The 279,531-nt window shown below is 35.1% G+C and overlaps 13 protein-coding genes, 1 long non-coding RNA gene, 1 other non-coding gene and 1 pseudogene across 24 annotated transcripts; 4 read left to right on the top strand and 12 right to left on the bottom strand.

The window, feature by feature from the left end:
• The first annotated feature begins 3,857 nt into the window (after window positions 1–3,857).
• Window positions 3,858–6,566, top strand: LOC138318131 (uncharacterized). Its single transcript, XM_069260253.1, has one exon. The coding sequence runs from the start codon at window positions 4,310–4,312 to the stop codon at window positions 5,495–5,497; it is 1,188 nt and encodes a 395-aa protein (XP_069116354.1). The 5' UTR covers window positions 3,858–4,309; the 3' UTR covers window positions 5,498–6,566.
• A 448-nt stretch (window positions 6,567–7,014) lies between these two features.
• Window positions 7,015–9,787, bottom strand: LOC138318132 (uncharacterized). Its single transcript, XM_069260254.1, has one exon. The coding sequence runs from the start codon at window positions 9,738–9,740 to the stop codon at window positions 8,556–8,558; it is 1,185 nt and encodes a 394-aa protein (XP_069116355.1). The 5' UTR covers window positions 9,741–9,787; the 3' UTR covers window positions 7,015–8,555.
• Window positions 9,788–23,009: 13,222 nt separating this feature from the next.
• LOC138318130 (uncharacterized) lies at window positions 23,010–27,396 on the bottom strand. The gene is made up of 2 exons (XR_011207840.1): window positions 26,195–27,396; window positions 23,010–25,530 (listed from the first exon to the last, which is right to left on the bottom strand). It is a non-coding gene; the product is annotated as an uncharacterized lncRNA (long non-coding RNA).
• Window positions 27,397–40,194: 12,798 nt separating this feature from the next.
• Trnae-uuc (transfer RNA glutamic acid (anticodon UUC)) lies at window positions 40,195–40,266 on the bottom strand. The gene has a single exon. It is a non-coding gene; the product is annotated as a tRNA-Glu (tRNA).
• Window positions 40,267–48,466: 8,200 nt separating this feature from the next.
• LOC138320004 (uncharacterized) lies at window positions 48,467–51,608 on the top strand. Its single transcript, XM_069263104.1, has 4 exons — window positions 48,467–48,659; window positions 48,870–49,076; window positions 50,509–50,656; window positions 51,476–51,608. Exons 1-4 carry the CDS (start codon window positions 48,552–48,554, stop codon window positions 51,538–51,540), a joined length of 528 nt encoding a protein of 175 aa, XP_069119205.1. The 5' UTR covers window positions 48,467–48,551; the 3' UTR covers window positions 51,541–51,608.
• Window positions 51,609–55,892: 4,284 nt separating this feature from the next.
• LOC138319610 (piggyBac transposable element-derived protein 4-like) lies at window positions 55,893–65,427 on the top strand (annotated as a pseudogene).
• Window positions 65,428–159,248: 93,821 nt separating this feature from the next.
• On the bottom strand, window positions 159,249–164,324 carry LOC138318128 (uncharacterized). The gene is made up of 3 exons (XM_069260250.1): window positions 164,213–164,324; window positions 160,646–162,656; window positions 159,249–160,277 (listed from the first exon to the last, which is right to left on the bottom strand). Exons 2-3 carry the CDS (start codon window positions 162,654–162,656, stop codon window positions 160,198–160,200), a joined length of 2,091 nt encoding a protein of 696 aa, XP_069116351.1. The 5' UTR covers window positions 164,213–164,324; the 3' UTR covers window positions 159,249–160,197.
• Window positions 164,325–167,861: 3,537 nt separating this feature from the next.
• Window positions 167,862–170,019, top strand: LOC138318129 (uncharacterized). The gene is made up of 3 exons (XM_069260252.1): window positions 167,862–168,053; window positions 168,589–168,736; window positions 169,061–170,019. Exons 1-3 carry the CDS (start codon window positions 167,862–167,864, stop codon window positions 169,102–169,104), a joined length of 384 nt encoding a protein of 127 aa, XP_069116353.1. The 3' UTR covers window positions 169,105–170,019.
• A 415-nt stretch (window positions 170,020–170,434) lies between these two features.
• Window positions 170,435–176,722, bottom strand: LOC138318127 (transmembrane protein 179B-like). Of its 2 annotated transcripts, none has more exons than XM_069260248.1 (5): window positions 176,493–176,722; window positions 175,620–175,819; window positions 175,101–175,235; window positions 172,423–172,576; window positions 170,435–171,542 (listed from the first exon to the last, which is right to left on the bottom strand). In XM_069260248.1, the coding sequence occupies exons 1-5, from the start codon at window positions 176,583–176,585 to the stop codon at window positions 171,408–171,410; spliced, it is 717 nt and encodes a 238-aa protein (XP_069116349.1). In that variant the 5' UTR covers window positions 176,586–176,722; the 3' UTR covers window positions 170,435–171,407. The 2 variants fall into 2 exon arrangements, with proteins under 2 accessions (XP_069116349.1, XP_069116350.1); XM_069260249.1 differs by having other exon boundaries at window positions 172,483–172,576; window positions 176,493–176,718.
• A 6,630-nt stretch (window positions 176,723–183,352) lies between these two features.
• Window positions 183,353–193,427, bottom strand: LOC138319609 (uncharacterized). The gene is made up of 4 exons (XM_069262757.1): window positions 192,677–193,427; window positions 188,590–188,861; window positions 185,792–185,986; window positions 183,353–183,877 (listed from the first exon to the last, which is right to left on the bottom strand). Exons 1-4 carry the CDS (start codon window positions 192,897–192,899, stop codon window positions 183,353–183,355), a joined length of 1,215 nt encoding a protein of 404 aa, XP_069118858.1. The 5' UTR covers window positions 192,900–193,427.
• Window positions 193,428–198,756: 5,329 nt separating this feature from the next.
• LOC138318126 (leucine-rich repeat-containing protein 74A-like) lies at window positions 198,757–219,392 on the bottom strand. 4 transcript variants are annotated; one of them, XM_069260244.1, is made up of 16 exons: window positions 218,960–219,392; window positions 217,139–217,560; window positions 214,064–214,099; window positions 212,349–212,384; window positions 211,229–211,416; window positions 210,801–210,908; window positions 210,408–210,501; window positions 209,508–209,563; window positions 208,776–208,854; window positions 207,505–207,590; window positions 207,080–207,274; window positions 206,601–206,696; window positions 205,544–205,816; window positions 204,737–204,822; window positions 202,884–203,072; window positions 198,757–200,679 (listed from the first exon to the last, which is right to left on the bottom strand). In XM_069260244.1, the coding sequence occupies exons 2-16, from the start codon at window positions 217,395–217,397 to the stop codon at window positions 200,574–200,576; spliced, it is 1,887 nt and encodes a 628-aa protein (XP_069116345.1). In that variant the 5' UTR covers window positions 217,398–217,560; window positions 218,960–219,392; the 3' UTR covers window positions 198,757–200,573. The 4 variants fall into 4 exon arrangements, with proteins under 4 accessions (XP_069116345.1, XP_069116347.1, XP_069116346.1 ...); XM_069260246.1 differs by lacking the exon at window positions 212,349–212,384 and having other exon boundaries at window positions 218,960–219,391; XM_069260245.1 differs by lacking the exon at window positions 214,064–214,099 and having other exon boundaries at window positions 218,960–219,390.
• Window positions 219,393–221,671: 2,279 nt separating this feature from the next.
• Window positions 221,672–225,949, bottom strand: LOC138318125 (patched domain-containing protein 3-like). Its single transcript, XM_069260243.1, has 4 exons — window positions 225,649–225,949; window positions 224,101–225,106; window positions 223,553–223,753; window positions 221,672–223,350 (listed from the first exon to the last, which is right to left on the bottom strand). Exons 2-4 carry the CDS (start codon window positions 225,086–225,088, stop codon window positions 221,945–221,947), a joined length of 2,595 nt encoding a protein of 864 aa, XP_069116344.1. The 5' UTR covers window positions 225,089–225,106; window positions 225,649–225,949; the 3' UTR covers window positions 221,672–221,944.
• Window positions 225,950–231,084: 5,135 nt separating this feature from the next.
• On the bottom strand, window positions 231,085–238,812 carry LOC138318124 (patched domain-containing protein 3-like). Its single transcript, XM_069260241.1, has 4 exons — window positions 238,513–238,812; window positions 233,701–234,698; window positions 233,225–233,425; window positions 231,085–232,801 (listed from the first exon to the last, which is right to left on the bottom strand). The coding sequence occupies exons 2-4, from the start codon at window positions 234,689–234,691 to the stop codon at window positions 231,222–231,224; spliced, it is 2,772 nt and encodes a 923-aa protein (XP_069116342.1). The 5' UTR covers window positions 234,692–234,698; window positions 238,513–238,812; the 3' UTR covers window positions 231,085–231,221.
• Window positions 238,813–240,555: 1,743 nt separating this feature from the next.
• Window positions 240,556–245,325, bottom strand: LOC138320003 (patched domain-containing protein 3-like). The gene is made up of 3 exons (XM_069263103.1): window positions 244,301–245,325; window positions 243,471–243,671; window positions 240,556–242,562 (listed from the first exon to the last, which is right to left on the bottom strand). Exons 1-3 carry the CDS (start codon window positions 245,289–245,291, stop codon window positions 241,121–241,123), a joined length of 2,634 nt encoding a protein of 877 aa, XP_069119204.1. The 5' UTR covers window positions 245,292–245,325; the 3' UTR covers window positions 240,556–241,120.
• A 3,472-nt stretch (window positions 245,326–248,797) lies between these two features.
• LOC138318123 (patched domain-containing protein 3-like) lies at window positions 248,798–255,606 on the bottom strand. Its single transcript, XM_069260240.1, has 4 exons — window positions 255,268–255,606; window positions 253,956–254,952; window positions 252,161–252,361; window positions 248,798–250,449 (listed from the first exon to the last, which is right to left on the bottom strand). The coding sequence occupies exons 1-4, from the start codon at window positions 255,364–255,366 to the stop codon at window positions 248,957–248,959; spliced, it is 2,790 nt and encodes a 929-aa protein (XP_069116341.1). The 5' UTR covers window positions 255,367–255,606; the 3' UTR covers window positions 248,798–248,956.
• A 3,675-nt stretch (window positions 255,607–259,281) lies between these two features.
• On the bottom strand, window positions 259,282–275,866 carry LOC138318122 (patched domain-containing protein 3-like). Of its 6 annotated transcripts, none has more exons than XM_069260234.1 (6): window positions 275,804–275,866; window positions 267,295–267,386; window positions 264,774–265,656; window positions 263,485–264,481; window positions 262,835–263,035; window positions 259,282–262,306 (listed from the first exon to the last, which is right to left on the bottom strand). In XM_069260234.1, exons 4-6 carry the CDS (start codon window positions 264,473–264,475, stop codon window positions 260,817–260,819), a joined length of 2,682 nt encoding a protein of 893 aa, XP_069116335.1. In that variant the 5' UTR covers window positions 264,476–264,481; window positions 264,774–265,656; window positions 267,295–267,386; window positions 275,804–275,866; the 3' UTR covers window positions 259,282–260,816. The 6 variants fall into 6 exon arrangements, with proteins under 6 accessions (XP_069116335.1, XP_069116337.1, XP_069116339.1 ...); XM_069260236.1 differs by lacking the exon at window positions 275,804–275,866 and adding an exon at window positions 275,401–275,768; XM_069260238.1 differs by lacking the exon at window positions 275,804–275,866 and adding an exon at window positions 274,390–274,530.
• Window positions 275,867–279,531: the final 3,665 nt, after the last annotated feature.

Raw genomic sequence — 279,531 nt, 5'->3', positions numbered from 1 at the left:
ATTACCAAGTCTAGACAGGGCCAATTACAAACGGCCATTACATCATTGAGGCGGACACTTTCGTGTCAGCTGATGAAATCTGTTTGGTTTCCGGTTTTTACAGAAAACGTCCTTTAAATAGTACTGTTCACGAAAAACTGAAATATGGTTTCTTTGGCATGTCGACAAGGATAATATCTACAAGATTATGTAAATAATTGTGAAAGTTCGATACTGATTGGTCGGTGAACGAGGAAGAGAGATTCTATGAATGTAACATGTCAATGTATCACGATTTATAACCTTCCTGTATCACAGCGCGACTGTGCTATCTATTGTTAAACGTTATTTAAAGTCGTTTCATTTAAAATTCAAATAATTGAAGTTCCAAGTAAAAACTTAACATATCCTGTCTCTTTCCTTTAAGTGGTTATCTATTTAACATATGTTGTGATGAAAGTAAATGTCACAAATCTGCACGTCAAACTATCTCCTATCTTTTAGATACTGTATAACAGCGTGTAGATATTGTCGCCAAGTCGGCCCTCACTGAGCTCTTTGCCATGTGCTGATTTTCACACAGTGCATTGCTACATCTGTTCTGATGAACGCAAATGTCACAAATCTTTAGATACCGTAAAATTTCAATATTTACACGTGTGGAGTTTTTCGCTAAGTCGGCTATCACGGAGCATTTTGTGGTGTGATGCGTTTCGCGCTGTGTATGTCACAAATCTGCAAGCAAACCATCTTGGTATCTTTTAGATAATGTAAGTCGATTTTTAAATATTATGCGGTGTGATAATATTAGCGTTGGGTATCTATGATCATATAAATAAAAACGTGACTTTCATGAATATAAAACAATTACCCATATCAATATGTTCGCGAGGGGATATTTTCGCGGAAATTTAAAGAAGTGGAATAAGCGAATAATTTCATTTTGCCATTATATACAACGCGTCTATTGATGTTTTCAGACAAAGTCTTAGGTGTAAATTGAAGTTCTTGAATATAGTCAAATTAGCTCATGTAAAGTAACACCTCACGACACTTTTTTCTATAGATATGCATTAGGGATTAGTTGAGACATTTGGCTGGAAATTTAATATCTTTTATATAAATCACTCTCCATCTCTTTTGTTATATCAATTGTATTGTATATTTTACATGATGTAATTTGTACTTATGGACCGTATGGTCCACAAATAAAATGAATTGAATTGAATTGATATCGGTAACAAAACTGAATTTTGCTCTCCAATTCACTAATGTCTAATATCTAAATCTTAAAAAAAACACCATTAATTTATTATATGTGATATGGAAAAAAACCAGACAAGTAGTTAGCAATTTTATTGAAAATAATGAAAGTCATATCACTCACACATACCACATTGAAGTATAGGTGAACCTTAAATGGTCACGGTCACATTATATTTCTTTACAAATTAAGCTAAAATAAGAAAATGCTATTGTATACATAAACACCCAAAGGTACCGACGATACACCCAAAGGTACCGACTATTCATCCAAATGGTACAGACAATATATCGAAAGGTACCGATTATATACCTAAATGTACCGACTATACACCCAAAGGTACCGACTATATACCCAAAGGTACGGACTATATACCTGAAGGTACCAACGTTTTACTAAAAGGAACAGACAATTTATCCAACTGAACCAACTATACGCCCAAAGGTACCAACTTTATACCCAAAGGTACCGACTATGTACCCAAAACACTAAATATACATCCAAAGGTACAGACAATTTAATCCGAATGTATCGACTATACACCCAAAGGTGCAGACAATTCATCCAAATGTAAAATGTACCGATTTTACACCCAAAGGTACCGACTAAACACCCAAAGGTACTGATTACATACACACAATAGTTCCGTCTTTATAACCAATGTACCGACTTTATACCAAAAGGCACATTTGTGCAATGTTGGGTACAAAAAAGTATAATGGTGCCGACTGCACATCCTGTAGTACCGACCTTGCACACAAAGGTACCGACTGTATACACAATGGTACTGACAGTATACCAATGGTACCGACTGTTTACCAATGGAGCCAACCGTATACCAAAGGTACCGACTGTATACCTATTGTTTTGAGTGCACGTTCTTTAGTATCGACCTTGCACCCAATTAAAGGTACCGAATGTATACAAATGATACTGACTGTATGCACTACTTATAAAATGAGTCGTTTTTGCATTCAACGATATCGACGTTCTGGTACAGGCAATGGTACAAATTGTACACACCAATATGTTATACTATCGACTGCCGCAAGTGGCACTTTAATCGACTTTACCAACCATTATTCATCATCCTTGCACGTTGTTGATGGAATATTGATGTTTTTGATGTAGTTTAATATTTTTTCTTAAAATCAGTAATATTATCGATATACATGTATATATATGACTAAAACTGAACGTAGACCCCACACGATGTCCGTGAGGCAGGTATAGGTGTGACAGCATGCCGCGGGGTATCGGCGAACACCTGATCTGTACCGGTAATTTTTTATTCGAATCATCGAGTGTCAGTTACCTATGATTATATAACAAATGGTCCATGAAAAAAGTTCGATACATCGAGAACTTCGATTCATAAAACTTCGATTCATACATGGGTTACTTAGTAATGTGATATAGTGAAGAAATTCGGGACCAGACAACAAGTTCGATACAGCGAGAAATTCGATTCATCGGAGTTCGAATCATCGAGGATTGGCTGTATATATATGACTAAAACTGAACGTAGACCCCACACGATGTCTGTTTGAATAAATTATCTATTCATAACTATTCTGTGTAATTTTAAATGCGTAAATCATATTTACCTAAGAAATAATATGCCTCACTTATAGTTGCATGTAATAACGGGTAACCTTGTAATGTTAACAATAAAATAGTGAGAACAATCAACAGGTTAACATAGCACCATTAATTACGTTTACGTTAAGTACCCGTGACTAGTGAGGTCGTAAATATAGCGATACTTTCATCACTGTCATTATAGCGGTCTATATAACATTGGAAAGTCGCATCAATTCTCTTTACATTCCCAATGATGCTTACCAAAATCAATGATTAAATTGAACCTGGGGCATGCACCATCAACATGCAGGTTTCCAAGGATGTATAGTGAACGAATTTGCATCTTAATAAGAGAATGATGGGAGATTTACTTCCACTGTCTCATTGAAAATTTAATTCATTGATGCATGTCTAATTTACACACTGTATTCTATGATGAATATTCGGTGAGTTTGAAAGTTATGCTCAGTAACTAGGCTTGCACTTCAAATGAGTTTATACATGAAGTCAAACCAAACGTAAGCTTTAGCTTCGCAAATAAAGTAATCTAGTTATTATTGTATACCCGTACTAGAATACCCCATCAATTTTCCACTAGATACACACATTCGGTGATAAACCATACAATCTTATGTCATCGACTTCCTATTGGATATCAAGTTGGACCAGTATATTCCATTACAGACCGGAATTGACCACTGTCTTGTGGCTTATTTCTTTCAGAATATGGTTTCAATTTCCTCCATCCTTATACCATAAGCATATCTTTAAAGCATCAATATCTAGATCGATCGCGTTTCTCCGGGGAATAGAAATTTTCTCTGAAGAGCTTTATGCAAACCTATGGCAATAAATCGCCAATATCACGAACCGATTATAGCTAGTTCCGATAATAAGTCAACAAAAACAGCATGCTCATTGCTTTCAACTGTTTACTGGTACTATATAAGACAATCCTAGCCGAGTCGTGAACAGATTAGACGAGAGTTGTTGAAAACCAATTAATGGGGCACTTGTGTACGAAAGACAAACAAGGCGCGGGGATGTGCAGTAGCCCAGATGCCTCTATATAGCCAAGTACACCCTGTAAATATCCGCCTACATTTGGGTGAGACAGTTTTATTATCTTCCGAGGACTGTTGGACAGCTAATCGTAAATATAAGTTTCCTAATGTAGGGATTATAAGATCGTTTGATTTAACATTGCTCCAGGCCGAGAACTTCTCGCGAAAATGGGTTAAGAACATGCTTATAAATTGATACCATTTCTAATTTATGATGTCATACGACCCATTCTGTTGTCAAGCACCTGCGTGTATTGCTAATATACTGGGACACAAGACAGAGGATCGCAATGGAGGCTTTTCATTGGGAGACGTAATGGTGACTAATGGGACACACAGGAGGTCTGTAAGCCTAGTACAAGGAAAAGCAATCTGAAAAAGTACGAAACACATAGATTGCCTTTTGAAGTGAAAAACGATGTCCTTTGACTTTTCATCTAACGGTTTAAACTTCAATAAGTCTAGTTTGCCTTTGATCAAAAGGAAGTGTTCGTTGACAAGTGAAAGTGAAGATGCGATGTTATCGAAAGGACAGACACCTGATTCGGGATGTTTTGACGATGTTGATGATACTGATGCTGTCTGTCTAGATAAAACTAGTGCTGAATTAGTAGCTTCACATTCTGATGAACAAATGAGAAACCTCGCCAACGCCATTGAGGCGATTTCTTTAGAGAGCATCACCAGTGGAATATCCTCAGGATCATGTGCATCAGAAGACAGACTCGATCTTCTAAGGTGCGTTACATCTCTATCAAATGTGTGCTCAAAACCTCCTAGAGATGCCAAATGTCAAGGTAGAAGAAGGGCAAAGTCTGCTGCAATTAGCAAAACAGTAAACTCGAAGGTGATCAGCAAGAAAAGATGTAGTTTCTCTCGTGATTTTCTTGATAGAAAAGGTACGTGTGATGATCAGCGAAAGTCAATCACTGCCGATTCGAATGAAGAGGAAGAAAAGTGTCATGATTCACGCGAGAATGTGAACGCTTCATGTAGCTCAAAAGCTGCTGTTTCAAGAAAGCCAAGTGTGACAACCACGAGTGATATTAATAATGAGTTTAAAAGCTCAAACACAGAACTACGAAGGACAGATTCTAGGTACGACCCTACCCTCGAGAAGTCTAAGACTTTTCTACACGGACAAGGTAAAACATTCAGCAGGGCAAACGAATATCTTACTCCTGCTCGACCGGGGCTATCGAAGTTACAAGTGAGTTACACACAAACCAATACAGAGAACAATTACAGGAAGATATTTTTTGACTTAGTGAAGACAGCACACAGGCAGAATATCATTGTGTCGGAATCAGTGAGGAATCTAGAGCGCAGACTCTTCTTCCGGAGGAGTGATCCACATAGAGCGACATCTTATTTCGAAAACAAAGGTCTACGAGACCCGTCACGATCACACAGAAAGAAAATGGCCAGGACAACTGCGGATAAAATCAAAAAGAGGAAAGAGAAAATAAAGCAGACATCTGACGAGTTAAAAATAGGTTATATTCCCAGGGAAAAGTCTATTGTACTGCCTGGTCCAGAGGATATAGATAAGTTGCGGGATAACTGTAGATACCTAAGAGTTCTGTCTGCATCGACGGATACATGAGAAAATATTTGCAGGAAGACGATACACCCAGTGTATATTTCATCATTGAAGGTATTCAAACTCTGTGCGTCAAACATATGGAATCATTAGTATCATATGTATATTATTTATAAATACTCGTATACTCTAAAAATCATACTGTTCTTCCAAAACAGGGAATTTAATCATATTGTAGTTCATTTTTAAATGCAATCGACTCTTTGCAATTCCGTTGATATTTTCATTAGAGATTAATTCATTTTTGATTTGGAATAAAAATAAAATGTTTAGTTATCATTCGGCATGTTTATATATATAAAGTATGTATAATCGACTTTAATAACTTTAAATGAGTTTTGAAGAAAACGATTCTACAGAAAACGTTACAAATGGAAACAATGAAAGCGACGAAACCATGGAAACCAGTTTCATTATAAACATGAAATGCACTTTAAAGTACGAGAAGTTAGTACAATATATACTTAAATGTGAAGAAATACAATGTTTTTGGTTTTGTGTATCATAGATGGTTTCAGATTATATAGATACATGTACAATAATCTTTTCATTGTTGGGACAATATGAGAAAGGTAACTGAAACTATCCCCAGCAGTCTATTGCTTCATCTGTGCGGTAATGAAGCCCGTTATACGCAACACTGATTTTAATTCATTTGTGATATGAATACTAGTGGTAACATTGATCTATCTTCCTCACGAATGTAATATCCTTCTTATGGTCTTTGTTTAGTTATATCCGATTAATAGATTTTTGAATTGATCCCAGATGTAAACTTCGTATCGCACTTATATCGACATGAACCTAATCAAGCCTGAAACAAAGTGGTTCTAGTGCTGGCTATATTGACTCTATTTACCAACCTATCGACGTATTATTAGAAAATGGCGAGTATTCTGGTGTAATTTTACTATCTGTGCTCTTGACCTCCTTTGGTACTGCTAAATTGTTTCTCGAGAAATGTGGACGTAGTTGCTCTGGACAGAACGAACCAACCACACAGGGGGCAGGTATCGAGTATGTATGTTTGGTATTGGGTGACACATCGACCCCAAATGGATGTTTATGATAGCTTAAGTCTACAAACTGGTAATGGAGAAACGCTTAGTTTATCTTTATAATCTGATTTACGACAAACCAATGGTGATATCATAGCCGGCTTGATACATTGGTGTTTCATTCAGGTAAAAAATAAACAGAAATGATTAAAATATAAAGTGTTGACTGTGTAAATTCATTGATATTTTTATTTCCCATTGTTTCAATTTGATAAAAAGTTAAGGTGAGACACAATCAAACAAAAATACATTTATATGACTTCATTCAGTATTTTGTACTTATATATATTCTACAGAATTCAATGTATACGATTCTCTTTTGCAATCTAACACTGGATTAACCTAAAGTTGTAATATATTCTCGACTTCGATAAGACTGATCTTAATGATATCATTTTCACCTGTGTAAACGGTTATGCGGTAGTCGACTGATCAAGATGTCCCAAATCCCATGTGAGGCAGTTGCCAGGTACTGACCGTTGTACATTGTTTTTTCTCCGGGTACTCCGGCTTTCCTTCACAACAACCTTTGAACATTTTTAAATGATCCGCTGTTAATAGGACATTAAACTAATAATAAAACCAAACATAAAAGTAAGCAATCTGTTGTTGATAATTAAAAGAAAGAATACCGGTAATTTGGAGCATTTCAAATTTAATTGATAACACTCAAAAAGCACATGTTTAAAGTTTCCGACTACGATAAAACATTCAAAATAAACAAAGAAGATATTAACAAGCTAAACCTAGTACGACTTCAATAATGTAAAAACCAACGACTTATTCACGACGAGTTAGTTCCGTGATCTTATAATTCTACTTTACTTGTGTGGGAAACATTTCACGGTGATTTATGTTTACGATTTCCTGTTGACCACAAAATATACAAAGTTCAGTCGCACACAAAGTAGCTTTTTTACAATATAATTCGGAGGTTTGCATCACAAACATATTTCTATAGGTGGTGAGAAATGTACTCGAAACATATCTTACACGTCTTTTTTCTCATTGAATTGATTCATACTATTATTAACCTCTTTTAAGCGTCATTTATATTGACTACCAGACAATCAGGTTTTGAATTTGGAATATATCCTCTTAATTTGAAAGTGGAGTTCATGTGAGTGGATATATCTATGCATTTAATGGCATACATTATTAATTCCATCTTAGCATACTTCCTCCCTTGGGATTATGTAATAATTGTGATGTCATTATTTGCGAGTAAAACGACGTTTTCTCTGCAATACATGACGTAACAAACATTACCTACCTGTAAAGGAGGATAACTATGTAACAGAAGACAAAGCGAAACAAGCACAAACTGCATGTTGTTATCAGATAAAAGCTGAATATGTGAATATACTATCAAGTATGTATTATTGCTTCTGTTATCAGTTTTAATGTCCGTCCAATGTTGTGTATCTGATAGGAAACATATGTACAGAGTAAAAAGTGGTTCTTCAAAGGTTTGTCACTGTTATCTCAAAATACAGCTGATGTTTTAAGACACTGACCTTGAATTCTCTACATATTTGTCCTTATTTAATCGACTCTGTATTTGAGTTAAGAGTTTGGTTCAATTTGTTTTGTTATTTTACAACCGACATAGTAACACCCAAGTATATCGTTACTAATAAAACTCTTCAATAATTCACATGGACATCGTTGTCTTCACCCAGATACGTTACATTCGGAATAGATCCAGATTTGACCATTAGATAAATGCACACTTCATTCGTTATTTCTTGAGCATTACAGAAACCCAATACAGAAGAAACCTTTCATCACACCTCCAAATATTGCATTGGATATCTCAGAATCATTTCTATTCGTTCTTCAATCTGATCCAGGTAACCAGGTTCTTTGAGTTCAAACAGATTTATTTTTGGATAGAAATACAGGAGCAGCGACTTTTCCTGGATTGCGCGAATGAGACGCCTACACATAGACGTTACTCGTGACGACAAAAAGTCCTGCGTCCAGTTTATGTCGTCAGGATATTATTCACATTCCCAAAATAGAATATTCTTCAAGTGGTATGATGTCAGGACTGGCTTGATGCCACGACACAGGAATTGCTCTCGGATTCGCTTGAGAATCCTTGCACTCTTCTTACGACAAGTTCCATTTTTGTCGATTCCTTCCAATAATACCTTCTCGCTTTCAGAAAAGGAAATGGCCCAATAGAGTGGATGTTTCGCTATGACATTAACTCCACACGCCATTGCCCTTTTGGCAATTTCTTGCGTTGGCCATCCGGCACCAGGTCTTGGTAATTTGTAGTTCTCAGCAAAAGGTGACTTGGACTCTACTAAAGGACAGAGATCGATATTGACATCATAATTAATTCCTGGGATGTTCACTAATGTCAGTGTTATTGCTGGTGAATCAGACATCGGGACCATATGAACACAGTTTTGATAATCGAGTTCTTGGATAGCCTTGATGACAAGAGATCGGAATCTCCTTTTAACCTTAATTGGTAGTACAACATCACCAGAAGTTAAACATGCTTCGCCTTTGTTCAATCCACGTGATGCCCAATACGCTAAAAGTATGTTTGCAATATCTGTTAGCAGGAAACATTGCCCAACTGGAGGAGGAGGAAATCTACCTCCGTCGGCTAATAAGGCATCCACTGCTTCGCATGAGGTCTGCCATGTAGATGATCCTGTTGATGTACTCTGCTGACTATATGGACACTGCGATACATTGGAAGTAGATATCCCGGTGTTATGAGGATTTGATGGTGGTCGTTCGTATACTGATGTCTCGGATGGGCGAGATTGAGTATATGTTCCTGGCACAACTGTCGAAGTAAGAGTGCGTCTCAAGAATTCCCGAAAAAGATTGGATTGCTCAAATTCAGAAGGCGGGATGGATTGCTCAAATTGAGCAGGCGGAATGGGTTGCTCAAATTGAGCAGGCGGAATGGATTGCTCAAATTCAGGTGGCTGAATTTCAAGAATCACACTGTAGTCAAATTCATCCGATTTTGCTACTTTCAGATGAGAATAGTAACTTCCAGTATTTAGCGGCTGGATTTTAAAGCGGCTGTCATACTTGTGTACTTGCTTTAAGATATTATGAACAACTGGCATTACAGTCTGAACAGTTCTTTTAGTGTCAGCTCGCGATATTTTCACGTTATTTTCGTAGTAAATATTCAACATTTTGTTGTCCATCTTCGCTGCTGTATCCTAGTATGTACCATGAGTAAACATCACATATATTTAACTCTGTTGGCCAATATTTACTGTCGCCGTCTGATAACGATAACCTATTTAATAGACGTATCATTCGGTATCTTGTATTTTATTGCGCTGTAGATTTATAGCTAATACACATACAGAAGGATTATGTAATAGACTTTTGAAAAACTTTGTGCCTTCTATACAAAAATCATAATTGTATTGAGAAATCGATCACACGCACACAGTCATACGGCAATATTTACATTCAAATGTTATAGCTGTTGAGAGAGCAAGTATCTGGCTTGATTTGGGATGCTACTTCATTTTCTATTTTACTTTACCTTTTACAGTGCATGTCAACCTTTTTGACATTATTGCAAACACCGTCTCAGCGTATTGACATTGGATCGTGTCAATAATTTTAATATTAACGAGCGATGCAATCGAAGATCGATGCAACTGATGCTGGCATTCCAAATCGACAATGGCAGGTAATGATGGATATTATTGGTAAATTTTGTTGAATAACTCGACAATAAGGAATACTAGTTCAATGCAATTATTAAAAAAATCGTCCAACAGTTTTTTTTTATTTATTTGTTTCTCGAATATACTTTGAATAATGTTTGCCGTCTTGCAATTGCATAAGGTAAACATTTCACACGCCACAAAATAACGAGGGTCATAAGTTGTGATCATTTTAAAGATGCTCCACCGCTGACAGAGCATAAATGATATTAATCATTTGAACAATAATTGGTGTTTAATCATGTATATATATACCTAATTAACACAAAAACTAATATAAAATAATTTATTTCGCCTTTGGTACATGCGCAATCAGTACTTCATTCCATATAGGATATAGTGTCACGGAATTTTTTCGGGATGCAATTAATTGTTTTTCATATTTTTAACTTGAAGTAAAATTAGAAGCTCAAACTTTTCAATGGTGGTAATGGTGTAAAGTAAGTAACTTTTGTAACAGAAGAAAAATACTAAATCGTCTGCTGTGTTTTTTATAGTGAAAAAATACCATTTGTCAGCGGTGGAGCATCTTTAAAGTATAATGTGGTGTGATTTGACATAATTTTAATATCAACGAGTGATGCACTCGAAGATCGATGAAACTGATGCTGGCATTCCAAATCGACAATGGCAAATAATTATGGGTATTATTGGTAAATTGGATGGAATAATTCGACAATAAGGAATACATGTAGCTTGATATTGCCGATGTTTCCACCCTCTCAACATCACATCAAATGCCCAAATTGGTATGAAAATACAGCTTCAATATTCTGGGAAAGCATTTGGAACTGCTTTGTGTATTAATTTCAAACTTTCGAAACCACCAAACAACCTAGAACACTAGTCTGGGTGCCGTTTAAATGACAAACGCTGCTCACATATCCGACCTTTCTGAACTGTATTCCCAACGGTCCGGATAATCATATTTGTTATCTATTTAACATATGACCCGTTTTTATTGAACAGGTGCGAGAGCACTTATTTCAAAAGTTTAAAAGAACGTTTAAATAAATTTGTAAGTTAACTCTAAATATATCCAGCTCAATTGTCCCGGTACAATGGCTTTTTGTCGGTAAATTTTATGCTTCTGGCTTACTATTACCCCTCGCTGACCTGACATAACATTCAAGATTAATGCGTTCTTCTTCTTTATCCGTTAATGCCTATTTAACTTTTGTCCCAATCTGACATATAGATCCAGAAGCATTGTGATGACCTTTTGATATGTATAGATAATTTAATATGTAAAAGTCATTCTTCAGCTGTTCTTAATTCTTTTGTCGTGTCGTGAGTCGGCAATAGCTGTTTTCACACAACAAACACAGACTTAAAATATACGAAGATTTATATGGAAAGAAATGATAATTAATTTATATTTATGAAAAAGGTACATATTTTTAGAAAGGAATATTGAAATTATGATTTCTTGTTGACTAAAATGCTTAAAGTGGTTGTATTAGCATAATAATTTTGCATTTATAATTTCGATCTTATCGTTTGTTATAGAACCATAAACATTTATATGGAAGGAAATAATAATTATAATTTTATAAATGAAGCTATTTTTAGAAAGGAATATTAAAATTATTATCCCCTGTAGACTGAAAATGGTTAACGTGTTACGGAATTAGCATAATCATGTTGTATTTATGATTTCGAACTCATTGATTATTGATTATAGAACCATGAAAGAATGAAAAGATGAGTAATTGTCCAAATGAAATTTATGCATATTCATTAATAAAGTTTTTATGTTTAATCTTTCAATGATGATTAATCGATCTAGTGCTGACGCTGCAAAAACCAATTGAAAAATAGAGAGTTTTGGGGATTTATTTTCAATGATCTCGTTAAAATTATACAAACATAATGAGCGAACTTGTGTCAACTTGAAGATTGATGTTCATTCCAATAGAGAAGAAACAAACTTTGTAGAGCGTTTACATGACTGAAATATTTAAGGATAACTTAAATAGATTTTAGAGTGTACTCTTACGACTTAATATGATACTACTTTTTAGTACTGGATGCACAGGGACACGTAAATACTGTTTTACATCATCTCCTTTTAGGATATGACGTACATGTATATCAACTACATTTGTAGGTCTATTATACATGATGAATAATTTGCGTGCCCCTTCTGTGCCTATTTGTGTACGGTTAGTCCAAAAATGACCGACCATTAGACTCTAGCTTCCAAGTTTCTGTCAATTTACTGGCCACAATACACACAATTGCTGAGTGATTATAGAACTCTGAATGATAGACACACATTATGATTTAAAATATGCTGTTTAACGTGAAAAACACAAAACGTACGGTAGCCTAACGTCTGAGCGCTTCTAAACAACAATCACGTTTAAATAATACAATCCTGTATCACAACAAAGGTCGGACACTCGTATCGAAATCTTATTCGCTGGATCCCATTTGAACAACTGTGAAATAAATGTTATTATAACAAAATAAGTTCCAGAACCAAAACATCGTCTGATCATGGTGATTGGGAACGACTCGGAGTAGCCTTTACACGTACAATTCCATTGATTTTCCAAGGGATTATTTTTCGGAATCAATACGCAACGTTAATGTTTATATTGTGACGTCACGATAACGTCGGGTTTTTGCGTCATTCTAGGATTTTTTCATAATGGTATGTAAAAGAGAATCACTCGATCAGAAAGAGTAGTATAAAAACAAAGAAAAATAATTATATACAAATAACAAATATCTACGTTAATTTTCTATTTTAACGATCTATCGTTGTAAAAAAAGAAAATAATGCCCTAATTAGTTATTAATATATTGTTTTAAAAACATTTAGTACTCGGAATAGAAAGTCGATGTTGTTGACAAGAAAAGTTGTGTTTTAGAAAGCTACACTAAGAATTATTAACACATTAAAGTAACATTTAATGATTATCAAGCGTGTCTATCCAGCGTGTCTTTTACAAACATGACCATCGAAAACAATAAAGAACTCCCCAGGTATTACATAAACATGACAGGTAAGCATTCTGAGACCTACAAATATAACATTCTTTTTAGCTCTTGAAGCACAAACAAATCTATTAATAACAGGGAAGGCATTTTAATCTCACCCGCTTACGGTGTAAATAAGATCAAAATTTATATGAAAAGGAGAAGAAAAATAGACTGAAAATATTTTTAAGTATTTCCTATGTCATATATAACAGACACCAAATGTTTCATTATCAAATACACATAGCTTATTGATAACTGCTATACTTTGCGTACTTTGTACTAAAGTAGATACTAATGCATTGAAAATACAGTATTCATAATAATACCTAACTCAAATATGTTATTTGTATACATGTATATGTATATTGAAATTTGCTAAATTAGAATCAATATAACTAACTTCATAAAAAGGCACAGACACTATACTGCAAAACAACGTTCTTTTGAGTGTGATTTATTATTGCGGGTTTCGCAATCAAGTTCAACGATGGCGTATCTCCGTGAATCTTCCACACTTGTACTTTAAGGTGCTTCCATTTAATTTGTTTTCCGCAAAAAATAATTTTCGCGAATGTGCATTGAATTTGAAATAGCAAAATTAAGTTGAATTAGAGTGTTCATAATGGCATTCTGACTCTGTAGCTGACGTGCATCATCTCGTGTACTGTAGGATCTGATACTGCGTCATAAACCTGATATCCGTTCATCCTTTCATTGCAATCTATTAAATATCAGTAGGTATGTATTGATTTGCATTTCTCAATTCCACGGTTATCAATATACCTCTTACATACCTAGCAGCTCTATAAAACCAGAATTCCAATAGCCAATGCACTGTACACTAATCAAAGAAACTTTCCTTTGATATGTGTAGTTAAAACCGTGACACACTCCGGATTTATATTGATCTGACTATCAGGTAAATGTTTTGAGCTCCATTCTGTGTGTATTTACTTCCCGAGCTTGGTTATTTACGTGCGGTGTCCTGTTGTTATCTGTCATATACAATGTACACCATGTATATCGGATTTATTATATAAAAGCGATATCAATGTTATCATTAAGAAAATGTGATTTTGATAAAGATAAACAATTATGACAACAATCTTATTCACAAACTATAGATTGATGTTGATTACAAAATATTACGACTTTTAAATCGTCAGTCGGAAGATAGCTTTGGGATTATCAACATTATGATTGGTAAATCATGCTCAAAAAAGATATATGTCTGCATATCGATAAATGCAATAACCAATGTGGTTAAAGTTGTATTCAATCGAACTTTTTAAGAAAACTTTTGTGTGTGGTTATTATATCCTTGTAATAGCATTATTCAGATTTCTATCACAACTCTTTATGGCCGAAATCAGAATGGGTTAGACGTACAAATATGAAGATTGCAGGCATTTTTATTCAAAACGCCCATTTGTGACGTCATTGACTGACATAATATATATAGGAGTCTTCGGATATGTGTATATTGGTAAACGATTTGAATTTAGATTTTAGGCATAACGTTTTGCAACATTTTTGTAGTCATCTATACAACATGTTATAAAAAGGTAACTTATGAAACTGACAAACTTGTTTATGTCAATGTTGTATCATGCGATTTCTACAGTAAAACCCCTTTAACTCGAATAACAGAGGACCAGGTCAATAGTTCGATTCTTATGGGATGTTCAAGTCATCCCAGGCTGACCAAAGATAGTTAGAAATAGAAATATGTACTGGTCACAATGTTTAACAAACCTTGCATATCAATAACGTTTTAATTACATATTATAGATCACATTGTATGTGTGCAAAATATATTAGTATTTATCAACATTTTGTCGAAATATGATCAAAGTAACTAATAATGTACTTTTGTTTTGAAATATTATAGTGGTCTATGTTAAAAACTGAAAATTGGCTAGCAAACAAAAATTATTCGACTCCATCCTTTCCATTATTTCGTTAAAGAGAGAGAACGATTTTAGTCAAGGAAAAGACGATAAGACAGGTAGTGATCGGTTACAAAAGACGATGAGACAGGTAGTGATCTGTTACAAAAGACGATAAGACAGGTAGTGATCGGTTACAAAAGACAATGAGACAGGTAGTGATCGGTTACAAAAGACAATGAGACAGGTAGTGATCGGTTACAAAAGACAATGAGACAGGTAGTGATCGGTTACAAAAGACGATAAGACAGGTAGTGATCGGTTACAAAAGACGATAAGACAGGTAGTGATCGGTTACAAAAGACGATGAGACAGGTAGTGATCGGTTACAAAAGACGATGAGACAGGTAGTGATCGGTTACAAAAGACGATAAGACAGGTAGTGATCGGTTACAAAAGACAATGAGACAGGTAGTGATCGGTTACAAAAGACAATGAGACAGGTAGTGATCGGTTACAAAAGACGATGAGACAGGTAGTGATCGTTACAAAAGAATGAGACAGGTAGTGATCGGTTACAAAAGACAATGAGACAGGTAGTGATCGGTTACAAAAGACAATAAGACAGGTAGTGATCGGTTACAAAAGACATATCAAAAGACGATGAGACAGGTAGTGATCGGTTACAAAAAGACATAGACAGGTAGTGATCGTTACAAAGCAATGAGACAGGTAGTGATATTACAAAAGACGATGAGACAGGTAGTGATCGGTTACAAAAGACAATGAGACAGGTAGTGATCGGTTACAAAAGACAATGAGACAGGTAGTGATCGGTTACAAAAGACGATAAGACAGGTAGTGATCGGTTACAAAAGACGATAAGACTGGTAGTGATCGGTTACAAAAGACAATGAGACAGGTAGTGATCGGTTACAAAAGAAAATGAGACAGGTAGTGATCGGTTACAAAAGACGATAAGACAGGTAGTGATCGATTACAAAAGACGATAAGACAGGTAGTGATCGGTTACAAAAGACGATGAGACAGGTAGTGATCTGTTACAAAAGACGATAAGACAGGTAGTGATCGGTTACAAAAGACGATGAGACAGGTAGTGATCGATTACAAAAGACAATAAGACAGGTAGTGATCGGTTATAAACGACACTAAGACAGGTAGTGATCGGTTACAAAAGACGATGAGACAGGTAGTGATCTGTTACAAAAGACGATAAGACAGGTAGTGATCGGTTACAAAAGACAATGAGACAGGTAGTGATCGGTTACAAAAGACAATGAGACAGGTAGTGATCGGTTACAAAAGACAATAAGACAGGTAGTGATCTGTTACAAAAGACAATGAGACAGGTATTGATTGATTACAAAAGACGATAAGACAGGTAGTGATCGGTTACAACAGACAATAAGACAGGTAGTGATCGGTTACAAAAGACAATGAGACAGGTATTGATTGATTACAAAAGACGATAAGACAGGTAGTGATCGGTTACAAAAGACGATGAGACAGGTAGTGATTGGTTACAAAAGACGATAAGACAGGTAGTGATATGTTACCACATATCTGTGACCTAGTTCCTCAGAATAGAAGCTTATCAGTATGAAAAGGTATCAAGATGGTTGATTAAATGTAATTTCTAATTAACAGACAATGTAATTAAGTACATCAGCTACCTTTGTATGAGTGATTATTGATTATTATAGCAGGAAAAGTATTAGAAACCGTACCGAAAATCACCCCTTAACATAGGGACAAAAGCCTGTGAAATTTCCTTTATTCACATTCCCACATTTGACCGCCATCTGAGAATTTTTACCATTGATAATTGCCATAGTTGTAGGGTTTTCATTCTTTTCGCCGTTAAAAGAGGAAATGCATTTTGTATCTTATAAATTGCCGGGAGTAATAACGGAATGGTATTTACATTACATTTTATAACATTTGAAAATCACCATTTAATTAAAATGTCGAAAAAATAAAATAAAAAAACCCGAAAAAATATGTATTAAATCAATTAACATTCTATAAGAATAAAATCAATGGATTTAAATGAAATGCTAAAAGTGACAGCCATGCATTAGCGACAAATTAATGACGTTTCAGCTTCGAAATGTGTATACACAATAGAAACCGTAATTAATTATTTTGTCCGGAGCTGTAGAAATCGATGAAATCTGTAGGTGGATGTCGATAATTATACTTGACATTTCCGAGAGTAGGAAGTCCCGGCTTTCCTTCCAGCATTATATACCCTATGAACCAAACATTTAAAAGAATTAGACGTAGCTAGGAGACAAGAAAACTAAAAATAAAATAAAATATCCGGACATTGTATTGTAACAATTAAGGATGAGCTATTTTTATCAAATATATTGTTCGATCAAAACTATTAATATCAATATCCATTCAACAGCTTATTGAATTGGAAATCGTCGAAAATATATTTGTAGATAGATATTAAAGTTTGTGAAGAAACGACATTACAGCATATATTTGCAATATGTATACATGCATTAAAAACTAAATATAAAAATGAGATTTTCAGCAATTATGTTGTGATAAGATTTTATAAAGATATGTAAAATGCCTACAATATAAAGGAGTTTGTTTACAAACAATTGTTTACTCTTATTCAATTAGGATGTATTTAAATGCCTAACGTTGATAGATAAAGGGCATGTCAAGGATGTTTACATTAAAGAACACAATAGATTGTTTATAAGGTTATGTTATATACAGCCTGTGTGATAAATCACTATTTATAGATCACCATCTCTATACGATTGATTACTTATTATATACGTATAACACCTTTTCAGGGGACCTGTCACATTTCACCGAGCTTAACTCATATCAATATTAACACCACAACCCTTAATCATAAATCTGCCGCTGATCTTTAATGGATTCTTTTTTCTAATCAACCTAAGAGAGGTATTGATTTGCACTGAAGGACTTTCCATTTTTCCGTGGGAACATTGTATCGAGTCGGGTATGTTTTACCTATATCGTCCGTGTTAACTTATGAATTATGTATATCCTATGTTGTGTCGATAGGTGTTTGCCCTTTTTGTTACATACCGATTTATTCTGCAGGATAATGAAAATACAGCTAATAATAAAATCGTTTCGGAGCGAGTATGATCCGAAGATCAACAAAGGCTAGTCTGACAGCTGTACCAGTAATATCTGATGTATTATACGTGCTATAAAACCCCAACATCTATATCACTATATAAATGTAGATAACACAATAATTTTGTCTGTATAAATTTAATTAATTCTAATAATAATATTGAATTTATAAATAATCTATATCCATAGGCATGATTCATTGTTTACATGATACACTTAATGCCAATATTCATTTCGCTTATTTGATATAAACCTACAATTATTTTCTGACGTTAACTGTTGTAGCGATAACACCAGAGACATTAGATTTGTATGGCGTGGGTTAGCAGATAATTATAAAATTAAAATTACATTATTTCATTGTTTATTCGCTTTCACTAGAACTATGCCTCTGGTACGGAGGTCAAGGTCTACGTGGTGCAGATGTCAAGCAGTAAAACGTAGCTGTGTTTTTGTTCTCCGACAACCAAGCCTTTCCTTTACTGTGATTGACCACGAAAATGTACTTGGTATAAAACTGAAGCAAAATATTTTATTAATGTACAGATATTCAGATATATCATCCTTTAACTTATTCAAATGGTTTGCAACAAAATAATTGTTGGTGTTCTGACTCACCTTATTGATGTCCTCCACTTTTTACATTTTAGATCTTGATAATCTGCTCATATTGTTTCTTTACTTACCATCGCAATAAAAATTTATCAGTGTTTCGTAAAATCACATAATTTTTAGTCTACTCATATCAAGACTGACATTTGATGGTCCGACCGTCGTTAATTTGTACCGATTATTTGATGCCTGTCTTTGTTTTGTAAAAAACCACTGCCTTATTTAACTGACGTGCTATCATCTGTCCATAGAAGTTCGAAAAGCAAAATTGAAAGTTACATATTTAAAGATGGACCGGAAGCTTTTGATTTATTTTTTTATCTTTTTATTATTATTATTTTTTTTTTCAGTTTTCCAATCTCAATTTAATTCAGTTTACACTGTCACGTAAAGCTTTCTTGAGCTTGACCTTAATAAGATATTACTATTAAATCATTATTGATAATCTTCCTAAATGCCATGGTCCAATTTCGATGGTCAAGCGCCAACACTACATGGCATGATGACATTGAAACTTTTAATAACTTGATATGAAGTAGTATACATACATATGATATTAATTAGAATACATTTTTTCGTATTTTTATTCCTCCCAATATCTGATATTTCATTATTACTTGATGTTTGTGTTGATCCATGACATAACTCATGGTCATTTACGATCGATATGTGCATTATAATTATCTTATCATAATAATCTATGGATCTTCACCAACATTGTTATGTTAAAGTTACATTAACAATATGCAATGATTTCGACAGGTGCACTATTCTATCTATATTATATAAATACTATTGTCATTTATAGTTTACTCTGACGCGTTCTATCAAATTCTCATTAGCTGTGAAATGAACCCAATGAGTTTATAATAAAGAGTTTTGACCCCTGTTCTGATTCTACAATTAGAGTTAATTGACTAGATTGATACACATACGATATGTTGATAAATCCAACACGTAGACATTTTATCTCTTACATCTACTATCGCATACTATATAGACGCTTCCCACTCTAGCTGTTTTCACATTAAGCATATGGCTCTCTTCGTCAAGGAAAGCAAGCCGTCAATCTGCCATGCTTTCTGTTTAAGTATTTTACTACAAAAGATGGGATAAACAGTACCTATAAGAGTAATTACAATATATTTTTTTCAGATTTTGAAACTAAAATGATAATATAGAACAATGCAAAGCGAACTTTTAACACAGATATACTTGTATATTAAGGCCATTTAGATCGGAGATGGAACGTAATTCAGATTTGAGTCACATATATAATCTCTTTCTCAATATTTCACAATTTAGATCTGAAACAGTGTTCCATTTTCAAAATAGGAGTGAACAAGTAGACAAAGACACATTCCATTTAGTGCTGTAATGAAAATCATTCAATTTATAGTATATGATAAGAAAATGTTGCCATTCATGTAGTATAATGACACATAAACACTATTTCCCACGTTGATCAAAAGATCTGTTAACCGCCTTAATTGTAGCATGAATTAAGGGGAGAAAAGCTGGCCGATTTCAATTACTTGTCTACAAATGATTTAGGCTAGGCATTATTTCAAATTAATTAAAAGCTCCATAATATCCGATAACTTTCCATAAAAGATGAAAATAGGGCAACATATTGACCGAATTTCCAAAAGATAGGAAATAGGTAACCTCTATATATCAATTCAATTAACCAAGGGTTAGATTTTAATATTGGATGTGTTTATTTTTTATATTCAATCTGCTAGAATATTTAAACAGCGCTGTTTAAAGATCGTTACAACTTTATTGCCAATTTACACGTATGTTGAAAGAAAAGTATAAGTAATTCAAAATGAAAACATGTGAACTTAAAATTCATCTTATATATAAATACACTTCATCTGACATGCAACTTTTACGGTTAACAAATCGCATTTAATTCATATGCAAAGTATTTGCTGGACTTAACGGACTTTGTAAAAAATTCAACATACGATATGACCTTTCATATCAACTTCGTATCAATCTACTAAAGTTCAGTCACCTTTTTTGTCAGATTTCAGTCAGATTTGAAGCTAGGTCTCCATTTATGTCAACTTTGTACTCGCATTATTCATTTATTCAAGAGTATATCCGTTGCTTCAAGAAGTTGATTTACACATGAATGAATTGTAAGTACCAGATACAATAATACTACCATTTATTCATCAGGGAGGTTACAAGCGGATGTGTAAACATATTAATGATGTTATCGATGTAAACATCTAAATTCGTCATGTGTCAAAATAAACTTTCACTCTTATTGATATGATAAAAAAATCATACCAAGGTTTATCGCACGTAGATTGTTTTTAAAATTTCAAAGCTCTTTTTAATTTTTTAACGAGTAAGTAACATATTTGAACGAGATCTACTATTTTAAATTTCAAATCTTTGTTGTGTCTGCTGTTCGTGCCAGGAATATGCTTATACAACATAAGTCCATATGTAAAACGTTAAAAGGGGTATCAAAGTAACCTCAGTTAATGTTAACGGCAGTATTTACAGCAATATATGCAAGTTATATCCATGTGCGTTTGCATGCAATAGTGTGATGTATTTCTTTATCAACGCCGGCACCATTCAAATATGTGACATTTCAGCGAGCATGTGTTGCCCCATTTAACGCTTAATTTATTCCTTAAAAGAAATCATTGCGTGATATTTAAACATTAGGCAATCGAAGACATGAAATGGATCGTAAAATATTAAGTGAGGTCCAGTTAAATGTTGTATAAGAATTAAATCAAAAATATCACATTTAGGTAATTATACTTGAGCTGTTCTGTCGGATTAGAAGCGTTGTATCTGATAGCCCTCGGTAAACAAACTTTAACAATTCCAATACATGGAGGCAATGAATAAAGTTTTGTTCGGTTTGATATTGTGTTGCAATTTTAAATCGTTCTGCACGCATACATCACCATGAAAATGGTGGGCAAGACCAGCTGTTGGTATTATAAAACGACGTCAGTTGAATACAATGTTGTCGACAGTGCAGTTTAAATGACTATTGTTATTACATAGTGTTTGAATGTCCTTTTGTAAACACAAATGATATACGTGACGTAGATATACATTATTTTCGATAGTAAACCAAATAAAGGACACATTGATATTTTGCAGGTAATTTTGTATTTATTTTGTGAAGTAGTTCGTGCGTAAAGTCAAAGAAGCTTTCATCTTTTGAAATTCGACTGTCATGTAATTTACAAGAATAATAAGTTGTGATTTTTATTTAACACATGCACTTTATAATACCGATGCACATTGACTAATGATATTAATAATAACATACACATACGTAATGTGCTTGGTTTTATTTACAGTACGTATCCAATACTTTCTCATGATTTCCATCATATTTGTAATATCAATTCCGTTTTTAAAGGAATGTTTTGATTGAAAATATATTTCATAGGTTTATGTGGTTGATCAATGGTAACGAACACTTCTTCGTTGTTTTGAAATGTTTATAGGCTAACACAATTAAACTAGTTTTACAGAAACGTACCTTTAATACGAGTTTTAACATGGGCGTTAATTCCATAGTTGTTAAACATGTCTATTTCAATTAAAGTCATTAAAGATGGTATTTTATCATCAATTGAAACCTCTGTCAATTTACAGCCTGACAGTAGCATGTGATTCTCACATAGGTGAGATTAAGTAGGACTCGTTTGGGAATGAGTAGGGTATGTATGCTGAAGTGTCTTATTTTGAAATAACGTCCAGTGATTTATTACCAATGTTACAGCTGTGACACGAGTTCGGTTTAGACTAGACAAATAACATACTATCTACAGGTAGATAAATAGATTTTCTTACTACGCCAACAGGTAAACATTGTCAGATAGGAATCGAAATCGCTGCCAATACATATTATATTTGTAATATACATCACAATGATATAAAGTAACAGGAATCGTTTTCTTAACGGGCGAACGATCATTGAAGGAAAGTGTTCTATTGAGATGGGTGTAGGGAAACATATTACGCTGAGAATGGCGTGAATGTGTGCTTTGTATCTAAACATACAGATATGAAATACAACCAACGACAAAAGCTGTGTGTACAGTCATTGGTTTATTCATAACTTTCCATAGTCAAATCCCTGTTAGTAAAATCAATAACATTGGCGATCGACTGTTTACAATATGACTTTAATTCATGTCTGTCCAATATTCCTTATTGAAATATTTATTCTAATAAGCAATATGAATACAATGTGAAAGAAAATTTAATCATTTCATAAAACATGTGGTATTTTATGCAAATATGGCAATGCACCACATAAAAATAGTTACAACACTAATTGAATACACCATTAACAAATTAGCACTTAAGTAATGACATCATAGATTAAATAATATATATATTGTAATTTTTCTTTTAGACCTTCTTTATCAATAATCATACTGAACACTCCTATTTTGAACTAAATAGAGAATGGCAAGACCATACATTATATCACACAATTATAAAAAGTGCCCCACATAACTACACCATATACGGTATTCTAATTTCCATTATTTCTCAGAATCATTGATTTATCATCCATTCAGTTTGCTAGAAAATGTGAATGAATTAGAGAAGTCATATAATTCACCTCATAGAAACGGAGTCTTGAGAGATCTGTGTACATTACAATTAAGTTATCAAAATCATCACAGAATTTTACCTTATACATTGGAAAATGTCTAAAATGTAAAAGGCAAGATCAAATGTAACAGAAGAGACTTAGAATTGCAAAGGTGTTTTCTTTTAACGTAAAGTAATTTCCCCCTGATTATTCATCATAAGCGTGTTGGAAAAAAAGGAATATTTGGGGTTTTATTAAGATACAAAATGTACGCAAAAAAAGGAAAAGAAATCGGCTAGATTTTTCACAATCTACAATACGTAAGCTGTAAACCAATTAACCATGTCATGTAAGAACTGTAAATATAAATAGCACCTAGTAAATCTAGCAATGGAATAACAGTGATAAAACATTATTTATTCATTTTTGGGTACGTCATTGATATTTCAGGCCTAAAGTATGTGCACAATAATACTTAATAGAAATCAAAATCAATGTATAACGTTTGTCTTTAATAATAAATGAGTTCCGTGAAATTGTCGTTTAGGATGGTTGTCTGGAACTATTGATCTATGTCATAATCTGACGTCATAGCCCAAACACATTGCAATGATTAATTGCCATGTTAGTACTTTCAATTACAAACGTGTTGATAATTAAAATGCAATATTAAATGATTATATACGTCAATTAAGATAGATTTCCTTTGTATCGAGTGTTAAGTGACGGAAATTGCACATTTTACACATATAAACACATCTGTGCTTATTATAAAAGCCACGTTAAAACAATATTAACCAACACATTACGGTCACGACAAATTGTAAGGTAGGGGTAGTCACAATACAGATGTGTTCAGTGCTACTCGAGACTGAACTATTAAAGTTTTTACGATATCACATCATGGCGGATGACTCGAGATTTATATTGCACCATAATCTCATATGTCTTACTATCTACTCAATAGATTTAAACGGCAACACATAGAAATAAAATCAAGACATCACAGAAGCTTCAAATCCTCTGTTGACTCACTCGCCTATAAGGAATAGGTGGTTATAAAACACATCGGTCAGTAATCATCTCAAGGTGTTTCAATCAAACCGACTGTGGCAATAGGATTCCTATATTTCATCTGTTATCTTTCATAACCATACAATGTGATTCGCTATTATGGCAAAAATTAGGCGTATTTGACCTATCACAATACAATTTGATCTGAAATTGTTTCGAATATTTGACAGAATTTTTGTCCCATTTCCGTCACATTTATCAAGACGAGTTCACGGCATCACTAAATTCCTTACTCGCGGGAAAATTGAGACTGGGAGGTAGTTGAAGGGAGGGTGAGGAGTATCTCCTTGGCCGATGTATGTGTTCCTCGGGATCATCCTCCCGGAAGGACACAGATTTCCTCGTAGTTGTGGTTGTTAATGGCAATCGGTAACAAAATTTGCTTGAATCTGGCAACTGCGTAAGCTTGTCATCCGCATGCGCTGATATATCCTCCAGAGACACGGAGGCATGTATCGCAGTCAGTCGTGCACAGGATTTAAGAATCGGTTTAAGTTCAGAGGGTGATGTAGATAGCCCTCGTTTTGGTGAAGATGTCACCTTTCCTAATGAGTATTTAGATTCTGAGGTTGATGCTTTGTCTTTCTTACTTACGGAATGACCGGTCCGTTTCTCTGACGACTTTGAGTCTGATATATCATTCAAGCTGTTTTTGTCTTTTTGACTTGATAACGTAAGTTTTCCTATCCCCAAAACACTTGAATCCATACTTGCCCTTCTCGCTCTGTTGGCTGTTGGTGTAGATTTTTTGTCTTTATCTTTCTCCCGCGAGTCCCATGTTGGAACACCTGTAGATATGGACTTCCTACGCTGAGTCTTGGCACGACCCGGCGTCGACACTATATCCATGCTCTTTACGTGTGGGTTTTTCATTGGAGTATTGTGCACAGGTGTCTATCCTCTTTGTTCACACTGTGGCACTGTAAGATACCTACGGATAAAGGAAGTCTGAACATCACACTACAGTTAAAACTCAAACATATCTATCCTGTTTTATATACAAGAAGAAATATCTACATCGAAAAGAGGAAGAGATTTTACTTTACACGTTTTCCAAAAATAAAGCTATACTACCTCGTTATTAACTGCAATGTGTGATATAGTATTACACATTAAGAATCCTAATTTACTTCTTAATTCTCTGTCATCTTTGTCTCCTTTAACAGTTTACTTTAAACATACAAATACAGAAATAAGACACCACTACTAATAATGTCTATTGACAAATTTCAACAGCAAGAGAGACTTCAATATCAAGTCTTAATAACCTGCTTAGTGACAGCTGGAAAAAGAGAATCGAATTGGTTCAATATGTCTAAGACAGCGTCCAAGGTACAGGTTATAAGTGCCGGTTTATTACAATCTTACGACCTTACCTTCGACTTTCTTAATTATCGTATTCCCAATGTTTAATGAGAACATATCAACTCCCCTGGGCCCGGCACTTTAGTTATCTCACGATCTAAGTACACATAACTTCTCCCGTTAGTCAATGAATGTGTATTCACTTCACAATTTAAATGTGGCCTACCTATTGTGTGGGCAACTTTGTAACCGCACGAAATTAATGAGAGGTAACAATTTAAAGTACTTACTTCCTGAAGAATAACCTTGTCGTTTAGAGCTCCAATGTGTTTTCGTTTATCCGGAATTCCTTTAATAATTGACAATAATCAATGTAGGTATGGCCCCTGTATTACTTCTGTATCAAGTCTGTTCTCACCTTTCGAACTTTTTTTTCTAATACGTCTCTTGTGATCTTTCTTTCAAAGATATGTTATGAGATGAAATTAATCTTATTCAAAACGTTTACCAATATGTAGTTTGAATGATATCATGGTTCAACACACCAAAAGGCATATAGTTTTCGGTCGTCTCACATCTCTTACTGGTGCCGTTCTCAGTGAATGTAACGCTGTCATACATCCAATTGACTTTAGTGTGATAGAATAAACATGCTCTTCACTTAAATGATCAGATAAGCATATATATACATTTATTTTGGTTCTGACAATATAGCGTTCACCATAATCCGTTCTGATTGGATGATATACGACTGGGTTGAATGCGTTTCCTCCAATCACTCTTGTCACTCGCTAACACAGAATCCTTTAGAGGCCAGAGAAACTCTTCCGCTTGCGTACACACGGCTAGTTATTCCCCAATGGAACACACATTGGATGAATACCGATTGAAAACACATGATTCTGGTCTATAGGCCAGAAGTTTTGACTGTGATTAATGTATACCATGAGGTTGTGCGTAAGTCAGTGTGGCGTTCAATGTGAACGTGCCTGAATTGACAGGTATCTTTACCTTTAGACACCTATAATAAAAGCCCAGGCTTCGATAAGCCTACAATACAAGTGTGATAACTGGTCTACTTGTTGTTGCTGCAATTTCACAATATCTTAAGTTTAGATTTGTGACCTTTTTGTCCACACACGGGACCGATATTTATATATATTCACCAGGTCGATTAAAACTTGATCTTTAAAATGTGGTTTACATATGTGATAAATCCCAATCAGAAGCAGACACCTCAAGTCGTCAAAAGTATTTCAAACACACCTGTACTATAAACAAAATGTTTCCTCCACAAATCCGCACAATCCGTTGACTTGTAGAGGGAAGGGTTCTATGTGAAACGTTCATACAGGTTTAGATACGGACAACGGAGATCGATTTCCTGCCGATTAATAACAGAATAACCAGCTTGCTATCCACTACTGATCGATAATACCTTGATAGTATAACGTACTTTAAGAGTAATCATATCTATCTAATTAATGCAAGGTTGACCGATATGTAGACAAAAGGTCAACTCGGGCGTATCGCGTAAACATTATAAGGAAGCATGCTGTCATCGAGACGAAATGTCCTTTTAGTGTTCTTTATACAGGACAAACACCATGGCAAAGCTTGTAAGACTTAGTAAAACATAGGTAACAATTTATGTATATATAGTAGTTAAAGAATACACTATGTATACTAATTTTAAAAATTACGATAAAGACACCACTAAACAAATCTTTAGGTAAAGTAATGAACAGGTGTGGTTTGAAATTAGTTTTAACTCAACAATATACATGAATGAACGACATCATCGTTATACAGAAAACCTTATTATAATGGTGCATGGTGATTTAAACAAAGCCATGTTTGGTAAATATTAATCTTTGACTTAACCATGCGTATAGGTGGACTAGGTTGTGATAACATATTCAGTGTATATTTAAAATGAATTGTGAAAAGAGTTGTTTAAAGAACTAGTCAAAGTGAGGAATGTCCAATAAAATGATGAAATATACAAGGAACGACACGGTGTGACTTCAACACCGGAGACCCGGGTTCGATTCCTGGTCAGAAATGTATATTTCCACGTCCTTCTATAGAAATATAAAGAGAAGACAATAAGGTAGTTCAAAATCAAAAGAAGCAACTTTACATTCAATTACCATGAATCGATTGCCATATTCATGGCATGTATGGAATGCATATTTTATTTTAGAATTGGTATGTATCGGTATGTATCAAATTATCGGACGGATTATAATTTAGCTAAGAAATATTAATAATCACTGTTCACAATAGCCTAACATGCGTGTAATATATTGAGCTTAAATCGCAGCAAATTAAATATTAATTAAAACTCTGCTTAATGAAATATAATTGATAGTTGTGATTGGTATATTTGATAGGCGACACAACAGCATTGAATACCGAACCCCGATATGTAGGAGAATAACAATACTTATCGGGGAATACCCATAGGACAGGCTAATATCAATTACCTGTACAGATACACCCCAATACACGTACCCGTAACTGATCAACGGAATTTTCTGCTGACTATTATCATGCAGTATGTATAATTGACGAACTCTAGACTTAAGGTGCTAAAATGAAGCCAGAGTTCGACAGACAGAGACCAAACACGACAAGTCAATCCCGGGTACTCCTAGGGGAGACACGACCAATGGCCAAGAGTGCCATAAAGATCAGCTTTGTTTGAACTGGGTGAATGAGATTGTTTACATTTGTCTATAAATAAAGTCCAGAAGAGCTATCCACTACGTATCGTCCCTAACTTGGATGTTTATGTGGACTGACGTTTACTACAGAATAAACAATATAATACACCCTTGTTTGCTTGGACCGGGGATCCGCGGACTAAATTATAAATAAAACTAATACGTATAACGTAAACAATCAAATTGTTAGATAATTTTGTGTTAAATTTATATGCTGCGGGAGGACTTTGTCTTTGAACCGGTTCAGTGTCAATTTAAAGTGAGGTCCTGGTGATGATTAAAACTATTGTGGACTTCAAAAATATTGGTCTGGTCCTTGCACATCGACACCATGGGAAATAAATAAAATATTTATAAGATGTTGCGGTTTTTTGTTTGTTTTTTTTTACAAATTCATGTATTTTAGATTTTTTGATCAAAATTGTGAAGACTAAAGAATCATATAATTTGCTCATCCATATTTACCCTTCATTCCAGCGTAATGAAATTTTAATACTGTAAATCAGCTAATATTAGCGTAATTCGCGAGAAATCAGAAATCACGAAAATTTAATCACCGCGAAAATGTTACAAAAACACTAACGGTAGAACCGAATGAGAAAATAAGCAAAAAGAAGTCACCGCAGAAGTTATTGAATATGATGACACGAAATTAAGTCTCCACAGAAGTTATTGGATATGGAGATACGAAAATAAGTCTCCACGAAAAAATATGACTGACAGTATCATAAGCAGCATGCATAGCGATCACCAACTTTAAAGAATTGCAAACACCATATAAATTTAATTTCACACGAGTCCCAATGTACCAAAACATCAAGTTGCTTGATGTACAACTTGTTTTTCGGCAAGTGTGATATGTGTTAATATTTCATATTTTATGAAGTTATTCGTTATGATCAGGTGAACAGACCTTTATCGTGCTGGGGTACGGTATTCTCCTTGAGCGCAACCGTCCGTACCTGCATATTGATAATGTTATAAGGTATTCACTTGGTCGACATATAGACTATTAGAACAGGTAAGTTGCGCTATAAGACGCCTTCCAACAATAAATAATTCCAAATTAACAGAAACTAATCTCACTCTCTTTACTGTAAGTTCAATAGCAATATATTTGAAAATTCATGTTATATATAACAAAATTCTTTTGGAAAATAAATTACGTAATTATGTAGACAATACTTAAATAAATGTGATTAGTCATTTGTCATGCAATTAAGTCTGCTTGTATATTGTTCGTGAAAAAAAAAGATATTTTGCATTGGCTAAACACATTTGTAATTTTACACTGATGCACCTTTCGGTGTTCATCTATAATTGATTACCAATTAATTTAACTGAACCATACATCAGTGCATCTATTGCATTATTATTTGCCTTCTGTTTTTTGCCTTTAGTATTCTGCATTTGCATAATAAAGAGTTGTCCGCTCTTGCGGGCATGCATAATATAATGATTGATACGTCATATTTTGTGAGCATTCTTCAGGGAAAGCGACATAATTTTTACTCACAAATTGATGACATAACAATTGATACCTACCAACAAGGGCAGATAACTCTGAGATATGCGAAAGACGGAATAACCTACCAAAGCTGATAACTGAATGCATGCCTAGACAAAATACATCATAATAAATCGAAGTAAGTTTAATTATACCAATACACTTTTAAGACTGATGTGACATAAGATTAAATGTATGGGATAACGTTATAAGCTCAGACAAAAATATAAAGTAAAATAATATCAAAGATGTATTTACAGAAATATCATGTTGGTTTTCGTTGATGTTTGAACACGTGATTCAAATCTTTTTAATTTATAATTATAATGTCACACATTATCGAACGTCAATATCAAAAGAATCCAAACTAGTGACTCTCAAACTATAAATGCGGGGCGCAACATCCATTTATGCCGGATATATATATATCTAAGATTATAAGTTATCATTAGTGCACACGTTTGTACACAAGATAAAAATATATCTGTCGATTTCCATGCAAATAAAAGTTCAGCCGAAGACCATCAGTTATTTTTGAAAACACTTATATTTCAAGTGAAAGTTATGTAAAACAAAAAAAGTGTATTAAAAATACAATAACAAAATATTGAAAGTTCTTGATTTCTGAATATTTCTGAATTATTTTCATGTATACAAGTTTTTGAATTGTTCTTAATTAACATATATGAATCTTAAAATCCTTGTCAAGTCATCTAGGAACCACACAGTTTTGTGGCGCAATATACTTAGCAAAGTGATTAAAAACATAAAGTGTTTCTTTGTTCATTATCCATATCCATTAAAAAAAACCCAGCTGGCTCGCGATAGAACATAACACAAATTCCACTTTGATCACCAGGTCCATGTTTATTGTGTATTTAATACATACAAATGCATGTCTAAAATTTACGGAAACTTTAATACAAGGTTTATCTTTGTGAAGAACTGCATAAGCCATAAAATTTCACAATAGCATACTGTCTTCATTTAAATTTAGTATGAGGTACGACGGGCACAGCCGCAGTAAAAGCATAAATCATGCTGACATACCAATTGACATCAACATGTAAGAATGCACAAGTCATCTGTATAAAAACCATGTATATATGACTCCACAGTCATAAATCGGTGGTGTAACCAGGTGCCATTTAAAAACATGTAGGTTTTTATTGCACCGTGTCAACAGGTAGGGTTTTATACTGGATATCAGTGGATAAAAGTCCTTAAGAGATCATTAAGTAGTTAGTAGAGACAAACGCAAGCTCTTACTGAAACTTTATGGCTCAGATTTATTTCAAGATTATGGAAAGGCGATTTATGAGAAGGAAAAAATGGCTAAGAAAATTCTATCGTTTTGAAATGATGATTTATAAGAATAAATATTATTTCCATAAATTGCTATTTTTATCAACATCGATAAGTAATATTTTACAAATTCTTTTTGAAATTTAAAACGATACCAAATTAATGTTTTTGCTTTATAATTGCTATTTCCAATATTGCCATTAGCATCCGTATTATTATAAAAAGGAACCGTCAGTAGAATTCGGTCATTTATGATGCACAATTATCATATTTGTACATTGTAATTTTTAAGTTATATTGTATTCAAATTGATAAAAAACATGCTTTTATGCGACTGCACCAATAACGTTTAAGCTTATCTGAACAGGATACAATACAATATGCTTATACTCCGATCATAGCTGACAAAAATCTTCTGTGAATTTACTTTACAGTGCTTTAGTTACTTTACAAGGTCATGAAAGTAACAAAAATTCTCGGAAAATTATCTTTTTCTGTGAAAGAAGTTATGAATATGTAGCAGTGAACATGGCTTTATAAATGCTTATAAAGGCTGAATATTGTTACGTTTTTATATATAACAGACAAAATCATACGGATATCAGAAACATCATGCAACCTCTGTCCTTCAATATTGGTGTTCTCACTAATTGGCGCTCATTTTTATTTTCCACAAATATTTTTTTTTATTTTACTGGCGTAAAAAATAATGAGCTGTGTGTTAATGAGTTATGTTAAACTACTAACGAGCTACTTTGTGTTGCAGGTCTGTAAAATAAATCCCAGAAATGTATACTTTCATAATGTAAGCTTAGAGCTACTTGATTAATTTGATATTAACACAACGCTCACCACTAATCAGGTAAAATAAAAATAAAAATAAAAGGTGTTTGCTGAAATTGAAAAATTCAACGCAAATACGTGTTAACAGATTAAAAAAAATACTGTCATTTCGTTACAGTATAAATAGTTTCGATTTTAATTTCCCTCATAATATAGTGATTTACAGACACTGGTCTGGTATGTTGTATACCTATAAACAGCCCCTGTATTATAAAATTCTAGATAAGTATGGCGTCATACTTTAATAATACAACTCCGCTCACATTCATTGATACCAAAGATCGACCTCTTGACAGTAGGGCGGAGCGCGTCCTTTGGCCGGATTGAACTGACTGGCTAAGATATAGAGACCTGCCATCTGAAATATACAGGGAAAAACACGAAAATGAATGTGAAAGGTCATACAATTGTGATCCGGGCATTATATCACTGAATCTGAAAAAACCCGTATTGATCAGAAGGTCGAAATGAAGCATGCCGATTTAGCAATGGTTTTCATCATATGTGTGTAATGCATACCGAAAAAGCATAATGAACTGGTGCGATACTAAAAGTACTTGTCATCAATGTAGAAAGTGATATAAGTGATTTGTTTGAAAGCGGGGGAAACAAAATGGAAGGAACATTATGAAAATAAAAAGACAAAAGAATTAGCTAAATAAGAATAAAAAGTCAAAACTGTTTATGGTTTTGAGTTTTAATGTGTTTGATTAATTTCAAGATGAATTCCGGTATTTGTATCATAAGCACAAGTAGCTTCTATTACAATAAAAAGTTTGATATTCTTACTAAGTAAGTTTGTATGTTTATTAGCTGGTACTTTTATTCAAGTTACCGTCATTATATTAGAGGTACATACCTTAGCCACTAGTATCACTTCCTAGACAACTTTAAATAATTCAATCAAATTAATTTTTCATAACGCGGGTCGTCTCTTGTTTACCAGCGTTGTCTTAATTTACGCGCAGTTGTTGACTATCACTACACCAAAACAGCAAAATGACATAGATTAACAAAGGGAATCTTGGATTTATTTCGAGTTGTAACTTCACCTTAGATCATAGATACAGATTTTCTATCCTTATATTTGTTATAGACAAACTTACATATTTGTTTCGGAAACGTAGTGAGCCCTTAACGGCCTTTAAGTGATTGAATTTTGACTAAAACGAGTCTTTTCCTGTATCTTGATATATTATTGGCTTTCCTTGAATATTTTATGCATGCAGGTGCACAACAAAACGAATACACCTATACAGGCAGTTAACAGGTATATGCAAGTGTATAATATTTATTATCTTGTGCATGCTGAGAAAAGATGTAATTTTTATATATGTCATTTAAAACAGGTGTCCACTTATGGTTCCAATTGTTTAAAGGCGTGTGACTGTCACCGACTTCTATTCTTTTGAGAGGGAGAGAGAAAGAAACCACTTATAGTTTGGATGATGTTATGATTTATGCTTATGCTTTAGACCACATTTCACATTTCCTTCCTTCAAGGGAAAATATTAAGAGATTTGGTAATCACTTGATTCTTTGACCGAAAATATGTGAAATCACAACATTTGAATCCAAACAAAGGTGTAACTTCTGATAGTGTGGAGTGTGGGATACTTAGAGCTATGTTAGGCCGAAGTATTTCTCAATGAATAAAATGTAGGTTTTCAATCGAGACGTGACGATATAGAGAAAATACTGCAAGGTCATGGTGTAATTATAAAAATTGTCATCTCGGAAAATATAAAACGAAACATAATAAATTGTATTATAAAGCTTGTGAGCATGGCTCGACTATCAGTAGAAAATTGTGACAAAATGTATATACTGTTGAATAATCTCGACATTGGAACTTATTTAAACTTTTAGGGACCAAGTACACGCATAAAAAATCATATTGTTATTCACTACGGCACACGATTCATGCATTCTTCGTTTTTTGAAAGATATCACTAAAGTACTTTAAGCGTCTTTATCCGTAACACTAACTATTGTCTGGCATTACAAGAACTGCTATAACAACAAAGATGACATGCAATTTTGTTTGCTTTTGAAAATTCAGTTGGAGTGATTTGTGGAGTAAAAATCGCTTTTTGTCTGGATATAGAGTATAACTTGATAAACTTCATTTTGTAGCAACTTTTTAAGCACTCAGAGTGAGAATATAGACATCATTAAAATGTTATTGACTGATATTGACTGTCATAAAAACCAACCAAACAAACAAAACAGCGAAAAACAAATACAACACAAATACAAATATCTTCACACGCCTCCTTATCCCTTTTATCCTTTTTATTATTTTTTTGGTATCATTTCAGAGTCATTTTCTCCTGTTAGTATACTTTTTACCTTCAATTTTAGGTCTCCTTCATCGCTAGCGTTCGATGTTAATTAATTATATTATTACAGGGTTAAATATATTATTAAATAGATATCAACTCTGTTTCCAGGTAAAATTGATATATTCATGGAGTAGAAGTGAAACCGGACAAGAAATTTTGATAAACACGTACATGTATATAGTGGACATTGAACGATCAGCTCACTGTAGTCTGGTTAAAATATGTTAGCATTTGAACTGGGGTACAGCGTGCATAAAGGTCACCAGAGCGTGAATATGGCGATTGACAGGGTGTTGTCGGATCCTGTATGAAACAGAGTGAGAATGAGGATATTTAGTTTAATCAGAATGGTTTATCCGCGGGACACAGTCCTATCCTGTACCACTAATGTAATAACAGCTAGTGTCGGACCCTGTCGTGTTGCTGCAACCCAACTTATTTCCGCGTGCGACTAAATTCGCGTAGATCATCGGCGATAGGAATTCGCGAAAATCAAACGCCGCAAAGACATTTCAACTACAAGAACAATAACGTTTTAAAATGTTCAGCGCTGTACTCTATAACACTGATCAAGTCCCCTGTTGTACTTTATAACACTGATCAAGTCCCCTGTTGTACTATATAACACTGATCAATTCTCCTGTTGTACTATATAACACTGATCAAGTCCCCTGCTGTACTCTATAACACTGATCAAGTCCCCTGTTGTACTTTATAACACTGATCAAGTCCCCTGTTGTACTATATAACACTGATCAAGTCCCCTGTTGTACTATATAACACTGATCAAGTCCCCTGTTGTACTATATAACACTGATCAAGTCCCCTGTTGTACTTTATAACACTGATCAAGTCCCCTGTTGTACTTTATAACACTGATCAAGTCCCCTGTTGTACTTTATAACACTGATCAAGTCCCCTGTTGTACTCTATAACACTGATCAAGTCCCCTGTTGTACTCTATAACACTGATCAAGTCCCCTGTTGTACTTTATAACACTGATCAAGTCCCCTGTTGTACTTTATAACACTGATCAAGTCCCCTGTTGTACTCTATAACACTGATCAAGTCCCCTGCCTGTTATACTTTATAACACTGATCAAGTCCCCTGCTGTACTTTATATAACACTGATCAAGTCCCCTGTTGTACTTTATAACACTGATCAAGTCCCCTGTTGTACTTTATAACACTGATCAAGTCCCCTGTTGTACTTTATAACACTGATCAAGTCCCCTGTTGTACTTTATAACACTGATCAAGTCCCCTGTTGTACTTTATAACACTGATCAAGTCCCCTGTTGTACTTTATAACACTGATCAAGTCCCCTGTTGTACTTTATAACACTGATCAAGTCCCCTGTTGTACTTTTATAACACTGATCAAGTCCCCTGTTGTACTTTATAACACTGATCAAGTCCCCTGACTGTTGTACTTTATAACACTGATCAAGTCCCCTGTTGTACTTTATAACACTGATCAAGTCCCCTGTTGTACTTTATAACACTGATCAAGTCCCCTGTTGTACTTTATAACACTGATCAAGTCCCCTGTTGTACTTTATAACACTGATCAAGTCCCCTGACTGTTGTACTTTATAACACTGATCAAGTCCCCTGTTGTACTTTATAACACTGATCAAGTCCCCTGTTGTACTTTATAACACTGATCAAGTCCCTGTTGTACTTATAACACTGATCAAGTCCCCTGTTGTACTTTATAACACTGATCAAGTCCCTGTGTACTTATAAACTGATCAAGTCCCCTGTGTACTTATAACACTGATCAAGTCCCCTGTTGTACTTATAACACTGATCAAGTCCCCTGTTGTACTTTATAACACTGATCAAGTCCCCTGTTGTACTTATAACACTGATCAAGTCCCTGTTGTACTTATAACACTGATCAAGTCCCCTGTTGTACTTTATAACACTGATCAAGTCCCCTGTTGTACTTTATAACACTGATCAAGTCCCCTGACTGTTGTACTTTATAACACTGATCAAGTCCCCTGTTGTCTTTATAACACTGATCAAGTCCCCTGTTGTACTTTATAACACTGATCAAGTCCCCTGTTGTACTTTATAACACTGATCAAGTCCCCTGTTGTACTTTATAACACTGATCAAGTCCCCTGTTGTACTTTATAACACTGATCAAGTCCCCTGTTGTACTTTATAACACTGATCAAGTCCCCTGTTGTACTTTATAACACTGATCAAGTCCCCTGTTGTACTTTATAACACTGATCAAGTCCCCTGTTGTACTTATAAACACTGATCAAGTCCCCTGACTGTTGTACTTTATAACACTGATCAAGTCCCCTGTTGTACTTTATAACACTGATCAAGTCCCCTGTTGTACTCTATAACACTGATCAAGTCCCCTGTTGTACTTATATAACACTGATCAAGTCCCCTGTTGTACTTTATAACACTGATCAAGTCCCCTGTTGTACTTTATAACACTGATCAAGTCCCCTGTGTATATAACACTGACAAGTCCCTGTGTACTTTATAACACTGATCAAGTCCCTGTTGTACTTTATAACACTGATCAAGTCCCCTGTTGTACTCTATAACACTGATCAAGTCCCCTGTTGTACTTTATAACACTGATCAAGTCCCCTGTTGTACTTTATAACACTGATCAAGTCCCCTGTTGTACTTATAACACTGATAAAGTCCCCTGTTGTACTTTTAACACTGATCAAGTCCCCTGTTGTACTTTATAACACTGATCAAGTCCCCTGTTGTACTTTATAACACTGATCAAGTCCCCTGTTGTACTCTATAACACTGATCAAGTCCCCTGTTGTACTTTATAACACTGATCAAGTCCCCTGTTGTACTCTATAACACTGATCAATTCCCCTGTTGTACTTTATAAAACTGATCAAGTCCCCTGACTGTTGTACTCTATAACACTGATCAAGTCCCCTGTTGTACTTTATAACACTGATCAAGTCCCCTGACTGTTGTACTCTATAACACTGATCAAGTCCCCTGCTGTACTTTATAACACTGATCAAGTCCCCTGTTGTACTTTATAACACTGATCAAGTCCCCTGTTGTACTTTATAACACTGATCAAGTCCCCTGACTGTTGTACTTTATAACACTGATCAAGTCCCCTGTTGTACTCTATAACACTGATCAAGTCCCCTGTTGTACTTTATAACACTGATCAAGTCCCCTGTTGTACTTTATAACACTGATCAAGTCCCCTGTTGTACTCTATAACACTGATCAAGTCCCCTGTTGTACTTTATAACACTGATCAAGTCCCCTGTTGTACTTTATAACACTGATCAAGTCCCCTGTCTGTTGTACTTTCTCCGTCTCTCATGGGGTATTCATTGTCATTGTATATTGACTGATTGGTCGCCAATAATACACGTATGAACAGCAATATAAAAGTCAATCTAAATCCAGTGTACAATTAAAATCACTAGCTCCATATAGATGTTACCTTTGAGACACACCTTTTCGAACAAAGGCCGCCATACAGTAACTCTACAGGCACGATTGGATTTCTATTATTGAAAATCAAATCAATTTCTGTATCAAGCCGTTCTACGTTACGTATTAAATATTTCTAGTTCTGCTTGAAAATGATGAAATTTTGAAATACCGAGAAATCAATTTTATCCAAAAAGTTTATCTCCTGCAAAGATCTTGACTTTATTTGACCTTTGTGTAAGATTAATAGTCACAACAATTATTAATTCTATATTATATGAACAAAAGCATATATTTGTTTTGAAGGAAAATCATTAAATTTTGTGAAATATTACCTTTATGAGATTTTAATTACATATTTTGTGATATTAAATCAATCTGACACTACTTATACGTATAAAAAAACGCGTATATCCATATTTTCCAGGTTTGATATATTACGGCAGAGCTTATATTGTTCGATACAGACAGGATTATTACGTTTGCAATTGTCAACACGATAAAGACTTATCTTCCGAGAATGTTCCTGACGCGTGTCACCCGAGACAAACTTTAATTTAAAGTACATGAGAAGGATTAAAAAACGTTTTAACTATTGTATTGATTGGCAATCGACTAAGTCAAATAAGATGTTAGCCCCACCATCTACTTCTTGATTTATAATGGTATTATAAAGTTATATGTGCTGTACTTTTTCATACTCTCGAATCAAGATGTCCAGATTTTAATATGCTATTCATCGCCAAATCTTACAAGAATTACAATACCTACAATGTAAAGATTTCTATTTTACAAGTACAGATAAGAGCTGGAAATGATTTTTGACAATACTACCAAAATTCAGTATATTTACATCTACGGTGCAGTGAAATGAGTACATATCAAGGAGCCAAGTTAAAAACTAAGACTTAAACAGTACAAAATGTCTGTGTTGTAACTAGTGTTTGTGGGGCATCATATACCTTTGTCTGTCCATTTGAATGATTTCCACAAATTACTGAAGAAAAAATAGCATGCGAAAATTTTCGCCCAGTTATGGTACACATAGCTTTTGATACTCGGGGTATTATATTAGATATGATCTTTATTATTTTGCCCTATCCTTACTGTAATTTTACGAAAGTAAATATGCTGCATATTTGTGATTCTCCTATGAAAGGTTTCATGCATCCTATAACACAAAACAATAGTAACAGACAAAAACTTACCAAAAGGACGTGATCAAGTTATGATGAGATACACACTTGATTTGAGGAATTCTACAAGCGTAATTACGAAAAAATCTTAATTAAGGATTTCTCAGATTGAGGAAATATTAAAGTGAGGTTTCTGTATACAGACAGACCTGGCTCCGATTTCTCCAAATAAGCTTAAGTCAAAAACAAACTTAAGTCACAAATTTTACCAAAAGTTACATAAGAGGAAAAACTTGAGTTTTGACTTAAGTCCGCACTTTTGGTTTTTAGAAATCGGGGCCTGGTCCTGTTTTATAATGCAAATTTAAATTATGTTCCAGGATATTAAGATCAGGAGATTTATATTAGAATAAATAACGATGATGTCTATAAATGTGAATAGTATTGTCTCACGATTGTCTCGCCTTCGGTTCGGGCACTATTTCATCCCTCGACAATACTATGTGGTGCCTTCTCCATCAGGCCATCATAGATAACGATATTAGGATACGGCACCTTCGCCTACCAAGCGATACCTAGTAAAGGAGTGTAATGTATTGTATTACCTTGACATGTGAAGATGGGATACGGTGGTTTCTCGATATAAATGGAGCAAGAAACAATTAATTTCCATCAGTTTTGGCCATAGTTAATGGATTTTTTGTTTGATAATTTAGTTTTCCATTCTTGAAGACAAACATGATCATGACAACCAACAAAAATGTAAGTAATGCTAAAAATGTTTTATGAGGTATGGTAAGAAGAATGTAAGGAATATAGGAGGATTATTTGAATCTTTTTAAACAAATTTCATTTCATGCAAATTTTTAATTCTATTCATAATTAGATGTTTAAAGTTAAGAAATGGAAAAAAATAACAAATATAATTCCGAACAAAAAAAATAAAACAAATAAAAAATAAATGTTCCGATGCCGGGAATTGAACCCGGGCCGTCTGGGTGAAAACCAGAAATCCTAACCACTAGACCACATCGGACTCGTTACATAATCTAGGAAACAAATTATCCAGTTTGATGTTACGAATTTTGTCTCGTACTGACGCCATATCATTGTTGGTATCATCGAAATATGAAGTAACGTTTCTTCATAGAATTAGTTCAATATGTCTACAATGTCAAATAAGAGAATTGTATTTTACTTTTTTGGACTTACAGTAGTCTATACTACGTTAGTATACGAAGGGAGGTAACTCTTATTCTCGCTCCACAATACACGTGTATGATGAGTAACCGTTGCTCTATAACATGAATGTTAATGCATGATATGGCTGGGTTACCAAGGATGTTTATTTGTAAATTTTTATTACAAATAATAAATATTTTTAAATTTATTTCTAGTATCATGACGCACTTAAATTAAGTTATTATCAATGCTCCTTTATTTCTCGTTTTTGTACTGTAAATTAAGGACAAGTTTAACGAAGAGTTATTTCCCTTAGGTTATGTATTTGATTGACGTTTGAAGTATGGTGGCATATTGCTGCCATCACTTAATATTTAGCGAGACATTTATCCCGTCAATATTAATATGCCATCACATATAATAAAATTTTAACAAGTTAGATCACGACGAGATAATCATAATATAACTATTCAGGAAAACCATGTTCAGCATCAACAGGCACAATGTCATTTTAACAAGGACAAGGATGATACTGTATACATGGAGCTATGTGGGCGGATTATTGCTTGGATTTCTATTAACTTGTGTTGAAATACATCTAAATGACCGCTTGGAGGAGTTGACATGTTTCTTGCTAAAATCAAGACCAATTTAGTTGAGCGCACGTGTATCGATTAACGCGCTTTACATAGAGGTCGGTGGGTCCACGGTGGGGAATCACGTGGTCTGTAGTTGGTGTGTTACACGAATCAAAATGGCGGCCGCCAGCAGTTTTGCCAGAAAAGGAGGTAAATCATTGAAAATACCCTTGATATCGGCATTTTATAGTGACGAGCATACGCTATACATAATTCTAGACAAACCGATACCTTAGTTGTGTTGCAACGCTCTGTTCTTTTCTGTAACATTCTGACCAAAGTTTTGAATCGGAACGATTTTGCTCGGAGTAGAATTGGTAGTATACACGAACATACATGCTTTTCGTACGTTTTCTGTGTTTAGACGGGGCCATTCGCTGTAAATGTGATACTCTCCGACGAGATTAACCTAATAAGTAATGCACAAGCAGGTTTCAGAAAAGGGCATTCAACACTTGATAATATATTTATTCTACATGCATTGATATCGATTTATTTATCCTCGGGAAGAAAATTGTATTGTGCATTAATTGACTTCCGCAAAGTTTTTGATTCAGTTTGACGAATTGATTTCTCGAGAAAATTATTCAGGTAAAATTTTCAAAGTCTTGTTTTATATGTATTCAAATACTAAATCGTGTGTTAGAAATGGTAATGGAGTAACACCAATGTTCACATGTAATATCGTATTCAAACAAGGATAAAATTGCTCACCATTTTATGTTTGCATTGTATCTTATGATCTGGAAGAATTTTTAGCTTCGAAAAACGTTGACTGTTTATCAAAACTACACGAACTGTGCTGGGATACAATTGGAATTTATGTAAAAATGTTTGTTATTTTATATGCTGACGATAAAGTCCTAATGTCGGAAACTCCTGAAGGTTTGCAGCTTATGGTCGATAAGTTCCAAGAGTATTGTGAAAATTGGAAATTAACAGTGAATACACATAAAACTAAACTAGTTCTCATAGCCCCATATTTCGCATGAGTATAATTAAATAGGATTGACTAGTGTATCAAATAATTTAAATTTCAAGTCAATTGGTAAGTCAATATTTCTTATTTTACGATACACAACATAAAGTGCCTTTAGGGCCTGTTCAGACAGTCGATTTTTTGCTGCAGTAAAGTTGCCATTGTAATTAAACAAAATACCTAAACAGGAAAATGTGTCTTGTATCTCAAGCTCCTTATTATATAATGTGAACCTATTTTCATTGTTATGTTATGTTTTTACTAGTTTAGTTTTATGTGTATTCACTGTTAATTTCCAATTTTTACAATACTCTTAGAACTTATCAAGCATAAGCTGCAAACCTTCAGGAGTTTCCGACATTAGGACTTTATCGTCAGCATATTTCAATGAATAAAATTGAATTGCAGTTAAGGTCACATGGGTAAATAACAAAAACTTCAGGTTATAAAGACCTGATATTGGACCTGTAGCATACTGAGATAAAGGGCTACCAAGTTAATTAATATGAACGAACTTGACCGTAATTCCTGGCAATGTCTAGCATACGTACATTCGTATGAAGTATCATAAACCAGTCATCTATGACATTTTCTTTAAATTCACTTCATGATATGATTCTTCGATTTAAAATCAAATATTGATAAAAAAGAGAATATTTGACGTTATGAAATTAAGAAGTAGACTGTATGTTGTTGTTTTTACTTGTCCTTTTTATATAAGGGATGGTATTAGGGTGCCAGATCTATAACCAGATCACCTGGAAACGCCCGAATACAATCGCATACACATGTTCTTAACAGGCAAAAGAAATGTTGAGAACTTTTTCTCTGCTTGAATACCTTCGGTTCCACTTAAATAGAGTTTTACAATGAATAGCAAAACAATCTGATGGTAACAAATGCGTAGTATCAGCGTAGATTTGGTTTAAATCTTGATGAGAGGGGGCGGACATACATCTACTACTGCTAGTTACTGTCGGTCAGCGAATTCGAATCCCACTTGGAGCAGCATAATAACCATAGCTTGGATTAGTTTCCCCTGGTATTACGACATTCGGTATTTACCAATAACTCTTCAAATCTGTGTTTAGCGAGTTCGATACCAACTAAGATACAGCGTCACTGCATCCTGTCAAATGGTCGGTGATTTTATATCCTGCTATCGCTAGTTTCCTCTATCACAGTTCTACAGTTACTACTTTTAATTTATGCAAAATAATTTGCAACTTAAACTTACACACATGTTAGTATCTTGATTAATGTGCTTAATTCTTGTAATGTTCTCATTCTGGCATGTCAAATTTTGGTACAAATTCTATTTGAATTCGTTGACACATTGACTAACCAGTACGCAACAATATTTTGTCATAATGTAAATACTAATAACAAATTCATTAGCACAATAGATTAATAATATGCCATCGTGGATAGCAAAATCAAATAATGACTTCAATTTAAACCAAAATGCTTTAACCAGTATCCAAATACTCCTAATTTTCTTTGTTGTTTTTCTCACACTTATAATTTTCTTACAAAAATTAATGGACACGTTCTACATCCGGGGCTTTATGAAACCCCCATATTTCAAAGGCATGGCAAAGTATACTATTTACATGTAAATCAAAAATAGAACAAGATGTTTCAATATTTAAACTATGATTTCGTAAAGATGAAAATAATGCAAATAAAGCTTTTAGACCCTGTTCTGCAGCATGTTTCTGTGTTTTGGAAAACAGGATCTCTAGATATTTAAAAGTTTCCACAATGTCAACAAATGTGTTATCATAAGTCAAAAACTCATTATTTCGTATAATTCCACCGTTATTAAAAACTACAATTGAGTTTTCTTATGATGAATTCACCGCGTGGTACAGGTATTGTTTTTGGTTTCCCTGGACATAATACGCGATAATTGATTTGCCTGTACATTTAACATTCATGGTCCATTTTCCCTCCCGTGTGTCATTTTAGAACCATTTCTTGTTTCACTTCGACCTAATTGGGTCAGGGCATTGTTAACCGTCTAATATTATGATATATAAATAATAACATGAAATCCTGTATAAAAGCGATCATTTGTTGATTTGTCTACTAAGACTAATGTTTCCAGTGTAATGTTCATTTGAATAAAAAGTTGTATACAAAGGATCTCCGAAATGGCAAAAGATATGCCAATCAACATGTCATCATATTGTAGGGCATGAGTTGAATGTGTGACAGCTGCATTTTGATGTTGGTCAAAATTCCGATATGGCCGCTATTACCTTACTTCGGGTTTTAAACTTTGGGTCAATATCTCTTTAAAATTTAACGGCTTGTTGCGTTTATTTCATGTTTGGATATATAATGTAGAATCAAAAATGGAATTAACGACTAACATAACACTTTTCTGTAAACTGTCTACTTCAGGCTGGAAATATTTAATAAGAGTCAAAAGTGGATTGTTTTCGAAAAAAAAATCATGATAAAATCTTCTCAGATTCTGAAAGACCTAGTTTCTACTTTCGGCATGTAATGACAGTGTAAATTAGAATTTTAATGAACTATAATTATAATTTATTACAAATAATTACAGACGTCACACTGGTCAGCTGTGATACCGTCCAGGCGTGTAGCAGTACCAACGGTGATGTTACCTATCTATTATACCGCCAGTCTTGGGAGGTTACGGGGTCAACATCTACTGCCACAACATGGCTACTGTCCCAGAAGCCTTTGTAACACTGTTTGAGGAGAACACGTTTCAGAATGATTTTTCTTTACGTGTCAACTCTAATCCCTGCCAATTCCAGGACAGAGAGGGCGATGCATATTCTACCTTTGACAAAATCAGTGTGGATCTCACGGTAGGTTGATATTCAATATTTACAATGAAAGGTATACTGCTCACTGCATACTTCCTACTTCTTACAAAGGAAAAGTTTGGACAATCAATGTCTTGCTACCACAGTTGAGTACTGACCACACAATATCCTTTTTCATAGCCTATCAGGATTACATGGTCATGAACGAGGCTGAATCATCCCTTTCATAATCAATCATGATTTTTACATGACCATGAAAGGGACTGGACATGTGTGCAGTAGACCGTGGTAATAAAGGCTATAAGGGAGGTGATATAATCATTATTCGCCTTGTTCTAATGATTAGGCCAATCAATGGGCCTATAAGAAACAGCATTGAAATAAGGAAATCACATTTAGGATTCGACCCCGATATTGTTAGTTTTTGTAGATGTAGTTGAAATAAGTTATATCAAAGAATATTTATAATGATTTCTTAATAACTTTGGTACAGCAGTTGATGAAAGTCGATACTAGTAAACTTGCTTGTGGTTCCCACAAGAAATAAGCACATGGTGCTGTGTTTAGAAAAGGATACCCTGACCGCGATAACTTACCATTAGAGGGGCACCACGATTATACCATTATCGACGACTTCCATTACAAGGGAAAATCATTAAAACTGTCTTGTTGTTTATTTAATTCTGGTTCAATTTAATAAAATTTATGGTGGTTAAAGTGAGATAGCGGTCTAGACGAGATAAGGGTAGAAGTGAGATGGCGGTTGAGACGAGATGGTGGTAGAAGTGAGATGGCGGTTGAGACGAGATGGTGGTAGAAGTGAGATGGCGGTAGAAGTGAGATAACGGTTGAGACGAGATGGTGGTAGAAGTGAGATGGCGGTTGAGACGAGATGGTGGTAGAAGTGAGATGGCGGTAGAAGTGGGATAACGGTTGAGACGAAATGGTGGTAGAAGTGATATGGCGGTAGAAGTGAGATAGCGGTTGAGACGAAGTGATATTGTGGTAGCAGTGAGAGAGCGGTTGAGACGAGATTGTGGAGTGATATGGAGGTTGAAATGAGATGACTAAAATGAGATGGTGGTAAATAGGTGAGATGGTAGTTGATATATATATACGAGATGTAAGTGGGGATGAGAGGAGAGAGATAGGTAGAGATTATGCTGGTATACATATATAAGAATTATATTGAAAATTAATGTGTAAAATCCAAAAGTCAAACGGTAAATATACGGTGAATATAATACATGCATTTGCTCTATATACGCCTGAGAGACTATCTGAATGAGATTAGATACAGGTGTACTGAGCCAATATCTAAGCACAAAAAAACGAGCGAACGAAATAATTATTGCGTGTGAACGCAATAATATTGTGTGCGAACGAAATAATTATTGTGTGTAAACGTAATAGAATTGCGTGCGAACGTAATAATTATTGCGTGTGAACGCAATAATATTGCGTGTGAATGAAATAATTATTGCGTGCGATACTATTACGTTCACACGCAATAATTATTACTTTTGCGTTCGCAGGCAATACTATTGCGTTCACACGCAAATTTTTTTTTTATTTCATGTGCGCTCCCAGCCACCGTAATAATGGATAATCAATTAAAATCATTTTCTTAAATTTATAAGTACTAAATGAAAAAAAAATCACACACAATACTTTTGCGTTCGCACGCAATACTATTGCGTTCGCACGCAATAATTTTATCTATTTCATGCCCGCTCCCAGCCACCGTATAATATGTAGAGTGCAAGAGAAGGTTTGTTATTGAGGACGAAGACATTATATATAAGCTTTTGCTGTATTATAAGAATGCATCTGGAAAAAAATGAAAAAAAATACAAAAATTTTGGTGTCATCAATTATAACGTCATTTTTGGAAAATTTATAAAGCCATGAGATCGGCCCTGTGGCAGTCAACGTAAAAGTCAGATCGGCCCATATCGACCCTATGGCAGCATAAGGGTTAAATATTAGATGTAAATACACGTAGGTTTGAACTGTTTTCCTGACTCATACTTAAATTAATGTAGCATTATTCGTCTCGTGCTCTTACATACCATATCCATTTGATATATTTAAAGAAACCCAAACAACCCCGAAAATCTAAGATCACACTACTAAATATAGCCATGGTAAAGTCGGCCTTGTATCCAATGACGACATACCCGTCCGTAGGAACTATAATGGTATCTTATGGAGCAGTATGGTTGAGGATGAGGCTCGGGACGTTGCCTCCATTCCATGTGGTGTTAGACCAGACGGGCTTGTTGCCAAAGCCTTTCGTTCTAATGCTAGTATCACAGGAGATGTCCGGTGTTGAACCCCATCTTCATAACATAAAATGAATTCCATGTAAATGCACCGGATATGACATCCTTTTCCGTTCCCAAGGTTAATCAGTGTAAACTGTTACACTTTTCCATTTTGAATTTCCTATGTGTATGTGCAGGAGAAGAGACTGTGCATTAGATTGGGAGTATATTGGAGCGCATCGTCGGAGACCCACGGTAAATCGCACTACACTACGCTACACTTATCACCCGTGGGCAAACTCCAGGTAAAATCGTCGTAGATAATTTATATCCATGAAGAATTTGATTGGTTCCAGTACATTTTTGCGATGGGATTTCATCCAATCAGAGTAAGGGTTATGTACAGTATACGGCAGCGCAACAAAGTTGGCCAACACTTGCATGTCGAATGTTTGAATACGCGATACTGTGAGCGCACGAGTGGTGTATACACGTGTGTGTATGGGCCAGATAAACTATGAACAAAAGCGTTGTTAGCTTCGTTCATAGCAGTATAGGACTTTAATAGGTATTTCTGTAATAATATTATGCTTTATTAGGGCAGAAATAGCTATTTTCATTTGAGTGTTTTCTACTTAAAGTCTTAATGTTATTAGGTACAAGGTAACAGTTAGGGCCATCCTCGATATTCCAGGGCTTCCGATCACTTACGATCTCTACACCCCTGGACTATCTCATAGTGAAATTGAAGGCAGTTCAGCGGAAAACATTTGACCAATCACAGGCCAGCAAAGATTTCCTTTGAAGACTACACAGAGAGCGACGCCTAACATCAAAGTCACACAGTCGACCACAGTGTACCGTTATACGGCTCTTTTGATGTACATCAAATGACTAATTTACCTGTTCTGTTCTGTTGCCCCCAGTTTTACTATGAGATAGTCCAGGGGTGTAGAGATCGTAAGTGATCGGAACCCCTGGAATATCGAGGATGAGTTAGGACATACGTATGTTGTAACTCAACGTCATGGAGCCAACACGGCCTTGACCTACATATTGTAACCAAACATAGCTGGTTAAAATGTACATTCACTGTGGTCAACAACTCTATTCTACCCTTGGTGTTATACCTCCACACTCACCATACTGCCATGACCTGTGTGGTCATATGAGATAGTTTTGGAATAAATTTAGATAGAGATCTGTATGATTTGTCCTTGAGAGTTTTTATACAAAACTCGCATGTTATTTATGGGCGCCGCATTTTTTTGTTGATCTTCCAGCTAATAAACCAGCCTTCATTCTGAAGAGTTCCGAACTCTATATCGAGTATTCTAACTGGTCAATTCTAGTGTGTGAATTAGCATATTTTACGAGGATTTTACGAGGAGTTTTTACCACGGGTGATAAGTGTAGCGTAGTGTATTGCGATCACCCGTGGGTCTCCGACGATGATTAGAGCGACGCGTGGCATTAACTGGTGGCCATTCACTGAGTCTTGTAGTCAAGAATACATACAGAGAGAGAGAGAGTCACGCCTAACTTTAAAGACATACAGTGTACAGTTATTCGATTTTTACATACTTCTCACATGATGTTGTACACAGAGCCTTTAGTTTTGCTATGGCAGAGTCTAGGAATGGATAACGGCAGTGATAGTTACTCCTTGACTATCGAGGAGTGTCTGCCAAGAGTTTTGTTATGGTCACCTTATTAAGCTCATGTGTGGTACATAAAGACGAAGCAGCTGTATATCGTTTTTGTTTTAGGATATGTCAGTCATCCGTGACGATTACACGTTCGCCACCACCAACCAGGAGATTTTCCATATTCCCACCCGATCTTTCCCCTTGTATGGTGAGGCCGATTCCTGCTCGTTTGAGAACGACAGGTACCCGACATTAATGGGAAACTGTCCGGAACCTGGCACAATGGTCATCAACACCAGAGGCACTGGTCTTAAAGTTGACCCCAGCGTGTGTACATGTATCTTTAAATTACAAAATGTTTAAAAATGTGCATGTCGTACAAATTGTAATTGCTATGTCAGTTGGAATTGAATGGAAAGGTGGAATATACATCATTTGCCAGTTAAGTAATACCGTTTCTGTATGCTCCGTTTAGTTGAAATTAACCTTATGAATTCGATGATTTGTTGGTCTGCCCTAAAGGTAGGGCGTTAAAGATGTACCTGCTGTCCCTATTCCGAATTTGCATATTACAGAGTTATCTGCCCTTGTGGGTAGGTATTGATTGTGAAGTCATGTGTTTGGAAGCGTAACGTCATACGTTTCGGAGAATACGTTTCGGAAAAAAAGCAACGTGAAATGCGCTCACAAAATAATGACGTAACAATCGATATCTACCCGCAAGGGAGCTAACTCTGTTATAGGCAGAGACGGAATTTTGGTTAAGTGCTCACCCTGTGAGGAAGGCTCTGGGTTCTGTTCCCTGGCTGAGACACTCCAAAGTTTATAATAGTGGTAGTTTCTGCTCCTGCTTAGCGCTCAGCAAACAGAGAGTGGGACGACTGTTCGCCCGTTGTTATTGTTAGTATAATATGACCGGATGGAGCGTGTTGCTTGATGTCTTCGGCGGCTTGCTTCAGTGTTATAGCACTATAAAAGCGCAAGAGTTCCACTATACAAGAAGACACAACACAAATATATCAAAGTCTCCAAAAACCACGCACCTCGCACTTCATGCACGCTATATACCGCATACATAGAAGACAGTCCTTACACGATCCTGGATGTTGATATGACATTAATAAATCAAACAACCAAACAACCAAACGAAACTGATTTGTTGGTATTCAAGAAATGTCAGCATTGATGTTTGTACCGTTGTTCTGTTTCTCTTTTACTGAAAATATCAAATATTCGTCAGTTTTCTGATAATGTTGCTATCGATTCCTAATTACGTTTCATTTCTTCAGTGACGTCTGACTTGATCAATATTTGTAAATTTATAAACAGTTTAATGTCATATATTACACTCATTTCTATTGGTTAGAAATAGAGGTTAGTTTTGCGCAACCTGAAAGAATTGTATTTCGGGTATTATAGCATCATACACGAAAAACGTTTTTCGCAGGAAAGCGTCTCAATCATTGGAAATCATTCCCAGGGTTCGTTGCGGTCCCCATGGGGCCAAACCTGGCTAAGATATCAAATTGCTAACAACTTAATTTGTTTTATTATAAAAAAAGTTGAAGCATAATAATCAATGCCTTATTAGTTATTGACGGAGTTAATTATTAAGTTACTCAAATAGCTTTATAAAGATTATTCTCAATATCTTTTAGGTTTATGAAGTCATAGAAAAATAACGTTGCAATACATTTTTTCCATGGTCGCAAATGCTTAAATATTTTCTCTTTGTGGTCATTTTGTATCTTTATTGCAGCTGACGTGGCAACTGGGGGGATATGAACCACGAATTGAATCATTTAGTCGTTCTGCTGATGGTCACGTGATCCAGGCTGCTATTGATGGATGGTGTAGGTATTACACGCCATCCAGTACTATGTTTCTGCATGCAGATAGTAATGACGGTTGGTATGGTTTTCTTCGGGATGGCTTTAGGTTTAGGTTAGAGGTTGGGATGGGTGAGATGGCGGGGTAAAGTACCAATCATAAATCATTTTATGCTTTATCGTACAGATGGTATTTAGTAGTAATTTAAGCTTGCTTGTAGAAGCATTCTCATTGACTTAACTCAGTCAATAAAGGAAAATAAATGACGTTGCCATTTGTAACGTCGCTTCTGGTTGGCTGATATAATGATGTAAAACGAGTTTTTCAATGAATTAGGAACTTGAACATATTATCTATAGTAAATTGACTTTTAAGGAATAACTTGTATAGTTTTGTTTTTCTTAGAGAGATTTAAGTACATATATTGGTGTTATCACATCAGAAATATGTATATTATACCCCCGCAACGAAGTTAGGGGGAGGGTATACTGGAATCAGGTTGTCCGTTTGTATCTCCATCTGTCATTCTGTTTGTAGACACGACTTTGTACGGCGAACTCCTCCTAAACTATCAGCCAGATTTAGATAAAATTTGGTACACAGAACCCTGACAGAAGTTGAGTAAACAACATGTATATAGGGTTCTGCAATATCCCCTATTAATTGAGTTATAACTAATTAAATCCTAAATAGCCCGAGCGAGGATATTATTCTGCCATTCTGGTGACAGTTCTAGTGCAAGCTAATCCTTACATGGAGATAATAGCTTTTCGATTGTTTACTTTAAACACGAATAAGGCAATATTATAGATATAATAACGGTAATTAACAAATAACATACATGTATAACATTTTAAGTATATTAATTCGTGAAATTGGCATGTTTGTATTTCTAGGACAAAAAGGAACAGCGTCCATTCCGATCTGTCCTGATTTATGTGTTGACAGAACATATTCCTGAACGGGATTCTTTAATAGTGTAAAACTCAAACAGAGGTACAGAGTCGTCAATGTGTACTAAAGTACTTTAAGTACAAACAGAAGAATGATAGTGTATTTTCATTTTTTTTTAAAAAAAGCATCTGTATAAAACAATCATATTTATTGACTTTAAAGATTTGTATCTCATTTTTATTGAGAATGAATGCAGGTGAAAACTATCAATAGTTTTGTTTATCAAAGAGTGAATATTGACTAAACATGAAGAGCAATTTTGTGTCTGAATATTATTTTCCCTTGCGGGAGGTATTGATTTTGACGTTCTATCTTTGCGAGCGTAACGTCATCTTTTCAGAGAAAATGACGTGAATATCGCTCCCAAAATGATAATGTCACATTGGGTACAAACCCGCAAGGGGGGATAACTCTGTATTATACAATCACGGAATAGTGTGTTAGATAAAACCGGTCGGGAGGATACTTTTCTTTTATTTTAGTGTCTTTCACTCTCAAACGATGGCCGGGACAGGAGTCTGAGATCGAAATCCCGACTTTTTAAAAAAAAAATCGTAGAAAAGTGGAAAAAATTAGGTCGTGGGTAAACATTTAGGGTCGGTCGGGTAACCCTAAACAGACATATTTTTTTGGCCTAAAGTGAAAACAAAATATACTGTATAGTTGCTAGGGAGGTTAAATTTCGCTATATTAGAGGTAAATCATTGAACCAGTAGTCAAAACATTACTTCATTGGCATATACCAGGTGAACAATAGAGGCCCTCTGGTGTTTTCTTCATCAATGTTTTGGATTTTAGCTAATGTGTATTTGTTTATATCTATACAGGTTTAAACTATAGAAGAAGAGTACTTGATCAACTTTGATTAAATAAGTTACATGACGGGGAAATGTTATTACCAAATGCAATAAACAATGTTGATCTTTTGTATTGGATTGAAGTAAGTTAGCATTTAATTTGTGTAAACGTAATATATATTTGAATATGTATAAAGATCATTGTTTGTGAATGTCTGTGTCATCACTATTTGTACCTTAAGGAGATGTTATCATTGTCATTTTCTTCTCTTTGGGTAACCTTATTGTCAATTGTCGATTTGGTCAATGAATATTCCCTCATTTTTAACGATTACAGGATGCTAATTTTCATCAGAAATTGGTTCAATAGTTCCTCTCTGCATATGAAATTGGTGGGTATGATGATACAGATGGTAGACTTTGTAACAACGTTTGATATTTATCACCATTTGAGCTAGTTAATAGTTTGGCTTTGTCTTCTGCTTTTTCAGTTTTCTTTTTGACAGTTAAGGGTTTCTTGCCTCAGTATATTTTACTATGTTTGCAAACGATACATCTATTGATTCCAGATGTTGAGACTGATGTGTTACTGCTTTACCCTAATGTTGTAGTGTGTCCATAGCCCGTGTCAAACGCTCTAATAACCTAGTTGTCTTCATTTGTTCATTGACTTTACAAACTCTGGTGTTCACTTACTCATTTATATGATTGGCCTCAGAGTCCTTTGGTATGTTTAATGATTCATGTACTTTATGGATATATTTACATAATTGATTAGAATATGCATGGTCATGAATATTTAACATTTGACCACACAAATTGACACCTGTGATATTTTTACAGTTCAAAAACATGACAGTAGTTAATATACTGATGCACATTCGGTAACTGTTAAATGGCCTCATTTTGTATTTGTTTTCATTTACATGATTTTCAAAAGCATCGGAAATGTGTAGTTATGAAGCATATTCATGTGATATATTTGATGAATCCACATGCTGAGGTTTATCATAGTTGTTGGAGTATCTAACTCAGACACTGTATGACGTAACCAATAATTGACTTAAACAACATTAGTAACATTTCAATATTTCATACATAATATGCAATCAATCAATTCATTGTGTAAGTTCAACATTTCATGTTTTCAGACTTTGACCTTCGAAATTGCCCCTGTGTATACAACATTTAGCCCAGGATAGAATTTTTAACCCCGCCGCTGATTGGCTGGCTAATTATAGCCCAGGATAGAATTTTTAACCCCGCCGCTGATTGGCTGGCTAATTATGAATTTCAAAGGTAAAATTATTTTCTGACTTGTAATTATTCCTCGACAACCATGACATGAATTTGGAAATTCAGATGGAGATTTAGGTTCAAAATATCAATTTTGATAATGAATAGTATGTACTGTCATTGCTCATTCCGCATTAGTGCACCATGTTCCGTCAATTAGCATTAGCATTGTCTGATATTTATTGTTACACGATGTTGTTCTAAATAAGAAATATTAAAGATGTCTATTACATGATATACTACTACATATATATTTGTTCCACCTGTAAATTGAACCAGATTTCATTAAAAATGCCTGATTAATTTCTTGAAAATCCACACCGAGAATATGCTTGTTCTACACTAAAAAAATCACATTGGATGCAAGCGCTGTGTGACCATGGTTTATCAGGGGAAAATGGCGTCCGAATCCGGACAGATTAAACTCTGTTTCCGTAATTCGTTTTAATATTACTTCAAAAGGCAAAATGCTTGTAACAAACGGATCATGTGTCTTATTCAAGCATTCGTGCTACATGACTATCCTGCAAGATGGAGTGAATTCCATATGAAACTAACTACTTCGCCTCAAGCGGCGTAGCAATTATGCCGTTTCCGATAATATACCAAGGGAAGTAACTCTTATTCACGAGTCGCATCACAAAAACCATGACGCATTTTAATTTGCAGCTAAGATCAATAATTCAAAATTTAAAAACAAAATAAAAAGATAAGTGACAGTTGTTTATACATTGATTTATGTTTGTATTTGTCTCTGGTTGAATTGATAACAATAAGCCATTTTGATATAATTTACTTCAGTCAGAACTAGTTATCGGGGATCTCGCAAAACAAAATGCAACTGTGCGCCCTTCAAGTTCAAAATAATGTCCATTGCCTATAAAAAACAAAACAGATAATGTTATTAGCTAATGATTACGTTTTCTTTTCACTCTGTGACATGTGACATAGATAAAAACCAAACACAATTTTAAAATGTCAACAACATTTTGAATATACTAAAATACAGCTGCATGCATTCTTCACAAGAGCTGAATGCACCAAAATTATGTGCATGTATGTGGTAGTTTTATTCCGAAAATGTAAATGTCGGATGCGTGATGATAAGTATATTAGTATTGATAATTAGCTGAAACTAGGTGATACTTCCAGATCACGTGAGATGACACAGTCGAGTGGTCAGTACATAGTCATTTTCTGAAGCAAGTGGACGTTCCTTACCACAGTGAAGATTTTTTTTAACTTGTTCTAAGACTTATTTACATTGTGAAAAACTAATCATGGAGTAATATTGATACGCACACCTGTTTCTACGTGAAAATTGTGTTTTAAACAATGTTTGATCGGGCCTGAGCCAATATAATAGACACGATCAGGGCCTGAGTGTCATTGTTTACATACTGTCAGGCCTGAGTGTCATTGTTTACATACTGTCAGGCCTGAGTGCCATTGTTTACATACTGTCAGGCCTGAGTGCCATTGTTTACATACTGTCAGGCCTGAGTGTCATTGTTTACATACTGTCAGGCCTGAGTGTCATTGTTTACATACTGTCAGGCCTGAGTGTCATTGTTTACATACTGTCAGGCCTGAGTGTCATTGTTTACATACTGTCAGGCCTGAGTGCATTGTTTACATACTGTCAGGCCTGAGTGCCATTGTTTACATACTGTCAGGCCTGAGTGTCATTGTTTACATACTGTCAGGCCTGAGTGCCATTGTTTACATACTGTCAGGCCTGAGTGTCATTGTTTACATACTGTCAGGCCTGAGTGCCATTGTTTACATACTGTCAGGCCTGAGTGCCAGTTGTCTTTACAGACACGATCAGGGCCTGAGTGTCATTGTTTACATACTGTCAGGCCTGAGTGTCATTGTTTACATACTGTCAGGCCTGAGTGTCATTGTTTACATACTGTCAGGCCTGAGTGTCATTGTTTACATACTGTCAGGCCTGAGTGTCATTGTTTACATACTGTCAGGCCTGAGTGCCATTGTTTACATACTGTCAGGCCTGAGTGCCATTGTTTACATACTGTCAGGCCTGAGTGTCATTGTTTACATACTGTCAGGCCTGAGTGTCATTGTTTACATACTGTCAGGCCTGAGTGTCATTGTTTACATACTGTCAGGCCTGAGTGTCATTGTTTACATACTGTCACGCCTGAGTGCCAGTTGTCTTTACAACTTGCGAGTCCAAGATTTTTAAAATAAACCATTAGAGTCTACATATACATACTATTCATAGCTATGGTGTTTCGATAATATGACTTTCAGAAGTAATCGGAACGTTTTTGCTACTTTCACTGATACGGAGGCTGACCGCACTAAGTCTCCAAGTGGCTGAAAATAGTGAAAAAATCCCATGATCATCCGTCGAGTATTGAACTTTTATTGCAGTCACAAGTTCAGTCACTGCAGAGCATTGATAAACTAGTGTATTCGATGAAAGATATCGGCAAGAAAATCGATTCTGGAGCCCCACAAAGAGAAACTTATTTAACGGAACGGCAAATTGGCTGGAGTGTAGTCTGTTCTGGTAAGAGGGGCGACTCCCCGTGCGTAATTTAGATTCGGATAATGGCCGGAGCTATGAACATCCTGGTCTGTTCCAAGATGGCGGCGCTCATGAAACGTTTGACGATGATGTGTCTTCAGAGCCAGAGGTTAGATTTAATGATATCCTTGACGATATCGGGGACGATAACCAAGAAACATCGGATGTAGAGGATGTCCTCAATGAGATGGAGGAAATTTACAATAGTGAGGAGGCTTGTGGGCATAAAATAAATGAAAAACTTACTAGTTCGGGGTTTTCAGGACGATGATAGGCACACACCGCCTAAATGACATTAAATGATTATAGAAACCTCTCCGTATCGCGCACCACCGGAATAACCTGTAATCCACCGATATCGTCAAATTTTCTGACCGCCGATTATGCATATTTTCTGGCCCTAAACCGGAAGTGACGTTATAATAGTTCCGTAGCTTATAGATGTACTATAACCGATGTGATATCACTTATATCGACGGTCACAGGAAAAGCCGATCAACTATTTTTGTATGATTACTTTTGAGTGAAGTCATTCGTACAATAACTTTTGCTCGAATGTAAATAGCTAAAAGTGTGAAATTCGATGTATTTGTTCTCTAATTGCAGGTATTTTCGTATAATTATGAAAGAAAATCCGCACAGAAAGTTTTCGGATTGTTTTTTGTCAAGGAGCTCGAGTTAAGCAACGAATAAGTTTTAATAAGATAATTATTTTCCTGTAATTTGTATCTTTGATACATTGTGAATCGCATAGTTTGTGTCTGTAAAATGAAATTTTACGTAACAATTAAAGAAATCTATGATTAAAGCATCAAGAACGTATTATTATATAATGCTTGACGTACGAACACACCGATGATTGATCATTTCAAATATTGTATTGTGTGTTGCTAACCGAATTTATACATTTATTACGGTACCGTAATACGTTTCAACTTGTGATATTTTTTTTATTTTTGATATCATAAAAGATAAGAATAATGAAATATTAAGCAAAATCAAACAAACAATTTTTTCAGACCGTGCAGTCGCTTTTATATTTTAATCAATATACGAGGATACACTGATATAAATATATAATTAGCCATGCGACTTTGGTTTGATTGTTATGTGTGGCATTAAATAGACTTGAAACTGGTCGATATGAACGCCTACCAAAACATGTACGAACTTGTTTTGATTGTTTGGAATGTGTAGAATCAGAAACTCGTGTGCTTATTGAATGTGTTGTATACAATGATATCAGAAGTGAATTATTTCACTATGGTGATCATACAAAACTTTGATAATATGTCTACTTTGAATAAACTTATTGTGGTTCTAGCTGATAACAGACTTTGTAAATTAACAGCTAAAACCTGCTCTGAGATTTTGAAAAAAACGCCGTGAATGTATATATAAGTAATGCTGTCTACCTATATATGCTACTATGTTATTCTATTTGATACCTGTAAAATGAAACTGACATTATTTTGTACATACTTTGCCTGTTTTACTATGTGATTCTGAACGTAACGATTTTTTTTGCATTTTTTTAACTGATGTGTATCTATATTAATACACTATATATTGACTTTGATGTGGGATAAGCGAATTGTAGGTAGGGATGGACCCAACCACTCTCGCTTGTCCCACCCACTAAAGCCATACATTTATTTGATACATTATATTTACTCACGGAATCACGTGGTGAAATAAGTGCAATATGTTCTTTTCTTAATACCTTTATAATTGTATGATATGTTTTAAAGAGAAGGGTACAATTTATATTTTATGTAAATAAGTTTAAAATTGACTTTTTTTAGAGTGGCTTTTTTAAGATTTGTATACGGTGGCAGATTTTTGCCATTTCGTCTTTTCGTAAGAAACCTTTCGTCTTTTTTTTTCGCCTAAGACGAAATTTAACAAATTTAAATTTCGTCTTTTCGCGGCGAAAAGACGAAAAGACGAAAACACAAACACGAAAAGACGAAAGTACGGTGTCTGATTTATGCCATTTCGTCTTTTCGTCTTTTCGCCCCGAAAAGACGAAATTTAACAAATTTAAATTTCGTCTTTTCGCAGCGAAAAGATGAAAAGACGAAAACTCAAACACGAAAAGACGAAAGTGAAGCACGCTAATTAGCGCCTTTAATTTTCGTCTTTTCGCCTTCAAAAATCTCGTGCATTTCGTCTTTTCGTAAGAAACCTTTTCGTCTTTTCATCTTTTCGCCCCGAAAAAGACGAAATTTAACAAATTTAAATTTCGTCTTTTCGCAGCGAAAAGATGAAAAGACGAAAACTCAAACACGAAAAGACGAAAGTGAAGCACGCTAATTAGCGCCTTTAATTTCGTCTTTTCGCCTTCAAAAATCTCGTCTTTTCATCTTTTCGTCTTTTCGCCTCAAAAAGACGAAAATTAACAAATCTTAAATTTCGTCTTTTCGTCTTTTCGCCCCGAAAAGACGAAAATTAACAAACCTTTAATTTTCGTCTTTTCGTCTTTTCGCTCCGAAAAGACGAAAATCGTCTTTTCGCCCCGAAAAGACGAGAAATTAAGAAACCTTAAATTTCGTCTTTTCTTTTTTTTCGCCCCGAAAAGACGAAATTAACAACTTTAATTTCGTCTTTTCGTCTTTTCGCCCCGAAAAGACGAAAATTGACAAACCTTAATTTTCGTCTTTTCGTCTTTTCGCCTTTTCGCTCCGAAAAATTACAAATTTCAGATATACTTTGTCATCTTTCATATACGACGGAGATTATAATGTAATTTCTAATGTACAATTATGATGAAGACCATGTCATGTATGTAGTCAAAATGTCTTTTCAAATAATATACCGTACATTGTACCTACTGATTGACTGTTATAATTAACTGTATTTGAGCAATTTCTTGGTACAAGTCCTTCCTTTAAACTCAAAGTCTTCACGAGCTGTCTTTCATAAAAATATTTTGTTAACAAGTTGATCCGTGGTTCAAACGCTTTCAAATATTACCCGCCGACAACTTTTTTTTCAAGTTGTGTAGGGGAGGCAACTCCTGTAAGTACTATGTTTAGCATCTTAAGTTCATTATGTCCTAACATATACACGGCAATGTTTTGATAAGCGTAATTGCTAAATAGGGCGATTAGAACACAGAAAATAAGATATTAATGAATTTTAGAAAATGTATCAATCACGCTAAAAAATTTGTGGAATGATGAATCTGTTAGTGGCACGTGGCATATGCCAGGTGTGAGAAATCTACGTAACTGCTGTAAACACACATGTTGACTTATGTTTTAAAACTTCTAATCTTAGTTATTGATAAAGATACTTGTAATACTATCAATTTAATAAATCGATTGTTATCATAACTACTTTGATGCTTCCATATTGAACAATTAAGTCAATATTAAGATTTCAAATGACTTCACAAACGAAAAGACGAAATTTAAGGTTTGTTAATTTTCGTCTTTCGGGGCGAAAAGACTTCGGGGCGACAAAAGACGAAAGACGAAAATTAGGTTTGTTAATTTTCGTCTTTTCGGGCGAAAAGACGAAAAGACGAAAAGACGAAAATTAAGGTTTGTTAATTTTCGTCTTTTCGGGGCGAAAAGACGAAAAAGACGAAAATTAAGGTTTGTTAATTTTCGTCTTTCGGGGCGAAAAGAAGAAAAGACGACGAAAAGACGAAAAAAGGTTTGTTAATTTTCGTCTTTTCGAGGCGAAAAGACGAAATTTAAGGTTTGTTAATTTTCGTCTTTTCGGGGCGGAAAGACGAAAATTAGGTTTGTTTAATTTTCGTCTTTTCGGGGCGAAAAGACGAAAAGACGAAAATTAGGTTTGTTAATTGTCGTCTTTCAGGGCGAAAAGACGAAAAGACGACGAAAAGACGAAAATTAAGGTTGTTAATTTTCGTCTTTTCGGGGCGAAAGACGAAAAGACGAAATTTAAGGTTTGTTAAATTTCGTCTTTTCGGGACGAAAAGACGAAAATTCGGTTTGTTTATTTTCGTTTTCGGGGTGAAAAGACGAAAAGACGAAAAATAAGGTTTGTTAATTTTCGTCTTTTCGGGGCGAAAAGACGAAAAAAAGAATTAAGGTTTGTTAATTTTATAATCTTTAAACAGAAAAAAAATAAGAAAACTGTTAATTTGATATCCTGAGCACTAAAAGTTTGCAACATTTTGAGAATTACAAGACCTACAACATATGGACTTGAAATAATTTTGCCAGTATTACAACATTATATTAACATCTATAATTTCTATTAAAATGAATATGGTTAAGACTCAAAGTAAAAGTCTTCAATCTCATTTCATTTATATTTCTACATAATTAAGTGACTTCTAAAAATATTGTGTATATAAAATACATATAGACATTTTCAAAACTAATGATATAGTATTACCAATGTTTAGAAAACATCATATATGTGTGTTTGTGTCGGCTTCAATAGATTACCAACTTAAACTATAATCAACAAGTCAAAATTTTCGATAAAATTAATTTAAACTTTTATGATAATGTTTTCCTCCGCTCATTTTCTAACCAAATACTTATATTTGTTCATCTATGCGATAAGAGAAATCACCTATGTACGGTCACATGAAATGAAAGTTGGCTCAGAATGTAGCCCTGGAGAACTCCTATGTCAATACAGAACACTGTTACATTAAACTATACACTGTTCAAGAAACCTGTTTTTCTGATAAAATTGAGATATGATTTGTAAAAAAAATATTTCACCTGGAACCCAAAATGCATTGTTCTTAATAATCCGCATGTAGCTCCTTATTAATTCTTTACAATGTATATGATTTTATGTTTTAAAGCACCGATTATCTTTAATTAATAATTTTCTACTTTACATAATATCCATTGTATATTGTAAGGAATATATCGAAGAAATTATTTTCCGAAACCCACCAATGTTACCTATGATACTGATTGAATTACAGGTAAATTTCTTTACAGAAGAAAATAAAGACAGCTTGTATGAAACGGTATATCATTGTCTTCCTATTGTTTCCTAAAAAAATACCTACCAATTGTTGATAAATATGTTGGCGTTCAGAGAACACCCCTTACGTACATATATGTATGTCGTTCACAAGTAAAACATTTATGGAAGTTAATTTATTCAGAAACTAAAATTGTTCTAGGAACTATTTCAACTAAAGGTTTATCTTGAAAATTATTCCAGTCAAGTACTGTAATTACGGAATCGTAGCATATAGCAATCTTCCATAATTTCTAAGGTATTAGTAAGAATTCTAAGCATGTATTGTCATACATGAAGGGTAACAGCATTACCTCACTTAATATACTTATTCAAATAACACTATTATAGTATGAAGTATACTTTTCAAAAGTTACAAGATATTATATATATTTATAATGCCTTATACAAGTAATTTCATTTTAACACTTTATGTGGTTACTTTTTGAATTATATGATAAAGGTTCATATATTATACTATTTAAATTGCGGTATGATATACAAAAGGATCGAAAATTAATGTACTATTTTTAGTACTTAGTATAATTCTAAAATAATGAATTTAAATCTGCACTTATACTGTAATTTAGAAACATATACCAGAAATACTATTGCTGTATTTCCGCTTTTTAGTTAGCGTTATATTTCAAGTTTCAAAGGTTACAATATATATATAGAAAAAACAAAACTAAAACAAATCTGCCATCGATCTCGTTTTCCCAGCTGCCGCTGATCTTCAGGAGATGTTTATTGATGTTGATAAGGCAACAACACAAATAACACGGACTTAGCCATTTTTTGGACCTTGTACTTAAACCCCTTTGTTCTTCAGTCAAAAGTTTCATAAAAGACGATTTTGATATTTTATCTCATTTACCTACTAATACTGAACCAGGTTCAAAACTGGTATCATTTGATGTCGTCAACCTTTATAAAAATATTCCCTTTGACTAAGGAGAGGAAGCCATAAAGTTTTGGCTCCGGAAATGTCCAGAAAAGATTGATTCTCGACTTCATTTTGGAATCATTAAACATTATACTAAACAGAAATGTATTTTACTTTAATGGTAAATTTTATCAACAAATAAAAGGAACTGCTATGGGAACCAAATGTGCACCAACATATGCAACTCTGGTTCTGGGCTATCTCGAAGAAAAGTTGTATGAAAAACTAAAAAACGGTGAAGGCACAGATTATTGCGATTTTCTAAAACAAAACTTCTGGTGATTTTTGGATGATTGTTTTATAATATGGCCTCCGGAAAAAAAAGCATAGAGAATTTCCATAAAGAACTTAATTCTTTACACAGGGACATAAAATTTACTATTGAATGTAGTCATGATTCACTTCCATTTTTGGATGTTTTGTTCAAGATTGAAGATGGCCATATTTCAACTGATATTTATTCAAAACCTACAGATTCTCATAATTATCTGAATTTTTACTCAAGTCATCCAAAGCATATAAAGGTAAACATACCTTTTAATTTAGCTTCTAGGTTGGTTACCATCGTTAGCGACAGCAATGTACTAAACAAAAGATTGAATGAACTTTTTGAATTTTTAAAATCATGTAATTATCCTGAAGAAATCATAATGAATGGTTTTAGGAAGGCTCGAAATAGAGGGCCCTTAACTGGTCAATTACATACTGATAGTGTGGAGCGGAAAAAGGACACTGTGATTCCGTTTGTATCCACATTTAATCCAAACAATTTTGATATGTTTCCAATTATCAAAACGTACGAAAACTATATGAGAACGGATGCTAAGATGAAACAAATATTTGAAAAAAAAACACAATCATTAATAGCAAACGACAAACCTAAAAACCTCAAAAAACTGTTATCCTCTTCAAAATTTCAAAGGGAAGAACAGAACCCGTGTGTGTCTAAATGTAATAAGCCAATATATGGCACTTGTAAAATTATTTTAGAAGGCGAAAGTATTATTTTTAAGAATAATTCTAATTTCAAGATTAAATCAAACATGAATTGTCCATCAAAAAATGTTATATATGCACTTGTATGTGGTAAATGTTCTGAGTTCTATATTGGGCAAACTGGTAATGAGTTGCGACAACGGATTACTGTACACAGACAACAAATTAAGACAGACAGTTTAAGATTTCTTCATGTCAGTAAGCACATTCATACATGTGCAAGTGATGTTTTTAATGTTATCCCTATATATCAATCAACTGATAATGTTGTGGAAAGAGAAGGAAAAGAATCAAGTTTAATAGCTTTATTAAAACCAGGTTTAAATAGTTCAGTTTAATTTGTAAGTGTGACTTCTAATATGTGTATCTTATGACGTCATAGTGTATTGTTTACTATGACGTCATCAATCCTTGTTATTCCCATTAAAATTTGTTGCCAATACAAAAAAAGTATATTCAACTGTCCTTGTTTAAGATGTTAAATCTACATCAATTTTTGAATAGTCACATTTGAGTCGTGGGAAATTATTCAATCTATTGTAATTTGACTGTTGTAGTGAACAATTATTTTCCGACAAAACTAACTATTTGTTCAGGGCCGAGTTTCTGTCATAATGCTGGTTTTGTAACCAGTTAAAAGAACTTATGATAATCAAAATATGCTACATGTACATTCCATGTCTAAACAAGTTCATATGAATGCTATCTATTAAATCATTAAGTGTCAACTGTACGTGCGTATATACACGTAATGTATACATGTATAACTGATCAATATCTACACGACCGCTATGCTAATATTAGAATGATACCGTTGAATTCGTCGAAAGATATTAATTACCAATTTGAATCTACATTCATTAGACAAGTTTTATTTTCAGCATCAAGCTTACGATCCAGCATCTAGATTTTGGCCATTGTTATCGTTTATCAATAACCAATTTAGGAGGTTCCTGGTCCCTAAAAGAGAACTGTGTGAAGATAAAACATTAATTGGAAGTAGAGGTCACAGTGTCATGAGACAGTACATCCCATCGAAAGCTGCAAAATATGGTGTCAAGTTTTGGATGCTATGCGAGGCATCGACAGGATATATTCTGCAAATGTTTGTGTATAGAGGAAAAGAGTTCGATCCTACACCGAGAGGTCAGCTTCAAGGTACCAATGTTGTATATGACCTATTACATGCATCAGAGCTGCTCAATCAAGGATATCGTGTCTTCTGCGACAGTTTCTTCTGTTCACTTCATCTTGGAAATGTACTTTTGAGATGTAGAACCTTTTTAACAGGTACGTATAGGCTAGCTCATGTGTTAACAGAAAAAAATATAGTGATATATAGCGGCATTTGAGTAGTTAATTGAAAATATAGCAAGCTGTGCATGTAGACTGAACTATACAATGTCCGTATACATTAAATATACATTATATGTTTTATGTATTCAATAGTACTCTGAGGAGAAATAGACCTATGCCATTAACCATACGGCACGGGGATCCAGATCCTGATCATCCTATTTACATGAGAAAAGGCCAAACATTATGTGTAGTTCATAGGGATAATGACGAAAAAAAACCAACACGTCTTATGAGTACTCTTATCCCCGCCCAGCAGTTACCTACCGGAAGGCCACGCATCATCCAGAGCTACAACCAACACATGGGGGCTGTAGATCTGGATGATGCACTTATGAGTGCATACTGCCACCAAAGAAAAAGCATGCAGACACGCAATGTGCCATGTGCCAAAGAAAAAGCAAAAAGGTGTGGAAAAAAATGTTCTGAACATTTTTCACAGAATGATGCTAAAAGCATACCTTCTTTACAGTCAAAATACCTCAGACCGCCCTGCTATGTCAAGACTGAAGTTCATTCAGAATGTGGTAGAGTCACTGGCTAATTTAGATAGAGAGGTTGAACTACGAAGAAACCATCGGCGTCAAAGACAGAGACTCGATCTCCTCCCGGGTCGCTAGGAAAAAGACTGTTGTGTGTGCTCAACACGCGGGTTGGGGCAGGGAGGTGTTAGACGGCGAGGTAGGACTATTTGTTCGATATGCAAACACGGACTCCATAGGCACTGTCTTAACAGACACGCAATGTGCCATGAACAATGAACGTGAATGGTAACATGGAATGGTATATGAGATGAAGGTTCATGTGGGTCACAGTTAGTTGCAGGGGTGTAGCCAGGGTTGAAACTATGCAAAATGTATTCCCTGCTGTATATCAGGTACATTGAGGTACATGAACCCTCTCTCCAGCAAATTATAACATATTAATCATTTCTCTAGCGATTCCTTGGTTTCTCATAGCGAAGAGACTTACTTTCTTATTGAAAATGTAATCTGTATATATTTCGATATTACAAATGAATTATCATAATAAAGATAATGTTTACTATGCATTTTGACATATCTACGATAAAATAAAAAAAAATCCACCCATTGGAGACCTTTTGGCTATCGTTTTACCTTTTAGCGGGTTCTATTAAATTTGCTCTTCACTACTGCCTTTAATATGACACGATTACGATTACTCCATGCCTGGACCGAATACTTTTGGCACTGTGTATTGCCCAGTATGCATCGACACTATTTCAGTGCCTAACAGTGAGACATGCAACGTATTGAACAATGAGTATGTGGTTGTACAGGTCCCTGTGCGTGTATATGATCAATATAGATGTGCGATAAATTGGATCAGCACTTATATTATTTCATAAATGTATTGGAATTTGCATATATCCGACCACTTAAATGTTATGAAATAAAATAAGTTTATGATTATTTATTAGTGTTTGCAAATATCTATTTTTCTTTTGGGTCCGAACAATTCGATGAAAACCCATAAATTACACACGTTCGACGTCACTTCCATCGGCGAATCGCGCGTCAATATCTTTGACGTGATCACTCTCGACGAGCCTATGTATGTCGCGTCATCAATTTTTGGCGTCATCAATTATTACGTCATTTCTGGCAAATTAAAAAATCCGGCAGTGAAAGGGTTAAAAAATGATGTTTAACAAATTCACTAAAAGTACTTCCGAACTTAGCTTCAATTTTAGAACAAAGAGTTTCCTCTAAGTATCCCAAAACCAAAATTGCATACGTTGGTGCTACTTTAGTACCCATTGCAGTGCCTTTACTCTGTTGGAATAAGCCTTCATCAAAATAAAAAGCATTACGTTTCAAAACGATTTCTAAAGCTTTAAGTATGAATTCATTACTAAAGCGAGAATCGATGTTTCCTCGTTTTTTGTTCAACCAATATTTAACCGCCTCAATACCTAGGTCATGAGGAATATTAGTATTAAGCCTCACTACGTCGAAAGAAACATGTTTACAATTGTGTTGAGTCTGCCGAGGTAAACGAGATAGAAAGTCAAAATCGTCTTTGATATAACTATGCACACTTCTGCATAAAGGTTTTAAAATAAATAAGATCTAGAAAATGACTTAACCGTTGAGTCGCACTGTTTGGTCCGCCAACTATGGGTCTAAATTTCAAATCCGTAGGATTTTCAACCTCAACATAAATATCATTCTGTTCTTCGATAGCGTTTCCTATTATACCACTTTTATGAATTTTAGGAAGACCATAGAAAAAACTAGTTTGATGTACAAAGTTAACAAGATAATCTTTCTCTTTTTCATGCAAGCAAGTATCATATCTTTGTATAAGATCATTGATAATTTTTCGAGTTTCTGTATCAAAATCGTCTCTTGTTGTTATGTAAAAACCTGTATCATTTAACATACTAAGTATATGTTCACAATAAAAGTCTTTGTCCATCACAACTACTGCACTACCTTTGTCCGCCTCTTAAAAAACATTAGAAGAATCTTTTTGCAAAGATTCAATAGCACATTTCTGTGTTAGGTAATATATGTATATATATAGGGGTCAAAGAAGTAAAATCAACAAGACTTTCCAGATGACACGAGATCCTATCAAACGTAAGTCTGTAGGATACGAATTACTTCAAATAGTGAAATATATACATATTATTTTTTGATTTAAGTTCGGTACCGTTACTCCAATATAACATAACTGACAACCATCCACATTTTATTTTTACTTAAAAACTGTGCCGTTTTGGCATTTTATGGCAGAAGTTTGAAATAAAAACACGCATTCTAGATATTTTTGTGATTTTACTCGTAAAAAGATAGTGTTACATTATACTTTTTTTATTACACAACAATTTACATAATATGCTATCTCTGAAATAACTATATATAAGGATTCATAAATCAGCTACGTTCGGTCCAGAGACAAACAATTTCAGTCCAGACTGATCCGAACATCATTTTGATATCGCTATCAAATTAGACTAAATATGTAATCTAAGATTAGATATATGCTTATTTTAAATGTTGTAAATGGAAGGTTTTGAGACTGTAAATGTCTATATCATAAAGCTAAAATAACCCTTTACTCAAAAAACTCAAATTGTAGATCTGACGTAGGCCTATACATATATATATGCTGTATACTTGTATAGTAAAGGCTTACCTTGTGAAGCCGCGGACCACTGCACCGTGAAGCGAGAAAATGGCCGACGGTAGTTGTTTACGTTTTTTGAGAGTGAGAGTGAAATTAAAAACCAACAATTTTTGCATGTAGAGTGATATCCATTCTACCGATGAGATGTGTTGATTGAAGCCAAGGATGCACGATTCGTTCAAGCTAAGCCACATAAACCAAGCGAGTCGGGGCCACGGATGATTTGTTTACATTTTTGCTGTCAAAATACGGAGCATGCGGTGCTTTTACGTAGTTTGCACTGTGTGTAAATATACATAATTGATGTTAGATGTTTGCAGATTAATTTGTAAAGAAATTTAAGGTGTAATTCAGTGGTGATTTGATGAAATAGTGAATATATTGGGGACGGAGGTATGGGTGAGGTAGCCGAAAGCCGGCGACGGCGGCCTGGGTGAGCATGGCCATGAATTTCATAGTGAGGAAACGAGTGTTTGGCCTATTTTGCCGCTATATAGTATTTGTTAGCGTTATAAATCATAAACTAGTGTCATGTAATCTCATTAAAAAATTACAATTACTTGATATTCCAACTACACATGGAATCCAGTGAGCGATACGTGTACGTTTTATGTTTATTTCTTACTTTCATTCAGATAATTAATTACATTGCCATGTAAATCTGATCAACTGTACCTGTACATACCTGAGCCAGGGTGTTAGTTTGCTCAGAGGGTATTGTCTTGATTGAACACATACTGTATATGTACAGTAATACTTGAAAAAAATACAATATAGATACTTGCATACATTTTCAAATGGAATGAAGTAAATCTTACTCTGGCTGAATCATTTTTTTTCAGATTTTAGTCTTTTAAATAATCAAGATAAACTAATTTTTTTAATGAATGAAAGCAATCTTCAAAATATATTAGCAAGCACAATATAAAATATATAGTAGAAGAATGAATTTAAGTACAAACTACAGATTCGTAATTAAAAGCCTTTATACTATAGACTGGGTGTCAATTTAAAATTTGAATTTTTTTTGTACAGTTACTTTGTTGTTTTATGTAAATTGACATGTGGCATTTTATTGAAATAATTGTATTGTGTATTGTTTTATTTTGTTTTGTTTGGAACACAACCACACGGTGAAAGTCTAGTACGTATACTTTATTTTACTAGTTAGATTTTTATGCTGTGCCATTACAAACAAACGGAACCCCTGAAGATAGATTATATAGGTAACAATTAATGAGGTATACCTATATGTTGTGACGCTTGCAATTGACTGATCATCATATCAGGTAAGGTGTTACATTTGGTATTTGGGTACGGAATGGCCCCAGGGAATGAGTCGAATGAGGGTTGCGTGTAGGTGACATATTAAAACAAACCAGACCTGGCGTTCATCTTCCAGAAATAACTTTAGAGAAATATTCAGCGGATAATAATCTTTGTATTGTTACTTATCTGTCGGCATATATTCAAAAGACTAAAACATTTAGAGCTAATTAGGTAAAAAAATGTATAAGCTTTATACCGCTACACAGAGGTATCTCAAAAGACTCTATCAGCAGATGGATTGAGACTTGTATACATGTACATGTATATGGTACTGAGGGATTACGTGCCCGCTCTGTATAACTATTGATATATATAGTATCATACCCTACCCAAGAATTATCACATATCCATCTTACTATTGTTGTTTTAAAGACTGACCACTCGCACGATTGTGTCATCTCACGTTATCCCTCAGTACCATATATACAAGTGTGAAATCTTAATCAGACTTCAATAAATCTCGTTTAATTGTTCAATTAGTATTTTTTCAATGACCATTTGAAAGTAACACGAGTTATATCAAATAATGCACCATACGAATATTGGCTTTGTTAACAATCTAACAGTCTGTTTTTCCATGTATTTCTATGAATGCTATGGTATCATAGGTATTATAGGCAAATTGCCAATTGGAAATTTAAATGGTAGCGATAAGCTGTAACTGTGTACTCCTTTTAATGATTATTGTCATTAAATTTTGATTAGAGACAACTTGCGGTAGATATAATGAGTGCACGTATGATCGATAAGACGGTATACATAGTATATCTCTGAGAGGAAAACGTAACAGTGCACCATTCGCCACAGGGTTTGTCCTCTACCTCAAGATGACATTACATCAAGTACCGACAGCGGTTTTCTACTTATTATTTGTACATGGAACATACCCTATGGAAGTTGGTGAAGAAACAACAGGTATTGTACTATCAACGTCTAGTATAACATTCCTTATCTATCTTATTGTAGAAAGTTAAGATCACTTTTAATAAAAGTTTCAAATGCCAGGTGATATTTCCTTGCTTATAGATTTACAAAGAGATATACTAATAAATAACGAACAATAATGAATCAACTGGAAAAAAACCTATTCATGAGGTGCAAGTGATAAAATAGTGGATTACGAGCTGTTTTTAAAGGAAGCGAATTTTCTGAAGTTCCAACATACAACATTGTTTTGTTTCAATCTGGGCCATTTTTGTGTGTCATCTAGTTGAATCTGTGCTTACATATTCTCAATAAATATAAAGTTGTATTCAGGATTGCACTCTATTGTTTCTAGGACAAAACTATAACAAAAATTAGGATATATTTATGTATATTTCGGATGATAACTACGGTAAGTAAAGCTGCAAAATTAGAAAACAATTCCGTTATTACTGAATCAGCGATGTACTAGATATTTCAATTATTTTCTTAACCGCGTACATTATATATAAGTGATTACTCCACGGGCTACTGACATAGCCCAGGGGTGCGTATACCGCCACTGATAGCATCCCCTGGAGTATCAAGTATGATACATAGTATGCAAAGATTGAATTCATTGAAAATATTTCTATCTACTCTCGTGAAAACTGGCCCTGCAGGTAGGGCGTTATAATTGTACCTGCTGTCCCTATTGCATGATCGTAAAACGCGACTAAATTTAGGATCTTATCTTTTCTCTTCTTCCTAACTGACTTTATCTTTCCCAATGCCTCCCTTGACACCGCCTCACTTTTGGCCTTGCTTTGAGCGTTCGCCCCTGTGAGGAAGGCTCTGGGTTCTGTCCCCTGGCCGAGACACACCAAAGTGGTAGTTTCTGCTCCTGCTTAGCGCTCAGCATACAGGGAGTAGGACGACTGGTTCGCCCGTTGTCAGTATAATGTGACGGGTGGGGTGTGTTGTTTGGTGTCTTTGGCGCCATGCTTCATTGATATAGCACTATAAAATGGGCAGCAGTCCCACTATACAAGAAGACACAACATGAATATACCGCAGTCTCCCAAACCACGCACCTCGCACAACATACACGCAACGCACCGCATACGTGGGAGGCCGTCCTTACATGACCATAGCTGTTAATAGGACGTTAATTAATCAATCAAACAAACAAACACCTCGTGAAAACGAATATCAATGAGAGTCTATTTATGCGTCGAAATCTGAAAGTCCCATTATGTTGTTTGGGAAAAAATATCATGATAAAGTATAAAACTTTGCTGACGGATATCCTTATGGAAATATCCGCTAATAAAAATGTCCAACGTTTCCATGATTTTCATATACAACGAATAACATCTGGTATAAGATGGGGTATTCCGACTCATTTCCAGGTGGAATTTCCTAAACAAACGTTGTAATGCAGTACGTAGTGAAAAACTGGTTTCTCTTTACAGTGTTACATTGTTGAGGGTATACTTTAAAAGAATTTCCTCTATTTCCGGACAGTAACGAAACGTCTTTCCATATCTTCAAAAATCCCGTAACTTCACGATCGTACATTCCGTTGGTTATTTTGTAAATCTCTATCATATCTCCTTGTTGTCTTTTGAACCCTAAAGTTAGTAACTGTAGATGATTTAGTCTGTCTATGTATGCGGCTGTTATAAGATGTTTTTTAATATTATTCATTTGTCTAATTTTCGGTCTATTTTAGCTCCTTAGCTTCTAGGCCACCTTTAATTGTCCATTTTTTCATTATGTATTCGGGTTGCGCATGTTAAAATTATTTATCAGTCCATCCATACAAAAACTTTTGCTCATTTATACATTTTATTCGTTTCACAGGTATGTAGCTTTATACTGTATATGTATGTTAAGTTATTAAACATTGCCACTTGTACCAACAATCCAGATTAACAAACTTGAAAATGTTTAATACCATATTTAGGACTGTTTTTTTTTCATTATGCAAATTCCTGCATTACTCCAGTAGCCACAGATGTAGATTATATTTATATATCTTGCTTTTACTGTAATATTGACTTTGATAAACTGGCATCGGTATTTATTATTGATACGAATCCCTAATCTTTGATGTGTTAACTTCGCGCCGTGTATATTGTATATTTTAAAAGTGACAACGATATATATCTGGTAATTAATAAATAATTTTATGGTACTGCAGCTATATTCTAGATGTATACGCACATTATTTTGTCCATGTATATCATTGGTATATTGCATTTTCAATTGTGTAGATCTATTATGAATATGAATATAAGCTAAGCATTTGTAATCAAGCTTTCAGCACAAAATCATCAAACTAAAATTTAGTGATATTTCTATAATGTAAGAGAATGGTGGCCAGTGCAGTACTTAAACTTCGTGATCATATATTTTATTTTTCAGTGTTCATGACGATGGATATAAATGCAGCTTTTGAGGACAAAATCATGACATTCGATATCATAAGTACGCAGACTGTGCGAACAAAGTCGTACTGTTCGCAAATCTGTCTGTCACAGTATCTTTGCCTTTCATTCTTCTACAATAAACACAGCCAGCTGTGTCAGACACACAGCCTCGTCTTCACAGATCCCGCCCCCTCATTGGTCAGCAGTGGCACCTCCTACTATTATATCACCAATGGCAACACTATCCTTGAACCGATTAAATGTGAGTATGTATTTCATTCTTTTCTTGCTCTACTCTGCCCGAGTTGCGAAATTATTCCTTACCGCTATGTAATTTGTAACACATGTGCTTCACTGTACGTGCGTTGTTATTGTTAACGTTGAGAGGACGCTTCATTGTCAGAGCATTATACAATGTAAGCGTTTCGGTGACTTAAATGTAGCGAACACCTCTTATACGTTAGTTAAACCCGAGGAGTTCCGAGATAATTACGACGATTGCCACTAGGGGCGATGCTTTCTCTCGCAGTATAAAACGAAGGGTCCAAACGATCACCCTTGTCAGCGCCGGTAGCTGGCATTTAATTTGTATAAATATGTTTCGTATTTTTAGGTATGCGATTCCCTGTGTATCAATATACAGAGAATACATTTCAATGTTATCTTTAAATTAAGTAAGAAATAATAATTGCCAACAGTATGACATTTTATGTATATATAAGAATATAAGAATTCGTGTAAGTAATGGATTGGAACAATGCCGAAATTTCCGAAGAAATTACAGCTCTTCCGAATGCCTCGGACTTCATTCGGCGCTTCTCATTTAAACACGGTATGTTTCCATTGTTAAAATCTTGTCGTTTTTGTCAATTAAGATAGCAGGTTTAGTTAGCATGTAAATAACGGTAGCTTACAATGTTAACATAAATTTATACAAATACTTTCTATGCACTATATATTTTAAACGGGCTGATCTAGGTCTTGGTGTGCAGGGGGGGGGGGGGGGGGGGGGGGGGCACAATTTGAGCACAGGAGTTAACGTTAGACGTTCTGTAAATAATATATTGTATACATACTGTATATAAAAATACCCCTATATATAGTATATAGGGGTATTTTTTATATATGTATACTATATATTATTGACAGAACGTCAAACTCCTGTGATTTGAGGGAAAAAAATCCCATATGATGGCATTGAGAATTCATTATGCTATTATTCTCAGATCTCAGCATAATGTCGTATAGGCCTACTGCTTGTAAAAGTGACAAAAAGTCTTAGAAACATTGATTCATTTTCACAATTGTACAGGAACACTGTATATATTACATTTTGGAAAAATATGAGATAAAAATTTCTTTCTATCAAAAAGAAATCTCAATGGCATTGTCAGTATATAACTTAGTGAAAAGAATAATGTAAAGATGCTATAGCTTGTAGCCAAAAACACTCTCTAAGTGTTTAATTCAACAAATAACAACAAGAAACCTATATCAACATTGAGTCCTACATCTTATAATTAAAAAAAACCTTGTTAAATTAAAATATGAAACCAATAATTTATATATTAACACTAGTACTACTATCACATTAGGTACTACTGCAGTAAGTCATAAGACTTAGCATTATATACTTTTATACATCAACAACTTGGGGAAAATATTGAATCAACACTATCATCATATTAGCTACTACTAGGTTGATGTGAAACTATTATCACATTAATAACTACTATTTTCATAAAATAATACTTAAAGGGACAATTCAGTTTAAGAGAACATTAAAATTTGTATATATATCAGATAAAACAAGTTCTAATGGAAATAAGATCAGTCAGTTTTACTGTGATATGCCTGAAACGCCTATGGTGGTGACATGTGTGTGAAATATTCAAACTTGCTCGCTGTCCGCCATTACACACTGTGGTCAAACTTCTTGTATGCCGAACCCTGTCCCTTGCTCGTAAAGTAATGCAACTTTTGGCTAGAACTGCTCAAATCGCTCTGACAGTAGTGTGTTTACCTTATTAGGTGAATTGTCTTGCCTAAAAATCATTTTATCACCTTCTCAGTGGTTATGTAGTTCATTTGTTTAACGTGCGTGACTTTGGCTCGGGTATGGGTACAGAGTTAATATTGTATCTGCTTAATCGTATTGATCAACGATTTGATATTTCAACGATATTAATTAAAATACTTAACAATGTCGTGGAATTTGTCAATGTTTTACATTATATGTTTCATAAGAAATGTAGAACAATACATTTATGCTTTATTTTGCTTATTGGTTATGTAAAAAAATATGCCTGAGTGAATTGTCTCTTTAATAACATCATTATCACATATATCACCTAATGCTACTACTTCAGAAAGTCTTAAAATTGATAATATGATGTTAAATGTCTCTAATGTCAGTTAACACTCCATTGTATAAGTCTAATCCTCAAACAGGATATTTGGGACCTGCATTCTCCTTGGGTGTTTCCTGGCAAATTCTGTCACAATGTCAGTGACCCTAATACAATCACTGTCCTATGGATTGGATAAACATCAGTGCAAGAGCACTTAGTCTGTCCTGTCCCATGGTTGATCTCGGATAGGTTTCTCTCACACTCACAGCTTGTCACCGGAAAAGGTTCCACATATCTTTAGAGTGATGTAAATGATTCACATCATTCTAAGGATATGTGGATGTTTGAAAAGAAATCTTTGTCACAAGCCTTGGTGGTGGCAGAGAGGGATGAGGGTTTTTCTAGATTTTCCTTCTAAATTATTTTCCACTGTAGCAGGTAGAAAATCAATGAAGATGTGGAAGGCATCATGGCGTTTGACCCGCGCACACCTATAGTTCTACATGTACATAACTCTATGAGTTTGTGACGCTTGTTTATATAGAAAGTACAAAAAACAATATTCTTGTGATTAAGCAAGTGATTAAGATGTCTCGACATACTATATCACAAGCCCTCCACCTCTGAGTTGCAAGTTTGAATCCCATGTGGGGTAGTTGCCAGGTACTGACCACTGGTCTGTTTTTTCTCCGGGTACTCCGACTTTCCTCTACCATCTAAATCTTGCACATCCAAATGTTTAAAATGACATGTCCCATACCATGGGTAGTGGGCGGATTAAAGTTTGTCAAATATTTTGCAAACTTTTAAATTAGATAAAGTTCTACCATCTTCAATACTCCAGGTGTTATTATCATTCTAATAGTAAAACTGGAGATGGTTCAGTTTAAAATCTGCTTTCAGCATATTAGCTGAATGAGACATTCAAATTTTTGGCTTTTAATATAAATATTTAATCTCATTCAGCTAATATGCTGAAAACAAACATTAGACCGAGTTTGTACATGTATGTTTAAGTAATCCACTACAAGTTACTTTTTAAATTTAGAAAATAGGAATTTTACTTCTAAAATGATACCTAAATTGCAATCAGATAATGGTAACGTAATTACTAAGCAGGCTGATGTCTTGGAGGAAGTTAAGAAATTTTCTAATGATGAAATAGCAGATGTAAATTTAAATGAGCTCTTAGATCCTTACAATATAAATAAGATTAATGAACATGATTCTGAAAATTTAGAAGATCATATCACACTAGAAGAGTCTGGTAAAACACTTAAAAACATGAAAAATAATAAATCTCCAGGGATAGATGGTTTCACAGTAGAGTTCTTTAAATGTTTCTGGAAATCCATAGGTAATTTTGTTGTTCTTTCTATAAATTTAGGTTATAAGAATGGTATTTTATCTATCTCACAACAAGGAGGCATTATTTTATGTATTCCAAAGGGAGATCATCCTCGATATACCAGGGGTTCCGATCACTTACGATCTCTACACCCCTGGACTATCTCATAGTAAAACTGGAGGCAACAGAACAGAACAGGTAATTTAGTCCTTTGATGTACATCAAAAGAGCCGTATAACAGTACACTGTGGTTGACTGTGTGGCTTTCATGTTAGGCGTCGCTCTCTCGGGAGTCTTCAAAGGAAATCTTTGCTAGCATGTGATTGGTCAAATGTTTTCTACTGAGCTGTCTTCAATTTCACTATGAGATAGTCCAGGGGTGTAGAGATCGTAAGTGATCGGAACCCCTGGAGTATCGAGGATGAAGGGAGATAAACCCAGACATTTTATAAAACAAGAGGCCCAGAGGGCCTGTATCGCTCACCTGTTTTTTGTTTTTGTTTTTTTTTGTAATTATCACAAAGACTCTTACAATTAGAACAAGAGGCCCAGAGGGCCTGTATCGCTCACCTGGTTTGTAATGCCAAGTAATGTTCTGAATACAGGTTCATTGTTTCTTTTCTGAAGGAATTTTAATATAAACCTCTAAATCCCCTATTGGGCCCCACCCCTCCTGCGCCCAGGGGGTCAGAGCCAAAATTTATACAAGTTCTGTTCCCCTTCCACCAAGGGTGTTTATGGCCAAATTTGGTCACAATCCAAGCAAAACTCTAGGACAAGTAGCGATTTATAGGATTTACCTGTATTTCCCCTATTGGACCCCACCCGTCCTGCCCCCAGGGGACAGAACCAAAATTTATACAAGTTCTGTTCCCCTTCCAAAAAGAATGTTTGTGGCCAAATTTGGTTACATTCCATGCAGAACTCTATGACAAGTAGCGATTTAAAGGATTTACCTCTATTTCCCTTATTGGGCCCCGCCCCTCCTGCCCCCGGGGGGTCAGAGCCAAAATTAATACAAGTTCTGTTCCCCTTCCACCGAGGATGTTTGTGGCCAAATTTGGTTACAATCCATGGAGAACTCTATGACTAGTAGCGATTTAAAGGATTTGCCTCTATTTCCCCTATTGGGCCCCCATCCTCCTGCCCCCGGGGGACCAGAGCCAAAACTTATACAAGTTCTGTTCCCTTCCAAAAGGGATGTTTGTGGCCAAATTTGGTTATATTCCATTCAGAACTCTATGACTAGTAGAGATTTAAAGGATTTACCTCTATTTCCCCTATTTGGCCCCGACCCTCCTGCCCCTGGGGGGTCAGAGCCAAAATTTAAACAAGTTCTGTTCCCCCTCCCCCAAGGATGTTTGTGGCCAAATTTAGTTACAATCCATGCAGAACTCTATGACTAGTAGCGATTTAAAGGATTTACCTCTATTTCCCCTATTGGGCCCCGCCTCTCCTGCCCCTTGGGGACCAGAGCCAAAATTTATACAAGTTCTGTTCCCCTTGCCCCAAGGATGATTGTGGCCAAATTTGGTTACATTCCATTCAGAACTCTATGACTAGTAGCGATTTATACAATTTGCCTCTATTTCCCCTATTGGGCCCCCCTCCTCCTGCCCCCGGGGGACCAGAGCCAAAACTTATACAAGTTCTGTTCCCTTCCAAAAGGGATGTTTGTGGCCAAATTTGGTTATATTCCATTCAGAACTCTATGACTAGTAGAGATTTAAAGGATTTACCTCTATTTCCCCTATTTGGCCCCGCCCCTCCTGCCCCTGGGGGGTCAGAGCCAAAATTTATACAAGTTCTGTTCCCCCTCCCCCAAGGATGTTTGTGGCCAAATTTGGTTACAATCCATGCAGAACTCTATGACTAGTAGCGATTTAAAGGATTTACCTCTATTTCCCCTATTGGGCCCCGCCTCTCCTGCCCCTTGGGGACCAGAGCCAAAATTTATACAAGTTCTGTTCCCCTTCCCCCAAGGATGTTTGTGGCCAAATTTGGTTACATTCCATTCAGAACTCTATGACTAGTAGCGATTTAAAGGATTTACCTCTATTTCCCCTATTGGGCCCCGCCCCTCCTGCCCCCGGGGGGTCAGAGCCAAAATTTATACAAGTTCTGTTCCCCCTCCCCCATGGATGTTTGTGGCCAAATTTGGTTACAATCCATGCAGAACTCTATGACTAGTAGCGATTTAAAGGAAATGTTGACGGACAGACGGACGCCGACGGACGACGGACGACGGACGACGGACGACGGACGCTGCGCCATGACATAAGCTCACCGGCCCTTCGGGCCAGGTGAGCTAAAAATTAGTAAAATTGACTCCAAAATTTGTTTAATTTTGAAACACAACCATATATTTTTTTGTACAATTTTGAATCCCCACCCTATAAGGATGCTACCATTGCATTATGAGCGTAATGCCATGTTTAGTTGCAGAGAAAAAGTTGTTTATATGAAAATAGCCAAATTGACCCCTTTTGACCCCGCCTCTCAGGCCCCTGGGGGGTCAGTCCTATCATTTGCACAATTTTGAAACCTCACCCTATAAGGATGCTACCATTGCATTTTGGGTGCTATCCAATGCTCAGTTTCAGAGAAGAAGTCGTTTAAATGGAAATAGCCAAATTGACCCCTTTTGGCCCCGCCCCTCAGGCCCCTGGGGGTCAGCCCCATCATTTGTACAATTTTCAGTTAGTAGCCCATAAGGAAGCTACCAGTCAAATTTTGTTGAAATCCAACCAATGGTTATGGAGAAGAAGTCAATTGTTGACGGACGAACGGACGGACGACGGACGACGGATGACAGACGACAGACGACGGACGCCGGACGCCACGGTATGGCATAAGCTCACCTTGGTCCTTCGGACCAGGTGAGCTAAAAACTGACCAATTACAGGCCTGCTGAGACTTCATTCGAAGATCAGAGAGACCTACACCCAAATTCAAAACCACACAGTCAACTATGATGTAGTTATACCGCTCTTTAGATGTACATCAAAGAATCAAATTACTTGTGTTTTTTGTGGCCTATGAGATAGTCCAGAGGTGGATATAACGTCAGAAATAGTAACCCCTAGAGTATGGAGGATAATCTACATTCAAGCTTCTATAATCTTTTATTGTATGCTACTCACTGCATTCATAATGGCTTTAAGGGGGGTGGGGGACAAAAACTGAGTCAGTGTCAAAACAAAATGCATGAGAAATAAAGAGAACAAAAAATATATACATGTTGATAAATATTGATTTTAAAGAGGATAAAAATATACATTTACATTTACATTTTTACATATAAATTTACAAAAACACCAACAATCACACACACAACAGAGTTTTTACACACACACACACACACACACACACACCCTCACCCTCACCCACACACACACCCTCACACACAAATAGACAAATAAATTATACACACAAATGAAAAGAAGAAGAAGAAGAAGAAGAAGAAGAAGAAGAAGAAGAAGGAACAAGAGGCCCAGAGGGCCTGTATCGCTCACCTGGTTTGTAATGCCAAATAATTTTCTGAATACAGGTTCATTGTTTCTTTTCTGAAGGAATTTTAATATTAACCTCTAAATCCCCTATTGGGACCCACCCCTCCTGCCCCCTGGGGGTCAGAGCCAAAATTTATACAAGTTCTGTTCCCCTTCCACAAAGGATGTTTCTGCATGGCCAAATTTGGTTACATTCCATGCAGAACTCTATGACTAGTAGCGATTTAAAGAATTTACCTCTATTTCCCCTATTGGGCCCCACCCCTCCTGCCCACAGGGGATCAGAGCCAAAATTTATACAAGTTCTGTTCTCCTTCCCCCAAGGATGTTTGTGGCCAAATTTAGTTACAATCCATACAAAACTCTAGGACAATTAAGTAGCAATTTATAGAATTTACCTATAATACCCCTATAGGGCCCCGCCCCTCCTCCCCCGGGACCAGAGCCAAAGTTTATACAAACTCAGTTCTTATTCTCCCAAGGAGCGATCTGGCGAATTGTTCACTTAGTGTCCTAGGCTCGGTAATTACCGCCGGAACAAGGACGTTAAGCCCCATCAATCAATCAATTGTTCTTCTTTTAGTCCTAAACGTCGAGCTGTTAACATCGACAAGGTAGTAGGTATTGGCACTGAAAGATAGAAGTGGCTGAATAAGTCTGGCCTTGATTAGTGTCCCAATGAGCGACAGGACCAGTAGTCGTATTGTATGGCTGTTGAGGTTAGAGCTTTGCCGCTCTTAGTTATACGTAGGTACACACATATCGACTACAGGTCGCGAGTTACTCGCGACATCAGCTCATGACCACTAGCTAGGTAGTAGTAGTCAGCGGGCTACGAGCTAAGTGTGTGTCGGTGTTTACGTTCAACGACAGGCAGTCGTTATATTGTTGCTGTGAAGGGCCGTGATCAGCACTGAGTGTGTTGCGCTCTATTGTTATAGGAGTTGGCTCCCTTCATCTAGTGTATTTTAGTAAAGAGAGGTAATTTGTCATTATTTCATGTGTTGTAGATAGTATATAGAGCTTTGGATAATGTTACTAGTAGTAACCATCTTTATTTATTTGTATACATTAGCTGCTGCAGTGTAGTTAGTGATTCATAAAAGGGACCCAAGTATATCTTGATAACAAGCCCCGCTCGGTACGTTACACCGGTTAGACTCGATGAACACATTGGTACAACATGCTGAAAAGGCCTTGGTATTATAGATCGATACTAGGGATTATCTTTTCTTTAATATTGATATTACTTGGGAGAGTATCTTTTTACTTATCAAGGAATTGTCACTGAAAATGGTAAAATGCTTAATTGAAAAATAAATTTGTTCTTTTCAAAAGTAATTATTTACGAATCGATCGATTGTGAAGGTAGTTTTCAAACAATTGTAATAGTAATGATAATATATGGTGGTAGATTAGAAGTAAGATAATAGTAAAGTGTACCGCGGATGTAATGAGACCATTATTCTTACTCAAAATCTATAATAACATGGGTGGTTTTAACCAAAAAAATATTGTTACATTGAATAAGTATTGAGTATATTTGATATTGAATTCTACAAATGCGATCAACGTGTCGTCTTTGTTCAGCATACACAGAGGGTTTTTATCCTTCAGAATACTTACAATGATATGATGTCATTAGATATCTTATTTTATCTATTCTAATTAAACATGACCCATGAAAAAATGACATTGTTTATTAGATATTTTACAAACTAACCAAGTGGAAACGAATAATAAGCAATCAAAATATAAGGATTGGTGAACTGACACATATATCTGTCTGTGCATATAAATATTTGTTTTTATATGCTTTGGTGTGTTTGTTCGAAATACCGGTTGTTGGGTTGATGTCAAACAAAGCCAGTGAAAAAAACCTAAAAAGCTCATTAACACCTTTTTTGTATTTTCTGCTATGCTGCAATCATGAGGAGCTGTCATTAGAGATTTTTAATAAGGTAAACAGATACTAAATATATTTGAAAGCTTATTATAATACTTTCGAAAAATATCTGTTATAAGTCGGTATATTTTGCTTCAGTTACATTTATATCTATGTATGAATTAAAAGCCTTGTGGCACTGATGATATAACGAATGGATGTTTCAGGACTTAATACATAGTTACCGAGCACAAGGTTATGGAAAGCAGGCAATTTGATGAATATTTGAAACAGGCTTAATTAAGTAATTCAAATCGATCAAGTCAAGTGCGACATTTCCTGCTGTATATCTTTTACCTGAATGGCTTATACTGAATACAAATTGACAACCATTAGGAACATTCGGAACGAAGTACAGAATAATTATCCTTATACATATCAAATGAGCTTGTTGCAATTAGATATGCACTAAGCTAGGTGTGTCAACACTAAAGATGATCATCATGCATATCAAACAAGAACCGTTTCTACATGTAATGGTAAAATTCAAATTAAATTTCTATATACACCGGCGAATGAAAACTTTAACAACAGATTTGTAGACTGATAGTTAAAGTGTTTCTAAGCAAGATGGTGACTTGAAGAGTAAGCTGCGGAGTGTATCTTCGATAAAGGATATGTAGCTGAACATAAGAAAATGTAGACTTTTATATATTACATGTATGTATTGTAAATCATAACCTTAATCGTTTAAGAGTAATTTTCATATTTTCGATTAAGGTTTTAAACACGTTTTCTATGCATGATCTGTATCTTATTCTATTTTCGATAAAAATTATCTAAATGAAGTCTTGAACCATTCAATATGTATCAATGGCAGTAAAACATGTATACACCTCGATTGCGGGATGTATCTAAATGATTCATCATCAGCTGTGTAACCGATACTGGTCATCATTTCATTATCTGTGTTTCATTGCATGCATTTTCATTTTAGTTGGTATTGTGTGAAACTAAATGTGTGCATTCCACACACATTGGCTCCTCGCTAGAAAATCATATGTTTATACTTTCATAATGTATTTTTCTAATTTAGAACAAGTTCTTTGAATTACGACCTTTTCAGATCAAATCGTTTACCTTCATCACGATGTAAATGTGATTTAAGGTGCGAGGACTCGTGTCCCTCATTCTTTACTTGCCCTACATATCAAAGTATATGACAGACGCTATTTCACATTCTTCATTGGTACTAGTGACATTACATTATATATACTTCTACGATGATATGCAGATCTAGAAATTGAAGCCAAACTTAATGTTTCAAAAGCAGATCAAATTTATATTGTTAAACTGGCAGGGTTTTCCTATAACTACCCTTTATCATGATAGTTAATTAATTAACCATATATTACATATATATGTCAATGGTATAAATACGATGTATCTGCTGGCTGGTATGATTAAATAACTTTAATGGAAAAGAATGGCTTCACGTTTTTTAATGGAATATGTATAATGGACAACGGTTTAAGAAATAATTGATCGATGTAGCCAGTCAGAAAACAGTGTTTTTTGGGGCTTAAGAAGGCCCTATAGTGGCTGAAGATATATATATTCCATAGAAATGATTTTTTTTTTAAATATTTACTTTGAATTTATTTTGGCCTTTTATTCCGAATTATTAATATGTTAGCTTTTTACCGTTTTTATCTCATAATGAGTCCGATAGCTATTTAAAAATTATCCCTACTACAAATATTTATAGATATATAAATAAGTATATGGATGTAAAACAATATTTGTCACTATAGCGAATGATTTTTTCTTCCATATTTCCCTTTTCTCCTTCTCCCATCTTTAGAAAAGTTTTATTCATATATATATTTTTAAAATTATATGAAAAATAGTGACAAAATGAGAATTGGGTTTGTAAACGGCAATAAAAAACCCTGAGACGTTTGTTGTGTAAATCCAAATTTGACATGGAAACACTAAAAGAAAGAAAGGAGTGGAAAAAACCCGAGATGTGACACCTATAATATTATAGTAGAATGTGGTAAGTGTAATTTTGCTGATGGATCTAACATAAAAATAATATCGAGTCTTACGTGTAGTTTCAAAAAAGTTATTATGTTTTGATTTGTCAAACTTGTTGTGATTTTATATAGGACAGACAGGATGTGAGTTACGGTCAAGAATGATCGTTCATAAACAGAAAATAAAACAAGATCATTTGCGTTTCCTTAAAGTAAGTAAACGTATACATCATTGTTCGAAAAACGGATTCCGGATCCTTTCTTTTTATAAATTAAATACTAAAGATATATTTTTTTAATAAAAGTACTAAAGCCCAGTTTAATGCATTAGGTAGTACAGTATTTAATGTTCAAATCCGATCGAAACGGTTAACATTGTTTTTAAGTTAGAAATGATAGGTTCTTTATTTATTGTGTGCAACAAAAATGGTATTTTTTACTTGATTTCGTAAGATCTGATATTTGTGTGGATAATACCTGGTCCTATTGCTATTTTATTTAGTTTTTTGTCTTTCTGTTCTTTCTTTTGTATGTTTGTCATTGGAGCGCCGCTAGGTTAAACAGCGTATGTTTAAAGGAACAATTGTGGTATAACGATGCAATTATATGAACTTTGATTTAGAGTGCTGTTAAGCTACATATATATATGAGTGATCAAGTGTCAGACATACTGTAATATATTGGGCATTGTTGGCCGCAACACTAAAAACTACCCGACTCCATCAATGGCTGCTCTATTGATACCTTTATTATCGGAACTCACCACAACCATCGATACATACATAGGATACCATTAGAGGTGTTCCGGAAGGCATGGATATTGTTAAAGATGCTTACCCCTAATATAAAATACACTACATTCCTCCCTTTCTAATTGAGAAATTGAAATTTTAGGAATCACCAATTTGAAATTGACAATTTATCAATTATAACGTTCCAAATTAAACTTGTATCTCTCTCTATAAGGAACTAAAAGAGTTCCAGCTTTTTTTTTTTAACCAAGTCTCTGCAGCACTTATTAACTAAACACATAAACACTATAACTCTAAACTCATGATCATGGCCCTTAAATATAATACAGTCACAAATCTAACTTTCGCGGAGGCCGTCTCTCCCTCACTGGGTAACGTCTCTCTGGTTGCGGAGTCGCGATCAGAGCGGGTGTGGTTACCTTGGGTTCCGAGACATCCTTGGGAACACTAGGAATAGGAACACTTGGAACACTAACAGCTGGCGGATCATTTACCGGTGGTGGTAGGTCCTGTGTCGTAACCGGATGATCCGGCTCACTCGCGAAGGGTTGGTCCATGGGGAGCTTGGGTTGCTCGGTTTCACTCGCGATTGGCTGATCATACAGTTCCACTGATTCTTCGCCGGTTGCCAGAAGGTGATCAACATGAACGTACCTGAGAGTTCTACCGACACGGATGAGGTACGTGAGAGGTCCAAGTTGTTTAACCACAGTTCCCAGAAGCCACTTTTCCTTTCCTCCACGGAAGTTCCGCACGCGAATAGATTGGTTACGCGCGAACGTCCTGACGCGAACACGCCCTTTGTCATGATGACGTTTCTGCGAATCCTGCTGCAGACTGACTCGTTTACCCAAATCTGGTTTGAGTAGGCTAAGTTTAGTCCGTAACTGTCTCTTCAAAAAGAGTTCTGCAGGGGAAACCCCAGTTACCGTATGAGGTGTAGCACGATACTTAAACAAAAAGTTTGCTAAGCGGTGCTTAATCGATGATGTATCTCCGTCCAACACCTGCTTCATAAGAGTTTTCTTTAGAATCTGAACGCTCCGCTCAGCGGCACCATTAGAAGCGGGATGATAGGGTGGTACTAAGGTGTGCCTAACCCCGTTCTTCTCCAAAAACTCTTGGAATTCCGAGGAAACAAACTGTGGTCCGTTGTCAGAGACCATCTCCTCGGGGAGACCATAGGACGCAAATATCGAACGTAATACCTCGATTGTCTTGGCCGCGGTGGTCGTTGACATATGTACACTTTCCAGCCACTTCGAGTGACTGTCAATAAGTACCAGAAAGTTATCTTGGTCTTTTTCTGCAAAGTCAATGTGTACACGTTGCCACACACGCGTCGGCCAACTCCACGGATGGAGTGGCGCTGTCGCAGGTCGATTGCGGACCGACTGACAGGATTTACACGAATTCACTTGTTGTTCGATCTCCTGGTCCAGTCCCGGCCACCACATATAGCTTCTAGCTAGCGCTTTCATCCGACACACACCGATGTGCTGATCGTGAAGATCGGAAAGTAAACGTTCTCGATATGCCATCGGAATTATTATACGAAGGCCCCATAGGATACACCCTTGCTCGGTGGACAGCTGCTCCTTACGGCTGAAGAATGGTTTGATCTTGTTGTCAGAGATATGATTTGGCCATCCTCTCAAAGTATAGTCTAGCACTCGCGATAGAATCGGATCATTACGCGTCGCACAACTAATGTCCTTGGCTACCACCGGAAGCTCATCAATTTGTGAAAATCGGAAGATGTCGGCCTCTTCTGACTCAACATTTCCTTGAACTGGTAGTCTCGAAAACGCGTCAGCGTTGCCGTGTTCGGTAGCCTTACGGTATTCGATGTCATATTGATATGCTGAAAGGATCAACGCCCAGCGTTGCATACGAGCTGCTGCGAGAGTGGGTACACCAGTCTTAGGTCCTAATATTGTTGTCAAGGGCTTATGGTCGGTCACTAAAGTGAACCGACGACCATACAAATATTTGTGAAATTTCTTTACACCAAAGATGAGGGCTAGAGCCTCCTTCTCTAGTTGAGCATAGTTCTTCTCACTTGGAGCGAGCGTGCGCGAAGCGAACGCGATGGGTCTCTCATCCCCATTATCCATTATGTGTGAGATAACTGCCCCTAATCCGTATGCCGATGCATCACAGGCTAGCTTCAATTGTTTGTTACCATCATAGTGTACAAGCATGGTGTTTGCTGAAAGTCTCTCCTTACACTTCAAAAATGCGGTCTCACATTCGCTAGTCCATTTCCATGGCGAATTTTTCTGTAGCAGTTCATGCATTGGTTGCAAGGTTGTAGACAAGTTAGGTAAGTATGACCCATAATAGTTCAATAAGCCTAAAAAAGACTTCAACTCTGTCACATTGGTAGGACTGGGTGCTTCCCTGACAGCTTCTACCTTGGAGGTGGTTGGGTGTGAACCCTCGCTGTTGATCATATGACCCATGTATTCAACTTCATCCTCCATAAACTTACACTTGTCTGAGCGTAACCTTATGTTGTGTTGGTCAAGGCGCCTTAACACTTCTTCCAGCGTTTTTAGATGTTTATCTTTGGACGGTGCGGTGATTAATATGTCGTCAATCCGGCATAGTACATGATCCAATCCCTGTAATATCTGGTCCATAACAGCTTGGAAAATGGCAGGTGCGGAGGAAACCCCAAATGGCAATCGATGATATCGATACAACCCAAGATGGGTGTTGATGGTGAGGTACTGTTCTGACTCACTGTCCAACAACAACTGTTGATAGGCTTGGGATAGATCAAGCTTGGTGAACTGTTCTCCTCCAGCTAACTGTGCAAACATATCGTCGACATTGGGTAAGGGGTACTGCTGTGCATCCAGACACTGGTTGATGGTTACTTTAAAATCCCCACACAACCGAATAGACTTATCCGCTTTCGGAACTATAACAATGGGAGTAGCCCAATCGCTACGGTCAACTTTGCTGATAATTCCCTGTGATTCCAGTCGATCCAGTTCCTTTTCCAGAGATTCTCGCAATGCGAAGGGTACGGGACGCGCTTTACAGAATATTGGTTTCGCGTTAGGGTCCAGATGGATCTGTGCCTTAAAATGTTCAATCGTTCCCACGTCCTTCTGGAATAACCGACTGTATTTGGACTTTAACCCCTCAATGCTAACCAACTGACTAGGTGTAGGCTCCCTTGAATCTGAATGAACTCTGAAAATCTGCTTCCAGTTGAGCTTGATAGTCTTCAACCGATTCCTCTCAAGTAAAGAAGGTTTGTCTCCCTTGGCCATGATCAAAGGCAATGTCACCTGTTGACCCTCATACCTTACCGGTACCTCCACTGTCCCTAGTATCTCAACGTGGTCACCGCTGTAGGTTTTAAGTTTCACTCCAGTGGGTTTCAATGATAAATCACTCAAACAGGCTTTATACACTGTCTCGGAGACAATACTGACCGCTGCTCCTGTATCTAGCTCCATATTTACTAATGTTCCATTTAAATCAACCTTCACCTGATAACTAGATGTCGAACCACCTTTTGATGCTTGAAAAATACCATACATTCCAAAGTCATCGTCAGTGCAGGCCCCGTCGGCCTCTTGTATATACTTGGCCTTGACAGTTTTTCTCTTAGATAAACACGCCTTGGCAATGTGCCCAGTTTTTGAACATGCATAACACTTCGCGTCTTTGTGTCTACATACATCTGATGGGTGTTTTCCGCCACAACGATAACAAAGTTTTTTGTTGTTTACATTGTCTGACTGTGATTTTGACTCACCTGTCACTGCTTTCTTATTTAAATCACGTTTCGGTGGTCTGGATCTGGGTCCTTTGAACACTTTATTTACATCCGCCTGCACATGCCCAGGCTTCATTTCCGTCGTGTTCCGCGCGGCAGTTTCCATAGCAACAGATATTTCACAAGCTTTGTCCAACGTCAAATCCTTAACCGCTAATAGTTTCTTCTGAATAAACTCATTACGAAGGCCACAAACAAGTCTGTCTCTGAGAGCTTGTTGGAGAAAGTTACCGTACTCACATCGAGCTGCTAATTTCTTCAAACCCACGACATAATCCGCTACACTTTCCCCCTCCTTCTGACTGCGGTTGTGAAATTTAAACCTCTCTGCTATGACTAACGGTTCAGGCATAAAATGTCCTTTGAGGGCTGTCACAATTTCATCGTACGTCTTAGTACTGGGTAAATCTGGTGTCATGATATTTCTTAACAGACTGTAGGTCTGAGGCCCCATAACGGCTAGAAATACTGCTACCTTTTTTTCCGTGATGTCGTTGGCGGCAAAATACTGCTCCATGCGCTCCACATAACACGTGAAGTTTTCAGACCCCTCGACAAATTCGCCTATTTTACCGACGTGCGCCATTGTATTCACTGCAAACGGGAGTTCCGCGAATGCTCTTAGCATTAGTGAACACGTGGAGTTCTTTTCCGAGTATCCTCGTCGCCAGTTTGTAATATATTGGGCATTGTTGGCCGCAACACTAAAAACTACCCGACTCCATCAATGGCTGCTCTATTGATACCTTTATTATCGGAACTCACCACAACCATCGATACATACATAGGATACCATTAGAGGTGTTCCGGAAGGCATGGATATTGTTAAAGATGCTTACCCCTAATATAAAATACACTACACATACCACTAGACGTGCATGTCCCCAGATATGTAACAGTCTCATTTCTATATAATGGCGTGTGTCCATGTCTGGTCAGTTCTGACATATACATCATATGTAATCACCTTAATATGACGACTAGACGGAGGGACAAATTCACATAGGGTACATAAGGTCTGACCAGTAATAAACAAGCAGACACTCTGGGACACACACTTGTGTGTGGCCCCTTTTGGGCTCACGATGTAACGCACGACATATATTGTATGTTAAATTCATATGTAAATATGTATAGTTGCTACTATGTACATACTCATGTATATAAGCTTAAAAAATAAAACATCGACAACATATTAGAATCCATTATCTTTCCTTTTCAACATCTAAAGGTACCTGACGAGCCATTGGACCACGAAGCTATGTACATCCAACAATACACCAACAAGAAATATAATAGTAGTCACATGACCAAGCCTAACAGGGTCGATACGTTATACACATAAGTTGATGACGTATCGATTTCTGCGTACTTAACAAGAAGGACGCACTGGCATCCATGGGGGGATGTAGAGACAGTTTGTTCTGTAGCGGCATTGTCAGCAGCCGGTTAACCAAGCCTAGAACGTACATCTTACCACAATACCACAATACAAACAGCACGCATGGTCGTGGACGTGGATCGTACAGAGCATAAGGACAGGACGTGTTCTCCAGTTTATTTCAAAATAAATTCCCATCCAGAAGTTACTACGGGAATCGCGGTCGTGGTAATAGACATCGCGAGGAGTCATCAACAGAGAAGGACGATTAACGTGGTTTTCGATCTGTACTGATGTGTAGATGTGTATTGAAGCCATCCATACCAATTTGAGTATCTGTAGGTAAATTGGTGCACCGGAACACGTGTTAAAATGGATCGAAGGCGGCGTTCAAATACCGCTAAGTTCCGAACCTCCAACATTTGAATTACACAATCATGAACTTACGCATAAACAATCTACGTTTGTTTCAGATGAAACTAATTGACAACGATTGTATTGAAAAGTGTAACAAAAAAACCAATGTGTGTAAATCATATTGGCTGTGCAGCCAAGAAGAGTGGAAAGGTTAGATTAATTACTGATCTGAGACACTTAAATTCATTCTGCAGCGTGCCAAAATACCGAAATAAAGATATACGACAGGTAGCTCGAACTCTACAACCGCGGGACAAGCAAACTACTGTGGACATTCAGGACGGGTTTTTCCATATACCTGTAGCTGATGAATATAAAAATTATTTAGGCTTTTGCTGGAAAAGTGAGAACTTCAGGTGGAAGGTTCTCCTATTTGGCCTGTCCTGTTCAACATGTTACTCCAATAAGACAGTACGTCCCATTGTTTGTTATCTCAGATCTATAGGTATTAGGATCAGTGTGTTCGTGGATAATTTTTTAATTTCTGCAAATAAAGTGCAGATAACTGACCACACAGACCAAGTCCTACACTGTTTGGAAGACCTGGGTGTCCGTATCAATAACAAAAAATGTCAATTGGAACCCAAAACCGATATTGAATATATTGGTTGTATTGTTTCAACCCAATCGAAAGTTGTGATTCGCGTACAGGGGAAGCGTGTCATTAAACTCAAACATACAATACGTAATGCTTTGGCAAAGAGAAGATTACCTGCTCGGACTTTAGCAAAACTAGCAGGTCAGTGTGTCTCGGTAGCGTGGACAGTCACCCCTGGTAAACTTTTCTTAAGACACACATATAGAATTTTAAGTCAACGCGACTCGTGAACTCGAGCTTAAAATTAAGTAGTGACATTATAACTGAACTTCAGTGGTGGTTAGACTCGGTTGATCATTTGAACTATAGAGAAATATGCACGGAATCATACGAGGTGCAGATAGCGACAGACGCCTCCTGTCTTGGAGGGGAGGATGGGGGATGCGGGGACAAGGTCGCATCAGGAGATTGGAACATGCGAATGTCGTACAGGTCCTCGAACGAGCGAGAAATGATGGCGATACTCATGTCCATCGAAGCGTTTTCAAGTTTAATTCAAAGCATACGCGTACAGGTTCTCACGGACAATATCTCAGCAATTGCGTATTTAAACCACAAGTCACTGGTACAAGGCCACACAACAGGACGATCTTACACACTCTAGTGAAATACGTGGTCTCGTAATTGCTTTAGTCAAATCTGGCACAGGTGTACCAATGAACAAAATAAAAGTGATGGCAGTAAAACCCTTTCATGACATGTTTAGGAAGTGGCCAGTGAATCAGGAGCTTGACATTAAGTCATTAAGGTTAAAGACAATAACACTGTTATGTCTGACTTTAATGTTGAGACCCTCTTACATTGCACCTAAGGGTGTACATTTCAATGTTGACAGTGGTAAAACAGAGAAAATAATATTTTCTGTGAATAATATTGAATTTATGTATGATAAAGCAAATGTGACACTGTTGCGATAAAAAATGATATCCAATGTACTGGCTTCACAAGTCTCCTTACCTAGGGGAAATAACCCCGTCATTGATCCAGTTAAAACACTTGAGGACTGTTTTATCAGGACAAATAGATATAGAGCTACTGATGGTCCAGTATTCCTGACATTAAAATCACCATATAAAGCGCTTGAAGTTTCATCCATCGCTAAAATACTCGGTGAAGCAATTGTGTTAGCTGGGTTGGGGAATCAAGGGAACAGTGCCAAGTATTTTAGACCATCAGGGGTTACTTCAGGCATCGAACAAAAGGTTGACCCAGAAATAGTCAGTAAGGTTGGAGATGGAAAAATGCAGAGATGATTTTTGCATATTATGTGCACTCTCAGACCCCTGCTAATTTCACCAGTGATATTTTGAATCATGTGTAAATCTAGTCATACTAGTAGATACGTACTGTTGAATGACATTGACAGAAGGTTAAAGTTGAAGATGTGCTTATAATTACTTTAAGATTTGTTATGATGTTGATATAGTTGAATTTTGAAAGTTTATGTTCCACGTTCTTTGCCAGAGTGTGAGCAATTTTATTTCTCCTTATAATAGCAACATGTTTCTAATTATTTTGTTGTTTATGAAATAAACATTTAAATTTGTATTTGTCTTGGTCATAGTGACGTATATTTAGTAGAAATCATTACATTTTAAAATTTAGTCTAAAAAGAGTACATTACAATTTGCACATATTTCGGAAACAAACCAGTTATAATGGAAATTAGATTAGTTGGTTTTACTGTGATATGCCAGAAAAGCTCACTAAAGTGAAATATTTGTCGGATGTCTTGTTCCGAACCCTGGCCCTTGCCTGTGTAGTGAAGAAATTTTTATCTACTCAAATAATTCTCGCAGTAGTGTGTTTACCTTATTAGATGCATGTTCTTATTTAAAAATAATTTTATCAACTCCTCAGTGGTTATGTATTGTATTTATTGAACGTGCGTGACTTTGGCTAGGATATGGATACAATATACATGTTGTAAATGCTTAATCGTATTGATCAACGATTTGGAATTTCAATGTTATTAATCAAAATACATAACAATGTTGTGAAATTTGTCAATATATCTTGTTATATGTTTCATAAGAAATGTAACATAATACATTTACATGTATATCATATTTTGTTTTGTGGTTATGTAACAGAATTAGCCTCACTGAATTGTCCCTTTAACCTTCTCCTCGTTGATTTTCTCTCCCAATATTGTGCTTCACTGTTTGTACATGTAGTTGCCCACAATGTTCCCCTTTCCTGTTATAATAAACACATACAAAGTAAAAAGCCCGTGGCATTCGCTTTGCTACTTGATTGTAAAAACAGTCATACAAACTGATATTAATCTGCTCGGTTTCATCCTACCTTTTATTATTTTGTTTTTCCTGTCCATCCATAGCTTGTGGTGACCCTCCCTTTATGAGCAATGTGTCATGGGGTACAGGAACCAATTTTATCGGCAGCAAACGTGAGTTCACATGTACAGACTCGCTGTTACCAACGGCACACCATATGCATGTGGAATGTACGACAACTGGAAACTGGTCGGATTTTACGCAATACTGCAGAGGTTAGTGAACTATTAAAGGATTGTTAAATTGCATTTATTGGAGATATAACGGGCGCTATTCAATTTATATGCCACTCAGATTGAATTTATATACCCAATAAATGTAATCTAACAATCCTTTAATTGCAATATTTACATTTTGTTTTCTAGTTCAAAGTAACACATAATTTAACTTAATAATGAGCCATTTAACCCAACAGCCAAGTCCAATGTTATAAAAAATAGTCCCTATAAAGATGAAAAGACAACAAAATCTCAATGTTTTTCAATAGCGTTTCAGTTTACGTTTAATAATCTAAACTTTTAAAAGATTTTTTTCAAAGTTTCATAATCCCACTGGTTCATTGAACTACAATGTCAAACAATGTCAATTTTCCCGCGCGGACCCACCTTCATGTAGATATTACTACACAGAGTTTAGCCTGCGTTTATACTCATAATGTAGATCATGATTTTCAAAAGGGTAATGGGAGTCTCTGGAAAAATGAAAATATTGTGTTATATAGGCTTGGTTCGATTTCGATTTAAAACCGCCGCCGATAGAGCATAAACAATATACATCATTTGAACAATGATTTGTGTTTACTTGGAATGTATATAGATGTATGTCTAATTAACATACAAATGAGTAAGAAAAAGAATTTCTTTTGAGACGCCAATAATTATTTTCAATGTTTTTGACTTCGGTACAATAAAAAGGTTCAAACTTTTTAATAGTTGTAATAGTGTAAAGTAAGTAACTTTTGCAAATGAAGAAGAACACTAATTCGTCTGCTCCTGCTTTTGATAGAGAAAAATATCATTCGTCAGCGGGGCAACCTCTTCAAATAAAGTTCAATAACGTATCCAAAATGCCATACTTTGGTTAATATTACTACAATGTATCATGATATGCTCACTTAAATGTCAATGTAACTGAATCTGGCAATATGTCATGTGATTGGTCAGATTTAACGCCCTAAATTTACGCCCTTTAATAGTCAGGGTCATTTAAGAGGCTCATTTATGACAGGTCAACATGCCATTTATTCAAAGAGCAATTTCAATCTTTAACTTCAATGCATATATAAAAACTATCTTTATTGTGATATAAGATATCTCATATAGTAAAAGAGATATCTCATATAGTATATATCTTATTTGCTATATAGACCTTGCTCCTATAATAAAAGTTAAATTAGCTGGCTATACTTATTCCCAACTCTGGTGAATACAAAGGGAGGTGTTTATGAAGACCCCATGTAAGGAGGTCTGGTGGCGTTGAACTGGAGTAACCGAAGAATAAACACCGTACAGCGATCGGTACCTAGCAGCTGTCCCATATGGTATTCGAACTCATGACTCAAAGATGGACTTAGCTTGTGGTAATATGCCGGGACATCTTCACCACTCGTCTAATCGCGACCCCATGTCAAAAAATAATTGGATAACTGAATAAAAGAAAATTGAACTTTTGTTATCTTTTATTTCACTCTGATTGCAATGTTAGTGTATAAAGCGTGATATTTTATTACGTGATTAGTTTTGTAAGTTTCACCCAGAACATGCACAATGTACATTGTAGTAGCATTATATTTGTTACATTTAATTACAGACGTCACACTGGTCAGCTGTGATACCGTCCAGGCATGTAGCAGTACCAACGGTGATGCTACCTATCTATTATACCCGCCAGTCTTGGGAGGTTACGGGGTCAACATCTACTGCCACAACATGGCTACTGTCCCAGAAGCCTTTGTAACACTGTTTGAGGAGAACAAGTTTCGGAATGATTATTCTTTACGTGTCAACTCTACTCCCTGCCAATTTCAGGACAGAGACGGCGATGCATACTCCAGCTTTCACAAAATTAGAGTGAATCTTACGGTAGGTTGAGTAACCTTATTTATAATGAAATGTTTACTGCTTACTGTGATTTTTAAATAAACAATAAAGAATAAATACAGAAATCCATGTTTTTTTTAAAATACATTGCTACAAATGGATATTAATAAGATGTAAATTTCAATGACCGTATTCTCTGTATCTATGTAAAAATCCATTATGATGACAGATTCAAATTATATATCTAAGTACTTTACTATAACAGGCACTTTCAAGCACGAAACATCCATTCGATCTCTATAATTTCGACAATAAATTTTATGCACTTTGTGATTCCTTAGCATATTTGTGTATAGTCCGGGATATATAAATCCTTTCAATTTATTCCACATTGTTGTGCACACGCAGTACTGTAATCGTTCCACTACTTTTGATTGTATGATTTACTTGTATGACATCGTATTTTCAATATATTAATCACATGTAATCCATTTTGACGTGGAAAATATTACATTACTGCTGTACACTGTGCTGGAATCCATCCTAACCCTCTTGTCTGGTGCAATTTTGGCAAATCAAACCAAATGTAACCTCGCCCATATTTTCACAGTCCTCTATCACATGCAAACATGAAATAAGGATGTAGGGTAAGCTACATTCAAAACCTTCCCCTTCCTTATCAATAAATTACATAGTTAACACAAAAGGGACTGTGAGCTGTCTACTATCAAAACAAAAGTGACTGTGTTTGAAGTAGGATGTAAGCCTCAAACTATTTATTATGTGCGACGCGCCTCAAACTGTCCAATATTTCATACAATAGACACTTAACAATTTTCGACATCTATCCCTTACTTCCTGCCTCTCACAAAGGAAAAGTGTGCCCTTTCAAGGCCATTCAGAATTATATAAGCATGAAAGGGGCTGGACATGTGTGCAGTCGATCATAGTAACAATTGCTGTAAGAGAGGGGAGATCATTACTGACCTTGTGCTGATGATAAGGTAGAACGAATATACGTACCCGGCCTACTATACCTTTCGGCCGGGTACGAATTGGTCCCTATATGTGTCGTAGTGGAGCACTGCCTCCGAAAATCACTCGGGCATCGTTTTCTTTACTTTTTTGTAGGTTTCCAATTATTTTATGCGTATACATGCATTTACATATGTTTTTTGTCCAAAACAAACATAACTACCATTCTTAATATCTACCGTACCGCTCACAAGACGTCATATTCACAATTTGTGGACTTGCCGTATAAATTCCCTTCAGAAAGACCTTCATATGTATTATGTAAAAAAATAATGCCTCGATGAGAATTTCATATTTCATGGGGTTCAGTTTTATTGCCTAGAAGGTAAGCGATATCAAACAAGTACAATAAAAATGCAAACAAACGTTTTATAATGGTTTGCATAATCATTACTTTGCTCCATTAGCAGTAATAGGCACCAATTGTAGCTCTAAAGACGACACCGTTTTCTGTCAAAAAGTCTTTTGAGCTACGATATTGCAGCTAATGATAAGGTCAATCAATAAACCAACTAACCAATGCCGACAGGATAATTTTAAAAACAAGGTAATAAGGAAATCACATTGATTGAAATAAACATAAAAAAGCTTCCTTAATTAATATTTCAATTCATAATAATATGATAGCTGAAAAACAACTTCAAAGTAATGTAAGGAAATATTTTAACTCTTTAGGAACCTTTATATCAACAAATGACACTCTGAAATTAATATACGCATTCTATCAATTTAAAATAGTGATGTAATTTGTTCTTTATTTTTTCCATTTATTTATTTTTCTTACCATCGTTTAACTCATACTTTAGATATCTCCTAACATGGCAAAAATCCTCATGCTCCTTAAAATTGTATTTCTAGTAATTTTCACCATCACAAACTGTCGTAAAACATACAATGTTTGAATATGAATGGTTATATATGATGGTCCAAATCCATAAAATCACCAATATACTATTGACATAGCGGTAAATGTGAACATGAAATAACACACGTATTGAAAGAACCGGAATAATATCGGAAAACCGAGTTTCATTACGTTACCAACATTGGCGATACCCGTATAGAACACGGGTACCTCATCACGAGCCTTATCACATGGTCAATATCGGCAATACCCGTACAGATCGGAATAGATCGGACCAGTTCGGATACTTCCGAGCTATTTTAAACGAGTACACGTTAAAAATCGATATTCTAATTTAATTGTTTTATAAGTTTGCGATTACGAACTTTACAAAAGTCGGTAAATATCGAAAGTTTTAAACTTAGAGAAACGGAAAAATATGTAGAACACTTGAAATACTTTTTCTATACATAAAATACAACAAGCCACAGACCATACAACTTTAAGATGGACAATGACAAACTGATGTATTAACATTGAGTAAATCAGTTATTCCATTGATTTCTTATCTCTTGGGACTTACTACCCGCTCGTTTCGTTACTTATTATTCTAAAGCTATGCGATAACATTTAATTGGGGTTTTTTTCTTTTAAAAATCAAATGTAAATAAGTTTGAACGATTTTCTTGACTCATAATTATATCAATTAAGCATTATTTGTCCAAAGCTCTTATTATGTCCCTTTGTCACTCTAACACAAAAAGGAAAACAATGCAAACCATTCAACGAAAAGCTAAGCCCACACTACTAAACGTCTCTCAGTACAGCCATTGTAAAGCTACAATGACATACCCGTCCGTAGGAATTATAATGGTATTTTTTGAGCGGTATGGTTGGGGATTAGGCCCCGGACGTTGCCTCCTTTCCATATAGTGTTATACCAGACGGGTTGTTGTAATGGAATGTTGATTCATTAGCATAGAAGATGTCTGATTTGAACCCCATCTTTAAAACATCAAATGAATGTCCATATAAATACACCGGATGTGACCATCCTTTCCCGTTCCCAAGGTTAGTCAGCGTGAACTGGTACACTTTTCCATTTTGAATTTCCTGTGTGTAGGTGCAGGAGCAGAGATGTTGCATTATGTTGCGAGTATACAGTAGCGGCGATGCGTTGCATGAACTGGCGGTCATTCACTAATACAGGTGTATTACCTTGTATAATACAGATAGAGTCACGCCCAACTTTAAAGACATATGTAGTGTACAGTTATTCAATTCTTACATAATTCTCACATGATGTCGTACACAGAGCCTTTAGTTTTGCTATGACTTAATCTAGGAATGGATAACGACAGTGATAGTAACTCTTTGAGTATCGAGGAGTGCTTGTCAAGAGCATTTTACTTCACTTCTTTGTCAAAAGGAGTTTTGGTATGGTCACCTTATTAAGCTCATGTGTGGTACATAAAGACAAAGTAGCTGTGGACGATTACACGTTCGCCACCACCTACCAGGAGATTTTCCATATCCTCTATGGAACTGTCCCCTTATATGGTGAGGCCCATTCCTGCTCGTTTAGTTACGACAGGTACCCGACATTAACTGGAAACTGTCCGGCACCTGGCACATTGGTCATCAACACCAGAGGCACTGGTCTTAAAGTAGACCCCAGCGTGAGTATATGTATATTTTAATAAGGACAAAATAATTTAAAAAGAACATGTAATAATTGTTATGTCAGTTGGAACTGAACTGAAAAGTAGAATGTTTATCCTTTTCAATTCAGTATGCTTCGTTTGGTTGAAATATACTTGAATTTCAGATTTGTTGGTAATCAAGAAATGTCAGCATTGATAACGGTGTTTGCACTGTTGTTTTGTTTCTTTTTGAACGGAAAAAATCAAATATTCGTCAGTTTTTTAATTATGTTGCTATCGATTACTAAATTTCGTTTCTTTAATGACGCCAAACTCATTCAATATTTGTAAGTTTATAAACAATTTAATTTTATATGTTACACTCATTTCTATTGGATAGAAATAGAGGTTATTTTGCACAATCTGAATGAATTCCACTTCGGGTATTGTGACGTCATACACGATTTTTTTCGCGAAATATTTAAAAGCGGCAGAGTCATTGGCATCTCTCCGAGGGTTCATTGCGCTTTCCATGGGAACTGCATAGACTGGATTGCCTGCCGTAGTTTTTCTACTCTCCGCCAGGTTTCGCTCCGAAAATACAGTATTTATGAGTGCAGCCTAGCGGAGATAATTGGTACTAAGGCAGGTAATCCAGTCTAGGGGACTGCAATGCACTCTGGGAGAGATTGAGTAATTGGCCAAACTTGGTTAAGATAACAAATGACCCACAGCTTAATTTGTTTTATTATAGAAATATATTAAAGCATAATAATTGATGCCTAATTACTTATTGACGGAGTTAGTAATATAACATTATAAATAATATTCTCAATATCTTTTGGATTTTTGAAGTCATAGACAAAAGACGGACGGACATTTTACATAGTCGCAAATGCTTATTATTTTCTCTTTCTTATCATATGTCCTTGAAATGAAACATTCTTTAATTTGCAGCTGACGTGGCAACTGTGGGGATATGTACCACGATTGGAATCATTTAGTCGTTCTGCTGATGGTCACGTGATCCAGGCTGCTATTGATGGATGGTGTGGGCATTATACGCTATCCAGAACTATGTTTCTGCATGCAGACAATATCGACGGTTGGTAAGATTTTCTTCGGGATGGTTGAGGCTTTAGGTCAGAGGGAAGGGTGGGGTATAGGTACCAATCATGAATCATCGCTTCATCGTTCAGATAAATTATATGGTATTGAGCAGTAATTTTAGCTTGCTTGTATCATTGACTTTACTCATTTGTAACGTCACTTCTGGTTGGCTGATATAACGGTGTGAAACGAGTCTATGAATTAGGAACTTGAACAAATTATCTATAGTAAATTGACTTTTAAAAACAGTTTTGTTTATGTTAAGAAGATTTAACACATATATTGGTGTTATCACAACAGAAAGATGTATATTATACCCCTGCAACGAAGTCAGGGGGTGGGTATACTGGAATTAGGATGTCCATCTGTATCTCCACCTGCGAACTCCTCCTAAACTACCAGACAGATTTTGATAATATTTGGTACACAGACCCCGGACAATGTCCCCTATTAACGAAGTTATTACTAATTACATCCTAATTAGCCCGAGCGGAGATATTAGTCTGCCATTCTGGTGACAGTTCTAGTGCAAGCTAATCCTTACATGGAGATAATAGCTTTTCGATTGTTTACTTTAAACACGAATAAGGCAATATTATAGATATAATAACGGTAATTAACAAATAACATACATGTATAACATTTTAAGTATATTAATTCGTGAAATTGGCATGTTTGTATTTCTAGGACAAAAAGGAACAGCGTCCATTCCGATCTGTCCTGATTTATGAATTGACAGGACATCTTCCTGAACATGATTCTTTACATAGTGTAAAACTCAAACAGAAGTACTAGTGTAAAACTCAAACAGAAGTACTCTTTGAGTCGTAAATGTGTACTAAAATACTCTGTGTTGATGCATTAGAATCCGGAAAAAGTACGAACAAAAGAGTGATAGTGTATTTCACAAAATGGAAACATTTGTATCATCAAACAATCATAATTTATTGACTTTAAAGATTTGTGTTTCATTTTTATTGAGTATGAATGCAAGTGTATAACTTTGAATAGTTTTGTTTGTCAAAGAGTGAATATTGACTAAACATAAAGAGCAATTTTGTGTCTGCATATTGTCTGCACTTGCCGGTAGGTATTGATTTTGACATCCTGTCTTTGCGAGTTTACCCCTGCGAGATGGTATTCATGACATCATGAATATTCATGAATGATTCATGAACTTTCAAGAATATTAGCAGATTGAGGTTCATGAAAAAAGTTCACGAATATTCATCAAATGACTCATGAACTATTCATGAAGTTTTATGAATCCATGGAACATTCATGATTGTTCATGATCAATGTGTCAAGAATTATCCATGACGTTTTATGCATGACTTATATTCAATAAAATTCTTCAAAATGAATGAAAATGTTTCTTTCATTTTTAAGAATTTTAATGAATATCAGTTATTCATTAAACTTCATGAATGATTCTTGAAATGCTATTTCATACATTTTGATGAATTTTAATGAATATCCACTGAAGTCACCTGACTTGTCACATGACCACATGAGTCAATGCTTTCTATATGTATTTCCCGCCAAAACAATGACAATCCAAAATGGCTGCTGTATCTGCTGGCATGTGAAGAGGAAACATTATTCATCATAAAATGGAAGGTTTGGCACATTAATGAACGGATTATTCCATTCCTGAATTTCTTGAAGCACAGATGAACACTGTCAGTAAGTTTTGATTTATCTGCAGTTCTTTTTCAACATGAAATTGTCGCACACTGATACAGTATTGCCATAGTGATTATGCATAGATATTGGTTTGTGAAATTTTGTCAATTGTTATTGAATTAAATTGTCCATATAGACTATCATGCTTTACAACTATAGGTTTATTTTGGACAAATACTAATCAACTGGGGATGTATTATGAAACTGATTGCTGTGTGTGTATCAGTGAAAACAGATTTTGTTAGCACTTATATGTGGCAGTATGAAAATATAATGAAACCAGTAAACTGTTGGTGATCTTCTGATGTTATATATTAATACATCGATTATACCTATTGTCATAAGAATTTGTTTCATCAAATAATGAATTGATTCCAACATAATTGTCATTGGTTTGATAGAAAATTTCAATTCTGGACCCCCAGTAGAGTTCATGAAATTTAGATGCCGCTGACTCCATATTGCATTCATTAAACTTCATGAACACGACTCAAGTTCATGAATATTCATGAATTATTCCAGTTCATGAAGTTTCATGAATATTCATGAATTATTTGTGTCAGTTGTAGTTCATGAATAACTCATGAATTATCACGATTAAACATTAATGATTGGTTTTAAGTTAATGAATATTCTTCAAATATTCATGAACTTTTTATGAATTTTCATGATTTCACGAATAAAAGAGTTTCTTGAACGTTCATGAATTCATTAATGAAAGGATTCGTGAATGTTCATGAAATATTTTTTCTTAAATTATTCATGAAGTTTTAAGTTCATGAATTGCATGAAAATATTCATGAATAATTGAAGAATATGAATAATTCATGATGAATGTTCATGAATTATTCATCAACGTCTCGCAGGGGTAACGTCATTTTTTCAGAGAAAATGACGTGAATATCGCTCCCAAAATGATAATGTCACATTGGATAAAAACCCACAAGGAAGGTACCTCTGTATTATACAATCACGGAATAGTGTGTCAGGTAAACCTTGTGAAATATGATGATGGAACCTTGAGAGTGATAAATAGTCGCTTGGGAGGTTAAATATCGCTACATTAGCGGTAAATCTTTGAACCAGTAGTCAAAACATTACTTAATTGGCATACACCAGGTGAGCAATAGAGGCCCTCTGGTGCTTTTTTATCAATGTTTTGGATTTTAGCTGATGTGTATTGATTTATATCTTTACAGGTTTAAACTATAGCAACAAGTATTTGATCAACTTTGATTAAATAAATTACATGACGGAAATGTAATTACCAAATGCAATAAACAATGTTGATCTTTTGTATTGGATTGAAGTAAGTTAGCATTTAATTTGTGTAAACGTAATATATATTTGAATATGTATAAAGATCATTGTTTGTGAATGTCTGTGTCATCACTATTTGTACCTAAGTAGATGTTATGATTGTCATTTTCTTCTCTTTGGGTAACTTTATTGTCAATGGTCGATTTGGTCAATGAATATTCTCTCATTTTTAACGATTACAGGATGCTAATTTTCATCAGAAATTGGTTCAATAGTTCCTCTCTGCATATGAAATTGGTGGGTATGATGATACAGATGGTAGACTTTGTAACAACGTTTGATATTTATCACCATTTGAGCTAGTTAATAGTTTGGCTTTGTCTTCTGCTTTTTCAGTTTTCTTTTTGACAGTTAAGGGTTTCTTGCCTCAGTATATTTTACTATGTTTGCAAACGATACATCTATTGATTCCAGATGTTGAGACTGATGTGTTACTGCTTTACCCTAATGTTGTAGTGTGTCCATAGCCCGTGTCAAACGCTCTAATAACCTAGTTGTCTTCATTTGTTCGTTGACTTTATAAACTCTGGTGTTCACTTACTCACGTATATGATTGGCCTCAGAGTCCTTTGGTATGTTTAAGGATTGTACTTTATGTATATATTTTCACAACTAATTACAATCTGCATTAGAATGGTCATGAACATTTTAACTTGTGACCACACACATTGACACATGTGACATTTTTACAGTTCAAAAAAAAAACATGACTGTCGTTCCATACTGAAGCACCCTCGATAACTGTGTATGGTGGAACATTGTGTAAGTGTCCTCATTGTGTAATCCACATGCTAAAGTTTATCATAGTTGGAGTATCTAAACCTGTTTAAATAATAATACGTCTCCATGTCAAGTAGAATAGAAATTAATTTGCCAGCTTTTTTGCTTTTTGTAAATGATAATAATCCGTTTATAACTAAACGCACAGATGAGCAAAATTATTCTATGAATTAATACTATAAATATTGAAGAATGATTACAAGTTTTGAAAAAATGTGAGTAATAGGAAATATCCAGGATTAGACGGCTTATACGTAGAAATCTACAAATCTACCAATCATTTATTTGGAGATCTAGAACTGTCATTTAGTCATAACATGCTTTCCAAAAGAGGGAAAATCAAAATTATATTGTAAAAAATAGGAGACTTATTACGTTATTAAATATTGACTATAATTTTGTTTGTTTGATTAAAGTCCTATTAACAGCTATGGTCATGTAAGGACGACCTCCCATGTATGCGGTGTGTTACGTGTATGTTGTGCGAGGTGCATGTTTTCGGAGACTGCGGTATATTCATGTTGTGTCTTCTTGTATAGTGAAACTGTTGCCCTTTTTATACTCGGTCATATTATACTGTATAGTGTTAAAGGTCGTTACATGGGGGAATTTTATCTTAGAAATTTTACTTATGTTAGATTTCGAAAAGACTTTCGATTGCATTGAGTGGTCATTAATAAAGAAAAAGTTCGTTTTTGACTTTAGTGATTTTATCTTGAATCTAAAACTTTCCTTTTTGACCTGTTCGATTAAGGTATAAATATGTGTATGTTACTTATAAAAATTACATATTTTTGATGCGACAGTGCGGTAACGTTCCTAATTGGGAGGCATGGAAGCCATATAAGAAAAATAACAAAAATATTGATCAATATTCGACATATTTGCTAGCGCAAAATGCAGCAAAGAAGATCAGGCAGAAATTGGAAAGTATCAAACTCATCTTTGAATACCACTTTATGATAGCTGACATATTATTATATTGAGATGGATTTTTTTTTATAAAATGCATTTGTTAAATGTGTATGTTATATATGTGATTGAGGCAATAAAAATATTCAAAAGAAAAAGGATCGTTTGTTTTGTTTTCTATCAAACTATATTATTTCAAGTGTAAAATGTATTATGGAAACTGTCCAAAAACACATTTGTGTTCAATTCAGTTTACAAGTCTGGTTAACGTAAATAAAGAGCGTTTTGTCAGGTCTTTTTTTTTGGAAGTAAACTAAAACTTCCGGTTCTAATACCGAATATCTTACCATAAACTGTTGGAGATATTAGTTGTATCCAGCTTCGTCTTTGAATTTGAAAGTGAACGAAGAAAACATTATTTCTCTTCTGTGGTTTCTATATTCAGTAGATATATGGAGCTTCCGACACTATGACAGGTGAATATGCCAGACACAAAGATAATGCTATTTCCAATACTGTTCTTGCTGTTGTAATATTAGCCGAACAATTGTCTGAGAAAAAACCCAACGTAACCCATGGGTCTTAAATTCTTTAAATCTGAAGAAACCTGTTTTCTTTGTCATTATCTTTCTATGCAAATTTATGCACGTGTCTGTGTTTAATGGATCACATACACATAAACCAACCTGCTTTGCTGAGAGATCGTAAACCAACCTGCTTTGCTGAAAGATCGTAACCAACCTGCTTTGCTGAGAGATCGTAAACCAACCTGCTTTGCTGAGAGATCGTAAACCAACCTACATTGCTGAGACATCGTAAACCAACCTGCTTTGCTGAAAGATCGTAAACCAGCCTGCTTTGGTGAGAGATCGTAAACCAACCTGCTTTGCTGAGAGATCGTAAACCAACCTGCTTTGCTGAGACATCGTAAAACAACCTGCCTTTCTTAGAGATCGTAAACCAACCTGCCTTTCTTAGAGATCGTAAACCAACCTGCTTTGCTGAGAGATCGTAAACCAACCTGCTTTGCTGAGAACATCCACATGTCAGGAATAAGTTCATTGGCTTCCAAATTTGCAATTTATTACTTCTTATATTCACAATAACACAATGGTGAGCAAAACGATTTCGTTTTCTCAGTAGTTGGGAGAGTCGCGTGCTTTACAGATAAATAAAATTTGGTATTTGTTTATTTACATAGCTGACTGATCATCTTGTTTCAACGCATAAAACAACGTTTATAAATAAATTACATTAATGCTCCATATAATACACACCATGAACCATCAAGACTGACAACAGCACCATGCACAACTGAAACATGTAAATATATGTCGCTGTCACGAGTTTTCAAATATAAATGAGTTTAGTGAAATAGAGTATGACGATGTGACAAAGCTACTTTACCAATGCGATCAGAATAGTCTACATGACTAAAACCCCGAGATACAAGAACAAGATATCGATTGGACTCTGACGAGTTTTAGATAGATATCGCAGTTAAATTTGCTTTGAAATTAGGCGGTAAAATACCAGTAGTACTTTGACATGCGCTCTTTTCACCTCGGATTTAATCAATAGGAGTACTTCCGGATGCTAAATACGAAACTAAAGGGTTAAAGTCGAAACAAGGGCGATATTATGCCGTTTCCGATAATATACCATGGGAGGTAACTCTTGTTCACGATTCACACTACACAGTGCCCCTGCTCGATTCGTCAAGAGCGGGCGGCCGCCGGCGACCCGGCGAGGCGGCTTAGTCACTCGATTCAATGAAAAAATGCGCCGGTTGCGCGACCGGCGTACGCCGGATCAGCCGGTTTTGAATCACCGGCTAATACCGGCGCAAGATGGCGGAATAAAGGTTAGATATTTGTAGACGAAACTTTCTTTAAGCAAAACTCATTCCGTTCAGACATAAATTCTCCAAACATTATGATTTTCTTGTTGTATTCATTAACGGACAGGAATTGAAACCTCTTTTGATACACACAGGTATGTAGATATACATTTATGAAGCGAATATATCGAGATGTGCAGTGATGTGTAGACTTAGATATATATATAGCCCAGGTTTTGCTCTATAGATATTTTTCTCTATATAGTGTAATACGTACGGTGTCGCGGCATTTTATAGAACCAAATGCCTATGCATGTACATTCTATTAGTCTGATTATAATAAAATTTGTAAATCTGATGTATATAAAAATTAAATGTTTTATTCCAAGTACATAAAATTTCAATGACTTCTCTTGGACTGTTTATCAATAACAATAAAAACATATTTTTAAAGTGAATAGTCGGGCAAAGGAAACAAGTCTGAATGCATTCTTTGGCCTTCCAAAAGTCCTTGTATACCATAATGATGGTCAAGTTCTGCTTACGGTGTCCAGTTTTGACCTTTGAAATTTTGGGGAAGCCCCGTGTAAATTTAGCACAGTTCTAGATATAAATTCGCCAAACTCTTTGAAAACGAGGCTGCGTGGAAATGTCAACACGCACATGTGTCTCTCAGTCGTGTCAGTTTCGTTTCGTGTGATAAACCACTAATGCGCTTTGTAAATTGTTGTTTTGAGATGATAATTTGATGCAAATAAAGTATTCTTACATTAATAACAATGCTTTGTAATCATTTTTCGATAAAAGCATCTTTAGACATGGAAATCGACACAAATATTCGGCCGATGCAGAGATGGGGCCCGGCAAGGGGCAATTATTGCCGCATCGCAATCGTCGTATTTCACATCAACCGAATCATGAAGATTGATAAAGAATCGTAACATTATTTCCCGTTTCAAACCACACGGAAACGTTCCATACAATGTGAAAATAAATTAGCTCATACATAGACATTATACATGTACAATATGTACATTATATATTCCATTCACATGTGTTCAATAATTCGTGTAGTTTTTTGTAGAGGTTTAATTCAATCATCTATGTATCTGTTTTATGTAAACAATTTTTGAGTTCTGTAGAGAGATGGCAGAAATGTCTTGCCGGAAGGAAAGAAACTTTTATAATGTCTATGTATTGTGCAATGTACATGTAAACGTTAACGTACATTTCATGTAGCTGCTATAGAATTACAACTAGGAAATTCACTCAAACATTGATAATATTTAATTCTTCACTTTCATGTAGGCCTATGCTATGAGAATTAACACCATATACACATCATGTATATTTCCAGAAAACATATAGGCCTATATGTATATTACTTTCCTTTTCTGTTGTTTGTTCTTTTCTTTTCAATCAGGAATGTGTGTGTGTGTGTGTTGTGTGTGTGTGTGTGTGTGTGTGTGTGTGTGTGTGGGGGGGGGGGGGGGGGGGGGGGAAAGACAGAAGATGTGGGGGGGGGGGGGCTGAAAGACAGAAGAATCATTTTTATCTGGTCATTGCATATTTGGGGTTTACATGGCTTTTTTTTGTTATTTAGTCTGGATGATTTTGGAGCAACTTTGAATTCAGATATGGGTAATTACATCAAAGCACACTTGTGATAGGATTGAAATCATATGTTGCCGTATATCTTTCTTTCTTCCATGTACAATATGTACCATTTTTTTTACTACATACTACATTTTTGTTTATGTGTTTGTAGTCACTGTTAGTATTAATACATGTATGTTCTATGTACAAGTTACACATAGACAATAAATGTGAAATTTGGTTCAGACACTGAAATTTGTAACATTTCAGATAACTTGCTAGTTTTATGGTTTTATTTATATGTTGAGTCTACTCTCTTGTAAAGTAGAATTTAGAAATCCTCAGACCAGGGTACCTATATTGCTATATGTAAAAAAATTCCTTATATTTAAAAGTAATTGAAAAGCTATCTCACAAGCCCTGACAAACAAATTGGCAGACATGCAGACATGAGGATGCAAGAATTATAATCACTGGATCTAGAGGACTAATATAAACAAATATTTCTACAAAGTTAAACAATGAAAAAGTTTTGCATTATGGTTTTATTTAATGATTACAGTTGAAAGGAACATTTGATAAATTATACTGTTTAAATGTTCTGTTCATGATCTTCTAGGTCCATATTGGGAAAGTTTACTTTCAAGAGCACTCAACTCAACATTCTTCAGTCTTCATGATGCTAATTGTATGTATATGTATACATACACTTGTATACAGGTCCAAGGGATGAACTTTCTGTATTCATGTCACTATGCATGCATGGTGCCTGAAAAAAGAACCAACAATTTTTTATATCTGTTGAATATAACAAAAATTGAAATGATCCATTTCAAATATATATAAATGAATAATAAATGTAGGTTCATTTTACAGGTTTTTTTTTTATTTTAGAGAACATTTTATAAGTTGTGAATGTGTCACTGATGCATTTAATAGAATCAAATATTGTTTCAAAAAAGATACAAAATTAATTATTCAGTTCCAACAAAAATTCAGAATGAAAATAAATGATACATGGCTGCAGTACATTTCAACTATGTAAAGTTTGTCATATACACATGAACTAGGTACAGTTGTAATAGATATACAAACACTATTTATTAATTATGACGAGAAATAGTACTGTATGTGTCCTCCAAAATATATCTAAAGAACAAGATAAAACCTACATATATGTATGTGTATACCAGATCATATACAATATCATTTTACCAATTAACCTAAATCCTACATACACATGCATTGTACAATGTATGTGTATACCAGAACATATACAGAATTATACAAATTAAAAATCTATAAATATACACATCAGAACTGTATGAATTGAGCGGTAGCATAATATTATAGATTAATTGAAACAAATCTTAGCTTGATAATGCACTAGCGGTTACATTCTACCTGTACATTATACAGAGCATTACCCCTAAAGAGGCCCCACGAAAGAACCGCTATTTACCCCAGGGTTACGTTTTACGCGATTGCGGAACAGGTATGAAACATGTGACCATATGTGACCACTCATTCGTGAAAAAATAATGCTAGGGACTAATTACATAATTATCAAAATACGAAGACTCACTTACTATCAGCTGAGCAGGGAGTACCGGGTAGTAGGCCTACAGTAGGTACATACAGTAGCGGTCCAGAGCTGCGTGCTCGTTTGAACTGTTCTCTTCACTATATCAAGTTGTTTTAACACTCTCCATGCGTTGTAATGTTTACCGAGTCATATGTTGGGATTGTCGCTGCTCCATTGCCTTTCCTTTCGCATTTAAAGGGAGTCAGTTGGTTGTTTTGGCGGAAACCTATTGGTTCAAAACTACGCGCGGTAGCCATGTTTTGTTTACTTCGGAGAGCTGGTAGATGTTGCGCATGCGTTAAGATTGAACTGCACTGATAGCCGGTCGGGAGGACACATTAGGATTCCTATAATATATATTAATTTCTTCGCGATTTTGATGGGAGATTATATTTTTCTATTTTATAAGAAATTATACTGGATACATTAACACCATTTTACCGATTTTAGCATTTGTTTGCCCGACTATTCGCTTTAAGGTTTATTCTGAGGTTTTACACTTTCGAAAACAACACATTTTTAAGTTGTAATGAATCGTTTTCGTCAAACACATATAATTCAGAGTGTAACATAAGAAAATAGATTTATAATTACAGTATTATACCTACATGTACATTGTAAATACATAATTCAGAAAGAATGCTCAAAAGTGAATATGATTGTACGGGCATTGTTAATTCCTATGTCAAGACATGAGAAAAAGAATTCTACTGGTGACATGTAGTAAGAAATGAATTAATAAAATAGTTTACATAAAGTTACAACAATGCCACACCAAGGTATCAATTTAAACCCAGTTTATTAAGATAACTCATGCTTTACTAATCGGTGCTTCAGCGATCTGTTGATTTTTAGTAAGAACAAATAATGATTGGCGTGTGGCCCAATGCAAGGAGCGACAGTGCTTGGAGCGACAAAAATGCCCTGCCGATAACACGCGACTGTGCGATAAAACAATCATGTCGCTCTGTCGCATTAGCGAGAAAATAAGATTTGTCGCACCGACAGTGTATTTTTGTAACTTTGCAGTGTCACTCCGCGCATTATCTCACTATTGCTTCGCGTATTGTCTTGTGATGTGTAATTAAATTCCAAGCTATAATGCTAGAACATTATCTCATATTATATGTATGTAATTCTACAATATAAATTACAATGCACCATACTTACATTACATTACAAATGTGCATTACAACAGGAACGCGCGGAGCGATTTTGTGAAGCGACAATGCGACATGGCAGATATAGGCCACCATATATATTTTCTATTTCATAAGAAACTTCAACAAAAGAGATCAATGTAGTATGATGCAATTTCTTATATATGTTCTTTTGGAATAAAACAGCATACACGTGTATCATGCATGATGAAGAAAAATGAGAATGGAGGGGTTGTTCATTTTCCAAAAGGCGAAACAACAACATGACATTATCCAGTCACGGTATCCTATTGATTTTAAACTCTAATGTTTTATGAATTTCTTAAAGTTCTTGGCCCGGAATTGAAAAATACGAATATTCGAAAGCTATTTTTTTATTGGCAATATCGCTTTTTTTTTCCAAATACACATTCTATTATTAACTCTACCATTACTATATGAAAAAACTATCACTCATTTATCATGAAACAGAGACAACCACGCACATGCGTCGACTATTAAATCGCTTTTAATTTGTCTAATATAAAAGTTGTAAACGTACAAGTAGAAATATTTTTCTTACTCGTGCTAACGGTAATTTTAGCGTAATAAATGTTTACCATAACATAATATTAACCAAATTAGAATACCATGCTATCTATTTGATCAACTTAAATTCAGTCTTTGATTATGTTTGATGCAAAAATCAAAATGTTACTAAAGCTCTGAAGAAATGTCCGTCATGATGGAATACGCCGGTTATGCTTGTTTTGCCAGATCGCCCGGTCGTCGCCCGGTCACGTGACCGGCGTACGCCAGTAGCCGCTTTTCAGAACGAATCGAGCAGAGGTAAAATCATATATTAAAAGCTTATATTTATTTTACACTATCGTTAGTATTAATTTCAATGTATATGGCATAGTTAACGAGGATGTTCATTTGTAAGGATTTTAATTTCTTTCCAGTACCATGACGTACTTTAATTTGATGCTAAGATCAATACTTTTTAAATGTATTGTTACACTAACGACAATTTTAGTTATTTCCTTTGGGTCAAAAAAATAAAAAAATAATGAGATAAGTGACAGGTGTTATCTACGACGGAGTTGTTTCCACAAATTACAACCAAATACATTGATTTATTTATTTTGTTATCTCTGGTTGAATTGACAGCGCCAAGTCAATTTCACTTCAGTCAGAACTATTTATCGTGGATCCCGTAAAACAAAATGCAAATGTACGCTCATGCAGTAAAGAAATGTCCGCCCTTCAAGTTCAAAATAATGCCCATTGTCTATGCAAACCAAATATATAGATTATATTTTAAGTAAATGATTATGCATTCTCTTCACATTGATAACAATTAATCACAGTTTTAAAATGTCAACTATATTTCGAATATGCTAAAATACAGCTGCAGAACATTCTTCGTCAGAGCTGAATGGTAGTTGTATTCCGAAAATGTAAATGTCGGATGCGTGATGATAAGTGCATTAGTAGTGATAATTAGCTAAAACTAGGTGATAAATGTATAAACATTTGTTTAATGATCATATTTAAGTCACATGAGCTATATGAAATGATGAACCATACGGATATTGGCTTTGTTGACAATAGCGTGAGGATTATGCCCTATGTGTCCAATGACTTTATTAAGTGCCGCTAAGTCTGACGTCAAAGTTAGGGTAAGGCGGTTGGTGTCGACGAACACATTGTTCTAATTGTCTTTGGACCAACTGAATACCGTATATATATACATGTATATAGGTAAAGGAAATCAAGGAGGGAGTGCGACTTTACAATTAACTTAGTCAAGGATAATAAATTACAGTCGAATCAAGATGATATTGCTTTTAAGAAGCCTGATATTTTTTATCTACACCGATATGATATGATATATTCATATTTATGTATATTTTTAAAAAGAAATATATATATATCAAAATACTGTTCAATCACTATTTAGGTTACCTCTCGTTATGTGAACTGAATACACTGATGCTTTAAAGTTTGAGGAAAGGATACCTCTTCGTCGTTCATGTTACTCGTTAATTTGAACACTTCAATAATATTGCTTCTGACTCTGTAGGCAAGTGTTGAGTCTCTTTAGCCTGTCTGAATGTGAGAAGTTCTTCAGTCCATATATTTGCTTGATTTCCATCCGAATAACTTAACCCATAAACAATACCGTGCGGCTGGTTATTTCCACGGGAATGCTGTTTTCATTATTTCACGGAAACTTGATATGAACGCGAAAATTTGATTCGCGAAATATGAAACAATGGTTGAGTTATGTAGACCTTGCCATCAATGTATAACAACGCCTAGTCATTTTCTTTTTCTACTTTCTGTAATTCTTCATCATTTAGATCATATTTATTTTCGCCATAATGTCTACAGATCCGTATATACATATACATGTATCTACATTTGTGTGGATGAAATTTCAGTTACCATTTTTCACTCCAAGCTCATAGCTAAAAATATTCACATCAGTCTGAGGCATGTCTGTTTTTCCTTGTATTTATCTAAATTCTTTGGTATCATAGACATTATCTTAATCATCAAGAAATTGCCGATTGGGATTTGAAATGATAGCAATAGACTATAATTGTGTACTCCTTTTCACGATGATTGTCATTAAAGTTTGATGAGAGACACTTTGCGGTAGATATAATGAGTGAACGTATAATCAATAATACAGTATACATGGTATATCTCCGAGAGAAAAGTGGACCAGCTCACTATTCACGACAGGGTTATTCCTGTACCTCAAGATGGCATTACATCAAGTACCGACAGCGGTTTTCTACTTGTTATTATTACATGGAACATACCCTATGGAAGTTGGTGGAGAAACAACAGGTATTGTACTATCAACGTCTAGTATTTATATGAATCGTCTGTCTTAATAGCTCTAATGTAGTCTGTGAAAAAAAAAAATCCAAAGATGAAATTCTCTATATACTGATTTATTACAGTCGGGTGCGGAGCGGAGAAATATTCCAACTCTACACTTCCAAACCTAGACCTAAAGTGAATATACAAGTAACATAAAGTGATGATGTACAAAACATACAGGACCAAACATGTAAACAGCACTTGGTCTAAACGTGATATACAATAGTCGCTAATTAACTGACCCAAAAGTTACCGGCATTGAGAAGCGCTAAGAAAGATTACCTAAAAGAAACACAGGTAAATACGTTTAAACAATTTATCACTGTAAATAAACGATTTTGATATTTAAAATGAAGTTTTGAATTTTACTTCTAAACTTAGGATATTAAGTTTGTCCGAGAAGATTAAACAAATATATAATATCACAAATGTCCGAATATGAACCTTTCAAAAACCGCGTGACATTTTGCTGCCTCCTTTGATAAGAAACGTTCTCGTGTCACATATTACCGACGATGACACAGTGGTCTAAATTTCCAACAGTTCTGGGTACCACTTTTTGTCACAGCGAACTTTTTATGTCGTTCAATGTCCAGTTCTCTCTCAAGATGTTCAATTTTTATTTTGTTCTTCGTCAAGTTGATAGTAGTTGTTGTTCTCCTGCTCCAAATATTCTATTCGCGAATTTAAATATTTTCTGCGTTTGTTTGTGTCTATAATTCCTTGTTCCGTTGAAGTCTTAAAATGTTTGCTTATTGCATTCTGCAGTTGGGAGTGAAAAGGCCATAACTACATCTGCAACATTCTTTCCTATTCAGTGCCACGTTCACGTTTAAACTGAGGGTGCAGCCAGGTTTTATGTACCAGCCAATCAAATGTTGTTACAAACCTTAACCAGAATGGAATTATTGAATGTATATAATTTTACCGCATTTATTGAACATATATATGTATTTTTCACATATATATTTTCAAATTATCACACACATATTTAAAATATCGCATATACATATTTTAAACATCGCACATATATATGAGTAAATATTGAACATATGTATTTTTTATCACATAAATATAAATGAAAAATATTGAACATATATATTTATATCACATTATACTGAAAAATATTGAACACATATTTACTGAAAAATATTGAACACATATTTTTTTATCACATTATATTGAAAAATATTGAACATATATCTTTATTTATTGAATATAAATATATTTTTGAATTTTGCAACGTTTGACTTGCCATAAAAACACAGAAATAATTTTGTTCCAGTTACTTATAATGTTTTGCATAATCTCCTTTTTCTTAGCTGGCTCAGTTATAAAACTTTACATACAGCCTCTCGAAAAATTTCATGGTGATACCACACAATAAATGTGATGAAGGCGCTAGTTGACTTTTTTTTTTATTTTTTTCTCGGTCTTATATTCAAAATGACCGCCATCGTGCGTCCTTGCACTGTACTCGGCCATTTTGTGTTGTTAAGGTAATCCGATAGACTGGCCACCACCACCCGTAATCGAACAATTCAGCAGAATTCCTTTACTAGATTATCGCCCTGTAGTTTAAGATTTTAGAATCAGACATGTCGCAGTGACAAAACCATCAAGCTAAAGTTTAGTGATATTTTTACTATTTTAGAGACTGATGGCCAGTCTAAAAATTATACTTGTACTTGTTTTTTTTTATATTTCAGTGTTCATGTCGCTGGATAAAAATGCAGCTTTCGAGGATAAAATCATGTCATCGGATATCATAAGTACGCAGATTGTGCGAACAAAGTCGTACTGTTCGTTAGTATGTCTGTTACAGTATCTTTGTCTTTCATTCTTCTACAATACACACAGCCAGCTGTGTCAGACACACAGCCGTATCTTCACAGATCCCGCCTCCTCATTGGTTAGCAGTGGCACCTCCTACTATCATATCACCAATGGCAACTCTATCCTAGAACCAATCAAAGGTGAGTATGTATTACATTCATTGCATGCTATTTTCTGCCAGTTGGACTCCATGGACATATTGATACAGCATGTTTAAACGGCCTTGATATAGGGCAATACTAGAGGTTGATTCGGGTTTTTTTTAAATTGATATAACTTGGGAGAGTATCTTTTCAGTTACCAAGAAATTTGAAAACTTTTTTTTTCCCTCTTTGTCACTGAAAATGGTAAAATGCTTAATTGAAAAAAAAATTATTCCGTTCAAAAGTGATATATGTATGAATCGATCGATTGTGAAGGTAATTTTCAAACAATTGTAATAGTAATAATATCTGGTGGCGAATTAGAATAAAAGTTATAGTAAAGTGTACCGCGGATGTAATGAGACCATTATTCTTACTCAAAATCTATGATAACATGAGGAGTTATAACCAAATAAATATTGTCACATTGAATAAGTACTGGTCATATTTGACATTGAAACCTACAAATGCGATTAACGTGTCGTCTGTTGTTCAGCATACAAAGAGAGATTTTATCCTTCAGAACAAGATGTCATTAGATATCTTATTTTTTCTCTCTTTTAATTAAAACATGACCCATGGGAAATACCACTGTTAATTAGATATTTTACAAACCAAACCAACGAGAATGAATGATAACCTATAAAAATATTATGATTTGTAAACTGGCATATGTATAATAAATCTAATTGTGCATTGAGTTTTTTTTAAACCTTGATATCGACATTCTCTTTATTAAGATATAATCAATATATGTTTTACTATGTTTTGCTGTATTTGTTCTAAATACTCGATTGTTGGGTTGATGTCAAACTCTGCAGGTGAAACAAACTTAACAGCTTATTGATACATTTTGGTATGTTCTGCTATGCTACAGAATATGTTTCGTGCAATCATAATGATCTGTCGTATTTTCACTATTCATGTCATAATACATTCTTAATTTGCTGAATGAATAAGTCATTACATAGTTACCGAGCATAAGGTTATGGAAAGTAGATGAATATTTAAAACAGGCTGAAGACAGTAATTCAATTCGATAATATCAATTTTGACAATTCTAGATGTATATATTTTACATGAACGGATTACATAAACGGATGTGTGCCGACACTGGTGAAAAGATCATCATGCATATCAAAAAAAGAACAGTCTGAACGGACAGCGTTCAAGGGACAGAGCCATATCTACAGAAACAGTAAGAAGCAGATGAAAATATTAAAGCTGCCATTGAGTGGGTTCAGGACGAAAAAAACCCTCCATTTAAGAGTATTGAGAGTAGCAACATGACTGTGAAATCACCTTCGTCTCAATTTGAGGCATTATCCCTGGAAGATAACCTGCTGTATAAGTCTTAATGGGACCTCGCAAGTTGTCCTTCCCTAATCGGAAAGAAGAACTGCTTTGGAGCATGCCTATGACAATAAGTCTGCAGGACACCTGGGGTTGAGAAAAAACACTGGCAAAGATCAGGCAATCATATTACTGGCCGGGGATTCAGGCTGATGTGAAGCGCTACGTTATCGGTTGCCTACAGTGTTGTAGAGGCAAAAGCAAGCTCCGATGCAGGTAGTTGAAACCGGGCTTCCTATAGAGCGCGTAGCGATAGACATCTTGTATTGGCTGCCTGAAACTGATCATGGGAACAGATGTATTTTGGTAATATCGGACAATTATACCAAATGGACCGAAAGTCACGCCCTACCGAACATGGATGCTCAAACTGTAGTTCAAGTCCTAGTAGAGGAGGTCATATGTCGCTTCGGTGTTCCAAATATGATACACTTCGACCAGGGAGTCCAATTTGAAAGTGCTTTATTTAACGAGATGTGCAAGCTTCTTCAGATCAAGAAAACACGGACAACGCCCTACCAACCCAAATAAGATGAAATGGTTGAAAGGTTCAACCGAACATTGAAATAAATGCTAAGAACAGTTGTTAATGAACATCAAGCTGATTGTGGTCGCAAAGGAAAGTTTCATGTGATACATGCAGATCGGATGAAACGAAGACAGATGCAAATACTCCAAGGGGGAAGTGCAAGTGAGCGCAGTGGACTGAAGGATGCAAAGGTACAAGTCGATGAGAAATGTTTCATAGAAGATGCTACAACATCACAGCAGATATCCCATATGCAGAATTCTTCAGTGGAGTTGGCAGACAACATCTCATCAGATAGTGAGAAGGATGAGGACACGCTAGTAACCTCCAGGTGGACTGGGCGAGCGAGACGACGTCCACCAGCGTGGCACTCTGACTTTGCAAAAACATATAAGCTTATGAGTAAAGGATTCTTTACTTCTGTATCCTCGAGCACTGTCTAGGAAATGCATATCAGAGGTACATAATGTGGTTAAGGCAGTTGTAAATAGTTGTATATAGTTCTTCGGTTTCATGTGTAATGTTTGTTGGTTTACAAGCGAGGTCGCTTGTCTTTCGGAGGCGTGGGTAGTGTGGTAAACATAGGCCTTAACCTAAGTTAAGTGTAACTCATGTGTTTCGCTGTACGTGTGTTGTTAACGTTAGGCAGACGCTTCATTGTCAGGGCAATATACAGTGAAAGCGTTTCGGTGACTTTAATGTAGCGAACACCTCTTATGCGTTAGTTAAACCCGATGAGTTCCGAGATAATTTCTATGATTGACGCTAGTAGCGCTGCTTTCTCTCGTAGTGTAAAAGGGAGCGAGCTGGCAAATTGTTACTCTTTTATCCTGAACGTCGAGCTGTTAACATCGACAAGGTAGAAGTGGCTGAATAAGTCTTGCCTTGATCAGTGTCATACCGAGCGTCGGGATCAGTAGTCGTATTGTATAGCTATTGAGGTTATAGCTTTGTAGCTCTTAGCTCTATGTTGGTTGGTACAAACATATCGACTACAGGTCGCGGGATAATCGCGACATCGGCTCACGACCACTAGCTATGTAGTCGTAAACACTCACGACTTAGTAGTCGTGGAGTAGGGCTGGTAACACGCTCGCATGTGTCGATGTACACGTTTAACGACAGGCAGTCGTTATATCGTAGCTGTGAAGGGCCGTGATCAGCATGGAGTGTGTTGCGCTCTGTTGTTATAGGGATTGTCTCCCTTTATCTAGGGTATTGTAGTACAGAGGTACTCTATCATTATGTCCAATCTCTACTAAATAAAAGACACAACGCAAACATATCAGTTTACCAGCCTAGCCCGCCGTGCGCATTAGGAAAGAATTTAATTACATCAAATTGAAAAAATCATAAATGTTGACAAACATTTTCAATTGACATAATCCTTTCCGTTATATAACGAATTACTGCTGTAAATGTATATACCTAAATTTCACCTATAGTCATTACAGAATAGCGCGTATGTATTTAAATGTGTGTATATAATCTAAGAAAAAAAACAAGTGCGATATGGTAGAGGCTAAGAAGCCGAGCGAGCCACCCAACCTAAAAAAAACACTGTTAAAACCGAGTGAAAATCAGGGGGTGCACCAGCACTATGCTAAAAACTTCAAAATTGCTGAGATTTATCTACTATTACCACCTACTGCTAACCCACTGATCCTGTCAAAATATGCAAACCGTTCTCATCAAAAACTTGGGTGACCGTGACGTTGTGTAGGCGGCTAGAAAATGACATGTACCCCGATATCACGTACACGTACCACACGTGCTACGTAAAGAACCAATCCGATTGGCTGAGAACATTCGGTAATATCCGTAAAGAACCGATAAGAACAAATAATTCCCGCTTATCTCCGAACCGAGGTAACATATTATCCATATGTTGTACATACATGTAATACATAAAGCTTTGGATAGTGTTACTGCTGGTAATCATTTTTCACTGCTGTCCATTATGTATAAATTTAAATTATGTACTAGGGAGAAGGCGTCACTTAGTTTGGGGAAAACGTGCTTATCGAGTATTTAATGACCTTGTGTTCATCTTTTAGAAGCTCTACTAATAATTTATTGGCTCTTGTTCATTTGTAATTCTAGCAATGATGGTTGATGTTTTCTATGTCCTTTCATGTGGATGTTGTCGACATACAACGCTACATTATCAGTTCATCAGATAGTCAGATAGATGTGATAAAATATTAAAATACAAATGATTGAAGAAGATGTGAGTTTGCTTCGGTTGAATTGCTTTCAAGGACAAGCAATTAGGTGACATAAAAGCCGTTATCGAGTCATATCGTGATGAGTTTTTCATAAAAGTGCTTTATATTTTATTTGTGCAACATGTCTTTTTTTACTTGATTTCTTAAGATTTGTCTTTCCATGCTTTCTTTTGTGTTTTCGTCATTGAAGTGCTGTCAGTTTTAAACTGCGTACGTTTCCCTGTTGACTTTTCCTCCCTATATTGTGCTCCACTGTTAGTTGAACACTCCGTTCCCTTTTTTCTATACACATACAGTGTAAAAAGCCCATGACATTCTCTTTGCTAAATGATTGTAAATCACAGTCACATTAAAATTATATTAATGTACTTGGTTTAATCCTAGCTCAGCTTTCTCTTGTTCTGTCTATACATAGCCTGTGGTGACCCTCCCTCTGTGACCAATGTTACCTGGGGTACAGGACCTAATGCTTTCGGCACCAAACGTGAGTTCACATGCGCAGGCACGTTGTTACCAACGGCGTACAATGTGGAATGTACGACAGCTGGAAACTGGACCGATCTTACGCAATACTGCAGAGGTTAGTGTGTTATATAGGCTTGTTTCGATTTTTATATAAAAATGCTCCACCGCCGACAGAGCATACACGATACACATCATTTGAACAATATTGGTGTTTACTCACGGAAATGTACATGTATGTCAAATTAACACAAAAACAATATGAAATAATGAAATAATTTAGTTTGCTTTTGATGGATGTACAGTCAGAGCTTTATATAGTCGAGACGCAATTAATCATTTTTAATAATTGGACATGTATGTCTTCGGTAAAGTAAAAAGTAAAATAAAACAAAAGAAAACCCACCTTTTTAATGGTGGTAATAGTGTAATATAAGTAGCATTTGCAACTGAAGAAATATACGAATAAATCTGTTCCTGTTTTTGATAGAGAAAAGTATCATTCTTCAGCGGTGTAGCCTTTTCAAATAAACTTCAATATTTACAGTTTGCACTGATATGTTATCATTATCAGTGTATAATGATAGTACAACACGTGCGGCGATTCTATTGTCACTGACGTAGCAACGTGGGGTCATGACCCCACTTTTGATGGGAACATATGAATGACTCGATTGCGATCAGCTGTTCAATCGAATTCGTTGACGATGACGGGAGAGAAAAAATATGGGTATTTTAAAATTTACACGGGCTCCATTATCATTATATCCTCATAACCTCAACAAAATAAAAAGCTATTCCTTAAATAACTTATCCAAAATGTCATACTTTGGTTATTATTACTACTTTGTGTCATACTTTGCTCACTTAAACTTGGCATGTTATCTGCGAATGTGATTGAATATGGCAATATGTCATTATATATAGTACGGTTTGATTAGGTAAACGCCCTTTTATTAGCCATTATCATTTAAAGATGTCTCAGATTTAGATAGTGGAGTACCCGAAGAAACATCATCGTACAGCGATCGGTACCTAGCAGCTGTCCCACATGGGATTCGAACTCACAACTCAGAGGTGGAGGGCAGGTGTAATATGTCGGTACATCTTCATCACTCGGCAAGTCGTGACACCGATGTCAAATGAAGAAAAGGAAATTGATCTTTCTCTTTTATTAGCTTTAATTTTTGTATTGCATTGTACGGGAAAATATTTGAAGCTTGAAGTTATTACGGAATTAATTTCGTAAGTATCGACCAAAACATGCATCAACACCATGTGATGTCAGTGTATTTATTACAATTAATTACAGACGTCACACTGGTCAGCTGTGATATCGTCCAGGCGTGTAGCAGTACCAACGTTGATGCTACCTATCTATTATATCCGCCAGTCTTGGGAGGTTACGGGGTCAACATCTACTGCCACAACATGGCTACTGTCCCAGAAGCCTTTGTAACACTGTTTGAGGAGAACAAGTTTCGGAATGATTATTCTTTACGTGTTAACTCTAATCCCTGCCAATTACAGGACAGAGACGGCGATGCATACTCAAGCTTTGACAAAATCCGAGTAAATCTCACGGTAAGTTGAGGAATAATTACATACTTACAGTAAGCGGTAAACGTATACGCATACAGATACATGTGTAAAAGGAGCAGGTCGGTGTGACTTGTAAATAGTGTTAAATACGGTCTCTGTCACTCAGCTGACGGAGCATGCTTCTTTGGCTCAGTCGGTAGAGCCGTAGATTTCCACGCCGGAGACCGGGGTTCGATTCCTGGTCGGGGCACTCGACAGGAATGTGTATTTTCCCTGTTCTTCTACATTGGCGCCCAACTAAATAACCCATGGTAGGTGGTTAAAGATTCTCGAGTTGAGATTTAGGAAATCTCAAGAAAAACAGGGGGAGTAGTGTAAAAGGAGCAGGTCGGTGTGACTTGTAAATAGTGTTAAATACGGTCTCTGTCACTCAGCTGACGGAGCATGCTTCTTTGGCTCAGTCGGTAGAGCCGTAGATTTCCACGCCGGAGACCCGGGTTCGATTCCTGGTCGGGGCACTCGACAGGAATGTGTATTTTCCCTGTTCTTCTACACATGTATGTGTATATGTATTGGAATGGAGGCGATCATTATTCTTAAAACATTTCATATTTTCGATTTTCACGTTTTGAATATTGAATTTAAAAAATAAATACATACTACGCATGATCATTGCGTGGCTGTATCTGTGTCAGAGTGTGAACAGTGCGATACCGTACAGCTGTCGATTGATAGGAGGACAATGTGTTATATAACACATAAAATAGACGAAAAATAGACAATATGGAATGTTGTATGAATATTGGTCGCTCCCCTTTCAAAATATGTCCGTGTGCATATACATACATGTATATACCAGGCCCTGCAGGTAGGGCGTTAGAATTGTACCTGCTGCCCCTATTGCATGATCGTAAAAGGCGACTAAATTTAGGATCTTATCTTTTCTCTTCTTTCTAAAGGACTGTATCTTTCCTAATATGCCCTTGGCACCGCCTCACTTTTGGCCTTGAGTTGAGCGTTCGCCCCTGTGAGGAAGGCTCTGGGTTCTGTCCCCTGTCCGAGGCACACCAAAGTCTATAAAAGTGGTAGTTTCTGCTCCTGCTTAGCGCTCAGCATACAGGGAGTGGGACGACTGGTTCGCCCGCTGTCAGTATAACGTGACTGGGTGGAGTGTGTTGCTTGGTGTCTTCGGCGGCATGCTTCAGTGATATAGCACTATAAAAAGAGCAACAGTTCCACTATACAAGAAGACACAACATGCATATACCGCAGTCTCCCAAAACACGCACCTCGCACAACATACACGCAACACACCGCATACATGGGAGGCCGTCCTTACATGACCATAGCTGTTAATAGGACGTTAATTAATAAAACAAACAAACAAACGTTTATTGTAAGTATCCCCAATGACAGGTTTACTGCGTACTGCATACTTAAAACACGGTTGTAATGTCACCAATTGTCTTTATAGTACAATATCCAACAGAAACCACAAACCTCACCTGTCGCTGTTCCATATGTTGATGCAGGGATGACAAAGATTAGTAGGAATATGAATAGATTATTTGTTGGACAAATGGGCACATTTTTATTCATAGCTACAATACTATAACCATAAGGAATACTTTTTTTTATTTTGTAGAGATTATTGATAGTGGGACAGTGTTATTGTTAAAAAACATAATTAATAACTGAAGCAAAATTTCATTTTTTTTAAAGATATAAAAACATGTTTAATCAAGGTGATAATTGATAAATACTCTTGATTATAATATTTTATTTGCCATTAAAGCAGTATGGCGACAATGGCTGATGCGTATTATAAAAAGAAATATAGATAAATATAAATAAGAAAAGTAAAGACAATATAGAATTAGCGAGGATCGAACCCGAGACCATTACATCTTGTGCCTTATGCAGTATCCGTTTGTCCAATAAACATTATATTATCTTTACAACGTCAAATTATACACAGATAGGAAGTCCTCGGTGACGTCCGAGCAAACATTTTAGACTAAACATTTTCAGATGATCCCTGAAAATAGCCGAAGTTGGTCTCGGAGTCCGTGTCTGATCGTCGTTGTAAATAGCCCTATAAGCGGTTTACGTATACGTATTCAAAGGGGAGCGATCATTATTCATAAAACATTCCATATTTCTATTTTGCGTCTATTTAATTCATATGTTATATAACACATTATAATTATCTCCTCTTCTGATCCCATAATAGTAATCAAACGATGTACAATGAAGCAAACTATAACGTTAACCGTATAATCCTTCCCTGGACCTAGGTATCAAACATTACACCGCTTATTGTATGTATCCCTAATATGTGTGACGCGCCTCAGACAGTCCAATATTTCACATAATAGACAATAAACAATTTGCGGCATATACCCCTTACTTCCTACCTTTCACAAAGAAAAAAGTGTGCACTTTCAAGCCAATCAGGATTACATGGGCATGAATGGGATGAACCTCCTCTCCGCCACATCATCCGGATTGTTACATGACCATGAATGGGGCTGGACATGTGTGCAGTCGACCGTGGTAACAATTGCTGTAAGAGAGGGGAGATAATTATTACTGATCTTGTTCTAATGATAAGGTCAATCAATAAACCAACTAACCAATGACGACAGGATTTGTTTTTAAAGGCAATGCAATAAGATAATCACATTTGTTAAAATAAACATCAAAAAACTTTTTTAATTAATGTTTCAAATAACAATACTATGATATGTGAAAAAAACAACTGCAAAGTATTGTAAGAAATGTTTTAACTTTTTAGGAACCTTTATATCAACAAATAACACTTTGAAATTAATATACGCATTCAAAGTTTTTCTTTAGTTTTTTTTCATTTACAATGTATTTATTTTTCTTACAATCTTGAACTCATACTGTAAATATCCCGTAAAATTATTTTGGTGTAGTATTTTGCAGAGTCAAAGTTTTGATCTCTAAATGATGGCAAAATCCCATATGCTCCCTACGATGGACACTAACAAACTGACGTAATAACATTGAGTCAATAGCCCCTAGTACCGAAAAGTGCTCACAGGCATAATATATACAGGTACATAGTGTGAGTCTGGGGTATAGGAATGGAAAGGTAAATATTTAATCAATCGGTCTTTTTGTTATCATACAGTAAAACAGGTATTGCGTTATTTCTCGTAACTCGGGACTTATTACCCCCTCGCTTCGCTCGGGAGTACAATGCATGAAATCACTTATTACTTTAAAGCTAAGCAATAACCTTTACTTGTTTCTTTTTCTGTATTTTTTATAAAAAGAAATAAATGTAAAGAGCTTTGAACGGTTTTCTTGGCTCATAATAATATTAATTAAGAATTATTTGTCCCGTGCTCTTACATACCATATCCCTTTGTCGATCCCACAAAAAATGGAAATAATGCAAACCATTCAACGAAAATCTACGACCACACTACTAAAGGTCACTCAATATAGCCATTGTAAAGTCGGCCTTGTATTGGAGGACGACATACCCGTCCGTAGGAACTATAATGGAACCTTTTGGAGCAGTATGGTTGAGGATGAGGCCCGGGACGTTGCCTCCATTCCATGTGGTGGTAGACCAGACGGGTTGTTGCAGTAATCTTTTGATCCAATAGCATAGAAGATGTCCGGTGTAGAACCCGATCTTTATAACATAAAATGAATGTCCTTGTAAATACACTGGATGTGAATCCTTTCCCGTTCCATAGGTTAGTTAGCGTAACTGGTACACTTATCCATTTTGAATTACATTATGTATGTTGCGAGTATCTTGGTGCATGAACTGGCGGCCATTAACTGGTACAGGTGTATTGCCTTGTAGAATACAGAGAGATCCACACCCAACTTTAAAGACATACCATGCTTACATACTTCTCATATGATGTCGTACACAGAGTCTTTAGTTTTGCTATGACATAGTCTATGAGTGGATAACGACAGTGATAGTAACCCCTTGAGTATCGAGGAGTGCTTGTCAAGAGTTTTATTATGGTCACCTTATTAAGCTCGTGTGTGGTACATAAAAACGAAGCAGCTGTATATCGTTTTTGTTTTAGGATATGTCAGTCATCCGTGACGATTACACGTTCGCCACCACCTACCAGGAGATTTTCAATGTTCCCGGCCGATCTATCCCCTTGTATGGTGAGGCCCTTTCCTGCTCGTTTGAAAATTTTAGGTACCCAACATTAACGGGAAACTGTCCGGCACCTGGTACATTGGTCATCAACACCAGAGGCACTGGTCTTAAAGTAGACCCAAGCGTAAGTATATGTATCTTTAAAGGACAAAATGTTTCAAAATGTGCGTATCGTAATTGCTGTCAGTTGGAAGTGAATGGAAAAGTGGAATATGCACCATTTGCCAGTTATGCCAACAAATTATTATCGATTCTGTATGCTCCGTTTAGATGAAATTAACTTGAAATTTCGATGATTTGTTGGTCTGCCCTGAAGGTAGGGCGTTACATATTGTACCTGCTGTCCCTATTGTATGATCATAAAAGAGGACTAATTAGGATCTTATCTTTTCTTTCTTCCTAACTTCCTTTCTTCCTCCTATCGTCAACACCACCTCACTTTTGGCCTTTGGTTAAGCGCACCCTTTGAGGAAGGTTCTGTCCCCTGGCCGAGACACACAAAAGTCTGTAAAAGTTGTAGTTTCTGTTCCTGCTTAGGACTCAGCATACCGTGAGTGGGACGAATGTCTCGCCCGTTGTCCGTATAATGTGACCGGGTGGGGTGTGTTGCTTGGTGTCTTCGGAAGCATACTTCAGTGATATAGCACTATAAAAGAACAAGAGTTTCACTATACAAGTGGACACAACACGAATATACTGAAGTATCCCAAAAACACGCACCACACACTTCATACTCACTATATACATGAATCTGGCTGTAAATTGGATGTTAGTTAATCAAACAACCAAACGAAAATGATTTGTTGGTTATCAAAAAAGGTCAGAATTGATAACGATGCTTGTACAGTTGTTCTTTTCCGTTTTTAACCAAAAATGTCAAATATTTTTCAGTTTTCTGATAATGTTGGTATCTATTCCTAATTACGTTTCGTTTCTTCAATAACGTCTAACTTGTTCAATATTTGTAAATTTATAAACAGTTTAATTTCATATGTTACACTATTTTCTATCGGTTAGAAAATAGAGGTTAGTTTTGCACAACCTGAAATAATTGTACTTTGGGTATTATAACGTCATACACGAAATAAAATGTTTTCAGAAAATTCCAAAAGCGCCACAGTCATTGGCAATCTCTCCCATGGTTCATTGTGGTCCCCATGGGAGAGATTGAGTCATTGGCCAAACTTGGCTAAGATATCAATGACCTACGACTTAATTTGTTTTATTATAAAAATTAAGTTAAAGCAATGCCTAATTAATTATTGACGGAGTCAAAAAGCGTTATAAAGATTATTCACAATATCTTTTGGGTTTATGAAGTCAGAAAATAACATTACATTACATTTTTTCATTGTCCCAAATGGTTAAATATTTTCTCTTCTTATCATATTTCCTTGAAATGAAATTTTCTTAATTGCAGCTGACGTGGTCTCTGGGTGGCTATGCACCAATTTTGGTATCGTATAGTCGTTCTGTTGATGGTCACGTGATCCAGGCTGCTATGGATGGATGGTGTGCTACATATTTGCCATCCAGTACTATGTTTCTGCATGCAGATAGTAATGACGGTTGGTATGATTTTCTTCGGAATGGCTTTAGAGTAGAGGTTGGGGGAGAGGGTGAGGTACCAATCAGTTATCATTCATTGCTTCATCATACAGATAAATGATATGGTATTGTGTAGCAATTCAATCTTGCTTGTAACAGACATTTTCATTGGCTTAAAATGAAGTTGTCATTTGTAAAGTCTCTTCTGGTTGACTGATACAACGGTGTAATGACTTCGTGAAAAAAGTGTCTTTCAATGAATTTGAAATTTGAACAGATCATTCTATAGTAACTTGACTTACCTGGTATAAGGAATAATTTGTATAGTTTTGTTTTTGTCAGAGATTAACACCGATATTGGTGTTCTCTCATCATAAAAAGGTTTATTCAAGCTAATCCTTAAATAGGGAAATAGCATTTTCTAATTTTTACTTTAAACATGAATAAGATAAACATCATAGTCATAATAACGATAATTAACAAAAAACATACATGACAATGTACATGTTTATATGTATGAAAAAATCGTTAAATTGTACGTTTATATTTCTAGAACAAAGAGTAGCAGCGTCCATTCCGATTTGCCCTGATTTATGAGTTGACGAAACGTCTTCCTGGCGTAGTAAACGGAATCCTTACATACTGTAGTGTACAACTCAAAAAGAGGAACACTTGAGTGGTCAATGTGTACTAAAGCATGAGAATCCGACAAAGTGAAAACTGAAGAATTATTAGTATATTTCACAAAATGAAAACAATTGTATGAAGCAATCATAATTGAATATGAACATTTCTTTCATGCTTAAGAGTGAATATTGACTTAGCACGAAGAACGATTCTGTGTCTGTATGTTACAGAGTTATTTGCCCTTGTCGGGAGGTTTTAATTTTGACGTCCTATCTTTGCGTGTCTAATGTCATATTTTCCAGAGAAAATGACGTAAATTTCGCTCACAAAATGATAACGTCACAATGGACGGAAATACACGGAAAAGTGTGTCCGGTGAACCTTGTGAAATATGAGGATGAAATCTTGCGAATGATAAAAAAGTATAGTTGCTTTATTCAGGCTGGGAGGTTAAATTTCGCTATTTAGGAGGTCAAATACTTTTTCACGAACTTAAACCTTCAGTGATAAGATGGAAAGAACATGTACGATAATCTAAATGGCGTATCTCGCCTCGCCCGTAGGGCCAGTGAACTTATATCATGGTGCGGCGTCCATCGACATTTTCTTATCGCTACTTTGCATATAGTTCTGCATGGATTGCGACCAGAAACATCATTGGGCGAAGGGGAACATTGTTTGTAATGTATATATATTGACCCAATGGATGGGCCCAATAGGGAAATAAGAGGTAAGTCATTGAACGAGTATTCAGAAATTGATTGGCATAAATAATAGTTTTGGTTCTATTGTTTGGGTTAATGGATATATCGTCATTGTTACAGTTACAGGATGATAGAAGTGGTTTAGCCCTATAGTTCCTTTCTGCATATTAAATTGGTGGGTATGATAATACCGATGGTACACTTTGTAACGATGCTTGATTTTGTCACTCTTTGAGCTAGTTGAAAATTTGGCTCTGTCGTCTGCATTTGAGCAATGACGGTTTATTTTACTTTTCAGTCTTCTGTGTTGTATATTCTTTTCTCTTACCCCAGACAGGGATATTCAAACTTTTACCAGTGTGGCATTTTTCTATCTCACGTGAAAGTATTACACGGGGTAAGAAAAAAAATCATTCACCCTCTTTGGGTGAGACAGGATATCTTAACCCTTAGGATAAGATTCTTAAGCTGTCAAACACTGTCAAACACTCGGCAAAGCCTCGTGTCTCGCCCCAAAGGAGGTGAAAATTTTTATTAATCCCCTGCTTTCACCGAAACGGGGGACATTAATTTGGGTCTGTCCATCTGTCTGTCCGTCCGTCCGTCCGTCCGTCCGTCCGTCAGTCCGTCCGTCTGTCAGTCTGTAACGTTTCGGTCTGTCTGTTTCGAACATAACTGTCTGATGCTAAAGCCGACATTGAGGATGCATTCCGTCTAATCCCTATACATTCTTCTAATTATAGATTTTTAGGTTTTACATGGCAGGGAAAGAATTACTATGATAAGTGTTTTCCTATGGGATGTAGTTTTTCCTGCAAAATTTTTGAAACTGTTAGTACTGAATGGATGATGTTGCAGCATTTTAATGCACAAAAGAATGTCTCATCTCTTAGATGATTTCCTTTTCACGGACCCACCTAATTCTTCTTCATGTAACATGGATTTACAAAATTTCTTAGATCTCACTAAGACTATAAGCATCCCAATCAAACATCAGAAAAATATATGGCCATCAAAAATCATCACAATTTATGGGATAGAACTGAATTTAATAAACATGTCTGCTAGTCTTCCTCGGGATAAACTTAATAAAGCCAGAGGTTTGCTAGATATCTTCAAACTCAAAAAATGTGTGCAATTGAAAGAATTGCAAGTTCTATTAGGTTTTTTGAATGTTGCTTTTACTGTCAATATCCTTGGTAGAACACTTTTACGTCTTACAGATCTTACATTACGCATATAACAACAGCACCATTTTATACGTTTAAACCGTAAGGCACGCGCACACATAATTGGTTTTCTTTTGTGGAGAGTCAAAACGAAAAATCCTTCTTTTTGTCGAAAACTTGGTCTCGTCTGACACAATAAAATTGTTTTTAGGCGCAGCAGGTACATACGGGGGCTGTGCAGCCGTTTGAGGGAGTAACTGGAGTAACTGGTTTATTGGAGAATGGAGGAGTTAAAACATCTACATATAACTATTAAAGAGTTGATCCATATAGTGTTAGCAATATGAATATGGGGTGAAAAACTTTTCAACCACAAAATACTATTTTGTGTGATAATCAAGCGGTTGTCGACATTATAAACGAAACGTCTTCTTAAGACAAAACCATTATAAAACTGCTTAGGCGCTTAGTATTAGCTACTTTACCTTTTGATATATCTTTCAGAGCTAAATATATTGCGGGTCACACAAATGTTGTTGCTAATAGGTTGTCGCGTTTGAAATTACAGGAGACCTTCCATGTAGCCCCATGGTTAAATCGTGTGCCAGTCATTGTTGGTTCACATATCTGATGATTTTGTAATAATTAATTTTTCTTAGTTTTCATACGAAATCTGGCTTTCTGATAGGCCAATATTTTTTTTGCATACCACTATATTTACACTTGCTAGGCTTGATCACTATACGTAAGTACTAGCCGATTTTGTTTACCATAACTGCATGGTAACATTGAACTTTGAACTTGCGTATGAAAATGTTCTATGCAACGTAAAGGGGCTACTTAAAAAAAAGTAACACATGGCTTTGTTTACATTTTTACGCAACATTACGTGTATATTGTTGTTTTTCGTAGAATTTTGGGAAAATGTAAACAATACATATATGTTTTATATTTATATATGATACAATCATTTTAAAAATTAACAATTGTAGATAATCTATAAAGAAACGGGAAAAAATATCCGAAAAATGATTGATGTCAAATGTAAACATTACCTCTGTGTCTGTGCCCTACGATCGAGTCTTTGGGGTTGACGGACGTGAGACCCTCTGACAGAGCTAGGTCAGTTATAAACATATTCTCTTGTCTTTGCTCTTTGAGAATTTAATCATGGGTAGTATCAAACATGCACCGCTAGTAGGCTAATCCACGTGTTGACAGTTACGCGTCACCACAAATACATTGTATCCATCGAACACAAGTGAAGTTGTTCCATCTATCGATGGCGATGGATCTAAGCGTAGATTAAATAATCACATGGCTCCAAAGGATGTAATATCGTCAAGCCAGACGACAATCTCAAACAAATTTAGCTACTTGAAAAGCGGTGTTTGACAACTTCGGCAACCTCCAGTGTGTAAGCTTGCGTCAGCTTCGCCTCGCTGAACAATAACGGTCATCGAGTTCACACATGTGGCCGAGTACAAATACTTTATGTTATTACTCTATATATTAACTTTTAGCAAAATTTAATACCTATTTAAAGTTCTGATCTTATTGAATAAAATTATCTCTGAAATTTACTTTGTTTGTCGTGATTATTTTACACTAAAATATTGAACTTTTTTGTCGTTGCGGATGAATAATTCTACCTTACGTGAAGAGTCATCATTCGCTGTTCAATTGAGTAAGCTCCTCCCACTTTTGACCGACTTTTATTGAATAATTACGTCACTTTCAAATGACGATTTTATTGCATAAAATATAAATAAAAAGTCGTGTGAGTGTAAATATAGGGATTGGATTTCGTTTTTATGTTAACCATGCTTGTATGGAGCAATTCCTCTAAGAATATATTCAATATGGGGCGCTAACGCGCTCCATAGAATATATTCTTAGAGTAATTGCTCCATACAAGCATGGTTAACATAAAAACGAAATCCAATCCCTATAGGAAAAAAAATCCGAGAATGGCGCGAAACCCCGACGTTATCGTGACGTCACAATAGAGACATTGACGTTGCGTATTGATTCGGAAAAAAGAATCCCTTGAAAAACCGCTCTAATGGTACATTTAAACATACTTCATTTTATCAAATAGAGTATAAAATTAATTATAAGTATTGATGTCACTATTTTTTAATTTTATCGGGTTATGAAAAAAAGTTTGTTTGCAAACTTTTGTGAGAATCCGCTACGAGGATTCACACAGTTTGCAAACAATTTTTTTCATACCCCGATAAAATTAAAAAATAGTGACATCAATGTTTAAATGAATAAGCTGCTATCTGCGTCCTTGACCCCGTCCACGACAGCATTTTACAAACGAGTTATATGCCATTTTACTAGTTTTCATGAGGCAAATTATGGAAATAGCCTTAGGTTTCCTGCTGTCATGCTTGTGTAGCTAATTATGCTACTTCCTTATAATAAGATAATTTTACTCCGGCTACTATTTATTCTTACATGTTTGCAATAAGTTTTGTACACAGATTAGATAACGGAATACCTTTTTAATTTCATGCCTTTTTGAGGGTAGGGAAATTCACAATAAGTCATAATAGTTCAGCTGCAAAAAATTTTCCAAGTGAATGCTATTAATTTTAAGCATATCGAGGGTAGTCAGTTGGAATCTATGTTAGCAAGAATTTCAAATTATAAGCATGAAACATTAAACTAAAATGGTTTATTTTTTGTTTCAGTTATGGATAGGTCTCCGGTTCCATGTACATTTTAAGCAATAAATCTCAGGTTCGATATGAAATTATTAAATATGGACACTAAGGTGTAAAAGGTTCATAGTGTAAGAATAGGTGCTGCAACTTCTGCAGATGCTCGTGGAGTTTAAAATAACTTATAAAGAAAATGGGGCGATGGAAAGCAAATGCTGTAAGAAATTGCATTCGTATTGATATATTTTGAGGTAATCTGAACACTATATAACCAAATCCTCCACACACCGACAGTGTTATTTTTTCATTTTTATATTTATACCGTGGTGCAATACTCGTTTTTGCATACTGCATATATGATTGATCAGTATAGCCTGTCACATTGTCAATGTAATTTATTGCGGGTCAGTATAGCCTGCCACAATGTCTTTGTAGTATATCGTGGGTCAGTATAGCCTGCCACAATGTCTATATAGTATATCGTGGGTCAGTATAGCCTGCCACATTGTCTTTGTAGTATATCGTGGGTCAGTATAGCCTGCCACAATGTCTTTGTAGTATATCGTGGGTCAGTATAGCCTGCCACAATGTCTATGTAGTATATCGTGGGTCAGTATAGCCTGCCACATTGTCTTTGTAGTATATCGTGGGTCAGTATAGCCTGCCACAATGTCTTTGTAGTATATCGTGGGTCAGTATAGCCTGCCACAATGTCTATGTAGTATATCGTGGGTCAGTATAGCCTGCCACAATGTCTTTGTAGTATATCGTGGGTCAGTATAGCCTGCCACAATGTCTTTGTAGTATATCGTGGGTCAGTATAGCCTGCCACATTGTCTATATAGTATATCGTGGGTCAGTATAGCCTGCCACAATGTCTTTGTAGTATATCGTGGGTCAGTATAGCCTGTCACATTGTCTTTGTAGTATATCGTGGGTCAGTATAGCCTGTCACGATGTCTATATAGTATATCGTGGGTCAGTATAGCCTGCCACAATGTCTTTGTAGTATATCGTGGGTCAGTATAGCGTGCCACAATGTCTATGTAGTATATCGTGGGTCAGTATAGCCTGTCACATTGTCTAGCTTTATTATCTATGTGATATGTCATGATCACATTACGAATGATTATGAGATACATGTTGTAAACATTTTTTACATTATTTGATTATACCAAGTTTAATGTGTTTAGTTTATTATTGTTCATTAAACTCATGCCATTTGTGGCAAGATTTATACTCTATTTTTGCTGCTTTCATTTATAATGCTGATTAGAAATGTAAAGCAAGTATAAGTGTACGACAACCATTGTTTAGATCGTTTTGATACGATAATTACGTCATTAATATATGACCATTTCAACAACATCAATATGATTATGTTGTCTTTGATTGCAGTAAAATAAAAGCAGCAAACGAGCTGCAGGTTCTGATCAGGGCCAGGCTAACACAAATTGAATTTATAATATGTAGGATTATTTTACCTAACACAAATTGAATTTATAATATGTAGGATTATTTTACCTTGACAGGGAGGCACAAGGGAAGTGATTATCGCATACCGTTATTTGTCTTGCGTTGAGTGGCCACCTACAATGTATAGGTCACTAATGCATCATGTGTGTTCAGCGCGTGATCAGTAGCTTTTACTTATACCATTATTGGTCAGCTGCGGTTTCAGCGGCAGCATATTTGACCAATGAAATCCGACCCCATGGAGTACCGCGGGTGAACTGAAAGGGGTCGCGTCCCCTCCAAGTCTGCAGATAACTTTTGGAGAGATAGTAATTTTACGGTGATTACGAAATTTATATTATAATAACATTACTTATTACTTGTTTAATAACCCACCCTTATGACTCCCGTCCCACTTAATATACTAGTTTAGATATATGTATATATATATGTTTAAGAAATATTTTCTATTTATATGTACTGTATTGTTTTTTTGTCTTTATGTTTGACAATCTTAATCATTACACTTTGTCAAAACGTTTTCCAGAGTTTTTGCTTTGTTTCAATTTTTATCTCTGGTTTTTAACCCTGGATATGACCTACGCTCTATTGATGCCACAGTCCACACGTGGGTAAACATCACACACGAGAACCGCTTTGTATAACCTTTGACCCAAGGTATGTTTGTCAACTGATAGATGTTGAGAGACGACGCTAATGCATTGTCATCTTATTTTCGTCGTTTTTTTGATAAATGAGTCTCCTTAAACATTAATAAAATCCTACTTATAATCTTCAAATATTCTAAAAACTATTATCAGAGATGGTCATATGAAAATAAATAGGGATTTGACCATGGAAAGTCAATTACTTATGAATATGCAAGTATTAAGCAAACAAATAGTTTTGCATGAGACCATACAATGCACTCTATACAGTGAAAAACTAGGCTGTGATGTCATCTATTGTTATAGCTTGAAGTATATTCAGAGCAAAGTCTACTATTATTATCTACTACTGTTGAATAGTTACCTTTCCTGTCGAATAGTTTGTGAACTTTTCCACGGGAAAAGATAACTATTCTGTAGTTGAAGGAAAATGTAGAGACTGGTGAACATGGCTTAGCATGTAGTCAAAAATACATCCTCATTCATTAAATCCACGGAGAGATGGATTAATATACAATTTTCATCACTATATTAAAGTTATATGTGCCGTAACTGGAAAAAAAATTGACATGTTATTTTTTTTTCATTAATCTATTGAAAACCACAAGGTTTGATGAATTAAACTGTGAAAGTCATTCAAATGACTTCAGATGCCTTATAAATATTAGCTACAACACATACATTATATACTGTAAAGTTGTTGTATTTTATGCGTTATGTATGTTTAGATGGAAACATACATGCAGACATCACTTTACAATTACTAATAACACTGTAAAAATGTGAAATGAAATTGTAGACCACATTTTGGCTTCATGGTCTGACTGTATGTACTCATTTCAATTCACTATAGATGTAAATATCATGATTTTTGGCAGTACTGCCATTTTTCAGCTCTTATATGTGCTTGTAAAATAAAAACCTATGGATTGAAAGTAGTGTAATTCTCAAAATCATGGTTACTTTTGGTGATGAATAACATATTAAAAGCTCATCTTGATTCGTGAGTATGAAAAATACGGCATATACAATTTTCATCACTATATTATAAAAATTTCATAATTTCTTTCATAGGCACTGTATCCATAAACCAGAACAAGTTTCATTTTAATAAATCCAGAAGAGAGAAGATCAAGATTAAATTCCATGAGACAACAGCTGAATTTTCTGCCAAAATGAAAGTACAGATGCTCGGCATTATTTTTTCATATTCCTTTATCCAAATCACTTCATATTCCATAAAATGGCATCTATCAAACACATTTACATTCCAAAAATATGACCTCTACTCAGATAGATTGAAGTATGTTTGATCATCTTAAAGATTCGGTTGGGTCTCTAGATAGAGAAAGCTTCAAAATTCGCATTGGAGACATTTATGATAATGACATTGATAGTCTTGCTCATGTCCGTCAGTCACTGTACGTGATCTATCTCTTCAGAGGCTACCCGATACACCTCGCGGTATACTTGTCAAACGTAGGAATGGCATGAGCACAACTGCATTGAAAAAGTACATCGAAGATATTTACACGATATTCCAGTATATTGATGGAGGAACAAGTCAGAACGAAGTTAAACATTTGCTTAGGCAAAAGGATCTCTCGTCAACAGACAGTGGTGACGTATCGCTCCTACTCAGTGATCAAACCGTAGTAAAACAAGTACACGATATAAACACTTCGGAATCACCCGTGCGTAGCGGAACGCCAACCATAGATCGTGGATCAACTACTCTGTCAAATATTGGCAACAAAATAAACAATCAAACACTGGCTGACTTGTTAATATTAATAGTTGGAATGAGAAACGATTTAAACGAACAAATCGATGGTATTAATATTGTTCTAAGGGATGAAATAGTAGAGCTTAGAAATGAAATCCGTGAGCTGAGATCTGAAAAAGATATGAGAGAACAGAAAATATCCTCACTTATGAATGACAATTATATGTTACGAACAGAGTTAACCGTAAAAGAAAACGATATAGCGGATCTAAAATCGGCAAAACGCGGGAAGTCGGTATCGGCAGAAAGCGACGATCCATCTGCAAGTAACACTGATGTTGATAAAATCAAAGTGCTGAAAGTACTTCAGGACTCAATAGGTACTTAATAATTAATAAATGCTACATGTACAGATTATGAATATAAATGACTATCAACTAGTCTAATTTACAGGTTCCCTTTAGAACTATAAATATTCATATTTACATAAGAGAAATTTATATATTATTACAGATATGATAACAAGTGTAGATTGTCACCTGTTAGCAATACGTAGTAAAACCAAATATCTACGTATTGATCTAAATATAAACACAACTTATTTACAAGACTAGATACTCTTGTATATTAAATACATGTAATACTACAGTCCGACTATTAATGCTGTAGTAGCGTAATTCAATTATACTGTTATATATAGATTAGACTAGAATACGTATAGATTCCAAATAATTACGTATTAATCCTATATATAAATCTAAAATGTCAATAGCAAATGTAGAATGCCATTTGCTAGTAATACGTAGAGATTCCAATTATCGACGTAATAATCCTATATATACATTTAGCAAGCTAATAGCAAATGTAGAATACCATTTGCTTGTAATACGTAGAGATTCCAATTATCTACGTATTAATCTAAATATATAACTTGCTGCTTTACAATATTTGCATAAGAGTTATTTCCCTTTACCTTTCACTATCTATGTGTAGAATTATAGGCTAGTAGATTCTTATAGAGTAGGCAGACGAAGAGGCGTAGTGATATATGATTTGTTAGGACAAGGATGAAATTATGAAATGCGCTCGGCCTTTTATAGCCTTCGGGCGGCCATGTTTGCACCAAGGATGCGAATTCTTCCAAATATGATCAAGAATGCAAACATGGCTGCTCGATTCTGCCGTCTCACGCCAAAATAATCGTAACATGACGCGGAACTATAATCAGATAGTTCCGTTAAATTCCTTAAAATATGACATAAACTTCCATTAAGAACATCTTCAAAATCATATAACTTTCTTGCTAAACTCTCTAACTTCCATGCTATAATAAATTAATCACACAAACATAGCTTGTTCACCATTCATATGTGAACGACCACCCTCGACTCGGACACACAGTCATGAAAAGTTATGAGAGGGAATGACAGTAATATAAATTGTTGTGAATACAAATGGATTTTACCTGGATTTATGTTGTGCTGGATATATTACACATTCCCACAATCCATAACATCACTGATTTACTAGGTAAGACCTAAATACTAGTAAGTTTTGTACATTTTCAATGTCCGACTTCCATGCATACCGTAGAGGATGCTAACATGGCGGCCGTGATAACAACACACAACATTCTGTTGACCAGCCAAATGATTATAACAAATAATTATCATGTAATACATGTTCTTAACGTTACTTAATAGTTTCTATATATCTGGCATATACTTATTATTGCCTATTATTTCTAGTTGTCTGTTTATTATTTCCCAACGAATCATCCCACAGCTGTGGTACACAAAATCAGCTGCTGTACACGGGCATGACCGTCACAGTTCTTACTTCCATACATTTCCTAATTCCGTTTCACGGCCAGGCTCAATGTTCGTGAGCAAGACTTCGACTGAGTGATAAATCCTTCATTTTGGCCAGAAAACGTTCTTGTTCGTGAATGGGAACACCGCGACCGCTTCAACAACAATGCGCGTGCTAACAACCAACTGAATAAATATCGTGTCTGTTTATCATTCATAATGATTGCACTGCTCTCTTGGAATATAAGGGGTATTATGTACGGAACCCCAATGTTATCTAAGTTGTTAAATGAAACAGACATTGCAGTTATAACTGAACACTTGCTCCTTCCAGAGCAGATAAATTTCTTGAATACCATTGACGATCGTTTCCGAGCTTTCGGAATATGCGATAATCGTATTCCTCTGGAACCTGAAAGGAGGCCTTGTCGTCGAGGTTTCGGTGGAATAGCTGTGTTATGGAGAAACAATAGCAATGTGTCGCCGATTGTGGACGAAGGCAACGATAGAATAGTGTGTTTCTTTGTTCAGCTTCTTGACAAGTCACACATATTTGTAATTGGAACATTGTTACCATCTACTAATATTTCTATTGCGATATATATGGACACTCTCAGATGTATATCGGATTTGTACGACCGTTTCTCAGAGCAGGGACATGTTATTCTGCTAGGCGATTTCACCGCGCAAATGAGTAAAGCATTCGGATCAAAGAACCACGACATTGCAAATGATAGAGGTCTTCTATTAGAAAGTTTCGTGCGCGATCGTAACCTAGTTTCGGTGAACTCCCAAGCTTGGGCTAAGGGCAGCTCCGCAACTTATATATCCAAAGACGGGCGTGAGACGTTCATTGATCATGTTTTTGTCCAGAACAATAAAGTTGATTGTGTGAATGACTGTGCTATTCTCGACGATCATTACCTGAACGTTTCTGATCATCTCCCTATACGCTTGAAGTACCACGTACCTTGTGTGTCTATCAAATGTGAACACAACATGCAGTCCGTCAATTGGAAAAAAAATGTTCTGCTAAGCAGAGGGCTGATTACGGAAACTGTTTGGGACAGAAGCTTTGCTGCGTAGAAGCCCTTCATGATAAAACTCGTGATGTGTGTACTCTTGAGGAGAAGTTCAAACTCGTTTCTAGCTGCATACACGAAGCCGCTCTCGAAACTCTTCCTCGGAAAAGGTTCCGACCATTCCTAAAACCCTATTGGAAATATGTTCAAGTTAAAAGCTTACACTCAACAATGCGCAAAAAACGTTCAAAATGGATTCTTGAGGGTCGTCCTCACGGAATGGACTTTGAGTCTTACCAACAGTATAAGCAATGTACGCGTGCCTTCGTAAAGGCACTCTCGGCCGCTCGACACCAATACGAGCAGGACCAGCTGAATGAACTCCAAAAATCAGCTGAAGTTGATAGCGGAACTTTTTACAAGGCGGTCCGGGCGAGAAAAATAAAATGTCATGAATCCTCAGAGTTGCGAATTAATGGCGCAATTTCACGTGACGTGGATGCAAATCGCTTGTTCTGGACGGAGCATTACAGTAAGCTTGCTCGGGTATCTGAAAACGATCATTATGATGCCGAACATAAGCAAGAAACTGGCTCTAAAATCAGTACGTTGCATAGTAATAGTTATTTTAACCCCGACAAAGTATTATGAAGCGCATAACCGAACAAGAGGTGTCAAATGCCTTGAAAGACATGAAAAATGGAAAGGCAAGTGGGCATGACTACCTCGTAGCAGAACATATTAGATATGGGGAAGAACATCTTTTGGAGGTAATTACATGTCTTTGTAACGCCATTATTGACATTGAAGACTATCCTGTGAGCTTCAAGCATGGTATCGTTATTTCACTATTCAAAGGTGGAAAAAAGGACAGATTGGATATGAACAATTACAGGGTCATAACCCTTACCCCGGTCCTACAAAAACTATTTGGAAAAGTACTCTACCAAAGAATAGCGAAAGTTTGTTCCGAGATAAGCTTTCCTCATCGCCTTCAGCAAGGGTTTAGAGAAGACTGTGGTAGTATTGTTGCTGCCTTCACGGTAAGGTAAGTTGTAAGTCATCATCTTGAACGTTAATTGAAAGTGTACGCAGCGTTTTTAGATAACGCGAAAGCCTTCAATAGTGTCTGGATAAATGGCCTTCTCACTAAACTCTACAATCTTGGCTTTAATAGTAAGATATGGCGGATCATAGCGAACTCTTTTAAGGGTGTTACATCATGCGTACTGCACGAAGGCAGAACCGGAAGTCCATATCCTGTCGAGCAAGGCGTGGGTCAAGGTCGGACATTATCCGCATGGTTTTTTCTAGTCATGATCAACGACCTTATTCTAGAGCTTGACTCGTGTCCGTTCGGACTCACTGTTCATAATCTCCACATACCAGCAATATTCCTAGCGTATGACACTTTACTTATGGAGTGTTGGGAACTTGCAGTGTCTCCTAGACTTAGTGTATAGCTTCTCGCGAAAATGGCGTCTTAATTACAACCCCGGGAAAAGTTCTCTGAAGTTTCAAAGGGGCCACACAAAGCGCGTTCCACGTCAATGTGCACTCGGAGGACAACCTATTCCGTGGGTTACAACCAAGGAATACGCCGGTATAGTTTTGACTCAGAATTTACATTGCGACGAGAGCATAAAAAAGCTTGTCAGAATGGGAGACAATCACTGAATTCATTGATAAGCGTTGGTGTTCACGGTGGCGGCATGAATCCGTTGATAAGCTGCAAGCTTATCAAAAGTATAGTCCAATCGCGTGTGTTGTATGGATCAGAATTGTGGGCTAACCCTATGCAATACTCTCAGCAGGAACTCTGCGTCGTTCAACGATATGCTGCCGGAGATGTCAAGGCTTCGAACAAACTTCACCTACACTTGTAACAACTCGCGCTATTGGACTACTTGACATTGCTGGCGAGGTTGATAAAAGGAAGATGCTATTCTGGAACAAACTTTGTGCTGCAAGCAGTAAATACGTGTGGAAAACTCTCTTCATTATTCGTGTTTGTGCTTTCATATTCGGAAACAAGATGCTTCTCGCGGAAAGCTTTATTCAAGATATATTTGCAACCGCACACAGGCTTAATGTAGCTTCAGTTCTGTTTGACTTTGTATACGATGGTTTTTGTTCCATTCGCAACTCCCGGCGAAACTTTGCCACGAGAATTGTAGGAGAGTTCTACTTCAATAAATGGGCGGACGCTATGGATAATTCGATTGTGCTCAAAACCTACGCCAGCATCCACTCTGTCTGTGGTCCTAATCCACTCTGGATACTGAGTCTTGTTTATCCTAACCACACATGGAAAATGGGCGAGTTAATCAAACTCTCGTATCAGTACAAACGTAGCATTGTAGTACATGTATGTAGACTATGTGGGAAGAATTCGGACAATATTACTACGCACTTTCTTATCCAGTGCCCGGGACTGTTCTGTAGTCGCGATAAGATATTAGACTTTCTTGTAAACTTTTTAGAAGTTACAGAATATGTAACATTCGACCACCTTTCAGAGGAAAAGCAATGCCAATTTCTACTTGGAAGCCAGGTGGATATTCCTCTTGATCATAATAGATGGGAAATAATGATGATAAACTTTGCTGACCTACTTCCATCACTAATTGTACATATGAACACTTTACTTTGAAAATGTGATTTTGAAATTTTTAACTGAATATCGATTTGTTTTATTTGAAATGTAAAATAGGTATGAAATCTCTGAAAAGAGGAAATAATGAAAATCTATCTATCTATACCGGTAGTAATATATACCGGTAGTATTATGATCCAAAATATTGGGGAATATTTTGTTTTTTTTTTTCTTCTCAATTTTGATTACCTCTTCTAAAGCCTGCGCTGCAATGGGAAAAGATTTTTGCCCAATTCACTTCAAATTTATATCCAAAAATCATCACTACTGTGTTCAAATCTGCATACAGAGCTACATATTTATGGTCCTCTACGTTGAATAGTGAAAACTAAACTGATAAATGGTTTAGTGTGAGTACCGAATGTCACTGGTACTCTCTACTATTACACTGGGTATTGTTTAACTATTCCACAGCTGCAGGTAACCCAAAAACTATCTATTTAAACCGTGGGACAATTCATGTTTCATTTCATTATTTCACTCGAGAACACGAATCATGGTTTGCATGATTTTTTTCTGAAAGATCCATACACAAGTACTATATGGTGCCATGTTTTAAGTATGAGAAACACTTCAAACTGTGGAATAGTCAAGATAATGAATAGTTCTCGGCCTTTACGGGCCTCGAACAATTCATTATCTTGACTATTCCACATTTTCGTTGTTTCTCCTATACATAGCGTATCACACCTAGCCCATAGGACTGATGGTGCGGCGTCCATCGACCATAAATATGCCTGCTTGTCGCTACGTATCATATAGTTTTACATAGATTGTGACCAATGCTAGGAAACAGCTGGCAAGTGTGTACTCACTTAAACGCCTTATTTGAATTTTGAAACACAACTGACATAACCTCTGGCATCACCTGAAATGGTCGTGTGGTGGGGTGGTGGCGGTGAAGAATTACTTAGCGCCACTGTTGTCTATCTATCCTGAAGAAAACTGTTGAAGGGGACTTACCAGTCACATGACTGTGAAATGACCTTTTCAACAACATCAATTTGATTATGTTGTTTTTGATTGCAGTAAGTTAACAGCAGCAAACGAGCTGCAGGTTCTGATCAGGGTCAGGCTAACATAAATTGAATATATTATGTATAATAAATATATTTATGTAAGTTGTACCCGACATAGTATATGGACAATATGTATAATCTGTAGGATTAATTAATTTTGCCATGACATGGAGACATAAGGGTTGTGATTATCGCATAAAGTTATTTGTTTTATCTTCCGGCAAGGATCACCCAAAGTTCACTTGTGCATAAGGGTTGGTTATTAAACAAGTAATAATTAATGAAGTTATAATATAAATTTCGAAATCACCGTACATTGGCTATCTCTCCAAAAAAATTATATCTGCATAATGAGAAAGGACACGGCCCATCTCAGCTCACGCGCGGTAACCCATGGGGTCGGGTCGGATTTCATTGGTCAGAATAATCTGCCGCTGAAATCACAGCTGACCAATGGTAGAGATAAAATCTACTGATCCCGCGCTTAACACGCATGATGCATAAGTGACCTTTGGGTGCATAATAAAAGTTTAGCGTTTTCATCCCTACATGTCGATACATATTTCTGGATTATGTAGTTGTCTTTAATAATGTTTATGAGAGAGTTAATACTAAGTGAATTATGTAAACATCTCACTCTATAAATATACTGTTTTATAATGATAATAATTTCATTATCTACTCTATTACTAGGTAGAGAATTCTGATGAAGAATTCCAAAAAGGAAAGTCTTTTAATTAAATGAATATGGAAGGTACAAGGCTGCCAATAAAGTTTCAAGACTATCTAGTAATTTTTGGTTTCCTTGGCATTCCCATAATAGGTGGATTATGGTTTCATGTTCAAAGTTACACAGAATAAATAAAGGGTAATTAACTACTACAATTTTGTACAACAATGAGTTAGTAGTAAGAATGTGATGAATTACTCTATACTGAAACCACTGGTGTTTTGTGTATTTCGTTACCCAGAAAGGAATTTTGTAGATTTTGCACCAATCTATTTTATCAATGTTCTCAAAAATGTTATTCCACTTTTTGTTACCAGATGGTATTACATCTGATTTTATAATAATATAATAGAAAAGTTTAGAACCTTTCTTGTCTTTGAGAATGAGGTGTAGATTAATTAGCACATAAGGATAAGAAATCTCATAAGTAGAGACATCATTTGTTGAAATGAAAAGTTTCACTGCGGAAATAAGACCATGATATTGTAAATAATTTGTGTTAGCTTGATATTTTTAAATAAAATCAGCAAATGAATAGAATTCGTCTGTGCTTACGTCTTTTAAAATATCATTCACAATACAGACGTTTTTCTGACAGTAGGCCCTACAGAAAATAGGTTTTCCACAATTTTGATTTTGTTATAATACCAAATAGGAACTTTCAAATATTTTCTTGTAAGAAATTATCATGATATTTTGTATTTAGAATGTACCACGATTTCAAAACATCTATCCAGAATTTATTTGAACACCTGTTTATATACGCCTGAATATATTCTGAACCACAATTTTCAAGACGGTCTTAATCAACAAAAGTTTTTAATATATTCTGCCATTTCTCATTACTCTTATAGAGTCTTCTAATCCAAGTAAGTTTAAGAGGGTTAATAAAAGCACTAATATTGGTCATTTTCAAGTCACCATTACAATGATTTTGAACAATTACTTCCCTGTTAATCTAATCTGGATTTTCATTCCACAGAAATTCATATAAAAGTGTGTTAAGCGTCTTAATGAATTTACATCAGGGTTAGGAAGTGATATAAATAGGTAGTTAAATTGAGATATGAGTAGAAATTTAATAATTTTAATTTTTCCGATAGGTGTTAATGACCTCCTATTCCAAATCTTAATCAGTGATTTGAGTTTAGTTAGCTTTTGTCAAAATTAAGTTTAGGGATATCATGAAGATTTACACTAAATTCTATTCCTAACAATGTAAATGTTTCTTTTCCCGACTGAAGATTTAGCTCAGGTAAATATTAATCCTCACTATACGTTTTACTCCCAATCCATATCACCTGAGTTTTTTTTCTACATTCATTTTTGAACCCGAAATTTTAGCAAATTCTTTAAGTTCACATACTGCTTCCTTTAATGACCTCTCTGTTCCATCCAGTATGAGTGAAGTATCATCAGCATACCGTGATAATAAAATTGGAGAGTTATCAATTAATATTTACACCATTTATATTTTCATTATTTCTTAATTTTGAAGCCAACACTTCTGCACTGAAAATAAATATATATGGTGCTAATGGGTTCCCCTGTCTACATCCTCTCTTGATATTACAAAACGAAGATAAGTTCCCCCCTAATTTATAGCAGAATGAACCTTGTTATGTAACGTTTTAAACCAGTTTATTATACTTTTATCAAAGCCGAAGAGAAAAAGAATTGTTTTAATAAATATCCACGAAACAGAATAAAACCTTTTTCCGATATCGATCATTAATAACATGTCAGGTACGTTGTATTTGATGCTAAGTGTTCAATGAATGTGCATTTACAATGTCTACTGACATTATGAAATTTATCTCATCATTTAGCAAGAAGATTTGAACATAAATGACCTAAATAATTACAGACCAATTGCAATTACTTCTATATTTATTAAAATGTTAGAAAAAATTATTTTTAAATATACTTTTAATTATATCACTAGATATAACATCAAATAAAAAAAATCAATCTGGATTTCAACTCAAAGATTCTACTTCTAATCAACTAGTTGATATTTTTAATATTATTAGTTCTAATTTAGATAAGGGAAATGATGTGCGCTTTGTTTTCTGTGATATAAGTAAGGCAGAGTTTGGCATTCAGGTCTTTTATATAAATAACAAAAATATGGCATAAAAGGTAAATTACTTGATTGGTTCAAAGCTTACTTATCTGACAGAAAACAAAGAGTAATCATTGATGACTATAAATCAAACTTGAAATCAGTAAATGCAGGATTACCTCAAGGGTCTGTTCTTGGTCCTTTTCTTTTTTTTTATTATTAAATGATATCACAGATAATATTACATCCAATATAAAATTATTTGCAGATGATACTTCTTTATATATAATTGTTGATGATGATGATGATCTTGAAACGCCGGCAGACACTCTTAATGATAATCTCACTTCTATTTCCTCTTGGGCTAATCAATGGCAAATTCTTTTTAATCATAATAAAACTGTCAGTATTACCTTCTCACGGAAACAAGCAGACCTACATCCCACTCTTATTTTTAATAACCAACTTGTATCTCAGCATGACTTTCACAAACACTTAGGGCTAACATTTAATAGAAAAGGAACATGGTCAGAACACATATCAAATATCTATGAAAAAGCATCATCCAGACTCAATATATTAAGAATTCTTAAACATAAACTTGATAGAAACTCTTTAAAAACACTATATATATCTTATATTAGGCCAATTTTAGAATATGCCGATATTGTTTGGGATAACTGTACAAAAAATGAGTCTGATCTTTTAGAATCAATTCAAATAGAAGCTATGAAAATTATTACTGGTTTAAGAAGAGGCACTTCTCATCATGTTCTTTACTCTGAAACACAACTTGAAACATTGCAGAATAGACGACATCAACACAAACTAAAATTACTATATAAAATCCTAAACAACCTTACTCCTACTTATCTATATGACAATATACATCCCTACATAAATACTAATAAAAATTATGCATTTAGAAATGAAAGGTTCTTTAACGTACCACAATCAAGGACTAACAACTATTATAATAGCTTTTTCCCATCTTCTATGAAACTTTGGAACTCACTAGATCACTCTATCAGAGAATCTTCTTCTATTTCTTCTTTTAAATCAAAATTAAAAACAACCTTTCCATCTATAATCTCCAACATATTTATGAATTGTAAACCAAGAAATTCATATATCCTTTTATGCCAATTGCGCAATAATGCCAGTGACTTAAATTATGACAAATTGTCTGATCATTTGACAGATGATTGTTCATGCTTATGTGGTGCTCCAACTGAAAATTCCGAACATTATTTTTTGATTGTACTCATTTTTCTGATTTTAGACATCACATAATCTCTATTTCTAATCTTTTGGGTTTTGTTAATATTGAAATTCTGTTGTCTGGGTCTATTGATTTTTCTAATGATATTAATGAAATGATATTACTTCATACAAGTAATTATATTAAAAAAACTAAGAGATTTCAATTGTACAAATAGTTTTATGATAATATTAAAATATATGCATGTATTGATATATTAAAGGCCAGTATGAGAGGGTGTGTATGTGTGTGTGGATGTGATATGTATAAATTAATTAATTAATTTGTTTTCTATAAATGAGATTGCCTATTTATTACCTATTCATTTAAAAATATATTTACTTATTTGTCTATCTGTTGTAAATAGTTTTTTTTTCTTTTCTATGGCCCGCTTGGGTATGCTCCTAATATTATACTCTTTTCTTTTCATTTCTATTATATTTATATACTGAGACAACACTATCTATATTTATTTATTAATTATTAATTAGGTAAGTAAAACCGGATTTCTGGAGAGGACCTATATAGGCTTTGCCTGTTGTCCAATCCATTTAGCAATACATTAATATAATATCTTTCTCTGTAATTCATGTATATCTTGTATTCGTTAATAAAATGTTTTGAAAATGAAAATTTATATAGTATTTAGGGATTTCCTATCAATTTTGTTCTTAAGCAGTCTTAATATATTTAGTCTTTTAAAAGCTTTATCATATACGTTTGAAATATGTAGATTCCATTTAGCATCATCACTTAGTGAAAGACCAATGTGTGTATGTGTTTTGTTTTCAGTAATATGATTATTGTAAAAGTGTATAACAGGATGATTTTTAACAGTTTTCCTGGAAAATATAACAGATTCTGTTTTAGCAGGATTAAATTTGATGTCCCATTTAGTGGCCCATGTTTTGATATTATTGAGATCATCTGACAGAATTTGGCGCTAATTCTTAGGGATTATTATCACATATGCCATATAAGGAAGTATCATTAGCAAATAGCTTTATTTTGTTAGAGACACAATCAACAATATTTTTAATATAAATTAAAAACAGTAGCGGTCCGAGGACTGAGCCTTGAGGAACTCCTGCTTGACCGGATTAAAAGTTGAGGAGTACCCTTCGGTAGTAACTCTTTGGGAGTAAAACCTGATTGGTGTTTAGTTATAATTTTATATGTTGATAGGTAGTTATATAGGTATTTAAAAATAATCTTTTCTAACATTTTACTTAAGCATGAAGTAACAGATATAGGCCTATAGTTAGAAATATCATTAATTTGCCATTTACCTTTGTAAATTGCATTAATATCTGCCATTTTCCAAATAGAGGGAATTATACATGTTTCAATTGTCTTGTTATAAAGGAGAGTAAGAGGGAGAAGTAAAGATGGTTGTAGTTGTTTTATTATTTCAGGAATTATATCATCAGGTCCAGCAGGTTTATTACCATTCAGTAAAAATAACTGATCTTTAACATCCTGCTGAGTTATAGTAATATTAGAAATGGAGTGAAGAAATTGGTGGGTAATTTCAGGTAGTGGTTCAACATCTTCTGAGGTAGAGGATATGGATAAAAAATGCTTGTTTAAACCATCAGCTTTATCAAATGGATGTTGAATGAATGAGTTATTATTAATAAGAGGAGATATAGAGGTGGATTTATTATTGATATTTAAAACATTACGTGCAATTTTCCACCATTTATTAGAGGGAATAGATTTATCAGATAGAGATTTTTGTAGATTTTCAACATATAATTTTTTTGCTTCCCGTATCTTACTATGGTTTCATTTCTTTTGATTCTATAATTTTCCCAGTGGAGTGCAGAATTAGATAATTTTGCTTTCCTATGTGCTCTGTTTCTTTGTCTAATATGTAATCTGATATCATTATTCATCCATTTTTTATCGTTTGGGCTAATTGTAACATATTTGCTAGGAATAAATTCAGTTAATATAAAGGCTTTTTATTGTATCACATAATATGTTATTAAACTCAAGTTCGAATCCTGCCGGCCGTCGAAAGGATATAGTCCCTGAAGCCTTGCTTTGCAAGGCTTAAGGACTAAAAATGATGTGCATGTGGGGCTGTATGTGCTTACATGCATGGCAGCTATGCGCCTGGTCACGTGCTTAAATACATGTAATCTGTCCACTAAGCATCCGCTGTTTTCCCTACATGTAGTTTGTTTTATGAGCTAATTTCAAGCAACACATTCATTTAAGATAGGATTTGTTCCTGTTGCCACATAGCATGGTCATAAAGGGCGACTAAATTTTGAATCTTAATTTTGTGGTTACCTAGATGACAATACATGCACTTTAATTTTTAAACTACAGGTGTACTTAATCGCTTTAGAGTGACGTTTAGAGCTTTATTTGGATTTTGTCATGATCTGCCTCAGATGATTGCATCTTAGGATCACAGCTATTTAAGTTTGTTTTATGAGATAATCTCAAGCAACACATACATTGACGTTGGAAGTAAATTCAGCAAGTTAGATTACGACGAGATAACTATTTAGGAAAACAAAGTTTATTACCATAAGAGCGTTAATCAGCTTGGAGTGCAAAAAAAATCACTATCAGTCAATTAGTATATCAAACTACAGGGCGGTACTTCCCACAATGACAATATTTTAGTTACATTGGTAAAAATGTACTTGTATTAGTCAGGAACTATGTTTCATACTTATACAAAAATTGTATCCAAAATGAACGAAGACAATGTAAATATTTATAGAAGAGACTGTTTGATTTAAACTGTTTGAAGTGTCGTGAATCAAAGGTAATGAAACATACAATGTACCATTGAATAACCGTCACCATTGTTATCAACAACAATAGCAGAGTACGATACCTAACGGTATACCAACGCTACATTTTTTTCTATTGTGTGAAAATCGTTTGAATCAAATACAAGAACTATTAATATTAACATACTTTATAAATTGCTAGCATTATGAGTATATACTGTCACATTGATAACCCTGAATAGTTTTATGTATGGTCGATAGCAGCCCTAAAATGGCCCATTTGGGAGTGAACTTGAGGTAATGGTAAACTTTAATAAATTGCTTTTCAAAATTAATGGTTATTGATATATTTGTATAAATGCCTTGGTCAATCAAGAAATAGATTGGTCAAGCTAGAGGCTACCAGCTGTGCTGGACATGTTGACCAATGAATACATATGTACTCATGAATATTTTAGCGTTCTGCCGAATAGCATGGATACATTTTTGTAAGATAATATAATTTAATATAATGTAATTTAATATTTTTCTACTTTGTCCCGCATTACTGTTCGTATCCTATTATGTAATCGTGTTCGTTTTGTTTGTCTTGATAAAGGGGCAGATCGCCTCGAAAATTTGACAATTTTGTTTTGTCCACACGTATGGAATTACTTCCTTGTCGCATATGTACTAGTAAACTTACACTGACAGTTGACGGTTATTATTGTAATTATTCATTGTGTATAAGATTTTAAGATATTTTTAAGACGATGAGGAAAACGCTTCCAGAAAATGAAACGTTAGCAGCAATCAAACACATTGAACACAGCTGAAACACCTTTTTAGTATATTGTGATAACAAACAAATATAATACTTTTCATTCGTACAATTCTTCTATCTTGTCATTCTTTATCTCTATTTAGATATATGTATGATTACAACGACATTATAGAGCCGCAATCATGATAACTTCTATTTTAAACACAGGAAAGACAATATAATGAAAGTTGACCGAGTTGCTTATTATCGAAGGAAAAATAGTGGATCTTTTAATAAATCAAAACATTTCTAATGTTTTGTTATTGATTTGAACCAGCATGATTTAATAGGTGATCCTTTTTGGGTACGCGTCACATTTGTATCTTATGAGATATATATGTATGGCACTTTCGAATTACTTTTCGAATGTTCTTACTGCATACTAAGTACATAAGTACTTTATGGATACAAATCACGACATTCAGGAGTGATGTATCGTTTCTAAAATGTCAGAAATATATTTAGAATTCCAACATTTAGGAGAAATGTTTCATAATTAAATTAACTTGTTTATTATCATACAGGATCATAAACTCCTCTATACTGGACTTCTTAATATAAACGTAGTAAATGTTAGGATAAACGTAATTGTGACAATTTCGACTCTTCTACATGTCTGATATATAATTATGTATTAGTCTTTGACCCACCTAGTTCTTGTCCGGTCTGTTTTAAAATGAACTTATTGTGGTTGCTATTATATGATCATCCAGGAGATTGCTCCACATCTTTACCACTCACAATGCGAAAACAGCTCTCCGAAAGTCTAACTTGCTAAGTTATGTATATGGCTTTTTCGAGTGACCTCTCGTTACTTGACCTGACACTGTTGCTCTAGATATGGAGAAAATGGTGCCTCTTTATCGTTAATTTGTACACTTCAATAATATTGTTTCGATTCTGACTCTTCTGAATACGAGTGTAGGTAACTCCAGTCTCTTTAGCCTGTCTGAGTATGAGAAGTTCTTAAGCATATATATTTGCTTGGTTGCTATCTTAACTACTTAAACCAAAACAATACCGTACGGCTGGTTATTTCCACGGGAATGCTGTTTTCATTATTTCACGGAAACTTGCTTTAATTAATTAGATTTTCAAGATTTTATTTGTTACTCTCAGACACATGAAAATGTGTTACATGAGGACATAATGATATACATAGACATATACATGACAAGATGGACACAAAATATACATGTACAAGATATAAAAATACATAGAGTTATAATCGTATAATGTTTAAAGTAATTTCATTATCTTTCTTAGAAAAATTGCGAATTTGTTTAAAACTTGAATACTGCAGATATTCAATAGTCGTTCTAATTTTAAAAATGTAGGATATTTGGTGTAGTACTGAGCAAAATATGTTTCTCTAATAGCTTTTATTTCCCTTTTTTGACATTTGAAAAGATAGTGAAATTCATCTCCGATATCAACTTGACATAAATTACATATTCTATTTTCTTTTGGGATACCGAGCCATCGTCCAGTTTCAATAGGGAACTTTATATTTGAGGTACGAAATTTTGTAATAGTAATTCTGTTTTGTTCCGATAACTTTGTTAAATAACTTTCGAAAATAAATTCTTTTTTTAAATATTGAATAAAACAGACCTTTGGACGAGGATTCTATGTCTGCGAACCATTTTTGTATAAAAGCGTCACGTAGACGTTGTGCAACTTCATGCTTATAAAAATTTGCATTCATAGGTATTTCATTATCAAATATATATGTAAATCCAGTATCATTAAAAATTTGTTTAACACGATCTAACCATTTAAACCGTATTTGTCCATTGCGACTTAAACTCGCCATTAGTCTATATAAAATATTACTTAATTTATTTTCATTTAACAAAAGGTTGTTCCAAAAATTTAACATTCTCAGCTTTACCTTTATTTCTAACGGATATCTTCCCAATTCACCATAAATCATATACCCAGGCGTGCTAGCCCTAACATTTAAAATTCTTTTGCAAAATTTAAGATGGGTTTGTTCTAAAATCTTTAAATCTTCGTAACCCCAGATTTCTGACCCATATAACAGAATCGGTTCAACTAACGAGTCAAATAGCTTAAGTTGTAGATCTACTGGTATTGCCTGATTTCGGATTTTTTTAAAAATTGAAAATATAGATTTTTGTGCCTGTTCTATAAGCTTCTGTCTAGCCGCCACAAAATTTCCGTTAAATTTAAAAGTAATTCCGAGATATGTAAAGCAGTCTACAGTTTCCAATATTTCATTATCGAGTATAAAGTTGTTTTGCCGTCTACACTTTCTCTTGCTAAATATCATTACTTTAGTTTTATTAACATTTACTTCTAGCTTCCACACTTTACAATATTCGCTGAAATTATTCAGTGCAGCATGCATACCTTCAACACTTTCCGCAAAAATAACAGTATCATCAGCATATAATAGTACAAATACTTCTAATAAAATACGTAATTCTCTGGTTATAATCTCATTAAGATTTTGGAGAGAAGTACTACCTTTAGATATCAAAAATTCCTCCAGATCATTAAGAAACACAGAAAACAAAAATGGAGAGAGATTTTCACCTTGGCGTACCCCAACTTGACAAGGGAAAAAGTCGGTGGTTTCCGAATGGAATTTCACACAGGATTTGATATTATCGTACATATTATATATTATTTTGAAACATTTACCCTTTATACCACTTTTAATCATTTTCTTCCAAAGTCCTGTTCGCCAGATAGTATCGAACGCCTTACGAAAATCAACGAATGTGCAATAAAGTTTTTTTCCACTTGATGTATAAAGAGATATTAAAGTATGCAAAATAAAAATGTTGTCCATGGTTGAGTGGTTTTTCCGAAACCCTGCTTGATTTTTAGATAGTAAACTAACAGTATCGAATGCTATGAACGCGAAAATTTGATTCGAGAAATGTGTAAAAGTAGCTAAAGTTTAATTTGATTGTTTTGCCGAGCGTAAATAACCGACTATAATGTATGATTATTCTATATTGGATACCATATTGTATTAACGTATTCGAGATGTACTTAACTTATGTCTTGCACAGTAACGAAACATTATTTCGATAATGAAGTGAAACACTCGCCGTATCATTGCAAACACAGATAGAGTAAGTGTATGGAGTGTGCCTTTTTTACTTGAATACTTCTATGGTCACCAAATGTGAGAGAATAGCATATAACAACGCCTAGTATTTCTTCACCATTTAGATTGTATTTATTTTCGCCATATTTTCGCCATATTGTCTCCAGATCCGCATATACATATCTCTACATTTGTTTGGGTGAAATTTCAGTAACCAATTCCACTCCAAGCTGACAATTTATTCACATCGGCCCGAAGCATGTCCATATCCGTTTTACCTTGTATTCATTTAAATACTTTGGCACCATTGGCATTCTCTTAACAGCTTCAGGAAATTGCCGATTGGACATTGAAATGTTAGCAATCAGCTATAACTGTGTACTCCTTTTCACGATAATCGTCATTAAAGTTTGATTAGAGACACTTTGCGGTAGTTAGAATGAGTGTTGGTATGATCGATAAGACAGTATACATAGTATATCTCTGAGATAGACGCGCATCAGCTCACCATTCACCACAGGCGTTGTTATATTCCTCATGATGGCATTACATCAAGTACCGACAGCGGTTTTCTACTTATTATTTGTACATGGAACATACCCTATGGAAGTTGGTGAAGAAACAACAGGTATTGTACTTATTCCTTATATATCTTATTGTAGAAAGTTAAGATCACTTTTAATAATAGTGTAAAGATACAAGGTGATATTTCCTTATGTATACATTTAGAAAGAGATATACAATGTACTAAGTAAAACAAAACCATAAACAAAAAATATAGACAAAAACAATAAAACAAATTAGGCTTAATTCATGTATATTTCGGATGGTTGCTAGATATTTTAAATAGAACAACGTCACTTCTTAAACTATACATTGTCATCGTCGATACTCAAGGAGTTGTTATCACTGTCGTAAATCCACCACTGGACTAACTGAAAATGGATGCAGTTCAGGAGAAAAAACAACTGACCAATAACAGGCTTGCAAAGATTGATGATTACAGAGAGAGCAACACTCAACTTTAACCACAGTGTACCGTTATTCGGTTCCTTTTATGTACACCCAAGAACCACATTATGTTCTGTTGCCTCCAGTTTTGCTATAACATAGTCCAGGGGTGGGTTTAACGCCAGTGATAGTAATCCCTGGAGTATCGTGGATGATACATAGTAATCAAAGATTGAATTCATTGAAAATATTTCTATCCACTCTGACTCGTGAAAAACTAGTATCAAGGGGAGTTTATTTATGCGTCGAAGTATTAAAGTGAACAGAAAAAACAAGCTTACATTTAGTTGTATATTTATACAGAGAATAGCAATTTTTTTTCCATTTGCCTTTTATTAACCATTTCTGGCATTGTCAATGTATTGTGTAACTTATCCCTTTGGGAAATAACTGCTAAGTCAACCTTTAATTAAAAAAACTTAATATATAATTTATCAACTTAGAATGTTATTTTAATTAGTCTTTATTGAGTTAAATATACATAATAACATGTGTGATGCGTATATAAGATTGTGTGCATATTTAATTGATCAGTCAATAAATTGTTGTGGAATTTCAAACGTAGGTATCGTGTCCTTGGTGGTTCAGTCAAACCAGTATGTAACAAACAGCAACCAGAAATCGTCAGTTTATACTTAATTTTATAACTTTACCGTGAAAATGCGTGTGCTTAAAACAGTCAGAAGTAAATTTGATCCATTTATCTAGAATGTTTTGCATATTTTCCCATTTTTCTTAGTTGCCTCAGTTATTTAAACTCTTAAATAAAATATGCACATGCAGTCTCTCGAAATATTCCAATGTGATACTTATGATACCACAGACGAAATGTGGCGGAGGCGCCAATTGTTCCATTCCTTTTTTAATCTCGATCAAATAACCGCCATCATGCCTCGTTGCACTCAACTAGATCGTTTTGTGTTTGTTCTGGTAATTAGATAAACTGGCCACCATACTCTAAATGATTGCAAAGGTTTTTTTCAGCAGAATTCCTACACTACCCCCCTCCCCCTCCCCCTTGTTGGAAACTTTAGAATCACACAAGTCGCAGAGACGAAAATCATCAAGCTAAAATTTAGTGATATCTTTATCATGTTAGAGAATGGTGACCAGTCTAGTAATGATACTTCGTGACCATATATCTTATATTTCAGTGTTCATGTCGTTGAATAAAAACGCAGCTTTCGAGGATAAAATCATGTCATCGGATATCATAAGTACGCAGACAGTGCAAACAAAGCAGTATTGTTCGTTATTCTGTCTGTCACAGTCTCTTTGCCTTTCATTCTTCTACAATAAACACAGCCAGCTGTGTCAGACACACAGCCTCGTCTTCACAGATCCCGCCTCCTCATTGGTCAGCAGTGGCACCTCCTACTATTATATCACCAATGGCAACACTATCCTTGAACCAATTAAATGTGAGTATATTTCATTCATTGCATGTTCTTTTGTGTTCGCTAAGCTCTTACTCGGCAAAAATATACTCATTATTTTTACTGGCTACTGCTGAAGCTCCGTTTTTTACAGATGTGATATGGAATGAAATATATAACAGAAACCATAATTGAGAATGATTGTCAATTTATTAATTGACTAGCATATCCAGAACAACTGGATAACTGAACAATTAACACAAACTTGTGTTACAAAATATTACATAATATAAACTCAATTATGGACATAAAAAAATAGCATCTATAAAAAAGATGGCGAACCAAAACGGCCACAAAAAAGCCACTCAAGTTGATCTCCATAAACAACATGCGTTTAGAACGATACTAGCGATTGATTTTTCTTTAATATTGATACTGCTTGGAAGAGTATCTTTTCAGTTACCAAGAAATTTTAAAACTTTGTTCTTCTCTCTCTCTGTCGCTAAAATGGTAAAATGCTTCATTCAAAACCAGATTTTTATATTTTCAAATCTAAAATATGTATGAATCGATTGATTGTGAAGGTAATTGTAATAGTAATAATATATGGTGGCGGATTTGAAGTAAAACGATTACAAAGTGTACCGCGGATGTGATGAGGCCATTATTCTTGATCAAAATCAATGATAATATGAGTTTTAACCAAATAAATATGATCACAGTGATATTGGTATTGAATATATTTGACATTGAAGCCTTCAAACGCGATCAACGTGTCGTCTGTTGTTCGCATAAAAGTTTATATCCTTCTTAATACGTAATTACAATGACATGATGTCAATATATATCTTATTTTTTCTGTTTTAATTAAAACATGACCAATAGGAAAATACCATTGTTATCAGGTGTTTTACAAACCAAACCAGTGGGAATGAATGATAGCCCATCAAAATATTAAGATTTGTGAACTGACACATGTATGATAAATCTAACTGTGCAGTGTGCAAACCTTGATATTGACATTCTCTTTGTTTAAGATATAATCAATATATGTTTTGTTTTGTTGTGTTTGTTGTAAATATCCCGGTTATTGAGTTGATGATGTCTAACTCCGCCGGTGAAAAAACACTAAAAAGCTTATTGATATTATTTTGGTATGTTCTGATACATGTATGCTGCAGAATATCTTTCATACAATCATAATGATCTGTCGTATTTACACCAAGGATTTATAAGTCATCTACGTCCCTGGCAATTTCTTTTCCAAAAACCGCATTAAAAATTGTTTCTTGCGTATATGTATGATAAACTACACGTATAATTACAATGTCCATATATGTGTACGAGGTAAACAGATACTAATTAGTTTTGAAAGTATGCTTTGGATAAATCAATAACAATGAAAATAGTTAAGAACTGTGAATTGATGAACATACGTACACTATCTGTTCTTTCACTAAATTAACAACTCCGATATGGAAACATATAGCTTTTTATACTATACGCATTTAACAACAGATCCATGATCATTTAAGAGTAATTTTGATACTTTCGATTTAGTTTTTAAACATGTTTTCTATACATGATTTATATCTTATTCTATGCTCGGTAAAATCTATCTAAAGAAAGTCTTGAATCATATATTTTTTATCAATAAAAGTAAAACATGGATACACCTCGATGGCGGTATGTATCAACGTCAGCTGCGGAGCCGATGTTGGTAGCCATTTCATTGCGTTTCATTGTATGCATGTTTGTTGTAGTTAGTATAATGTTCCTTGTGTCAATGCTATACATCGTTGCACTATCATTTGGCTCCCTCTCAAGTATATCCTATAATAATCCTATTGTATTTATATTATGTACTAGGGAGAAGGCGTCACTTAGTTGGGGGAAAACGTGTGTCCAATCCCTATTGTTGACAGCTTAGGCTTAACAAATCCTATTTTGGTCGGAATGCAATGGATGAATGGGAGAGTAGCGAGTATTTAATGACCTTGTATTCATCTTTTAGAAGCTCTACTAATAATTTATTGGTTCTTGTTCATTTGTAATTCTGGCAATAATGGTTGATGTTTTCTATGTCCTTTCATGTGGATGTTGTCGACATACAACACAATATTATCAGTTCATCAGATAGTTATACGTTATAAATATAACCCAAGGGACCGTAGAACACAAATATTACTACCAACTACAATACTGTAACAAATCTACCCGCAGTCGCCACCCGACTCCCAACATTACTGGGGTTAGAAATTGAGGGAGAGCCAACAAGCCAAGGCCTGCTATAGACTGACGAATTATTACGTTACACACACAAATATACCCCGTGAAAAATACGGCAAAAGTCTCGTGCAGAAAGCTACGTTATACTCGATCCTGGCATAATGATATAGAAAACACCCGGTACATCCGGTAAAATATAAGAAAATATCAACATGACAAGCTACTTAAGAGTAATGTTGCAAAATATGACGAAGTATCAATCGCAAGACAAATATGTGCTAATTAATTAATTAAGATATGCAAACAAAACTATCCGATCAATAAATAATCCAATCCAACGATGTAAACTTATTATTCCTAGTGCTAAAATTCATTCACGATACACCAGGTCCTTATGCTACTTTTCGCTCTTTCTTTTGTATGTTCGTCATTGAAGTGCAGTCAGTTTTAAACAGCGTGAGTTTAACCTTTTCCCTGTTGAATTTGCCTCCTTATACTGTGAGTTGAACACCCTGTTCCCCTTTCCTGTAGCCTGTGGTATTCCCTTGTTATATAATTGAAATAAGAGCCGCACTAAACTGATATCAGTTTATTTGGTTTAATCTCAGCTTGTGTTATTTTTTTCCTTTGTTCTGTCCATACATAGCCTGTGGTGACCCTCCTTCTGTGACCAATGTTACCTGGGGTATAGGAACTAATGTTTTCGGCACCAAACGTGAGTTCACATGCGCAGGCACGTTGTTACCAACGGCGTACAATGTGGAATGTACGACAGCTGGAAACTGGACCGATCTTACGCAATACTGCAGAGGTTAGTGTGTAGTATATGACTGGTTCAGTTTCTGTTTAAAGATGCTCCACTGCCGACAGATACACATCACTTGAACAAAAATTTGTGTTTAATCGTGTAAATGAATGTCTAATTAACACACAAATGATATAGATAAAAAACATTTGGATGGAAGCGCAATCAGTGTTTACATAGGGCGTAGGTTCATGGACTTTTCGGAAGACAATTAATTATCTTTAATATATTTGTTATCGGTAAAATAAAAAGTTCAAACTTTTTGATTTTGTTAAAAGTGACTTTTGCAACTGAAAAACAATACTACTTCGTCTACTCTTGTTTCTGATAGAGAGACAAAATATCGTTCGTCAGCGTTGTAGCATCTTCAAATAAACGTTAATCACTTATCCATAATGTCATACCTTGGTTATTTGTACTACTTTGTATCATTATCACTGGTGTCGTAATGCTAGGTCTGGTTTTATTAGTTTAACGCCCTTTTAATAGCCAGGGTCACTTAAGTATGTCTGAAGTTTGTTTTGATGGTGGACTTAGACCGGAGTACCAAATGAAAAAAACACCGCCCTACGGCCCGTACCTTGCAACTGCCCCACATGGGATTCGAACTCATGACCAAGAGATGGAGGGCTTGTAGTAATATATCGTGACATCTCCACCACTCGAATAACCGTGACCCCGATGTCAAATGCATAAATGAATAAACAAAAACTTAATTTTTGTTACCTTTTATTTTACGTTGATTGAAATGTACGGGGAATGAAGCATAAAGCTATTACAGAATCATTTTTGTAAGTGTCATCCAGAACATGCAACAATACAATGTGATGTCAGTGTATTTATTACAATTAATTACAGACGTCACATTGGTCAGTTGTGATACCGTCAAGGCGTGTAGCAGTACCAACGGTGATGCTACCTATCTATTATACCCGCCAGTCCTGGGAGGTTACGGGGTCAACATCTACTGTCACAACATGGCTACTGTCTCAGAAGCCTTTGTAACACTGTTTGAGGAGAACAAGTTTCGGAATGATTTTTCTAAACGTGTCAACTCTAACCCGTGCCAATTCCAAGACAGAAACGGTGATGCATACTCCAGCTTTGAAAAAATCAGAGTGGATCTCACGGTATGTTGATTTACAATGAAATGTACGATTTGTTTTCTATTACCATTGCATGAAAACATATTTAAACAGTTTTTTGACTCATTGTTATATTGTTTAAGCATTATTGGCCCCATACATATCATATCTCTTCAAACAAATAAAAACAAATAAATGGTAAATCATGCAAACAATTTAACGAAATATATTCATAGTAAAGCTGATTACGAATTACAATATAATGATGAACAAAATATAACATATATATAGCATGTGACTTAGAAAACTCCTTCAAAATCGGTCGTCATAACGATAAACATGTAACGTAAACCAACTGTTTTTCACGGCGGCCTAGCTTCACATTTCCATGCCTTACTGCCTTTTCGTAGTGATTATGTTTTTGCCAGTCATAAGGAAATGGTTCATTTATGATTGACAATAATTTTGCCTCTGGAAACAAGTTGTGTAACAGTATATCACGATATCATATATACATTTTGTACTGATATATGGTCATATATTAGTTTTGTTTGACGTAGTGAACAGTCTCCCGCTCTATATGTCATATCGTAACTTGGTGGTAATTGAAGATATAGCAATCCATAGCAGCATATGGTTTATTGTAGTGGAAGAATCTGCAAATAAACAAACTCCATCATGACTCAAACAGATTTTTGGTGAAAAACTACATAAAATGATAATGTTAGTGTTGGGTAGCAAAAGCTTCTTAACGGTATTCTAAATAATCATTTAAAAAACAAAACCAAAATTGTAAATAAAATGAATCTTTCGGCAAAATATATAACATTGGTTATGTGAATTTCGGTTAATTGCTATACCTCTACATGACAACCTTTGACCATTTTAATCCTTGTTTACTTTGGCTAAAATATTGGCTTTTAGATATAATATGTACAAGATGCCGCTTTATGGTAAACTAATTACAAAATATGTTATTAGTTTAGAACTCTAACAAATAATACAGAGGAAATAATATACTCACCAGCTCCGGAATTAGGAAGTGGATTTGTATTTGCACGGAACGTACCACAAACAGGGAATTTCTTTGGTACGGTAGGGTACAACTCCGGGGCCTCTAGGATCACCATTCCCATTCCGTTTGTGTTGTGAAGGTCGATATGGCAATGAAAGAACCAGGCTCCTGGGTTGTCGGCCTTGAATCGGATGACGACATACCCGTCCGTAGGAACTATAATGGTATCTTTTTGAGCAGTATGGTTGAGGATGAGGCCCGGGACGTTGCCTCCATTCCATGTGGTGTTAGACCAGACGGGACTGTTGCAGTAGCCTTTTGTTCTAGTACCACAGGAGATGTCCGGTGTTTGATCAATCAGATGTCCAGTGGCATTGTACTGGCCAAACCCCATCTTCATAACATAGAATGAATGACCATGTAAATGCACCGGATGTGACCATCCTTTCCCGTTCCCAAGGTTAGTCAGCGTGAACTGATACACTTTTCCATTTTGAATTTCCTGTGTGTAGGTGCAGGAGCAGAGATTGTTGACGGCACAGTCAGCAGGGCAGTAGGTAGTTGTCGCATTAGGTTGTGAGTATATAGGAGCGAGGGGTGGTATGAACTGGCGGCCATTCACAGATGCAGGTGTATCCTCCCCAGGAAATGCAAAATTAAAGAAATATTCATCATCGATGGTGGCAACTTCCTCTGGGTTCGAGTTAAAATCATTTGTTCTTGCATCATTGTAGGTTAAACAGTCTTCGTCACCATTGACTGGACTTAGGTATGGGCAATTGAATATCTTACATTTATTCATCCTGGAGCAAGCAAGAGGTGCTGGGATGTTTGGATTGATATTTGGTGTTGTGGCACCCCGGTAGCGGATTTTGGCTTCAGCGATATGGAACTGGTCTTTTTCAAGAGTCTGAGCTACAAGCATATAGTGTCCAGCCGACTGATTTGTAAATATCTTAAAATCATATCTCTCCCCAGGGTTGATAACAAAGGCGTTTACAACCATTTCTTTCATAGCGAATCCATCCGAAGCGATGACCGTGAGTTCGGGGTGCCCAGTAACATAAACAAGAAAGGGATAAAGGGTAGCAGCGCTAATGACTCTGAAAGTATACCACTTGTTTCTCGTGACGTCAAACTGGGTAAGTGGAGCCTGGTTGTGCATGCTTCTGGTAATATGATAGCGACCTTTTCCATTCACAAGACCAGAGTGGAATAAAAAATTACTGTACTTCCCTCCATCTCTAGAGGCAGTTGCCACATACTTCGTTCGAGTCTGCGGGTAAAAGACACCATACAACATGCGTTGGTATAAAGAGGCGGCATCATCATCATGGTTCCAGTCCTGGATCAACGCAACGTGCTCTGCTAGTGTTGCCGAAGGAAGTTCTTGTTTTGGAAGTACGATGAGGGCCCCATATAATCCCATTGTTCTCTGGTCGCCGATGTGAGCGTGATAGAAACTAGTACCGTGAGGCTTAGCTTTGAATTTGTAAGTGAATTCTTGACCGTGTCCTAGTGGACATTGTGAAACAAACGCGACACCGTCAGAGTATACGGTTTCTTTTTGTTGCATGCCATGCCAGTGGATTGTCGTACTATCTGTGAGCATCAGATTTCGAACATGGACGATCAATGTCTGGTCTTCATGTGCGGTGATAGTAGGACCAGGAAATCGCCGATTTACAGCTATGACAAGTCGAGAATTATTGCCGTCCGCTGTCAAGATATATTGTAACTCCTCCATGTTGTCTATTGGAGAGTTGAAGTTATCGTAGGTGTACAGCCGGCCACCTAAAGGAACAACTAAGGATCGTTCCTCTTCATACATCATGGTTAAACGGTGTTCAATTGTAAGATAGCACTCACAAACATCCTTCTCTCGATCACATGTGTCTGTTACACAGGCGGGGAGTTTTCCACTTCGCGTATTTTCCCAATAGTTCTGACTGACAGCGACTCCGGCTAGCGTTACCAATAACACGATGCTTATAAGGCGAAAATGCCTTCCCGAATCCATCTGAAATGTTGGAATTGTGCTGTATAAGCAAAAGTTATACATAATAAACACCAATATTACTAATGAAATTTAGCTTCGATAAATAGCATTTAAGCCTTTCATCAGGTTGGACAGCAGAGGGAAATGTAGAACATCTTCTTGATTTAACCTTGTTTTACAGTGTATACCCTAACAACCAAACTGAAATGATTTTATGAACGATATAAACACTGACCGTTGGTATGGTATTATCAAAATAATTGAGGAAATTCGCCGTGTTTTTAAATACATACATTTCGCAGTTTTCATGTAAAGCGAAATGATTTACAATCGCGGCATTACAACTTATTGCTGCAAATTTCAAAATGACGAAATATTGTGGTGATATAAATACGTTAAGGTATGAGTGAAAAATATATTCGGATACGAAGGATAGGTAATGTCTACCCTCGTGATCACAAAAAAGCTGTAAAACACTTCCCTGGGTAGAATAACATTTTCTTTCATACCTACACGTGTAATACTGGCTGGTCCAGGGCAATACACTCATGTCGCCTGAGGCTGTATTGCATGGCTACCCATGCAATAAAGCCTCGTGACGTCACGGCGTCAACAAAATCTCTATTTCCTCGGTAAAGTTTTTACATTTTTTTCACAAATATGACTGGTTTTACTCTAAAAGATGCAAACAACGGAATTCGTGTTGAAAGTATCGCGTAATTTTTCTTGTATGGGAAAGCGACTTCCAGTCGTGGATTTCATCGAATTTATTTCAAAATGGCGGGATATTTTAGTTGGGAAATTGCAATAAAACGTCGAGGTATGAAAGAAAAATACTCTTTCATAAGTGGATATGAAGGATAGGGATATTCTACCCTCGGGGTCACAAAATGTTGCAAAACCCTCGGCAAGCCTCGGGTTTTACTACATTTTGTGACCCTCGGGTAGAATATCCCTATCCTTCATATCCACATATGAAAGAGTCTTATAATATCCTTCATACCCACATACTGTTTTGAAGAGTCTTAACATTGGTTTGTCTACATCTCTAGTTCTATCGTGCACATGTTTAGTTTCAACGACTTACTACCTCTTCATACCCACAAACATAGTTCATATTAAAATAGATTCATAGGGTATTACATGTATCTAATAAAAAAGCGTGCATCAATAAAATAAGTCGAATATTAAATAAAGAAAAAAAAATATGAAAATCAATATTTTGTTTTGAGTGAATCACCTCATTTATTATGTACCACAAAATCGCTATGAATTAATATCGCAAGTCCCGATTTCTTGAAAATTAGTAAAAAAATCTTTATCACTTTTAAATCAGGATTAACCAAATGTCTATGTGGCTTACGTATATGTACAGTCTAAAATCGCTTTACTCGAAATTCTGGTTGAGTCGAATTAATGTTGAAGTCCCGTTTTTTTTACCTTGTTTGTATTTGTATTTTAAGATCGGATAACTCGAATTTCAAAGTCAATTATATATGCACTTAAATGTAATATATAATTTAATAATATAAATTAATATTAGATTTTAATAACAATATTTAGCCCCGTAATCTTACCTCCGACTTTTGGATGGTGCAATGAACCTATTACGAAAAAGGGAAACAGCCATACAGACAGGTCCGCTCAGATTGCAGTAAAACACCCTGATAAATGCTTTTCTACGAACCGCTGTCTATCTCCTACCCTGGGTACCCTAGGTTATCAGACGGTCTACAAACTAGTACTAACGGTTATCAGACTGATAACCTACAAACTAGTACTGGTACGAAATAATTTGATTAAAAATAGTTTTTCAATAGCATTCAGGCTAACTTAAGAAACTTGAGTTATTGCATGTCAATTGTTTACCGGCTAACATACGAATAACAGATGATGTTTGATAAAGCTCTTCTTTTTGTGTATACTGTAGCTATACTTAAAGCTGACAATGCAAGTTAAAAACATGCATTTGAAATTTAAAAAAAAAAAGATAACGAAATATTTTTTTTCGAAAATTGTTTCTGAGACATTCCCTAGTTGTGACAGTGAGGTATCTAAGGAAGTGGCAGCCATTTTTCTTTTGCTCTGCTTAGTAAATCATATTCTACATTGAATTCAAGTTCCGCTTGAGATGTGGCTTCTGTTTCTGCAATTGCTACATGCCATTTCTGAATTTCATTCTCAAGAGATATCCTAGGTTGCTACCGAATCCATTCTAATTTCCTTCTCTTTGTTGCCGATTCAGATGTATTATTTTTTATCTCACACGCTTTCGTTCAGCCATGTTTTAGTGTGTAACAATACGCATACGCGAAACTTCGACAACACAATCCATCGTAGTTTCATTTGCATACTGTTCTGTCTGGCTGACATTGTAATAAATCAGGGATTTCCCTGAATTTTGTATCCAAGACACATTTGTTCAATCTCATACGAATACAGAAATTAAATTAAGGTATTTTTAATGTTTTTTCGTCTTTTCTTCCGTTTATCAGATTTTACAAAATAACTTTATTTGGTTGGGCGAAACCAACCTTTAAGATTATGTGTTGGGGGATCATGAAGATATATAGATACAATTATATTCGGCAAAGACATTGATTATGCAATGCTTAGAAATAATTTTCAATGCCATTTTAGCTCAATCTCACCAGAAATTGATATTCAGGTGAAAAGAATTGATAGAGTCATGCTGCTGCTACTATTATAAAATATTCGTAACGTGCATGTCCTCTTTCGAAATGTGAAATAATTCTCTCTCTTGGTACCTCTAGTGGGTTATTGTAGCTAAGGTAACCAAAACTGCGAAATGTATTCAAGCATGAAATAATTTCTAAAGTATTTGTTAGTAGTAAAACTCCTATTAATGTTTTACGTAAGCCCTAAGTACAACCAAGTCATACGTTTGATTTATTGTGATGCATCTATGTATATGCTCTAAATTTTACTCGGTCTTAATTTTATTCGACCACCCTTTGTATCGCTTGTTATCATTTCTGGTTTCAATAGCTCTTATTTTAAAGCATATATCTTGTTTGTTTATCATATATTTAACATAACTTTGTACTCATTTATCAACATCTGATAACCCAGCAAACGAATATGTCAACCCTAGATAAGATATATCTGTGTCTTTATACGTGTAGATAAACTTTTTTGGAATTCGGCCTTGGATTTCTTTTTAACATTTTTTATTTTAACAAGAGGCCCGTGGGCCTTAACGGTCATCTGATATTTGAAACAAATTATTTATGTCATTTACTAGCCAACATATGTCTTTTGTTCACAAATCACGAACATAGATCCAATAGGTCAACAAACAAAGTTTTATTAAGCATGGTGAATATTAACTCACATTATCTCTGTTCACAAGGTTCAATAATTATTATTGCAGAAGGCAAGAACTGCGACATTGAATAAGAGTCGAATCAAGCTGATTTTCAATCTCGTCCGAGATCTTTGTAATATTAGTCTACAGACAAAGTTCATATTTACTCAAGTTATCGCGTTCACAAGGTCAAATAATAATTATATGTGCAAAGGGCAATAACTCCGTCAATTAATGTCAAATCACGCTGATTTCTAAACTCGACCGAGATCATTCCAATGTTATTCTACATACAAAGATGCATTAAGCTTGGTTTACATATACTTAAGTTATCGCGTTCACAAGGTCCAATGATAATTTGACATGTATATGCAAAGGGCAAAAACTCCGTAAATTACTGTCGAATCAAGCTGATTTTCGAAGTCCTACGAGATCTCTTTAATAATAGTCTACATACAAACTTTCATTTAACCCGGTTCATATTTACTCTTGAAAGTTATTGCGTTCACAAGGAAATGTTAACGAACAACGCACGACGCACGACGACGGCCAGACTATCGCAATGTGTCACCATTACCTATGGTCAGGTGACCTAAAAAATTTGTTTCAAAACCAAATAATTTACTAATCAGGAAAAGTTTTTTTCTGAAAAGTTACCATGATATTAAAATCTTGTAAATATGTTTTTTTTTTCTTCTTTTCAATTATCATTTTGGAAGATCAACGCACGATCTGTTTTATTCAGTTACTGGAATGGAAACTTCGAGTAGTGCAATAAGCGCTTTATTTTGTAAAGTGAACTCTACTTTAAAATTAATAATTCAACTGTCAAATAAGCGATTTTTGAAACTATTACTTCATTACATGTTCTTTAAATCTCAAATGCATGCTTTGCTTTATAACACGCATCGTCAGGCTTTTTCCACGATACCCCAGGGGTTCCAATCACTTACGATCCCTGGACTATCTCATTGTCAATCTGAAGGCAGCTCAGAGGAAAAAATCTGAACCAATCACAGGCCTGAAAAGATTTCCTTTGAAGACTACAGAGAGTACGGCTCTTTTGATGTACATCAAATGATTGTTCTGTTCTGTTGCCTCCAGTTTTACTATGAGATAGTCCAGGGGTGTAGAGTTCGTAGGTAATCGGAACCCCTGGAGTATCCAGGATGAGTCAGGTTTAAGTTCTGGGTTATACTGTTGAAATATCATATTTGGTTGGAAATACGCCATGTACAGTTATAACTTGAGTACTGTACATGACGGCTATCTATTTCATAAATACTGGCTTAACATTTTCCACAATAGTTTAGGTATCAAGAACGCATTCTAGCCAGGAAATAAGCTGTATTAAAATATCAAACATTTCATTTCAAATCAATGAAAAAAAACACACACACACAAAAAAAACCATTGGGCTTTATCGCATCTCGATTTTACATTATAAACATACACACATACTAACTGTGCTTTTGAAATACAAAGGGAAGTAACATATATTGATGGTTTTCGAACTCATCGTCACATTTTCAATCATTACTCGTTTCATCTATTCCTGGACTATATCATAGTGAAACTGAAGGGAAAGAACATCCTGACTAACCCTAAAGATATTTCCTTTGTAGATAACAGAAAGCCATACATCGTACGGTTGATCCGACTTAATGTACATCAAAGGACCAAACTACTTGTCTCATATGCGGTCTTACACAGGGCCTTCTATGAAATAATCTATAGGGATGGATATAACGACAGTGATAGTAACTCCATGAGTATCGATGATTGCTGTCAATATCATGTTACTTCTTCTGTAGAGCTTTTATTATACTACCATAAGCATAAGATTACAGACAGGCCTCGAAACACAAAACAGCTGTATATCGTTTTTATTCTAGGATATGTCAGTACTTAGAGACGATTTCACGTTCGCTACCACCTGCCAGGAGACAACCCGACCTATCCCCGTATATGGTCAGACCTATTCCTGCTCGTTTGATAATGTCAAGTTCCCGACATTAAAAGGAAACTGTCCGGCACCTGGCACATTGGTCATCAACACCAGAGGCACTGGTCTCAAAGTAGACCCTAGTGTGAGTTTATGTTTATTGAAAGGGCACAATATTTTAAAATGTTCATGTAGTAATTGCTATGTCAACTGGAAGTGAATGGAAAAGTGGAAAGTTCGTAGTTTGTCAGTTAAACCAACAAACTATTTTAAATCACTTGACATTTCGATGATTTGCTGGTATTCAAGAAATGTCAGCATTAATAACGATGTTTTTACATTTAAATGTTTTAACGAAAATGTCAAATATTCTTCAGTTTTCTGATCATGTTCTTATCGATTCCTCAATACATTTCGTTTCTTCAATGATGTCTAACTCGTTTAATTTTGTTCATTGATAAAGAATTTGTTTTCATATTTTACACCAATTTCTATAGGTTAGTAGTAATTTGTTTTATTATAAATTGAAATTACGTTATAAAGATTATTCTCGATATCTTTTAGGATTATGAAGACTTAATAGACAAAAACAGAAGGAAATTCTTCTTCATAGTCCCATTTTTTCATTTTTCCTCTTTCTGAATATATTTTCTTGAAATGAAATTGTCTATAATTTGCAGCTGACGTGGCAAACGAGCGGCTATGCACCGCGATTGGAATCATTTAGTCGTTCTGCTGATGGTCACGTGATCCAGGCTGCGTATGATGGATGGTGTGGGCATTATTCGCCATCCGATACTATGTTTCTGCATGCAGATAGTAATGACGGTTGGTATGATTTTCTTCTGGATGGTTGAGACTTTATGTTAGAGGCTGACGGAGAGTGTGGAGTGCCAATCCTAAATCATTCATTGATTCACCATGTATAATAATACTGTGTAGCAATCCAATCTCGCAATTACTCGGTCCATAAAGGAAAAATAAATGATGTTGACAATTATAAATATGGAAAATTATAATCATTTTCGAATTTGTACTTTAAACATGAATAATTTTAACATCATATATACAATAGCAGTAATTAACATATAAGATACATGTATAACATTTTAAACCTATTTATTCGTGAAATTGGTACGCTTCTATTTCTAGAACAAAGAGGAACAGCATCCATTCCAATTTGTCCTGATTTATGAGTTGACGGAGCATCTTCTTGACGTAATAAATGGATTCTTTACATACTGTAGTGTAAAACTGAAATAGAGGTACTTTTGAAGTGACCCATGTGTACTATAATACTCTGTACTGAAGCATTGGAATCTGGATGTATTGTGAACTGAAGAATGATTTTGAAATTCATCAGATAGACCATTTGTATAAAAAGTTGTAATTTATTCAATTCATTGATTTGTCTTTTCATTCCTATTGATTATTATATGAATACAGGTATGTAACTGTGAACCGGTTTTTTTGCCAAATTGATTTTGACGTCCCATATTTCTGAGTGCGGCACCATTCTGCTCACAAAATGATGAATTGATATTAACCTACCTAACTCTGAAATATGCAAAGACGAAACACAGGAATGTGATAATTAGTTACTGTTTTAATCAATATGGACCCATTAAAGTACCCATGAAGCTGAAGTGTTGCCAACAGTGGTTTTTGAGCTACCCATTAGAGCCCTGACGTGGTTATCGGGAAACACCACAGTGTTCGACCAGTTGAAATCTGACTGTTTTCCTATGTTTCTGGATACCTAGTGACATTTATACGCATGATGTACATTTGTATATTTTATCATATACCAAATTAAAACTTAATTAACTGGCTGTCGATTGAGAGTATTCCCATTGTCTCCTCTTATACAGTCGAATAATCATATTTTTTCTGAAATCGGGTACTGTTTATAGTCAACCGAATTACAGACCTTGATACAACATTATATATCCATACATGTATACCAAGTTACTAAAAGCATACGATATGAATTCAACTGCTCTGAATAATTTCTTTTTTTCCCATCCCTTATGAAAGAATCGGTAAAACGTATATTTGTATAAAAAATCATGTTAATTGTTGGTTCTATGTTCAATAATAATACTATTAAAGTGCGTTGTAGTTGTTCGATTGTTGTTTTGTGTTCATTTAATAACTCCCATGTTTTATTTTTGAATATCATCATCGAGAATTTACGATAAACCAGTTCAACTTGCAAATAAAATTTCCTTAAATGTTAAGATATTTCTACTTTACATAATCCATTTTAATCATTTCCCTCGTAAAATCAATGTACATGTTCAGAAAGTTCATCTTTATTCATTTTGATCTAACACTTTATACCAATACAAGTGTCTTTCGGTCACTTGTCGACCATTTTCTGATATGTTTTAATCAAAGCTTACAACCTAATGATCGAAACACTTTTATTAATTCCTCAAAATAATATTGACTATTTTTGCAAGCTAATAATAAATGTAGCTTGTCAATAAATCATAGAAAGACAAAACAACAACAAATGCATTTCAAACTTCATTCTGTATTTAATGTTCTATCAAAATAATTATTACGGGTGCTATGGCACATAGAACCGGCAAAGAACCGTCACCATTGGTTGTTTATCGAATACACCCTACACAAACATAAAAAAACATGTAAACTAGTGATCAATTACAACATAAATAATGATGTATACTACGCATGCTACATCAAGATCATGATAACTCTATCGTATGTACATGTATAGTTTATGATATTCTATGAAACAAGGACAATGTGGAATTCGGTCTTCTACGTATGTACCCTGCTGTCGACTCTACATAAAGAGTACGTGGTGGGAATACCTACACTACTGTACCAATCATACAGCGGAAGGGAGAGAACCCCTGCTCAGATTCTAACGTACTGAAGTCCAAACTATACATATATATATAAACAAATTAATTTAGTATTAATTAACATTGTTGCTTTAGTAGAATGTTTCATGTTAAAACAGATTTTTGCCTATTTAAGTGAGCTTGAAAAGACAGTATTCAAGGATTATCATTATAAGTCAAATCTGATATGTGTAAAGGTTGACAAGATGACTTAGTCAATATCATGATTGCTGTCGACAAAATCAAGTTAAAACATAACAATAATACAAATCACAAGTATACCAAGGTAAAGAGAATATAGTATGGACTTCAGATTAACAGTTTGAAACTAAACAAAACAGTAAGTACGTATGAAAATGAAAAACATTTATATGAACATATCAAAATATGAAAAAGATATATCAAAGTTTAAATTGAAATATCACTAAAATTAATGCATCAATGAATGTACAACATAATTGTGTCATATTTGATATTCTGTTATAAGTATGCTTAAATGACAATTCAGATCCTCAATTCCTACCAAAACAAAAACAAAACAAAACCGAAAAAAAAATTATTTTGAATTTCCCACCAGATATTCCGAAATCGAGAAACACTGTAATTCTTCCGGTTTACTTTATTCACGAGGACGGATCAACATCTCCGATGCGTTCTCGATCCGCAGTCCGTTTTCTATGTGTCCTGTTCCTGACGAATCGAAGGATACCAAGGGCAACCTGTCCTAGCCACAGTAGGAACGAAATCCAGGAGGCAAGCTGGAACAAGTAAAGATAGAAAGAATACTGCCACGTGATCTCTTAAACATTGCCAATGAGTTCCAATAGCATGTGGGGTAAACATACATATCTTGTGTATCACATGTACCTAATCAATACACGTGCATACCAAAACTTGCGTATCTCGTGTATTAAGCGAGAAACATTGTGCATATTACTCGAAATGTTATAAAATCATGATTTTGGCGCTTTTGCCAGTTAGGGTATGCAGGATACACAATAAGTAAAGGTAAGCAAGCAAGTTATAGTGTATCATACACAAGTCAGTGGTGATACACCTGTGAAAGTGAATGATTTCATTCCTAAAATTATCTCTATTACACATGACATTATAACATACATGGTGTTTAAAATCTATTTCCTTTCCATTGGCATTATATAAGAATAGGATGAGGAAATATGTTCATGTCCAAGATAGATGCATTTTGATTATTGTTTATAAGTGTCAACATGCATGATTATTTGCGTAAACACCAATATCACATCATCCAAGATTTGTATGTTTTATGTAGATCTGTGGATTCTTTTCATTTATATGCAGTAACAACATAGAGAAAATAACATTATTATTACATGTAATCTCCTAAATACTAAATACTGTGCATGTCTATGACTTTTTTTCTGACTGCTTACAGTACTGTTCCGTGTCGTAACTGATAAGAGTCGCAAAGAACCTGCATAATGATACTAAATATATATATATCAGGAGAACAAAATATATTGTGAATTTAAATTCACTAGTTGTTCATTATTGCTATCGTTAAAACAAGAAATTCTCATAGGATAACGAAACCATACTCAAAATTTAAAGCCTTTGAGCCAACTATGGGTAATACACGGAAACTTGAAAAAAACCCACACAAAATCGGTCAGAAAGCTCCGGAGAGGTAATTATAACCGTCCTATAAGGTACTGTTACCTTGGCGACAGTAATAAGCTCGTAGAAGTTCCCCACATTGATGTTATCCCCAGTATCATGGTTAATCCAGTCTCTGTCCTGAGCATCAGCACAGCTGAAGGAATAAAATCAATACATATCGATTTCAAATGAAGTCTTCCTTAAAACTTTTGCTTACATATTTATTGACCGAATCATTTGTTAATACAATTTATTTGCGATTCATGATTGTCTATGATATATGAGCAATCCACCTGAGCAGTACTTATTTTGACATGTACAATTAAAGTTTTACATCTAGATTTACCTCTGGGAATACGTTGTGTAGTGGTTGGTTTGTGTACTTACGTTGTGTAGTGGTTGGTTTATGTACTTACGATGGGTAGTGGTTGGTTTGTGTACTTACGTTAGGTAGTGATTGTTGTTTGTGAACTTACGTTGGGTAGTGGTTGGTTTGTGTACTTACGTTGGGTAGTGTTGGTTTGTGTACTTACGTTGGGTAGTGGTTGGTTTGTGTACTTACGTTGGGGTTGGTTTGTGTACTTACGTTGGTAGTGGTTGTTTGTGTACTTACGTTGGGTAGTGGTTAGTTTGTGTACTTACGTTGGTAGTGGTTGGTTTGTTGTTGGTGTTTTACTTACGTTGGGTAGTGGTTGGTGTACTTACGTTGGGTGTGGTTGGTTTAGTTGTATTACTTTGTGTACTACGTTAGGTTGTTTGTGTACTTACGTTGGTAGTGGTTGGTTTGTGTACTTACGTTGGGTAGGGTTGGTGTGTACTTACGTTGGGTAGTAGTGGTTTGTGTACTTACGTTGGTAGTGGTTGTTTGTGTACTTACGTTGGGTAGTGGTTGTTTGTGTACTTACGTTGGTAGTGGTTGTTTGTGTACTTACGTTGGGTAGTGGTTGTTTGTGTACTTACGTTGGTAGTGGTTGTTTGTGTACTTACGTTAGTGTGTTGTGTACTTACTTGGTGGTTGGTTTGTGTGTACTTACGTTGGGTAGTGGTTGGTTTGTGTACTTACGTTGGGTAGTGGTTGGTTTGTGTACTTACGTTGGGTAGTGGTTGGTTTGTGTACTAGTTGGGTAGTGGTTGTTTGTGTACTTACGTTGGTTGTGTTTTTGTGTACTTACGTTGGGTAGTGGTTGGTTTGTGTACTTACGTTGGGTAGTGGTTGGTTTGTGTACTTACGTTGGGTAGTGTTGGTTTGTGTACTTACGTTGTAGTGTTGGTTTGTGTACTACTTGTAGTGGTTGGTTTGTGTACTTACGTTGGTAGTGGTTGTTTGTGTACTTACGTTGGTAGTGGTTGGTTTGTGTACTTACGTTGGGTAGTGGTTGGTTTGTGTACTTACGTTGGTAGTGGTTGGTTTGTGTACTTACGTTGGTAGTGGTTGGTTGTTTGTACTTTTATACGTTGGGTAGTGGTTGGTTTGTGTACTTACGTTGGGTAGTGGTTGGTTTGTGTACTTACGTTGGGTAGTGGTTGGTTTGTGTACTTACGTTGGGTAGTGGTTGGTTTGTGTACTTACGTTGGGTAGTGGTTGGTTTGTGTACTTACGTTGGGTAGTGGTTGGTTTGTGTACTTACGTTTGGTAGTGGTTGGTTTGTGTACTTACGTTGGGTAGTGGTTGGTTTGTGTACTTACGTTGGGTAGTGGTTGGTTTGTGTACTTACGTTGGGTAGTGGTTGGTTTGTGTACTTACGTTGGGTAGTGGTTGGTTTGTGTACTTACGTTGGGTAGTGGTTGGTTTGTGTACTTACGTTGGGTAGTGGTTGGTTTGTGTACTTACGTTGGGTAGTGGTTGGTTTGTGTACTTACGTTGGGTAGTGGTTGGTTTGTGTACTTACGTTGGGTAGTGGTTGGTTTGTGTACTTACGTTGGGTAGTGGTTAGTTTGTGTACTTACGTTGGGTAGTGGTTGGTTTGTGTACTTACGTTGGGTAGTGGTTGGTTTGTGTACTTACGTTGGTAGTGTTGGTTTGTGTACTTACTTGGGTAGTGGTTGGTTTGTGTACTTACGTTGGGTAGTGGTTGGTTTGTGTACTTACGTTGGTAGTGGTTGGTTTGTGTACTTAGTGGTAGTTTTGTGATATGGTGGTTGTATACGTTGTAGTGTTGTTTGTTATTGTGTATAGTTGGTAGTGGTTGGTTTGTGTACTAATGTGTTTGTGTACTTACGTTGGGTAGTGGTTGGTTTGTGTACTTACGTTGGGTAGTGGTTGGTTGTGTACTTACGTTTGGTATGGTTGGTTTGTGTACTTACGTTGTGTAGTGGTTGTTTGTGTACTTACGTTGGGTAGTGGTTGGTTTGTGTACATACGTTGGGTAATGGTTGGTTTGTGTACTTACGTTGGGTATGGTTGTTTGTGTACTTACGTTGGGTAGTGGTTGGTCTGTGTACTTACGTTAGGTAGAGGTTGGTTTGTGTACTTACGTTGTTAGTTGGTTGGTTTGTGTACTTACGTTGGGTAGTGGTTGGTTTGTGTACTTACGTTGTGTAGTGGTTGGTTTGTGTACTTACGTTTGGTAGTGGTTGGTTTGTGTACTTACGTTGTGTAGTGATTGGTCTGTGTACTTACGTTTGGTAGAGGTTGCTTTGTGTACTTACGTTTGGTAGTGGTTGGTTTGTGTACTTACGTTTGGTAGTGGTTGGTTTCTGTTATGCCACTACAGAAGTTGTTGAAGCCGACAGTAATGATACACGATGACACGAGGATCATGACCGTCATGACGGAGTTCAGCAATATAAAAGGTAACACCCACATTCCAAATCTTAAAAAAATGAAAAGTTACAGCTGGGAAACTCTCAGCTTGTTATAGATAAATGCTGTACATTAGTACTTGTACATACAGTCTAAGCTTATTTCTGTTTCAGTCATGAACAGCCATAGTGTTTGTCCGTGTGTAAAACAGAATGATAAACATTTATGTAAGTTTTTGACATTGTCGGAAATAAAACATTGAGATCTGTCGTATCATTTATTAGTGTTAACGATCCCCGGTATATATTATTATTGTTGTGTAAACTATAAAGGCCTGGCCTGCTGTAATTATAGTAACGTTTGTGGTTACCAGAGTAACATTTTTGGTGAGAGTTATGCTAGACTTGACAATATCATGGATTCGTGGTTATAGCAAAACCCCCTAAAAACTTACACGACATTGTGATCAGATCTGGACCTATGAACAGCATATGAGTTGTACGCCAGAAGGAAAAGAGAGTAGAAAATCCCACCGAGTACATTTAGGTAGATAGAGAAATTACAGTTTAGTTGTTCACTAGACTGCATCAAAAACTCGTTAGCAGTCTTCCATGTGAAATCTCCATACAAGATGCATGACCCATCAAACTTGGTCTGGAATCAGAGAATATAATACAATGTATACTGGAAAGAACATTATCACATTAATTGCCTAAATAATATAGTTATGTTGTTCACTAGACTGCATCAAAAACTCGTTAGCAGTCTTCCATGTGAAATCTCCATACAAGATGCATGACCCATCAAACTTGGTCTGGAATCAGAGAATATAATACAATGTATACTGGAAAGAACATTATCACATTAATTGCCTAAATAATATAGTTATGTTCATGTCTATAATTTTCTCTGACTGATTGCAGCTCTGTTTCTTGTTATCAGAGTCGATTGATTTTTATGAAAGCCTATAGTGTATTATTTCCTCACACTCTAATTAACAGACACGAAATCGATGTATGCATTACAACGGAAATACGTGAATTAATGACTGGATTTGTTACAGGATAGTGTAGGTGTACTTAAATACTGTGTACAAGTACGGAGATATTTCCGTACTTCCTAAATCACAAAAATATAATCAAATATATTTTATATTTCAAACGATAACGATTACACTCAGAATCTAGTGTCCTGAAATGACTTGCGGTCTCCAGGGTTTTCGAACACAATGAACATTTCCCTCCGCATTATCAGCCTATCCTAAAACATGTAGAATATCTCAAAATATTTGTCAAGGACGCTGATATAATTTCGCCATGATACTTACGTTTGTAACACCAATAGGAATCGCCACAACAAACCCACAGATAAACGTACAGCAGTATACAACTGTCTGCGCGAGAAGGTGGAGGTCAAGCATCGTTATTTGACCACTGGTCAGTGTCACAAAGTGTCCAGAATCACAACAACCTGGTACAGTTACCGGACGACACTACATTGATAAAATTTCATTCCGCAGGGTCAGGTATTTAGGGAAACCCGTGTTTGGTTCACTGCACACGTGTGTTGGTATGTGTGGTATCGAATACCATGGCCACGTGTGTATTGTTTATTAAGTAAATAACTAGACTTTAAAACATCGCCTAGAATCACTGTTAAACAACTCCGATATTTGTATACTCATAAATCATTAAATACTGGTAGACTTGCAGCTTTCCTGATTATTCGAGATTCCTTAGCTGCGGTGTACAGGTAAACTAACTCTCCTTCCCTCCCAATATCAGGGATTGTACTGGTATCTCTATACACTTTGTGTGTTGTTGTGTAGTATTTTTTCTCTCTTGTATTTTTTCTTCTAAAATGCAAAAATTGTATGATATAACGTTATACATCTCCCTGCAACTTTTACAACAGTATTTACTCACACCCAAACTATGTATTTCGTTGTGTTCTCCATCTGAAAAGCAGATACGGGGCCACTTCCAAAAGTACCATTATAGAAAGGACACCAGGGAAAATTAGCAGACAGAGCGGTTCGAATCCAGAGCTTCCGGGCAAAAGCCGGATATTCTACCAATTGAGCTTCCGAGATACCGATGACTGCTAATGTCGCGAAAAAGTTACTTAAATATAAAAAAATCAACATTATTCATACGTTAAATGGTTTCACAAAAATCCAATTCAACTCCTATTGTTTGCAACTTTTATATTGAAGCTAATATAATGTGTGTTACAATACTGTGTTATTACAGATGTACCAGCGCCGACAGATCATAAACGATACTGACCATTTTAAGAATAACTGATGTATCGTCTAAATGTCTGATTGACACAAAATACATACACATAAAATTCTTTATTTTGCATTCAGTGCATTCGAAACCAGTACCTTATTCTCTATAGGGCATAGTACCATGGATATCTTCGGGAAGCAATAATTATTTTTCGTATCTTCATATTGAAGTAAAAAAAAAGAAGATCAAACTTTTTTAATGGTGGTAATGATATAAAGATAGTAGCTTTGTAACTGAAGAACATACTAAATCGTCTGTTCCTGGTTTTGATAGAGAAAAATACCTTCGCCAGCTGTGTAGCATCTTTAAGAAAGACAACCATTCATTGACGTGAGTCACTTATCAATTAACTGAAGATTGGTTTACTGATGTCATTGCAAATGAATATGTCATTCCTGTTGTAGTTGTGATGAAACGTGTCATTTATGTTATAGTTGTTATAGAACGTGCCATTTCTGTTATAGTTGTTATAGAACGTGCCATTCCTGTTATAGTTGTTATAGAATGTGTCATTACTGTCATAGTTGTGATGAATTGTATTCTTCTTGTGAAAATTGTGATGAATTGTATTCTTCCTGTTATAGTTTTGATGAATGGTATTCTTCCTGTTATAGTTGTGATGATTAGTGTCCTTCCTGTTATAGTTGTGATGAATTGTGTCCTTCCTGTTATTACCTGTTATAGTTGTGATAAATTGTATTCTTCCTGTTATAGTTGTGATGATTAGTGTCCTTCCTGTTATAGTTGTGATGAATTGTGTCCTTCCTGTTATTACCTGTTGTGATGATTTGTGTCCTTCCTGTTATAGTTGTGATGAATTGTGTCCTTCCTGTTATTACCTGTTATAGTTGTGATGAATTGTATTCTTTCTGTTATAGTTGTGATGAATTGTATTCTTCCTCTTATTACCTGTTATAGTTGTGATGAATTGTATTCTTCCTGTTATAGTTGTGATGAATTGTATTCTTCCTGTTATAGTTGTGATGATTTGTGTCCTTCCTGTTATAGTTGTGATGAATTGTGTCCTTCCTGTTATTACCTGTTATAGTTGTGATAAATTGTATTCTTCCTGTTATAGTTGTGATAAATTGTATTCTTTCTGTTATAGTTGTGATGAATGGTATTCTTCCTGTTATTACCTGTTATAGTTGTGATGAATTGTATTCTTCCTCTTATTACCTGTTATAGTTGTGATGATTTGTGTCCTTCCTGTTATAGTTGTGATGAATGGTATTCTTCCTGTTATTACCTGTTATAGTTGTGATGAATTGTATTCTTCCTGTTATAGTTGTGATGAATTGTATTCTTTCTGTTATAGTTGTGATGAATTGTATTCTTTCTGTTATAGTTGTGATGAATTGTATTCTTCCTGTTATAGTTGTGATGATTTATATTCTTCTTGTTATATTTATGTTGATTTGTGTCCGTCCTGTTATAGTTGTGATGATTTGTGTCCTTCCTGTTATAGTTGTTATAAAAAAACAACGTTATTCCTGTTAGATTTGTGTAGTTGTGATACTTGTGTCATTCTTGATATTCCCTGCTTAAGCTGTGACGAAATATGTATTTCCTGGTATGATCATATTGGTTTATCAAATTGAAAATCACTTCTCATAAATGTCAACATCACTTGATAACATACGACATATTATATATATACAATGTGCTTTACAATGTTTTATCTAAGTGTAGTTATTTTATTTTTATCTCAATTACATACTTTTTAACTCGCATAGTCAGCTTTAAATTAAAGTGCGCTATGGTACGAAAAATAAATCAAAATTTCTTACAAATAAACATCATTGGTAACCCTGACATATACACTAACATTAATTCTAACGATAATTTAAAAATAAATAAAGGTGTTCATATAATATCATGATATTTTGTAGTATTGAAGTGTGAATCGAGAGTAAGAGTTACATCCCTTCGAATACTATCGATAAAATCACTCCTTGTTCTCGACTTGACCCTTTAATTTCGTTGAGTTCGGGGATGAATTAGAAAGCACACGTCAAACGAAAATACTAACGGTATTTATTGCCTAATTTTTAAATTCAAGAAAATTAGAACTGCGATTTTTCGATCTAGGTAAATCTCGCCAGAGTCTTATCTTTTTGAATCTCGGGATATTAGTCATGCAGACTATTCAAATTGCATTGGTAGCAGTATACTGTATTTGGCATTTTACAGTATACAAGTGAAATTTTCAAATATAATAATTGTGAGTGTCAACGTTGCCTAAAGTTTTTCAAGCTACTAGTGTTATTCAAATATGAAAAGTGAAGTTTATTCAACGGTCAGTACAGAGGTTTATATTTCGTAAAGGTTAAGGATGTATTCTTCTGAGGTTTCAGTCCCGTTGAAGTCCTGTTTCGACAAAGATAAAAGAAGTAATGAGATTTTCAAATACAGTTTATCAATATCTGTAATCAGTTGTCAGTTGCAAATTTTGTCAAAAAATTGAATTTCTATTTTAGTAGATTTCTTTATACGGGGATTTTATAAAATGAACCATTTGTCGGCCATTTTGAAATTGTGACTTTTTCGCTTTGAGTAGAGCCACAGGTTTATCATTTTTTACTGCAATTGTTTTTATTTAAATCATCACTACGCCAGCATTTTTAGCTGTATCGCTTTAATCTTTTGCGTTTATGGTAAAAACGGCAAAAGTCCCATAAAATCCAATATTTTGTCAACTAGGTACCTTTGAGTGACAATAGCTCAAAAACGAGCACACGGACATATGATTTTTCTTCCATTTTCTTTTATGTTCTCCTATTCTTAAAAAAATATTTGAGAAAAAAGTTAAATACAAGAAAATTTTGACTTCTCAGTGGAGTACATCCTTAAATCGCTTAGACTTTTCAATGAAGAGATAAGTGTAATTAAGCATTTGTCTATTTAGATTAATATCACAAACGGTACATCCATATAGAAATGTACCAATCAATGTCATCCTAAGTGTTATTGTACCTGTTTTAGAATAACTCATTGCGGAGATCAAAAGTAGAGGGGACATTCAACAAATCAATGAGAAGCTGTCTCGCATGAATCAGAGCAACCTTACATGATGGATTTCAAATCACAAATCACTACAATTATCTCTGACTTGAATAAGTTTGATTTAATAGGATGAATTTGATACGATACATAATGGACGTAGGCTGCAAGCCTCTATGCCCAGATCCTATATATACGTAATTTATTTAACAAAAGCTTCGGGTGTACAACTGTCCATTCCAGTATGAGTAGTTAAATCGGTGTTTATATTTGAATTTTTTTCCCAGTACTTATCAAGCAATATTGCAAATTCTTTCACATCTTCATGATATTTGCCCTCCATTCCCCTTCAGTTTTAAACGTATTAAAATAATTATATCATATCAGCAACTTTATCTCTGTCTAACAAACGTTTTCTCTGAACAAACGTTTGAAACTTGCAAGTGTAGTGGAGTTAAAAAGATTGCTACCAGAGGTATCAACTATGCGGGACATAAACTAAAAGTCGCTATCATAACATTGATAGTGCTGCATATTAGGGATTATACTGCCAAGTGTGACGAAGAGAATAGTATCTCTTATATATATAGGTTATTATCAAAACGAATAATTATATCATGTAAATACTGTTGGAATTTATTGTGCATTAATTTATATAGCATGGCGCATTTGTGTCTTTCTCTTCTGGAAGCCAGAGATTCCTAACCAAGAAAGTATACAATTATGAGAAGTGCTTGATCTTAGGATGTTATCATTCTGGCTGCTTCAAATTATTGATTCTAAAAGTTCTGTAGATCGTTGCCTATTGTAAAATTGGTCTTATAAATGTCGTACATTGTATATATCAATATAATATAATATATTAATAATAATAATAATATAATAATGGACTCTTTTTTCATTCGATTGTACATTCAAAGACTCACATGTGGTCGAACATATAAAATGTACAGTATTTACAGCATATTTAATAAACATACAGTAATGAGTAATTAAAAAAATATTTAAAAAATATCACAGAAATAGTTAATCATATCACAGAATGAAATATTATATTACTAAATAAAAAACATCATATCATAGGCTAGAGAAATACAGAAAAACTGCAGGTACATAAGTGCCTGCATAGAAAGTCATGCAAATTTAAACTCTTATGTTGCGATAAGTGATAATGAAATAATAAACACGAGTATGTGTATACATATATGCCAATATGACAAAAAATAAATTTTGACAGATTATACGCTAATATTGCATACATTAAAACAAAACGTAGATATTATATGATAATATGAAATATCAAAATAAGGATTTTAAAGATTTATCACATAATAAGATACAAATATTGGAAATTGCCTCCTGCATTCCATCTTGAACGTGTTCATGACTTTTTCTGTGACTCTTACAGGAAGGCTACTCCAATATACCATTGAATTTAAATGAATTTTTTAACTTGGCTGTTGGTAAAACAAATTTTCCCATCGTGGAAAATCTCGTTTGAATGGGATGTTTACTACTGACTAGGATGTTACAGTCTAGGTAGGCAGGACAGAAATTATTCATAGTTTTATCCATCAAAACACATTAATTGTATTCAGTCCTGTGGGTGAAAGCCAGACATTTCAATTCGAAAATAATTGTTGTTCACTTGAAACACACTACAATCTACATCTGAAATAATTTGTAGAGTTCATTTATGGATTCAACCAATCAAGTTTTTAAACAAATTTATGAAACAATGTCCCCAGAAGTTATAACAACAATCAATAAATGGCAAAATAAAACAATTATGGTAATCTAGCCTACCTTGGTAGGTATTTTTTTTTCTTCTTAAAATAAATGTTTTTCGACTCATTTATGTATTTATATCTTTTTTCTGTTATCACTCGCAAGATTTCATCATAATATTTTACAAGGTTTACGTGACACATTATTCCGTGATTGTATAATACAGAGTTATCTCTCTTGCCGGTTGTTATCCATTATGAAGTCATCATTTTGTGAGTGAAAACCACGTCACTATCTCTGGACGATACACTCGCAAACATAGGACATCAAAATAAATGCCTATCAGCAAGGGCAGATAACTTAATGTAATATGTTCTGCTTACTCACGCAACACTTCAATACTCGCTTTTTTCATAACATCGGTTAATTGTTACACACCATCATTGATACGCAATAAAAATGAAACACAAATCAATGAACTAAATAAATTATGTTAGTTTTATAAAAATGTTGTTATCTTGTGAATTATACTATCATTCTTCATGTAAGGATGTGCCAGGTATGTTTGTGAAAGCTGGAGTTCCTAGACAAAAACCATCGACCACCGGTCAGTACCTGAAAATTCTCCCACATTTGATTCAAACTCGAGACTTAGAGGTGGAGGGCGTGAGGTTATATTGAGACATCTTAACCACTCGGCCACCGCGGCCCCACACCATAGAGTACTTTAGTACATATTGACCACTGAAAAAGTACCACTAAACGAGATTTACACTAGGTAAAGAATCCGTTTACTACGTTAGGAAGACGTTCCGTCAACTCATAAATCAGGACAAATTGGAATGGACGCTGTTCCTCTTTGTTCTAGAAATAGAAACGTACCAATTTCACGAAAAAATATAATTAAAATGTTATACATGTATCTTATATGTTAATTACGCTATTATATGTAGTTATGAAGTTTACCTTATTCATGTTTAGAGCAAAAGTAACAAGAGATCCTAGGAATCTTAACGCCCACCAAACAATGATCTCTGTCTGACATTGGAAAGAGAAGTCTTTGCTTTTCTTTCAAACATCAACTTAAATCTACATGTGAAGTTTGAGAAAGATCCCTTTCTAAGAATGCTTTCTAAGAAACAGCGGTAACAAACTTCAATTATCAAAATCCAAGTTCATCTTGTTGATTAAACCGTCTCAAAATATGATATGCACAACTAGGGCCCATGTGGAGTATACGCATGAAATCTGAGACAGGTTCCTTTAGTACTAGCAGAAATAGCGGTAACAAACTAACAATAAAAATCAAATATGGTGGCCTTTCGGCCATCTTGTAAACCGATCGGTCCCAAGATGCAATATGCACAAGGGCCCAAAAGAAACCTATATGATGAAATTTGAGACAGATCTCTTCAATACTTTCTGAGAAATAACGGTGACAAGAATTGTTAACGGACAGATGGACGGACGACGGGCCATGGACGAAAGGCGATTTGAATAATGGTGGGCTTAAACTCATATCAAGAAAATCATACCAACCGTCATTATTATCTGCATGCAGAAACATAGTACCAGATGGCTTATACAAACCACACCATCCATCAATAGCAGCCTGGATCACGTGACCATCAGCAGAACGACTAAATGATTCCAATCGTGGTGCATAGCCTCTCATTTGCCACGTCAGCTGCAAATAAGGGGAAAATATTGCAAGGAAATATGAAAGAAAAAGAAAACAATTAAACATTTGTGACTATGAAAAAGAATGTTTATCTCTACTCTCTGCCAGGCTGTGCTCTGTGTAGCTCCCACAAGGGAGGTACCTGAGGCGGGAACCAGTCTAGTCAGACTGTTGTAGCTTCCACAAGGGAGGTACCTGAGGCGGGAACCAGTCTAGTCAGACTGTTGTAGCTTCCACAAGGGAGGTACCTGAGGCGGGAACCAGTCTAGTCAGACTGTTGTAGCTTCCACTGTTGTAGCTTCCACAAGGAGGTACCTGAGGCGGGAACCAATCTAGTCAGACTGTTGTAGCTTCCACAGGGGAGGTATCTGAGGCGGGAACAAGTCGAGTCAGACTGTTATAGCTTCCACAAGGGAGGTACCTGAGGCGGGAACCAGTCTAGTCAGACTGTTGTAGCTTCCACAAGGGAGGTACCTGAGGCGGGAACCAGTCTAGTCAGACTGTTGTAGCTTCCACAAGGGAGGTACCTGAGGCGGGAACCAGTCTAGTCAGACTGTTGTAGCTTCCACAAGGGAGGTATCTGAGGCGGGAACAAGTCGAGTCAGACTGTTATAGCTTCCACAAGGGAGATACCTGAGGCGGGAACCAGTCGAGTCAGACTGTTATAGCTTCCACAAGGGAGGTACCTGAGGCGGGAACCAGTCTAGTCAGACTGTTGTAGCTCCCACAAGGGAGGTACCTGAGGCGGGAACCAGTCTAGTCAGACTGTTGTAGCTTCCACAAGGGAGATACCTGAGGCGGGAACCAGTCTAGTCAGACTGTTGGGATCACAATGAACCCTGTGACGCTTTTGAAATTTCCCGTGAAAACGTTCTTCGTGTATTACGTCATAATACCCGAAGTACAATTCTTTCAGGTTATGCAAACCAATAGAACTAGTGTAATTCACGTATGAAATTAATTCCTTTATAAATGAACAAATATTGACGTCAATGAAGAAACGAAAAGTATTTAAAATTCAATAGCAACATTATCAGAAAACTGACGAATGTTTGACATTTTTGAAGAACGAAAAGTATTTAAAATTCAATAGCAACATTATCAGAAAACTGACGAATATTTGACATTTTAAGTTAAAAACGGAAAATACCAACTGTACAAGCATCTTTATCAATGCTGACATTTCTTGATTACCAACAAATCATCGAAATTCTAAGTTAATTTCATCTAAACGGAGCATACAGAATATAAAACAGTTGGTTGGCATAGATGGCAAATGACAAACTTTCCTGTTTAATTGTAATAATATCACTGTAATAATAATTGTATATTGTAATGATACCACTATAATTGTAATAATATCACTCTCCTGTATAATTGTAATAATATCACTCTCCTGTATAATTGTAATAATATCACTCTCCTGTATAATTGTAATAATATCACTCCTGTATAATTGTAATAATATCACTCTCCTGTATAATTGTAATTATACCACTCTCCTGTATAATTGTAATGATATCACTCTCCTGTATAATTGTAATAATATCACTCTCCTGTATAATTGTAATAATATCACTCTCCTGTATAATTGTAATAATATCACTCTCCTGTATAATTGTAATAATATCACTCTCCTGTATAATTGTAATGATATCACTCCCTGTATAATTGTAATGATATCCTCCTGTATAATTGTAATAATATCATTTTTTGTATAATTGTAATAATACCACTCTCCTGTATAATTGTATGTATTAATGTTTTGCCTATGGGCCGTAAAGTCCGCGGAATAAAGAAACTTGAAGAAAAAACTAGAAGACAAACTTTCCACTTAATTTCTATTCGCTTCCAAATGACATAACAATCACTACATGTACATTTTAATATCTTTTGCCCTTTAAAGATACATATACTCACACTAGGGTCTACTTTAAGACCAGTGCCTCTGGTGTTGATGACCAATGTGCCAGGTGCCGGACAGTTTCCCTGTAATGTCGGGTGCATGTCGTAATTAAACGAGCAGGAAAGGGCCTCACCATATAAAGGGGTAGATCGGTTTGTCTCCTGGTAGGTGGTGGCGAACGTATAATCGTCAAGGATGACTGACATATCCTAAAATAAAAACGATATACAGCTGCTTTGCCTTTCGAGAACCTGTCAGTGATCTTATATACTAAATATGAGCTTATAGTCAACATAACAATAATCTACATAGAAGTAAAATTCTATTGATAAGCACTCCTCGATAGTCAGGGAGTTACTATCATTGTCATTATATACATACCTAGACTATGTCATAACAAAACTAAAGACACTGTACGACAGTATATGATACAGATAGTTCGTTCCTTTGATGTAAGAATCGAATAATCACACATTGTATGTCTTTAAAGTTGAGCGTTGCTCTCTCTGTAATCTACATGTACAAACGAAGTCCAGAGTGGATATAACGACACTGATAAAATAATTAAAGAAAATCAACCGTCGACTGAGCATAAAAGATCCTCATCATTTGAACAATAATTGGTGTTTACGCATGTAAATATGTCTAATTAACACAAAAATAACTTGTTTTGCTTGTGGTGGATGTGCAGTCAGTACTTCGATCATTCCAGATAGGACATCGTGCCATGGATTTTTTTTTCCGGGACAAAATTAATTATTTAAAATAATTTGATCTTGAAGTGAAATAAGTAAAGTAAGTAGCTTTTGGAACTCAAATAAATGTACTCATTCGTCTGGTCCTGTTTTTGATAGAGAAAAATACCATTCGTCAGTGATGTAGCATCTTTAAGAATGTGACGATGAGTTCGAAAACCATCAATAGATGTTACTTCCCTTTGTATTTAAAAAAATACAGTTAGTACTCTATGATCGTCTTTAATTATAAGCAAGATATGACAACGCCCAAATCTTAAAACAAACACCAGCTGGCAGCAATTTTTTTGACAAAACAAAAAATGTATCTGAACTTTTAAGTGTAAGGACGTAAAACAAAATGTTTTTAATCGAGCAAAATCGTCATTTTATATAGGATTTTTTGTGTGGTTAGCACTATCAACATAATTAAACAATTGTGGAAATAGGTATGTCAGTATTTATGGAATAGATACAGTGTACAGGACTCATGCATACTACTGTATCTGATAGCATGCATGAGATGGTATGCATGAGTACTGTATATGAAGTATTTCCAACAAAATAGGTCTCTCAACAGTGTAACCCCAAAAGCTGAGTAGGCAAGTAAGCGAAAAGCATACATTTGAGATTTGAAAACTATATAATGAAGTAACATGTTTCCAAAATCATGACATAAATTCCACACAGACAGGCTGGTCTGCCACTGAGAAGAAAAATTAAGAGATGTGTATTAATGTTACTAGCAAAATTTCTCTACTGATATAATGAAATATTTGACATATGATAACCATGTGAAAATATCGGGGCAATAAGTTCTCTGGTCAATGAGTAAAACTTTTGATGGATCTTCCAGATGACATTGCAGGAAATGGACAGGTCGGTTCATTCCATTTGGAAAAAAATAGACGGGAAATATAATAAGGTTTTAGCAGCGGGAACATAAATAATCTGTAATGTCGAAAATTGAAATTGGCACTTATATTGAAAGAAGGTTGTATTAATTCATAAATATGCGAAGGGCAATTTTGATTGAAGATATTACAAAAGCTTATCTTTCAATGCAGATGTCTTCGTTTAATAAGCATGGCTTGTTCCTCTTCTCTCCTCTCCGTAATAATGCGTGTTTCTTCTAGCTGAATTGACTCTTAAATATCACACTCAGCCTGATTGCTGGATATGGTTCACTATATCAAACAAAACTAATATATGACCAAATATCAGTATATACTTGTCTTGATATACTGTAAACAACTTATTTCCGCGGGCAAAATTATTATCAATCATTAGTAAACAATATCCTTATGACTGTGAAAACATAATCACCACGAAAAGGCAGTACGGCATGGAAACGTGAAGTTAGGCCGCCATGAAAAACAGTTGTTTACGTGTCATGTATATTGTTATACACAACCAATTATGAAGGAGTTTTCTAAAGTCACATGTATGTAATACTTTGTTCATAATTACATCATAATCAGCTTTACTATGACTATATGCTGATTGATTCTTACTAGCCTGGTCTTAGATTTCCGTTGATTTGTGGGCATTGTTTTCCATTCATTTGTTTGACTGACAAAGGGATATGGTGTGTAAGAGCACTGGACGGATAATGCTTTATCAACGTAATGATCAGTCAACAAAACTGTTTATTTACATTTAATATTTAAAGATGCTCCACCACTGACAAATAGTACTTTTTTCACTATCAAAAATAGGAGCAGACGATTAAGTATTTTTCCTCAGTTACAAAAGTTACTTACCTTACACCATTACCACCATTGAAAAGATTGAGCTTCTAATTTTACTTCAAGTTTAAAATATGGAAAATAATTAATTGCATCCAAAACAAAATCCGTGGTACTTTATCCTATATGGAATGAAGCACTAATTGCGCATGCACCAAAGGTAAAATAAATTATTTCATAATATTTTTTGTGGTAATTAGACATATATATATACACGATTCAACACTAATTATTGGTCAAACGATGTATATCATTTATACTCTGTTGGCGGTGAAGCATCTTTAAAGGAACAAAAATACCTTTCATTGAAAATAATTTAAATCAACCTACCGTAAGATTCACTCTAATTTTGTGAAAGCTGGAGTATGCATCGCCGTCTCTGTCCTGGAATTGGCAGGGATTAGAGTTGACACGTAAAGAATAATCATTCCGAAACTTGTTCTCCTCAAACAATGTTACAAAGGCTTCTGGTACAGTAGCCATGTTGTGGCAGTAGATGTTGACCCCGTAACCTCCAAAGACTGGCGGGTATAATAGATAGGTTGCATCAACGTTAGTACTACTGCACGCCTTGACGGTATCACAGCTGACCAGTGTGCCGTCTGTAATTAATTGTAAAAAATTGTGATTATAGTTAATCATAATTTTGATTTACACTGCCATTGCATTGGGTTGTTGCATGTTCTGGGTGAAACTTACAAATAATCAATTCCTGACGCCTCAAATACTACCCCTGTACATTGCAATCAGCGTAAAATAGAATTTAACCAATTTTAATTATTCTTTCATTCATTTATGCATTTCTTAATTTGACATCGGGGTCGCGGTTGACCGAGTAGTGAAGATGTCCCGACATATTACTACAAGCCCTCCACCTCTGTGTAGTGAGTTCGAATCCTTTGTGGAGCAGCTGTTAAGTACAGGCGGCCGCTAGTCGGTAATTTTTCTCCGGGTGCTATCTAATCCTGAAACATCCTTAAATGACCATGGCGGTTAATGGGGTGTTAACATAATCAAACTAAACCAATCATTCGATATATTGCTAGATTCAATTACATTCGCAGATTACGACACATACCAAGGTCAAGTGAACAAATATTGATACAACGGAGTTATAATAACAGTATGACATTTTAAGTTATTGAAGTTTATTTAAAGAGGCTACGCTTCTGACAACTAGTATTTTTTCTCTATCAAAACAGGAGCAGACGAATTATTTATTTAACTCAGATGCAAAAGGTACTTACTTTACATCATTTCATCATTACCATTGAAAAGTTTGAGTTTTTTTTTTTTACTTTAAGATAATAAATTACGTCCCGAAAAAGTAGCTATCATCTATATGATTGTGCATCTAGCAAAAGCAAAATGAATTATTTTCTATTATTTTTGTTTTGATTAGACATACATTTACGTATACGTGAGTAATAGGTACCAATTATTGTACAAATGATGTGTTTCTTTAAACAGAAATCGAACCAAGCCTATATATTTCACATTAACCTTTGCAGTATTGCTAAAAATTAGCCCAGTTTCAAGTTGTCGTGCATTCCACATGCATATATTGCGACGTTGGTAGCAGCGAGCCTGCATGTTCCTTTAACCCAAGTAACATTGCTCACAGAGGGAGGGTCACCACAGGCTATGGATAGACAGCATAAAGGGAAAAATGACAAACGCTAGGATTCAACCAAGCAAATTGATATCAGTTTAGTATGACTGTTATTTACATTCATGAAGCAAAGAGAACACCACAGGCTTTTTATATACTATGTGTATATTAGAACAGGAAAGGGAAACAGAGTGGTCAACTAACGATGAAGCATGATGTGCGGAGGGAAAATCAACAAGAAAGGGTTAAACACTGGTTAAAACTGTAACTCTATTCAACTGGCAGCATTTCAATGACGCTAAAACACGAACATAAAAAAGAAAGAACAGAAAGAAATTAAATTTCGAAAAACATCATCAGGAACCGACATTATTAACATAAATACCAGATCATATAAATAGCATCTTCATACAAAAACTCATCAAGATGTATCGCGATAAGAGCTTTTCGTTTCAGGTAACCCGACTGGAAATAAATTCAACCGAAGGCAACTCACATTTTTTTCAGTTATTTGGGTTTTAATCTCGTATCAATTCCTATCTGGTGGTTTTTCTCCGGGTACTCCGGCTTTCCTCCACCAACAAACCTGGCACGTCCTTACATGACCCTGGCTGTTAATAGGACGTAAAACTAAACAAACCAAAAACCTATCTGATGAACTGATAATGTAGCGTTTTATGTCGACAATATACACATTAAAGGACATCGAAATTATCGACCATTGTTGCTAGAATAGCACATGGTCAAGAATTTATACATTATAAGTAGAGCTTCTAAATATAATAAATGAAAATCAAGTCATCAAGTACTCAATCAAGCAATCAATGGGTTGAATCGTTGAAAGAAAGCCAGTTTAGGCTTCTGGTGAAGACATATTAAGGTAAGTTCTTTAATGTGGATGGATACATTCCGGTTGCGCACCTATCCTTTTAAGTTTTTGGATAAGTTTCATCACTTAGTGACAATAATAATTTCCTCAATGAGAATATAAAAAAACACCTCATTGGCAATGAGTATATACAGTGAGTTCATCCGATATAATTGAGATACATAAGACGGAGGTGATGTAACATATACATCCTCCGTAATCAATTTACAGGTTACACACTACAGATATGATGGTTGGAATTTCCTTGGGTGATCTTTCCAGAAATTATTTAACCTGTCCTGAAATGCGTTGATAGATGGAACAGACACAACATTCTCAGACAAAGAATTACATGGTTGGATGACGCGATTACCAAGAAAAATTTCTTCGACATGCTACAGTAAATTTTCGCAAGTATATTCATCCATAATTCATTGAAAGCTAGTAAATCATAGGATCTACTAGCGAGGGAGCCAGGATGACGTGATTGTAGCTTCCTGCGTTTACATTTGAGAATCCGCTGGTAGTTGAATTGTAGACTGATGACATATACGGTGTATGGCATTGGAACAGGGAACACAATACTAACTACAATGGACATGCATGCCATGAAACGCAAATGTCATACATAAATTACTTTGGGAAAAATGAGTCTATTTTCAAAAAGCATTTTATCAATTGCAGTGAAAATGAGAAAACGTGTTGATTTTCCTGGCGACTTAAATATACTCTCCCAAGTAGCATCAATATTATAAGGAAAAAAGTCGTTCAACAAGTTCGTTGAACAGTAATACCTATTGTAAGACGCAGAGCATTTAGAATGTTCTGATTGGATTAAACTTGATCACATGACACTGAATAAGTTAGATGTTTCCCCCGGAATTGGAAGGCGAGGGAAATAACCCCCGAGGGAAATAACCCCAGGGAAATAACCCCCGAGGGAAATAACCCCAGGGAAATAACCCGTTGGAAGCTCCGCACGTGACCGGAAGTTGACGTCATCTGCAACGTCAACCAACAATGGCAACGGTGTTGTTTATTTTTTTGTAGCCCAACGAATTTAACAACGTTGTTGTTGGGAAATATCTTCATGGGTTCTTTTAACAGAGATTTCTTTTAATTTTGTTCGGTATAATAAAATAATTATGTCCCTATGTGTCGGGATACATCTAGAATTGTCTCCCTGAAAAGAGTTATTTTCTCTCGGGCTTCGCCCTCGAGAAAATAACTCTTTCCAGGGAGACAATTCTAGATGTATCCCTCCACAGAGGTCGTTCAACAGTAATACCTATTGTAAGTCGCAGAGCATATAGAATTGTACCTGCTGCTCATATTGCATGATTGTAAAAGGCGACTAAATTTAGGATCCTATCCTTTCTCTTCTTCCTAACTGACTTTATGTTTCCTAATGCCTCCCTTGGCACCGCCTCTCTTTTGGCCTTGAGTTGAGCGTTCGCCCCTTTGAGGAAGGCTCTGAGTTCTGTTTTCTGGCCGAGACACATCAAAGTTTATAAAAGTGATATTTTCTAACTTTCTGCTCCTGCTTAGCGCTAAGCAAACAGGGAGTGGGACGAATGGTTCGCCCGTTATAAGTATAATGTTACCGGTTGGGGTGTGTTGCTTGTTGTCTTCGGCGGCATGCTTCAGTGATATAACACTTCACACACGCTACACACTGCATACATGGGAGTCCTTACATACCCCTGGCTGTTAATAGGACGTTAAAATAAACAAACAAACGAACAAACATATACACTTTTTACCAACTTAATGATGTTCAAATAACCTAAGAAGTGAAATAGTGAAATATGAGCATACAAACTATCACTAGCTTAAACAAAGGCCTTGCAAAACATGTACCTTAAGCATGTTGTATCAATCATTTTTAAAGAGTTAAACTGGCAGCAAATATCATGCAATAAATGAAATATACTCACATTTGATTGGTTCTTGGATAGAGATGTCAGTGGTGATATAATAGTAGGAAGTGCCAATGCTGACCAAGGAGGAGGCGGGATCTGTGAAGACGAGGCTGTGTGTCTGACACAGCTGGCTGTGTGTATTGTAGAAGAATGAAAGACAAAGAGACTGTAACAGACATACTAACGAACAGTACGACTTTGTTCGCACAGTCTGCGTACTTATGATATCCGATGACATGATTTTATCCTCAAAATCAAAAGCTCCATCTTTATCCAGCAGAACAAACACTAAAATATAACACAAAAAATATGAACACGGAGTATATCTACTTGACAGGTTAATAGCCTCTAAAATATAAAAGATATCACTAGATTTTAGCTTGATGATTTTTGCCTCTGCGACATGTACGTCTTAAGTTTCAAACTAGACGGAGAACATTCTTCTTTCAATTATAAATGTTTAAATATGTAGATTAAAAAAAAATCCAAAATTGTGTCTGAAGCTGTAAAGAGGGGACTATAGTTGGGACTCCCTTTTTTAACAAGGGCTAAATCAAGGGCTTGACCCATCAGAAGAGGTAAATAACTACTATGGGGCCTATAGCGGTCAGTGACCCATGTCCAGTCAAATGATGCCTAATCAGCATATTATCCATGAAAATCAATTATGTGTGAATCGTTTGAAACAAAAATATTTGTTTAAAGATTTCGACGCATAAATATTAGGGTTATCAACGGTTAACCGCTTAAGAAATCCCGTAACCGAATAATTGGGCTTGTATATATATATACATATAGGATCTTACACGAGTGATCAGATGTTAGTTGAAATCGCTAAAACTGTAGCGCAAACACATTCAATTATTACGTTTGTTATGTGTAACAGCTTCTTAAATTGCTGTTGTTTATTTCAATGTTAAATTCACCGATTACAGATTACTTTGTCGGAAGAAAATTCCGACCGGTTTGACAACTCTAGTAAATATATTCTCCTCGATGTTTTTTATAAGGGTACTTAGGAATATCTTTTATACTGTGTTTAGAAATAACGCTGAATTTCTTTACGAAATTTGTTGTATTGTGTTGGAGAATATTTCGGAAGATGTTAATACGAATTTGTTGAAATACGATGATTTCTATAGGGTCGTAAGAAAATTCGCTTTATGTAAAAGATGTTTTTTGCTCGTAATCCATCATTTTTTCACCTGTCCCTCATGAATTAAACATTAAACCTTTTATAACATCACCATGTCCATGTTTTATTTTCATAAATTTATGTTTAATATTGATTCATTATTATTCGTTTTTTACTTAGTAACTTAGTATATTTATCTGAGCATAGGAATACCGGAATATATATCACCTAAACTATTATTAAAAAACTTTTAAGAATAAGATAAATAACGAATGTTCATACAAATACTAGATAATTATATCACAATACCTGTTGATTCTCCACCAGTGTCTATTGCATATATTCCATGTACAAATAATAAGTAGATAACCGCTGTCGGTACTTGATGTAATGCCATCTTGAGGTAGAGGACAAACCCTGTGGTGAATGGTGAGCTGGCCCGCTTTTCTCTCGGAGATATACCATATATATATGTATACTGTATTATTGATTATACGCCCACCCAGTAAATCTACCGCAACGCGTCTCTCATCAAAATTTAACGCCAATCAACGTCTAAGAAAGAAAACAGATTTAGGTTATTGATACCACTTCAGTTTTTATAAATATGAAAGTATTAACCCAAAGATAATATTTTTATTATTATTAAAATGTGGATTTTGTGGTTTTAAATTTCAGATTTCAAAACAGTCTACAAGACTAACGTGAAAATTTGAAGGAGTGAAAAATGGTAACTGACGTTTCATCCACACAAATGTAAATACCATGCGGATCTGGAGACAATATTACGAAAAGAAGTACAATCTAACAATTACTAATTTTTTTAGCAAGAAGTCCAGTGTGTATGATCCTATACTGGTAATAAACTTATTTAAAAAATTTCTTCTGAATGTTGGAATTCGGAATATTATGCTGTCATTCTAGAAATATCACTCCTCGATTTCCCGATTTGTGCTTAAAGTGCATAAGTTCCACCTCTTAAAGCATGTTGGTCTACATCAATATAAAATATAAAGATATATTTTGATTCATTTCAAAAACATTTTTCCATCGATGATTAACAACCCAATTTTTGATGATATTTCCTTTCCTGTGTTTAAGGCATTAGGAGAATATGATTACGTCAGTAACATATCTAGGCCTGTAGCCTTGAGTTAACGGTTTCAAATTGATAACATACATGTAACAATAATTCTAAACCTTCTTGATTAGTAGTAAACAAAACATTAGTGTTTTATAATTTCGTCTCATCTTACATATATCATTTAAATAGAGAAGATCGACTAAATGGAAGGACTGTGCATGAAAAAGTATTACAATATACACCGACTGCCTTCAACGTGTTTTATTCCTAGTAGCGTTTCATTTTGAGTAGCGTTTTTTCACTTCCTTGTATCCTTTGATATATGATATGATATTGAATACACAATGACTATTTACTTTGATAACAATCCATTTTCATTGTAATACTACTAAAGTTGTAATTTTAACTCTAACAAATTGTTGTAAAACATACAATGTGTGAATTTGAATGCTTATATATGATGCTTCAGATCCACAAAACACCAACATACCAAACAGATAGAGGAAAGGAATGTCACGTATTTTAAAGTGGCCACAGATCAACGTCATTGTGAAAAATGGTCAATCCGAGAATCATTTCAATTTTCAAAACAGTATGAGTAAAAATACAAGTATGTATCAATAAGAGATGGATAACAACAAAGCTTATATCAGCTAGAATTCCTAAATTGAAATCCAACTTCCCAAAAATATAATACTGACATTTTAATTAGATCGTACTGTTTTCTAATGTGTGATTAAACATTTGCTTTCGTAGATTACCCCAAGTGCACGGCAGCCATTACGGTGCCTAGAATCCCAAATTTTGTCCTTTGTCAGAGTACAAAATTACGTATTCTGAATAATTTGTTCGTCTAATATTTTGAGATTTACTGATATTTTGATATACAAATGAGTCATTTTGATATACAAATGAGTCAGTTGATAGTTGGATCCATCATATTTAAAACGACACTTCATTTTGAGACTTCACATCGCAACTTTGTGTAATATATATTCATATACATTTTGTTTATATCATATAGTGTTGTGAACAGCTTTTCCGTGTAAAACAGAAACCATAATATAGTTTAAACAGTTATCTATTAAGGAAAAAGGTATTGACAACAGGAATATATAGATCTACGTGGGGTAATCTTCGTGTACGTCCAGACTGATTCCAAGACTCATTAAATATAATTTCATTTTGTTCAAATGATGGGTATCGTTTATGGTCTGTCGGCGTTGGAGCATCTTTAACAATTTACTAAGTTAGAATTTGAATGAACTTTTTTTGTTAAGATGGAAGTTCTGTTTCGAGAAAACAGGCTTCTGAAGACTGAGCGTCCTCTGCTTCACCAACGGCATAACCCAGGTTAGAATCATTTATCACATGAAAGTCACTGTAATTATCATACATAAAACTGTCAAATGATTGGCGTATTTACATATATGGAGATTTGACCCACTTTCATATCATGTACGTCATATGGTGACAAATATAATTATGACATAGAAAAAGAATATGTCGCTTAATCTGGACAAAAGTTTTGTTAAAATGTGTGAGAAGTTATCAAACATGTATGAAATATTTCAACAATCCTCGAAAATAGATCGACTTTTACATCGCTAATGTAAATTGACGAGTTTATGTGCGTAACGTTGACATAAACGTTACGTGTAATGCTGAATTGTTGATGTGTCGTAATTTTGATATTGCCAGATTAGTGTAAAACAACATTTTATCGCGTGCGATAACATTTCGCGAGCGATAAGATATCGTAAAAAATAATCACCGTGAAAATGTCCTAATCATAGGAACAGTAGGACCATATGATTCTAAATCGCGAAATTAACTCGTGAAGAGGTCGTCAGAATCGAAAACGCGAACTTAAGTCGGCGCGAAAATCAGTTTGTTTATAGTATAAAGAAATGTGTCGAGCTGGACTGTAGGACAACCAAAAATGCTGATGTCCTAGAAAACCACCGCACTGCTGTAACATTCAGGTATAAAACGTCCTCGGCACCAGTACATTGATATCACACTTCAGTTGCGAATCATTACTAATTGTGCGAAGGCATGGTTTGCAAACTTAAATTATAATTAATAAGGCGCTTCGGCATTGGGGTGAGCTCGAAGCGAGAAACTTGCAAACGGCAGAGACAAAGATATTGAAAGGAAAGTTTAAAACCAACAAGTTTTGCTTAATTAAGCCACATTATAAATGCGAGTAAGAGCGACAGGAAAGTTGTTTACATTTTAGATGTTAAAATATAGAGCCTGTGGTGGTTTTATGTAGTTAACGATGTGTGTAAAATACATTATTGATGTTGTGATGTTAGATGTTTGTAGATTTATTTGTAAAGAAATTTAAGGTGTAATTCAGTGGTGATTCGATGAAAAAGTGAATATATTGTTGACGGAGGTGTGGGTGAGGAGACCGGGAGTCGGCGAAGGCGACCTGAGTTAGCACGCCCATGGATTTCATGAGAACACGAGGGTTATTTGCCGTTATAAAGGATTCAAAACACACCATAGAAAAATATAAGCTGTGGATTAACAATTAAAAATGCTCATGTAGAATTAGTGCAGTACATAGCATCTAAAATCTACACTGTAGACTAGAAATTACCAAATGTACTTTATTTAATAATCAACAAATAGTCATATTGATTTATTACATCTTCAAACTTTGTTTGCTGCTTTTGGTTCATCTTGGTTTGATCGATATTTTTCTATATCAATCTTCATATTTGAGATATTAAATAATAGTGTACCCTATCCAGAGTTGGTGATAGGGGAAGACCCCAAAGAATCACGTGGCAGCTCAGGGAGCATTGTCTTGATTGAAGCAATATTAATGCATGTTTGAAATATACATAATGTTTGGTTTGATTAGTTTAACGTCCTATTAACATCCAGGGTCATTTAAGGACGTGCCAGGTTTGTTGGTGGAGGAAAGCCGGAGTACCCGGAGAAAAACCACCGACCAGCGGCCAGTACCTGGCAACTGCCCCACATGGGATTCGAACTCGCGACCCAGAGGTGGAGGGCATGTGGTAATATGTCGGTACATCTTAACCACTCGGCCACCGCGGCCCCATTGAAATATACATAATGTATAAGTTTAGAATATTAATACATTTTCAAATGGAATAAAGTACATTTTTGTAAAAAAAATGTAGGTTAACAATTATTGTTTTATTTAGTTTGGTTTGAAACACAACCACCTGGGATCATGTAGTGTGTTAGACTGCATTGTAGTAAATAGGTTATACAGGTACAAAGACTCTCACAGCATTATATCAATTTAATCGAAGGCTATAAATTGACCCCACTGGGGAGCATATGTAACAATTAGGTATACCTACATCCTGTGACACTTGACTGATCATCATCTCATGTAAGGTATCACCTTTGGTGGTGGTGGGAAGGGGTTGGGAATGACCTCCGGGAATGATTCGAATGAAGGTAGAAATGAACCTGGCGGCCATGGCAACAAACCTCTGATTCATAATTAAAATGCTTCTGACAGCATGAATTATGACACGTCACAAAATTTAAATGTTATCATTATCTGCAGCTTTGGCGTGATTTCTATGTAAATATAATGTTTAGTTATACAACCGAAAATGACAATATAATGAATGAATCAAAAAATAAGATATATGAATCGAAATTAATTTCAAAGCATATGATTGAATAAAAGATAAATGTAACAAAAAACAAGGCTATAGATATAGATGACTTATAAATCCTATAATGAAAGTTAGACTCATTTATTTTACACTGAGGAGATCATTTTGGAGATTACAGTAAGGTAACGTAAATGTGCGAATCACTTCGTACTTCTCATAATTGTCGAAATCACTTCTAAATTAAAACAAAAGTCACATGTACTTTGCAATGTTTAATCTGATAAACATATACATTCCTCCACCTTTACCATACTCGGACTTTACTACACCATTACAATTATGGAATCAGTGTGCTATTACGAAATATTAATTTTAAAAAAACCTCAATAATGACATATCATATATAAAAGACTTTATCACACTTTTGCCTTTGACAATGAACATTTTGTCCATGCGATGCTAGTGCTGTCGGCGCCGTCATATCAGCGCTCGGATTGATATTAATTCAAGTTATGACGTCAGAAATATCAGCTCGGTTCGATATGAGTTATCAGCACGGGCTGAGGTCTGCTCGATATGTTTTAATAAAGGTCCAATTTGGAATTTTTGACTTTTCGCGTTAGTACGCGATTTCAATTTTGTTGTTCATTTCGAAATTGACCTTCTCTGATTTGCTTCTTAACACATACAATTTGCATGTTTTTATACAGCACTCATCATACACACAATACTTGACTGCAAGGTATGAAAACTATTTTGTACAAACACTAGACTTGTCGATAAGGCAGCTCCGGCGAGCTGAATTTGATTAGTAGGTTAAGACAATAGAACAGAGTGATATAAAGAGAAATACTGATTATTCAAATCCAGATCATACAAAGTAAATTCAGTGTGTTAGTTTATTACTACACAATTAATGGAGCCGACTATACTACTCAAATTGTTAACATAATTATTGATTAAAGTCATAATATATTTGGCACATTTAAACATCACTGATCGAATTACTATGAATTGATCAACATAAAAATGAGGTTAAAGATTACATGCACTGTAACCAACCTTTTTTCGCGGGCGTTTATTCGGGTATTTAGTGGGCAAGAGGAAATCGCAAAATTGAATCACCGCGAAAAATATCCAGTATAATAGAATCATATGATTCTAAGAAAGAAGTCGTTAGTTATGGGCACATGAAATGAAGTCATTGTTAAAATACGTTGGTTATGGTATTCATATGTAAAATTTAACATTATATACGGGTGAATGCTCGCAATGTGAATTCGCTTAATTTGAATAAACAGCAAACTCTTGAGAAGTGGTCTTTTAATGTTATATTGGATTGCATAGGAGTCAGTATTCGCATAGCTTAACAATTTCATTATACACAGTATAGTAATATTATAATGATATTAATGTTTTAGTACAATGATCAAGGTCTTACATGCAATAAATCGTCATTTGACTACAACATGTAATACAAGGTTGCGATTTTTACAACTGTTGTCAACAATAGTTGTGGCATTTAAAACAAAATGAAACAAATTTGTCAAAATTCTACCTCAACTCTCTCGTATACTTGCAATTTGTCCTTTTCACACAGACTTACAATGAATTAAAATTTCACCAAAAAACAGAGCATTTAAAATGCACATATTGTCATCGTAATGTGTTTGCGATTCGGTTAATAAAGATCACAAATATTAATATGCAGAAGTGTTAAGCGCATGGCAAGCTAAACACATATTATGTATACAGTAATTAAAATTAGTAGTAATTTCAAGATAATCACTTATCTTATAAAATATTAATGTCACAGCAATAATTGCTGTTGTGTGGCTAGGCACATAATGTAAGAACAAAGTCAAAAACGTTCAACAGATCAAATCTAGACTCAACAATCTAGACCTAGAAAACGATTGAGTTATGAATGACAACATAAATACTGCGGTACATTCCATTTCACAGTCTATAATGTTTGATGATCAATCAATTTATTAAATTTATCATGCAACGATGTATTTATAACAAACGTTAATTTTCTTAGTTATAATAAAGTATTAAAAGATTTGTCCTTTATCAGGATTTCATCGAGGATTCGTTAGATGACTGGATGGTATGTGCGTAGGTCTCCATGTCCGATCTGGCTTTCTGTTGAATTGTGAGTGCTGCCGTCCGATCAGTTCTATTCAATGATATAAAATCAATCATATACCAAGCAACGATGCTTTGATGTAATATATACACTTGTATAATAAACTTAATCATGTAATATGCGCAACTGTGAAATAAGCATACTCGTGCAAAATGCGCACTTGTGTAATGAGCTTACTCATGTAATATGCGTAGTGATGTAATAGACTTACTCGTGTAATATGCGCATTCGTGTAATATGCCAGTTTCGGAAAACATATCAAGTACATACTACATTATGTAATATTACAAACACTCAAGTGATAGAGGAAAACAAAGGTTTTTTAGGTCTTCGAGTATTTCAGTAACATCTACTTATATATCACCTTAAATATAAAAAGAAATAATGTTGATTTTGACAAATAAACACAAGGCAATATTCACACATGATTTCATATTAATTTCATACCAAAATCAAAAATGGGTGGAAGAAAAAGCTACTTTATTGCATATATATATACTTCATTATTTGTATGTGTGTGTTTTAATGCAGATATCAATACAATACAATCTAAACTTGATAAAACTGCCAGTTCCAAACATCTAGGTACTAACTAAGACAACTTACGACCAAACCAGTCACCATTACGTGCATTCTATGTTTCAGTCTTATCAGAAATAATCGTGATCACTACTTTACTATATGTTATTCTTGTGCATCACACCAGACAGCCAAACAGTTTTGTATCATTCTCGTCGTGGACCTTTGACTCAGGGGACGCTTCGGAGGTCTTAGGGTGAGCTTATTATTAAAGAAGAGATTATTATTTGATTTCTTAAGCACTATTTTTTTAACTTCATCGGGGTATGAAAGAAATTTGGTTAGCAAGCGTTTGTGAGAATCCGTGTAATGCTTATAATTGATTTTTAGACTACTTGATATAATACATTACGTTTAAACGCACGATTGATTTCCCAATGAATTATTTTTTTCCAAATTTATGAGCAATGTCGATATCTCAATTGTGACTTCACGATAACGTCGGGTTTTGACGCCATTCTCGGATTTTTTCTTCAAAGTAGTTTGAAGAAAAATAATCTGGCGATCAGAAAGTCGGATTTAATATGGAAACAAATATTGAAAATATTATTCAAATATGAAGTTTAATATACAAAAGTATCGATCAAAACAAACGGCAAATTATAAAAAAGAAAGTAGAATATATTGTGTAATTTCTAGTCTTTATTTAAAACCCTAAATACTACCACTGTAGTGCGTATTTTGATAGCGAAAATGTCGCTTGTCAAATGTGGCTAGCTTGAATCGTGCATCCTTGGCTTCAATCGACACATCTCATCGATACAATGGAAACCACTGTACATGCAAAAATGAACGGTTTTAAACGTTCCTTTCATCTATGTCTATGATCGCATCGAAGAAGTTAATGCAACTATCGTCTCGCTTCGAGCTCACCCTATAAGGTTGTCGAAGCGTCCCTACGTCAAAGTTTTGCAACTCCTGCGCACCCAGATTATATCTTCTCAACAGTGATTCTACTTCATCAGCCACTAATTAACAAATCTTTACTACAAATTTCCATCGTTGCCCAGCATTTTATTATTTTCTTTGATACCAACCACCATTGAAACATTTTCCGTTACACTTACGTCAATTTACACAAATTTATATCAAATACGATGTTTACTCTACATAACATTGTTCAAGCTTTGCACAGACTTCAACCTATCTAACCACTACAGTTTTTCATAGTATATACTTACTATCAGTCTATAACGATGATTAGTAGAAAAAGAGAACGATCAATATAAATATTCATGTAACGAGCTAATTCAGAGGAAAACATCGTAAGAGGCACTAGTCGACAAGTATTGACATCGCTGAGTATGATAGATTTGAAAAAATCAGTTTCTACTTTCATATTTTGTGATTGTAATCATAGATTTAGATAACTATGTAAATCACAGTTATAATTGAAAATCTCAGCGATAGAAATATTGCATATTTGAACATATTGCACCTTTATCGTTATTTAACGTAAGAAGTATAGTAAAACTCGACAAGATACTGATATAATGTGGATAAAAAAGAGGGAGTGTTCAAATAGATTGCAGTGTACGATAGTTTGTTCTGTAATTTCAATAATTTCATGCATGCGTATTGAAATATTTAATAACATTCAAAATCAAAATGATATTAATATTGTGTGAATGCTTATATTATCCATATTAACCTACCTAGATGTAGGTCTCGATTGTTGCCGTGACGTCGGTCGTGACTGTGTCCTTGACGAAGGTCGTGACCTTTGCCGTGATGGAGGCCTTGAATTCTGCCTAGTCGAGGGTGAAGATGACGTTATGCTAGTGGTGACCCCCATCACCTTCTCAAACCTTTTCAAATACTTCTTCTGACCTTCGAGTAGCTCACTGGATAAAACAAGTACATTATTTTCACCACAAATACGACTCATACAAAATATACTTAATCTACCAACCAGAACACGAATTGAACTACTCACACATTTCTTTCATATTTATAAGAATTATCTCTGAGATGTTTTAAGTGTACATCAGAACTATAGATCAATAGACTTTTAATCAAATTAAGAAAATAAATTGTTAATTTTATTAAGCTGTGCGACGATCGATAAATTAAATCACTTTCAATAGAAAAATCATTCATTCAGCTTAGCTGGTAAACATTGACTCCTGTAAACGTGGATATTTTTGTGAGTGCTTATTTTCGCCATTTACATGTGTTAATCTTTCGCTATTTTCCGCGATAAATACATTTTTAGACTTTTAACAACACAAATAATACATGTACAAAATACTACGCATGAAGGGATTTTTTTGCTGCTAACAAGCAACCTTCGCGTAATTAGCGTAAATCTCCCTCATGTAAATGTCCACGTGTACAGTAAACACGGACATGTCCCATTATAACTAAGGTTAAGGAGTAGAGTATGAGGTGAGTATGTTACAATATACCTCGTTTACAGTAAACACGGACATGTCCCATTATAACTAAGGTTAAGGAGTAGAGTATAAGGTGAGTATGTTACAATATACCTCGTTTACAGTAAACACGGACATGTCCCATTATAACTAAGGTTAAGGAGTAGAGTATGAGGTGAGTATGTTACAATATACCTCGTTTACAGTAAACACGGACATGTCCCATTATAACTAAGGGTAAGGAGTAGACTATAAGGTGAGTATGTTACAATATACCTCGTTTACAGTAAACACGGACATGTCCCATTATAACTAAGGGTAAGGAGTAAAGTATGAGGTGAGTATGTTACAATATACCTCGTTTACAGTAAACACGGACATGTCCCATTATAACTAAGGGTAAGGAGTAAAGTATGAGGTGAGTATGTTACAATATACCTCGTTTACAGTAAACACGGACATGTCCCATTATAACTAAGGTTAAGGAGTAGAGTATAAGGTGAGTATGTTACAATATACCTCGTTTACAGTAAACACGGACATGTCCCATTATAACTAAGGTTAAGGAGTAGAGTATGAGGTGAGTATGTTACAATATACCTCGTTTACAGTAAACACGGACATGTCCCATTATAACTAAGGTTAAGGAGTAGAGTATGAGGTGAGTATGTTACAATATACCTCGTTTACAGTAAACACGGACATGTCCCATTATAACTAAGGGTAAGGAGTAGACTATAAGGTGAGTATGTTACAATATACCTCGTTTACAGTAAACACGGACATGTCCCATTATAACTAAGGTTAAGGAGTAGAGTATGAGGTGAGTATGTTACAATATACCTCGAAATAAATAGAGGTAACTCATTTAAGATTGACAATTGTATTGTCACGCGAATGTTATAGAGCTCATCGAAAATGATAATATCGATAGGTGCATTGTGTCTGAGTTAAGTGGAGATAAAATATCGCAACATTAAATGAATCTGTTCAAAAATCAATTTATATTTTATGAGTACTATGAAATAAGAAGGTACGTATCCTTTCTAAGAATACGATTATTACTAATCAAAATAAACATAAAAGTCATCATCGGCATAGCATTTACAAAGTTTACACATCGAAAACATTACCCAAAATCAATAGCTCCGTCATGGTCTTCATCAAGTCTCTCCATCAGAATCTGTACATCTTTGTCAGATATCGGTATGTTGTTAGCCTGGAAATGTTAAGCCTTAACTCGTTATAGATGCAAGGTATAGTTGTTTTTATTCGCGGGTTAAAATCCGCTGTATTCGCAATCAAGCTAATTTAAACTAACTTAAATATCCGCGAATAAAATGGTAAATTGACACCAAAGATAACCTTATAGTAATTTACAATACGCTAACATTTATCTCAACTATCGAAGGGGAAATCTGGAAACTTTCTCCACTCCAAATTGAAAAAGTATACAGTAGAGCATCAATTGGGGTCGCCCTACTTCTTCGTTTCCCCACAAATACACAGGCCGCTGTATCTAATACTACGAGTATGAAACGCACAAAGTTTATGAATCAGATATATCCAGAAAAACATACGAATTGTCTCCCTTATGCTACTGGTTAATAAAAAGAGTGAGCAGTTGTCAAATAAGCATCTTTATTATTTATATGGGGCTTTTGACAGACAAATCAAAGCACCTGTCTCAAAAAGACAGTGCCAAATGCAAGCAACTATACGTGAATAAACACTTACAGTACATTGTAAATACCATTCTCACATACAGTTTTCAAACACACATGTAGCAATATTGTATTCGAACATTCGTTTATATTTGTGAACTATGTAAGACAAGATGTACACAATATTATATCAGGTATTGCTTTTGTTTGTTAAAGCTGACATGATAAAACATTTTGTTCTAAGGAAGTTAGCGTCATATTTATTTTGCGGCATACCTTCATACCATCTCGGAACTCATCGTAACTGATGGAGAAGTTTTTGTCGGTGTCGAGTCTGTTAAACAGATCCATCCAACGCAGTCTGTTGTCATTGACGTAATTAATGAGGAAGAGGAAGGGGTCATTCATACAATTTTCCTCGCGCTTTTTAATGGATGCCTTTATAAGGTCATGAGCGTTTGTGAATCCCCCGTGTACTACTTTAAACTTAGGCTTCAACTCCTGAATGTCATACACAAGTCTACACGCCTCGCTAGTCAGCCAGGAATCCTAGGCGTTAAACACAAAGACTAATGACATACAAAGCTGAAAACTCTTACCCTAAATATCAAATTTCTATAGCATTATATTTTGTGAACGACATTTGTTGGGTTCAATGGCTACAACTATCACTATAATGATTCAATGTTATTTAAAAAGTAACATTTTCTGATACATATTTGATTTTGAACTAGCTAAAACTATCATTATTATGATTAATGTAATTCAAAAAGTCACGCTATCATATTCATATTTGATTTTGAACTAGCTAAAACTATCATTATTATGATTAATGTAATTCAAAAAGTCACGCTATCATATTCATATTTGATTTTGAACTAGCTAAAACTATCACTATTATGATTAATATAATTCAAAAAGTTACGCTATCATATTCATATTTGATTTCGAATTACATAAAAATATCACTATCATGATCAATGTAATTCAAAAAGTCATATTTGTATATTTATATTTACTTTTGTATTAACTAATTTGGAATGAACTTATATATAAATGAATAAGTGTATTCAAACATGTATAAAAAGGTAAATACGCGACCTCTCAGTGTTAAATAAATGTACCAAGCATTGTAACAAAAACTGCCAAAATACTGACAAAATGGGAAAACATCATACTGTTTGTATGGGCACTCTTAATAAAAGAAGACCTGAAAGGTTTGTTGTTATGTAATCAAAGTCGCCCGTTTTCAAATCTAGGTTAGGATATCATTAACAATATGCATATGCACTGGAGCAAGCTGATGTTGTGCACTGTACTATACCCTACTCACCTGTATCTCTAGCACCTGTATGCCCATTTCTGGGTGAGCATTGATGACCTGGAGGGCACTCTCGGGACCTAAGGTTGTGATAGGGTTCTTACTGATCTGAAACAAAGGTTTTGGTATATATATTACATATATGATATAAATATATTACACTTCAAACAGTCAGTGTACGCGAGATCTGTACATATATCCCTTTTGAACTGTTTAAAATTTTCGGCAATCAATGCAATGTTTTTTCGCTGAACTGGTTATTATATAAAGAACATTTAAATTAAATTGGTGCACTACAGGGCATCGAACACTATTTGCAATTACGATGTAATTAAGTAAATATATAGTGAAATAAAATCCGACTTATTTCCAAGTTTGTAATGTAGATTTTTTAACGTCGATTATTTTTTAATAACTGATTACTAATAGACAATAACAATTTTCCCTCCGATTTTATATATGGAAATGATATTATTATCGAATATACTTACCTTAAGTTCTAATAACACTTTGTTGCTCGCTAGTTCCTGGAGAAGGTTGGTTAGACCATCTGGTCCTATCCTGTTGGCGTCCATTTGTAATACTTCAAGTGTCTCATTGACATTAGCGGCCTGTACAAGAAAGAGGGCACCGTCGTCGCCGATACCATTCCAAGACACGTTGAGGGTTTTGATACTGGTGTTCTCCTTAAAACAGTGGGTTAAATCCAATTTATTATACTATATTTATCATAATTATCATTTTACTGTCATATATTTATTATAATATCTATCATTGTGCACATTTTAATATTTCTATTTTTTAATATATGTGAACTATTCCCTTTTAATTATGTTCACAAATATTTCAGTTTTTGTCAAGGGCTTTCTATTGAGACATTGTTACAACCGTATAATGATAATCATTTGTGACTGACCTTGAGTCCTTGCGCCACGGCTTCAACTCCCTTACTAGACAGGTGGTTCCAACTGATATCTAAAATTTCTATGGTGTCGTTGGCAGCTTAAACAAGATATAAATATACTGATAATGATATTGTGTTACAGAAACTAGTTAAACTCGAAATACTAATGTATTTATGACGAACCTCCTCTCTGATAGAACGAATTTAGGGTCCAGTGAGGACTTAGAAATGTTTATATTTCGTTATATCAACAGTGCAATCAACAATAGTTTTATTATTTTTATATAACATATAATCTAAGTTCTGTAAATTACATTCATACACCTTTTAACAAAGTTGCCGAAAATTGATAAGCAACTAGTCATTTTGTGCTGCTATCCTCTAGTGTTTAATTACGCCTCACGATTAATTTCTTATTAAATGAGATATTCTTAAAGATATTTTTACTATAAACCAACATATTTTTTCGAGTGATTAATTTTCGTGATAACAGATTGCCGCAGTATCTGATGATTGGAAATGTTGTTATTTCCTGGTGGAATGAGATAATTGGTTAAAACTGAGACCGCCATATTACGAACTGCTGGTCGAACTATATAAAGCCTTAGAAATGCAATGGCCATCAATCAAAATAATAGTCTAATAGTCGAGTGCCATTTTATGTTGTCAGGAAATTATCGTATCGATGTAATTCAGAAAATCACAAATTACCTGACCTGCTGAGTAAACCTACATTTTCTAGCTACCGGTTATAAATGTAACCAAAAGCCCTGCCGAGATAATTTTAGAAACGCTAATGGTATTGGAGAAGTAATAACAATTAGAACGTGTAATATGTTACTGCAGAATGATTCATCTCCAGCTATAAATATAACCATGAATGAAGGGGGACAATAAAAGCACTCGATATTTTACTCCAAGTGAGTTTTTAATACTTTTAATATGCAATCCAAGTATTCCCAGATACATATTGATAATTATATTTTCTGTAACACAAGTTTTTTGTGTGTGTATGAAGCTAAAAACATGGCAAAATTGAATATATACTTCTTATGAATTGTTTTGTAGCACTCAAGTTGTCAGCAACCCGACGTTTCTTGGAAAAAACAGACGTAGTCAGACATATACACATCTGGTCGTCTTGATGGCAAGCAAATTCTATACAACCACACCACCTACAAGTTTGTTAATAATACCGTTTACTATGTTAACGTTTGTATCAATTCCCTTTAAACATTACAGTCCTTCGAATTTTTTGTTAAGTTTTTCCCTGATAAACTTACCTAGAGCGGGCCCCAGATGTTGACCTCCTTCTGTCTCAAAATTATTATGACTGAGGTCCAAGACCCGCAAGGAGAACCGCTACAATCAGAAAAAAAACCATTTTAAATGACCTTGAGTGACTCTCTCAGATAAAATTATAGACTTACACATATTCAAGTAGAAATATGTCTAATGTTGGAACCAACGTGTAAAATATACATTTGAAATCCGTTTTAAGAAATAGCTATTAAGCTTTGGCAAGGAAGTATCTTAAGTAAAGTCATTTACAGATATGTGAAATACTAATTTGCCGGTTATTGATTACAGTTAATATTAAACTTATTTACTAAATACCCCACTTTTTGTCAAGATAGAGTTTGAGATATTCAATTTTAAAATATTAGATACATGTAGAAATATCATTCGATTGCGAAATTTTGATCCATGATATATCACATTCAGCTGAATATCATATATGTATACACCCAAAGTCAAATCTCGAAAATTCTATTCGCTAAAATATAGTTGTCAAATTTTAGGTCAAAATCGCGAAATCAACCGACTACACAGTATTAGATAATTTGCCAGAGTTTGCAGTTAGTGATTCAACCTATACTCTTTTATTTAAGTCAATATCACTCATTTGCCGATCTATACGTTTTCAGGTTTATTGACATTTTTTCGAGGATCAAAAATTGCAAATACTTCCTTAAGGCGAATGATTGATAGACATGTGCTTTAAACTAACTTACGTAAAACTGAATAGCCTCAGCAAACAACAAGGCGTCGTTCCTGTTAAAGTGGTTACCTGTCAATACAGAATTGATATTTGTGACACAGAGACTAGCGCCAAAGGGATGTCAGCCATGATAAAAGACTATACATACCGTTACAAATCCTACTGTCAACATTAAAATATACTGTTTGGTTTCCGGAATCAATCATTTTTGAAATCTACCTTTGATTAAATGAAACATTCGACCTAAGGTGGATAAAGTTTAGGTATACTAAAATATCGATAGCCGATAAAACAACATTAAGATAACAATTTCACTATGTATAAGATAATGTATCGTCTTGATGAATATACTTTAATCCATTGGTAAACGAATCCTGATATATTCGTGTGGTGAACGGGCTGTATAGCCTTTCAAGATAAAGGGCAGATAACTTCACAACTAATAGGGGACCACCAGGTAGATCCGTACTTAATTTTTAAATTGAAAGGTAAAAAAACAAGTTAAGGATACGCCTAGCGAAACAAGTGAGTTGTTTTAAGATTTCCAAAAATATATTTGATATCAGTATTCATTGTGATCAGAGAAAAGACAGATTCAGCATTATAAACTGTTAATTTGCAAGATGTTTTGTTTCATATTTTATATGTAAGTGATATCCTCATGGAAAGTTTGTAACATGCATATGAATTACCACTTAGCTTGTGTGTGACCTGTAGAATTTTTGAGGGACATCAAATGACTAGTTGCTATCAAACTTTTTGCATGAGGAAGACATTACCCAGTCTGAATATAAGGAACAGATTGCAAAATCATTACTGAATTTTAAGGAATATGGTACCCATTAATTTAAGAAAAGTGAGGGATGCAGCGACTTTGATTAACTATATACATTATGTATATTGCCGGACTTACCTGATGCATTTAGTGACAGGATATTGTCGTTCTGTAATAACATATTACTGAGGGCCTGTGCGCCGTACGACTGGAGATTATTATCAGAGACGTCCTATATAAACAATCACAGCGCACATCATTCAGCACATAAATCACAGGATAATGCTTTTGTCCTAACAACACTGACTTATTCTAGAAGAAGAAATCATATGCAATATGATTTTAAGGGTACCAATACCTTTTCATATTTTTGTATAATACTTAGTAACTGATATAAACGAAATTGTCGAAAGCTGCTTTGTATTTTATTGAATGAACTAATGTATTCTTTGTAGGACAATTATGGAAAGAAGGAGCAATGTTGAAGTAGTGTTGAAGCTAAAACACGAATGTTGCGTAGTGATTACTTACAAGATGGCTAATGTTATCGTTTATCATCAACATGTCCGTGATATATCGAATTCCAGTTTGTCCTATGGCGTTTCCTGATATCACGAGGTCGGTCACGCTCCGATCAATCTGCAGGAATGATGAGAAAGCTATGATTAAAACACCAATTAAAGCAATCCTTAGGTTTGTCCAAACAATTAATTCTTTAAATAAAAACCCCTAGTTTGATAATCGGTCGTGGTCACTCATTACGTTGTATCAATATTGTGTTTTAATTTATATGATAAATGCATTGCATTATACTTTAATTTTCTAAACACCATTGGAGTATTAATTAGCTACTTATTTTATATGCTTTCTTTGGTGGGTAGATTTTGTTTTCGTCCATTTACCATTACTTGTATCATTCGTAGAGAGTTACAGCAATATCAATCTAATGTTACTCTCACCACCAGACTGAGGGCGACGGCCTGAGTTCCCAGCGGTCCTAAGCCTTGATTTTGTAGGTTGATCTGTTCTTTTTTGAGTCCCCGAAGGAACAGCGACGATGGTGTTATGCTGAATTTGATACATGCCCGTATATAGACCAAGCGTGCCTTCTCCTCTTCTGAAAGAACTTTCCGCTTTGGGTAATTTTCTAAAAGAAAAATGACATAAATGAATTCCAACGAACTGGAAGAGAATACGTTATATTGCTGTTTTCATACTGATATCTTCTGCTTTAAGAATTTTCATTACTCTTATCGAAACATCGTCACAAGTTACAAATACAAACTTCATGCTGTAAATTATATTGGAAGACATGATTGTTAAAAACTGCAATATAAACGTTTACGGAAGTTTAGCAAGACATATAGTAGTGATCAAATGAAATTATCAAAACATGTTCTGTGTGCATTACTCTTTTAACCACTGAAAGAAATGTCAGTCTTGAAAATCCTTGTATATATATAAATACGGAGTATGCCACACAGCTCGAGATTCCTGGATATTTTAAGGGCATTTTTGCCGTATTATTAAAAGTCTGATTAACAATAGTATTTTTCAGAAACAAATATTGGTGATACAGTTATAACTAGGCAAAATATTACACACCAAAATGGGTGTTTAACCGATTATAACCACGAATAAAATATTCATAAGCATGTTGGAAGGTCAATATTGCTGCAAAATAAGATTAATATTAGGTGCATGTATCCATAACAATACGAATTATTACTGCTACCATAAATGTATCTATGGGAATCTACCACAAGGCTACACGTGAGTCATCATAACGTTAAATTAACCACACCCATTAATAAAATGCGTTGATTGACTAAAAATTAATTCCTGGTAACGTCAATTAAACTGAAAAAAAGTTTCTCATACTTCTATGGTAACGTACATGTGCAACTGCATCCAACATTAATCACTTAATTCACCATCATATCATAATGCTACAATTAAAATCCATGCAATGTACCTCTATTCTACAAAACCAAATTTCAAATTAAAAACCACATGCCACGTGAGTGTTGTCTATATCCTATTGGGTGCTTGTACTACACCTTTATAGAAAGGACTTACCCTTTTTGCCTTTTTTATTTTTTGAATTTTTAGGCACTGAAATATGTAATCAAGAAAATGTTCACACAGAAGATATTTCCAATGTTCCGCACCAATACCAGCACCAGAAAAAAAAACCCAAAAAACCCACTCATTTTTGACTACCTTATTAATTCAAAATCAATTAAAAATTATAGTGCATTTACTTTTATAGTTAACTACTCAGCAATTATGCATGTCTGTATTGTTTATTCAAACAAAATACTAAATACCATATGAAAAAACTATTGTTAAATGAAGAGCATCTTTATTTTAATAGTAGCATTTTATATCAGCTACATGATTTATTATTTCGGATGCAAACTCAAATACTTTTGCTATATACATGACAAGTGAAGGTATAAAGGTAATTTTCAATATTTAAACCAACAGTCCAGTGACGAAAGTAATTAAATGTGCATCTTTGTGCTTTAAAAATTGCTTCCCTAAAATAAAAGGAATATGTGAAAGTGATAAAATAATTATATACAAATTGGTCCCATGCAGCCTAGATTTTGTGAAGAAAAACCAAATATCGTGCAATACTGATAATGATATAATAAGGAAGATAAACATCGGCCTCTAGAATAAAATGTGACACTGAGAAAAAAAACGACATTAAAACATATACAATAGAAACATGATGTAATGCAGAAGAAAACATTTTTCCTTTGAAATCCTAGATTTACATATAATACCAGTTTAATGTATCAGAAACTATTTCATAAAGTGATAAACTAGATGTCATTTACCTTATTAACATAATAAATCTTTTAGTTATAGACGGTGACATACACTTACAAATTACAATGAAACTTTATGGTGGGTATTTAGAGATGCAGTCAAGGCACTTATCAAAGGGGAAAACTTCTAATGGCAAAGCAAAAAAAAAGCCAAACATTTACTAAGTAACAAATTCAAGGTATGAGATAACCGTTGATCGTAGAGGAATGCTACTAAATGAAGCATTTATTTCAATTTGATTGCCAGATTATGTAACAGACACTAATTATCTTTTTGATAAAATGAAACTTTAAACATACAACAGTGTTTTAAACTTTTGAATTTGAAATTCACAAAAGTAATTGTGATATGGGGCGGTTGATCATGCGATGAGACCAGGTAAGTCTATGTTTAATATGAAGGAAATCTTCCAGATGGATTTAAACAATAATTTGAAAAAAATAAGATAGGCAGAAGACTGAGAACATACCGTCTCTAAAAAGGTATACGGAAGTTTGTCAAATTGAGATCACAATAACAAGTATCTGGAGTTTTTAATAATAATTTTAAAGAACTATGCCATACTCTCTTATCTATATCATCCCTTGCTCTCTACCAATATATGTGATTCTTCTACATTCATTTTGATTTTATTTCATTTCAATCAATTTTATCAAATACCCCCCCCCCCCCCTTAAAAAAAATAAAAAAAAATAATACAAATATGCAATAAGACCAGGTCGATATGTTACATCCGTGTAAGACTTGTTTCTGTCATGTGAGCGGAAACAGAATTCGGTCTACTACAAAGAAACCTTTAGCTCATATTCAGAATCTATGTTACTGGTTTCTGTAAAATCTATTTTCTATTCACACTCTATAACTAGTACAATAAAGGCTAAACGCATCGATGATGTCCTTTTGTAATGATGTGCCACCATGCAAAATTATAAACCTAGGTGATAAAAACTTACCCGATTTCTTTGGTTTAGCTTTTTCTATAAGCTTTTCTGCAACAACAAAACATTTAATATCTACTTCCGTCTACATTACTAGGGAACTCCTGACCTACGCATTTTCCATTGATCCACCAGTTGACATGATCCATAATTTCCGTTTCCGGATTCTAATAATCAGGGCAATGAAATGGTTATAACGCTGTTTCAAAAGAACGTCAAATGTCAATAAGTTAAGGAATAGTAGATCTGACAACCCTTACTTGCTTATCCATTAATCAAAATTCAGTAAAAGCTTATTCCTACAACACTAAATCACCCACCCACCCCACATACACACACTCACACCTTCCTTACTGTTGTGTCACGCTATAAACAAGAAACCGAAAGAGCAAGGAATTTAAACAAATCATGATGTTTACTGAATACCAAACCAGATTCAAATATTTCATGGTGTTGCTATTTTGTGAAAGCAATCATATGCATTATTTGAATTCATAAAACTATAACCATGCAGACAGTAGGATAAAACAAATGCGTGCCTAAAAGTCTATAGATTTCAATAACGAATCATTGATATTGACAATAATTCATGTTGATAGAATTTTCTCTGTATAGTTAAACGTATGGTTATACATACTCCATTAAATACACACACTTCTGGTGTTAAGAATGCACTACCGCTCAAGTCGTACCGGTATTGTTCGTTTCCGTTGGCCACCTTAAATACTAGACCCACTAATGAAAACATAACTCATTCGATAGAATTCCGACCGTTCTTATTTACGTTTCAACAATTGAGCACGGCTTGTTGAAATAATATCTCAATACCCTAATTATTAAATCTATATTGGATTTTATTTTGGGCCATTGTATGCACCGCGTGCGGTACTACTTCACGTATTCACCATAGAAGACATTTAAACACACACAGAGGGTAGTGAAAAGTTGAAGGAGGGACTTTCAATATAGAGAAGAGGTGTTTTTTAGGGTAATCAGTAAGGTCTTTTACGTCACATTACCTCGACACACCCGGTTCCCCAAATCTGAGTCCTCAAAACATCTCACCATTCCATTGTGAAAGAAGTTAGATTACACATGCTCACTATCATGCTCTCTATCTAGTGTGGATCGATTTTCAATAACTCCGAGACGATTCGTCAAAAGAATTGTCAATAGACAAATGATTTAAAATCAAATAATTGCTATCTCAAAACACCATATCTAGCAATGCAAGTCTAGTTTGTATAAAGTAGTTATGTAATTTAAATTAATTTATATTGAATATTATACCAACATTCCATTACTTAATTTGAACGAGTTAATGTTCAGACAGATTATGCCTATCACCGTGCTTTGAATTCATCATAATGGAACTCATTTAATTTAGATTTAAGGGACACTTTACCATTTCAATACACGAAATTATGTACTTATTCTATCTCGGTACTAAGCTATAAGATGGGAATGTGCATGCATTAAAGCAGATGACTGTCATATTTTTAATTTATACTAACAATCAAAGCAATAATCTTGATATCGTACTTATGCTAACATCATCAAAAGTATTTATCTGACACAATGTTCTTTTAATGATTTAATTTTAATTTGATGATTTTCATTTAATGTTCGTTATCAATAGTAGGTAAGCAAGGCCTTACATGTATGGTGTCCTGATGCCTTTACATGATATAGGCACAGATAGGATCTATAGATACAGAAATACATTCGTGTTGTCAACCAAAGACTATAAAAATAAATTTAAAATCCATTTCAAATATCTACAATAAACAAATATTTAAATTTTGTAAACAGGCATTAAGTGATATTTGCATTTAATTTTCTATCCAAATATCAGAATAGGATTTTGATATTTAATGATTTTTCATGATTCATCGTAATCATACAGTGATAATGGAAATGAGATTTTTTATTTCTCTGTAACTGACATTTAAAGTGGGTAAACAATCAACAAATGCCGTGTCATCTCATTAAAGTACTAATATACCAATAGGAGTTACGTCAGCTTAGACACGTGTTTAAAAAAGGTTTAAATGCATAATGGTTTTTGTTCTATTTATATGTATTTTCCTTAAAGCTCTACGTATTACTGTTTCCATGTTTTAAAATCCTAAATGGGAACGCTCTTAGAAATAGACTTTCAAACATAATAAAGAATTTCAAAGGCAGTGAAAAAACTGATTGCAAATGCAGATTTAGAAAGAGAGTAATTTGTACATTTGATTGTCAACATTTGCCACTTAAGAAAACTTGTAATTTACCGGTCGTCATCACATTACTAATAAGCAAGATACTTCAAAAGACGCCTTTACTAATTACTATACTGCTGTTGTATCTCGACCATTTACCGATGTACAATTTAGAAACTAAAGAATATGTTTGTCATTTGGTGAAACTATCAATTTGCAGTTTGACGCGCGCTCTGATGTAATCAATACATACACCTTAGGCGTTAGTGTTGTCAATGTAAGTACGAGTGTAGTATAAAAACCCATCAAGAACAATCTTGACATGATATCTGATATATAATCAATAGTGTAAATAGTAAGTGTATTCACTCTGTACACGGACCATTTAGCTATATTTAAAGTTCTGTTCATGCTGTGAAAACAAAATTTCACTAGTCCTGTGCCATTTTCTTTTTTGAAATTAAATAAATAAATAGCGTCAATATTTAGAGTGACAAGTATGGAGAGTAGCAACCAAAAGTTCTAAGTAATCTTAGATATTGAAGCCGTGTCTAATATTTTATCATTTTTGTATTAATAAATATTTTTTTCAGAGTTTAACGTGTCTTTGCATGTTATACCTTTCAAACACATTCAGTTGAATTTCAACTCTTATCGTTGGTGAAGAGTAGAATTTCTGTAATCAGTGCATTTACATTGATATTCTTGATTATCGTGTAATTGACTAAAAAATATAAAAAAGAAACAATCGAAACGTTAAACTCACACTTAGAAAAAGTATATTAAGAGCACAGCAAACATTAAAGAATACGTAAATAAAATACCAAGCAATATTCACTCAGTGATATTTTTTATATAAGATATTACATCATGATTTACTTACTGACGTCCTCTAGATCGGTATCCCATCCATCCCCGTCCTCAATGTCAACTGTCAGTGTCCCGCCTGTTGGCTCTATTGCTGCGGTTATCAGTTCGAGCTCAGACCCAAGGTCGGTGGCAGCATGGGACCCCAAAGGTGAGTTAAGTCGTGACGAGGTTTTCGTTGGCCCTCGAGGGGTCTGGCCCCTATCCCTTGGAGTTGCTCTCCTTTGAATTTTACTGGCACTGCTCGCCGGCCTGCTTCCGACCAAGCGCTCCATTTTGTTTTCGGATGTCAGTTGATGTCGACCATTTGCCCAGTTACGATATCACTGTATAACACTGTATTTCACATGTTTGCACCTTTTAATGCACCATGTGAATAAATTAATCCAAATGGCACTACCAAACTGTCTTAAAACCACTTGCAGTATCTAAATTTGCCTAAAAGAAAACGAACATGAAAATGTCATTATTTTACAGACATAATTGATTCCAGTAGTTGTCAATATTTCAAAACAAACAATTGAAAGTAGAAAACATTTTAATACACCGAAGTAGTCCTCTTCCATTCGTTCTGTTCTTTTCTACCTTTTGTTACTATCTTGTTAACGTATACTGACATTTCGGCTTAATTTTTTTAATGCAATATGCATTCTACAAATAAAATTTATTTTCTTCACTGACAAACTCATAACCGCTGTTCACCCGCTAGTCTGTCTATATATCTATATTTATTAACAGGACAGTTGACATACGCCATTACTACCCATACATGTACATGTGACTTACGTTCTTATTGATTTCTTCTCTTTGTCGTATATAAATTGTCGACATGACATAATTCCATAATAGATCTTAATAGCAATCTCAGTTTGATTGCATCTCAGTGCATACCGGAATTTAAAGGCAAGAGAGAATTACAGTATACCTCTTCTTTGAAGAATGTATTTTACCCATATGCAGAAATATCGTATTAGTCTATGTAACAGTGGATTATATAAATCATCATTAAATCGCTATAATCTGACGATCAGACGAGCCCAATCACTAATTAGTCACCAGATCCGCCATATAAGTATTTCTGTTTTTGTACTCGGCCACTGTCATAGGTTTTTTCTTTAGAATAGTTATGGTTGGGCATACATTCAGGTATATCAAATCTCCTTGAAAGTTATTTAACATATCATATGTATTAATTCTGTAGATACGTGTGTAACATGAGATGGTAGTTTGTCAGTCTGTAGAACAGTCCTACTCCACTTGTACAGGGCGGACACTCGAGTATCGATCTTTCAGCTGCATACCATACCCTATTTAATATCCAAATCTACCAATATTTAATTTTGTATCTTTTTTGTCATATGGATCATTTATCTAAATAACTGAAATATCGGTTCCAATCGTTTTAGAGAATGAGAAAAAGTTGAATTGGGTAAAATTCAATATAGCAAGAATTAAGTCTTTAAGTTTTAACCGAATGAATTTTAACCGAATGAATTTAACCGAATGAATTTAACCGAATGACGATTCAAATGGCAATACAGTACACAAAGACAATGTCTTTTGTAACATGAAGTGAGAATGATTTTATGAGATATAAATCTTTAAATACCATGTCCTGCCGTTGCTCAGCAATAATTTAAAAAATGTAAAAAATAATTCTCGAAATCCAATCTTGAATCAAAAAGACCTATGTCATGTATTTCTCTTGAATAATTGATTTTAGTAATTATGATAACATTATCTCATGATTATCTTCTCAGATTATCTGCATTAAAAATCCTAAAATTAAATGTCAACCATTACATTACCTTACTATTACATGAAGAGATGGGCTTACCTAGAAAAATCGTAGTTCATGTAAAATTAACCCGTTCATATCCAGTCCGTTATTCACATGCATAAAATATTCCCATTCTTCTGAAGTCAGTGTTGATCGTATCTAATAATGTTTTCTCCGTTGTATATGGTTATAGGACAGTTCTAGTCGGCGAAAGAAAGTCTTTATCAATAACCGTCAATACTCCATAGGTATAATTACCCTACCCGAGACCGCGACACACCAGAATAGCCTGGCTAAATACTTTGTGTATTAGAAATCTTGTTTGTATAGGAGCTTTAATGACTGTCTTTGTATTGATAACGACTTGCATGTGTTTTAGAAACTGTTCCCTCGTCCGTTTATTGACGACTGAGGTAGTTGTATAGGCTCACACCACATATCTTATATACCACTTGCTTTTGTTTTTATAACGTTTCTAGTGTATTGTAAGTGTGTTGCCATCCCTTTCCATATTGATCACACGGGTTAAATGTCTTCTTATCACAGATTAAGTACACATAAGTAATCCCTAGTAGCAGGTTAGAATGTATAACCGTAACATATATGTAAACGGACTGTAAGATATAAATCACTGTCATTATATCAGAGAACTTGAAACCATACGTCTTTATTAAGTTTGCTTTTTTATTTTTAAATATACTGCTCCACTGCGTACATTGTAATGCTTAGTAACAAATGAGATATACATCACTTCGCTTAATAACATATTCAACCATTGTAGCCATTAAATGCATGTAAATATGATTTGCAATAGAGTGAATAATGAATCACTATTCAATATCTGTTAATGTCTTAAAATATGAGGATAAGCCCCTGCAATGTTGTGATAGTAATTATCTATCCGATTTATTCGATTATCATACATGTATATCTACACATTTGCTTTTATTTATGACAGTTCAATTTATTTTTATTTTTTTTTTAATTTTTTGTATATGTAGGTTGATTAAGATCACACAATATAATTAACACTATCATCATTGATGAGTCCTAGAAGGAACAACCGTATTGTGTTCCTATAGTAGGACCTACAGGTTCTAGCTGGTGAAACTGCAGTGTCGTATTTTGAGATACGTTGTACCTAGCTCAGACTTGAAGGATTCTAATAAGGAAACGGAAATTAATCTAATTTCTGTTATATTTAAAACGGCTTAGTACTGTAGATCTAATATATATCTACGTCTGATTATTAACAGATAATGGTTACACAAAAAAATATATCTGAAGTCAGTGTGAAATTAATGTGTTACCCAGCAAAGTAAGTGTTTATCATTGAATGCATATAATGGATTTTTAAAGCAAGCACCTGTATTTATACCTGATACCGTCAAGGTGACCACACACAGTGTTTCTTATCCTGACAGAAATATTAACATATTTAGTGTTGGTAATTAAACTGAAACCTACTTATGTTAACATCTTAAAAAACTCATTTATTTCTCCCTAATGAACATATAAAATATTCGTAATACGACTGTTTACAAGTGCGGCTAAGGGTATGAGAGTTATCTTCCTTGGATTCTTCATACAAGAATTTCATACAAGTCATAATGGTTTCCAGCGGAACTTAAAGTTGTATGGTCCATCACTTTCGCACTTTTTGACATAGTGAAAACTGTTTAATTGTTATACACATTTTCTCCGATTATCCGAGGTTTAGACTTTCTAATTTGACCACTTTTTATATAGTTGCAGCGCTGGCAGTATTTTAATTATGAAAGTAAAAAAAAAATCCTTTTGACGTGTACACGTAAAACACAGGCTCGAAAGATGCTGATTCATTCCGAACTCTTCCGAACATCATCGCGACAATCTCGTAACACGAGAGTTGTGAAACCAAGAGAAAATGTCAACATTGTTTTTTTTCAAAAACAAAACATGTGGTCGACCTCAGCAACCTGGATAGTGGATATATACAAAGAAAATAATGCTCTCACATTACAATATTTGGTACACACATTATTTTACGGCTATGTGTAAATTTGATGTTTCGAATACTCACTCTGTGGATATATACCAGCATGATTTGCTTATATTAGCCAGAAGGAAAACGTAAACAAACACGTGTGCGCTTACGCTAGTTACCTGGCTCACCACGTGCAGGTCATATCGACGTCAGTCACGTGATACGATTAGGAATTCCGACAAAACCCGAAGGCGCTTCACTAAAAACCAAGAATATATGATATCTAAATTTCGGGTCTCTTATAGGCCGACATCTGCTTTTGGGGAACTAAATCAACAAGTTGCATGTCCATGTTCAAATATCAAATGTTTAAGTGACAAATCATTACAGTGAGAATAGCATGAGATATAATTTTAATGAAATGGTTGATTGGTTATGTAGTAACTCGTTGTCAAATCAAACAATGTGTGATAAATAAATAATATATAAGAAATTTATGAAATATAAGCCATGCTTTGTGATGTGTAAAGAACTACTAAAATGGTGGGCATTTATTGAGCAATTAATTATGCAATAAAATTGGCTTTTTGTTTCGATTTTTTATTTTATTTTCAGGCGGCAATCGGATTTAATTAGCAAACCCATTGAATGAAAAGCTGTAATTATTGCAATAAAATAAAAATTGCCAATAATCTTCAGGTAACATCAATTTAGATTTATAAACTAAAGCTTTTGTGATTGATGACGTTTTCCATTCTAATGAAGTTATGTGTATATATGTAAATAAAATAAAATAACGAATATTTTCGCTATACATTTATTGAAACATTTAACAGTTTAAAACAGTTGATAAATATGAGAAATCAACATTAAACATCATAATTATGCTCTCAATAATAATTCCCTTTATATGATTCCTTTGCATTGTGTAGAATACTGTATATGTCACATGTTGAAGACAAGTGATGTTATACATTTATATATACGTACTTAAGTTCATATCATAATATATACTTCTGTATCACAGATTCTGAAGCATTATATATTATATATACCGCCACCGTTTCATAGCCTGTTCAGATGCATGCCGTATCTTTCTCAGCAGCTCTTCGTTCACGTCCCAACAGCTCACCTGATGCCTTATTGTCTTCTCTATCATTCCCGACGCTGATTGGACCAAATTTAGAGAAGACAATAGGCAATAAAAAGATGGCATGCGCAAGCCCGAACAGGAAAACAAGAATCATCATTTTGAAAAATGTCCTGAATACATATGAGGAAGAGAATATTAAAAGAGTGATCCCTATGATAGATGATAAGGCCGCGTTGAAGACAGGAGACCCCGCCCGCTCAAGGGCAGCATTTACACGTGCAGTACGTGTGTTCCCTTGTACAGTGATAAAAGCGTGACACATGTGTGCACTGGAGTCAACTGAGAAGCCAATGCACATGATAAGTTCGATCATGGTCACCGTGCTCAAGGTCATATCCCAGTAGTACATAAACCCACACACGCCCAAAAGAATTGTCGTCATGGTGACCGTTACGCATGCGATCAGGAATGGATGGGGCATGAACAGAATCGTCATCACACAAATTACGACAATAGCTATGCCCATGGTTTTCAACGTATTTGGCAATATGGCTGCGAATTGTTCGAAATCAAAAAACCAGTAACTATATGCAATAACTGGCAGTTCAAAGTTATCGGCAATTTCTCGCAAGAAAATCATCATTTCGCCCTGGTCTGTTGTCAAGGTGACGTCATTGGAAATTACGTAAAATCTTGAAGCTATTATTTCAGTTCCTGTGTCATCCAGTATGACGTCATTGGCGTGATCTGGCCGTGCGGATAAAAACTTCTGAATACCGGATACAAACTCCGAGGCGTTGGATCCCTTATAGAAATCGGAAGCCTTATAGTCTCTGAGCCAGTTAATCTCAACGTTCGAATTAATAAGTGGAGCTTGTTTCGCGTTTGCCAACATGTCGGTGATTTTTCTCTGCGTCACATGATCATGATACTCGAGTGGAGACGTGCAGACAAACGCCACGGGAACCTCAATAGCAAAGTGATCTTCTATCAGCTTGGCGTAAGTGTGGTAATATGAGCTTTTGTCGACTATATTGCTGAGTAGCAAACCTTCTTTAAGGTTCATACACCCGAACACAGCTGCCGCTATATACCCGATGAATAAAATGACTGCGCAAACCTTAAACACGACATTTGCCAAGGCTTTCTGTAACACACGTTTAGGGAAAGATTCGAGAATCCCCTCATTATCTGACCGTAATTTCGGAGGTTCTCCACCGCAACAGAACACGAAGCACTTGGAATGTCCATCTGCGATAAGTTCAGGTCGAGATTTGGTCCGAAGGCATGTACCACAGTGTCTTTGGGCAGCAACCCGTCTTTCGTTGATTACCATACAAGGCATAAAGAAGGCCAGCTGGTTAAGGTAGCAGAAAATGATAGCAGTTCCTGCAACGATAGCATACGTCGTTAGAATACAAGAAATCAAATTTAAAACAATTAAGTAACGACCATAAAAAATACTTTGAGTAGGTTACCAAATCTTTAAATAAGCCATAGTACTTAAACAAAAAGTTGCTGAATTCATAGTTGAAATTGAAGTGAAATTCTATTGTACTTGCACGGGTACGGACTATATTACCCAACTTACCAGTAAAAAGACAGAAGTTCTGCACTCCGAGGAAAACCGATGTAGCTCCTATCGCAAACGCAAGGAAGTCTGTGACAGATGTTATGGTGATGGCAACGCCCCCTGTTCTCATGGTATGCATGATTCTTTCCTCTATGGAACTCTTCACTTCCGCATCCGCCAAGCAAGACATCAAGATAAACATATCATCCAAACCAATACCTACACAATAAATGTAACATGTACGACTTACAAGTGACATGACACGGAAATCATCCGCGAAATAAAATAGTAAGTGACTGCAACCAGTCGTTGAGTAAAACGCTCATGCAATAAGGAAGGCAAAACTATGCATCAGATACAATATGTGTACATATTAATCGTTATGCATTTTCAATTATCTTCCTTCCCTCTTTCCCACTTTTACTTTTCCGCAATATTTATAGACTAACCGAATAAACAAATAAGCAGAAGTCAGAGTTATTAATACCTGCATAAATCCAGCATTGTTATTTCATTTCTACCTTTCAAAACGACTTTGCATAATTATGTTATATAGGCCTACATACCTAAGACGAGAAAAGGCATGATTCCCGCGATCTCCACGTACTTGACACCTAACGCACTAAGCAAGCCGAGTGAGGATGCAATGGCGAGACAAGTGGCTAAAACACTTGCCCGACCAAGGTTCTGTCTTTCTGACACACAGTTCCCACCGGAGGTTGCGCATCTCGCATACACCAACATTATCAAAATGGTGAGGCAAAAGAACTTCAAATCGCCACTGATGTTTTTACTCAGTTCTTCATCTTTAGAAATTGTCGCTGCATATGCAACTGACACCACCTCTGAATGAAATGACTTCATGGCGTGAAGAAAAGCTTCCTCCCATTCAGCTGAATTCAACAAAGCTTCTATCGTATCTTGTCTTAGGTAGTACCGCAAAAACACCATGGAAGAGAACTCCAGTGTTCCGTTGGAGGAAATGACGTCACCAAAATTTGTGCTGATAACACTTCTGGAAAATATCGGAAAAGTGATGTTTTTTGCCAGAAGATGACTCTTAAAGTTTTCCGTAAATAAAAAATCTCCTGAAACCACACATTTCCCGTTCCTCAAGGCACACACGTCTGAGAAAGTAGAGCTGGTTGCATTTTCCGATTCACTGATGTTTCGCACAAACGCGTCTACACGTTTGATTTCTTCTAGAAATGAAGGTGTCAAGATATTGGACCCGTTTTTAGTTTGTATAATTACGTGGCATTCCTTGTTAAGTCCGATGATTCCTCGAGGGTAAAAGTTTGAACCTGATTTGTCCGTGAAGATTTTTTCGAGATGAGCCTTGTCTTTGTAGACTCTAGCTCCACGTGGGGTGTAAAGAATCTCAGTGTCGGTCTCAGACTCAACATATAGAATACCAACGCCAAACAGCGTGCAGTTAACCAGAAGGCAGACAATAATGATGGCCATCGGATAGCGGCTCACTAGGCGTCCGTACATCTCAAACACGCGCCCAAGACGTTCTTCATGGTGCTTGTAGAACGTCGTGACCGTCATTGCGTTGCTAAATTTGTCCTAAAATAAAGAACAAATCACATATGTATCAAATATATAAACTTTCTTAAAAACAGTTTTCATCTGCAATAAATTTTGATTATATTATAAATGTATTTACTTTTTTGATATTGTTTTTTTAATACATAGTCATTTACATTTAAGGGCTTGGGTCATGAGAACACAACTAGAGAGTAGAGGGCTAAGTAAAATATCACGGCGCTAGGCAAGATATACACAGTTTTATCGTATAAAATAGTAGTATGATTGTGACGTTTTTTTAACCAACAATTAATTCTAAAAAAAAACAACAAAGAAAAACATAGAAAACCACAAGAAAAGAATTATCTTGTGTCTTTGTATATAGAATGACAATGACTTGCTTATCAAATATGAAGAACCATTGGTTAATTTTGCTTTGAAACATGAAATATCTAATGGAAATCTGCCAATGTTGTAGGAAAACAATTATGGTATATGAAAGTAGATTATGTTTATTTTAGATATGAAAAACAATAACAGTGGATAAAAGACTGTCCCATTTACAGGTTAAGTATACTTACCGCTACTGTTGACTCGTAACGTCCTGATAGCCAGCTGATGATCACTGTGTATTGCCTGTACCGAGAGTACCTTATATATACACCAAACTCTCTGTCTCACCTGTCAAGATGTAATCAGCTGCTGGAGATCAGTTTTGTTCATGTCCTGATTTAGAGGAGAACTAGCCATGCGTGTAATCTGGCCGGTCAGTTACAACTGGCCAAGTGCCCATTGTTTGACAGCTATATATGGTACTTAACGGTTATTGTTTATACCCATATAGGTTTTAATTTACAACAAAATAAGAAAATTAAATCTTGCTTTGAAAGAAAAATGGATATATATCTTTAACGTTATCTGTGATAAATTGTTAGTTATTGCCGATGAAAAGCAGTGGATTTCATCATCTATTCTTTCCCAGTTTTTTCCTCTTTTGTTTTTTATCGTGGCTATATAAAAATATTAATAAACCAACAAAAACAATATATACAAAAATGGAAATATACTGTATAACCGGTTGTCTAACACCTAAAAGTGAACAAATGTATTCTAGCAAGTCAAAATTTCCCCATATGGCTTCAATACAGAGTATATATCAGTCAATCGTTTCTTGATATTTTCAAACCAAATTTCGCGACAATAGCAGTAAACCGTGAAATCGCGAAAATCTCATCCCTTAGAAAATAACCGGCAAAACGGTACTTATATTATATTATTCTTTGTTTGTTTCTTATCTTGACTGTTAGCACGTAGTGTTGCTGGTCGTATTTATTACATGTTTATATCTGTTTCAGTTTGTTATAGCTAATGATCCGAAATCATTATTGTTTTATATCATTGGTCATAGTTAATATGACGATCTATTGAGGATATACTCAGTTAAAGATGGCTTAAAAATTCCAATTTTAACATCATTTTGGTTATCACGCGATGTCTATCCCGTCACATTGTCAGTGATATTTTTACGAATTAGTGTTAATCAGGGCAAAGAAATAAGAAAATTGAAATATCTGTGTCAACAGGTGACCGACATATCTATAAAAATGTAACTAAGCTTTGTCAGGCAAATAGCTTTGATAGAGAAGGATATAGGACTTTGTACCCGAGAAACAAATAGACATTTTTGTATATGTTACCATTTAAACATTTCTTGTTATTGTTTACAAAAGCTGCACGGATCAGTGGTTTGGACTTTGCTCTTCGTGTTTACTGGGATTAAGTATCCAGTCGAAATAGATCACTCTGGTATAACTGATACCCTTTGTTGTCAATGCTCTTTATTCCAAAGTCCACGTTTCAAGTGATACTAGATACTTAAACATTCTTTTCTTTTATGTTTTTCCTGTTGTATATGCAGATTTGTCAGACAATGCAACCCTTGCATCACAGTGAAGAGTATGTGGGTACTAAAGCAAGTGAATGTGTAAAACGCGATGCATCATGATTACCACAAAGTCAAGTATGAAAAACTCCTAAAAGATGTACCATTTTTACCGAACCATACACTGCCAACTTTGTGCCGTTGCACGCTGACTTTTCGATGATAAGGGAATAAATTAATATTCATGAGTAAAGAAAACCAAAAAGTAAAACACAAAAACGTAAAAGAAAAAAGGTCTTGTAAATGTTCGATTTACTTTTTTGTTTTTTTTTTTTAATTTTTTTTTTATTTTTTTATTGTATGTAGGTTTTTTTAACTATATCTATAAGTGATGAAACATTCTTTTATCTTTGAGGATGCGGATAAAAGCAAGAATATTTTCATTTATGTTATTACGTTGATAGATGGTCGACTGATGTGTTTCTTTAACACACCTCCTAACAATGTGACTTAAATTATATAGTTTCTCTTTGTTTCCCATCAGTCATTACCCAGATGAAACAAAACAAAATTTTACTTTGCATAATGTTGACCCTTCTGTACGTACTTGTAACTGTCCTTAGTAGAAGTTATGGCCTTGGGTAACTGATATCCTACATAATGTATGTTTTACCATAGCATCACGCAAAAACATAATTCTAGTACATCAACCTTTTCTCACATATCCTACACATTTTTGATAATTTCCATTGCCTGGAATAGGTGTCCGTTTAGCTTCACACTAAAATTAGCTCATGACACAAAGACGACTTATAACAACACCGACAACCATGAATAATATATATATATATATATATATGTACCTATACATCTGTACGTGGTCTGCGATTGTATCCAGTATTGATTTTGTTTTAAGACGGTGACATAATACCATTCTTACTCAATACATATCTAACATAGTTTCCAGGGCTGTATCTCATGGTTGCTTTCTGCCATCGTGTGCCTTCAGCACTTTGTCAAAGAGAAAGTCCCTATTTTGGATTTTTTTTTCAGTTTAACTCTTTTTACACATAATACACTACATTACTCTCCGTATACCTAGATTTGTTGTATTGTTTCACAGATCTTACGTACCATCACATTAAATTAACGACCTAAAGGTGATATTAAAAGTACATTTGTAGATAATCCTACACAATGTTTCCGTGGCTGTAAATCGGTCTGCAAACATCTCTTAATTTATTCATGTGACCTCACCGAAAGGTCAGTATGCCGTAAAAACCTAATTCCTACATCCATTGTTTATATATATATATCTGTGGTCTTAAAAGAACGTCATTGAATTATCTATAAGCGTATAGGTATTACATAAGAAAGACATGTGTAATTACTTTGGAAATGATTGACAGTTGAGTGTTTGGTGTCCCTATTGTAAAGGTACATTGTACTTAGTCCCAAGTAGTGAATTCACTTCAATGAGATTTTTAACGATGAAATTGTGGTATGGTAGGAGTTTTTCTAGAGTCACCACCAGAATATTTAAAAAATCACTTAAATTAAGCTTGGTCTTTTGTCTCTACAAACTAAGGGGGATAATTTGGTAAAGAACTCTGCTGAGAAAGTCTTATCAACAACTTAGGGTCTGTTGACAAGTCTAGAAGCTTTCTAAACATTTTGTATATGCCACCTATGTATGAAAGAAGGAGATTTGAATATTATATGCCAACGGCATATATATTGAAGCATTAGATATGATTGATATATTTTGTATGTTGATAATTGTGATAACAACAATTTTACTAAAATTAATTGCGAGACAGGGATACTTCTTTAAATATTAGAAAATGCTGGAATACTATTATACTTATGTTACCTCCCAGCTTGCGTTTCTATTAAGTTCTATAAAGGTCTATCCCTAATCTATTTAACTGTATCATGCTGATATATTGATCAACTATTGACAGAATTGTCAACGAAAAACTGCATTGACAGCATTGTCAAAGAAAAACTGAATACTTAGTTACTCAATTATCTGAAAAAAAAAGAATAATTCTATAATATAGTTCAGCATTATCATATAATAATTCTGTATCTTCTAATTATTATTTCCTTTAAAAAATAGAATAAATGAAAATATTATTTTTTCTTCGCGAATTTCATTATATAAACAAAATAAGAGCATGTCATTGTATCATGAGGGTAAATATTAGATTATATAAGTATATCTTCGACATGTAGGGTATATAAAGTTTACATATTATCACCATCGGTTAGCCTCGTACTCAGTTCAGCCTACTCTCGGTCGTGGTTTTAACACTGGTTTCCTGAGTGGTATAGTATACACGGAATGACCTCCCTTTAACTACTGTATCCATCAGCTTACGTTAAAATGTGTTTGGTAAAATCTACACCCTTGATATAATATTTCCAAAGCAAATTGAATTATCTTCATATAATTATAACTTTACAAATTAATATATATTGATCTCATAGAATATGGATTTGCATTAACAAGCAAACTAGCAATCATAAGTTGAATGAATGATAATCATAATTTATTACATTCTAGATAACAAAACGTGTACAAGATATCACAAATATGAATGAATCCTTTTATAAATAATATAAGCATGATATAAACTGTAGAATAATTATGACATTGTACTTTTTTTTAGAAATTTAAACTTTTGATAGAATAAGTTAAATCACTAAGTACTTGATTGTTTGTTGTATTTGTATGGTTATGTGGTAAAAGTCTCTATCTATATAGCTAAAGGCATACAAAGGCAACAATGTTTTATAAACGTAAAGTATATAATGTTTGAATTTTAAACCAATATCCTGAAATACTCGAGTTACGACAATGTCAACCTTCTGTTTGAATCGCTTAAATTCTCTTATCTATATAGCAAGAAAAAGTATGACAAAGTATATGGATATATCGTATCATCATATAAATACAAATAAACACAGTATGCTACTTTCACAATGTTTAAATCGACTGAATGGATTTGACAATGCGTTTAAAATGTAATACTTTTTACATAATTGTAATTTTTCAAAATCAGAATGATCTGGTTATCTTAAGGAATAAATAAATACGAAATGTCTGTACAACATTATTTCATCTATGGCTATCTTATAACCGTGATTTAAAATAAAAACAATACACACAGAAAATATTTTACATAAACATGATTGGTTCCTTGGCTTCTGAATGACATCATTATACCAATCAAAATAAGCACACACATCGGTATAATCATTTTGGGCAATACGTATACAGGCAAAATGTCCCTTTTCGAGTAAATTGACCATGACCAGAAAGGATCTGGACCTGAGATTAATCTGAATATGAAATTCAAGGAAATGTCAGGTCAAGTTCCTGACACCGAGTTATTTTTTTTTCTGATTTTTCAGAATATTTTCATCACATAAATAACCGAATTTTGATCTGAATTTACCTAAAGACATTTTGCGTGTTTAGCCTTTAATATTAATTCATCAATTTCATATTTACATACCAGAGAATTACCTTCCTGTGTCGTTACGTTCACAAAACACATAGCATTAAACATCTATCAGTATGGACATAAAAATCTTTAATATGTAAATACAGGGTAAATGGTTTTCATCATTTTCCTCCAACCTAATATTTCCTCTCATTTAATGCCATTGAAAATATATACATACATTTTGTGTTACAGCAAAATGAATAGAAGTTTGTCTGTATAAAAAGAGTATTTATCACAGATGGAAATAGACTAGACTAACATATTCGATAATAAATCCAACAAAAGTTCGTTTGTAAAGTATGAAAACACATTAAGGTAAGAGAACTGTATAATGTATAATGCTTTAGAAATATTTACAATAACGCAGAATTAATGCACTGTAATAATGCTGGTTTTTATGCTTTCACATGTTCAGATGAAAACGTATCTGAAGAAGTCATTTCATTATTAACAACGCTTTTCTAAACTGTGAAATGAATTTGTAGATCACAACTTGGCTTCTTGGTTTTATTGTGTGCACTCATTTTACTGCATTGTAGACTGAAATATTATGATTTTTGGCAGTACTGCAAAACTTTTATTTGACTTTGTAAGATAGCACCTATGCAATTCAGTCGAAATGTTAGCTACTTTTGCTAGTGAATTATATTAAAAGCTTTTCTTGGTTAGTCTCTCAGACAATTACGGCACATATAACTTTAAGCATTAGTGACGTGAAGTGTTGAGGCTTTCTATACTGCACTTTACCTTTGAAACATTATAAATGTGTAGCTATGTGGCCATTTGTGGATAAGCTATTGTCTAATGTCATGGAAACACTATGTAATTCTACTGGTTGATAGGTGCCATTTTTGTCCATGTCTGGTTCCGCTTTGTCATGACTGTGGTCCTCCATTGATCCAGCCTTATCACCATTTTGCAGTTTCCTAGGCGTTGAACCATTGGCGTTGATTTGGTTGTCTACTGGCCCACTTATTGTCTGAATACGAACCTCGTTGTCGGCTGACGAGGGTGTTTCCTCGGTCACAGGTCCAACCCATGAAAATATCACCGGAAGTAATAATAACGCATGCCCTAGACCGAATACCATGACGAGAAACATTAATTTAAAGAAACTTCTGAATATATACGAGGATGAAAATGCAAGAATAAATATCCCCATAATCGATGAAAGAGCGGCGTTTATGATTGGGCCACCCGACCGATTCAATGCATTGTGAACTCTATCTTTTCTCGTTGTGCCCTCAACAGTTATATATGCATGACAAATATGTGCACTGAAGTCTACAGAAAATCCTATACTCATCACAATGTCGATCATAGTAATAGCACTCAACGTAAGGTCCCAATAGTACATAAAGCCAAACATACCAGCACATATCATTACCATGGTAACGGTCACGCACGCGACAAGTAAAGGATGTGGCATGAATACTATGGTAACCACAAACATGGCGGCTATTGCCACCCCGACTGTTGTTAATGTTATCTGAAACACGGAAGCATACTCATCAAAAAATACAAATGGCCATGAAAAACAAACAACTGGTAAAGGGGAATTGTATGCTACCTCTCTCATTCGCAACATTATGTTTCCTTGTTGTGCTGATTCAGGCAGATTTTTCGTAAAAACGAAAAACCTAGCACCAACTATATTTGTTTCATTATCATTGAACACCACATCATTAGCATGGTCTGTTCTGAGTATTAGAAATGCCTTCAGGCCGGTTATAAATCTCGCTTCACTAACATTACTGTAGAATAAGGAACTCTTGTAATCCGCGAGCCAGTTTGATCTAATGCTTGGATTGATATCATCATCAGTCACGGCGTCTGAAAACAAGTCGGATATTTGATTTTGAGTGGTAACATCAGAATAGTTCAATGTCTCAGTAATTGTAAATCCTATCGTAATTTCCGTTGTGAAGTGATCCTCTTGGAGCTTACTGTGTGTATAGAAGTAAGAATCTTTTGTCACCAAGTAACTGAGTAATAAACCCCTTTTGAAGTTCATTATTCCATAAACGGTAGCTGCAATATACGCGATAAACATTATTATTATGCCGACCTTTGCCAGTGGATTTTTCACCAGAAACTGAAACAGGCGTTTCGGATATTTTTCCAAAGGACTTTCATTGTCTTTCCTATTTCTAGGGGGCTGTCCGCCACAACAAAATGTATAGCAAACAGATTTTCCTTCCGCTCGTAACTCCTTGCGAGGTTTTATAGGGCGGCATGTACCACAATGATTATTTCGGTTAACTCGTCGCTCGTTGATTACCATGCATGGTACAAAAATAGCCAGTTGGTTCAGGTAGCAGAAGATGACAGCAACTCCTATAAAAGATAGCGTGATTTCATTTTATTCGTATCTTCCATCTTGAAGATATGAGAGCCAAAACACTATTTTAAAGACAAACATATAGCTTTTCTACAATTGAAACAGTTTTATTTTAAGACACAAAACGGTACAATCTAACTTTTGAACTACATCTACTATAACATTTACAGCTGATATACAGTGACATGCATTACAAGCTACTGTTTGCGTTCTTTATATAAACAGATACATATTATTGGTGCACTGATGATACAGCTTACATAAAAGCTAAATTCACATACATGTATATACAAAGAAGATTTTATATAATGACAGCTGTACACTTGTAACAAATAATAGAGTTACCGGATTCTGCTCAGAATTTCAATACAGGTAGAACTTATTGCCTACTTACAAAAATATCTAACAAAAACTCTTACCAGCGTATATGCAGAAGTTCCTCACACTGATGAAAGAGGCAGATGCTCCAATGGCGAACGCCAGAAAGTCGGTCACTGATGTTATGGTTATAGCCACGCCCCCTGTTCTCAATGTCTCCTTGATCTTTTCTTCTATAGACGATTTCGACGAGCAGTCGGCCAGACAGGACATCAGAATGAACATATCGTCAAGACCAATACCTGCGAGTAGATAGTATCATTTATTCAACAACGAATGACGATATAGGAATCTTTATTGTACTACAATACAACAAAAATATCATATAATATTACACTGTTTTAAAAACATAAACCCATTATGAGAAATACTTTCAATTAAAACATGGTAAATGATAAAAAATAATGAACTAAATATCAAGTTCAGATTCAGGCTATATCATTTTGTAATGTCTTCTGTCCAAACTAAATTATATTTTGATAATGAAATGACTTAATTTCCAGTCCCTATATCTTACCTATGATCAGAAAAGGAAGTGTTCCTACGATAGTAACAAAATCGACACCAGTTAAACTAACCAGGCCGAAGGCTCCGAGGATTGCAAAGCATGTTGCAAAAACGCCTGCCCGACCTAGATTTTGTCTGTCGGAAACACAGTCACCCCCGGAAGTGGCGATGCCAGCATACGTCAACATCATAGTAAAGGTAAGTGCAAAGAGTAAGACATCTCCATTCACATTTTTGTCTAATTCAGTATCTAGAGATCCTGAGGTTTTATAAGCAATATCCATAAGAGGGGAGGAGAAAGAACCTAGTACTTCTATCAGTCTTTCTTCCCAGGCCGTCGACCATTCTACTGCTGTTACCGTGTCCTGACGTAAAAAGATATATAGTCTTACCATCTTAGCGGAAGTGAGGTAGCCACCTGATGACTGTGCATCTCCAAACAAAGCACTAAGATATTCAAAATCAAACAGTGGATAGTCTATGGTATTTGAAGCCATGGCTGTGCGGAACGCTGTACTGAAAACAATGTCCCCGTCCACAACGCATTTACCTCTTCTAAGGGCACAAATATTCTCAAGAAAAAGGGTAGAATAGTTACTTGTTATGCTAATATTGTCTTTGATAAAATTATATATTCTTTCCACTTCGTCCACGTATTTTGTCGTGAGAATATTAGAACCATCTTTTGATCTTAATATAACATCTGCATACATGTTCTCCTCCGTTAGACTTTTCCCGTAAAAGTTGGTCCCGGACTTATCTTCGGTGAAGATGGACTGGACGGTCGCTCGATCTGCCTTAGACTGGCTGTTCTGTGGGGTATACAAGGTTTCGGTGTCTGTTTCAGTTTTTACCCAGATTAGTCCAAGTCCCAGGAGACTGTTGATAGTCACACAGGCTATTAACACATGCCAGGGGTATCTCGACACCAGCGCTCCATATTTCACGAAGGGCGTTCCAAGTATGTCCTCCCATTTTTTATAAATTCTGGTAAAATTCATGTTGGTTCTGAAAAAATGGATAAATGGAATGTTTTTTTTAATATGATTACAATATATATATATATATAATGTGTATAAATATAAGTATATTGAATTATTAATTATTCTACTATGTAACTCACATATAAACAAAAACAAACAACCTATATATATGAACATGTTTAGTTTGAGATAATTTGATATCGTTGTGACCATGTATTCTTAGATGATTATCACACTATATGGTAGTTTCACGATATTTGCCTATCGCTGTCGATTAAAGCATATGAATGCCTTTGAATCATCATAGTTATTAAATGAAGCCCCCTCTTTTCTGATTGGCATGTAATTTATGGCATCTAATTTATATTGTTTAACATATTATAATGATATATTCAAATCATCACATATGAAAGAATACTTTACCGTTTGTTTATGTAATAAGTAAGGTTTGTTTATGAAATAAGTAAGGACAATATCAAGATTATGTATTTATTCAAAATTTCTTGAATCTAAATTAACTTCATCTCATTCAAATCCATTGATATTAATGATATATCTTCAATGATAGTACAGTTATTTTATTACTAAAACTTGAATATAATATCCCTGACTGGATCCAAAAATACATAGGTGGATGACCACTGGCAAATAAGCCATTATGGACATTTAGGTCTGTATCCTATGTGTGGATAGATCCAGTCATTTATATTATATTCTAATCTCTAAATTATGATTATATATATTTTGAAAAACAATAAATTTCGCACATAAGTATATTGGAGATGATATCTTAAATACTGTCCTTATCCCAACATTATTCATCAATACAATTGCTACAGTATATGTTCATGAATATGTTCAAAATTAGAATTTTGTTGAATCATATGTATATACTCATTGTTACTAGGAGAAAACTAATATAGGCAATGCCTGTTGTTTGATCCTTTTTCGTTATTCGAAATAAAATTTGTTGAAATAAAAAAAAAAATAAAAAAAAAAGAAATAAAGCCTTGTATATAAACACACAAAAAAATCAAATATTTACATTCATATTTATTTTACGACACACATAAGATTGTTTAATGATTAATGCAATATTTAAGGTTATGTTAACATGTATGTGATAAAATCGTCGAAGGATTTAAATCAGATTTATACGTAAATCATGTTGATGAAATTAAAGTCATTCTAAAAATATCACATAACAGGTTCATTTTATATTTTGTAAGATACAAATTTAAGATACACCAGAAAATATTTGAATTGAATAAATGAAATAAAATCTATTACTTACCTACAAATGTAGCTATGACGTTTTAAATAAATCAATTATCAATATTTACGTTAAGGCAACATATAAACATGCGGAAAACCAAATGCAGATATGAAAATAAGCATTTATCTTTTCGAGTGAATTCGATTAGTTCCACAAGAAGTCAATCGTGTGTGGGTATATCATATTGCAATATGTTTATTTTGGTATAATGATATCGATATTCATTAGTAGCACTGAAACCTATTAATGCGTTGATAAACAAATAAAAAAATCGACATTAGGTAAAGTAACAGATTTGGTGATTGAAATCAAGTAAAATAAAATGAAACCATACAATGCCTTCCATTGGTAATTCTGGATTTGTTTCAATAAAATAGACTATTCTTGAAAATGCCGGAAGAAACAATAGCAGTTGTTACTCTTTCATAAAGGAATTATGAACAAGTAACGTAAGTGTTGTCTTTGATGTCGTTGATCCATTGTATACGAGAATAAATCCGTAATAAGCTCAAAGAACGATAACTCTGTGTCAATAGGTATTCGGTACATATGTTACCCACTTACATGATACTGTATATGTTTACACAGAACAACAGGATAAAGGCCATTAGGCAGTCTACCAAAAGATCGTCTAATTTAAAATGAATTTCAAAGTACAAACTTGGGGAGCTGACTGGTAGCAGTTAACTGTTTCTTAACATTTACAGTGGACACAACTGAGTTTCATTTGCTAAGAATGAAACATCAACACCCGTATCATTTTTTCAGTTCTCGACCACTTTAGGGGACAAAAAGTGTATTTTTTTAAATTTTTATCTGGTTGCAGTACACTCATGAATTACAGATATGACATAAACATACATGCGTAATGTTTTGTAATATAATGACAACATAGTCAATATATAACAATATATACATATACGTATGTAATACGGTATACTATTCAAGTAAGAGATATGCATAGAGCTAAAAACTAGCCACGCCCGGTTCAAAATACCACTTATATGATATAATCCATAACGCGAGCAGCAGTTAGTAATTGTGCCTCTAACCTTGGTATTAAAACGTAGATCCTAAAACTTAATCCATATCACGAGAGACTTCTATGTCACGATACCCCTGTTATAACTTTTGCGTACTATTTTACTCTATGATTGCCATTCTACGCATTGTTAGTAAACACCTAAGCAATTGTTAGTGTATTCCTACCAAAAAGTTGTTAGCAACCACAAAAGCAGTTTGGTTCCTTTATTAGATTTTGCTTGAGGTTTGGTTATTTCGTCTATGCGCTGTGTTGGCCCGTACACTTTTCAACATTAACATTGCTCTCAATTAATAACATTCCACTTTTGCGTTTCTAAGGAAACATAATTATAAAATTCAGATATTTAACATCTTTATTCAAATGAAAAACTAAGTGCCGCTGAGGCAGTATTATTACATAAATAATTCTTCAAAAGTTGATGTTACCTTAAGTGGCACTCATTACTTTAACTTCTCCGATTGAGTAAATAGAGAATGTATGCATGGTCAGTGTCTTAAAATATAAGCTTAACGACTCTGACCATGTTAACTTTTAATCCTGCAACTTTCATGAAATTAAGCTGAAAGATGCCAACACTTTAGCAAATATGTAAGTCTTTCAGAAAATGTTTCGTCTCGGAAGTAGGTCAAACAACAGTCGAATCGGCGTACTTGCAGGAATTCAAAACAACATCTGTTAATACATGTGGTAGGTGCATTTAGACAATATCAATGCTGGTTGCACGATAAAAGAGTTTACAAAATATTATTTCATGCCTCAAATGACGGTTATAGATTCTCGACTTTAAAATCACACGACTTGGTAAGTTCTCATGTTGCTGCTTTTTTCGGATTTACACACTAAAATTTACACATACATACATAACATGCATCAATCCGTTAGATTGTTATGCTAACTAGATATCTTATTATTTTAACTTACCCAATGCACAATATTTGATATACTATACTGTTAAAGAAAAGTGTTCACAACACACGATTCTTCAACTTAAATGACCACTATAGGCCTAGGTTTTATCTCGACTGAAACACTATACATTTGTATTACACATGTTAATGTTACTGCTTTTCGGATTCAAACGCCACACATACATACGTACACACACATTCGCGAGCATATGCTAAAAATAAATCGATCCTCATATACTTGAGGCATTGGAACTAAATATAAACAGTCGACTATGGGGCACTATTCATATTCCATACAATGTATGTACATACACTCATGAATGACAGAAAGCAAACAGGCTTCGAGAATTAAACACCAGGTCGTATACATGTACATACAACGAAAGAAACCAAATCTGCTTCGAGAATTAAATGTCCAGATCATTCGATCATTCTATTTTTGAAACTGACAACTGTCAATCTATGGGCGTTTTTTTAGGTGATGACTCACGTTGTTTTATGTAACATAAAATCCAAAAGGATTGATGAGAAAACGAAGAAGTCGGTTCTTAAAATCAATGGCATGTGTAAAGTTCATACAGATAACACGGATAAAACATCATATATTTACCTTTGACGACTGCAGCCGACAGACCCTCATGGAATGGGAGTTCCCTAGCTGCTATTCACACATTACATCAGTCTCGTTACCCTGGAAACACTAACGGTTAATACGTAATAAAATCTCGATAGATTCTAGTGAAATTAGACCTCACACGTGAATAACTACTTCCGGAACATGTGCCGTCGGTACAATAACAATGCTATTATGGTGTTGAGAACCACGACTTTACTACATGTGTCTGTCTATTTTAAGAGTCTAATTCCTAACGGCTGTGGGCAGTGTTTAATACACATGTACATACCCCATGTCGTCACGCTTCAATGAACACGGCACATATTTTGAACCATTCAACGGTAGATGTTGTCCATCCTGTGCATGTGTACTATCAAATCAATACTTGCGGGTATAGTCAATACCGGCTTTCTCATTGTTTAGATTTCCATTACCAAAGGTGAGGTAGAGTTTTATTTATATCATGCTCCAGATATAAAGGATCTGAATATATATACATGTATATATAGGAGATCAAACGAATTTAGAATAATCTGATGCCGCGAGCTGTAAGGCGAGTGTATGGAAAGCCATAGTTGCCTTATATTAGAATGTCCCTTACATGACACGATATTGTCTTAAATGAGTGGCATATCAAATTATCTAACAGTTTGATCTTATTTCTTCACACAAAATGTATTGATAGACACAATATGACGTCATATAAATCACAATAGTTTTATTACACATGTTACTTAGGATGATTATGAGGTCAAAAGAGATTAAGCGAAGGTGGAATTATATATACTGATAATAAATTGAAGCTACAAAACTTTAAAAATGAGAATGCACATGGACTTAACTTGTTTGTTTCGACTTCCACATCATAGTTAGTATGCTATATATGTGGTCTCGCCAAAGTAAAGAATAAATAGAGGATATTCCTTGTTTCTTTATGAATAACAACTCTATTTCTTCAGGTGGGGTGCAAACTTTCATATTTTTTCACTCGTGTTTTGCTCTCTTTCAAATTTCTACCTCACAAGATGAAGTATAACTGTTATTCATCAAGAAACAAGAAATATTCTATTTTTATCATTTTACGTCTCTATATTCTATGTCTAATCTAGGTCAACTGATACTAGCACTAGCCGCGATTGTCAAGGTTACTAATTTAGTTCCACACACGGGGCACACATTTGGAGGAAACGCATCCAACAGTTGAAAATGAAAAAAAGAAAAGATGCACGTAGTTTTATATTTTTGATTTGATATTTCAAAGATGTATTCCTGCCAAAATGACATTTTCACTGTAAATTCTGTGTTCTGATTGATCAATATTGCAAATCAAAAGTGATATTTTCACTCGGGTGAAAAATACCATATATGTACCACAAAACGTTATTATTCACTCTGAAAAATGTAATGAAATACCTCATGTGAAATGAACACTGGTTTCAGATCATATAAGTACCATTTAGTTCAGCATGTTCTTTATTGCACCACAATTATAAAGCTTTCACAAAGCATCTACAGATCTTATAAATGATCAGTTCATTGTAACAATGTAGCATAAAACATCAATAACTGTCTTTGTATTCTTTTGAGATATTTTTATTACTTAGAAAATATATTTAAATTCCCTACTGGTTTTATATATTCGTTTGTGTATTTTATTCACAGCTTGATCTGTGAAGTATAAACCTAAATCCTTATAGTGAACTTAACGGAAATAACTTACAAAATGAAGTGGTTATTGAATTTAACTATTCTACAACGTTACGTTACAAAAACTATTTTACATATTCCTACCACATCTTAAAGTTCTATGCGGAATATTTTTGATAATAATATTTAGTATTGCTACTAAAATTATACATTACTAAAAAATTCCTTCGTTTATTTTTTAAATATCATTGTAAAATATCTTGAAGCAGAAATTGATAACCCTATAAGTTTGCCATAAGAACACCGGATACACCCAGTCACACTTCCCCGCTTTGGTGATCCTATCTACTACCAGATGTACAAAGGATGAAGCAGAGGCCTTAAATCTACTACCAGATGTTGCAAAGGCCTTAAATGGCGCAGCCAGATGTTTCAGTGACCATTAATAATGCAATGGTAAAACATGCCATTCATGGAAATAACGGAGCCGAATTTTATGTTTATATATTTTTATCCATTGTATTCACACTCTATCCTTTAGTAGGTTAAACCTGCCTTTGTTATAAAGCTTTTATATTTTTTTAATAATATAGGCAGGTTAAGCGGACTATCTATCCTTCTCCCATACCCTCTTATCATAAAAGCGTTTCAACTGCTCGATTATATAATGAGCTGACTTCAATGCATCGAATTCACACTGATGGGATTTTTTACAGTGGGTATAAAATGGTGGCTGCAAACTGAAGCTGTCAGTGGGTAGGATTGAATTTTTAAAGATTGTGTTTTTTTTCTAAATTTTCATGTATGTGTTACCTTAGAAGTGTTTCGCATTTCGTGCCGTTCTACCATGTGTGTCTTAAAGTTTTTCACTAGAAATAAAAGGAAAATATATGTGGCCATCTTGGTCATCATGGTGTTGCCGTAGAATTGTTGATATGGACATCCGCCCTAATGGTCAAGGGTCATCTACAGCATCTCCCGTTTTGGAACGACTACCGATGTCCTCAATGTCTTCCTTCAGATCTATAGCATGGATTGATATCTGTTTGTCGGTTGAGGTTTGCATAGATATTTCGTCCGGCAAAGGTCCAACTAAGGAAAGCAATACCGGGATGAACAACAACGCATGCGCTAACCCAAATATCATCACGAGAAACATCAGTTTCATGAAACTTTTGAACAAGTATGATGATGTAAATGCGAGACTGGCTATACCGAGTATAGAAGACAATGCAGCGTTTATGATTGGGCCACCAGACCGGTTTATAGCTTGATGAACACGTTCTTCTCTCGTATGACCGTCTACGGTGATATAGGCATGACAAATATGTGCACTGAATTCTACAGAAAACCCGATACTCATTATAATATTTATCATAGTTATTGCATTGAGGGTGAGTTCCCAGTAATACATGAACCCAAGTATACCTGCAGATATTAAAACCATGGTAGCCGTCACACAGGCGAGAAGGAGGGGATGTGGCATGAAAATCAAAGTTACCACAAAAATGGCAGCTATTGCCATACCGACCGTTTGAAATGTTACTTGAAAAGAATAAGCATATTCATCAAAAATGAGGAATGGCCAAGAAGAAAAACAAATGACCGGTAATGGAGAGCTAGTTGCAATGTCACGCATTCTTAACATAAGTTTTCCTTGGCGTTCTGATTCGCGTAAATCATTTGTTATAACATAAAACCTAGAACCGACTATGCTTGTCCCATCACTACTGAAGATAACGTCATTAGCGTGGTCAATTCGTGAAGTCAGGAAAGCTTTTAGACCGGCTATGAATCTTGTTTCACTTACATCATTGTAAAACATTGACGTCTTGTAATCTGTGAGCCAGCTGTAAGTTATTTTAGAGTTTATATCTGGATCTGCTCTCGCGTTCGTCAACATTTCATTGATACTATTTTGCGTTGAAATATCCGAGTACTTTAGCCTTGATGTCACTGTAAACTCGATATCGTATTCAGCTATGAAATGATTTTCAAGTAGGTTAATGTAAGTATATTCGGTTGAGTTTTCAGTTAAGATATAGCTCAGTCGCATTCCTCTTCTAAAATGGACAATTCCGTGAACGGTTAATGCAACATATATGATGAATAGAATTATGATAGCGACTTTTCCACGTGGAGTCCGTGTTATATATTGGAATGGAATCTTGAAGTATGTCTCAAAAGGACTCTCGTTGTCTTTTCTATCCTTCGGAGGATGTCCACTACAACAACGGGTATTGCAATCAGACTTTCCTTCTGCTCGTAACTCCTCGCGGGGTTTTGTAGGGCAGCATGTTACACAATGTCCATATCGAGAAACTCGGCGCTCATTAATCACCATGCATGGTACAAAAAAGGCAAGCTGATTGAGGTAACAGAATATGACTGCTGCTCCTAAAATGAAGATAAAGATGTAAAATATATGAATACATTTTGACAAAGAAATAATTGTATTACACGTGTGTCCTTTATATAATCAAATTTCTATATGAGATTTTTTTTTTTTTTTTTTTTTTTTTTTGCTGCCGCTATGGAAGAAAGAACAGGAAAGTTCTAATCGATCCCCATAGGCGTTTGTTGTGCCGATTGCATTTTGGGAACAATATTGCCAACAGGCGGCTTACTTTGATTTTCACAATTAATGTTTGTATCGTTATCCTAAAGAAAGTACTGAATAGATCTTTCTGAAATTTCACATGAAATGTAACGTCGTTAATATCTATGTCATCTTTACAGACCGATCGAAAACAGTATGACTGTAATCAGACATCTCTCATGTTGGTCAAGTTTGGTACCGCTGTAAAGGACACATTGAATCTATTGATATATCAGATGTAGGCTCCAATTGGTCATTGACATTGAAAACAACATTGTTTTACTAGTTGTCAAATTTGATTTTGACAATTAACGTTATGCAATAAATTATTCCCTATCTTATACACAATAATAACAACCGTTATTGAAACGTCACAAACAAATGGACTCTATTGGATAAGTCGGTAAATAACAGTATGAAATCTCAAATGTATTGTTTTCCAACCGAAACAATATGTTTTAAAACATGTGTTATTAGACAACTTTTGACTATTTCTGCCTGCCCTAAGACAATCTATTTACAAGTTAAGAAAATTACCCAATACTCCGAGACTGATCATACTATCTCCTGTTTTCTATATACTGAAAAGGGGATGTAACTCTATAAATATAGGAATTCTGAAAGACATGCTACAATATCGAATATTACAAGCGTTTGCAAAAGGATAGTTCTTGCATACAAACCACAATTCTTATGAAGACATTACCTGCATTCAAACAGAAACTTCTGATACCGATGATTGGAGCCGTCGCTCCTATGGCGAAGGCCAGGAATTGTGTGACGGATGTTATGGTGATGGAGACCCCACCTGTTCGCATTGTCTCTTTGATCCTATCCTCTATCGAACGTTTTGTCGAGCATTCAGCCAGACAGGACAGCAGAATAAACATATCGCCAAGTCCAATGCCTGGCAAAAACACAAGTATCACGTATGTACTGTTAACACACCTATTTTCGCACAATCACATATTCAAGCAGATCGACTCAATATTAAAATTCGCCAAATCGTAATTGTCGCTAATAGTGAAGATATAACTGCTTCACTACTTTTGAACAAAAGTTGTTTTAATTCTACGAAATGACATTGATTTTTCAGTTTACATCTTAAGTTAGGATATAAATTAAATATCATGGCCTATTGCTAAAAGGATTGGTTGTTATGGTGTTGACATGCATTGGTGTGTAACATACATTGGGTGTCCTAGCATAGCCAATAGTGCGCGTACATTAAATCCATGTCATTTACAGTTACAAGTTTTGCTAAATAATAAGCGTTATGGCTGTAAAAAATTCAATTAAGATTTATTGTTATTGTTTGTTGTTCACAAGTGAATGCTCGGCATATTTGACAGATATCTTAAATAGCGTTTGTCAGCGCGTCATGCCAAAATATCTTTATCATTTCTTATAATTACATTTCGACAGGTAACGTTATATAGACCGGAAATGTAAATATAGAAAAATACATTTCGTAAAAATAAATATAAAATGTTAATTCACTATTCCAATACTGAAATTGGATGACTTGTGACTTACCTATAATCAAAAAGGGAAGCATGCCATTTATAACCACGAATTTGACACCAATAGCACTCACAAGGCCCATCGATGCACAGACCGCAAGAAATGTGGCAATGACACCGGCTCGGCTCAAGTTGTGTCTGTTGGAAACGCAATTTCCTCCGGAAGTCGCGAATCCGGCGTAAATAAGCATCATTCCAATCGTTATGATAAAAAGAGGGATATCCTCAAGGATTGTCCTTTTAAGTTCATCGTCTATTGATTGTGATGTCATGTAAGTTATGTCAAATATATCGGACGAATACGTATCAAGAGCTTCCATATACTTCCGCTCCCAAGCAAAAGACAATGCAGACATTTTGGCTGTATCTTGGCGCAAAAAGAATACCATGTTTATCATTTTAGCAGAATGCAGATAACGTCCCGTGAACTCAACGTCTCCAAATATCCAGCTAAGATAGTCATTATTGAATAATGGGAAGGGGATAGCGTTTAACTCCATGGCTTTTCGGAAAGTTTTACTGAAAACAACATCACCCTGAACAACGCACCTGCCACTTCTCAAAGCACAAAGGTTCGCCAAATTTAGATTTGTAGTATTATCTGTTATGCTTATATTGTACATTATAAAGTTATGAATCTTTTCAATTTCGTCCATATGAGTTTGAGTTAGTATATTAGATCTGACTTTAGGTTTGAATATAATACTAGGATATTGCGCTGTCCGTATTTGACCTTTAGGGAAAAAATTCGAACCAGATGTATTCTCTTTAAAAATGTCCCGTATCACCGTTCGATCCTGCATGGATTGGCTATTTTGTGGTGTAAACGCCATTATGGTGTCTGTTTCAAACTCCAGTCGTAGCAGACCGATCCCGAACAAACCGTTGATGATCACACATACAACTAGTACCTGCCAGGGGTATCTAGATACCAGTACTCCATATTTTGAGAAACGTCTGCCAAGTCTATCCTCACATCTTTTATAGATCGCGGTGAAATTCATTTTATCTTGTAATGCAATTGAGAAAATACAAACCAAGCTTTAGATGGTAACATGCGTTGCGAGTTATACAACACAATATAGCCGCAAGCAAAACAGATATCCCTTTGAAGAATTTAGAATGTCTCAAGAACGATGCACCATAGAAAAGTCACAATCATGCACCACAATATCAGTGTCATTTACTAAACAATATATAAGTGTTGATAGAAACTTTGTGCAGGCATACATATAAAATTACTTGTGGTTAGACCAAACATCGAAGTAATTACGATTAATTGATATAGAATGTGAAATAGAAAGTGAAAACACAGCGCAATATAAATGCGTCTCTTGAATAGTCCATTAGTTAAATGTCTTTGAAATAAGACAGTACAACGAAAATGCCATTAACGAACTCCGGTTTGATCAATAAGATACCCAGTGGGCAGGATAGATATCAGAAATACATCAAATAATGCTTACTTATATCTCATTATTGTCGCTTGAATCTTATTATAGTTTCACAACGACATAGGTTAGTCAAGTGTTGCACAACTACTTTCACAGATGCGGCCATACGGGATCTTAATCGCGAATCAAAATCGATTATAGAAGACATAAATGTAAACAAGACAAAGCCCGACAGTAAATAAGTAAAAAATAAAAGATATTTGGAGTTAATTCATGGTTATTACGTAGTAATGTGCATTCCTCATCAAGGTTCCTATAAGATGTATGTACAAAGTGTATAACGGATATGCATATACGAAGTGATTTAGTTGGTCCCCAGACATTCCTTATAGTCGTGTTTTACTGTTATCAGAAACACGAAGGGATTTATTTGGTTATAAACTTCTTCAACCATCTCTCTTGAATGGGGCGAAAAATTACTCAAAATTCTTTGAAAAATGTTTAATGTTGAGTACACGAAACGTTTTGGCTGTAGTATAATTATGAGTCAGTTGATTGTAGATACTTTTGTCAGATCATTTAAGTCAAGTATTGCATGGATAAAGTAGTCCTATATATGTGGAGAACTTCTTTCACATTACGTTCTCTTCTATGAAGATGAAACTATTACTAAAAATTAAGAAGTAGAACTCCTAACGTTATCTCGAGTACATAAAGTGATATTTGACTCGGGATAATTTTTTTTAATAATGTTGTGTTTTTAAAGGGAGATTTATAACTGGAAAGTTCTTATTATAGGGTAAATCCCAGTCTGATGTCAATGAATGTTGAATGTTTTGCCTCTACCCTTTATTTGTTAACATTTGTCTTGCCGACCATTGTCGCTCTCATTTAGTGTACCTTTCAGCTTTATTGGTGAACTGAACGAGTTACTTTAAAATAATTATAATAACTGTTCATACAATCATCACATTTTGTCAATAATCGTAGTGACTAAACGATTGTGGGCTATGAAATTATAAACCTAAATTTCTACGCATGTCACAATAACAAACTTGCCTCCAAGAATATTACCATATATTGTTAATAAATTGATGGAGTTAATGAGGAAAGCGCACCTATTTGATTTCCCTTGCAAATGTGTTTGCACATTGTTTGACACGGATTTTGTTGCTTTGACGAATTTGTTCGTCTTTGCATTGATTTCACAGAATTTGTTCTACTGATAAAAGTGTTCATTGTGGATTTTCGGCTATTTACTAACTTAAATGTGCTAGGTTCATAATTTGATGACTGTATAACTGTTATAGTAAGGGTAGTTCCCCTTTGTCCATTGAGTCTAGTATAATGTTAAGTTCCCATTGGTGAACCTCAAATACCGGGTAAGTCATAAAATTTTAATGAAAATACAACATAGTGATGTGGTCCGAAGTGGAGCGAGCCGCCATATTTGATTTTCAATCAAAGAATGTTTGTGTGAGATATTGATGGTATGGCCGCTAATAACAAATTTTGAAATCATCCATGAGCTGCTGAATTATGTCATGGATGTATCGGTCTACGATCGCGATATAGATCCGAAAACTATATACTTTATAACCACAACTATCATTCCCTTGTACGGATGATAGACAAGTGTCGATGGTTTGTATAGTGTGTATTTTGAATGGAAAGACAGAGGCTAAAGCTGATGATAAAGTTTCAGATGATGCTTTCTCTGGAATTATGTTATGCATAACACATAACTAAAATACCTATTCTGTTTAAGATGTACTCGATATTTGATATTCAACACACAACTAACATACCTATACTGTTTAAGATGTACTCGATATTTGATATTCAACACATAACTAACATACCTATTCTGTTTAAGATGTACTCGATATTTGATATTCAACACATAACTAACATACCTATACTGTTTAAGATGTACTCGATATTTGATATTCAACACATAACTAACATACCTATTCTGTTTAAGATGTACTCGATATTTGATATTCAACACATAACACATAACTAACATACCTATTCTGTTTAAGATGTACTCGATATTTGATATTCAACACATAACTAACATACCTATTCTGTTTAAGATGTACTCGATATTTGATATACAACACATAACTAACATACCTATTCTGTTAAAGATGTACTCGATATTTGATATTCAACACATAACTAACATACGTATTCTGTTTAAGATGTACTCGATATTTGACATTCAACACATAACTAACATACCTATTCTGTTTAAGATGTACTCGATATTTGATATACAACACATAACTAACATACCTATTCTGTTAAAGATGTACTCGATATTTGATATTCAACACATAACTAACATACCTATTCTGTTTAAGATGTACTCGATATTTGACATTCAACACATAACACATAACTAACATACCTATTCTGTTTAAGATGTAATCGATATTTTATATTAAACACATAACACATAACTGACATACCTATTCTGTTAAAGATGTACTGGATATTTGATATTCAACAATCTAATGGGCCGGTTCCGCAATCTATTCTATTAGAGTTATCTTACCTTTCTGCGAAGCCCCAACATTTCCGGATAGTACCGGTATAAAACCAGTACCGGTATTTGGATTTTCGATAATAAAACTGTATATATTTGGTTCTCCAATGCAGATACGTAGTATATGATTTTCTTCGTGCAAATAATAATTTGGTGGATTTGGAGGCCAAAAAGCGCCCAAACCATACATAATCCTTAACACAATATAAATAAAAAATACACATTAAATATAAATATTCTGTTATATAATGATACAGCGTTTAACATGCCCCATATTCTGTTAGCACAATCCAGTCTTCGTTTTCAATCGTTTCGATATAAAAGATGTTTACATATTTAAAAGAGAAATAAAATGCTAATTGCTCTGTTTTCTTCTTCATTTGTTGCAACTTAAAAAAATATTGCCATACATTTCTTTTCAAAAAGATAAAAAAAAATTATATACATATTGTCCGACCTATCCAGGAAGAATGTCCTTATTTGGCGCTGCACTTTATCCGCAACATCTATTCCGAACAGGAATTACATAATCATGACAACAAAAGCAATTAAATTCGTTTATTGTTTTATTACAATAAATATCCATCAGACAGTAATTTAATTTAATGATAATTAAAATACATGTAAAGTCTAATAATTTTATTCAATAATGTAGAATTATGGTATATGATCTATGTTATATAATCTATTGGAAAAACAAAACAAAACCCTAGACTGACAGTTATAAAGATGTAATCGTGGTACCGTTGGCGGGGACATCCAGCTTAAGTGTCAATGACACATTATCTACTTCTTCTTCCTTTCTATAACAATTACCGTTGATTTCAATGTCTGCCTTCAGATCTATGGCATGGATATAAATCTTACTGTCGATTGGTGTTGTGGCCGGTTTTTCATCCATCAAAGGCCCTATCAATGACAACAATAGCGGAAGAAACAACAACGCATGCGCTAGCCCAAATACCATCACGAGAAACATTAGTTTCACGAAACTATTGAACACGTATGATGTTGTGAATGCGAGGCTGACTATACCGATGATAGAAGACATAGCGGCATTTATGATTGGACCTCCAGACCGGTTTATAGCTCGATGAACACGTTCTTCTCTCGTATGGCCGTCTACGGTGATATAGGCATGACATATGTGTGCACTGAAGTCTACAGAAAACCCGATACTCATTATAATATTTATCATAGTTATTGCATTGAGGGTGAGTTCCCAGTAATACATGAACCCAAGTATACCCGCGGATATTAAAACCATGGTAGCCGTCACACACGCGAGAAGGAGGGGATGTGGCATGAAAATCAAAGTTACCACAAACATGGCAGCTATTGCCATACCAATTGTTGTAAAGGTTATTTGAAAAGAATAAGCGTACTCGTCAAAAAATACAAACGGCCAAGAAAAACAAACGACTGGCAATGGCGAATTCTCCGCTACGTCTCGCATACGTACCATGATATCCCCTTGGTCTTTTGATTCAGGTATATCTTTCGTTAAAATATAGAACCTAGCACCGACTATGCTTGTCCCATCACTGCTGAAGACTACGTCATTAGCGTGATCGATTCGTAAAATCAGGAAAGCTTTTAGACCGGCTATGAACCTTGTTTCACTTGCATCATTGTAAAACAGTGACTTTTTATAATCTGTCAGCCAACTATACGTTATATCTGTATTGACATCACGGTCGGCTCTCGCGTTTGATAACATTTCGTTTATACGATTTTGCGTAGAAACATCAGAGTAATTCATCGCTGTGGTGATTATAAACCCGACTGCATATTCAGCGGTGAAATAGTTCTCAAACAGCTCATAGTATGTGTGCGGAATTGAATCTTCTTTTACCAGGTAGCTGAGTCGCAGACCTCTTTCAAAATGCATTAATCCGTAAATGGTAGCAGAGAGGTAAATAATGAAAAGTAACAGTATTACGACTTTTCCTTTGGGATTTCGAACCATATGTTGGAATGGAATCTTGAAATACGTTTCCAAAGGACTTTCGTTGTCTTTTTTATTCTTTGGAGGCTGTCCACTACAACAAATAGTATTGCAATAGGATTTTCCTTCTACTCGTAACTCTTCGGCAGTTTTCACAGGACGACATGTTACACAGTGGTTATTTCGGGACACTCGGCGTTCATTGATCACCATGCATGGTACAAAGAAGGTAAGCTGATTGAGGTAGCATAATATTACTGTAACTCCTAAAATGAATAGAAATAATATATACATAAAAGTATGTATCATCTTCAACTGTACCAAAAGCTGAAAGTTTTGACAGATGGTTACATGTGTATACAAAGCAGTGTTGACAAATGGGTAATTAAATCATATAATAGCCTATAAGTACACTTTGAATATTTCTCAGTTTTGTTATTTTTAAAATACCTACTTCCAGAAGTTCATGGTAGAAGGAGCTACATGTCTATATACATATATTGCTGACAAAGCGACCTGATTATACCAGAAAACATCTGATAGCAGCTGTGTATACCGGAAAATATCTGCTATCAGACGTAACCTGTGTATACCGGAAAACATATGACAGTAGACGTAACCTATGTATACTGGAAAATATCTGATAGCAGACGTAACCTGTGTATACCGGAAAACATCTGATAGCAGACGTAACCTGTGTATACCGGACAACATCTGATAGCAGACGTAACCTGTGTATACTGAAAAAATCTGACAGTATACGTAACCTGTGTATAGTGGAAAACATATGACAGTAGACGTAACCTGTGTATACTGGAAAACATATGACAGTAGACGTAACCTATGTATACTGGAAAATATCTGATAGCAGACGTAACCTGTGTATACCGGAAAATATCTGATAGCAGACGTAACCTGTGTATACCGGAGAACATGTGACAGTAGACGTAACCTGTGTATACTGGAAAACATCTGACAGTAGACGTAACCTGTGTATACCGGAAACCATCTGATAGCAGACGTAACCTGTGTATACCAGAAAACATTTGATAGTAGACGTAACCTGTGTAAACCGGAAAACATCTGATAGCAGACGTAACCTGCGTATACCGGAAAACATATGACAGTAGACGTAACCTGTGTATACCGGAATAATGTGACAGTAGACGTAACCTGAGTATACTGGAAAACATCTGATAGCAGACGTAACCTGTGCATACCGGAGAGCATCTGATAGCAGACGTAACCTGTGTATACCGGAACACATCTGATAGCAGACGTAACCTGTGTATACTGGAAAACATCTGGCAGCAGACGTAACCTGTGTATACCGGAAAAAAAATCTGATAGCAGACGTAACCTGTGTATACCGGAAACCATCTGCCTGTGTATACCGGACACCATCTGATAGCAGACGTAACCTGTGTATACCGGAAAACATCTGATAGTATATGTAACCTGTGTATATTGAAAAACATCTGACAGTAGACGTAACCTGTGTATACCGGAAAACATCTGATAGCAGACGTAACCTGTGTTTACCGGAAAACATCAGATAGCAGACGTAACATGAGTATACCGGAAAACATGTAACAGTAGACATAACCTGTGTATACTGGAAAACATCTGACAGTTGACGTAACCTGTGTATACTGGAAAACGTCTGATAGCAGACGTAACCTGTGTATACCGGAAACCATCTGATAGCAGACGTAACCTGTGTATACCGGAAAACATCTGATAGCAGACGTAACCTGTGTATACCAGAAAACATCTGATAGCAGACGTAACCTGTGTAAACCGGACACCATCTGATAGCAGGCGTAACCTGTGTATACCGGAAAACATCTGATAGCAGACGTAACCGTTATATACCGGAAAACATATGATAATATACGTAACCTGCGTTTACCGTAAAACATCTGATAGTAGACGTAACCTGCATACATGTGAAGACACTTTTTATGTTTTTGTTACCTGCGTACACACAGAAGTTCTTAATGGCACCGATTGGGACTGTCACTCCTATGGCGAACGCGAGGAAATCTGTGACGGATGTTATGGTGATGGAGACCCCACCTGTTCGCATTGTCTCTTTGATCCTATCCTCTATAGAACGTTTTGTCGAGCAGTCAGCCAGACAGGACAGCAGAATAAACATATCGTCAAGTCCAATGCCTGGCATAAAGACAAATGTCACCTATATACACTGTTAACATACCTGTTTAGCTCATTCGCACCTTCGAGCAGATTGACTCAATATTGAAGTTCGCAAAATCGTAACATTCGCTATATATTATCACAGTGAAAATACAATGTTTAACCGCCACTGAAAACCTTGATATTAATAATAGAAATTGATTGATTTTGATGACGTTGCTTCAATAGCAATCGTTGGTTTATAGTTTAGGTCAAGATATAAAATCAATACCATATCGTTAAAACAATTAAATAACTCCAATGTAGAAAAAACCTATTTAAATAAGTCCAATATAGAAAAAAAAAACAATTAAATAACTCCAATGTAGAAAAAAAAATTAAATAACTCCAATGTAGAAAAAAAAACCAATTAAATAAATCCAATGTAGAAAAAAAAGCAATTAAAAAACTCCAATGTTGAAAAAACTTCAATGTAGAAAAAACAATTAAATAACTCCAATATAGAAAAAAAAAACAATTCAAAAATTCCAATGTAGAAAAAAAAACAATTAAATAACTCCAATGTAGAAAAAACAATTAAATAACTCCGATGTAGAAAAAACAAAACAATTAAATAACCCCAATGTAGAAAAAAAAACAATTAAATAACTCCAATGTATAAAAAAAAAAATTAAATAACTCCAATGCATAAAAAACAATTAAATAACTCCGATGTAGAAAAAACAAAACAGTTAAATAACCCCAATGTAGAAAAAAAAACAATTAAATAACTTCAATGTAGAAAGAAATATATAATTCAATATGTAATCCAAACCTCCTAAGTAAATAGATAAAACTATCAGTGTATACCGAGGTACATGCTGGGTTACAATGATGACCTAGGGACTATATAGGTCAGAGACACGTGGTCTGCACTATGAAGACAATAAACTATCTGAATCATAGACTTTATCGTCCAATGTTTAAGATGAGTTCAAACGAATAAAGTCAACATTATTAAGCTTATAATCTTATCAATTTAAAGAGAGTTTCAAAACACTCTTTGTTCGAATGTATATTTGTCATCATTAACAGTATGTCTTATTTAAGTTTCAATCAACAAATGTTATTCACCGCGAACTTGTTTCATAACAGAAAAAGTGAAAAGCGGTGAGATAGAACTGGATTTAAATCAAATGGTAGTGATCCCTTGAAGTGTTTGGCTGCATATACCTAAATGATATTTTTTTTCATAGTAAAATTTATTGTGTTATTGGCCGACTCTTTTTCCATACCTCTATGAAAAATGGTGCAAAAACGAGACGTAATCGTAAAGTCACAATAGAAAAGTTGAAGTTGCATAAATATTTGGAGAAATAATCATGAAATTCGTATTTTATTATGTAGTCTAAAATAAATTATAAATCATCAATGTCACTATTTTTAATTTCAACTTGTTATGAAATAAGTTTTGCAAACAAAATGCTTTTCACACCCATAAAGAATAGTGATATTAATTCCTCAAAAAAATCCTAAGAAATACATACTGCTAAAAATAAACTATTTAACAAAATACAGGTTATTTGCGTTGTCATCTTCCTATCCTATCCGGAGTTGGATAGCAATTACTTACCTATAATCAAGAAGGGGAGTATTCCATTGGTAACCACGAATTTGACACCTATGGCGCTGACAAGGCCTATTGCTCCAACAGCAGATAGAAACGTTGCAATGACGCCTGCTCGGCTCAAATTCTGTCTGTCGGAAACACAATTTCCTCCGGAAGTCGCGAATCCTGCATAAACAAGCATCATTACCATGGAAAGGACAAAAAGTGGAATATCCGCAATGATGACTTTTTCCAACTCATCGTCCACAGATCTTGACGTAGAAAAGGTCATATCCAATATTGAGGAGGGATATGTACCAAGAACTTCATCTAACCTTTTTTCCCAAGCGGACGACAGTTCAGCCATTATGGGCGTGTCCTGGCGGAGATAGAATACCATCCTCATCATTGAGGCGGAATGTAGATATCCATCTGATACCTCGGCATCTCCAAATGTCCAGCTAAGATATTCATAATTGAATAATGGAAACGTGATATTTTTCATATCCATAGCCGTTCGAAAGGCTTCACGAAATATTACATCTCCCTCAACAACACAGTGTCCGCTTCTGAGAGCACAAACGTTTAACAGATTGAGACGTGTACCGTTACTTGTTATGCTTATATTGTACATTATAAAATTATGAATCTTTTCAATTTCATCTGCGAACGTTTGAGTTAGTATATTAGAGCCATTCTTAGACTTAAATATGATATCAGCATAGTGACTCTCCCATGTCAGACTCTTGGTGAAGAAGTTTGAACCGGATTTGTCCTCAGTAAAAATGCTGTCTACTATAGCACGATCCCGCATGGACTGACTAGTTTCTACTGCTAACAGTTTTTCTGGATCTGTTTCAGTCTCCATCAGTAGCATACCGGCTCCCAGTAGGCAGTTGACCGTAATACATGCCACCATTACATGCCAAGGATACCTCGATACCAGCGCTCCATACTTCAAGAAAGGCGCTCCCAGCTGATGTTCCCATCTTTTATAAATGCGGTTAAAATCCATGTTGACCTGTAAGGAAACATGCAAATCGAGATTCATATAATAACAAGAAATTCAACACAAAACTATATTATTATTATTATTTTTTTTTTTTTTTTTTGCATATCTGTTCTAATTTCATGAACATCCAATAACTTTGGGGAGTTCCTTAACTTAAAATTCACCGATGGAAGTAATGCAGTGAAATTAAAATGACATATTAAATAAATCCTTAAGTCATGAAACGTTCATGAACCTGGGCTCTTATAAGATCTCTTTACAATGATACTATTCTCAAAACAAAACCATAATGTTTTTCAAGTAATAAAAAACAGCTTCATTTACCATGTTCGTAAAAATGCTAATCTCAAATCCATATAACGAATCACCGGGTGACAACTTCGATGATGTACATTTGTTGGCGCAGGCTTTATATATACACATAATCTATAATGACCCAAAAGAACATACAGTAGGTATATATATAGAATTGATAGATATGTGAAATTGAACTTTGCCTTCTAAGTCATTACAGATTGATACTATTAAGGAACGTCCATTTGGCCGATGTATATCCCACGGGCAAAAAGCAATTATACAACTATCAACCAACATTTCCTTCGAGCGAACATTTCATTATTTCAATAAAATTGAATTCATTTTAGCTTTTCAATATTGATATAAAGAAACAATACCTATTTTTGTTGTAAAAATAATGCTTACTGATGCCGAATATCTGATACTTATAACTTATGAACTACATTTTTTGGTACTTACCGGTTATTGTGGTATATGTATCTATTTATTGACACTTCTATATATACGCGTTGTAAGATACTGGCGATGTTTCGCGAAAACGAAGTCCGTTTTTAATATTAGTATGCCTCACACAATGTACGTCTTTCAATGCTGGGCACTTTATAAGATGATTTTATCAGAGTGATCATTCTAGTTCAGATTAAGACAAGCAGAGCATATACTTGGCTTGTCATGAAATCTCACATAACAATGTGAACTTTACGGTTCAACTTCAAGTTTTGAAATACATGTAGCTTCTCTCTTGACCTTACTGTCCTCCCGTTTAATGCATAAAATGGAAAACCCAATAGGAGTAAATGGATATTTCAAGGATAAGTTACTAAAAGTACATGACACATGCCTAGCTCGAAGGTATCTAATTTTCATGCGACTGGTGCATGGTATCCTGATTTAACTACACGCGTTTTATAATTAGAGCAAGGACATATATACTGTTACATACATGTATGTACGTCCTTCATTAGAGTGATATGTGACCTTTGCACTAAATGCTTATTTACGAACATACAGTATGATAGCTACTGTAAAACAAGAAGTCCGTGGAAGTGGATGTGTCGCCTGCAATGCAGTTTAAAACATCACAGAAATAGTTATTTACAGTTGAAAAAATTGTTAATAATTAGGTAAAGTTTTAAAGTCCCGTAACTCTTACAAATATTGATGGATTTTGATCAGAATCAAACCCATCTCAGTATATAAAGCAATATATACATAATTTGGTTGAAATCGGATAAGAAATACAAAGGTTATTTATTGAGCGGAAATCAAGAAATTATCTGTTTGGACGATTTTAAAGTCTTATCACTCTTGCGAATATTAACGGATTTTGACCGGTATCAAACGAATTTGAAATCTTATTGATATAAAGGAATATATCAAATTTGGTTGAAATCAGACAATAAATACAAAAGTAATCAAACGTATGCTGCATCATAATATTATGAACAAATGTATGTTGTGATAGTATGACATACAAAATTGATCAATTATCTGTAACATTAATTAGTATCAGTGGCTTTCGTTTTGATACTTTTAGTGAATGAGAGATTCAAAATTAAGCCAGTCAATATGCTTCATTGTGCCCAAGCTATTTTAAGGAAGGAAATTAACCTCTGTACACATTTATAACATATATATAATTTAAATTTCATCAAATGATTAAATTATCAAAGTTTACTGCGACTGTCTTTGGTTTACCTATGACCTTACATTTTGGGTACGACCCGTGGCCATAATAACAGATAAAGCAGAGGATAATAGAGTAGTGTTGTCTCTTGTGACCTCCAATTACCTTCATGGAATTTGAGCAAAAGGACGACGATATATCAATCTCCATTTGCAGGCTCCCATGGTTGTGATCTAGGGGCCAGTCGCATATAGTGTCCTTTCACAAAGGGTTCTCAAACGTCACACAAATACTTTTGATCTATATCTTAACATCAAGCAATTAGTCTTACTAAATGAAATACATTGAATCTCTACTTGATCTCCCATATTTTTATCGAATTCAGTAGAGGGCATTCATTCATTCATTCATTCAATAGTTTAGATAAAAGTAACTCGAAATTTCTAATATAAAGCCTATAGATAACTTTTCATGTATTTAATTTATCATCTTAGATTAATAGATTCCGTATTTAATGTCAATTACTATGCTTTAAATATGCTAATATTATATTTAAGTTTTCCTTAATACAACACATATAAATCAAGTCAATCATTTTTATTCTTTGATGTCATTTTTGGGATTGATTAAAACCTGGTAACTAAGCATGTCTTCTTCCCTGAAGTGATTTCATAAGTTTTCGACTTATGACTAATTTTAGAGATATTTTGTATTTCGTTTGTTTCTTTTCCATGGGATGAAATCATAGTTTATCATTTTGTTCGTTTGTCTCCTTTCATGAGCTTACTTTGTATATAATAATGTTGGTTTTAACGTTTACTTCAAACTCTATTGCGTTCTTGCAATCATCAGCATGAAAGTTAACCGAATCGTCTATACATGTAGAGTCAAAAGCAATGAATATGAGACTCTCTGATAAAACAAGAAACATTGTAATTGTCGTTCTTGGTGTTTGTTCATGATGTCAAAGTCTTATTTTTTTAGATCCGCAGAAATGACAATTAGATTTATCAAAAGTCTACAATATTCTGGCTTTTCCGGCTAAAATTTGTTTTTATTATCAAATTAATCAAACATAAACAAAACATGTAAAATTACAAGTTAATTCATTAAAATGAAAAAATATCACCAATATTATATTAAACACAAAACTAAAGAGAATAATTTACATCACAGTCAGAAATCACAGATAATAGAAGCAGTGTCACACCTGCTCAGCATATTAATTAATTATGATAAACATTCTCAGTAACATTTACTTTCTAAGGCACAGAAAAAAGAAGTCACACTATGCGGTTACGAAATACCAACAAGACATTCGATTTCCTTTATGCACAACACAATCAGAAGTAGAAACCTTATTATAGGTTGTGATATATCTTCGACAAGGGGATAGAATCCAGAACATCCATCCCAGGGGCGAACTTTTTACGTACAATGTGTTCTTTTGGGAGACAAGGAGAAAGGTTGTTTGGAAAGAAACCGTATGATTACTTTTTTTTATTGTGTAGACGTTTTTTTAATCAAGTTCCTAAATGATTATCATTACGTAAGCACAATGTTTGTTGTGGCCATCTGTCAAAGAAATTAATCTGAAAGTAGAATTGAAAGACAGAAGAAATAATGTCATTATATTTTCTATTCTACGTCTTAAACTACTACAAATTTTTCCATAAAGTATTCTTTTATCATTTCTGTCTATTCTTCTTTGATTTTTTTGTTTGATTTCTTCTTTCATCTAAAATATTACATTCTGCTACAATTAACAAAATATTTTCACTTGGAATGCATGCTTAGATGAATGCATCATATAATTTAATGCATTAAAACAATAATTTTATATTTTTCTTTGACAAATACACGTATGCGTTTACTCACAGTTATATCGTCCCTCAAATATACATAATCTATCTATTTGCCATGTATCTGACATACTGTAACACGTGAGAACTAGGTCAATTACTTAAACACTGTTGGTCGAAGTACATCACTCTAGAGGCAATTACATTAAAGATATGGGTTATTAGCGGATATAAGTTTGGATGATTACTTATGAACTCGTCATCGTAACATTTTGCTTACCAAAATTACTAACAATAAAATGAAAGGTGATTTATAATAAATATATTTGTTTTTCATATCAATAATACATGGCAATATGATAATTATGTCAAAATCATATCTCTTTTTTTGGCTCAAATTGGATCTAAGGTCTAAGGATATTTTTATGCTTTAAAGGCAGATATTGAATTCTTATATATATATAAATTTTATATGACTTTCATGCATTTTCATGTACAACATAAAAAAAATATCAGTTGATATCGATAAAAAAACCACAAAACAAAAACAGAACAAAACAAAACCTCACAAAATACAGTATTTATCTATTAAAAATAAAATGCACGTGCATGCCAAACCCATGTATTTAATGAAAAACCAAAATAGGCATCCATTATGTATAGAGGGAAACAGTCATCGAGACAACGAACAAAACACAACAGTAATATCAAATAGGATAAACTTAACAACAGAAACCTAGTTCAGATTTTGGTTTATCTTTAAAAGAGTTATCTCCCTTCTTATGAATGAGTATAAAAGCGCATGTCACTTTTTAAGTTTTCCTACAAACAAAGATGATTAATAACAAATGTACTTAATTTAGAATTATTTTAAAAGCAAATGAAGTCAACTAACAATACATATTATGTTTCTTCTTCTGTAATGATAACACATCCCAGCTGAAAAACTGTATCTAAAAAATCAACAAACTATATATTTTCATTACAGCATGATATAATAATTCAACACCTATAGCTGGACTATATATTACATTTCATTTACCAAAGAAAAGCAAATTTGTATAAAATATTTAATTTAATACTAAGTTGATATCATATAACACAAGTGCATTAAATTTACGAATTACTATATTTGATAAATTAGTTCTGCGATGATAAATTACTTTTGTAATTCGTAAATTCATCTTCACCAAAATATCATTTTTTCTACATACTGCCTCAGCTTGCTATGTTATGTTTCTGATGGGTTTTTTCCATTGCGATTGAAATGAAATGTATATTTCCTGTCAAATTGGAGTTGATGTCCTATGTATTTGTAAATATGTGATATGCAAAAATTAAACATTAAAAACGGTACATCAGATTATATTATGGCACTAGTGGTTAAACAGCATTTATAATATTAATAATAAAAAACAGGCATAAATACAAGATAGTTCCATCTGCAATATGTTGTGATCTTTTATAATGCATTTTACCAAAGGGTGATTTTCGTAGTCAAATGAATACCACTAGTTGCATGTGCATCCTCCATTATTGTTCGCGATTCGAATTTGTTTTAAAATTGATCCTTACCATTGATATTAAAGAAGAGGAAACCAATAAATCTCTGACATTTAATACTCATGATTATCTTTAGGTTCCTCGCCGCCTAGCTATACATCCGTGTACCATTTAATTCCTTTCCAAACAACACGCGATGCGGTTTAGATAAAATCAATATCACTTTCCTTTTATCTAAACTGAAAAGATTTTTTCTTCATTTTTATCCTATTTTGCCGACTTTGGCATACCTCATAATGAGTTGTATTCGTTTCTACTTTCATTTTATAAACAAAGTAACTTATATTGTTCGAATCTAAACGGGAATAAGATAATAAAATAAAGCAAATTAAATTACTTGTACTGATGATCATGACTAGGTGGTTTAAATGCTGATAGAACAAATTCGATATAGACAGTAAAGGACCAGTTTACAACACAAGTACATTGTACCTGAGATTCAACAGTTTTAGACGTTTCCGTTGTAGCAATTTTTAAACACGTGTGCGATAGAAACTGATTTTGAGTTCATCATGCTGTAGTGTTGGACCCTATTTTGTCTCTGCTCAATATAATGCAAAGAGTTATCTCTCTTCCGACAAAGTCTACACATTGTTTGTACCGTTCGACTTCGAATCATTTGATACTGGAATAAAGACTTTATCCAGTTCTCTTGTTTCGGATTTTTTACCATTAGAATCGGTTTGATGTCCGGACGGCACGCCTGTTGCCTTGCCGTTTATTTCTTTGTGTGTGGGCGTGACAGACGTTACTCCTTCCGTCACAGGTCCCACCAATGAAAACACGAGCGGAAGTAAAAGCAACGCATGCGCCAATCCAAAAACCATAACCAAAAACATGAGCTTGAAAAAACTTCTGAATATATATGACGACGAAAATGCCAAAATTAAGATACCAATGATCGAGGAAAGAGCAGCATTGATGATAGGTCCACCTGCTCGTTCTAATGCATTGTGGACTCTTTCTTTTCGTGTTGTGCCATCTACAGTTATGTAGGCATGGCAAATATGTGCACTGAAGTCTACAGAAAACCCGATACTCATCACAATATCTATCATTGTTATTACACTCAACGTAAGGTCCCAATAGTACATAAAGCCAAACATACCAGCGCTGATCATAACCATGGTAACGGTCACGCACGTGACAAGTAAAGGATGTGGCATGAATACTATGGTAACCACAAACATGGCGGCTATTGCCACCCCGACTGTTGTTAATGTTATCTGAAACACGGAAGCATACTCATCAAAAAATACAAACGGCCATGAAAAACAAACAGCTGGTAAAGGGGAATTGTAAGCCACCTCCCGCATTCGCAACATGATGTTGCCTTGTTGTTCAGATTCGGGTAGATTGTTGGTCAGTACATAAAACCTGGCACCAACAATGCTTGTCTCAGCACTATTAAACACTACGTCATTGGCGTGGTCTGTTCGGGTGGTCAAAAACGTTTTGAGACCAGCTATAAAACTTGTCTCACTCGTATCACTGTATGATCCGGAACTTTTGTAGTCCGTCAACCAGTCGAATGCTACATTGGGATTGATATCAGTGTCTGCTTTTGCAATCGATAACAAATCGGCAATCCGACTTTGTGTGGTAGCATCAGAGTAAACTTGAGTGGATGTGATCGTAAATCCTATGGTGAACTCCTGTGTGAAATGGCCTTCAAGGAGCTTACTGTAGGTATAGAAATAGGAATCCTCTTTAACTAAATTACTAAGAAGCAAGCCTCGTTTGAAATTTGTAATTCCGTAGACTGTTGCCGCTAGATATGCAATGAAAATCACAACTATTGCAGTTTTTCCTGGAATATGTTCCACGATATATTGGAACAGTAGCTTGGGGTACTTCTCCAAAGGACTTTCGTTGTCTTTTCTGTTCTTCGGCGCTTTTCCGCCACAAAGAAAAACATGGTATTTAGATTTTCCTTCCTCTCGTAACTCCTCGCGAGATTTTATTTGACGACATGTTCCGCAGTGTGCACTTCGAGCAACTCGGCGTTCATTGATTACCATGCACGGAACAAAGAAAGTCAGTTGGTTGATATAGCAGAAGATGACAGCAAATCCTAAAGAAAAAGAACGTATTTTTAATGTATGAGTTTGATAACTAATGCCTAAATTATCTATATACTTCCCGCTTAAACTTACTATGTTAAATAGGCAGAAGAAGCGTATTTGAACATGTGAAAAAATGAAATAAATTAAATATTCTATTTGCATTCCTAAGCTCCCTATAGATAGACAGGTGAATATTTTATAAACGAAACAGAAACAAGTGCGTCTTATCTGTAAAGTGAGAGATAACATCAAAACAAAATCAAAATAGCAAACGGAGGGAGTCATCGATTTTGTTGCAATAACAGTTAATGTTGTTTTGTTACACAATATACGACGTTTTAAAAAAACATACTAGTATACTTGTATCATATCTCTAATCAGAAAGTACCGAATATATTTACAATAAAAATTTTTGAAGGAAGGAGTAATCTGCGTACTTATGTTGACAGAGTGCTTTGGTTTGGAGGGGGTTGTCTTCATATTCAGACATTCCAAAATTAGAAAGGAGGAATTTATTTAATTGGAGGGGAACCTACCTGCATATAAGCAGAAGTTCCTCACACTGATGAAAGAGGCAGATGCTCCAATGGCGAACGCCAGAAAGTCGGTCACTGATGTTATGGTTATAGCCACGCCCCCTGTCCTCATTGTCTCTTTGATCCTGTCCTCTATTGATCCACTTAGTGAGCAGTCGGCCAGACAGGACATCAGGATAAACATATCATCCAGACCAATACCTACCAAAGATTGTACAAAAACACGAGGTATTGTTCGTGGAGCGAGGAAGTCATGCCGGAAAGTTACCAAGTCTAAATTTCAAATAGGCCAACGCAAAAACTAAAATTGGATGTGAAGATCAAAAACACATAAATCAAGTGAACTTTGAAAGTTTGTATATATCTTTTTACTTTCAATTGTAAATTGATCATAAAACGTATAACTATATTGGTAGATCAAATTATTTCTATAACACTTTTAATCATAACACACTTCGTTTGTGTTTTGTATTACTTCTTGCAAAAGACGCAAAGGCTTCAAATAATTCAGTTGTAGCAGCCCACTCAAATGTTTAATTTGGTGTTAGGTAGCATAACAGACGCTTCATGCAAACAGTGTACATTATTAATATTCAAGGGATTCTGTGGGCCTTACATCAAACGACTTCCAAGCATCTCTTATTGCTTACCTATGATAAGGAAAGGTAGAGTTCCAACAATACTGACAAACTTAATCCCGATAGCACTGACGAATCCGAATGATCCAAGGACAGCGATGCATGTTGCTAAAACGCCTGCCCGACCAAGATTTTGTCTGTCGGAAACACAGTCTCCACCGGAAGTTGCGATTCCGGCGTAAGTGAGCATCATGGTGATAGTAAGAGCAAAGTACACGATATCTCCGTCGACATTTTTCGCTAATTCATCGTCCAAAGATGAAGATGTTGAATAGGCAATGTCCATTAAGGAGGATGACATTGTGGAAAGAACTTCTAAGTAACTATCTTCCCAAGACTCTGATAGTGCTGATGCTGCTTCTGTGTCCTGCCGGAGATAGAACACCATTCGTACCATCTTAGCGGAAGTGAGGTAGCCACCTGATGATTGCGCACCTCCAAACAATCCACTAAGATATTCAAAATTAAATAGTGGATAGTCTATGGTGTTTGAAGCCATGGCTGTGCGGAAAGCTGAACTAAACACCACGTCACCTTCAACGACACAGTTACCACCCCTTAGGGCACAAACGTTTGACAGACCGACTGTGGTGCTACCACTTGCGATATTAACATTGTCTTTTATATAGTTGTATATCCTTTCAATTTCGTCCACGTATGCTGTTGTAAGAATACTAGAACCATCTTTGGCTTTTAATATAACGTCAGCATACAGATTTTCCTCTGCAATGCTCTTGCTATAGAAGTTGGTACCAGATTTGTCCTCTGTGAAAATGGACTGGACGGTGGCTCGATCTGTCTTAGACTGGCTGTTCTGTGGGGTGTAGAGGGTCTCAGTGTTTGTTTCGGCCTCTATCCGGACCAGACCTATTCCTAACAGGCAGTTGATAACAACACACGCAACAAGCACGTGCCAAGGATACCTTGATACCAGAGATCCATATTTCACGAAGGGCGTTCCTAGCTTATCCTCCCACTTCTTATAAATCCTTGAACATCCCATTTTGGCCTAATATAAATCAAAGAAGACGCTGAGATAAAGTTCAAGATAAAAAACCTGTATAACAAAAACTTCAATAACTAAAATATGTAACTCAACCGTTGTCAACTATAAGATCCTATCCTGCTATCTCAAAGAATCCTCACAAGTTGCTTCTGGATGAAACGCAAGGAAATCAAACCAATAATGTCGTAAGTACAAGAGACATTAAAAACTCATTATTTTGAAATCTATATGAATTGATTGCTTTTTCAGATTGCATAAGCACAACGTCATGGACGATTACTCTGAAATATATTACCTTATATATACCCTCCGTCTACTCAGATGTACTGCCGTTCTCTCCTGATGTCCTACTCAGATGTACTGCCGTTCTCTCCTGATGTCCTACTCAGATGTACTGCTGTTCTCTCCTGATGTCCTACTCAGATGTACTGCTGTTCTCTCCTGATGTCCTACTCAGATGTACTGCCGTTCTCTCCTGTCCTACTCAGATGTACTGCCGTTCTCTCCTGATGTCCTACTCAGATGTACTGATGTTCTCTCCTGATGTCCTACTCAGATGTACTGCCGTTCTCTCCTGAGATCCTACTCAGATGTACTGCCGTTCTCTCCTGTTGTCCTACTCAGATGTACTGATGTTCTCTCCTGATGTCCTACTCAGATGTACTGCTGTTCTCTCCTGATGTCCTACTCAGATGTGCTGCCGTTCTCTCCTGATGTCCTACTCAGATGTACTGTCGTTCTCTCCTGATGTCCTACTCAGATGTACTGCTGTTCTCTCCTGATGTCCTACTCAGGTGTAATGCCGTTCTCTCCTGATGTCCTACTCAGATGTACTGCCGTTCTCTCCTGATGTCCTACTCAGATGTACTGCTGTTCTCTCCTGATGTCCGACTCAGATGTACTGCTGTTCTCTCCTGATGTCCTACTTAGATGTACTGCCGTTCTCTCCTGAGATCCAACTCAGATGTACTGCCGTTCTCTCCTGTTGTCCTACTCAGATGTACTGCCGTTCTCTCCTGCTGTCCTACTCATATGTACTGTTTTTCTCTCCTGCTGTCCTACTCATATGTACTGTTTTTCTCTCCTGATGTCCTACTCATATGTACTGTTTTTCTCTCCTGATGTCCTACTCAGGTGTACTGCTGTTCTCTCTTGATGTCCCCATCCCTGTCCTATTTCTATAAAGTATGAATAATAGAGTTAGCGTTGTTACAAAACAATACAAGATTAATTTACAGTTAATTTACGCCAGGTTATCTCTAGCAATCGATAAACACTGTGCATATAATCTCGGAGCTAATTAGCTTGTAATGGATCAAACATGGATACCAATTAATTTGCTTGGAATCACGATAATACAAAATTAGCTTTAAAGTTTACAATGAAATTATATAACCGACGAGTAATCAAATGCAATATACATTAATATGTATGAATACATTTTTGTATCGTTCATTAATTTCATATCTTTTTTTCCCCCCGAATTACATCCAGGTTTACAATCGAATCATTACATCACAATCAGCTTGCAATATCTAAATCTTATTTATCCTTACCGAATGACCACGATTTTTACAATTCGATATCTATAAAAACGCGATTTCTACGATTCGAAATCTATAGTAACAGGATCACGATTCGATATCTATTTATAAATAGCAACACGATTTTTACGATTAAATAACTATAGCAACCCGAATTTTACGATTCAATATTTAATGCCATAGAAACAGGCATTTACTGCCGCCGCAATGATTTCCGTGACAAAATGGTTTTCAACAATTATCACGTTGTTCTTAAAATTGAAAATTAACAATCATTTTCTGTTCTCTACAGTAATAATGTAGTTACCGTCTGATGAGAATCATCAATGGCAATTAAAGCTTTAAAGGGGTCTGTGCTTTTTTTATGGCACGACCAGCAGCAATGGCCGGGAACGAATTAAAACAATTGTATATTGTGAGACCATGAGTCATGAATGGATTCTAGTCATATAAGCAATACCAATTAGTCACCCGTGCAGAACGCTGAAAAGACTTTGGTTCAAAGCACAAAAGGGGGACTAAATTAGTACACGTGTACTTAACTCACGTGGTTCTGACCACTGTTATCAGTTTAAGTATCTATGAAATATATAGTTGTATAAATGACATAGATTTGTAGACAATCATCATTATACGCGCTAGCATATATATAGTCAGTAGACCATATATTTCATAAAAGACATAGTTTATTCTTACATTTACATGCTTTAAAATTGGTTAGGTTACACTACATTGATTAAATCCATAAAATGAACTGTCATTTTAACGGTGATTATAGTTGCCGTGTCATAGCTCGCCATAAACCACAATAAAACAATAACCAACATAAACGCATATGTGATGATCGACCGTACACACATGTAGTTATGTACTAGTAATCGATATGTCTTCATCTGTCATACATGTATACTGTACAGTGGGCATGCTATGTTGTTCTATCAGTCATTAGTCATCTTTCACATTTTCGTCCTAATTACATATTCCTGCTTTTCTGTAAAATATTATCTTTTTACGGAGATGTTTACCATCGTGAAAACGTGTGCATTGTCAATGACTTCATCAGAATACTAAATGGTCCAGTGATGGTTAATTAAATGCAAAGTAATTTCTGACAGATCATCTTTTTAAAAATCAAACGTGTTTTTCGTTGGGATACATGTATCTATCTTGTCTCGGCCCTCCCTAAGGAGTTTGACTTATGCACATTCAGTAATCCTCACTTACATGACTGTACATATTCATAAAGACTGTGTACCGTGTGAAAATATTTACCCGAGAATGGCGTGTTTGACCATAGCAATTCTTTTGGGAATATTTCGCCAAGTCGCTTGATCTCGCTTGTCTTCACCAGTCCTCTTCTTTAACTAAAATTAATAGAAAGATTATGTCATTCAATTCTTGCATTATAATAAATAACACTTCTGAGCTTACGATTGCCCAAAATCAGTAAACAATGACGTGGATTACCTAAAACGAAATCCCCATATTGTGTCCAAAATGTACACTATATTATAAGTGTTAACAGAGATCTACATTAATAGGCGCTGTACATCCAGTGTCTGCATGGAGATATTAATATGCACTTCCGGATAATGCACAAACGTACATGTACGTACTAGCGTGTACGTACCAGCCTGGTTCACACTATTTATAACTGTGGCTTATATAAGTGTGTGCCCGTTTCGGTCAGTTAACACGTGTTTAGACATCGTTACCCGTGCGGAACGTTCTATAATACACATAATCGATATCGGTACACGTGTGCTAAACCGGAAGGTATTGATCGGCGTTTGGCAGTGGCATTGTAAGTTAGCATATATATATTCATGTTACTGTATAAGATACACGTAAATCATATGTGTGAGTGATGAAAGAAGAATAAGAAGTAAAAATAAAAGATACAGAAAAGGATGCATATGTGACGTCATTTCGTCACTGGCTATATATTGTTACGTGGGTTACTGGCTTCTATAGCACACACAATGCAGCAGCTAGACAACAACCATGTATATCGAACAGCCATGTTTTATTCAACAAGTTACTCAACACAAGCATATCAGTTATACAGTAAGTAGTGCTACTAGTACTTTACACAAGTAAGCGAACCTAACTGATAGATACGTTACATCCCCCTCCTTAAGCATACAGCATAAAATATACTAAATTATTATCTTCTAGATAATCTTTACCATACCAAAGAATATGATATCTAAGAACACAATAGTATATTTATAAATCATAACTGCAAGTTATTAGAAATATACTTCAGCATATAAGTTTAAATTACCAGATAAATGTCTTTGTATTTTTACTGTCTCTAGAACACAATTACAGTTCGTAAATTGTAGAATCACTTAAGCTTGAATGTTCATTTGTTTATCTGTAGCTGATTGAACACAAACTCAAAACTGAATAATTAGAAATAAATTTGTTTCACTGCACTAGATTGTCTGTTGTCTTTCTAACTTAGCATGAAGATGTTTGACTAGAAAACACGAATTATAAGTCTTTTAAACGCGAACACAAAACTTGAATATTTACAAATATACACAGTCTGTCTATAAGAACATCACACATCTAGGCGGGTTGGTGCCTTCACAATCCTTCCAGATCTGGTCACTCTAGGTGCTGGAATAGGAGGTGGTACCACTGGTGATGGTGCTGATGTCACATCCGGTTCCTTGGTGGTCACCACATGTGGTTCCATAGTATGCTCTTTAAACAAACTAGTCTTAGGATTGTCTGAAGCAGAGCGAGACGTAGTTACAGACTTACGCAAGAATTGTTCTGGTTCTGTAGTAGGGTGTACTACCATATCATCCTGTGATAGTTCATACCTAGCAGTAGGTGGTGGTTCTCTAGTTTTACGTAAGTGTTTCCTGTTTCGTCTGTACTCTCGACCATCCTCCGTACGCACATTATATGAGCGAATATCACACTGATTCTCAACAACTGCCTTCTCCCATTGCTTATGATGTCCATGTGGCTTAATACGGACTGTGTCACCACATTTCAAAGATGGAAGTTCCTTTGAACCTCTGTCAAAGTAGTAAGCTTGTTTAGCCTTATTACGCACTAGCTGATCTCGTACGTTATGTGGAACTTGAGGCTCCAATAGCTGGGAGGCTGTAGGTAGCTGTGTTTTTGTTCTCCTGCTGAACAATCGTTGAACTGGAGAGCTGTTTGTACCTTCTGAAGGTGTGTTTCTCCAGTTTAATAAAGCCAAATATGGATCTCCTTCATCCGCGATGGTTTTAGTCATTATACGTTTTGCCGTATGGACTGCCTTCTCCACTTTTCCATTTGACTGAGGATAAAGCGGGGAGCTGGTTAGGTGCTCAAAACCATATTTCTCTGCGAACATGCTGAATTCAGCTGATCCAAATGGTTGTCCATTATCAGTCATGACAGAATCTGGTATGCCATGTCTTGCCAGGTGAGGTTTTAACTTTCCAATGACTTCTCTCGCAGTTTTATCATGAAGACGATCAACCTCAAAATAGTTGGAAAAATAGTCAACAGTGATAAGAAAATCTCGTTGATTAAGCGTGAAGATATCTATTCCTATCTTTTGCCATGGTCTGTTTGTGATTTCGTGACTAATCAAAGGTTCCTTTTGCTGAGAAGCTCCATGAGAATTACAAATATCACATTTGTTTACAAACTGTTCAATATCATTGTACATTCCTGGCCAGTACAAACATTCGCGTATCCGACGAATACAACCTTGGATACCGATATGGGAATGCGAGGTTTCAATGAGATCCATCCTCTCAGATTCAGGAACGACAACTCTATCGCCCTTGTAGATAAGCCCATTTTGAACAGTTAATTCATCTCGAAACGTGAAGTATGTATGCAAGTACTTTGGTACTTGGTCTCGCTGATCTGGCCATCCTCTCAGAATCACTGTCTTAAGTTCTCGTAGAACATCATCCTGTTCAGTGTAAGCTCTTAGCCGCTTGTACCTAGTTTCTGTGATAGGGAGGATCACATTCACATATTCCAATTGCTCCTCTGTTACTGATCTGGAATTTTCAATGTAAGCTCGACTAAGCGTGTCAGCCATGTACAGTTGCGTCCCAGGTGTATATACAACTTCAATATCAAACTTCTGAAGTCTGAGAAGCATACGTTGCAAACGTTTTGGAGCAGAGAGAAGATTCTTGCGACAAATTATCTCTAAAGGTTTGTGATCAGATTCTACAACAACTTTCCTACCATATGTATAGGTTTCAAACTTTTCCATTCCAAACACAACAGCTAATAGTTCTTTTTCTATTTGTGCATATCTTTCTTCTGTCTGTGTAAGTGCACGCGATGCATAGCATACAGGGTGTCCTTCCTGTAACAAACATGCTCCCAATCCAGTTTGTGAAGCATCACATTGCAAGACAGTGTCTTTAGTAGGGTCAAAATAGCTAAGTACAGGTGCGTTGGTTAGAAGATGTTTTACCTCCTCAAATGCCTGATCATGTTCCTCATTCCATATGAACTCTACATCCTGTTTGATGAGCTGACGTAGTGGTGTAGTAATACTCGACATCACTGCGAATTTCTGTACGAAATTGACCATACCTAACAGTCGTTTAACTTCAGATTTTGATGTAGGTGTTTTCATTTCAGTGATAGCTCTGGTTCGTTCCGGATCCAATTCCAATCCATTTCTCGTAATGTTATGTCCCATATATGTCACAACTGGTCCTTCTCAACTTTAATTTCTCCTTGTTGAGTTTAATGTTCTTTTCCACACATCTCTGTAGAAATGCACGAAGGTTAGCCTCGTGATCCACCAAAGCTTCCTCATCTGTATCTCCAGATCCATATATCAAAATGTCATCATGTATAGCTTTAACACCTTTCAAGCCTTCTAAGCTCTCATCAATACGACGTTGAAACTCTTCCGGAGCAGGTGAGATTCCGAATGGCATTCGTTTCCATTTAAAACGCCCCCATGGTGTACCAAATGTTGTGAGTACGCTACTCTCCTCATCCAAAGACACGTGCCAAAATCCATTTTTAGCATCCGCTACAGTAAATATTTTTGCCTTACTTAGTTCTGGCAATACGTCATCAAGGGTTGGCATAGTGTAGTTATTTCTCTTCAAAGCCTTATTCAGGGGTTTAGGATCTATACAAAGTCTGATCTTCCCAGATGGCTTGGTCACAACAACCATAGAAGAGATCCAGTCCGTTGGAGTTTTCACCGCTTCTATCACATCCTTACTAATAAGACGTTCCAACTCTTCCTTTACTTTAGGTTTCACAGAAATAGGAAGTTTCCTGACTGGTAACTTCACTGGAGTTACGGAATTATCTGTTTCCAAATGTAGTTTCCCTTCTAGTGAACCTTCTCCTTTGAAAACACCCATTTTCTCCATGTCTGTTAGAGTTATTTCCCTTGTTTCAACAATGTTTATTGTTTCAGTCTCAGCTGTTTTCTCCTGTATGTTTTCAGTTTGTACTCTGATCAAGTCCATTCTTTGAATGTCTGAAGATCCTAAGATAGGGTGTACATCTCCCTTTACAATGACAAACTCCACATCATAAGCCTGGTTTGTCCTAGGATTTTTCACTGTTAGAGTTCTCTTCCCTATGGGTTTACTTTCACTCTTGTTGAACATAATTAGTCTCTTGTTGGTGTGTTGTAACTTCAAGAACTTTCTGTCATAGCATGCACGAGCATACACACTAGCTGGTAATACATTTACAGAAGACCCACAATCTAATTGAAAGTCAATGTTTTTCTTGTGGACTTTCATAACTGCGTTTATACGTTTTGAACCTAAGGAATTTACCTCTTCAACAGAAAACATGAATTCTTCATCTTCAGATGTATCACTGATGTTGTGAACATTTTGTTTTCTCTGTTTTCCTTTACTAGCTATAGGTTTCCCTTTGGTGTTTTCCTTTCTTTTATGTCTGATGTCTGTTCTGCATTTTTTTTCAAAATGTCCAGTCTTTCCACACTTGTGACATCTTTTACCAACAGCTGGGCATACTTGTTTGTTTCTCTCATGTCTGAGGCCACAAAAGTTACAGTCTATTTCATGATCAGTTTTCCTATCTGAGGGTTTGAACTTCTTCTTAACAAAATGCACTTCCTCTGTGCCTTGTATTTCCTTCATCTGTACAGTTGTTTTCTCATACGTACGACAGATGTCTATACATTTCTTCAAATCAAGTTTTCTTTCCTGTAGAAGTTTCTTTCTTGTATTGTTGTCTACTAGTCCCATAACAATTCTGTCTCTGATAAGTTCGTTTTCCAACGCTCCGTATTTACATGATTTTGCTAATGATCTTAAGGCAGCAACATACTCATCAATGGTTTCTCCTTTAGCCTGATCTCTTTTGTTGAACATGAAACGCTCATAAATTTCGTTGGTTTGGCCAATGCAGAATACTTTGAATTTCTCCAGGACTTTGTCTATATCCTTCTTATCAACATCTGTATCGAAGGTGAGGCCGTCATATATTTCTAACGCTTCGGAACCGATACATGTTAACAACGTTGCTGTTCTGAGTTCTTTTGGCTTACTCTGTAGGCCTGTAGCCACTTCATAATTTTCCCAAACACGTTCGAACTTTTTCCAATTGACAGACAGGTTTCCCTTCATGTCTAACTTTGTAGGGAACGGCAAATTGGAAGGAACATGTACCAACATGGGTTGAACTTGTACTTGGGGTGGAGTACTCATGATGATTAAATGTGATAAACAGTTAGTTATCCTCACGTAAATCACTCATCACATAAATTGGCTACACTGGTAAAATGGCGGGAACCGCATGGTCAAAGCATGTTTACACCTCGTCTGGGAAAAAAAGTTCATTTTCTTGCCCGTTTGCGTAAATTTTCATAATTTCAATGAATGTTTGTGAATTTCAATCTTCTTACCACTCATTGAACCGCTTCTGACACCATGTTACGTGGGTTAATGGCTTCTATAGCACACACAATGCAGCAGCTAGACAACAACCATGTATATCGAACAGCCATGTTTTATTCAACAAGTTACTCAACACAAGCATATCAGTTATACAGTAAGTAGTGCTACTAGTACTTTACACAAGTAAGCGAACCTAACTGATAGATACGTTACATCAGACAGGAAGTGGTCTCTAGTCAAATCTAAGACGTACAATAGTCAAGTGTTCGGCCTATTGTAAAATTAATATCATTTGTACTAAATCTTCCAAATAATTTCAGTAAACGGAAATAAAAATTTGAACAATAGAATTGGTATTGGATTTTGTGTGTGTTTTGTGTGTGTGTGATTTTTAGTGTGCTTTAGAAATAAAAAAAATGTTCTCAAATTTTGACAGCTCTTCTTTGTTTCATCCAGTGAAGAATGGAATCATATTCTACATGTGTATATCTTTAGTTGAATTTTATACTTACCAACAAAGCAAAACATCGAAAAAGTGACAGATCCCCTTTGATGAAACTTATATCTACATGTACTGGTAAGACTCTGATTCACTCCGTCAGATCAGAATACCGGTTCGAGAAATTTGTTTTCTGTTCTACCCCACTGTATTATTTGACACATGCAAAAGAAACTAAGAAGTGATGTAATGGGAATAATTCACGTACCATGTGATATCTGATAAGGTTTGTGAGGGACTATTGTTTCAATGGGTGATGGAATGACGTTAAAAGATTATATCCCTCGCTAACGTCATTTTAGCGGGAAGATTACAGGTATCACATGGTGCATAGATTATTCCCATTAATCTGACAATGTCTTCGCTCCATTGCCACGAAACTAACTACCTTCAAAAGTTTAGAATGACAATGTGTAAATTTATAGAGGTTACACAACGAGTGCTTGTTAGATGTAGAATTTATTCCACACGAGTGAGTTATGTTTAAAAGTTACAAAAGACGCGAGCTTTAGCGAGTGTCCTTTGCAACTTTAAAAGAATAACTCACTCATGTGGAATAAATTCTACATCTAACAACCACTCGTTGTGTGACCTGTTTCGACCACAATTACATCCACTTTTGGTCGATAGAAATACGACGAGGATAATGTATAACGTGTATTTGCCGAGATATGCAAATGAGATATATATAAACATTTGGCAATAAAATATGTTTAAATCAAATCAAGTTATATAGTGATATTTTTTTATTATTATATTTTCATCAGCAAAAAGGCACTAATTAATATTCAAAAGTTATATTTTGATACAGAATCCATGTCATTCTTCTAATTAGTAACAACTTCAGGATAAAATAGTTCTCATTTGCCGTCACATTTAGTTTAATTTTTCAAAGCTGCTTAAGCAATATAACACTCATTGTCGGACTATATTTTCAAAAAGCAAGCGCACGGCAGAACCGTATTAATCTTCCAAACTCACCAGTAACATCGATCCTTTTCCGTCAAAACGAATTACACAGATTATTATACAAATAATTTCACACATAAAAATATCACATTTTGACACATTAGTATACTGTACGCTTTCCAGCAGCAGTTTTTGTTGTCAAGCGGCAATCCCAACATAGCATGACGTCACTCGATTATTGATGACGTCGTTAACAAAAGTTGACATGTCACTGAGGTTTGGTTTGGTTTGTTTAGTTTTACGTCCTATTAACAGCTAGGGTCATATAAGGACGTGCCAGGTTTGTTGGTGGAGGAAAACCGGAGTACCCGGAGAAAAACCACCGGCCAGCGGTCAGTACCTGGCAACTGCCCCACATAGGATTCGAACCAGCATCCCAGAGGTGGAGGGTTTGTGGTAATATGTCGGGACATCTTAACCACTCGGGCACCGCGGCCCCGTGTCACTGAGGAATAAGTAGTTCGGTCAAAGTTCACCGTGTCGCGTAGAGTTTATACAACGTGTGGTATATAACTAAATTGTTGATCAACAGCTGCATTGTTTATTTGGTAGAGTTGAATGACAGCTGCCTATATTGTAGTAGAAACATGGGTATGCATGTATCACAGCCAAATACAGCTTAATTATAAAATTATGATTAAAACCAGGGCGTCTTTGTTATGCTAAAGACATAAGCAAATATCCCTGTCATATCTGATATGATTAAAAAAAATATGCAAATGCCTGTGATTAGATCAAATCCCAAGTCTGCTTTTTACTCGACCATATATAATGTATATAGTAAATATATGTTTAATGTAATGAAACACTACGTTTAATGTGATCGACTGCATTTGAAGTTGAAATCATATATATCCTGGCAATCCTTTTTAGAATAGATTAACTACTTCTATATCAATCTGTAATACATTTGCATAACATATGCCTTGTATTTTGTCTCTAATTTTTTTTCCTAATCAGTGTTTTAAATCACGACGAATGATTAGTATACAGTCAAAACATACTCTCGAACCACCACGTTACCTTGGAGTGGGAATCCCGCATAATCTTTCAACATTATGAATTCTTGGTCCGTTAAATCCACCAAAACACAATACAACACTATTCATTTTCCACATTTTCTTCAAATTATTATCAGCAAAAGACATTGATCATGTTAATCGCTTAAGCCTTCGATCGATACTCTGTGTGATCACAGTTGTATTTTAAGTGAGTGGAATGTACATGTCTATATATAGACAGAAGCCATTCCAGTATTGACCAGTGTTTTACAGTTTACACACTAGAGATATATAGTACTCTGCCACTGTCAAGACTTAATCTTTTAATCAAACCATTGGACCAGTTAAATCCCAACAGAAGCGTATAACTAACATACATGTGTATCGATTAAGCTCCAAACCAGACTCTCTCAATACCGTTTTACCTTGTTCCAAGGAGCTGTTCCTGCTGTATTACGGAAGTCTGCTTACGTCACCACTGATAATTACCTTTTTCATTGTCTGACATACATGTACTTTAGTCATTACCGGCACTATTTCATACACAACCCTATTGTGCATTTTGAAGGGGGACCTGCACATTTCACAGGTGTCGATTTCATGAACTTATATGTATGGGCCCTTACCACGCGTTTACAGTTGTCAACAAAGAAACATCTAGATATTGTTTTCCCAAACCATGTTGGAGACAAAAATTATGAATTTGTACATTTATCTTTGTTACATAATCTGCCTGATATCCAGTGATTTCGTGTTATATTTTTGTGTATGTCACTAGCGTAATATAACCTGGAGCGATTTTCATTGGCTGGAAGTTCATTGTGACATCAGACAGAAATAATGAAATGACGTTAGGAAAATAACGTGACGTCAGTATTACCATGACGGCGGGACACAATGGCGGCCTCTACTGGAAGTCCAGCGTACATTTTGACGTGAAAATCTTTGTTTTGTAGGTACAGTATTTGTAGCAATGTGATAAAAAGATTCTTAAATATGCTCCACCGCTGACAAATTGTATTTTTTCTCTATCAAAAACAGGAGCAGACGAATTAGTATTTTCTTCAGCTACAAAAGTTACTTAATTTACACCATTACCACCATTAAAAAGTTTGAGCTTCTAATTTTAGTTCAAGATAAAAATATTAAAAATAATTAATTGCATCCCGAAAAAATTCCATGACACTATGTCCTATATGGAATGAAGAACTGACTGCGCATGCACCAAAAGCTTGATAAATTATTTTATATTGTTTTTTGTGTTAATTAGACATACAATATATATACACGATTAAACATCAGCCATTATTCAAATGATGAGTACAGTTTATGCTCTATCGGCGGTGGAGCATCTTTAAATTTGTGTCCATTTTATATGAGATATTATGAAACTCGTCTCGATGTTTTCATTTTTGCTCACCAAGGCAAAAACAAAAACTTCTTAGACTGATTTCATAAAATCTCATTTGAAATGAATGTACATTGTAATTTATTATGCTATGAGATCATCATGTGAACTTAAGAGGGAGCTAGTCCGTCATGCCATACCCACTAATGCTGATGAATTATGTACTGATGCTTTTAGATATAGTGGATCTAGATCATTTAATATAATTTTATACCAACTTAAAAACCAAGCAAGTCAATTAAATTCAGATTTATATAGTGATCATCTTATTGATAATGCATCTTGTATCTGTTGCAGCTCTGTTGAGGATATTTCTCATTTCTTTTTATTTTGTCCAAGATTTATAATTGAAAGGCAACTCTTTATTGATTCTCAATCTGAACTGCAAGTAGATATCCAACTAAATCTTAAGTTAAATCTCAACTTAAACATTCATCTACATCTGATAAATAATAATAACTTGCTAAGAGGGGAAGTAATCACCTCAGTCATGAGCTAAATTCTGCAATGTGTGCATACATTCAGAAATACATTTAATCAACAGGAAGACTTTAAAGCTATTATTAATATTAATTTTGAAGTAATTAATATGTTTATAATTAAAACTGCACTTAAACTGCATTGACACTATATTTACTTCTACTTTACCCTTTACTGTATCATTACCCTATACTGTATCATTACCCTTTACTGTATCATTACCCTTTATCTGTATCAATACTCTTTACTGTATCATTACCCTTTACTGTATCATTACCTACTGTATCATTACCCTTTACTGTATCATTACCCTTTACTGTACATACCTTTACTGTATCATTACCCTTTACTGTATCATTACCTTTACTGTATCATTACCCTTTACTGTATCATTACCCTTTACTGATATCATTACCCTTTACTGTATCATTACCCTTTACTGTATCATTACCCTTTACTGTATCATTACTCTTTACTGTATCATTACCCTTTACTGTATCATTACCCTTTACTGTATCATTACCTTTACTGTATCATTACCCTTTACTGTATCATTACCCTTTACTGTATCATTACCCTTTACTGTATCATTACCCTTTACTGTATCATTACCCTTTACTGTATCATTACCCTTTACTGTATCATTACCCTTTACTGTATCATTACCCTTTACTGTATCATTACCCTTTACTGTATCATTACCCTTTACTGTATCATTACCCTTTACTGTATCATTACCCTTTACTGTATCATTACCCTTTACTGTATCATTACCCTTTACTGTATCATTACCCTTTACTGTATCATTACCCTTTACTGTATCATTACCCTTTACTGTATCATTACCCTTTACTGTATCATTACCCTTTACTGTATCATTACCCTTTACTGTATCATTACCCTTTACTGTATCATTACCCTTTACTGTATCATTACCCTTTACTGTATCATTACCCTTTACTGTATCATTACCCTTTACTGTATCATTACTCTTTACTGTATCATTACCCTTTACTGTATCATTACTCTTTACTGTATCATTACCCTTTACTGTATCATTACCCTTTACTGTATCATTACCCTTTACTGTATCATTACCCTTTACTGTATCATTACCCTTTACTGTATCATTACCCTTTACTGTATCATTACCCTTTACTGTATCATTACCCTTTACTGTATCATTACCCTTTACTGTATCATTACCCTTTACTGTATCATTACCCTTTACTGTATCATTACCCTTTACTGTATCATTACCCTTTACTGTATCATTACCCTTTACTGTATCATTACCCTTTACTGTATCATTACCCTTTACTGTATCATTACCCTTTACTGTATCATTACCCTTTACTGTATCATTACTCTTTACTGTATCATTACTCTTTACTGTATCATTACCCTTTACTGTATCATTACCCTTTACTGTATCATTACCCTTTACTGTATCATTACCCTTTACTGTATCATTACCCTTTACTGTATCATTACCCTTTACTGTATCATTACCCTTTACTGTATCATTACTCTTTACTGTATCATTACCCTTTACTGTATCATTACCCTTTACTGTATCATTACCTTTACTGTATCATTCCTTTACTGTATCATTACCTTTACTGTATCATTACTCTTTACTGTATCATTACCCTTTACTGTATCATTACCCTTTACTGTATCATTACCCTTTACTGTATCATTACCCTTTACTGTATCATTACCCTTTACTGTATCATTACCCTTTACTGTATCATTACCCTTTACTGTATCATTACCCTTTACTGTATCATTACCCTTTACTGTATCATTACCCTTTACTGTATCATTACCCTTTACTGTATCATTACCCTTTACTGTATCATTACCCTTTACTGTATCATTACCCTTTACTGTATCATTACCCTTTACTGTATCATTACCCTTTACTGTATCATTACCCTTTACTGTATCATTACCCTTTACTGTATCATTACCCTTTACTGTATCATTACCCTTTACTGTATCATTACCCTTTACTGTATCATTACCCTTTTACTGTTACTGTATCATTACTTTTACTGTATCATTACCCTTTACTGTATCATTACCCTTTACTGTATCATTACCCTTTACTGTATCATTACCCTTTACTGTATCATTACCCTTTACTGTATCATTACCCTTTACTGTATCATTACCCTTTACTGTATCATTACCCTTTACTGTATCATTACCCTTTACTGTATCATTACCCTTTACTGTATCATTACCCTTTACTGTATC

This window comes from Argopecten irradians, chromosome 3 (genome assembly GCF_041381155.1).
Source record: "Argopecten irradians isolate NY chromosome 3, Ai_NY, whole genome shotgun sequence".
In the NCBI taxonomy this organism is placed as follows: Eukaryota; Metazoa; Mollusca; class Bivalvia; order Pectinida; family Pectinidae; genus Argopecten; species Argopecten irradians.
This window is presented reverse-complemented; position numbering and strand designations above follow the sequence as displayed.

Excerpts from the sequence above, each read along its gene's own strand:
- LOC138318128 (XM_069260250.1), bottom strand. The coding sequence starts at position 162,656 with ATGGATTCGGGAAGGCATTTTCGCCTTATAAGCATCGTGTTATTGGTA. Across the intron at positions 160,278-160,645 it reads ACTTCCTAATTCCGGAGCTG|ATTCTTCCACTACAATAAAC; the intron begins GTGAGTATATTA and ends GTTTATTTGCAG.
- LOC138318129 (XM_069260252.1), top strand. The coding sequence starts at position 167,862 with ATGTCAGTACTTAGAGACGATTTCACGTTCGCTACCACCTGCCAGGAG. Across the intron at positions 168,054-168,588 it reads GTCTCAAAGTAGACCCTAGT|CTGACGTGGCAAACGAGCGG; the intron begins GTGAGTTTATGT and ends TATAATTTGCAG. Across the intron at positions 168,737-169,060 it reads GCATGCAGATAGTAATGACG|AACAAAGAGGAACAGCATCC; the intron begins GTTGGTATGATT and ends TTCTATTTCTAG.
- LOC138320003 (XM_069263103.1), bottom strand. The coding sequence starts at position 245,291 with ATGAATTTCACCGCGATCTATAAAAGATGTGAGGATAGACTTGGCAGA. Across the intron at positions 243,672-244,300 it reads GCTTCCCTTTTTGATTATAG|GCATTGGACTTGGCGATATG; the intron begins GTAAGTCACAAG and ends TGTTTTTGCCAG. Across the intron at positions 242,563-243,470 it reads AAGTTTCTGTTTGAATGCAG|GAGCAGCAGTCATATTCTGT; the intron begins GTAATGTCTTCA and ends TCTTCATTTTAG.
- LOC138318131 (XM_069260253.1), top strand. The coding sequence starts at position 4,310 with ATGTCCTTTGACTTTTCATCTAACGGTTTAAACTTCAATAAGTCTAGT.
- LOC138318127 (XM_069260248.1), bottom strand. The coding sequence starts at position 176,585 with ATGCTTGACCTCCACCTTCTCGCGCAGACAGTTGTATACTGCTGTACG. Across the intron at positions 172,577-175,100 it reads GAAACCAACCACTACCAAAC|CTGTGCTGATGCTCAGGACA; the intron begins GTAAGTACACAA and ends TTATTCCTTCAG. Across the intron at positions 171,543-172,422 it reads AGCTTTCTGACCGATTTTGT|CTTGCCTCCTGGATTTCGTT; the intron begins GTGGGTTTTTTT and ends TACTTGTTCCAG.
- LOC138318132 (XM_069260254.1), bottom strand. The coding sequence starts at position 9,740 with ATGGACAACAAAATGTTGAATATTTACTACGAAAATAACGTGAAAATA.
- LOC138318126 (XM_069260244.1), bottom strand. The coding sequence starts at position 217,397 with ATGGAGCGCTTGGTCGGAAGCAGGCCGGCGAGCAGTGCCAGTAAAATT. Across the intron at positions 212,385-214,063 it reads AGCTAAACCAAAGAAATCGG|TGCCTAAAAATTCAAAAAAT; the intron begins GTAAGTTTTTAT and ends TACATATTTCAG. Across the intron at positions 208,855-209,507 it reads CTGAGGCTATTCAGTTTTAC|CGGTTCTCCTTGCGGGTCTT; the intron begins GTAAGTTAGTTT and ends TTCTGATTGTAG.
- LOC138318122 (XM_069260234.1), bottom strand. The coding sequence starts at position 264,475 with ATGGGATGTTCAAGGATTTATAAGAAGTGGGAGGATAAGCTAGGAACG. Across the intron at positions 263,036-263,484 it reads TCTACCTTTCCTTATCATAG|GTATTGGTCTGGATGATATG; the intron begins GTAAGCAATAAG and ends AATCTTTGGTAG. Across the intron at positions 262,307-262,834 it reads GAACTTCTGCTTATATGCAG|GATTTGCTGTCATCTTCTGC; the intron begins GTAGGTTCCCCT and ends CTTTTTCTTTAG.
- LOC138318124 (XM_069260241.1), bottom strand. The coding sequence starts at position 234,691 with ATGAATTTTACCAGAATTTATAAAAAATGGGAGGACATACTTGGAACG. Across the intron at positions 233,426-233,700 it reads ACTTCCTTTTCTGATCATAG|GTATTGGTCTTGACGATATG; the intron begins GTAAGATATAGG and ends ATCTACTCGCAG. Across the intron at positions 232,802-233,224 it reads GAACTTCTGCATATACGCTG|GAGTTGCTGTCATCTTCTGC; the intron begins GTAAGAGTTTTT and ends TATCTTTTATAG.
- LOC138318123 (XM_069260240.1), bottom strand. The coding sequence starts at position 255,366 with ATGTGTATATATAAAGCCTGCGCCAACAAATGTACATCATCGAAGTTG. Across the intron at positions 252,362-253,955 it reads ACTCCCCTTCTTGATTATAG|GCATTGGACTTGACGATATG; the intron begins GTAAGTAATTGC and ends TCTTTATGCCAG. Across the intron at positions 250,450-252,160 it reads GAACTTCTGTGTGTACGCAG|GAGTTACAGTAATATTATGC; the intron begins GTAACAAAAACA and ends TATTCATTTTAG.
- LOC138319609 (XM_069262757.1), bottom strand. The coding sequence starts at position 192,899 with ATGTCATCGGATATCATAAGTACGCAGACTGTGCGAACAAAGTCGTAC. Across the intron at positions 188,862-192,676 it reads TATCCAAGAACCAATCAAAT|ACGGCACACTGGTCAGCTGT; the intron begins GTGAGTATATTT and ends AATTAATTACAG. Across the intron at positions 183,878-185,791 it reads GTCTTAAAGTAGACCCTAGT|CTGACGTGGCAAATGAGAGG; the intron begins GTGAGTATATGT and ends CCTTATTTGCAG.
- LOC138320004 (XM_069263104.1), top strand. The coding sequence starts at position 48,552 with ATGATTAGAGCGACGCGTGGCATTAACTGGTGGCCATTCACTGAGTCT. Across the intron at positions 49,077-50,508 it reads GTCTTAAAGTTGACCCCAGC|CTGACGTGGCAACTGGGGGG; the intron begins GTGTGTACATGT and ends TCTTTATTGCAG. Across the intron at positions 50,657-51,475 it reads GCATGCAGATAGTAATGACG|GACAAAAAGGAACAGCGTCC; the intron begins GTTGGTATGGTT and ends TTGTATTTCTAG.
- LOC138318125 (XM_069260243.1), bottom strand. The coding sequence starts at position 225,088 with ATGACGGTCACGACGTTCTACAAGCACCATGAAGAACGTCTTGGGCGC. Across the intron at positions 223,754-224,100 it reads CATGCCTTTTCTCGTCTTAG|GTATTGGTTTGGATGATATG; the intron begins GTATGTAGGCCT and ends TTTATTGTGTAG. Across the intron at positions 223,351-223,552 it reads GAACTTCTGTCTTTTTACTG|GAACTGCTATCATTTTCTGC; the intron begins GTAAGTTGGGTA and ends CTATCGTTGCAG.